General features: G+C 43.9%; 7 protein-coding genes across 8 annotated transcripts; all 7 read right to left on the bottom strand.

The window, feature by feature from the left end:
* Positions 1-3,731: 3,731 nt before the first annotated feature.
* L2HGDH (L-2-hydroxyglutarate dehydrogenase) lies at positions 3,732-20,836 on the bottom strand. The gene is made up of 10 exons (XM_069856885.1): positions 20,746-20,836; positions 19,968-20,083; positions 19,130-19,281; positions 16,618-16,749; positions 15,026-15,188; positions 14,101-14,135; positions 11,146-11,313; positions 8,877-9,034; positions 6,348-6,479; positions 3,732-4,861 (listed from the first exon to the last, which is right to left on the bottom strand). Exons 1-10 carry the CDS (start codon positions 20,799-20,801, stop codon positions 4,666-4,668), a joined length of 1,308 nt encoding a protein of 435 aa, XP_069712986.1. The 5' UTR covers positions 20,802-20,836; the 3' UTR covers positions 3,732-4,665.
* A 529-nt stretch (positions 20,837-21,365) lies between these two features.
* Positions 21,366-23,282, bottom strand: LOC138720700 (inositol 1,4,5-trisphosphate receptor-interacting protein-like 1). Its single transcript, XM_069857047.1, has one exon. It carries the CDS (start codon positions 23,280-23,282, stop codon positions 21,537-21,539), a length of 1,746 nt encoding a protein of 581 aa, XP_069713148.1. The 3' UTR covers positions 21,366-21,536.
* An 8,162-nt stretch (positions 23,283-31,444) lies between these two features.
* LOC138721637 (potassium channel subfamily K member 16-like) lies at positions 31,445-43,731 on the bottom strand. Its single transcript, XM_069858988.1, has 5 exons — positions 43,355-43,731; positions 40,710-40,830; positions 38,343-38,509; positions 35,929-36,097; positions 31,445-32,395 (listed from the first exon to the last, which is right to left on the bottom strand). The coding sequence occupies exons 1-5, from the start codon at positions 43,547-43,549 to the stop codon at positions 32,037-32,039; spliced, it is 1,011 nt and encodes a 336-aa protein (XP_069715089.1). The 5' UTR covers positions 43,550-43,731; the 3' UTR covers positions 31,445-32,036.
* A 4,721-nt stretch (positions 43,732-48,452) lies between these two features.
* LOC138720698 (inositol 1,4,5-trisphosphate receptor-interacting protein-like 1) lies at positions 48,453-50,264 on the bottom strand. The gene has a single exon (XM_069857046.1). The coding sequence runs from the start codon at positions 50,262-50,264 to the stop codon at positions 48,624-48,626; it is 1,641 nt and encodes a 546-aa protein (XP_069713147.1). The 3' UTR covers positions 48,453-48,623.
* Positions 50,265-58,435: 8,171 nt separating this feature from the next.
* On the bottom strand, positions 58,436-70,706 carry LOC138721636 (potassium channel subfamily K member 16-like). The gene is made up of 5 exons (XM_069858987.1): positions 70,341-70,706; positions 67,696-67,816; positions 65,331-65,497; positions 62,910-63,078; positions 58,436-59,376 (listed from the first exon to the last, which is right to left on the bottom strand). The coding sequence occupies exons 1-5, from the start codon at positions 70,533-70,535 to the stop codon at positions 59,018-59,020; spliced, it is 1,011 nt and encodes a 336-aa protein (XP_069715088.1). The 5' UTR covers positions 70,536-70,706; the 3' UTR covers positions 58,436-59,017.
* A 4,734-nt stretch (positions 70,707-75,440) lies between these two features.
* On the bottom strand, positions 75,441-80,970 carry LOC138720531 (inositol 1,4,5-trisphosphate receptor-interacting protein-like 1). 2 transcript variants are annotated; one of them, XM_069856857.1, is made up of 3 exons: positions 80,258-80,970; positions 76,821-77,273; positions 75,441-76,784 (listed from the first exon to the last, which is right to left on the bottom strand). In XM_069856857.1, the coding sequence occupies exons 2-3, from the start codon at positions 77,268-77,270 to the stop codon at positions 75,612-75,614; spliced, it is 1,623 nt and encodes a 540-aa protein (XP_069712958.1). In that variant the 5' UTR covers positions 77,271-77,273; positions 80,258-80,970; the 3' UTR covers positions 75,441-75,611. The 2 variants fall into 2 exon arrangements, with proteins under 2 accessions (XP_069712958.1, XP_069712959.1); XM_069856858.1 differs by lacking the exon at positions 80,258-80,970 and having other exon boundaries at positions 76,821-77,523.
* A 95-nt stretch (positions 80,971-81,065) lies between these two features.
* SYNE2 (spectrin repeat containing nuclear envelope protein 2) lies at positions 81,066-236,663 on the bottom strand. The gene is made up of 116 exons (XM_069856738.1): positions 236,532-236,663; positions 229,076-229,137; positions 228,016-228,111; positions 227,669-227,746; positions 227,485-227,577; positions 226,598-226,779; positions 224,882-225,078; positions 224,337-224,437; positions 223,691-223,792; positions 222,805-222,942; positions 221,867-222,031; positions 220,020-220,132; positions 219,170-219,326; positions 217,357-217,453; positions 217,014-217,201; positions 216,693-216,857; positions 215,369-215,542; positions 213,438-213,596; positions 212,996-213,169; positions 212,249-212,392; positions 211,937-212,092; positions 210,428-210,639; positions 210,080-210,155; positions 208,578-208,690; positions 207,907-208,030; positions 206,874-207,031; positions 206,271-206,418; positions 204,691-205,289; positions 203,766-203,945; positions 202,645-202,795; positions 199,617-199,775; positions 198,764-198,925; positions 196,355-196,456; positions 194,810-195,010; positions 191,668-191,833; positions 190,815-190,927; positions 189,833-190,035; positions 189,346-189,465; positions 188,966-189,254; positions 188,046-188,215; positions 186,023-186,335; positions 185,121-185,285; positions 183,926-184,282; positions 183,301-183,435; positions 182,480-182,638; positions 181,294-181,440; positions 180,792-180,947; positions 180,125-180,390; positions 176,809-178,912; positions 175,911-176,233; positions 174,810-174,954; positions 173,809-174,024; positions 173,161-173,426; positions 172,224-172,380; positions 169,936-170,091; positions 167,038-167,178; positions 166,515-166,697; positions 165,832-165,969; positions 164,178-164,363; positions 163,672-163,794; positions 162,180-162,362; positions 158,523-158,648; positions 155,807-156,001; positions 155,160-155,234; positions 153,684-153,803; positions 152,763-152,870; positions 151,851-152,075; positions 149,421-149,588; positions 147,816-147,928; positions 147,018-147,159; positions 146,146-146,277; positions 145,422-145,574; positions 144,954-145,163; positions 143,793-143,894; positions 143,018-143,137; positions 142,651-142,851; positions 141,749-141,922; positions 141,055-141,186; positions 139,463-139,659; positions 138,982-139,114; positions 137,884-138,066; positions 137,296-137,442; positions 134,684-134,860; positions 132,768-132,923; positions 131,511-131,660; positions 129,088-129,258; positions 127,087-127,220; positions 126,594-126,798; positions 125,789-125,968; positions 125,344-125,472; positions 124,627-124,781; positions 124,158-124,305; positions 122,700-122,794; positions 121,187-121,421; positions 119,731-119,925; positions 118,831-118,956; positions 116,935-117,090; positions 113,226-113,384; positions 112,064-112,230; positions 101,013-101,175; positions 97,495-97,682; positions 97,171-97,321; positions 96,514-96,696; positions 95,050-95,187; positions 93,956-94,150; positions 92,825-93,107; positions 92,054-92,122; positions 91,111-91,247; positions 90,188-90,320; positions 89,229-89,440; positions 86,315-86,515; positions 85,812-85,940; positions 85,121-85,309; positions 84,375-84,464; positions 84,120-84,166; positions 81,066-82,171 (listed from the first exon to the last, which is right to left on the bottom strand). The coding sequence occupies exons 1-116, from the start codon at positions 236,608-236,610 to the stop codon at positions 81,946-81,948; spliced, it is 20,913 nt and encodes a 6,970-aa protein (XP_069712839.1). The 5' UTR covers positions 236,611-236,663; the 3' UTR covers positions 81,066-81,945.
* Positions 236,664-243,966: the final 7,303 nt, after the last annotated feature.

Here is a 243,966-nt window from a genome sequence, read left to right as displayed (position 1 = left end):
GTGTTTAAGGCACGGGTGGACGAGGCGCTGAGGGACATGGGTTAGTGTTTGATAGGAATGGTTGGACTCGATGATCCGGTGGGTCTCTTCCAGCCTGTGGATTCTGTGACTCTTAGGCTGAGGATTCCAGAACTGGACACGGGACTCCAGATGGGGTCTCACAAGAGAGGAATAGGGGGGCAGAATCCCCTCCCTCCCTGCTGGCCACGCTGCTCTGGATGCCGCCCAGGACACGGTTGGTTTCTGGGCTGTGAGCGCGCGTTGCCGGCTCATGTCGAGCTCATCAACCAATTATGTTGTGTTGTGTTATATTATGCTATGTTATATTATATTAGGTTATCTTATATTACATCATCTTCTATTGTATTAATTATATTGTTATATTGCATTATACTGTTATACTGTGTTATATTATATTGTGTTTTATTATATAAAATTACATTACATTACATTATATGACAAAGGTTTGTAGTGGTAGGACTAGGGGCAATGGGTATAAACTGGAGAGGGGCAGATTTAGACTAGACATAAAGAGGAATTTTTTCACAGTGACGACGGGGAGGCCCTGGAACAGGTTGCCCAGGGAAGTTCTGGATGCTCCATCCCTGGAGGTGTTGAAGGCCAGGTCAGATGGGCCCTTCACCAGCTCCATTCCCTTCTCTGGATATACTCCAGCCCCTCAAAGTCCTTCTTGGAGTGAGGGGCCCAAAACTGAACCCGGGATTCTAGGTGCAGCCTCACCAGCGCTGAATACAGGGGGACAATCCCTTCCATGGTCCTGCTGGCCACACCATGGCTGATCCAGGCCAAGATGCCATTGGCCTTCTTGGCTGCCTGGGCCACTGCTGGCTCATGTTCAGCTGCTGTCAACCAACACCCCCAGCTCCTTCTCCTTCAGGCAGCTTTCCAGCCCCTCTTCCCCAAGCCTGGGGCTGCACTGGGTTGTTGTGACCCAACTGCAGGACCTGGCACTTTGCATTGTTGAACCTCATCCTGTTGGCCTTGGCCATTGATCCAGCCTGTCCAGCTCCATCTGCAGAACCTCCCTACGTTCCAGCAGATCAACACTCCTGGCCCAACTTGCTGTCACTTGCGAACTGACTGAGGGAGCACTTGATCCCCTTGTTCACATTATGGATAAAGAGATTAAGCAGAACTAGCCCCAAAACAGAATCTTGGAAACAACCACCTGTTACTGGTCACCAAGAGGATTCAACTCTGTTCACCACAAGTCTCTGGGCTTGGCCATCCGGCCAGTTTTCTACCCACTGAAGAGTATGCCCATCCAAGCCATGGCTTCTCCAGGAGAGCACTGTAGGAGACAGTATTGAAGGCTTTACTAAAATCAAGGTAAACAACATCCACTGCCTTACTCTTCCCAGAGACTAGGCCTGACCTTACAGGACACTTTAGAGTTTGCGCAAAGCTGTCCGAATACATTTATTCTGATTTTCAGGCACTACCATTTCCCGTGCTGTTACAGGTCCCCACCGGGGTTAAGATGCATCCTGTCCCCTACAGGCACTCGGGGAAAAGCTGTGGAGTGGGATAAGCACAGGTAAGATTCTTTGGGAAGACAAGTTTGGTCAGGTGTGTGTCCTCAAATACAGTAATTCCTGTTCTATAGAGCTACATCCTGCCAGATTCAGATGGGAGTTAGCCAACAACAGCCAGGCAAGAGAATCACGCAGACCTTCTAGCAATTAAACCCACCACCCCCCACTATTTTAATTGTGCTGAAGAAAGGCACTGTGATAAAGCCATCCAAGTGAATTAGAACCTTCCAAAAATACATTTGTACCTTTCGTGAGCAACAAGATTTATGGAGAAACCCCATTATTGTAATTATTGGAAGTTATTCCATTAAAAATGGTTTAAACCCATTGTTAGAATGGGTTCAGAGGAGGCTACAAGGATGATCTGAGGGCTGGAGCATCTTCTATATGAGGACAGGCTGAGGCAGTTGGGGTTGTTCAGCCTGGAGAAGAGAAGGCTCCAAGGAGACCTTATAGTGACCTTCCAGCGCCTGAAGGAGCTACAAGGAAGCTGGGGAGGGACTGTTCACAAAGGCCTGTGGTGATAGGACGAGGGGCAATGGGTATAAACTGGAGAGAGGCAGATTTATACTAGACTTAAGGAGGAAATTCTTCACTATGAGAGCAGGGAGGCCCTGGCCCACGTTGCCCAGGGATGTTGCGGCTGCCCCATCCCTGGAGGTGTTCAAGGCCAGGTTGGATGGGGCTTGGAGCAACCTGATCTTGTGGGAGGTGTCCCTGCCCATTGCAGGGGGTGGGACTGGCTGGGCTCTGAGGTCCCTTCCAACCCAGCCCATTCTATAACTTTATCTCTGAAAATATATAGATTTCACAGAATGCTCCATGAAGGTTGGTAGTTTAAAATCTCCAGTGAAACTGTAAATAATTCTCTCCTGAGAGTGCAGAGCACAGCATGGTTCAACGTCCTGACTCGCCATCCACCTTATGATGTGACTGCTTCTCATCGTAATGTTCTTTATTCTGTTCGCACACGCCGGGACCGCACCTCGCGTGGGAGGAGGTCGCTTTTGCAACCCTGGTGTAAGTTTTACTGTTGACAGGCAACACTGCTGGCAGGGAGCGATGATGCGAGTGTTCCTCTGGGAAGGCAGCACTGCTCCATAGCCGTGTGGCATTCCAGCATTTGGAACACCTGAACCCCCGTCTGGTGACATTGCAGCTAAGAATCATAGAATCATGAAATGGTTTGGGTTGGAAGAGATCTCAAAGCCCATCCAGTTCCACTCCCTGCCATGGGCAGGGACACCTCCCGCTGGATGAGGTGGCTCCAAGCCCCATCCAGCCTGGCCTTGAACACCTCCAGGGATGGAGCAGCCACCACTGCTCTGGGCAACCTGGGCCAGGGTTTCATCACCCTCAGCGTGAAGAATTTCCTCCTAAGGTCTAGAATAATGACCAAAGCTTTTCTTTGAAGGGCTGCTTATTTGAATGTCCAGGTTGCCCTTATACAGGAGTCATTTTTCAGGTAAAGGAGGCAGCACTGGGAAGAAGAAAAGACAAGTTAATCTCTTTCTCTGACAAAAGCAGCTCATCTCTGTGTGGTGCAAACACACTCCCTCATGCATGTCGGAAGAGAGCAGAAAGCACCTCTAAAAGAAAGAGCATGGCAAAGTGCCTGGTAGCAAAGTACCCACAATTATCTGTGTTACCCAACATCCTGTGAACATCTGCTGTCAAAGCATTCTCAAGTACTTTGTCCCTGAGGCCACAGAATTCCTTCTTGCAGCAATTACGCAGAACGCACCAAGCTGCACAGCGAGCACCCGACTTGTTTAACACCTCTCTGTGGTTTAAAGCACTTCTCCACCGCCTCTCCTCCAGTTATAACTTTGATAACACTTCAACCACCATTAAGGGTTTGGAAAAGCAACCGGCACTTTCCAAGCTCCCCTCTTGCCAGCCAGGTGGGAAACAGGAAGCCTTCCTGACTCATTGCTGTTTGGGCTTCAGGGAAGCAGCGTGCGGCATGACTCAATGCAGACAGGTTTCTGTAGCTTCCCTCCCATCACATTTGCTTTTACAAAGCCCATTCCCACTGGATTGCTCAACATGCTGCACAAAGATAAACTCCTTTCACATTACTGGTATTCAAAGGGAAAACAACTTCCAGAACCACTGAAGTAGTTTCCGATCGATCGATGCAGGTTTCCCAGATTTAAGTTAAATTAAAAATGACTCTTTATGTGTATGTTTTTATTTTAGCTCCATAAAAAAACAGAGGCAGCGATCAGATGGAAAACGTACCTGAATTGCACATCTAAATTGACTTTGATTTGGTAATCTTCGTTAGGCTTATTTTTCTCTGAAATACTCTACATTCATCCAGAAGGCTCAGAATTGTTTGCGGTCTTTGATAAAGCCCTTAATTCCATAGCAGCAAAACCCTTAAGCAGGGCTTATCCTTCTATCTCCATTACTTAAATTTAAGTTAGAGGACTGCAGACTCCAAACCGATTTAAACACGGGCAGAGCAAGCACAGAGGAGCTCCCCGTGCTTCTGGTTTCCCAGAGGACCAACCACTCCTCCAAGCGCACAGAGGTGGCAATGGTGAGACCAGAGGCACAGCAAGTCCATGTGGTCAATGCCACCTCAGAGGCTCTTCCCACTCCACGTGTGGCCACTGTGGTCCTGGGAAACCCTCGGGTTGTGTCTGGTACCAACTCCTCTGCAGGCTGATCCCGCCCAGGTGGACAAACCTCCGCTGTGAGCGTTTGCCTCTTCCTTGCAGATGGTGGCACCGCGCTAGGTCAGAGAATCATAGGATGTCCAGAGTTGGAAGGGACCCACAAGGACCATCGAGTCCAGCTCCTGCCACTGCACAGGACAACTCCAACATTCACATTGTGTGTCTGAGGGCATTGCCCAAGTGCTTCTTGTGTACTATCAGGTGTCTTACCTGGCACCACAGCTCTAGACCCAAGGCTGAGGCCGTGGGCTGGCGAAGGCAAACACTCCAAATGCTGGCTTTGCACTGCACAGTGACACCAGCGCTCATCTTGCAAGCAACACGTTGCCTGTTCTTTGTCCTTAGAGGCTGCAAAGTTCATTCACTGCAGACAAGCTGCTACATAGACACAAGGCATAAAACTGCACTACACCTTCAAAAATTCACAGTTCAAATCGCTGCTTCACTTCATCTGCAATCATTTTTGCGATGGCAAGGGAGGAGGTAGCAGCAGGAGAAGGGGCATTTCTGACATGAAGAATTCTGCTTCCGATATCTCCGCTGCCTCCATCAAACACAAAGTCATCTATCAAGTTTCCGTCACTGTCCATCGCTTGAGCTCTCACTCCAGATGGACCCCTGCAAAATAAATGAGGGGCTCATGAGAAAGAAAGTGCTCCCTGAAGCCAGAAAACCAATTCTGTTCTTCAGGTGTCCAGGGAAGCAGCAAGGAAGGCAGATTCCGGAGTCAAATCCCAGCCACGCTTTTTGGGGAGCACAGGGAAGTTTAACACTCTTAAGGCAGAGGAGAGATGTCTCGCAGGCATTACGGTAAAACGAGGGCAGGCAGCCAGGCAGAACATCTCCTGTATCCTTCTGGGTTGGGAAGTTCTTCTCCTCCCCACATGCACAAACGTGTCTTCTCTTTTCAAAAAGGAAACCCTTTGTTCTGAAATAGCAGCCTTGTCACATAATAATTTCATGCCACTGCTATGCTGCCTGAGCTGGATAAATTGCTTCTACTAGGTTCAAGCTTTTCCTAGCCTGGATTTTCTCCCTGCAAATGTTTGGACAGTTCAGCCCACCTCCATGCACCTAAATGCCTCATCTTTCCTCACCCATCTCTTCAGTTCCTTAGCATTTCTAAACTCCTTTGAATTCATTTCCCTCTCCACAGTTTAAGACGCTGAATGCAATGTTATTGAGATGATTAAACTAAGCCAATGCTCACTCAATAGCAACTCATTCTCTGGTTTCCCCTCTGAATTTCATTAGTGTTTTGCTTTCTTTGTGCACTCAGATGATGTTCAGGCTGCTGAACGTGTCACGTGGAGAAAGGGATTTTTTTTTTTTGTGAATATGTCACAACTGTGAATTTTTTGCCCATGGGGAGCATAGAAAGTCAGGCAAATATTCATCAAATTTGCACCAGCAAACACAACATAAAAGACATTCCCATAGAAAGTATAGAATGGTTTGGGTTAGAAGGGATCTCAAAGCCCATCCAGTTCCACTCCCTGCCATGGGCAGGGACACCTCCCACTGGATGAGGTTGCTCCAACCCCATCCAGCCTGGCCTTGAACACCTCCAGGGATGGGGCAGCCACAAGCTTCTCTGGGCAACCTGGGCCAGGGCCTCCCCAACCTCACAGCAAAACATTTCTTCCTAATGTCTAATCTAAATCTTCCCCTTTCCAATCTAAAGCCATTCCCCCTCGTCCTATCACTCCAGGCCCTTGTAAAAAGTCCCTCCCCAGCTTTCCTGAAGCTCCTTTCAATACTGGAAGCTGCTCTAAGGTCTCCCCAGAGCCTCCTCTTCTCCAGGCTGAACAACTGCAACTCTCTCAGCCTGTCCTCATAGCAGAAGTGCTCCAGCTCTCAGATCATCTCGGTGGTTTGGGTTGGAAGGGACCTTAAAGCTGACCCACTTCCAACCTGTCTGCCACGGGCAGGAACACCTTCTGCTACATCAGGTTGCTTAAAGCCCCATCCAAAAACCTGAATGCTTCTGCACTTTGGTAGCATATTCACGTGAAGGCAGTGGGCTGATGCTACTTTTCCTGGTGTTATAAATAAGAGATTTAAGAGACCGCTGGGTGTTACTGCCAAGGAAAGTCTTCTGTACCTGAGTACATCATTAACGGTGACCTCAGGGATGAACTTCTGAAGCTGCTTCACCTGTGCACTCAGGAAACATGCTCTGTATATCTCATTCAGCCCATAAGACAAGTTTCGCAGGACAAGCTTCCACAGCCCACTGTCAAGAGGAAAAATAATGGCAGTCAGAACAAACCTCACATGACAAATGTAGACTTGTCAAACTATAGCTGGCTAGGATGGAGGAAATGCAATCGCATGACAAAAGTTCTCATTCCCAACATCAGTAATCCCATGAGCACTTCCTATGTGAGAAATGTTTGTCCTTCCCCGCTTCAACAAACCTTGTTCACAGAGCTGTAGCGTTGCTGTTACATTCCCTCTCTGACAATTAACGCTGAGCTCCAGTCCTTCCTATCTCCAGGACTTTTCTCTGGTCCAGCCAAATGTGCTGCAGCTACAAGGAAGGCCAACAGGACGCTGGAGTGCACCAAAAGCATCACCACAGAGATAAAGAAGGGATTATCCCACACTACTCGGCACTTGCCAGGCCGCACCCTGAGTCCTGTGTCCAGTTTTGGTCCCCACTATACAAAAAAGATCTGGCCAGGCTGGAGAGGGTGCAGAGCTGGGCCACACTAAGATAGTCAGAGGACTGGTAAACCTTCTATGTGAGGTAAGACTGAGAGAGCTGGGTTTATTCAGTCTTGAGAGGAGAAGGCTTAGGGGAGACATTTTACCATGTACCAGTGCATAAAGGATGTCTGCCAAGAGGATGGAGATGCCCTTCTGATGAGGAGTCACATGGGAAAGACAAGGGGTAATGGGTACAGTTGCTCCCGGGGAGATTTCAGTTGGATTCTGAGAGGAAGCTTTTCCCTATGAGAACAGTTAAATATTGGAAACATCTCCCCAGGGAAGTGGTGGATTCCTCTACACCAGACACTTTCAAGGCTCAGCTTGACAGGGTTGCTGGGCCACCTCGTTTAAACTATAGATCACCTAAAAAGCCTGGATCAGATGGTCCCCAAGGTCCCTTCCAACCTGGCATCCTGTGATTCTGTGAAATGGCTGGAGATGCAAACAGGAGGGGGACTTTTTTTCCATGGTCACTCTGAAAAGACCATCACAATCCTAAACCCCTCAGCTTTCAGTCGTCAGCCTTGCTACATCTTTGCAAAACTTGTTTGCTCACTCTGATTTCCTTCCAGTATAAAAATCTGTAGACAACGACTCAGATGCTTCCAACGCTTTAATAAAACGCATGATGTTGAGCTGTTTGCCAGAAAGCCATTTTCCAGTTCCCTGATCCATTTTTCAGGCTCTCCAGGGATACCCCCAGTCCTTTCACATTCTTATTCAAGTCTAATTTCTAAAATTGAGCACTTGGCAAAGGTCTGTCCAGCACCTCACAGAGAAATCACGGGATCATGGAATAGTTTGTGTTGGAAGGGACCTCAAAGCCCATCCAGTCCCACCCCCTGCCATGGGCAGGGACACCTCCCACTGGATCAGGAACTCCAAGCACCATCCAGTCTGGCCTTGAACACCTCCAGGGATGGGGCAGCCACCACTTCTCTGGGCAACCTGGGCCAGGGCCTCCCCACCCTCACAGCAAAACCTTTCTTCCTAATGTCTAATCTAAATCTTCCCCTTTCTGATTTAAAGCCACTATCCCTCGTCCCGTCACTAGAAGGCAAGGTTTCTCTCAAATCCTACAGGTCCTGTGCTCATTTCTGCTTGCAATTTTAGCAATGACTCCCAATTTCTCTGACACTCTTCCCAAGACGGCTTCCTGGCCTGCATTCGTGGCCCTTAACATCTTTCCTACCACTGGATATATATTAAATGTATACTTATGGTCTGACTAAATTTAACACAGCAATCCAGACCACTCTGTGTTCTCTCTAGCAAGGTGGGTGCTGGTTTCTTCTCCCAATTGACAGGTGATAGGATGAGAGGGAATGGCCTCAAGTTACACCAGGGCAGGTTCAGATGGGATATTTGGAAAAATTCCATCATGGAAAGGGTTCTCAGGCCTTGGCACAGGCTGCCCAGGGAGGTGGTGGAGTCCCCATCCTTGGAGGGGTTTAAAAGATGGGCAGATGAGGTGCTGAGAGATCTGGTTTAGTAGTGGACAGGTAAGGTCGGACACAGTGATCTCAAAGGTCTTTTCCAACCAAGTGAGTCTATGATACTTCCAAGCAACCTCTGCAGATATTTCAATCGCACCATCAAGGTTGATTAAATCATTACACTGCACTGGACCAACCCAATCCTGGACAAGCTCCATGAGTAGCAACATGGCTCAGCAGCACCTTCCAACAAGCAGCCACATCCTCAGACCAGCTGCGACACGCCTCAGTAGTTTATGAAAATTCAAATATTAGATCACATGGAGTCACGTGTCCTGGAGAAATCTGCCCTTATCAGCACAGCTGTCTTTAAACACACAAGAACTTGGCAAAAGCAGGCGTTTAGGCAAGAATTAGCTTCCATGGCGACCCAAGCTAACATGTAAATAACCACGTTCAGCAGACAAAATAAAAAGTATTACCTGTATGTTACAGCATCTAAAAAGTCTCCAGCGCTGAAGTCAAACAACTTGTAACCCTCTCGCTTGAAGGCCAAGACTGCGTTAGGCCCAAGCCAGACACTGCCGTCCATCCTCGGTGTGAAATGAAATCCCAGGAAAGGGAAACGAGGATCAGGAACCTAAGGTGGGATACAACAATTATTACAGCTCTTACAAACCTGTCAGAGCAAACAGCCACACAACCACTCACATCAACAGAGTCATCCAGAAAATGTTTGTAAGGAGGAAAGTACAGATATTTCCAGTTTATTGTGCGAGAAAGTGGATAAAACAAACCCACACGCAGTAAAGGAGTTATCCTCCCAATAAATGGAAATAACCATTTTTATATGAATGAGGGAGTAAAATTGCCATTTTATTTCCAATCACTACAACAAAACTGAAGTCACAGAACCATACAATGGGCGCCTGCGCTGGTTCTTCTGCTTGTTAATTCTGCAGTTACAGCATGTAAAGAATTTAAAGAATTGAGGAACAGAGCAGGGCCAAGAAAAGCTGTGTCTTAGGTAAAAGCAAAACAAATAATGGGGAAAAAAGGCTCACATGATCTCTCAGGACATAAATCAACCCACAACAAACCAACGACACACCAATGCAGCAATTAAACTGCAACAAAACAGGTTATAAAACATTACAAAGGCCTCACCATTGCCACATTGCTCAAAACAACACGCATGCAGCAAGCCCAAGCAGCGCTAACACTAAGTATCTTCAGTATCTTTTTCATTCGTGAACAGAAAACAGTGTGATTGTGTGTGAAGGCTGAAGCAGAAATAAGCTGTGTGCAGGTACCAGAATTAAATGTGTCACTACTGCAAAATCTTTGACTACAGAGGTGACTGTGTTATAGGTTGAAAAGATGCAGGCACTGCAGATGACACCAAGCTGAGTGGTGCAGTTGTCACACCAGAAAGATGGGATGTCACCCAGAGGGACCTGGACAGGCCAGAGAAGTGCGGCTGTGTGAACCTCATGAGGTTCAACAAGGCCAAGTGCAAGGTCCTGCACCTGGATTGAGGCAATCTGCAGTTTCGATTCAGGCTAGGGGATGATGTGATTGAGAGCAGCCCTGAGGAGAAGAACTTGGGGTGCTGGGGGGGGAGAAGCTCTACATAAGCTGGCAACGTGCGCTCACAGCCCAGAAACCCACCGTGTCCTGGGCTGCATCCAAAGCAGCGTGGCCAGCAGGGAGGGAGGGGATTCTGCCCCTCTGCTCCGCTCTGGTGAGACCTCATCTGGAGTCCTGTGTGCAGCTCTGGAATCCTCAGCCTAAGAAGGAGAGGGAGCTGTTGGAAGGGGTCCAGAGGAGGCCATGGAGATGATGCAAGGGCTGGAGAACCTCCTATATGAGGACAAGCTGAGAGAGATGGGGTTGTTCAGCCTGGAGAAAGCTCCAACGAGACCTTAATGTAGCCTTCTAATATTGAAAGGGGCTCTAGGAAAGCTGGGGAGGGGCTTTTTACAAGGATCTGGAGTGACAGGACAAGGAGGAATAGCTTTAAATTGGAAGGGAAGGACTTAGATTAAGAAGAAACTCTTCACATTGAGGTGGTGAGGCTGTGGTCCAGGTTGCCCAGAGCAGTGGTGGCTGCCCTATTCCTGGAGGGGTTCAAGACCAGGCTGGATGGGGCTGGGAGCAACTGAATCCAGTGGGAGGTGCCCCTGTCCATGGCAAGAGGTGGAACTGGATGGGCTTTGAGGTCCCTACCAATCCAAACCATTCTATGACTTTTCTGTATTAAATGGTAGAAAGCTTGTCCTTGCCCTCCCAGGTCTATCTGAGTCATACAAAGCAAAGCTAATTCAAAGATGAGGCTGAGAGGCAAATATCTAAACCCCAGCTTTGTGTATCTGCATACAGATTAAACCCTACACCTACGTAATTAATTATTTACTGTTGTCCTTCATTTACTATTGAATCCTGCATACAGATTTACTTTACTACCCAAAGAAAGCAGCAAGACTTTTGTGGGCACGTGGCTATCACATTAAACGCTTCATTCTTTCACTACTAAAAAAAGCAGACCCCACAAAATAAAAATCCCCAAATTGGCAATAGTTTCCTACATGGTCCTTTCTCTCCCTGCTCCTCAAGGATTAACCCAAAGAAGCTGCCCAAATCTACGTTCACACGTTGTGCATCACCATCTACAGTCCAAGAGAAGGAACAGCATCGTGTTGTCTTTATTTCTGTAGCTTTAGTGAAGGGCACACCAGAGGTTGTACGTACCGGATAAATATTCCCTTTAACCATGTAGCACTTCTCTGGTTTGAGCACCAAGTAGTCTCCACGGAAAGGCACAACACGAGGTTCTGGGCTGCAGCCGCTGATCTCAGACAGGCGGTCAGAGTAAAGCCCTGCGCAGGTCACAATGTGCCGACAGTAGATTTCCTCACCCTGTGGAAAACAAAGCAAATCGACACACACAAGAATTAAAGGTATCTACTAAAAAAAACACCCATCAGCTACAAGCTTTGGGTCAAGACCGGAAAGAAAACCAACAATATTTTCAAAATGAGGGAGAAACATTGAATTGTTTCATTTAATTCTTTCTAATAGTCTCCTTTATTAGGAGAATTATCCTAAAATGGCAATTTGTCAAACATGTAGGGCTGGCAGAATCTTTATAGAAAAAGGGTGGGAATGGGAAGGAAAAAAAAGACTGAGGAAACATGGCATTGATTCTCAGGCTGCCTCCAGGTTCACTTCCCAGAACACAGAGCATCCCAAGAACGCTCGCTGTACAGGGCGGAGCCCAGGGCAGCATCTGCATCGAGGGCCTCGTGCCTCCAGCAAACAAAGCATCTGCCTCGGGCGCTCCCTCGCCTCTGCATCCCACACAGCCCGAGGCCAGGCTGCAGCTCCCTGGCCAGCTTCCCAACTGCAACACCTGCAGCAACATAGGGTTAAAACAGGTTCCACCACACACACCGGGAATGTCACCCTACCCAGCAGTAAATCAAAACCTATCCGCTATCTGCCTATATGTCAGCACAGGAAGGACAGGGATCTGTTGGAGCAAGTGCAGAAGAGGACACGAAGATGATCCAAGGGCTAGAACACCTCCCAGATGAGGACAGGCTGAGACAGTTGGCGTTGTACAGCCTGGAGAAGAGAATCATAGAATGACTTTGTTGGAAAAGAACTTTCAGATCAAGTCCAACCATACCTGTCCACTACTAAACCAGATCCCCAAGCACCTCGTCTACCCATCTTTTAAACATCTTCAGGGATGGGGACTCCACTACCTCCCTGGGCAGCCTCTGCCAGAGCCTGAAAACCCTTTTGGTGAAGAAATTTTTCCTGATATCCAGTCTGAACCTGCCCTGGCACAAGGCTCTGAGGAGACCTTAGAGCAGCTTTTCAGTACTGAAAGGGGCTCCAGAGAAGCTGGGGAGGGAATTTCTACAAGGGCCTGGAGTGGTAGGACAGGGGGAACAGTTTTAAGCTGAAAGATTGAGATAAGATCTTAGGAAGAAATGTTTTCCTGTGAGGGTGGGGAGGCCCTGGCCCAGGTTGCCCAGAGCAGTGGTGGCTGCCCCATCCCTGGAGGTGTTCAAGGCCAGGCTGGACGGGGCTTGGAGCCCCTGATCCAATGGGAGGTGTCCCTGCCCACGGCAGGGGTTGGAACTGGATGGGCTTTGAGGTGCCTTCCAACCCAAACGATTCCATGATTTTATGATAAAGCTCACACTGTTTGTTATCAAATACTATGCTTTTTTTCTGCAACTAAAAATGTTTTCATAAAAACAATAAATAAAGTAAATAAGTACTCAGTGCTTGGTGAGAGAATCTAACACATTTTAGAAGCTCCTTTTTAATGAAAGAGCAGAAATACACGAAAACAGCAGCACTGACTTTAAAAACTAATGGGGTGGGAGCAAAGTCCGTTTTTGTTTTGTCACCCCCCAAAGAAGTGCCCTGATGTTCTCTCCTGGAGGTGAAACAGTCACAGCATGAACTGTGCGGCATGAGCTGACTAGCACCTGTTTTACTGAACTAGCTCGTGGCTTGCTGACAATAAAATGATTCTAAATGACTCCTTATCATTTTTATAGATGCCGAAGATGAAAAGCAAATAAGACAACAGGTGTTTCTCAAAAACTGAATGTCATAAAAGGAGTCCCTGGAAAGAACAAGTGTAAGAATGTGTAAATAGAGAAGAAAAGGGGCATGTACAGTTAAACGAAAGTCAGGCTGCAGAAAGTTGTACTTTCACCAGTATTCCCAGAATATAGTGAAATGTGAATGTGCTCATAGAACCATAGAATGGTTTGGGTTGGAAGCTCACACAGTTCCAATCCCTGCCATGGGCGGGGACACCTCCCACTGGATCAGGTTGCTCCAAGCCCCATCCAACCCCACCTTGGACACCTCCAGGGATGGGGCAGCCACAGCTTCCCTGGGCAACCTGGGCCCGGGCCTCACCACCCTAATCCTGAAGGATTTCTTCCTAATGTCCAGTCTAAATCTTCCCCCTTCCAATTTAAAGCCGCTCCCCCTCGTCCTATCATTTCAGGCCCTTGTAAATAGTCCCTCCCCAGCTTTCCTGAAGCTCCTTTCAGTACTGGAAGCTTCTCTAAGGTCTCCCCAGAGCCTTTTCTTCTCCAGGCTGAACAACCCCAACTCTTTCAGCCTGTCCTTATATGGGGGGTGCTCCAGTCCTTAGATTATTTTTGTGGCCTCATCCGGACCTGTTCCAACAGTTCCACCTCCTTCTTATGCTGCAGATCCCAGACCTGCACACAGGACTCCAGATGAGGTCTCACCAGAGTGGAGCAGAGGGGCAGAATCCCCTCCCTCGCCCTGCTGGCCACGCTGCTTTGGATGCAGCCCAGGACATGGTGGTTTCTGGGCTGTGAGTGCACATCGCTGGCGCGTGTGGAGCTTCTCCCCCCCAGCACCCCGAGTCCTTCTCCTCAGGGCTGCTCTCAGTCACTCATGTTGTCCCTCAGCCTGTACTGAAACCGCATATTGCCCCGACCCAGGTGCAGGACCTTACAATTGGCCACGTTGAACTGACTGCAATTGTTGATAAAAGCACTCCTAGATGACGGAGATCATGGTACTGACTTTTAACTTTTTCTGGACAGCTAAGTAATCCATCAGGACTCCAGAAAAATTCTTAAGAGAAGCAGAAATAGGTTCCTATTTATGCAATTAAATCTCCAGCCAAGTTCCTACCTTCGAGTTCCTAACAACAACAGGGTATTTCAGACCTGTAACAGAATGAGACAAGAGAAGGGATTAATAGAATATGTAACAGCAAACTGAATGAACAGGGAGCTTGTCTCAATGATGGATTCCTTGACTGGAGGATTTTCAAACCGTAGAGCACGTACTGACAGACAGAACTGATGTTGTTCGCCATAACTGTATTTATGAATTAACAGGGGCATGGAGAGCGTTATTCTTCCATGTGGGTACCACCAGGGATCCAGCCTGCCTTTCAGGACAAAACAAAAAGCACTGTGACAAGAACACAGATGCTGGAGCACGTCCCATACAAGGACAGGCTCAGGGAGTCGGTGTTGTTCAGCCTGGAGAAGAGAAAGCTGCGGGGAGACCTTAGAGCAACTTCCAGTACTGGAAGGGGCTCCAGGAAAGCTGGGGAGGGGCTGTTTACAAGGGGCTGGAGTGATAGGATGAGGGGGAATGGCTTTAATCAGGAAGGGGAAAGATTTAGATGAGACATTAGGAAGAAATTCTTCACGTTGAGGTGTTCAAAGCCAGGCTGGATGGGGCTTGGAGCAACCTGATGCAGTGGGAGGTGTCCCTGCCCATGACAGGGGGTGGAACTGGATGGGCTTTTAAGGTCCCTTCCAACCTAAACCATTCCATGATTCTATGGATATTCAGCTAAATCTGATTTTAAAAAAGAGAGAACAACTTCCTCAATTTTACTATCATTTTCTTCCACTGTCTTTAAATGTTGCAGCTGAAGGATGACCCGACTACTTGCTCACTCCTCTCGCCAACACAATTTTGCCTTTTGTTTCGTCCCTTTGAGACAGAAAGGTTCAGTGATGAGATTTCTGTTAAAGCAAAGGATTTTTTAACAAAATCTTTGGCAGGACTATAGCAAATGGAAGACAAAGTTCTACCTTACCATCTTCACTTTCTGAAGAACTTTCTCTAGCCATCTCCATGTTTGTAACTTCAAAATCCATCAAGATGGTCCCACCGGCTGCCTGGAAGTCTTCGGCATAGGACTGGGCCACTTGTTTGTAATCCACAATGCCAGTGTACGGAGAATCAATGGCCATCAGACCCTGAAATGGTATTAAGACACAGAAGGATAGTGACAGTGGATGCCTCCTCCCTGGAGGTGTTCAGGGCCAGGCTGGATGGGGCCTGGAGCAACCTGATCCAGTGGGAGGTGTCCCTGCCCATGGCAGGGGGTGGAACAGGATGGGCTTTGAGGTCCCTTCTGACCCAAACCATTCCATGATTTCTGCTGCTGTCAACACAAACAGGCTGGGAAATGTCACCTAACTGCCACCTGTGTAGGAAGCACCTTGATTCGACTTGGCTTAATCCCAATCCACACTGGTGGAGAGGAAGGAATTTTCTTTGCTGCACTACTGAGCTTTACTGCAAGTTAAATAATTTTGGTGGGAAAGAGTGGAATCATCTCAGCATAAAGTCAGATACAGCAGCTCTAAACAGGGCAAAGGAAAGCCTGCCTATCAATCACAAAAACACACAAGCAAGTGCCTGCAAGGAAAAGGGGGAGAAAAGAAAGATTAAAATAATCACAGAATAGTTTGGGTTGGAAGGGACCTTAAAGCTAATCCAGTTCCACCCCCTGCCATGGGCAGGGACACCTCCCACTGGATCAGGTTGACCAAGGCACATCCAACCTGTCCTCAAACATCTCCAGGGATGGGGCAGCCACCACGAACCTGAGCAACTTGTTCCAGCGCCTCCCCACTCTCATCGTGAAGAAATTCCTCCTCCTGTCTAGTCTAAATCTGCCCCTCTCCAGTTCATAGCCACTGCCCCTAGTTGTTGTTGTAGTAATACAACAACAACAACAATAATAATAATAAAAAAAAAATCACTCACTGTCACTGGTAGGAGAACTGTATTTTGTTTCCGAGCAAATACATACGGGAGGACACCTCTGCGTGAAACTGGAGAAAGGATCAGCTCTGACCAGCTAGTAAGCTCTGTCCATTTGCTACAAATTCAGGGACTGAGGGGCTGTAGCTACTCCTACTTTGACTCAAATAATTCCAATTCACTTTGCAGGCTGCAACTGAAACAGATTATCCGCTCTCTAATTTGTGAATGCTGGCCCTTAAGAAACAGCCAGCACAACCCTTGCAATCAGTGCAGCAGCTCTTTATGGCTGCAGCACAAGGATGACTGATGAACTATGGACTGAGGAGCAAGAGAAAGCTGGGGTGCAAGGAAGTGTCTGCAGCAGAGATCCCACACCATCACCTTACGATGTGTTTGACCTGGTCAGGTGTGTATGTGCTTGCAAATGCACGTGAAGGACTGGGCTGAGCTAAAACGCTCCAGAAATATATTAGTTTTTATTGACAATTATCTCTCTTCTGGGTTTCCAGGTTCTTTTGAACTTGTCATCAGTGCAAATTGCCTCAAGGCCAGAAACATATTTATGTTACATCAAGAAATAAAGGTACCTGAGAAAGCGAGGTCTTCTAGGCCAAATAAAAACAAGCAACTTACCCTGCAGAAGGGTTCCTTCTCTTGTATTTCTTTTGCTCCAATCAGTTTCAGCCCTCGGACATTGTTCTGCAGCCCTCTCTCATACAGAGCTTTGAGCCTTGGAATTTCCTCTTGTTCAACAGCGACAATCAGCTTCAGAAAAGATAAGAAGGTACACAGTGAGCAAAGTACACAAAGCCTGTTCAGGTTTGGCATCAGGCCCAAGATAACAAGTAAATAATAGTGAATGAGTTATAATTCAACAGGGGAAAACGTGTTTGCACCATTAGCTGCACAGGATTCTATAAGTACCTGTAATTACTGAGAAAGCATCGATCACAGAATCATGGAATGCGCAGGATTGGAAGGGACCTCAAAGCCCATCCAGTTCCACACCCTGCCATGGGCAGGAACACCTCCTGCTGGATCAGGGTCTCCAAGCCCCATCCAGCCTGGCCTTGAACACCTCCAGGGATGGGGCAGCCACCACTTCTCTGGGCAACTTCGGCCAGGGCCTCACCATCCTCATTGTGAAGAATTTCTTCCTATGATCTCATCTCAATCTCCCCTCTTCCAGCTGAAAACCGTTTCTCCATGTACTATCTGTGCACTCCCTGATCAAGAGCCCCTCTCCAGCTTTCCTGGAGCCCCTTTTAGTACTGGAAGCTGCTCTAAGGTCTCCCCATAGCCTTCTCTTCTCCAGGCTGAACAACCCGAACTCTCTCAGCCTGTCCTCATACAGGAAGGCCTTGGATCAACTTGTTCCAGCCCTTGGATCAACTTCGTGGCCTCCTCTGGACTTGCTCCAACAGCTCCCCCTGGCCCACCCGCACCACCACATCCAGGGATCTCTGCTCTGCACCCCAGAGCTGGGAGAGATCCGCATCCAGAGGATGCCAAAGCAACCCTCATCACATCAGACAGGGTCTTCTGCACTTCTAAGAGAAAGGCTCATGCTGTCCAAGATGTTTATGAGCAACCTGGGAAGGGGCAGGGAGGCGAGAATGCCAGAGGATGGCTTGAAGCAACTCAGGGTGGCTCAGGCAAGAGCTGACGTTGAAGAGTTACCAGGCCCTGGCAGAGGCTGCCCAGGGAGGTGGTGGAGTCACCATCTCTGGAGGTGTTTAAAAAACGGGCAGATAAGGTGCTCCGGGATCTGGTTCCGTTGTGGACAGGTACGGTTGGACTCAATAATCTCAAAGGTCTTTTCCAACCAAGCAATTCGATGATTCTACGACAATACAGCAGACAGAATTCAATGCCAATTAATGTGAAATGATGACCACAGCAAAAGCAGTCAGCCTCAAGCGTTAAGTTATGGAATCCAACTTCAAAGTTATCGCTCGGGACCAAGATCTTGGGTTTAGGATAGACAATCCAATGGAAACATCAACTAGCAACAGCTGAAAAGCCTTAAACTGAATGTTAGGAACAGCCAGGAAAAGGATACAGGAGAATACAGAGAATTCCACTATTTTGCTGTAGAAATCCAGAGCCTGACCACACCTTGAATGCTGTGCATGGTCATGGTCCTCAGCTGGTATCAAAGATGCACTAAATGGTTCAGAGAATGAAGACATAGTTATGCAAAAGCTTTCCCGAGAGGAACGACTAAGCAGACCGAGATTCACCAGCTGGAAGGGACAACTTTGGGAAGGAAGGGATATAAAATTAGATGCAATTCATAGTGTGAGCACAGATCAAGCGTTCACAATCTCTTCCAATGCAAGGGCTAGGGGTCATCAGATGAGGCCTGCAGAAGCCAGCTTCTAAATGACGTGACTCTTCATACAGTAGCTGTTGACCTCTGGAGCTGCTTATTTAAGTATGGTCTGATGTAAAAGCTTTGAGTTGAAAGAGAGATCTGTTTGGGAGTCACTACAGTCAAAACAGATCAGGCTCAGAAAGACAACTAAGCCGAAGAGTTCAAAAACTAATAATTTTCTTGTCCTCTTCTCATTCCTTCCTGGGTCTCTGTCTACAGACACTTCCAGAAGCGATATATAGGGCTGAGCAGACCCCAAGCTGAATCAGCACAGCTTCAGCATTTCAGGTTGTGTTAGCTGGATGTAGCACAGCATGAATACAAATCACTGGGTGACATCTGGATCTGTTTTCAAGTCACTGTGTCTGTTCAGAGCTCAACATGCCAAGACGTATGGTATGCACATACAGAGAGCCTGTGCTCCTTGGAGCTACACAGGTGCCCCTCCATGAGGCTGGGTTTCCACTGTCACCTGGGCTGTTTTGGCTTACATAAGGAGAATTATTATTTAGGCTCAGCAAAAGGACTGATTTGAGCTGCAGGGAAGTGTCCCTGCCCATGGCAGGTGGGTTGGAACTGGATGAACTTTAAGGTCCCTTCCAACCCAAACCATTCCATGACTCTATGATGCTGAAGGCAGTAAGCGCTGCAGAAACTGCTCTCACATGGGGGAAAAGACCACAACTAGGCCTGTCCTACACATTGTAACATACAATACACAGCCTTGGCTTCCACAGGTTAAGCGAGAACACCCGGCAGCTCCCGTACCTTCCCACACTGCTTGTATGGTATTCCCTTCTGATCACAGTACTTGTAGCAGAGGGCAGCACCCTGCACACACAGCTTGGCCTTCAGAGATCCAGGTGTGTAGTAAATCCCGCTGTGAATCACACCGCTGTTGTGTCCGCTCTGGTGGTGAGCTAAACAGATAGGAAACCACGTTATTAAATACATGTTCCTATGATTGGTCTATACCTTAATCACTTTGGCGGAGGAGAGAGTGATGTGAGGTCCTGCCCTAAATCAGTGTTACAAGAAACGCTCAAATGCACAGCAAACACAATTCCCCGCCTCGGTCTCAAAAGGCTCGGAAAATACTGACACAGCAAGAGCTGGTTAATCATAAACCATCACAGCTTGCCATGTATGAAATCAATAGGAAAGAAACACAAGTTTCTCCTCCAAAAGCTACAATTGCAGGCCAGTAATCAACATTTTCTACGTGTTAAAATTCATCCTAAGAAATCCATCTTTGAAAATGAAACGCGTCCTTAAAGGTCTCATCTAACACAATGTCTGTGCAATACTCAGTTTCTCCAGACCTGCTGGCAGGCTTTTCAGGTATTTGTGAACTGGATTAGGTTGCCCACTCCTCTTGGTAACTAAAATATAGGTGAAAAATATTGCAAAGGTTTTTACTGCAGTAAAGTACGAAGTAATTATATCCTTCTTCAAATACTGACTCATAGAATTGCTTGGTGGGAAAAGAACTCCGAGATCATTGAGTCCAACTGTACCTGATGGGAAGACACAGGTCCCCTGACGGACAGAAACATTCACAGGACAGACGGACACCTGGCTCCCTGCACGAACACCAGCCCCATACCTGGCTCCATCTCCTTCTCCAGCACGGCAAAGGTGAGCGCCGGGTGCCGCTGGATGAGCTCCCAGGCAGAGGCAAGCCCCACGATGCCCGCACCCACCACCGCCACGTCGAAGGTGCTGCAGGGACAGAGAGAGGGGGACAGTGAGTGTCCCCCGACATCCTTCCCTCAGCCTGGGGGCTCCCGCAGATCCTGCCCCTGCTGGGGCTTCGGGAGCACTGAGGGGGCACAAGGGATGATGAGGGGGAGTGGGGGGTGCTGAGGGTGCAAGGAGAGCACTAAGGGGAGCAGGGGGTGCTGAGGGAGAGTGGGGGGCACTAAGGGGGGTGCAGGGGGAGGTAAGGGGCAACGAGAGCACTAAGGGGAGCAGGGGGAGTGTAGGTCACAGGGGTGATGAAGGAGGGATCATAGGGGTGATGGGGGGGATTTATAGGGGTGATGAGGGGGGGATCATAGTGGTGATGGGGGTGGGAATCATAGTGGTGATGGGGGGATCGTGGAGGTGATGTGGGGGATCATAGGGGTGATGGGGGGGGACCATAGGAGTGATGAGGGGGATCAAAGGGGTGATGAGGAGGGGGACCATAGGGGTGATGAGGGGGATCAAAGGGGTGATGAGGAGGGGGACCATAGGGGTGATGAGGGGGATCAAAGGGGTGATGAGGAGGGGGATCATAGGGGTGATGGAGGGGATAATACAGGTGATGAGGAGGGGATCATAGGGGTGATGAGGGGGATCATAGGGGCGATGGGGGGGAGCCTCCGACCCGCCGCCCTCACCTGCGGAGCGCGCGCAGCCCCTGCCCCGCGCCCCAACGCCTCAGCGGCGCCGCCATGGTGGGGTGGGAGCAGCTGCTCCTCCTCCTCCTCCTCAGTCGGGTCCCGTCGCACACTTTGCCCTTCCTGAGGCTTCCGCTGCTCGGGCGTTTCCGACTCCGGGTCGGCCAGTCCCTCCTACGGCTCCTCCTTCTCTTGCTCCGCCTTCTCTTTCTCCACCCGCCTTGGGCAGCCTGATCTAGTGGGATGTCCCTGCCCAGGGCAGGGGGGTGGGAACTATGTCCCAGCCTGACGGGCCTGCAGTGGTCAGGAGATGCATCACAGCTCTCTTGAAGGTATAGATGGACGAGCTACTGCCTACCAGGATGAGTTGCCTCTGGATCCCAAGGAAGGCACTTCAGGATCCCCATGACACAGAGACAACGTGCACGGCTGGGGAGGGGGACGAACTATTCCCACCGGCTCAACGTGGGAGCGCAGAGAGCTGGGGGAAGCGGTGAAAGCAGAGGCCAGTGCCCCATTTCCTTCTGGAAATGCTCCTCGGCTCTGCGGCAGCTGAGCAGCCGGCACCCTATGCCCACGGCCCCTGGGAGAGTGATGCACAGACACGCAGAGACGCAGCCTTTGTTCAAACACACCATTTATTGGCAACTTTGTACAGTGCAAATATCCCGGAGGGAATGGGTTCTCTCCAAGAGACGGGGACGGTCGCCGTGGGTCAGTGTCAAGTGTGAGGATGTCGCCTGCTGTCAACTGTGAGACCAACACTCAGGCTCTGTGCATGGAGACCTCTTTCAATGTCTCTTCACGAGCAGCCTTACGAGCTGATATTGCAGCTGTTGGAAATCACGCAACGCCTCGGCATAGGCCGCTGGATCCTGTGTGAGGGGTCGGAAGAGATTGAGTGGCTCGGCCTTTCTGAAGGATGGCGGCAACCTTATCTCCTCGGGCACGTTCTCATTGCCAAGGAAGAAGTGTTTGAGGCACTTCTCCTCCAGGCAGCAGCGCACGTATTGCATGAGGTCTCGCAGCCGCAGTAGCCGGTACTTGCTGCACCAATCTGAGAGGGGGATTGTGGTCAGGAGGTGCATGACAGCTGTCTTGAAGGCATAGATGGAAAAGCTTGTGCCCGTCAGGCCGTGGGCGCAGTAGTGAAGGCATCTGAGGTGGACACGGCCGGCTGGGATGTGCCTGGCCACGTACTCAAAGAACTTTGCCTCGGCCGCAGCGTAGGTCACTGGCCACGTAGTGCTTGGGGTGGAGGTGTCGTCTGGAGCCTGGCTACTTAGGAAGATGTCCGAGTCTCCGTGCTGCACCCCAAAGATCAACTCAATGAAGAAGGTTCTTCCAGAGGCACTTGTCAGCTCCAGCCTGCAGGACCGGCTGGAGGGCAGAGTCTTCATGTTGTAGCGACGCAGCTGATGCACATCCCTCCAGGCTGACATCACGAGGTTCTGGAACCAGTGGGCAGTTTTGTGCACATCTAGGTAGCAGCCTGTGCAGAGGGTGTTTAGGAGGCTGGGGTCCTGATTTTTTGTGATGTCCATCTGAGAATGGTGGAGGAAGCAGGTCATGTTCTCCTCCATCTGCTGCCCTGTGCAGGTGCACTCCAGCTCCACGCGGATGCGGGGGTCTCCTGCTGGCATCTCCCTTGCGGTGCCAAGCTCCAGGTTGAAGGTGTGGCCGTGAGGTGCCTTCAGGGGCAGGAGCAGCTGGTGGACAGCATCATCATCACAGGGAAACCAGCCTTCGAAGGAAGTGCCCACACTGATGGCTTGTTGCAGCACAGGGTAGAAACTCTCCCACAACTGCTCTTGGATGACCGAGAGGAGTTCATCCACCAGATCCTCCACCACCAGGCGACCGTACGTCACATACTGCACTGGCCTGCAAGAGCGCCTTTCAAAAATCCCGACCCGATCCCTCTCTTCATCAGAACCTTCTTCTCCACTTTCTTCCTTCTCTACCTCCTCTTCCTTCTCCACCTCCTCTTTCTCCTCCACCGGCTCCAAGTTCCAGACCAGATCCCTCTCATCATCAGGACCTTCCCCTTCACTTTCTTCCTTCTCTACCTCCTCTTCCTTCTCCACCTCCTCTTTCTCCTCCACCGGCTCCAAGTTCCAGACCAGATCCCTCTCATCATCAGGACCTTCCCCTTCACTTTCTTCCTTCTCCTTCACCTTCAACATGTTGCAGCCAGCCCTTTCCTCAGTGCTGCTGCTGTCTGCCGCACGGCTCCTTTTCCTCAAGCACCAGCAGAGGCCCAAGAGCAGGACCAGGCCTCCAGCAATCACCCAGAGGTGCCACTGCTGCAAGGCAGTAGAGTGCTGTGCTACCCTGGCAACGTCCCACTGCTTCTGTGTCTTCGGCACCAGGGACCTCTGCGCTATCTCCTGCCATAGCTGAGCCATCTCCTTCTCCAGAAACTGGGCACGCTGTGCCATGCGCTCACGCGTGGCCTCATCCAGCTCATCCCCAGCCAGGGGCAGCTTCTGGATGAGGGTTAGGAACACACGGACGAGGAATGAAGTGGCAGCCATGGCCTGCAGGAGGAAGGAGAAGAGGGGTTCAGAGGGGCTGTGCTGGAGGGAGCTGGTGGCAGGGGAGAGAGACCTTTGGGGCAGGCAGGAGTGGGGACGAGGCAGCTGGGAGGCAGCAATGCCTTTGAACCGCGCCCTGCCCAAGGTGCTCCTGCGAGCGGCTGGGGCCTCGGTGCTGGGGCAGAACCGACCCTCCCTGGGACCCACGTTTCCACCCCAGCCCTCGTCCAGCCCAGCCTCCCGCCACGTGTGCACTCACCACCCTCCCACGCCGCACTGGCCAGGGCTGCCTGCCGGTGCCTCTATAACCTGCCCCGTGGTCTCTCGTCCTTTGTGATGTCACAGGCACCGGAGCGCACCACGGGCACCGGAGCACACCACGGGCACCGGAGCACACCACGGGCTCACCCCCAGCCAGCCCCACCCCCAGCTCAGCGACTTTCAGCTGTCCCTTCCCTGCTCCTGCTGGCCACACCATTTCTGACCCACGCCAGGATGCTCTTGGCCGTCTTGGCCACTGGAACCCCTGCTGCCTCATGCTCAGCCACTGTTGACCTGCACCACCAGGTGCTTTTCCACCAGGCAGCTTTCCAGCGGCTTTCCCTGGGGCGATTCATGGGGCAGTTGTGACTGAAGTGCTGGCCCCGGTGTTCTGCCTTTTTGAACCCCATAGAATCGACCTCGGACCATAATCCACCCTGTCCACATCCCACTGGAGAGGCTTCTTGCCCTCAAGCACGTCAACATGAATGAGGCAGCAGTGGCCCAATGGCATCTTGGCTTGTGTCAGAAATGGCGTGACCAGCAGGGCCAGGGAGGTTATTCTCCCTCTGTACTCAGCAGTGGTGAGACCGCTCCTCGAATCCTGTGTTCAGTTCTGGGCCCCTCACCACAAGAAGGATGTTGAGGCTCTGGAGCGAGTCCAGAGAAGAGCAACGAAGCTGGTGAGGGGGCTGGAGAACAGGCCTTCTGAGGAGCGGCTGAGAGAGCTGGGGGTGTTTAGCCTGGAGAAGAGGAGGCTGAGGGGAGACCTCATTGCTCTCTATAACTACCTGAAAGGAGGTCGTGGAGAGGAGGGAGCTGGCCTCTTCTCCCAAGTGACAGGGGACAGGACGAGGGGGAATGGCCTCAAGCTCCGCCAGGGGAGGTTCAGGCTGAACAGTATGAAAAAAGTTTTCACGGAAAGGGTCATTGGGCAGTGGAACAGGCTGCCCAAGGAGGTGGTTGAGCCGCATTCCCTGGAGGTGTTTGAGGGACGGGTGGACCAGGTGCTGAGGGGCATGGTTTAGTGGTCGATAGAAATGGTTGGACTGTATGATCTGGTGGGTCTCTTCAAACCTGGTGATTCTATGATTCTATGATTCTAATTTTGTGTCATCTGCGGAGTTACCTAGGGAGCACTGAATCCCCTCATCCAGATGAACAATAAAGATCTGAAACAAGACTGGCCCCAACACTGAGCCCTGGACAATACCGCTTGTGACCGGCCACCAAAGGATTTAATTCCCTTCCCAACCACACCCTGGGCTCCACCATCCAGTCAGTGTTTTACCCCCCAAAGTGCACACCTAAGCCATGAGCTGCCAGCTCCTCTAGGAGAAGGCGGTGGCAAACGGTGTCAAAGGCTTTACTGAAGTGCAGGTAGAAAACATCCACAGCTTCTTCCTCAGGCACTGAGCGGGTCAGCTGGTCATAGAAGGAGACCAGACAGGTGAAGCAGGACAGTCCTTTCATGAACCCGTGCTGACTGAGCCCGATCCCCTGCTTGTCATGCACGTGTTTGGTGAGCGCAGTCAAGGGGACTGCAGCAGGACGCAGGGTGGCAATCAAAATGTCTGCAGCAAATCAAGTCTCCTGCGCACCAGGGCTGACTCTGTCTCCTTCTGATGCCACACCCGGCTTCTCAAACCTTACCCTGTGTGATATTGTAATAATTGTAACAGGACTAATAATCCACAATCATGGCCTTGTAATGCCGCTATTGTATAATAAACTGTACTGTGACGATACCGGGTCAGAACGCTTGGACAGCAGGTTCCATTAACCGTTTCATGAAACATGCGTGATTCCAGGAAGGACGTTGGTTGGAAATAACAACTTGTCCACCGTTCTCTGCCAGCATTTTGGGGACATGTCATTTTAATCCGCTCGTCAGACAGCGGCTGTAATTTGTGGCAGGGAGCGACTTTACCCATTCAATTGCTCAGCCACTTGTTCGAGCTGCGCTTTCTGCTCTCTGAATTCAGCTTGCCAAACATCTCTTGCAGCCTGTAACTCCTCTTGGGGCAGTCAAAGCACGTGAAGAGGGGCTACAGGGATCACAACCTTTTATGGAATAAGTTCTAGCCCTGACAGAAGTAACCAGCCCTCCGCCCCCTGGCATGAGGCTTTCCCACTGTCTCTGACCCCCCTAAAGCCTCGTCTCCTGCCCCAAGGGTGAGGGCAGATTCCAGATTGAGGAAGGCACGTGGAAAAAGAACTGCAAAAGCTCTAGCAGGAGAGTGAAGTTTCTTCCAATGACTTTATGAAATAATGAAGCTTGTGAGGGGGCTGGAGAACAGGCCTTACGAGGAACAGCTGAGAGAGCTGGGGGTGTTTAGCCTGGAGGAGAGGAGGCTGAGGGGAGACCTCATTGCTCTCTACAACTTCCTGAAAGGAGGTTGTGGAGCAGAGGGAGCCCGGCTCTTCTGCTATGTGACAGGGGACAGGACAAGAGGAAATGGCCTCAAGCTCCGCCAGGGGAGGTTCAGGCTGAACGTTAGGAAAAAATTTTCTCGGAAAGGGTCATTGGGCACTGGCAGAGGCTGCCCAGGGAGGGGGTTGAGTCACCTTCCCTGGAGGGGTTTAAGGGACAGGTGGACGAGGTGCTGAGGGACATGGTTTAGTGTTTGATAGGAATGGTTGGACTCAATCCAGTGGGTCTTTTCCAACGTGGTGATTCTATGATTCCCACCATCAGGGATAACATTAACAGTTTGTTTGTAAGTCATTTCTCCTGCCAGGCTTTGATAAGACATTGTGACTAACTGTGAAAATGTCCCCTTTGAGCGTTTCTGTGTTTGCCACGACCCAGAAGCTGCCCACACAATATAGGACTGACTGGCCGAGTGCCTCCAAGGCAACCAACAACCTGTGTGGGGAGCTGTGAGGGTGGGAAGCCTCCAGAGATCTTCCTTCAGATGGTGAGGCCAGTGGCTCGTGCCTCTGGTCCTGGCTCCACTTGGGAAAGCTGCACTCGAGTGGGGAACTCCTTCGCATGGTGGAGGAGTTAAGGGAGGAGGTAAGGAGGCTGAGGAGCGTCAGGGAGTGTGAGAGGGAGATAGACCAGTGGAGCAGGGCCCTCTCACTAACTCAGCAGCCTGCTGGGGCTGGCGTGTCTGAACACCATCCACCTGCAAGGTGGGGGAACAAGAGATGGGGAATGGCAGCAAGTTCCTGCCAGAGGAAGGAAAGCTGCTCCCCTCACCCAGACAGCAAAACCCCAGATCCCCCTGGTGAACAAGTACCAGGTGCTGCAGGTGGAATCCAACCCTGAGAATGAGGGTGATGGCTCCCACAGCCTAGAATCCTTCCCTAGGTCACACCATCCTCAGAAAAAGATAAAAACATCCTCCATTAAGAAGAAGAGGAGGGTGATTGTTGTAGGGGACTCCCTCCTAAAAGGAACGGAGGGACCCACTTGCAGACCGGACCCGCTCCACAGAGAGGTCTGCTGCTTACCGGGGGCATCAGTGAAGGAGGTAGCTCGAAAACTTCCTTCCCTGGTCCACGAGACAGACTACTATCCTCTGATACTAGTCCAAACTGGTAACGATGGTCTAGTAAACAAAAAGGCTAAAACCATCAAGAATGACTTCAGGGCCATTGGGAAAATGATGGAGGGCTCTGGGGCACAAATAGTATTCTGCTCCATCCCAAGGCTAAATAGAGAGGAGGGGGAAGACAGGAAGAAGAATTCGATTAATGCCTGGCTCCGAGCCTGGTGTGAGGAGAGGGGCTTTGGCTTCTTTGATCATGGGGTGGCTCAGGCACCCCCAGGCTTTCTTGCTAAGGATGGGACACGTGGGTCTCCTAGGGGAACTAAAGCCCTTGCTAGAAACCTAGCTAAGCTCATAAATCAAGCTTTGAACTAGATATGAAGGGGGAGGGTGTTGAGCCCAGGCTAGACAGGAACGAGCCTGGAAGTGGGGCAATGGTGATTTGGAGAGGGTGTGCTGGTGAGGACCACCAGTACCTCACCACATAGAAAGTGGGGGAGAACACACCTCGGGGTGCTAAGGGAGATACGGGCACTCTGGAGCTAGCTACTCCAGTTACCGGGCAATTGGGAATGAAATCTGTTCCCTCTAAGAGGGCTGAAGGCTCAGCAGCTCAGCTGAAGTGCATTTACACCAATGCACACAGCATGGGGAATAAGAAGGAAGAGCTGGAAGCTGTCGTAGGGCAAGGAGCCTATGATGTTGTTGCCATCATGCAAGTGTGGTGGGACGACTCATATAACTGGAGTGCAGCTATGGTGGGTACAAACTCTTCAGGCAGGATAGGAAGGGTAGGAGAGGAGGCGGGGTAGCCCTCTTTGTAAGGGAGACTTGGACACAGTTGAGATGGATTGTGGTGATGAGGAGATTGAGTGCCTGTGGGTTAAAATCAGAGGAGCCCACCAGAAGGTGGATTTTGTGATGGGAGTGTGTTACAGACCACCCAGCCAAGGAGAAGCAGCTGATGAGCTCTTCTATAAACAACTGGGGTTAATCTCTAGATTGATGCCTCTTGTTCTTGTGGGAGACTTCAATCTGCCTGATATCTGCTGGAAGTACAATAGAGCAGAAAGGAAGCAGTCTAGGAGGTTCCTGGAGTGCATGGAAGAGAACTTCCTTGCAGAGCTAGTGAATGAACCAACAAGGGTGGGTGCCCTCCTGGACCTGCTATTTGTGAACAGAGAAGGCCTTGTGGGGGATGTGGCAGTAGGTGGACACCTAGGACAAAGCGATCATGAGATGATAGGGTTTTCTGTTCTAGGTGAAGGGAAGAGGGTTGTTAGTAGGATGGTAGCATTAAATTTCCAGAGGGCAGACTTTGAACTCTTCAGAAGGCTGGTTGGCAAAGTCTCATGGGAGACAGTACTTAAGGGCAAGGGAGCCCCTGAGGGCTGGGAGCTCTTCCAAAAGGAAACCCTAGCAGCTCAGGAGAAAGCCATCCCCATGTTCCGGAAAAAAAGCCGGCAGGGGAGAATACCAGCTTGGTTGAACAGAGAGATCTTGAGTGATATCAAGAAGAAGAGAAATGTTTATGGGCTCTGGAAGAGGGGACAGGCCTCTTGGGGGGACTACAGGAGGGAAGTGAGATTGTGTAGAGAAAAAATCAGAAGGGCTAAGGCTCAACTAGAAATCAGATTGGTAAAGTCTGTGAAAGATAACAAAAAATCCTTCTATAAATATATATATAATAAAAGGAGGACTAGAGAGACCATACAGTCCCTGTTGGATGCAGAAGGAACAACAGTGACAGGGGATGAGGAAAAGGCTGAGGTACTTAATGCCTTCTTTGCCTCAGTCTTTAATTGTAAAGAATGTTGTTCCATCTGTGTACAAACCCAGGAGCTAGAGGAGCAAAATGAGGCTCCCGTGATCCAAGAGGAGGTGTCAGAGCCTTGCTAGCCCAGCTAGACACCCACAAGTCTATGGGGCCGGATGGGATTCAGCCAAGGGTATTGAAGGAGCTGGCGGATGTGCTGGCCAAACCCCTTTCCATCATCTTCCAACAGTCCTGGCTGACTGGGGAAGTCCCAGTGGACTGGAGGCTGGCTGATGTTGTGCCCATCTACAAGAAGGGTCACAGGGAGGATCCAGGGAACTACAGGCTTGTTAGTCTGACCTCAGTGCCAGGGAAAGTCATGGAGCAGGTGATCTTGAGTGCAATCATGAAGCACATGCAAGAGAACCGGGTGATCAGGCCCAGTCAACATGGGTTCACAAAAGGCAGGTCTTGCCAAACTAACGTGATCGCCTTCTATGACAAAGTGACTTGGCTACTGGATGAGGGAAAGGCTGTGGATGTATCTTCCTGGACTTCAGTAAAGCCTTTGACACAGTTTCTCACAGCATTCTGCTTGAGAAACTGTCACCTCTGGCCTGGACAGGCGCACACTCTCCTGGGTGGAAAACTGGTTGGCTGGAGGGCCCAGAGAGTGGTGGGAAATGGTGTGAAATACAGCTGGAGGCCAGAGACAAGTGGTGTCCCCAGGGCTCAGTGCTGGGTCCAACCCTGTTCAATGTCTTTATCAATGACCTGGATGAAGGCATCGAGTGCACCCTTAGCAAGTTTGCGGACGACACTAAGCTGGGTGGAAGTGTGGATCTGCTGGAGGGTAGGGAGGCTCTGCAAAGGGATCTGAACAGGCTGGACCACTGGGCAGAGTCCAGTGGCATGAGGTTTAACAAGGCCAAATGCCGGGTCCTGCACTTGGGGCACAACAACCCTGTGCAGCTACAGACTAGGAGAAGTCTGGCTGGAAAGCTGCCTGGAGGAGAGGGACCTGGGGGTGTTGGTTGACAATGACTGAACATGAGCCAGCAGTGTGCCCAGCTGACCAAGAAGGCCAATGGCATCTTGGCTTGTATCAGAAACGGTGTGACCAGCAGGTCCAGGGAGGTTATTCTCCCTCTGTACTCAGCAGTGGTGAGACCGCTCCTCGAATCCTGTGTTCAGTTCTGGGCCCCTCACCACAAGAAGGATGTTGAGGCTCTGGAGTGAGTCCAGAGAAGAGCAACGCAGCTGGTGAAGGGGCTGGAGAACAGGCCTTCTGAGGAGCGGCTGAGAGAGCTGGGGGTGTTTAGCCTGGAGAAGAGGAGGCTGAGGGGAGACCTCATTGCTCTCTACAACTACCTGAAAGGAGGTTGTGGAGAGGAGGGTGCTGCCTCTTCTCCCAAGTGTTGGAGGGCAGGACAAGAGGGAATGGCCTCAAGCTCCGCCAGGGGAGGTTTAGGCTGGACCTTAGGAAAAAAATTTTTCACGGAAAGGGTCATTGGGCACTGTCAGAGGCTGCCCAGGGAGGTGGTTGATTCACCTTCCCTGGAGGTGTTTAAGGCACGGGTGGATGAGGTGTTAAGAGGAATGGTTTCGTGTTTGATAGGAATGGTTGGACTTGATGATCCGGTGGGTGTCTTCCAACCTGGTTATTCTATGATTCTATGACTCAACAATGTGCTATTTGGGTCACAACCTGTTCTCCATTGTGCCTCTGTTTCTCACCCACAGCTTGGGAAACTCTTCAGGAAAGCTTCGGCAGTGCCATCAGCCAGTGCTTTGAATAGTGTTCTGCAGAAATACAAAGACATTTTATCCGAGGTGGGGGAATGCTTTGGCCGGAACTTAACCCTGTGGAGATGCCAGTGCCCAGTATAGCACCGTGATGGGTATTGCTGAGTCGTGCTTGCACAGCGAGGAATTTGAGCCACAGCGCCTGCTCTCAGGCCAGGCTTCAGCTTTGCCACCCTGCCAAAGTCCAGAGATCATGGTCCGGTTCGAATTTGTCCGTGGGATCTGCCAATCGCACCTCCAGTGGGACTGACTCAGTGGTGACCAAAAGACCTTGGCAGCGCATGTGTGTGCTTCACTCCTTCCTTCTGCTGGAGTGGTCGCATCTTTCATGCCGCTGTTGCCGTGGCCTGTTAAAGCTCCCCATGCTCAGCAGAGTTATTGGACTAGATTGACTTGTAGTGCGACTACATAGACCCATGAGACTTTCCACCTCCACCACAGCTGCTTTGACACCACTTCAGGGTAGGCTTTTTGTGCATTTTTGACACACACGAGGCACTGGATGCATAGAACAAGTCTTTAAATGCCAAGGTCTTCATCCTGTGTGCCAGGCGGTACATCTGAAACACTGTACCTAGATTCGACAACCTTTTTGTACCTGCTTGAAGGTAAGGCTGCACTGTTCAGACAACATTTGCACTTGGAAAGCTACCTTAACACGCACTAGAATCACTTTAAAATGACTTCATAGCTCCTATGGAACACAAACATAGCAGCAAGGCACCAATGTGGTGAGGACTCCTCCATTCAAGCCAGTCTCTGTTCTTATCAAAAGCTTGTAGAATAGAAATATTAGAACATTTGAATTAAAAACGTGGCTTATGTGTTCTTTTCAAACACCATCAGAAAGCTTCTTCAAAGACACAAGCGTAAGAGATGAAATTGCCTTTATTCATCTTAGTATAAAACAGGAAGATGTAGAATTAAACATTTCTAATACGCTAACCTTTTTCTAACCCTGTCCGTTAGAGGCTTCAAGAGTCTCTGAACTGAGCCCAGCTCTTGACATTTAAATGTGTCTTTCAGGTCGTAATAGCTTATACAATATGATGGCTCAAAGCAGGCATCTATGAAGTTATATACACTTATTTCCTCTTCCAAAGGTGCTATGCAATGCCTCAGAAAAGCTTGTGCATTTCAGTTCCTGGAAGAAATGTGGTTTCTTGCAAGCAGCAAAGTGCAAATAGAACAAGCAAGCTCTACCATCCCCCTCGTCTGCATTTTTGTGGATGCACCTCAAAAAAAAGCCTTCTCAGGTTATCAGCACAGCCTGGCTGCAAACTGAGGAGCAAATTTCTTACCATTAATATTCAGGCTTTGTGTAACTGTAAGTCTTGAGTTCTGAAGGGTCATATCTCAGCAACAGGTAGGAGAAATTTTATTTCCACAGGAATTTCTTTAGAATAATTCACCAGCAACTCTCCAATGAAAAATTCAATTTTCATCTGTTTTGGCAATAGATTTGTTATAAGAAAAAACAACTTTTTCATTTTTTGTGTGCTCAGAATCTTCTGCTAATGACTCCATTTTCTGTGCATCCCCTCCAGCCTGTGGTGGCAGTGGTTCTTCTTCTGGAATAAACTGAGCAGGCCAGCACCTTCCTTGTTGGCATGCCTCATTGTCCTCACTCCCCTTTCCAATTTGATGGAGATCCTTGACAATTATTTTTTCCGTATCTTCTAGTACCGTTGTCAATAAATTAAATAGGAGAGCGATCCAGGCTAGACCAAAAATAATCCAAACGGCCACAAGGGTTCGGTAGTAGGAAAAATAATTCCTATCAGGCTGTTTACCTGCAGATTAGGGGTGAGAAAGAAGAAAATGAACAAGTTAAAATTGCTTTGCCTCCATAAAGTAAGGCAGCCTAATGGATTCATTCATGGGTTTTATGTTGAGTACTTGAAGGGGACTTTTCCATTGTAGTTGCCTCTCTCACCTCCCCAGCATTAGGTTAAGGCTGGGCAAGTCTCTTGTTGCAATAAACTGATATATGAGAGCACAAACATGTGTGTCAAAAAGATACACTGGGATAGAGGTGAATTAGCAGCAGAGCAAGGATATGTTTTTTCCATTTATAGTGCACCAGTCTCAATTCAACCTCTGCATTTACAGGTAAATGCAATGACGTGGAAGGTGGTATAAAATTGTATTGTCTTATCTTGAAAGTATTTCCAGACCCCCTAGGCACAAAAAGCAGAGCACAGTGAGCCACCATAACCACACGACTGGTACCACCTAGGTCATTGAAGTTCTATGTGCTTCTATTACGTGTGATAATAACCCAATAAATAGTTGCTTTAGATGCTAGGTACTCTTGATCATACAAAGAGAGTGGTTGCAATTTCTACTGTACTTTTGAATGGCTTCAGGAGCTTACTCCGTTAAAAAAATGGGTGACTGATCAACTAACTGACACGTGCCAAGAACGCAGCTTTCTGTGTTGGAAAGCAGTGCACTGAGGCTTATTTGATGCAATCCAAACCTCTTGGCATCAGCCAGTATCTCACACCTGCTTTTCTGCACGGGTCATTTTGTTTGTTTCATCAGACGTCAGCAATCCACTACCAACATACAGAAAGCATTTGCTCCTACTGCAGTTAGTCCCACTTTATCATGTGATACAGTCAATATAGACCTGGCACCTGCAGGAAAACTTGCTGATATTACCTACCGAGTGCTGTAAGTCACTGTCAAGGGTGACCACAGGCAGCAGATAGCAGAGCAACGTGCATGGACTGGGAGATCGCCACAAAACTGGGGGATCATTTCCCATTGTGAAGATGCCCAGAAGGATCCAGGATGCTGAGAACTCTTTTCAAGTCCTGCAATGCTCTGTGCTCATAGATCAATGTGCAGGATCTTTGTACTTCATGCTGCAAGGGTGCTGGAAATGGGGCAGGAGTGGAATGGTTTGTCCTCATGGCTAGATATCCAGCAGCTATTTCTTTTTCTTTTACTGGGGCTGAGTTGGTAGACACGATAGCAGTCTTGCTACAAAGCATTTCATTTTGTACTCTTATCTGAAGTTCATGATATGGGGTTAGCAAAGCAACTATTATTATCCTTCTGACGATAACTCATAACTGGACTTCAGCAGGGCATAAATTTTGTCAACAGCCCAAGGGCATTTTCACTCTAGAAGTATCACCGATTTGTACCTGTATTACAAGCAGTTAAATCCAGACTCTGTCGTCTTTCTAGGATTTCTCCCTACCCAAAATAGACTTTGTCTCATGTTTGAGGTACGACAGCTACAATCCAGTTTTGAATCACTAAAATGCAAATAAACTCAAACCTGTTCTGTTCCACTTGGACAGCCCAAACCCATTTATCATCTGTAATCAATTATAAATGCATAATTCTCAGAGCAGTCATTGATTCTGCTTGTTTCATTGTGAAGGTGTGAGGCGTTAAACCTGTGATCATGTTATCACTGTTGTTTACGGTTGATTGAGAAAAATACTGCAGGGAAAAATATTTCAGCTCCAGTTAAGTCATCTTAATGAAGAGGAATTCACAGAACCAGGAGGCCCGTATAATTATTATTTTTAAACCAATTTGTAAAAGAATACAACTGCAAAGGAGGAAAGTGCTATGGAGGTTGTGGTTTTCAGGCTGTGACTTCCTCTTATTATCACAAAACACACTTGTAATTTGGACAAGGGAAGAGAATGCACCAGCTTGATGTCCAATTTTTTTCCTGCACGGCATTAGCCGCTTTTCACCTTCCTGTATTCCGTGTCACTGAAGGTTGGGGTTCACAGTGTCACACAGGCCAGGGTTATCAGTCCTACAGATTGTTAGGAAAGAAATGTCTGTGCCCTGTTGTCCTCCACTGCAGTGCCCCTGGATGAAGAAAACATCAAAGACAAAACTGTTGTGTGATACAGATTCCTTGCTGGTGCCCAAGTTCTGTGTCATTCATGGCAATGCTGCTCAACCACTGTTGGTGACAAGGAATCTTTCTCTGTGTTATGTGAAAAGGGAAATTTCAGGGGACATTGGCTTCCTGTGCTTTGTAGCAAGAGGGAGCAGTTAGCTAGCTGGGATCACCTTGGGAAACGTGGCCTAATTAACTCATTGCCTTTGCATGAATTAACAATCAGCCAGGCTACAAGATTGTTATGATAACTAAACTCATGCAATAAATCAAGATGTCAACTGGATCATCAAAGCACTAGCCAGTCTCTTTAGCAGACTCAGAGAAACCAACGCCAGCAGGGAACATCAGAAAACATCTGGAAAAACTTGTGGACACCCTCTGCCAAAGTCCTCAGCCTGACATAAGAAATCTTTCAAACACACAGCAGGGCTGCCAGCATGTCTCCAAGGTCCCTCTTGCATCTCTGCAAGGCTTGAGAGTCTTGAGTTTGTTGTGTGGGGCATGTCTGCCCATCAGAAAGGGATGTGAGGCTTCCACATTCTCTGTAGGGGCAGCACTGATGCTCAAGTATCGTCTCCAGAACTATCTTGTATCTCCACCGAAGAGAAGTTCAGGCTGGCAAGATGCTGGCAGGACAGGCAGTGGTAGGGAATTCTTTGATTCCCTTCAGAGTCCAGGTGTTTGGCTGCTTCTGTGGACACTGATTTGGCTCATGGTGATCATATTGGAGTTCCTCTGGATGCTTATTCCACGGAGAGTGCAGTTTGGTCAGCAGATCCACAGAAGCATTTCGAGAAGCACTCCAGCTTGCTGGAGTGTAGACTGAAGAGTTCACCTCTGGGGTAAATCCTAAGCTCTGACTTGTGAAGACAAGCAGCCTCCAGTGATGAATAGGAAACTAAAGGCCACTTTTGCCGTGATATCCATGTTTAATCCCCACTTCTTATGGAGTGAGTATATTTTCCCAGTTTGCCATGACTGAGATTTTGACCTCTCAGTCTGTTGTGTAAAAACTTGTCTTCTGAAGCATCACTACTTATTTTGTTACTCCACATCATGAAACATAGGTCTTACGTTGCTAAAGCAGGGATACATGCCTTATTTTGTACGATAGTTGCAAACTGTTCCCTTTTGGTATATGGAAATTCCTAGGTTCTTTGAATTCTCCCCCTACGCTCGCCCTTCCCTCCCCAAAATACTTGGCTTCTTCGCATCCCAAAGAAGCCGATTTCATTATATTTAGACAATTTTGTGCTTTTGTCAGCACATGCAATCCCAGGGAAATCAGTATTTCCCTTGGAACTGTAAAAGGCAAAGACTAGTCAAAGACTCAGAGAGAAGATTCGTCTCTGCAGTACGTTGGTGGCCTGTGCAGTCAACCCATGGTAATCCTGGTCATAACCCTGGTGCTTTGCTGTGTGTCCTCTCTGAAATGATCCTTACCTACTACATAATCTCCAAAGCCAATGGTGCTGAGGGTGATAAATGCAAAGTAAATTCCTTCGCTGTAGGACCAACCCTCTGTTTTCTGGAAGAACAGTGATGGCAAGCATAGAAAAACTAGGATTCCCGTTGCCAAGAAGAACAAAAGGGTCAAATATTTGATCTTCTTCTGAAAAAGAAAGAAACTAATTCAGTTATAATCATGATTTGACACACTAGCAGGCCATATATACTCATGGCTCTTCATAATGTGTGGCTATCTAGGAATACCTACTAGGATTACAGGAACCTGTATTAAGTGCTCTTCCTCTAAAAGTACCGCCTTGCTGTGAAGCAGGAAGAACCTATATATTATGGATGTTGCATATCCACAGTAGCCCTGGAAGATGTAGTCTTTTATCTGATTGTGTCAGCCTCCAATGACCATGAGTATAGGAGGAATTCCTATCCAATGACTTCTACTGGAGTCAAACTATTTCCAGTTTTCATCAGACAACTTCACTTTTAGTTTTTAGTTATTCAGGCATGGCACCTAAAGAACATTCAAATTTTGCAGGGAAAATTGAATATATTATTATATATATTAATGCCATTTTTGAGAATACTCTCTCCAAGGGTCTTGATTGTTGACTTTAGTTTTCATTGTGTCAGTGCCACAACTTGACTCCTACTCAGTGGATACCTTACTATAGGAAGACCTTTAACAAATACGAAGAAGTGCCTGGTCAATGACTATTAAACCATCATACTTCTCAGTAGTCATGAAGAAGCCTTGGCTGGAGAAAGGGACCTGTTATATATTAAGATTTATCTTCCAGACACATGTATGCCCCATCTCTGGAGGTGTTCAAGGCCAGGTTGGAGGAGGCTATGAGCAAGCTGCTCTAGTGGAAAACGTCCCTGCCCAGAGCAAGGGCAGTGGAACTGGATGATCTTTAAGGTCCCTTCCAACTCAAACCATTCTATGATTCTGTATTATCTATGTATTGAATTTTAGAAGTCTGGATTGTCTGGAAATTAGTGGCAACTGTTGGTTGTTTGTGCCTTCATGCACTGTGCATGTGCTTTAGTCTATATCCGATCAAGCCTTGTGTTCTATTTCAGTTTCCCAGACATAAAACAATTTGAACAGGGTGTCTGTAGCATTGCAGCATGTAGGTCCAGGGAGGTTATTCTGCCCCTGGACTCGGCACTGGTGAGACCGCTCCTCGAATCCTGTGTTCAGTTCTGGACCCTCACCACAAGAAGGATGTTGAGGCTCTGGAGCGAGTCCAGAGAAGAGCAACAAAGCTGGTGAAGGGGCTGGAGAACAGGCCTTGTGAGGAACGGCTGAGAGAGCTGGGGGTGTTTAGCCTGGAGAAGAAGAGGCTGAGGGGAGACCTCATTGCTCTCTACAGCTACCTGAAAGGAGGTTGAGAGAGGAGGGTGCTGGCCTCTTCTCCCAAGTGACAGGGGACAGGACGAGGGGGAATGGCCAGGGGAGGTTCAGGCTGAACATTATGAAATAAATTTTCACGGAAAGGGTCATTGGGCGCTGTCAGAGGCTGCCCAGGGAGGTGGTTGATTCACCTTCCCTGGAGGTGTTTAAGGGACGGGTGGATGAGTTGCTGAGGGGCATGGTTTAGTGATTGATGGGAATGGTTGGACTGGATGATCTGGTGGGTCTTTTCCAGCCTGGTGATTCTGTGATTCTATGATTCATACATTGTTCTGAAAGGGAATTACAGTAGGAGGCAGAGAAAAGCTGTTCTCACTTTCTCAGTAGCAGTGAGAGAAGGGAAGGACCTGCAAATAACTCAGGGCATAACCAGGTAAGACACATCCTGTCTCTAGCCCTTTACAGGTGCCTCCTCACCTTTCAGCAACTGGTCTCAGATGGGCAACTTCAGCCTAATGTTTCCTTTCTGTCAAAGTCAAGGGAGGAGGGGGATTAAAGAACTGCATAATGAATAAGGAGGGATGATACACTAGGAATTGAGTCAATATCCATTGAAGCCCCTACAGTTCACCTACTTTTTACAGTGCATTTGCTTTTTGCCGTCTCAAGATGAAATGCTTAATCATTTCTCTCTTTACTGACTGTAAAGGGAGACAGATACTTCCCTAGAGTGTTAGCGCCTGAAATAGGTGTCTAGAGAAGTGGGATGAAGTGCCCAATCTCGCTGTTGATTGCTGAAGGGGGCTGGATGTCTGCCATTTAGATTGGGCAGACAGAATATATCCCTTTCTCTGAATATCTCCTCTATGATTTCTTTGCTTAGCTCTGCAAGTGAGGAACGTCTCTTTCTCTCTCCTAGCACAATGCCTAACACAGCACGAGACAAATACAACAGAGGACAATGCCAGCATATATCTTGAGAAAAAAATCCTAGAAATGAACGTATAACTGTTCCTGAGTAAGTAAAACCAATTACCTTTCTCATTCCTTTCTCGTGTAGGAATTTCCCCAGCTTTTTACACAGCAGTGAGAGCATCTTACCAACACGGTGCAGAAAAACAATATTCAGAGGGATTCCAAACAAAGCAAAGAAGACACAGAAGATCTGGCCCCCAGCAGTTTTAGGACGTAGTGTGCCATAGCCTGTGAAAAAAGATGGGTGAGAGGAGATATTCCGAAGAACTGGATTAGCCCATGGTTTCATTCACACCTACCCCAGCCTGGCCTGCCTTTGACCCCAAGAGAGTTGGCTAGAACTTCTCAGTCCACATACACTCTTTTTTCTCCGAAAGAAAACAGGAAGTAAATGAGGTGATTTGCCCTGCAGGTTTTGGAGGATGCAGAAAACATTGTGCACCCCCAATGCAGGCTTATTGGGTATGAAAGCACAATCTAAAAGCAGTTACAGAAAACATGCTCTGTTCTGTGTCGAATACATAGAAAGACAGAAATAAGAGGTTTGGGGACCTGGAATACATCAAGGCTGGAGTCCCAGGGGTTTTGCCACATCATAACTGCATATAACCATCTCTTGGTTCTTGGCGATCTGCCTGGATGTTAGTGACCTCCTCTGGTTAAATGCCAGTAAGCTGATATGTCCAGATACTGGCTCCAGTCCTGAAGGCAGTGCCGTCTGCATTAGAATAGACAGTGCTAATTAGTTCAAACCATACTGGTGGATGATTTATTCATGCCAGAGAGATATTTCTCTTAAACTTCTACTAAAAGAGATTTTATCTAAGTAGTGAACAGCAGCTGCAGAATTCGAAACATGTCCTTAAATGGACTGGAGACTTTGTTCCTCTTAGACTTCAGGAGTTGAATCACTGAGTGCAAGAGTCTTGTACTTTATGTATATCCTTACTCTGTCTGTGACCTTGAGAAAAGGCACTTTCCCAAGCACTGATCATCTCAAGACATCCATTATTTGGAAAATGCAAAGTTTTCTTTCTGGGAAAGACAAATAAAACAACTGAGTGATTATTGGCTACTAGACCCCCAAACACTTGACCTGTCTTGTGCACGTGTCACAGAACTATTCCATTTCCATGACAAAAGCTGGTGAAGAGGACTGCAATAGCTGATGTACCTTCACAACAGACCTCTGTGGCGAAGGCACGGGTAAACAGGTTGCCCAGGGAGGTGGTTGATTCACCTTCCCTGGAGGTGTTTAAGGCACGGGTGGACGTGGTGCTAAGGGGCATGGTTTAGTGTGTGATAGGAATGGTTGGACTGGATGATCCGGTGGGTCTCTTCCAACCTGGTTATTCTATGATTCTATGAAAATTACACTTTTTCCTGGGACAGCCTTTCTGCTTTCACTAGGGAAGCAAATTTGATGGGGAGTGACTGATTTGTCTGGCTGTAATAAAAAAATACAATGGTAGAGGTGTTGGTGAGGAATGGATTGGCTGGTAGCAGGGTGCTGACAAACCAGGGAAACTTTACCAAGATGTGAATGTTGTAACCATGGAACATTTGTCATCAATGTGGTGGGGCAGAAGCTTTTCTTCTACAGCAGGAGGTCTCCACATGGGGTCGTGCAACACCTACACACTTGCTCTGATTCTGGGATACCACTGGGGCCCTTGTGACATATCACACTCACAGATCAGTGGAGCCTCGGGTGGAGTGGGAGTGAGGCCCCAGCTTCACTTTGCAAAAACATAGATTTTACTTTCACTGCAGGAAAGTGAGAAGCAGGATCCAACAGTGTGTATTTTATGCTTCCATTTGGCAGGCCTGCACTTTTGAGACACATATTTGAAAGAAAGCGAAGGGCAGTCAGGAGCAGGCGGCCCCTGAAAAAGCCAGAACACCTTGAAGCAGTAGTGTAAGAATGTCAGCATTTGCCTTGCCCCCTTCCCATTTCCCCCCCTGCTCTCCAGCATTTTACTAATTCAAGATGTGCACTAACAGCTCAGCATAGATTCTTGAGACAGTGACCATGCCCCAGCAGAGATCACTTCTTTCCTAGCGTTCCTTGATGCTTTACAACAGTTATGGATCCGGAACCTGTTCGATCCTACAATAAAGACCAGGAAAGTGTTTATCTCCCACCCACAACTGGCATCAGAGCTAACATTTTAACAGACGGCTCAAAAAGAAGACACAAGTGGGAAATTATACAGAAGGCCACTGATATTTCAGAAGGCAAAATAATGCACAAAGAGCTGTGCAGTGGTGAGGTCTCAGCACCAAGTCCATTGCTGCTTACCGTCCATGACAACAAAGGGCTGGAGTTTTATCCTTGAAAATATTCTCCATTTTGGTTCTAACAGGCAGAAATAATAAGCATCCAAAAAAGGCACAAATACACATAAATGGAAAGCATTCGACCTACCTATTGTGGACACAACCGTGCCTGCAAAGAAGAAGGAGTTACTGAAATCCCAGTTGCTGTCGTCAGTCTGTGATTTATTTCCAACAGGGTATACTCCATTCTGAATGGCTTCGGTCAAGTTCTGGGAAGGAAAGCAAAGTCTGGTATTGACATGGCTGCTTTTCTCAAGCGCTTGCTGTAAGAGAGCAGCGTATTTCAATTCAGGATGGGGGATAACATGATTGCGAGCAGCCCTGTGGAAGACTTGGGGCACTGATCAATGAGAATCATAGAATCATAGAATAACCAGGTTGGAAGACACCCACCGGATCATCGAGTCCAACCATTCCTATCAAACACTAACCCATGTCCCTTAGCACCTCGTCCACCCGTCCCTTAAACCGCTCCAGGGAAGGTGACTCAACCCCCTCCCTGGGCAGCCTGTTCCAGTGCCCAGTGACCCTTTCTGTGAAACATTTTTTCCTAATGTCCAGCCTAAATCTCCCCTGGCGGAGCTTGAGGCCATTTGTGCTTACAGAGCAGAAGGCCAACCGTGTCCTGGGCCATATCAGAAGCAGCGTGGCCAGCAGGATGAGGGAGGGGATTCTGCCCCTCTACCCCACTCTCGCGAGGCTCTACCTGGAGTCCCGTGTCCAGTTCTGGAATCCTTAACATCAGAAGGATATGAAACTGTTGGAACAGGTCCAGAGAAGGCCATAAAGTTGATCAGAGGGATGAAGCACCTCCCGTATGAGGACAGGCTGAGAGAGTTGGGGTTTTTCAGCGTGGAGAAGAGAAAGCTCCAGGAAGACCTTATAGTGACCTTCCGGAACCTGAAGGGGCTACAGGAAATCTGGGGAGGGACATTTTACAAGCACCTGTAGTGAGAGGATGAGGGGGAATGCCTTTACATTGGAAGGAGGAAGATTTAGATTAGACATTAGGAAGAAATTCTTCATGGGGAGGTGATGAGGCCCTGGCCCAGGTTGCCCAGGGATGCTGTGGCTGCCCCATCCTTGGAATTGTTCAAGGACAGGTTGGATGGAGCCTTGAGCAGCCTGGTCAAGTGGGAGATGCCTGTGCCCGTGGCAGAAGGGCTGGAACTGGATGATCTTTAAGGTCCCTTCCAACCCAAACCATTCTATAATTAATTCTCTGGTTTGGCTAACTAAACTACTGCTCCTTTCCTGTGAATACCACTCATTTATCCTCAGCAATTCTCTGACACTATTCACACTTTTACCTGCAAGCCTGGGCAGCAGCCAGCCAGTGGTTTTCAGTGTTAGTCTTCTGCGCTGTTTATGCTGACTGCCGTAGTGGGTATTAGGAGAAATGAGATCAAAGACCTCCTTTCTTTTAGGTTAAGCACTTTGGAAGAAATGATCCCCTGTGATTAGGACGTGGCAGAGCAAGACATTCCACCAGCTTAAGTCAGGGGGTGGCTGGTGGCTGGCTTCGAGTTTGTCCTTGCGATGACTGTGGTGGATCCGAGACCTGATCACCCACCTGTACGCAGCCACACTGAGCTGTGACCCTGATCCCTCCAGGGAATCAGTGAGTTATAGCAGGGTATGCATGACATAGGTAGAGAATTCAGGTTTAAGGCTGTATTCTGGTCAGTGTCACAGATTTAAATTCAGAAAACATCCATTGATTTGCAGAGCATTACTCTTGATGTGACCACAGCCAGAATTCAGCCTGACATATACGCTCATCTCCAATCAGCATGCGTGAACACACGCATATTTACAATGTGGTCTTCGAGATAATGTTAGATGAATATGAATCAGAGATGGTTCAGGTTGAGTTGCGACTGCCCTGCCACAGCAGGTTTGACTGGGTACATCCCCCGGCCATCTATCATGTTATGAATTTTCAGAATCTACCCTTTTTCCTTGATTTTCATTCTAGATGCTGTTACTTTTTTAAAAAAAGTTGAAATAAATAATAATAATTGTAAACCCCCAGACAGTGTCCATCTGTCCCTGCCCTTAGCAAACAGAGAACATTGGACTGGGAAGACAGGCTGGTTTGTCCAGAAACATTTTAGGTAAAATCTAAAATAAACTGCACCAGGAAAGTCTTTCTCCCTGCTTCCTCCCTCACTATCTTTTTTGCTGTTGTCCCAGAAAATCAAAGCTAACCAAAGTCATTCCACAACTCTTGCACAAAGATTTCACTGTCTTGAAAAATTCCTCTTTTTTTTTCTGCTTCCCTACCTGCAAAAAAACCCGAAGGTGAAGAGGCTGCATGCGCTTGTGAACTAGGGGCTGGATTGCTGCTGTGTCAGAAATACTAGTTCTTCCCCTCTTGTCCTTATCCCGTGAGCTGACAGACCCACTTCTCCTGCCACACCACCCGCTGTAGATAAGCATAACCCCACCAAAAACTGAATCACCTTGAGGCAAGACCCCAAAGAATCAGAACACTGCGGGGTGGGGTCTATTAAGGGCTCGCTCACAAGGTTTTGTCAAGCTCTTCAAGCTGTATTTGCCATCGATGTGAATCGCCTGCTCAGACCAGAGAGCGGGCTTGGGGTTTCCTAATATCCAAATGACCACATCAGCAGGAATACAGTGAAAGTTATGGCCAGCAAGGCTGAGTAGGAAAGAACCTCTTCTTGGGAACTAGGAGGGAGAATTGTTTTCCGTGGGCTTGGCACTTACCTTCATAAATTGCTCCATCTCTGGCACTGTGAGGCGGGTGAACTTGTGCAGAAAAGCTTCCTTCATTTGGGCAGCTGCAATTTTCTCCTGCTTCTCAGCGCTCCTCTCTAGAGCCTGGAAAACGGCAGCACCCACCAGCAGGTAGATGAAGTAGCCGGCCACCAGCAAACCCGTCTGCAACTTGCCACTGCACATGGCCTTCAGCAGGACGCGGCAAGGGACGGGGAGTGAGAGGTGGCAAATGGTAAATCACTCACGCTCCTGGGTAGCCTCCCCCGGGCAGAAAGAGCCCTCCCAGTTCCGATTTCCACTGGGATCCTGCGCTGACAGGGGCAGCAAGCTGTCAAATACATCCCTGGAGAAACTGGAAGAGAAAAAGCCACAACAAACCCAACCTCTTCCCTCTCCCTCCGCCCCGCAAAGAAAAAAATAACCAACCCCCGAACTTTCCACCCTCTGAGATGCATGCTGTTTAGGGATTTCCTCTTGTCTGTGAAACTCTGCCTTGCCGAGTTCTCAGGAAAAGTGGATCAGGATCTGAGGAGCTGGCAGACGACCATCTCCTGCACTAGAGTCTCTGGGGAAGGGGAGGATAGCCTGCAACGGACCCACAGGGGAGCTTGCTTGGAAAAACATTATTTTATCTCCTCTGCCCCCTGTTAACTCTGACAACTGGGCACCAGGGCAAGGCCCAATGACCCCAGAAGCCCCTTTGTGCCCTGAGTTTAGGTGCAGCTTCGGGAAAAGGCAGCTGGGTGATTCTATGATTCTGTATTACTGACAGTACTGCAGCCTCTACTGATTTCAGAAGGACGGGTCCTACACATTGGGAACTCACTTACGTAAGTTTTCTAAATTGTTCCCATCAGCTGCAGTGAGAATTTGACTGCCATCAATACGAATTCGTAGGGTGTTAGAGTGAAGTCCTTGAATAAAGATACTGACTCTGAAACAGACACAAGGCAGATCTGAGCCTGACTCTTCCATGGACATTCTTAACATTCAGATTAACTTGCTTGACATTAGATATCCCAACCCTTTCATTTGCTTTACGCACAATTTATTGTTATTTCAGCAGATGCCCAAGTTTAATAATGAGGAAAAACTGAAGCAAATCAGCCTTTGGGGGAGCATTTAAAATATGCTACCTATTCTGCTCTTCAAGCTTTTGGTTTTTCTATTGAGTTTGAAAATAAATGAAAAGGCAAAGACTCTGGGATTAGCTTTGCAGAACTGGTGCAAACAAGAAGTGGCAGATGGCTTCACTCTGTCATGTGCAGGTTGTCCTTTCGCATATAAACCTGTTTGACCTCAGAGGGAAACAGGAAAGCTATGAATGAAAGTAAGTAGCTTTGCAAACCCTTAAAGTTCAAAGATTTTCTTTTGAGTTACTGGAACAGGGCTTGTAGAAACAGGATGTGGCGTGTTTCCTTTCACTTCTTTGGAAGCCCTGTGGTGTCAAAGGTCTGTTTCTTCCTCAGATTTAAACTGGGGACAATCTATCTGATGAAGCAGCCACATTGTCCCCATGCACTGAGAGTTCTTGAATACATGCCACCTAGATACAAGTTAATACAACCCACCTAGATGCTAATTAATCAAACCAAATCACTGGTGATGGCAGCTCTTCTCTCACACTCCCGCAGACCTTCAGCCAGGTGGACTGACAGATCTGTGCAATGTCACTTTTTCCTCAAGAAGTTTCTGAAGACATGGATGTAAAACCTCGTCCCTGTAGTTTTCAGCTGTGGGAAAACAGCTGATCCAGCCCTCAAGCAGTTACCACTTCTCCACCTGGGGCTCAAGTCCAGGCCAGGCAAAGTTGAGGAGGATGGGAACTGGTAACCTGCCATTTCCCTGGGCTGGGGACTGCATTATTTACCCCGTCCTTAGCTGGCAAACCCACGTAGTGACATCAGGTGATAACAAAGGGCAGGAGGGAACATTTCCTGCCTCTTACACGACGTGTTGGGACAGAGTTCTCTTATGCTGAACTGTGCTCTCACTCCTTCTGGCTCTCATCATCTTTTTCTGTGTGTGGCATCAGCTATTTTTGCTGCATCGTTACACCTTCCATGTCCTTAGGCCTGAAAATACGTCCAGGTTAAGGGAAAATGTTGTCAGTTGCCATGAAAATGACTTACCACGTGACTGTGGTCGTACTGCCTGCTGTGCTTAGGGCTAAAACCATTATTTTTAATGGGTTTTAACCATGAAAGGGTAAAAAGGTTAAAGGGTTTTTAACCCTCTTTTTTACATTTCCACGCGGTTCTTCTATAAATGTCTGTTACATATGACTGTGATCAGAACATTCAGTCTTCTGATGTGGGTCATTTTGTGTTTGATGTGGCGATCTCATGCCAGGCTTACACTAAAGCTTCCTCCAATGGAGATCCTCAAATCTCTCAGTTGTCCACAGGAATTTGTCTTTGCAGATCTTAAAAAAAACCTGTCAGCTGTCAAGGAAATGGGCTGATTTCCATGGGTGAAGAAAATGCTGAAGCTGGTCACTTGCCTTTGCTAGGTGGCTGAGACTAAGAACCCTAGCATGCAGAAGGGGCCCAGAACTGAACACAGGATTCGAGGAGCGGTCTCACCAGTGCCGAGTACAGAGGGAGAAGAACCTCCCTGGAGCTGCTGGTCACGCCGTTTCTGGTCCAAGCCAAGATGTCATTGGCCTTCTTGACCACCTGGGCCACTGCTGGCTAAAGCACATGGAGGACATGGGGGTGATTAATGGCAGCCAGCACAGCTTCACCAGGGGCAAATCCTGTATGACCAGCTTCGTGGCTTTCTATGACGGGGTAACCGCAGCAGGAGACATGGGTAGAGCAGTGGATGTGATTTATCTAGACTTCCGTAAAGCCTTTGACATGGTCCCCCACAATGTGCTTCTCTCTGACTTGGAGAGATACGGATTTCACGGGTGGACGGTTCGGTGGATAAGAAACTGGTTGGATGGTCATATTAAAAGAGTGGTGGTCAACGGCTGAAAGTCCAGATAGAGAACTGTGACAAGTGGTGTCACTCAGGGGTCCGTACTGGGACTGGTGCTGTTTAATATCATCATCAACGATATTGACAGCGAGATTGAGAGCACCCTCAGCAAGGTGGCAGATGACACTGAGCTGAGTGGTGTAGTTGCCACACCAGAAGGATGGGACGTCATCCAGAGGGACCTGGACAGGCTGGGGAAGTGGGGCTGTGAGAACCTCATGAGGTTTAACAAGGCCAAGTGCAAGGTCCTTCACCTGGGTCGAGGCAATCCCCGATTTCAGTACACGATGGCGGATAATGTGATTGAGAGGTGCCCTGCAGAGAAGGACTTGGGGTGCTGGCTGATGAGAGCCAGCAATGTGCCCTCGCAGCACAGAAGGCCAACCATGTCCTGGGCTGCATCAAAAGAAGCGAGGCCAGCAGGTCGAGGGAAGTGATTCTGCCCCTCTATTCCTCTCTCGTGAGACCTCATCTGGAATGCTGTGTCCATTTCTGCATTCCTCAACGTAAGAAGGATATGGAACGGTTGGAACGGGTCCAGAGGAGGCTACAAAGATGGTCAGAGGGCTGGAGCACCTCCCATACGAGGACAGGCTGAGAGAGTTGGGGTTGTTCAGTCTGGAGCAGAGAAGGCTCCGAGGAGATCTTACTGTGACTTAAAGGGGCCTACAGGAAAGCCGGAGAGGGACTGTTCCTAAGGGCTTGTGGTGATAGGACAAAGGGGAACGGGTATGAACTGGAGAGGGGGTGATTTAGACTAGACATTAGGAAGAATTTCTTCACCGTGACAGTGGTGAGACACTGGAACGGGTTGCCAAGGGTAGTTGGGGCTGCCCCATCCCTGGAGGTGTTCAAGGCCAGGTTGGATGGGGCCTTGGGCAGCCTGATCTAGTGGGATGTCCCTGCCCAGGGCAGGGGGGTGGGAACTAGTCGCAGTTGCGGCGGCCAACAAACGTAGAAGTGGTGAGCAAAAGGACACCTTTATTGGTTTCACGAGACTTTTTGTACCCTTTCTGGGACAGTGTGTTGATATACAATTGGTTTATGCAAAGACCAACAATTCATAATTGGATGACTCTTTCTCTGTTGTAACTTCATCATTGGATGATTCCACCTGCGGCCTGGCAGCTTCCTAATCTTGTTTACTCAGCTCTTCTTGGCGCTTTCTAGCTTCATCAAGGATACACGGGTATCTGTTCAAGGCCAATGTTAAGCTTGCATTCTCATCCCTCGGAGCAGCCAAGATTTTCCACAGAACCAGATAGTCTTTAATGTCCCTTCCAACCCTAACTATTCAATGATTCTATGATTCCATGATCTTCACAGGGACGCCAACCTTCGAAGGTGCTGCCCACACTGATGGCAGTTGGCATTCCTCTTGACAGAGGGTTGCTGTCCCTGTCTGTGTCCCACATTCTCCTCTCTTTTTCCCAGCAGTGTGAAGCCATCTTCTGCCATCAGCTGTGAGACCCAAACCCAAACCTCTGTACACAAAGACCTCTTTCAGTGTCCTAAGATCAGCAGTGTGAACCTAAATCGCACCTCCCTGAGCTCACGCATTGCCCTGGCATGGGCATCTGAGTCGTGTGTGAGGTGCTGGAAGAGACTGAGTGGTTCAGCCATTCGGATCCTCGGAGGCAAAATTATCTCCTTGGGCATGTTCTCATTGCCAAGGAAGAAGTGGCTGAGGCATTTCTCCTCCAGGCAGCAGCGCGTGTATCACCTGAAATCCACCATCTGTGGCACAAAATCCTCCATGTCCCAGCCTGACGGGCCTGCGGTGGTCAGGAGATGCATCACAGCTGTCTTGAAGGTATAGATGGACGAGCTACTGCCTACCAGGATGAGTTGTCTCTGCATCCCAAGGAAGGCACTTCAGGATCCCCATGACACAGAGACAACGTGCACGGCTGGGGAGGGGGATGAACTATTCCCACCGGCTCAACGTGGGAGCGCAGAGAGCTGGGGGAAGCGGTGAAAGCAGAGGCCAGTGCCCCATTTCCTTCTGGAAATGCTCCTCGGCTCTGCGGCAGCTGAGCAGCCGGCACCCTATGCCCACGGCCCCTGGGAGAGTGATGCACAGACACGCAGAGACGCAGCCTTTGTTCAAACACACCATTTATTGGCAACTTTGTACAGTGCAAATATCCCGGAGGGAATGGGTTCTCTCCAAGAGACGGGGACGGTCGCCGTGGGTCAGTGTCAAGTGTGAGGATGTCGCCTGCTGTCAACTGTGAGACCAACACTCAGGCTCTGTGCATGGAGACCTCTTTCAATGTCTCTTCACGAGCAGCCTTACGAGCTGATATTGCAGCTGTTGGAAATCACGCAACGCCTCGGCATAGGCCGCTGGATCCTGTGTGAGGGGTCGGAAGAGATTGAGTGGCTCGGCCTTTCTGAAGGATGGCGGCAACCTTATCTCCTCGGGCACGTTCTCATTGCCAAGGAAGAAGTGTTTGAGGCACTTCTCCTCCAGGCAGCAGCGCACGTATTGCATGAGGTCTTGCAGCCGCAGTAGCCGGTACTTGCTGCACCAATCTGAGAGGGGGATTGTGGTCAGGAGGTGCATGACAGCTGTCTTGAAGGCATAGATGGAAAAGCTTGTGCCCGTCAGGCCGTGGGCGCAGTAGTGAAGGCATCTGAGGTGGACACGGCCGGCTGGGATGTGCCTGGCCACGTACTCAAAGAACTTCGCCTCGGCCGCAGCGTAGGTCACTGGCCACGTAGTGCTTGGGGTGGAGGTGTCGTCTGGAGCCTGGCTACTTAGGAAGATGTCCGAGTCTCCGTGCCGCACCCCAAAGATCAACTCAATGAAGAAGGTTCTTCCAGAGGCACTTGTCAGCTCCAGCCTGCAGGACCGGCTGGAGGGCAGCGTCTTCATGTTGTAGCGACGCAGCTGATGCACATCCCTCCAGGCTGACATCACGAGGTTCTGGAACCAGTGGGCAGTTTTGTGCACGTCTAGGTAGCAGCCTGTGCAGAGGGTGTGTAGGAGGCTGGGGTCCTGATTTTTTGTGATGTCCTTCTGAGAATGGTGGAGGAAGCAGGTCATGTTCTCCTCCATCTGCTGCCCTGTGCAGGTGCACTCCAGCTCCACGCGGATGCGGGGGTCTCCTGCTGGCATCTCCCTTGCGGTGCCAAGCTCCAGGTTGAAGGTGTGGCCGCGAGGTGCCTTCAGGGGCAGGAGCAGCTGGTGGACAGCATCATCATCACAGGGAAACCAGCCTTCGAAGGAAGTGCCCACACTGATGGCTTGTTGCAGCACAGGGTAGAAACTCTCCCACAACTGCTCTTGGATGACCGAGAGGAGTTCATCCACCAGATCCTCCACCACCAGGCGACTGTACGTCACATACTGCACTGGCCTGCAAGAGCGCCTTTCAAAAATCCCGACCCGATCCCTCTCTTCATCAGAACCTTCTTCTCCACTTCCTTCCTCCTCCACCTCCTCTTCCTCCTCCACCTCCTCTTTCTCCTCCACCGGCTCCAAGTTCCAGACCAGATCCCTCTCATCATCAGGACCTTCCCCTTCACTTTCTTCCTTCTCCTTCACCTTCAACATGTTGCAGCCAGCCCTTTCCTCAGTGCTGCTGCTGTCTGCCGCACGGCTCCTTTTCCTCAAGCACCAGCAGAGGCCCAAGAGCAGGACCAGGCCTGCAGCAATCACCCAGAGGTGCCACTGCTGCAAGGCAGTAGAGTGCTGTGCTACCCTGGCAACGTCCCACTGCTTCTGTGTCTTCGGCTCCAGGGACCTCTGCGCTATCTCCTGCCATAGCCGAGCCATCTCCTTCTCCAGGAACTGGGCACGCTGTGCCATGTGCTCACGCGTGGCCTCATCCAGCTCATCCCCAGCCAGGGGCAGGTGCCGTATGAGGGTTAGGAACACACGGACGAGGAATGAAGTGGCAGCCATGGCCTGCAGGAGGAAGGAGAAGAGGGGTTCAGAGGGGCTGTGCTGGAGGGAGCTGGTGGCAGGGGAGAGAGACCTTTGGGGCAGGCAGGAGTGGGGACGAGGCAGCTGGGAGGCAGCGATGCCTTTGAACCGCGCCCTGCCCAAGGTGCTCCTGCGAGCGGCTGGGGCCTCGGTGCTGGGGCAGAACCGACCCTCCCTGGGACCCACGTTTCCACCCCAGCCCTCGTCCAGCCCAGCCTCCCGCCACGTGTGCACTCACCACCCTCCCACGCCGCACTGGCCAGGGCTGCCTGCCGGTGCCTCTATAACCTGCCCCGTGGTCTCTCGTCCTTTGTGATGTCACAGGCACCGGAGCGCACCACGGGCACCGGAGCACACCGCGGGCACCGGAGCACACCACGGGCTCACCCCCAGCCAGCCCCACCCCCAGCTCAGCGACTTTCAGCTGTCCCTTCCCTGCTCCTGCTGGCCACACCATTTCTGACCCACGCCAGGATGCTCTTGGCCGTCTTGGCCACTGGAACCCCTGCTGCCTCATGCTCAGCCACTGTTGACCTGCACCACCAGGTGCTTTTCCACCAGGCAGCTTTCCAGCGGCTTTCCCTGGGGCGATTCATGGGGCAGTTGTGACTGAAGTGCTGCCCCCGCTATTCTGCCTTTTTGAACCCCATAGAATCGACCTCGGACCATAATCCACCCTGTCCACATCCCACTGGAGAGGCTTCTTGCCCTCAAGCACGTCAACATGAATGAGGCAGCAGTGGCCCAATGGCATCTTGGCTTGTGTCAGAAACGGCGTGACCAGCAGGGCCAGGGAGGTTATTCTCCCTCTGTACTCAGCAGTGGTGAGACCGCTCCTCGAATCCTGTGTTCAGTTCTGGGCCCCTCACCACAAGAAGGATGTTGAGGCTCTGGAGCGAGTCCAGAGAAGAGCAACGAAGCTGGTGAAGGGGCTGGAGAACAGGCCTTCTGAGGAACGGCTGAGAGAGCTGGGGGTGTTTAGCCTGGAGAAGAGGAGGCTGAGGGGAGACCTCATTGCTCTCTATAACTACCTGAAAGGAGGTCGTGGAGAGGAGGGAGCTGGGCTCTTCTCCCAAGTGACAGGGGACAGGACGAGGGGGAATGGCCTCAAGCTCCGCCAGGGGAGGTTCAGGCTGAACAGTATGAAAAAAGTTTTCACGGAAAGGGTCATTGGGCAGTGGAACAGGCTGCCCAGGGAGGTGGTTGAGCCGCATTCCCTGGAGGTGTTTGAGGGACGGGTGGACCAGGTGCTGAGGGGCATGGTTTAGTGGTCGATAGGAATGGTTGGACTGTATGATCTGGTGGGTCTCTTCAAACCTGGTGATTCTATGATTCTATGATTCTAATTTTGTGTCATCTGCGGAGTTACCTAGGGAGCACTGAATCCCCTAATCCAGATGAACAATAAAGATCTGAAACAAGACTGGCCCCAACACTGAGCCCTGGACAATACCGCTTGTGACCGGCCACCAAAGGATTTAATTCCCTTCCCAACCACACCCTGGGCTCCACCATCCAGTCAGTGTTTTACCCCCCAAAGTGCACACCTAAGCCATGAGCTGCCAGCTCCTCTAGGAGAAGGCAGTGGCAGTGTCAAAGGCTTTACTGAAGTGCAGGTAGAAAACATCCACAGCTTCTTCCTCAGGCACTGAGTGGGTCAGCTGGTCATAGAAGGAGACCAGACAGGTGAAGCAGGACAGTCCTTTCATGAACCCGTGCTGGCTGAGCCCGATCCCCTGCTTGTCGTGCACGTGCTTGGTGAGCGCAGTCAAGGGGACTGCAGCAGGATGCAGGGTGGCAATCAAAATGTCTGCAGCAAATCAAGTCTCCTGCGCACCAGGGCTGACTCTGTCTCCTTCTGATGCCACGCCCGGCTTCTCAAACCTTACCCTGTGTGATATTGTAATAATTGTAACAGGACTAATAATCCACAATCATGGCCTTGTAATGCCGCTGTTGTATAATAAACTGTACTGTGACGATACCGGGTCAGAACGCTTGGACAGCAGGTTCCATTAACCGTTTCACGAAACATGCGTGATTCCAGGAAGGACGTTGGTTGGAAATAACAACTTGTCCACCGTTCTCTGCCAGCATTTTGGGGACATGTCATTTTAATCCGCTCGTCAGACAGCGGCTGTAATTTGTGGCAGGGAGCGACTTTACCCATTCAATTGCTCAGCCACTTGTTCGATCTGCGCTTTCTGCTCTCTGAATTCAGCTTGCCAAACATCTCTTGCAGCCTGTAACTCCTCTTGGGGCAGTCAAAGCACGTGAAGAGGGGCTACAGGGATCACAACCTTTTATGGAATAAGTTCTAGCCCTGACAGAAGTAACCAGCCCTCCGCCCCCTGGCATGAGGCTTTCCCACTGTCTCTGACCCCCCTAAAGCCTCGTCTCCTGCCCCAAGGGTGAGGGCAGATTCCAGATTGAGGAAGGCACGTGGAAAAAGAACTGCAAAAGCTCTAGCAGGAGAGTGAAGTTTCTTCCAATGACTTTATGAAATAATGAAGCTTGTGAGGGGGCTGGAGAACAGGCCTTACGAGGAACAGCTGAGAGAGCTGGGGGTGTTTAGCCTGGAGGAGAGGAGGCTGAGGGGAGACCTCATTGCTCTCTACAACTTCCTGAAAGGAGGTTGTGGAGCAGAGGGAGCCCGGCTCTTCTGCTATGTGACAGGGGACAGGACAAGAGGAAATGGCCTCAAGCTCCGCCAGGGGAGGTTCAGGCTGAACATTAGGAAAAAATTTTCTCGGAAAGGGTCATTGGGCACTGGCAGAGGCTGCCCAGGGAGGGGGTTGAGTCACCTTCCCTGGAGGGGTTTAAGGGACAGGTGGACGAGGTGCTGAGGGACATGGTTTAGTGTTTGATAGGAATGGTTGGACTCAATCCAGTGGGTCTTTTCCAACGTGGTGATTCTATGATTCCCACCATCAGGGATAACATTAACAGTTTGTTTGTAAGTCATTTCTCCTGCCAGGCTTTGATAAGACATTGTGACTAACTGTGAAAATGTCCCCTTTGAGCGTTTCTGTATTTGCCACGACCCAGAAGCTGCCCACACAATATAGGACTGACTGGCCGAGTGCCTCCAAGGCAACCAACAACCTGTGTGGGGATCTGTGAGGATGGGAAGCCTCCAGAGATCTTCCTTCAGATGGTGAGGCCAGCGGCTCGTGCCTCTGGTCCTGGCTCCACTTGGGAAAGCTGCACTCGAGTGGGGAACTCCTTCGCATGGTGGAGGAGTTAAGGGAGGAGGTAAGGAGGCTGAGGAGCGTCAGGGAGTGTGAGAGGGAGATAGACCAGTGGAGCAGGGCCCTCTCACTAACTCAGCAGCCTGCTGGGGCTGGCGTGTCTGAACACCATCCACCTGCAAGGTGGGGGAACAAGAGATGGGGAATGGCAGCAAGTTCCTGCCAGAGGAAGGAAAGCTGCTCCCCTCACCCAGACAGCAAAACCCCAGATCCCCCTGGTGAACAAGTACCAGGTGCTGCAGGTGGAATCCAACCCTGAGAATGAGGGTGATGGCTCCCACAGCCTAGAATCCTTCCCTAGGTCACACCATCCTCAGAAAAAGATAAAAACATCCTCCATTAAGAAGAAGAGGAGGGTGATTGTTGTAGGGGACTCCCTCCTAAAAGGAACGGAGGGACCCACTTGCAGACCGGACCCGCTCCACAGAGAGGTCTGCTGCTTACCGGGGGCATCAGTGAAGGAGGTAGCTCGAAAACTTCCTTCCCTGGTCCACGAGACAGACTACTATCCTCTGATACTAGTCCAAACTGGTAACGATGGTCTAGTAAACAAAAAGGCTAAAACCATCAAGAATGACTTCAGGGCCATTGGGAAAATGATGGAGGGCTCTGGGGCACAAATAGTATTCTGCTCCATCCCAAGGCTAAATAGAGAGGAGCAGGAAGACAGGAAGAAGAATTCGATTAATGCCTGGCTCCGAGCCTGGTGTGAGGAGAGGGGCTTTGGCTTCTTTGATCATGGGGTGGCTCAGGCACCCCCAGGCTTTCTTGCTAAGGATGGGACACGTGGGTCTCCTAGGGGAACTAAAGCCCTTGCTAGAAACCTAGCTAAGCTCATAAATCAAGCTTTGAACTAGATATGAAGGGGGAGGGTGTTGAGCCCAGGCTAGACAGGAACGAGCCTGGAAGTGGGGCAATGGTGATTTGGAGAGGGTGTGCTGGTGAGGACCACCAGTACCTCACCACATAGAAAGTGGGGGAGAACACACCTCGGGGTGCTAAGGGAGATACGGGCACTCTGGAGCTAGCTACTCCAGTTACCGGGCAATTGGGAATGAAATCTGTTCCCTCTAAGAGGGCTGAAGGCTCAGCAGCTCAGCTGAAGTGCATTTACACCAATGCACACAGCATGGGGAATAAGAAGGAAGAGCTGGAAGCTGTCGTAGGGCAAGGAGCCTATGATGTTGTTGCCATCCTGCAAGTGTGGTGGGACGACTCATATAACTGGAGTGCAGCTATGGTGGGTACAAACTCTTCAGGCAGGATAGGAAGGGTAGGAGAGGAGGCGGGGTAGCCCTCTTTGTAAGGGAGACTTGGACACAGTTGAGATGGATTGTGGTGATGAGGAGATTGAGTGCCTGTGGGTTAAAATCAGAGGAGCCCACCAGAAGGTGGATTTTGTGATGGGAGTGTGTTACAGACCACCCAGCCAAGGAGAAGCAGCTGATGAGCTCTTCTATAAACAACTGGGGTTAATCTCTAGATTGATGCCTCTTGTTCTTGTGGGAGACTTCAATCTGCCTGATATCTGCTGGAAGTACAATAGAGCAGAAAGGAAGCAGTCTAGGAGGTTCCTGGAGTGCATGGAAGAGAACTTCCTTGCAGAGCTAGTGAATGAACCAACAAGGGTGGGTGCCCTCCTGGACCTGCTATTTGTGAACAGAGAAGGCCTTGTGGGGGATGTGGCAGTAGGTGGACGCCTAGGACAAAGCGATCATGAGATGATAGGGTTTTCTGTTCTAGGTGAAGGGAAGAGGGTTGTTAGTAGGATGGTAGCATTAAATTTCCAGAGGGCAGACTTTGAACTCTTCAGAAGGCTGGTTGGCAAAGTCTCATGGGAGACACTACTTAAGGGCAAGGGAGCCCCTGAGGGCTGGGAGCTCTTCCAAAAGGAAACCCTAGCAGCTCAGGAGAAAGCCATCCCCATGTTCCGGAAAAAAAGCCGGCAGGGGAGAATACCAGCTTGGTTGAACAGAGAGATCTTGAGTGATATCAAGAAGAAGAGAAATGTTTATGGGCTCTGGAAGAGGGGACAGGCCTCTTGGGGGGACTACAGGAGGGAAGTGAGATTGTGTAGAGAAAAAATCAGAAGGGCTAAGGCTCAACTAGAAATCAGATTGGTAAAGTCTGTGAAAGATAACAAAAAATCCTTCTATAAATATATATATAATAAAAGGAGGACTAGAGAGACCATACAGTCCATGTTGGATGCAGAAGGAACAACAGTGACAGGGGATGAGGAAAAGGCTGAGGTACTTAATGCCTTCTTTGCCTCAGTCTTTAATTGTAAAGAATGTTGTTCCATCTGTGTACAAACCCAGGAGCTAGAGGAGCAAAATGAGGCTCCCATGATCCAAGAGGAGGTGGTGAGAGCCTTGCTAGCCCAACTAGACACCCACAAGTCTATGGGGCCGGATGGGATTCAGCCAAGGGTATTGAAGGAGCTGGCGGATGTGCTGGCCAAACCCCTTTCCATCATCTTCCAACAGTCCTGGCTGACTGGGGAAGTCCTAGTGGACTGGAGGCTGGCTGATGTTGTGCCCATCTACAAGAAGGGTCACAGGGAGGATCCAGGGAACTACAGGCTTGTTAGTCTGACCTCAGTGCCAGGGAAAGTCATGGAGCAGGTGATCTTGAGTGCTATCATGAAGCACATGCAAGAGAACCAGGTGATCAGGCCCAGTCAACATGGGTTCACAAAAGGCAGGTCTTGCCAAACTAACGTGATCGCCTTCTATGACAAAGTGACTCGGCTGCTGGATGAGGGAAAGGCTGTGGATGTATCTTCCTGGACTTCAGTAAAGCCTTTGACACAGTTTCTCACAGCATTCTGCTTGAGAAACTGTCACCTCTGGCCTGGACAGGCGCACACTCTCCTGGGTGGAAAACTGGTTGGCTGGAGGGCCCAGAGAGTGGTGGGAAATGGTGTGAAATCCAGCTGGAGGCCAGAGACAAGTGGTGTCCCCAGGGCTCAGTGCTGGGTCCAACCCTGTTCAATGTCTTTATCAATGACCTGGATGAAGGCATCGAGTGCACCCTTAGCAAGTTTGCGGACGACACTAAGCTGGGTGGAAGTGTGGATCTGCTGGAGGGTAGGGTGGCTCTGCAAAGGGATCTGAACAGGCTGGACCACTGGGCAGAGTCCAGTGGCATGAGGTTTAACAAGGCCAAATGCCGGGTCCTGCACTTGGGGCACAACAACCCTGTGCAGTGCTACAGATTGGGAGAAGTCTGTCTAGAAAGCTGCCTGGAGGAGAGGGACCTGGGGGTGTTGGTTGACAATGACTGAACATGAGCCAGCAGTGTGCCCAGCTGACCAAGAAGGCCAATGGCATCTTGGCTTGTATCAGAAACGGTGTGACCAGCAGGTCCAGGGAGGTTATTCTCCCTCTGTACTCAGCAGTGGTGAGACCGCTCCTCGAATCCTGTGTTCAGTTCTGGGCCCCTCACCACAAGAAGGATGTTGAGGCTCTGGAGTGAGTCCAGAGAAGAGCAACGCAGCTGGTGAAGGGGCTGGAGAACAGGCCTTCTGAGGAGCGGCTGAGAGAGCTGGGGGTGTTTAGCCTGGAGAAGAGGAGGCTGAGGGGAGACCTCATTGCTCTCTACAACTACCTGAAAGGAGGTTGTGGAGAGGAGGGTGCTGCCTCTTCTCCCAAGTGTTGGAGGGCAGGACAAGAGGGAATGGCCTCAAGCTCCGCCAGGGGAGGTTTAGGCTGGACCTTAGGAAAAAAATTTTTCACGGAAAGGGTCATTGGGCACTGTCAGAGGCTGCCCAGGGAGGTGGTTGATTCACCTTCCCTGGAGGTGTTTAAGGCACGGGTGGATGAGGTGTTAAGAGGAATGGTTTCGTGTTTGATAGGAATGGTTGGACTTGATGATCCGGTGGGTGTCTTCCAACCTGGTTATTCTATGATTCTATGACTCAACAATGTGCTATTTGGGTCACAACCTGTTCTCCATTGTGCCTCTGTTTCTCACCCACAGCTTGGGAAACTCTTCAGGAAAGCTTCGGCAGTGCCATCAGCCAGTGCTTTGAATAGTGTTCTGCAGAAATACAAAGACATTTTATCCGAGGTGGGGGAATGCTTTGGCCGGAACTTAACCCTGTGGAGATGCCAGTGCCCAGTATAGCACCGTGATGGGTATTGCTGAGTCGTGCTTGCACAGCGAGGAATTTGAGCCACAGCGCCTGCTCTCAGGCCAGGCTTCAGCTTTGCCACCCTGCCAAAGTCCAGAGATCATGGTCCGGTTCGAATTTGTCCATGGGATCTGCCAATCGCACCTCCAGTGGGACTGACTCAGTGGTGACCAAAAGACCTTGGCAGCGCATGTGTGTGCTTCACTCCTTCCTTCTGCTGGAGTGGTCGCATCTTTCATGCCGCTGTTGCCGTGGCCTGTTAAAGCTCTCCATGCTCAGCAGAGTTATTGGACTAGATTGACTTCTAGTGCGACTACATAGACCCATGAGACTTTCCACCTCCACCACAGCTGCTTTGACAGCACTTCAGGGTAGGCTTTTTGTGCATTTTTGACACACACGAGGCACTGGATGCATAGAACAAGTCTTTAAATGCCAAGGTCTTCATCCTGCGTGCCAGGCGGTACATCTGAAACACTGTACCTAGATTCGACAACCTTTTTGTACCTGCTTGAAGGTAAGGCTGCACTGTTCAGACAACATTTGCACTTGGAAAGCTACCTTAACACGCACTAGAATCACTTTAAAATGACTTCATAGCTCCTATGGAACACAAACATAGCAGCAAGGCACCAATGTGGTGAGGACTCCTCCATTCAAGCCAGTCTCTGTTCTTATCAAAAGCTTGTAGAATAGAAATATTAGAACATTTGAATTAAAAACGTGGCTTATGTGTTCTTTTCAAACACCATCAGAAAGCTTCTTCAAAGACACAAGCGTAAGAGATGAAATTGCCTTTATTCATCTTAGTATAAAACAGGAAGATGTAGAATTAAACATTTCTAATACGCTAACCTTTTTCTAACCCTGTCCGTTAGAGGCTTCAAGAGTCTCTGAACTGAGCCCAGCTCTTGACATTTAAATGTGTCTTTCAGGTCGTAATAGCTTATACAATATGATGGCTCAAAGCAGGCATCTATGAAGTTATATACACTTATTTCCTCTTCCAAAGGTGCTGTGCAATGCCTCAGAAAAGCTTGTGCATTTCAGTTCCTGGAAGAAATGTGGTTTCTTGCAAGCAGCAAAGTGCAAATAGAACAAGCAAGCTCTACCATCCCCCTCGTCTGCATTTTTGTGGATGCACCTCAAAAAAAAGCCTTCTCAGGTTATCAGCACAGCCTGGCTGCAAACTGAGGAGCAAATTTCTTACCATTAATATTCAGGCTTTGTGTAACTGTAAGTCTTGAGTTCTGAAGGGTCATATCTCAGCAACAGGTAGGAGAAATTTTATTTCCACAGGAATTTCTTTAGAATAATTCACCAGCAACTCTCCAATGAAAAATTCAATTTTCATCTGTTTTGGCAATAGATTTGTTATAAGAAAAAACAACTTTTTCATTTTTTGTGTGCTCAGAATCTTCTGCTAATGACTCCATTTTCTGTGCATCCCCTCCAGCCTGTGGTGGCAGTGGTTCTTCTTCTGGAATAAACTGAGCAGGCCAGCACCTTCCTTGTTGGCATGCCTCATTGTCCTCACTCCCCTTTCCAATTTGATGGAGATCCTTGACAATTATTTTTTCCGTATCTTCTAGTACCGTTGTCAATAAATTAAATAGGAGAGCGATCCAGGCTAGACCAAAAATAATCCAAACGGCCACAAGGGTTCGGTAGTAGGAAAAATAATTCCTATCAGGCTGTTTACCTGCAGATTAGGGGTGAGAAAGAAGAAAATGAACAAGTTAAAATTGCTTTGCCTCCATAAAGTAAGGCAGCCTAATGGATTCATTCATGGGTTTTATGTTGAGTACTTGAAGGGGACTTTTCCATTGTAGTTGCCTCTCTCACCTCCCCAGCATTAGGTTAAGGCTGGGCAAGTCTCTTGTTGCAATAAACTGATATATGAGAGCACAAACATGTGTGTCAAAAAGATACACTGGGATAGAGGTGAATTAGCAGCAGAGCAAGGATATGTTTTTTCCATTTATAGTGCACCAGTCTCAATTCAACCTCTGCATTTACAGGTAAATGCAATGACGTGGAAGGTGGTATAAAATTGTATTGTCTTATCTTGAAAGTATTTCCAGACCCCCTAGGCACAAAAAGCAGAGCACAGTGAGCCACCATAACCACACGACTGGTACCACCTAGGTCATTGAAGTTCTATGTGCTTCTATTACGTGTGATAATAACCCAATAAATAGTTGCTTTAGATGCTAGGTACTCTTGATCATACAAAGAGAGTGGTTGCAATTTCTACTGTACTTTTGAATGGCTTCAGGAGCTTACTCCGTTAAAAAAATGGGTGACTGATCAACTAACTGACACGTGCCAAGAACGCAGCTTTCTGTGTTGGAAAGCAGTGCACTGAGGCTTATTTGATGCAATCCAAACCTCTTGGCATCAGCCAGTATCTCACACCTGCTTTTCTGCACGGGTCATTTTGTTTGTTTCATCAGACGTCAGCAATCCACTACCAACATACAGAAAGCATTTGCTCCTACTGCAGTTAGTCCCACTTTATCATGTGATACAGTCAATATAGACCTGGCACCTGCAGGAAAACTTGCTGATATTACCTACCGAGCGCTGTAAGTCACTGTCAAGGGTGACCACAGGCAGCAGATAGCAGAGCAACGTGCATGGACTGGGAGATCGCCACAAAACTGGGGGATCATTTCCCATTGTGAAGATGCCCAGAAGGATCCAGGATGCTGAGAACTCTTTTCAAGTCCTGCAATGCTCTGTGCTCATAGATCAATGTGCAGGATCTTTGTACTTCATGCTGCAAGGGTGCTGGAAATGGGGCAGGAGTGGAATGGTTTGTCCTCATGGCTAGATATCCAGCAGCTATTTCTTTTTCTTTTACTGGGGCTGAGTTGGTAGACACGATAGCAGTCTTGCTACAAAGCATTTCATTTTGTACTCTTATCTGAAGTTCATGATATGGGGTTAGCAAAGCAACTATTATTATCCTTCTGACGATAACTCATAACTGGACTTCAGCAGGGCATAAATTTTGTCAACAGCCCAAGGGCATTTTCACTCTAGAAGTATCACCGATTTGTACCTGTATTACAAGCAGTTAAATCCAGACTCTGTCGTCTTTCTAGGATTTCTCCCTACCCAAAATAGACTTTGTCTCATGTTTGAGGTACGACAGCTACAATCCAGTTTTGAATCACTAAAATGCAAATAAACTCAAACCTGTTCTGTTCCACTTGGACAGCCCAAACCCATTTATCATCTGTAATCAATTATAAATGCATAATTCTCAGAGCAGTCATTGATTCTGCTTGTTTCATTGTGAAGGTGTGAGGCGTTAAACCTGTGATCATGTTATCACTGTTGTTTACGGTTGATTGAGAAAAATACTGCAGGGAAAAATATTTCAGCTCCAGTTAAGTCATCTTAATGAAGAGGAATTCACAGAACCAGGAGGCCCGTATAATTATTATTTTTAAACCAATTTGTAAAAGAATACAACTGCAAAGGAGGAAAGTGCTATGGAGGTTGTGGTTTTCAGGCTGTGACTTCCTCTTATTATCACAAAACACACTTGTAATTTGGACAAGGGAAGAGAATGCACCAGCTTGATGTCCAATTTTTTTCCTGCACGGCATTAGCCGCTTTTCACCTTCCTGTATTCCGTGTCACTGAAGGTTGGGGTTCACAGTGTCACACAGGCCAGGGTTATCAGTCCTACAGATTGTTAGGAAAGAAATGTCTGTGCCCTGTTGTCCTCCACTGCAGTGCCCCTGGATGAAGAAAACATCAAAGACAAAACTGTTGTGTGATACAGATTCCTTGCTGGTGCCCAAGTTCTGTGTCATTCATGGCAATGCTGCTCAACCACTGTTGGTGACAAGGAATCTTTCTCTGTGTTATGTGAAAAGGGAAATTTCAGGGGACATTGGCTTCCTGTGCTTTGTAGCAAGAGGGAGCAGTTAGCTAGCTGGGATCACCTTGGGAAACGTGGCCTAATTAACTCATTGCCTTTGCATGAATTAACAATCAGCCAGGCTACAAGATTGTTATGATAACTAAACTCATGCAATAAAGCAAGATGTCAACTGGATCATCAAAGCACTAGCCAGTCTCTTTAGCAGACTCAGAGAAACCAACGCCAGCAGGGAACGTCAGAAAACATCTGGAAAAACTTGTGGACACCCTCTGCCAAAGTCCTCAGCCTGACATAAGAAATCTTTCAAACACACAGCAGGGCTGCCAGCATGTCTCCAAGGTCCCTCTTGCATCTCTGCAAGGCTTGAGAGTCTTGAGTTTGTTGTGTGGGGCATGTCTGCCCATCAGAAAGGGATGTGAGGCTTCCACATTCTCTGTAGGGGCAGCACTGATGCTCAAGTATCGTCTCCAGAACTATCTTGTATCTCCACCGAAGAGAAGTTCAGGCTGGCAAGATGCTGGCAGGACAGGCAGTGGTAGGGAATTCTTTGATTCCCTTCAGAGTCCAGGTGTTTGGCTGCTTCTGTGGACACTGATTTGGCTCATGGTGATCATATTGGAGTTCCTCTGGATGCTTATTCCACGGAGAGTGCAGTTTGGTCAGCAGATCCACAGAAGCATTTCGAGAAGCACTCCAGCTTGCTGGAGTGTAGACTGAAGAGTTCACCTCTGGGGTAAATCCTAAGCTCTGACTTGTGAAGACAAGGAGCCTCCAGTGATGAATAGGAAACTAAAGGCCACTTTTGCCGTGATATCCATGTTTAATCCCCACTTCTTATGGAGTGAGTATATTTTCCCAGTTTGCCATGACTGAGATTTTGACCTCTCAGTCTGTTGTGTAAAAACTTGTCTTCTGAAGCATCACTACTTATTTTGTTACTCCACATCATGAAACATAGGTCTTACGTTGCTAAAGCAGGGATACATGCCTTATTTTGTACGATAGTTGCAAACTGTTCCCTTTTGGTATATGGAAATTCCTAGGTTCTTTGAATTCTCCCCCTACGCTCGCCCTTCCCTCCCCAAAATACTTGGCTTCTTCGCATCCCAAAGAAGCCGATTTCATTATATTTAGACAATTTTGTGCTTTTGTCAGCACATGCAATCCCAGGGAAATCAGTATTTCCCTTGGAACTGTAAAAGGCAAAGACTAGTCAAAGACTCAGAGAGAAGATTCGTCTCTGCAGTACGTTGGTGGCCTGTGCAGTCAACCCATGGTAATCCTGGTCATAACCCTGGTGCTTTGCTGTGTGTCCTCTCTGAAATGATCCTTACCTACTACATAATCTCCAAAGCCAATGGTGCTGAGGGTGATAAATGCAAAGTAAATTCCTTCGCTGTAGGACCAACCCTCTGTTTTCTGGAAGAACAGTGATGGCAAGCATAGAAAAACTAGGATTCCCGTTGCCAAGAAGAACAAAAGGGTCAAATATTTGATCTTCTTCTGAAAAAGAAAGAAACTAATTCAGTTATAATCATGATTTGACACACTAGCAGGCCATATATACTCATGGCTCTTCATAATGTGTGGCTATCTAGGAATACCTACTAGGATTACAGGAACCTGTATTAAGTGCTCTTCCTCTAAAAGTACCGCCTTGCTGTGAAGCAGGAAGAACCTATATATTATGGATGTTGCATATCCACAGTAGCCCTGGAAGATGTAGTCTTTTATCTGATTGTGTCAGCCTCCAATGACCATGAGTATAGGAGGAATTCCTATCCAATGACTTCTACTGGAGTCAAACTATTTCCAGTTTTCATCAGACAACTTCACTTTTAGTTTTTAGTTATTCAGGCATGGCACCTAAAGAACATTCAAATTTTGCAGGGAAAATTGAATATATTATTATATATATTAATGCCATTTTTGAGAATACTCTCTCCAAGGGTCTTGATTGTTGACTTTAGTTTTCATTGTGTCAGTGCCACAACTTGACTCCTACTCAGTGGATACCTTACTATAGGAAGACCTTTAACAAATACGAAGAAGTGCCTGGTCAATGACTATTAAACCATCATACTTCTCAGTAGTCATGAAGAAGCCTTGGCTGGAGAAAGGGACCTGTTATATATTAAGATTTATCTTCCAGACACATGTATGCCCCATCTCTGGAGGTGTTCAAGGCCAGGTTGGAGGAGGCTATGAGCAAGCTGCTCTAGTGGAAAGCGTCCCTGCCCAGAGCAAGGGCGGTGGAACTGGATGATCTGAATAGATTCTGAATACAGAATCTATGATTCTGTATTATCTATGTATTGAATTTTAGAAGTCTGGATTGTCTGGAAATTAGTGGCAACTGTTGGTTGTTTGTGCCTTCATGCACTGTGCATGTGCTTTAGTCTATATCCGATCAAGCCTTGTGTTCTATTTCAGTTTCCCAGACATAAAGCAATTTGAACAGGGTGTCTGTAGCATTGCAGCATGTAGGTCCAGGGAGGTTATTCTGCCCCTGGACTCGGCACTGGTGAGACCGCTCCTCGAATCCTGTGTTCAGTTCTGGCCCCTCACCACAAGAAGGATGTTGAGGCTCTGGAGCGAGTCCAGAGAAGAGCAACGAAGCTGGTGAGGGGGCTGGAGAACAGGCCTTGTGAGGAACGGCTGAGAGAGCTGGGGGTGTTTAGCCTGGAGAAGAAGAGGCTGAGGGGAGACCTCATTGCTCTCTACAGCTACCTGAAAGGAGGTTGAGAGAGGAGGGTGCTGGCCTCTTCTCCCAAGTGACAGGGGACAGGACGAGGGGGAATGGCCTCAAGCTCCGCCAGGGGAGGTTCAGGCTGAACATTATGAAATAAATTTTCACGGAAAGGGTCATTGGGCACTGTCAGAGGCTGCCCAGGGAGGTGGTTGATTCACCTTCCCTGGAGGTGTTTAAGGGACGGGTGGATGAGTTGCTGAGGGGCATGGTTTAGTGATTGATGGGAATGGTTGGACTGGATGATCTGGTGGGTCTTTTCCAGCCTGGTGATTCTGTGATTCTATGATTCATACATTGTTCTGAAAGGGAATTACAGTAGGAGGCAGAGAAAAGCTGTTCTCACTTTCTCAGTAGCAGTGAGAGAAGGGAAGGACCTGCAAATAACTCAGGGCATAACCAGGTAAGACACATCCTGTCTCTAGCCCTTTACAGGTGCCTCCTCACCTTTCAGCAACTGGTCTCAGATGGGCAACTTCAGCCTAATGTTTCCTTTCTGTCAAAGTCAAGGGAGGAGGGGGATTAAAGAACTGCATAATGAATAAGGAGGGATGATACACTAGGAATTGAGTCAATATCCATTGAAGCCCCTACAGTTCACCTACTTTTTACAGTGCATTTGCTTTTTGCCGTCTCAAGATGAAATGCTTAATCATTTCTCTCTTTACTGACTGTAAAGGGAGACAGATACTTCCCTAGAGTGTTAGCGCCTGAAATAGGTGTCTAGAGAAGTGGGATGAAGTGCCCAATCTCGCTGTTGATTGCTGAAGGGGGCTGGATGTCTGCCATTTAGATTGGGCAGACAGAATATATCCCTTTCTCTGAATATCTCCTCTATGATTTCTTTGCTTAGCTCTGCAAGTGAGGAACGTCTCTTTCTCTCTCCTAGCACAATGCCTAACACAGCACGAGACAAATACAACAGAGGACAATGCCAGCATATATCTTGAGAAAAAAATCCTAGAAATGAACGTATAACTGTTCCTGAGTAAGTAAAACCAATTACCTTTCTCATTCCTTTCTCGTGTAGGAATTTCCCCAGCTTTTTACACAGCAGTGAGAGCATCTTACCAACACGGTGCAGAAAAACAATATTCAGAGGGATTCCAAACAAAGCAAAGAAGACACAGAAGATCTGGCCCCCAGCAGTTTTAGGACGTAGTGTGCCATAGCCTGTGAAAAAAGATGGGTGAGAGGAGATATTCCGAAGAACTGGATTAGCCCATGGTTTCATTCACACCTACCCCAGCCTGGCCTGCCTTTGACCCCAAGAGAGTTGGCTAGAACTTCTCAGTCCACATACACTCTTTTTTCTCCGAAAGAAAACAGGAAGTAAATGAGGTGATTTGCCCTGCAGGTTTTGGAGGATGCAGAAAACATTGTGCACCCCCAATGCAGGCTTATTGGGTATGAAAGCACAATCTAAAAGCAGTTACAGAAAACATGCTCTGTTCTGTGTCGAATACATAGAAAGACAGAAATAAGAGGTTTGGGGACCTGGAATACATCAAGGCTGGAGTCCCAGGGGTTTTGCCACATCATAACTGCATATAACCATCTCTTGGTTCTTGGTGATCTGCCTGGATGTTAGTGACCTCCTCTGGTTAAATGCCAGTAAGCTGATATGTCCAGATACTGGCTCCAGTCCTGAAGGCAGTGCCGTCTGCATTAGAATAGACAGTGCTAATTAGTTCAAACCATACTGGTGGATGATTTATTCATGCCAGAGAGATATTTCTCTTAAACTTCTACTAAAAGAGATTTTATCTAAGTAGTGAACAGCAGCTGCAGAATTCGAAACATGTCCTTAAATGGACTGGAGACTTTGTTCCTCTTAGACTTCAGGAGTTGAATCACTGAGTGCAAGAGTCTTGTACTTTATGTATATCCTTACTCTGTCTGTGACCTTGAGAAAAGGCACTTTCCCAAGCACTGATCATCTCAAGACATCCATTTTTTGGAAAATGCAAAGTTTTCTTTCTGGGAAAGACAAATAAAACAACTGAGTGATTATTGGCTACTAGACCCCCAAACACTTGACCTGTCTTGTGCACGTGTCACAGAACTATTCCATTTCCATGACAAAAGCTGGTGAAGAGGACTGCAATAGCTGATGTACCTTCACAACAGACCTCTGTGGCGAAGGCGCGGGTAAACAGGTTGCCCAGGGAGGTGGTTGATTCACCTTCCCTGGAGGTGTTTAAGGCACGGGTGGACGTGGTGCTAAGGGGCATGGTTTAGTGTGTGATAGGAATGGTTGGACTGGATGATCCGGTGGGTCTCTTCCAACCTGGTTATTCTATGATTCTATGAAAATTACACTTTTTCCTGGGACAGCCTTTCTGCTTTCACTAGGGAAGCAAATTTGATGGGGAGTGACTGATTTGTCTGGCTGTAATAAAAAAATACAATGGTAGAGGTGTTGGTGAGGAATGGATTGGCTGGTAGCAGGGTGCTGAAAACCAGGGAAACTTTACCAAGATGTGAATGTTGTAACCATGGAACATTTGTCATCAATGTGGTGGGGCAGAAGCTTTTCTTCTACAGCAGGAGGTCTCCACATGGGGTCGTGCAACACCTACACACTTGCTCTGATTCTGGGATACCACTGGGGCCCTTGTGACATATCACACTCACAGATCAGTGGAGCCTCGGGTGGAGTGGGAGTGAGGCCCCAGCTTCACTTTGCAAAAACATAGATTTTACTTTCACTGCAGGAAAGTGAGAAGCAGGATCCAACAGTGTGTATTTTATGCTTCCATTTGGCAGGCCTGCACTTTTGAGACACATATTTGAAAGAAAGCGAAGGGCAGTCAGGAGCAGGCGGCCCCTGAAAAAGCCAGAACACCTTGAAGCAGTAGTGTAAGAATGTCAGCATTTGCCTTGCCCCCTTCCCATTTCCCCCCTGCTCTCCAGCATTTTACTAATTCAAGATGTGCACTAACAGCTCAGCATAGATTCTTGAGACAGTGACCATGCCCCAGCAGAGATCACTTCTTTCCTAGCGTTCCTTGATGCTTTACAACAGTTATGGATCCGGAACCTGTTCGATCCTACAATAAAGACCAGGAAAGTGTTTATCTCCCACCCACAACTGGCATCAGAGCTAACATTTTAACAGACGGCTCAAAAAGAAGACACAAGTGGGAAATTATACAGAAGGCCACTGATATTTCAGAAGGCAAAATAATGCACAAAGAGCTGTGCAGTGGTGAGGTCTCAGCACCAAGTCCATTGCTGCTTACCGTCCATGACAACAAAGGGCTGGAGTTTTATCCTTGAAAATATTCTCCATTTTGGTTCTAACAGGCAGAAATAATAAGCATCCAAAAAAGGCACAAATACACATAAATGGAAAGCATTCGACCTACCTATTGTGGACACAACCGTGCCTGCAAAGAAGAAGGAGTTACTGAAATCCCAGTTGCTGTCGTCAGTCTGTGATTTATTTCCAACAGGGTATACTCCATTCTGAATGGCTTCGGTCAAGTTCTGGGAAGGAAAGCAAAGTCTGGTATTGACATGGCTGCTTTTCTCAAGCGCTTGCTGTAAGAGAGCAGCGTATTTCAATTCAGGATGGGGGATAACATGATTGTGAGCAGCCCTGTGGAAGACTTGGGGCACTGATCAATGAGAATCATAGAATCATAGAATAACCAGGTTGGAAGACACCCACCGGATCATCGAGTCCAACCATTCCTATCAAACACTAACCCATGTCCCTTAGCACCTCGTCCACCCGTCCCTTAAACCCCTCCAGGGAAGGTGACTCAACCCCCTCCCTGGGCAGCCTGTTCCAGTGCCCAGTGACCCTTTCTGTGAAACATTTTTTCCTAATGTCCAGCCTAAATCTCCCCTGGCGGAGCTTGAGGCCATTTGTGCTTACAGAGCAGAAGGCCAACCGTGTCCTGGGCCGTATCAGAAGCAGCGTGGCCAGCAGGATGAGGGAGGGGATTCTGCCCCTCTACCCCACTCTCGCGAGGCTCTACCTGGAGTCCCGTGTCCAGTTCTGGAATCCTTAACATCAGAAGGATATGAAACTGTTGGAACAGGTCCAGAGAAGGCCATAAAGTTGATCAGAGGGATGAAGCACCTCCCGTATGAGGACAGGCTGAGAGAGTTGGGGTTTTTCAGCGTGGAGAAGAGAAAGCTCCAGGAAGACCTTATAGTGACCTTCCGGAACCTGAAGGGGCTAGAGGAAATCTGGGGAGGGACATTTTACAAGCACCTGTAGTGAGAGGATGAGGGGGAATGCCTTTACATTGGAAGGAGGAAGATTTAGATTAGACATTAGGAAGAAATTCTTCATGGGGAGGTGATGAGGCCCTGGCCCAGGTTGCCCAGGGATGCTGTGGCTGCCCCATCCTTGGAATTGTTCAAGGACAGGTTGGATGGAGCCTTGAGCAGCCTGGTCAAGTGGGAGATGCCTGTGCCCGTGGCAGAAGGGCTGGAACTGGATGATCTTTAAGGTCCCTTCCAACCCAAACCATTCTATAATTAATTCTCTGGTTTGGCTAACTAAACTACTGCTCCTTTCCTGTGAATACCACTCATTTATCCTCAGCAATTCTCTGACACTATTCACACTTTTACCTGCAAGCCTGGGCAGCAGCCAGCCAGTGGTTTTCAGTGTTAGTCTTCTGCGCTGTTTATGCTGACTGCCGTAGTGGGTATTAGGAGAAATGAGATCAAAGACCTCCTTTCTTTTAGGTTAAGCACTTTGGAAGAAATGATCCCCTGTGATTAGGACGTGGCAGAGCAAGACATTCCACCAGCTTAAGTCAGGGGGTGGCTGGTGGCTGGCTTCGAGTTTGTCCTTGCGATGACTGTGGTGGATCCGAGACCTGATCACCCACCTGTACGCAGCCACACTGAGCTGTGACCCTGATCCCTCCAGGGAATCAGTGAGTTATAGCAGGGTATGCATGACATAGGTAGAGAATTCAGGTTTAAGGCTGTATTCTGGTCAGTGTCACAGATTTAAATTCAGAAAACATCCATTGATTTGCAGAGCATTACTCTTGATGTGACCACAGCCAGAATTCAGCCTGACATATACGCTCATCTCCAATCAGCATGCGTGAACACACGCATATTTACAATGTGGTCTTCGAGATAATGTTAGATGAATATGAATCAGAGATGGTTCAGGTTGAGTTGCGACTGCCCTGCCACAGCAGGTTTGACTGGGTACATCCCCCGGCCATCTATCATGTTATGAATTTTCAGAATCTACCCTTTTTCCTTGATTTTCATTCTAGATGCTGTTACTTTTTTTAAAAAAGTTGAAATAAATAATAATAATTGTAAACCCCCAGACAGTGTCCATCTGTCCCTGCCCTTAGCAAACAGAGAACATTGGACTGGGAAGACAGGCTGGTTTGTCCAGAAACATTTTAGGTAAAATCTAAAATAAACTGCACCAGGAAAGTCTTTCTCCCTGCTTCCTCCCTCACTATCTTTTTTGCTGTTGTCCCAGAAAATCAAAGCTAACCAAAGTCATTCCACAACTCTTGCACAAAGATTTCACTGTCTTGAAAAATTCCTCTTTTTTTTTCTGCTTCCCTACCTGCAAAAAAACCCGAAGGTGAAGAGGCTGCATGTGCATGTGAACTAGGGGCTGGATTGCTGCTGTGTCAGAAATACTAGTTCTTCCCCTCTTGTCCTTATCCCGTGAGCTGACAGACCCACTTCTCCTGCCACACCACCCGCTGTAGATAAGCATAACCCCACCAAAAACTGAATCACCTTGAGGCAAGACCCCAAAGAATCAGAACACTGCGGGGTGGGGTCTATTAAGGGCTCACTCACAAGGTTTTGTCAAGCTCTTCAAGCTGTATTTGCCATCGATGTGAATCGCCTGCTCAGACCAGAGAGCGGGCTTGGGGTTTCCTAATATCCAAATGACCACATCAGCAGGAATACAGTGAAAGTTATGGCCAGCAAGGCTGAGTAGGAAACAACCTCTTCTTGGGAACTAGGAGGGAGAATTGTTTTCCGTGGGCTTGGCACTTACCTTCATAAATTGCTCCATCTCCGGCCCTGTGAGGCGGGTGAACTTGTGCAGAAAAACTTCCTTCATTTGGGCAGCTGCAATTTTCTCCTGCTTCTCAGCGCTCCTCTCTAGAGCCTGGAAAACGGCAGCACCCACCAGCAGGTAGATGAAGTAGCCGGCCACCAGCAAACCCGTCTGCAACTTGCCACTGCACATGGCCTTCAGCAGGACGCGGCAAGGGACGGGGAGTGAGAGGTGGCAAATGGTAAATCACTCACGCTCCTGGGTAGCCTCCCCCGGGCAGAAAGAGCCCTCCCAGTTCCGATTTCCACTGGGATCCTGCGCTGACAGGGGCAGCAAGCTGTCAAATACATCCCTGGAGAAACTGGAAGAGAAAAAGCCACAACAAACCCAACCTCTTCCCTCTCCCTCCGCCCCGCAAAGAAAAAAATAACCAACCCCCGAACTTTCCACCCTCTGAGATGCATGCTGTTTAGGGATTTCCTCTTGTCTGTGAAACTCTGCCTTGCCGAGTTCTCAGGAAAAGTGGATCAGGATCTGAGGAGCTGGCAGACGACCATCTCCTGCACTAGAGTCTCTGGGGAAGGGGAGGATAGCCTACAACGGACCCACAGGGGAGCTTGCTTGGAAAAACATTATTTTATCTCCTCTGCCCCCTGTTAACTCTGACAACTGGGCACCAGGGCAAGGCCCAATGACCCCAGAAGCCCCTTTGTGCCCTGAGTTTAGGTGCAGCTTCGGGAAAAGGCAGCTGGGTGATTCTATGATTCTGTATTACTGACAGTACTGCAGCCTCTACTGATTTCAGAAGGACGGGTCCTACACATTGGGAACTCACTTATGTAAGTTTTCTAAATTGTTCCCATCAGCTGCAGTGAGAATTTGACTGCCATCAATACGAATTCGTAGGGTGTTAGAGTGAAGTCCTTGAATAAAGATACTGACTCTGAAACAGACACAAGGCAGATCTGAGCCTGACTCTTCCATGGACATTCTTAACATTCAGATTAACTTGCTTGACATTAGATATCCCAACCCTTTCATTTGCTTTACGCACAATTTATTGTTATTTCAGCAGATGCCCAAGTTTAATAATGAGGAAAAACTGAAGCAAATCAGCCTTTGGGGGAGCATTTAAAATATGCTACCTATTCTGCTCTTCAAGCTTTTGGTTTTTCTATTGAGTTTGAAAATAAATGAAAAGGCAAAGACTCTGGGATTAGCTTTGCAGAACTGGTGCAAACAAGAAGTGGCAGATGGCTTCACTCTGTCATGTGCAGGTTGTCCTTTCACATATAAACCTGTTTGACCTCAGAGGGAAACAGGAAAGCTATGAATGAAAGTAAGTAGCTTTGCAAACCCTTAAAGTTCAAAGATTTTCTTTTGAGTTACTGGAACAGGGCTTGTAGAAACAGGATGTGGCGTGTTTCCTTTCACTTCTTTGGAAGCCCTGTGGTGTCAAAGGTCTGTTTCTTCCTCAGATTTAAACTGGGGACAATCTATCTGATGAAGCAGCCACCTTATCCCCATGCACTGAGAGTTCTTGAATACATGCCACCTAGATACAAGTTAATACAACCCACCTAGATGCTAATTAATCAAACCAAATCACTGGTGATGGCAGCTCTTCTCTCACACTCCCGCAGACCTTCAGCCAGGTGGACTGACAGATCTGTGCAATGTCACTTTTTCCTCAAGAAGTTTCTGAAGACATGGATGTAAAACCTCGTCCCTGTAGTTTTCAGCTGTGGGAAAACAGCTGATCCAGCCCTCAAGCAGTTACCACTTCTCCACCTGGGGCTCAAGTCCAGGCCAGGCAAAGCTAGAGGAGGATGGGAACTGGTAACCTGCCATTTCCCTGGGATGGGGACTGCATTATTTACCCCGTCCTTAGCTGGCAAACCCACGTAGTGACATCAGGTGATAACAAAGGGCAGGAGGGAACATTTCCTGCCTCTTACACAACGTGTTGGGGCAGAGTTCTCTTATGCTGAACTGTGCTCTCACTCCTTCTGGCTCTCATCATCTTTTTCTGTGTGTGGCATCAGCTATTTTTGCTGCATCTTTACACCTTCCATGTCCTTAGGCCTGAAAATACGTCCAGGTTAAGGGAAAATGTTGTCAGTTGCCATGAAAATGACTTACCACGTGACTGTGGTCGTACTACCTGCTGTGCTTAGGGCTAAAACCATTATTTTTAATGGGTTTTAACCATGAAAGGGTAAAAAGGTTAAAGGGTTTTTAACCCTCTTTTTTACATTTCCACGCGGTTCTTCTATAAATGTCTGTTACATATGACTGTGATCAGAACATTCAGTCTTCTGATGTGGGTCATTTTGTGTTTGATGTGGTGATCTCATGCCAGGCTTACACTAAAGCTTCCTCCAATGGAGATCCTCAAATCTCTCAGTTGTCCACAGGAATTTGTCTTTGCAGATCTTAAAAAAAACCCTGTCAGCTGTCAAGGAAATGGGCTGATTTCCATGGGTGAAGAAAATGCTGAAGCTGGTCACTTGCCTTTGCTAGGTGGCTGAGACTAAGAACCCTAGCATGCAGAAGGGGCCCAGAACTGAACACAGGATTCGAGGAGCGGTCTCACCAGTGCCGAATACAGAGGGAGAAGAACCTCCCTGGAGCTGCTGGTCACGCCGTTTCTGGTCCAAGCCAAGATGTCATTGGCCTTCTTGACCACCTGGGCCACTGCTGGCTAAAGCACATGGAGGACATGGGGGTGATTAATGGCAGCCAGCACAGCTTCACCAGGGGCAAATCCTGTATGACCAGCTTCGTGGCTTTCTATGACGGGGTAACCGCAGCAGGAGACATGGGTAGAGCAGTGGATGTGATTTATCTAGACTTCCGTAAAGCCTTTGACATGGTCCCCCACAATGTGCTTCTCTCTGACTTGGAGAGATACGGATTTGACGGGTGGACGGTTCGGTGGATAAGAAACTGGTTGGATGGTCATATTAAAGGAGTGGTGGTCAACGGCTGAAAGTCCAGACAGAGAACTGTGACAAGTGGTGTCACTCAGGGGTCCGTACTGGGACTGGTGCTGTTTAATATCATCATCAACGATATTGACAGCGGGATTGAGAGCACCCTCAGCAAGGTGGCAGATGACACCAAGCTGAGTGGTGTAGTTGCCACACCAGAAGGATGGGACGTCATCCAGAGGGACCTGGACAGGCTGGGGAAGTGGGGCTGTGAGAACCTCATGAGGTTTAACAAGGCCAAGTGCAAGGTCCTTCACCTGGGTCGAGGCAATCCCCGATTTCAGTACACGATGGCGGATAATGTGATTGAGAGGTGCCCTGCAGAGAAGGACTTGGGGTGCTGGCTGATGAGAGCCAGCAATGTGCCCTCGCAGCACAGAAGGCCAACCATGTCCTGGGCTGCATCAAAAGAAGCGAGGCCAGCAGGTCGAGGGAAGTGATTCTGCCCCTCTATTCCTCTCTCGTGAGACCTCATCTGGAATGCTGTGTCCATTTCTGCATTCCTCAACGTAAGAAGGATATGGAACGGTTGGAACGGGTCCAGAGGAGGCTACAAAGATGGTCAGAGGGCTGGAGCACCTCCCATACGAGGACAGGCTGAGAGAGTTGGGGTTGTTCAGTCTGGAGCAGAGAAGGCTCCGAGGAGATCTTACTGTGACTTAAAGGGGCCTACAGGAAAGCCGGAGAGGGACTGTTCCTAAGGGCTTGTGGTGATAGGACAAAGGGGAACGGGTATGAACTGGAGAGGGGGTGATTTAGACTAGACATTAGGAAGAATTTCTTCACCGTGACGGTGGTGAGACACTGGAACGGGTTGCCAAGGGTAGTTGGGGCTGCCCCATCCCTGGAGGTGTTCAAGGCCAGGTTGGATGGGGCCTTGGGCAGCCTGATCTAGTGGGATGTCCCTGCCCAGGGCAGGGGGGTGGGAACTAGTCGCAGTTGCGGCGGCCAACAAACGTAGAAGTGGTGAGCAAAAGGACACCTTTATTGGTTTCACGAGACTTTTTGTACCCTTTCTGGGACAGTGTGTTGATATACAATTGGTTTATGCAAAGACCAACAATTCATAATTGGATGACTCTTTCTCTGTTGTAACTTCATCATTGGATGATTCCACCTGCGGCCTGGCAGCTTCCTAATCTTGTTTACTCAGCTCTTCTTGGCGCTTTCTAGCTTCATCAAGGATACACGGGTATCTGTTCAAGGCCAATGTTAAGCTTGCATTCTCATCCCTCGGAGCAGCCAAGATTTTCCACAGAACCAGATAGTCTTTAATGTCCCTTCCAACCCTAACTATTCAATGATTCTATGATTCCATGATCTTCACAGGGACGCCAACCTTCGAAGGTGCTGCCCACACTGATGGCAGTTGGCATTCCTCTTGACAGAGGGTTGCTGTCCCTGTCTGTGTCCCACATTCTCCTCTCTTTTTCCCAGCAGTGTGAAGCCATCTTCTGCCATCAGCTGTGAGACTCAAACCCAAACCTCTGTACACAAAGACCTCTTTCAGTGTCCTAAGATCAGCAGTGTGAACCTAAATCGCACCTCCCTGAGCTCACGCATTGCCCTGGCATGGGCATCTGAGTCGTGTGTGAGGTGCTGGAAGAGACTGAGTGGTTCAGCCATTCGGATCCTCGGAGGCAAAATTATCTCCTTGGGCATGTTCTCATTGCCAAGGAAGAAGTGGCTGAGGCATTTCTCCTCCAGGCAGCAGCGCGTGTATCACCTGAAATCCACCATCTGTGGCACAAAATCCTCCATGTCCCAGCCTGACGGGCCTGCGGTGGTCAGGAGATGCATCACAGCTGTCTTGAAGGTATAGATGGACGAGCTACTGCCTACCAGGATGAGTTGTCTCTGCATCCCAAGGAAGGCACTTCAGGATCCCCATGACACAGAGACAACGTGCACGGCTGGGGAGGGGGATGAACTATTCCCACCGGCTCAACGTGGGAGCGCAGAGAGCTGGGGGAAGCGGTGAAAGCAGAGGCCAGTGCCCCATTTCCTTCTGGAAATGCTCCTCGGCTCTGCGGCAGCTGAGCAGCCGGCACCCTATGCCCACGGCCCCTGGGAGAGTGATGCACAGACACGCAGAGACGCAGCCTTTGTTCAAACACACCATTTATTGGCAACTTTGTACAGTGCAAATATCCCGGAGGGAATGGGTTCTCTCCAAGAGACGGGGACGGTCGCCGTGGGTCAGTGTCAAGTGTGAGGATGTCGCCTGCTGTCAACTGTGAGACCAACACTCAGGCTCTGTGCATGGAGACCTCTTTCAATGTCTCTTCACGAGCAGCCTTACGAGCTGATATTGCAGCTGTTGGAAATCACGCAACGCCTCGGCATAGGCCGCTGGATCCTGTGTGAGGGGTCGGAAGAGATTGAGTGGCTCGGCCTTTCTGAAGGATGGCGGCAACCTTATCTCCTCGGGCACGTTCTCATTGCCAAGGAAGAAGTGTTTGAGGCACTTCTCCTCCAGGCAGCAGCGCACGTATTGCATGAGGTCTTGCAGCCGCAGTAGCCGGTACTTGCTGCACCAATCTGAGAGGGGGATTGTGGTCAGGAGGTGCATGACAGCTGTCTTGAAGGCATAGATGGAAAAGCTTGTGCCCGTCAGGCCGTGGGCGCAGTAGTGAAGGCATCTGAGGTGGACACGGCCGGCTGGGATGTGCCTGGCCACGTACTCAAAGAACTTCGCCTCGGCCGCAGCGTAGGTCACTGGCCACGTAGTGCTTGGGGTGGAGGTGTCGTCTGGAGCCTGGCTACTTAGGAAGATGTCCGAGTCTCCGTGCCGCACCCCAAAGATCAACTCAATGAAGAAGGTTCTTCCAGAGGCACTTGTCAGCTCCAGCCTGCAGGACCGGCTGGAGGGCAGCGTCTTCATGTTGTAGCGACGCAGCTGAGGCACATCCCTCCAGGCTGACATCACGAGGTTCTGGAACCAGTGGGCAGTTTTGTGCACATCTAGGTAGCAGCCTGTGCAGAGGGTGTGTAGGAGGCTGGAGTCCTGATTTTTTGTGATGTCCATCTGAGAATGGTGGAGGAAGCAGGTCATGTTCTCCTCCATCTGCTGCCCTGTGCAGGTGCACTCCAGCTCCACGCGGATGCGGGGGTCTCCTGCTGGCATCTCCCTTGCGGTGCCAAGCTCCAGGTTGAAGGTGTGGCCGTGAGGTGCCTTCAGGGGCAGGAGCAGCTGGTGGACAGCATCATCATCACAGGGAAACCAGCCTTCGAAGGAAGTGCCCACACTGATGGCTTGTTGCAGCACAGGGTAGAAACTCTCCCACAACTGCTCTTGGATGACCGAGAGGAGTTCATCCACCAGATCCTCCACCACCAGGCGACTGTACGTCACATACTGCACTGGCCTGCAAGAGCGCCTTTCAAAAATCCCGACTCGATCCCTCTCTTCATCAGAACCTTCTTCTCCACTTCCTTCCTCCTCCACCTCCTCTTCCTCCTCCACCTCCTCTTCCTCCTCCACCTCCTCTTTCTCCTCCACCGGCTCCAAGTTCCAGACCAGATCCCTCTCATCATCAGGACCTTCCCCTTCACTTTCTTCCTTCTCCTTCACCTTCAACATGTTGCAGCCAGCCCTTTCCTCAGTGCTGCTGCTGTCTGCCGCACGGCTCCTTTTCCTCAAGCACCAGCAGAGGCCCAAGAGCAGGACCAGGCCTCCAGCAATCACCCAGAGGTGCCACTGCTGCAAGGCAGTAGAGTGCTGTGCTACCCTGGCAACGTCCCACTGCTTCTGTGTCTTCGGCTCCAGGGACCTCTGCGCTATCTCCTGCCATAGCTGAGCCATCTCCTTCTCCAGGAACTGGGCACGCTGTGCCATGCGCTCACGCGTGGCCTCATCCAGCTCATCCCCAGCCAGGGGCAGGTGCCGGATGAGGGTTAGGAACACACGGACGAGGAATGAAGTGGCAGCCATGGCCTGCAGGAGGAAGGAGAAGAGGGGTTCAGAGGGGCTGTGCTGGAGGGAGCTGGTGGCAGGGGAGAGAGACCTTTGGGGCAGGCAGGAGTGGGGACGAGGCAGCTGGGAGGCAGCGATGCCTTTGAACCGCGCCCTGCCCAAGGTGCTCCTGCGAGCGGCTGGGGCCTCGGTGCTGGGGCAGAACCGACCCTCCCTGGGAGCCACGTTTCCACCCCAGCCCTCGTCCAGCCCAGCCTCCCGCCACGTGTGCACTCACCACCCTCCCACGCCGCACTGGCCAGGGCTGCCTGCCGGTGCCTCTATAACCTGCCCCGTGGTCTCTCGTCCTTTGTGATGTCACAGGCACCGGAGCGCACCACGGGCACCGGAGCACACCACGGGCTCACCCCCAGCCAGCCCCACCCCCAGCTCAGCGACTTTCAGCTGTCCCTTCCCTGCTCCTGCTGGCCACACCATTTCTGACCCACGCCAGGATGCTCTTGGCCGTCTTGGCCACTGGAACCCCTGCTGCCTCATGCTCAGCCACTGTTGACCTGCACCACCAGGTGCTTTTCCACCAGGCAGCTTTCCAGCGGCTCTTTCCCAGCCCTGGAGCGATTCATGGGGCAGTTGTGACTGAAGTGCTGCCCCCGCTATTCTGCCTTTTTGAACCCCATAGAATCGACCTCGGACCATAATCCACCCTGTCCACATCCCACTGGAGAGGCTTCTTGCCCTCAAGCACGTCAACATGAATGAGGCAGCAGTGGCCCAATGGCATCTTGGCTTGTGTCAGAAACGGCGTGACCAGCAGCTCCAGGGAGGTTATTCTCCCTCTGTACTCAGCAGTGGTGAGACCACTCCTCGAATCCTGTGTTCAGTTCTGGGCCCCTCACCACAAGAAGGATGTTGAGGCTCTGGAGCGAGTCCAGAGAAGAGCAACAAAGCTGGTGAAGGGGCTGGAGAACAGGCCTTCTGAGGAACGGCTGAGAGAGCTGGGGGTGTTTAGCCTGGAGAAGAGGAGGCTGAGGGGAGACCTCATTGCTCTCTACAACTACCTGAAAGGAGGTCGTGGAGAGGAGGGAGCTGGCCTCTTCTCCCAAGTGACAGCGGACAGGACGAGGGGGAATGGCCTCAAGCTCCGCCAGGGGAGGTTCAGGCTGGACAGTATGAAAAAAGTTTTCATGGAAAGGGTCATTGGGCACTGGCAGAGGCTGCCCAGGGAGGGGGTTGAGTCACCTTCCCTGGAGGGGTTTAAGGGACAGGTGGACGAGGTGCTGAGGGACATGGTTTAGTGTTTGATAGGAATGGTTGGACTCAATCCAGTGGGTCTTTTCCAACGTGGTGATTCTATGATTCCCACCATCAGGGATAACATTAACAGTTTGTTTGTAAGTCATTTCTCCTGCCAGGCTTTGATAAGACATTGTGACTAACTGTGAAAATGTCCCCTTTGAGCGTTTCTGTGTTTGCCACGACCCAGAAGCTGCCCACACAATATAGGACTGACTGGCCGAGTGCCTCCAAGGCAACCAACAACCTGTGTGGGGATCTGTGAGGATGGGAAGCCTCCAGAGATCTTCCTTCAGATGGTGAGGCCAGAGGGCATAAATCAGAACGGGATCCTCTCATAATGAGCTCCCAGCTGCAACACATCACAGCCCAGCCAGATCTCTTAAGCACCTACAGCACAATGAGGGGGTTTCTGTCTTGTTCCTGATGTCAAGTAGCAGACAGAGCAGTTCAGCCAAGCTGATGGGCCACTTCCCAACTGAATCTGGAGTGTGGGCTCAGGGAGCAGAGGGGGAGGCAGTGGGGCTGTGAAGATGGTGAGCTAGAGTGAGGGAAGGGAAAGCTGCTGAAATGCATTTCATGTCTCTGCCTGCCCTGGGTGCTGTGCTCCCCCTGCACAACTAGCCAGGAGGTTCAACCCCAGTGTGAGACCTGGCAGAGGGAGGGAGTCTTGCACGGAGGGAGAGCAAAGCATCGTGAGGATTGGACTGGTGGATGTGAGCTGGCCAGAGAATTAAGGACCGGGGTTGCTCTCGGGACCACTGTGTGAAGTAGGGGTGAGGTTATTCCCTGTCTTTGTGGGGCAAAAGGTGGTGTTCAGCATTGTATCAAACTGGGCAGAAGAAAAGCCTTACCTGCTCCCCAAATGCATTGAGTTCAGGTTTTCTGAACTTTACCAACTTACTAACATTTCTTTGTTGGGGTGTTAAATTTTCTTTAGTCCTTTAACATTATACAGGAGGAGAGGGAAATTGAACAGATTCTTTAATGCCAGAAGAACTGAATACCATGTCAGCATCTGACTGAAAGATTTGCATGGGCACTTGCAACAACCTGGCAGTGAAATAATGGTTAGAGTTGGCCAAATTCTACATAGACAGCTTAAATCATCTCCATCTGAAAGTAACTGCTTTCAAAAACCAAAATACTGATGGCAGAGGGAGAGAGGAGAATGTGCGTGTGCCTGCAGGTGAGAGGTGGGGAGGATCCCTCACTGATCTCTGGGTACAGCACCACTGTGAGAGCTGTATCTGTTTAATTGGTAGCTGTAGCACAAGTCTGGCCCCACGGCCACAGCCAGAGCGGCTTGCTGGCTTAGAGGCTCTGCATGCTGCCAGGTCTGGAAGCACTGCCAGATCCCTCCTGTCTTCAGCAGGATGGAGCCTGGGCACTGCTACTTGAGAGTGAGGTTGACACATCACTCTGGAGCTGGTGTATCGCGACCCATATTTGAGCACACTGTGTGTGTGTGAAGTGCTGTACAGTACCCCTACTAAAAGTGCCAAATCCGTAAACTCTGACTTTCTTGAACCATGTTGGAAACTGCAACATTAACTGCATCACTGCTAATCTATTAGTTTAGCTTAACCTCCTGGAAATAAACCATTGTATTTTTAGCCATTGTGGTTAGGAAGAGGCTGCTGTGGTTGGGAAGATGCTCTCTGCTTTTCTCCAGAGAGCATCTCTGAACATAAGAATGCAAAGCAACTTGCTTCATCAATCCCCGCCAGATGACGGGGAATATGCAGCCACCAGCGGTGGCAAGTGTAGAAAAGGCAGGAGACGTCTCACAGGCTGATCACAAATCCCATTTCCTATAGGTAAGCACTCCAGAAACTGGCTCATTGCCCAGTGATATTCCCTGCAAGCAAACACAAAAATTCTTAATGTTCAGCCAAAGTCCTTTCGATTGCGCTGAGCGTTCCTCAACCCACGCCTCCCCCTCCCCAGCACTGCCACAACTCCCGGGTTAGAAAATCAATTCCAAGGTTGGGAAATATTTCAGCGTTTCAATCCGGCAACAAGCACTGGTTGTATCAGCTTTGTGTTCTTCCTCTTGGAAATTACAGGCAGTTGCGAAGGAAAGAATCTGTGCTGCCACACACAGGCTCCACTTCTGAATTTGTAAATGCTTGCTCTGAGAAGCAAGAGAGTGGTCATGCTGCTCCTGATGCTGTTGTGTTAGCATGCAATATGTTGACTTATAGAGGAGTGGAAGGGTCAGCACTGTTGGACCAGAGGAGGTTTACATTGGATATTAGGAAAAATTTCTCCACTGACAGAGTGCTGAGGCACTGGAGCCGGCTGCCCAGGGCAGTGGTGGAGTAACAATCCCTGGAGATGCTCAAAAACCACATAGATGTGGCACTTCGGGACATGGTTTAGTAGGTACGTTGGTGTTGGGCCGACGGTTGGGCTTGATGATCTTGGAGGTCTTTTCCAACCTTGATGATTCCATGGTTCTCTAATTCGATATGGATGGTTGCCCTCCCCTCACTTCAAACACACCCAGTCCCTGCAGACATTGGCAAAATTTTAATGACAGCACTCGCACTGTACAATCGAGAAGCAACAGCGATGCTGACTGTACACAGTGTTTCCCAGCCCTTGCCCAAGTGTCAGTTTCATTTTAAAGACAAAGCTATAAAAATGCACAATTTTCTCCCAAGATACTGTACACTATTCAGCAGGTTAAAAACTGAAAAAAAATCTTTCATTAAAAAAGTCCTTACATTATTTGTATACACCAGGGACAGTCTACGTCACCATGTTCATCTAGAAAATATGTGCATTTATACACCATTTCCATGCAATGCAGCAATTTCTTATCTCAAAAGTGGTATAAAAAGACAACACAGCAGTCCTAACCACTAGAACACCTTATGGAAAACAAAACAAATGTGCATCCTGTTGCTGAATGTGTCGGGTGAATAACATACAATGACAACGATTCAAAAATACATAGATTTTTTTTTTCCACCATGTGACTACAGAAGCAAAAGCTACAGGTAACGTGAAGGGTGTGCAGTGATTTCAGGCAAAGTGCCTCTTCAACTGCTTTTTCTTGTGCAAACCTGAGACAGACTGCTGTGTTGAAGGTTACTGTGATGTAGTTTCTGCATCTAGTAACTCAGTGTTCAATCTCCTTGAAAGCTTAAGGGCACTGTCCCTATAAAATAGTGCATCTATTACATCAGAGTATAAAGTGTGCTGCTGCTTACAGTTTAAAAATCTATAGAAAACATTTTCCGTACAAAAATGTTGAATTTTGTCAAGGTATATGCTTTGAGATGTGAAATCTAACACATTCCCTGCCACAGGGAAAGGAGGCTATTAAAAAGCATGAAAAAGCACCACAGAGAGTGTGTTTTGGTATAACTGAAGATCCCTGGGCTGCTTTCTAAGTTGGTGGAGGCCCATTGGGGTATTGCAGCATGAGATGGAAAGAATGCATGACGTTGTTTTTCTTGGTGCAGCTGTAGTCCTCCTCACAAGACGGAACCATGAAAGCCAGAAGTAAAAGCAGTAGAAAGAACAACTGAAATGGTAAAGCTGCTCGTAATACACGGCGGAAGAAGGAGGGAGACTGAGATGTTGCTTGATTAGGTTGTGGATGGCTTTCACCTCTGAAATAGAGAAAAAAGAAAAACAAATTGAGAAAAAGGCCTTTCAGAGTTTGAATGAAACAAGTTGTTTTAACTGCCTTTCTAGGGTTCCGTAGAACATTGAGGTGCTGGAGCACACCCAGATAAGAGCAACAGGGCTGAGAAAGGATCTGAAGCACAAGTCTTACGAAGAGCAGCTAAGGGGACAGGGGCTTGTCAGTCTGGAGAAAAGGAGACTGAGGGGAGACCTTATTGACCTCTATAACTACCTGAAAGGACGTTGTAGCGAGGAAGGTGTTGGTCTCATCTCCCAGGAAATGAGGGATAGGACAAGAGGAAACGGCCTCAAGTTGCACCAGGGGAGGTTTACATTGGATATTAGGAAAAAAAATCTTTACTGAAAGAGTAGTGAAGCATTGGGACAGGCTGCCCAGGGCAGTGGTGGAGTCACCATCCCTGAAGGGGTTCAGAAAGCATGTAGATGTGGCACTTAGAATCATGGTTTAGTAGGCATGGTGATGTTCAGCTGACAGTTGGACTGGATGATCTTGGAGGTCTTTTGCAACCTTAATGAGTATATGATTCTAAGTATAAAGGAAAGCCATCATCCAGACTGATGAGGTTCCTCTTTGCCTTGGCATTACTGAGATCTGTCCTCTGCTCAGACCCTGATGTACTGTGGATTAAATTCTCCCTTTGTCCCTCATGGTCTGTTTGTACTCAGTGGCTCTAAGCTGCTAGTTTCTTTGTCCAGGTAACCTGGTGGAATTAAAGGAAGACTTAAAATGAAAATATTCCCTCATTCGGCACAAGAATAGTTTTCTTGGGAGCAAAGACAAGCCGAAGTTGTACATAGGTGCAGAGGCCTAGGAGTAGGAGTGCTAAAGGAAAACCATTCACTACGATGCAACACAGGCAGGCAGAAATTACCTCCACCTGCCTGCCAACCAGAGGAACTGCCACTCAGGTTACTGCTGGCACTCGGCTCGCCTCTGCTGTTCTCACTATCCTTCAAGAGTTCAAGCTAATAAAAACAGAATCATAGAATAGTTTGGGTTTGATGGGACCTTAACAACCATCTAGTTCCAACCACTCTGCCATGGGCAGGGACACATCCCACTGGATCAGGCTGCCCAAGGTTTCATCCAACCTGGCCTTGAACACCTCCAGGGATGGGGCAGCCACAACTTACCTGGGAAACATCTTCAGTGACTCACCATTCTCATGGTGAAGAAATTCTTCCTTATGTCTAGTCTAAATCTGACCCTCTCCACTTTACACCCATTCCCCCTTGTCCTATCACTACAAGACTTTGTAAACAGTCCCTCCCCAATTGTTCGTAGCTACTCTTCAACGACAGCTCTTCACATTCTATCCCTTTCCTGAGACAGAGGGCAATGCCTCCACCCCTCCTTCCCGGTCTGTCCATTTTGAACAGCCTGTAGCCATCAACGGCCACACTCCAGTCATGGGATTCGTCTCACCAGGTTTCCATGATGGCAACTAGCTTTCTAGTAGCACAGTAGCTTCCATCTCCTCCTGCTTGTTACCCAAATTCATGTGTACAGAGGCACTCAGCTGGGCTGCCAGGCACATCGCCTTCTTGGCGGACCCTTCATTACCTGTAAGGTGTTTTGGAGAAGTATCCTCCCTGACACCTACTACCTCAGGAGGCTCCCACAGGACTTCAGCTGCATCACGGCATCCCCAGCACACCCCTGGACAGCAGGTGGAGGGCTCATACCAGCACCCCATCCCTCCAAGCTTTGTCTGTCCTCCCACCACTTGTCATAGGCTAGAGCCTGATGTTATCCCCCTTCACATCTAGTTTAAAGCCCTGTCTACGAGTCCCGCAAGCTCCTCCTTTGAGAAAGGTGGCTGCCATCCAATACTTGTAATCCTGGTGCCATGTAGGCCATCCCATCGTCAAAAAAACTCAAGGCTGTTCCAATGACACCAGCCACAATACCTTGTGCCGCTGCTGTTTCTGCCATCTGTGGTTCCCCTTAGAGTGATCTGTTGAGAGAAATAGGTTTTAGTACCCAGGTTGGAGAAACTAAAAGGAATTTCTCTTTCTCTAAAAATACAGTTGTAGATTTCATAGTCCGTTGTAAATTCTATAATAAGGTATACATGCATATATATTACATTTGAGGAATCTTCAGGCTAAATATGTCTAAATATGCTATGTGTTAACAGCAAAATATTAGAAAAAAATACTTGCCTTCTTCACAGCTGGGCTAGATTTCTCTGCGGCTGGATTATAGGCTCCTGAGTCCAAGTCATCTGGAACTAGCAGGAATCTTCTGCTATCCTAAAACGTAACCACACCTTCAGCTTTAAAATGCGTATTTGAAACTCACAACAGATGAAGCACAAAGATCCATCTTTCATTGCCTCTCTGTGGGTGCATAGCCCATTGCCTCTTTTTTAGCAGCAAATGGATGTTCCAGTTCTCCAGCATAAAGAAACGTTTCACTATGCACAACCCAAAGGAATTATGATGGAACAGGTACAAACAGGTATTCACTCGGAAATACCTCTATCTGACAGCTCACATTGAGTTTCAACATATTGTTGTGAACTCCTGTGCATTTGTTACACACTCCTAGCCTAATCCTTGCTATGGGTCATGGGATAATTCAGGCTGGCAGGGACCTCAGGAAGTTCATCTAATTCAACCTCCTGCTCAGAGCAAGGTCAGCTATAAGACCACACCAAAAGCCTTACTCGGGGCTTTATCCTGTCTGCTTTTCAAACCCTTTGAGGGTAGAGACTGCACAACTTCTCTGGGCCATCTCTTTCAATGCTTTACTAGCCTCAGGGCTACAAGCAGACTTAATTGTTCTTTTTTTCAGCTTATGAACGTGCAAGTACTTAAGTCAGTCTTTTATAAATGCCTTTACTCTTAATACATTATTACTTTTCAGCAAGAAACACCCATGAGCAAGTATTTAAACTCTGACCCACCAGATTTCCTTGCATTGTTTTTAAGTCACATGAAACTTGTTCAATAAGCTGCTTCAGTTTCCTTGCAGTTACGTGGACCTTCTCATCAACTTCATTGAAATCACCAGGTGATTTAAGAAGCAGGTGAGCAGTGAGTTCTTGAAGCGAGTTCACTTTAAGCTGTTGTTCCAGCAGCTCTTTCTCCAGTTGCTTAGGACACACAAACAAAAATCAGTGCAGCAAACTGTTACTCTCAACTTGAAGGATGTTCTCATAAAAGGAGGAACTCTGGAAAGCTTTAAAGAACAACTCAACCTGCCTGAGAATCTGCAGTACACAGGAATGGCTATTACAGCCACATACCAAATGAAGTTCTCTTGAAGAGACCAGCTGTACCTGCATGAGCTAACATTTAGAAATAGTTCTAGCAGTAATTAATCCACATGGAAGAGACATTAAATCTTAGAAATGGGAAGTCCTACTCCAGCATAAAGACTGCTCACGAGGAATTTAATTATGATGCATAATTATGTAAAAAAATGCCTCATATAGGCAATCTCTTAGTCTATTTGAGAAAGTAGCCACATGCCCAAATACAGCAAGTTTGAGGACAGGCTGCAAACATCTTGAGAAAGATACTGCCCTTCATTTTGTGGTGAGAGCTACTGACTCACTGGAAGACCTGAGGTGCTGTGGTGAAGACTACACTTACCATTAGCTCCTTTTGGCACTCCTGTATTGTATTGAGGTCAGCATTTGGATCTGTGATACGCGCTGCTTTCCTTCGGCTATCAGCACTTGCTACCCACAGGATTAGGTTTTGGCTCTGATCATGGAAGTCCTAGAGAAACAGAAGGGTCACATGTAAGAGAAAAAACCCTCACTTTTGCAGTGTTTTCACCTGGCTTTGCCTACAAACAAAACGACCAGCCCACGTTACACAGAGCCAACAATAAACTCACGATTAGTGAGGCTACAGCAACCTAGTTAAACTATGCCACAATGTAATAAGAGGGTATTATCCAGTACACAGATACTTCTATCAAACCCTTTACACTCAACAGAGTCAAGTTCATGAGAAAATTGAGTGTCTTGGATTCCGAGCAACCATTCCACTAACGTGCAGGAATTACCCCTTTGCCCTCTCCCATTATCTATCCCCCAGTAGTGCCCTAAAGAGGGGTTTTCTCATATAAGCTGGCACACAGTATGCACCTGGCAATGCAGTAGGGCTTGTTGCAACTTTTTCCTCCAGTTGTTCAGTGCATGAGTAGCTTTCTCCCAATGCAAGTCCACCTTCCAAAGCCTGTTCTGAAGCTCTTTGAACTCTGTGCTATCAGCTTTCTGGAATTCTTTGCTGTTCAGGTTAACGGAAAGCACGACTGTCTTGTAGTTATCAAATGCTTTAAGCGTGTCCTAGTAGGAAAAAAGGATTAGGAGCTTCTAAGAATGATGAAAAACATGTTATCTACAAGAAAACTATGCCCTCAAAACAGCCACAGGCACTGGAGAAAGCTGTTTGACTACGGTGGCTGTTCATATACTGCCAAGGAACATATTGAGATAGGTGGCCTTTTTCCACAGAATCATAGAATCCCTAGGTGGGAAGAGACCTTTGAGATCATCATGTCCAACCACACGGCTTTGGTTTATTTTAAAGCAATCCACTTCACTTTGAAGAAAACAAATCTGGTTGGGCCTGTGCTTCTCCCTAAGTCCCAAGCATTATAGCTCAATCCACTTCTCAATTCTCAATCTGCCCCTCACTTCTCTGAGCTGCCTCTTTCCCTGATATTTGAAAAGACATTCCCATAAGTCACCACATGGTATTTCCTCTTGGTTTATAAAGGCTTTGCAGCCTCAGAATTCTAAAGTAATGTGAAAGGGACACCTGGACATGCCTACTCCATGCTCCTGCTCCAAGGAGGGCCAACTTTAAATGAAGTGCAGGCAGCTAAGGCCTCACCCAGCCAAATCTCGAGAACTTTGTGGGATGGTGATTCCCCATCCCCTCTGGGCCCCTGCTGCTGCACCAGGCTGCCCTGTTGTGATAAGTTCTTTCCCTTCTCTCTACTCCGAGTTTCTGTCAGCCCATTTCTCTTACTTGTCAAGGTCCTTCCTGAATAGCATTCCTGCCTGCTTTCCTCCCCTCCCTTAAAACTGCAGGGGGAAACAGTATGGAATTTGCAAAGTCCTGGCTGTATCATTTAACCACCTTTACGTGAAGGCAAAGCCTGTATTTGTGAAGGCTTTTTGAAAAAAAATGAATGCCAAACAGTATCTCATATGCTCAAGAACTGTCTAGATTGGATCACAGGTACTCAGTCTTTTTCAAGTTGTGGACTCTTGCGACAGAAAAGTAAGAGCTGTAATACTAGTCCTGCAATCAGCACAGCTCAGAATGCTTTTATTTTCAGCCGTTGTAACTACAAGTGTCAGTCTGTATATTTTCAAGATCTGTGTCCCACTTGCTGGAAACTGCTGGTCTAAATTACCTTTTGCCCAAAGAAATCTGTCTGACTCCTTCACGCAACAAAGTTTCTTTCAATATTAGACAATACAACCTGTTTAGAACAGATTCCTAAACACCAGTATCCTTACGCAGGGCGATTGGGATGTCCTGGCATCTCATGAAATTCATGTCTTAGAGCCTGCTGGCATTTCGAGACACCCATAGAAAGCCAAGCTGTCTGAAAAGGGGATTTTCAGCCAGCTGGACCCTACTTGAGAAAATGCAGAAGAGAGAAGTAGCTAAGCTCTGCTCCTTCAAGAAGTCAGATGCTCCAGCCTGAACAGGAGCGTGTCCCTCCATTCACAAGGCATCACTGAACCCTTCCTAGCGCTTGGTCCCCAAGCCAGGTTGGCTGATGGAATCAGAATGGTTCTTACTGGAGTCACACCCTGGCGTGTAGTCATTCTCCCTGGCCTAGTGACTACTCAAGGGCACTTAGGCTTAAGCATACACTCAGCATCCCTAAGAAATCCCTCCTCTGTCCCGCAGAATGTCTTGTTTGTGAGCATCATCCTGAGTGTGACACCAAACTGCCCAGTAACCTTGAGATTTGGAAGATTCCATGCAAGACTGCTGGCAGAAGGGTGAGCACACAGGGATTTTGCACTCCCCCAAGTGTTAAGGAACGCTTCCTCTCTCAGAGTTCAACCTGAGGCATTTTGTTACCTTAGTCCTAGGGACCTAGCACTTACCTGTAGCCCTGGTAACCTTCTGGTTCAATTGCAGGCCTGACTCAGTCCTAATTTAGGGAAGCTGAGAGTTGTAGCAGGCAACATAACATGACCTCACATGCTGACAGGTGTTCATGCTACTGTCTAATTGCAGAGACAATTCATTTTGTTTCTCATTTTTAACTAACACGCTCAATTTTATGAGAAATCTGCGTTTGCTAAGCGAAAAAATGCAACTGCATGTTTTGAAACAATACGTCCCTCACCTATAGGACAAAGGGGCTATTTAGAAGGAAGATTTTTTGGAAAACACCATACTGCTAAAACCCACAGCTTTGGAGCACACCTTTCTATGTCTCTCTGTTGGAGCTACAAATGGTTCTCCCTCTGGTCCCTTGCCATTAATTCAGTTAAAAAACAGCCTGTATTTTGCAGCCCATAGAGCCAGGTAATTTTCAATTTGCTTCTGGTTTGCATAGGAGGAAATGGCAGAGAACAAGGCAAAAATGCTGGTATCACTGCTCAGGAGACCCAGCCCCCACAACAGGGCCTGACCCCACAGGTCTGGAGTCTAAGAATTCAACATTTAGCTTTGTTCTCTGTTTGTTTTCCAAACCAAAAGGCCTAAAAAGAGAAGTTTAGGGCTGAATGTATTATATAAGAGAGAATGAAATGCGTCTGCAAGAAAACAGAAAGGGAGAGGTTTTCATTTCAGCTTGTCTGCCTGCTGGAGCCACATGAATTGCCTGCAAATCTCTACATCTGACAGAAGCACCTTGCTTAACTACCTCCCTCTTTAGTCCTCTTAACTGAACAGCTTAGCTCCTCTGCAGCGTATGCTCATGTTTAGTAGCATTCGTGGTGCCAGCAGATCCTAGGAGCACAGAGACAATGATCAAGACCATCAGCATCTTGAAAACCCAGTTTTCAATATGCCAGAACTTACTTTCAATTTCTTGACGCTTTGTTCCAATGCCTGCACGCTGGTTGGAGGTTTCACTTTTTGCAGCTCTTCCAGCTCTTTCTCAGTTTTATCAAGCCAAGCAGAGATGTCGCTGAGATCTGAGTTCAGCTGCTGCCACTGCTGCAATTTCTGTTTCATTCTGAGTTTATTCCTGAGGTCTTGAGCTTGGATGAGCTCCCACCTTTCCATAATTCCTACAAATGATAGAACAACAAACACTTAAATCTTCTGTAAGGTGCACAGTACGTAAAACAGATGCAAGGATTTTCACAAGTAAATTATTCCCCAATCTGCTCAAGGTCAAATAGCTGCTACCATGTAGTGCTGCTACCCAAATAGTCTGTAGCTGGCCAAACTACCCACGCAGCAATGCTACACAGGATTTTAATCACAATATCACCGGGGAGAACAGAGCAAATCTAATCCAGTTGTGATTTGGTCAATGTGAAAACTCATTGTGGGATAAAGTATGATCCAGCGGTTAGGACCTGGGGTTATATTTCATCAATTCGCTTCTAAAGGAGACGGAGATGCCATCTGTGTGATCACTATTTCTGAAAGCACAACTCAGCCCTTCTCAGCAGCTTTCCCATTCGTCCCATGCATGGGACTCAGCCCTCACCCAGTTGTGAGACCAGAGGCATAAATCAAGCAAGCCGGTGCACACAGCTGCAGTCTCCTTTTTATTACTACTTTTTATGACTGCAGTACAGATGTGTCCTTATAACAATCTCAAGCATCTGGTATCAGGAATGAGGTCCTAAAAGGTTAAGAGAACCAGTTTGTTGGCCTCTTTGGAAGAAAGGGCCACAGTGAAGACAGTGAAGAATAGAATACATTACCAGCTCTGACAAAACATCTCTGTAAGTGGGAGCTATAGCATCTTGTTATATGTTGAAAACAAACACCACAGCACTACAGCCACTCCCAGTGCTCTGTACCTGACTGCTTCTCTGCAGCTGCTATATTCACAAGCTCTTGGTCATCTTGGGGTTCTTCATCGCTCATGGTAGCAGATGGAATTTTCTCCTTGTTGATGATGCTGCTGCTGCTCGCAGAGCTGAGCTGCTTCATCTGGAATGACATTTTGGTGGGTGAGCCCTGCACTGTTAACAAGTCACCAAAGGTCAGACTTCATCTGTGTTAGTTTGGGGTGGCTGGGCTGCTACTGAGCTCTTGCACATCAGCACTGGGGTTCTGCATCTTTCCTAACAGTTTATACTGTCTCTCTGCACCATCTCAGTAAACAAACTCATACCACAGTGATGCTAATTATTAGAAGAATGGACATGGCAATTTAATTGCTTTTGCATTACATCTAGCAGACAATGTACATTTGAAGACGCTTGTTGTTGGATGCTGGGTCTTGGCAATATTAACTCTAAGGCTCTAAGACTTGATTAATGATGACAAAAGCAGGCAGACACCAGTAGCATCTTGTGCAGATTAAGTGGCCACTTACATGCTAGAAAAGGACCCTTCAAATCTTCGGAGAGGGAGATATATCAGTAAGTATCAAGGGAGGGTATTCACACTCTCTCTCTCAGGGGTGGATATGGAGTTAAATTCTCCAAGACTTCTCCTATGACAACAGAGGAAGTATGCTCCTCCAGACACTGATGCTGATCAGGAGCCTAACAAGATTGTTGCCAATTGGTTTAAATAAGATTTCCTAGCAAGCGGATGGAGACTCTCATTGGCTACCCGAGCCACAAGAAATAACGTCTAAGTTCGCATAAAGTCAACATCCTCCCCACGACTAATCTTTTTCGTCTTCGAGGAGGAGGGAAGAGGATGGAATTACAGAGGAACAGCAAACAGACTGTGTAGTACAGGTTCAGCGCCCACAGAGCCTCCAACTCACATAGTCTGGCTTATAGGGAGTACTTGTTTCGGGACCAGACAACACATTTCCATCCATCTCTGCCTGTTTGTTTGGGTGTTTCCTGCAGACCGGGCTACCTGGAGAATGCCAAGGATGAGCTTCTGAAGCAGACTTTCCTGAAACAAATAAAATCAAACCCATACAGCATGAGTGCAAAATCCCACTGACATAAGGAAGCTGTTGCTTTGTATTTGGTTAGAAAGCACTCTGAATAAAATGGCATCAAGTTATGGCATAAAAATGAAAGTTTTGCTGCTTTCCTTGCAAAGCATGCGTATTTGCAAAACATCAACAGTGTTTCAAAGGTAATGAAATGAGAGCCATGCAGTTATGAGACATTCCGCTTTCTTCTTCTGGAAAATGCTTGAATACAGGCTTGTTTTGAAAAAGAAAGAAAGAAAAAGGCGGCATCACTGTGGTTTTGGAAAGTTTGCATCCCAACACTAATATCACACATCCGCAATGCATTTCAGTAGGGACAAGGGTACACATGTCCTGATTCGCAGAGAGTCTGTTCTGGATTTAACAGACAGGACACACACACTTCTGTGATGCACAAAAAAAACCCAACCAGAGTTGGAACTGCTGCCTTCAATAATTGTGACACCAAAATTAGAAACGACCGAAAAAAGTGATACTACCCAGAGCAAACCACCAAGCAAGTACCAAAAGACTTTGTGTCAATACAATGAAATGCACATTAACCACTTTGGCATTTACCAGGCAAAATTTAAATGGTATGTTCTTGGCCGCTTTGTAATGTACATGTGAATGCTGCGGCATTAAGAACACCGTGACAGGATGAGACATGGTGCCCACACAAGGCAGGCAGGCAGATGTTACGTATGAGAGAGGTTGAGGAATATAGCGTGCAGCACAGGGAGGTTGCCATGTTCAGACACATGCATTAGCAGGTGCCTACCAGAAGATGCTTTCAAAGTTTGAGTGGTCATTTTAAGATATGCCTCAGGATTTTCAGTGATTTCTACATCTGGAAAAAGAATAATGTCATTTTCCTCGCTATTCAATATTTTGAAAACAAAACAAAACAAAACAAAAACCCCAAGAAACTGAAACAATTAGGGACAGCAAAAGCAAAAAAAAAGGTTGCTAGCACTATTTTCATCAAACATTCTTAAAAACCTTGTGTTTCTGAAACTATAAGAATCACACGGAATCAATTGGTTGGAAAAGACCCATAGGATCATCGAGTTCAACCATTCCTATCAAACACTAAACCATGCCCCTCAGCACCTCATCCACCCGTCTTTTAAACACCTCCAGGGAAGGTGACTCAACCACCTCCCTGAGCAGCCTCTGCCAGTGCCCATTGGCCCTTTCCGTGAAAATTTTTTTAATGATGTCCAGCCTGAACCTCCCCTGGCGGAGCTTGAGGCCACTTGCTCTTGTCCTGTCACCTGCCACTTGGAAGAAAAGGCCAGCTCCCTCCTCTCCCAACACCTCCTTTCAGGTAGTTGTAGAGAGCAATGAGGTCTCCCCTCAGCCTCCTCTTCTTCAGGCTAAACACCCCCAGCTCTCTCAGCCGTTCCTCACAAGGCCTGTTCTCCAGCCCCTTCACCAGCTGCGTTGCTCTTCTCTGGACTCGCTCCAGAGCCTCAACATCTTTCTTGTGGTGAGGGGCCCAGAACTGAACACAGGATTCGTGAACAAACAGCTGGCAATAAGTTCTCACCTGAAAGAGCACTGTAGTATGTTGCTTCTTCTTCATCTTCGTGAGAGGAAGAACCTCCCACGTCACCTGTGTGATCCCACTCAAGTGGGATGGAGTCGACACTGACAGGGGTTTCACAGCCTGATCTTTCATGACGCTGAGTAGGGGGCATAAGATGGCAAAGGGACTGTGTTGAAGAGGGCCCCTCGTTGATGGCCTTCTTATGCCAAGGATCATTCTGGATTTCTCTGGAGTCTTCTGGATCTGTCTCATTTTCAGAGGTCTCTCTTTCATCGTCCAATCCCTAAAAATAAATAACAATTATTGCACATTAACAATATTTATGATAGACCTACGCTGCTTAATGAGCTAATCATTAAGCCACAAAGTTCTACTGGGGACTGTTTTGTGGTCAGCTGCAGTAATCAAAGACCATGTGCCTCAAATTAAAGGGAAGCATCATTTCTGCCTCCTTCCTCTTCTGCCAACAAAGTCCTCCCATCAGCAGCTTCCTCTCTTCTTTTCCAGATACTCAATGACCACCATAACATCTCTCTCTAGTTTGCAGGGAGGGGTGTCCTTTTCAAAACAGACTGCACAGGTTAGCAATGAAATGATGTTCAGGCAGGAGTGAACAGCTAATTGTAGATGTTCGTCTTATTTCCTCTATCTGGCTTTTCACAGATATTCTTTCCTTATTAGCCAAAGCAAACTGAGAATCATCTCAATGTTCCCAGTGAAAAGTAAAGAGTTTGCTGTTCCCCATTCAGGCTTCTGACAAGAAAGTGGAGAGATGGAGTCTCGCAAATGAACCCATAAAGAAGTATTATAACCATATTATTGAAATGTAAAGAAAATGAAGTGATATTAAAAACACCAGAAAAGCTTTCGAAGCCCTCAGACCACTACTATCTAAATATTAACCCTGTGAAATACTTCCATGCTATTATCCAGATTCCGCAGATGGAAGCCCAATGAAAGAGGCGTGAGATAACTAGCCACAAAGGTTTAGCAAAGCTGGCACAACTACTGAGGAGCTCCTGACCCCTCTGAGCTCAAACCACTCAGTCAGGCTACTAAGGATACGCAATGAACACTGCAGTTGAAACAGAAAAATGCTGCCAAAGCACCAGAACAACTGTTGCTTCTTACAGGATGTCTCGAAGTCAGTCGTTGATGGAACCGGGCGACTCGCCCAAACACTTCCTGACAGTATCGATGAAGCTCTTCCAGTTCGTCTTCAATCAGGATAGCATCTAAAGGCTCACTCTTCTGAATCAACTGCTCCCCAAAAACGATTAACTGATCAATCTTATTGGTGTTTAGTGTTATTTCCTGCTGGAAACCCTGTTTGGAACATACAAGCAAAATAATTACTTCTGCAAAGCCTTTTCTAGCCTAAGGTTTGTCCTTTTCTCGCTCATTGCAGTGAAAGAAAAACAGCAGCTGACATTGTTGTCTAGTTTCATTCGTCAAATGTTGTTTTACTCAAGAGATACAGAAGTTTATTTTAGTAGCAGGATTACAGTTCCTAACAAAGTGGCATTTTCCACCCGTGTGTACATCAATATGATTGCAGAGTCCTGAGCCTGCAGTAGATCATAATACGACTTAATCAGAGGTTCATAGAATCATAGAATCGATTTTGTCTGTCTGTTGTGTACACACCATCTTTGGTTGGTTGGTTTTGTCTCCAGCCCACACAGCAGTAAGTCTGCATCTCAAAACAATTAACAGAACAGGGAGAAGGAGCAATAAGCATAAGAGCAGGTAGCACAGTACTACTATGGTTTTAGAATCATTGCATACACCTGTACACCTGCTGTCTTATTTCTGTTTCCAAGTCCCAGCTACAAACAATGCACTCAGAGCAGAGATCTCACCCATTTTTTTCAGAAAAATTCTCAGCAGACAAAAAAAGCCTGAATTTAGGAATGTAGCTTTATACTGCTGACCTGCATGTGCTCCGATATCACTGTTACTGAGACTCAGTGTTAGGAGAAAACAGCAGGATAGAACTGAGCTGGAATGCTGAATCTGAATTTAAATACTCTACAGTTTAATCTTGATTCAGAGGATAAGTCTGGACAATTTACTGGTGTCTTAAAACAAATACAGCCCTACAGACATCTGTTGGCTCTTGTGAAGTTCCACAGAAGCTGGTGATTCTGTCAAGAGAGGGCAGCCTAATACAATCAGCCAGTCCATACTCTATACAGTCTTAACTGCTTTCCAAAGATACGTACGTTTAACTGGCGCATTTTGTCATCAAAGTTACTTTTTGAGAAGTGCTCCACGTTGGTCAGCTGGAGGTCCATTTCTGTGAGCCAAACCACAATGCTTTCCCTCGTCCCCTCGAATTCATCTCTCCTGTTGGTGAAGTGCTGCACAGGAAGAAGGAAGCCAGTGTTACAAGACTTTAGCTACTACAAAACATGGTCACAGGAGCTCTTTGAAAACATTTCAGAACTGCTGTTCACCTTAAAGGCCTTCAGGGCATAAATGGCAGCATGCCATGTATAAAAAAATGTCCCTTTCCCGTAGTGATGCTGGAACTAAGTGACATATGTTAGTACACTATTCGTACGGGAGAGGGAATAAAACTCCAGCACTGCCAGGTGTTTCAATAAAAGTCTATTCTTGCTTCCACACTGTATGCCTTCTCCCACATCACACCAGCGTAACAGTTACTCAGGTTTAACATCTAACTTGTTCTAAATTTAGGAGACAGACGGACAAAGGAAGCAAGCGCTGTCTCTAATCAAAGTAATTAAAACTACAACATTAAAATCAGTAAAACAATGGAGAAGCTGGATCATGGCCGCTCACAAAAGTGTAATTAGTGCATCATTTCGGATGATCAGCTCTCTCTGCCGTCATGTCCAGCAGATGCTGCTAACAGACACGCAGCTTGCTGTGCTGCTCTTCTCCTAAGCAGATTTAGTATTCAGAAAGGGGATGACATAACATCCCAAACACAACACCTCCTAACTTTTGGGATCTAATAATTTTCCCAGTCAATTGCTTGCAGCACAGCTTTATTAAAAACTGGGCAGTAACAAGTTTCCTCCAGGGCACAGCACAGAATATCTGCCCAGAGATCTGTTTAATTTGACAAGCAGGACATTTTTTTGAGCATCACAAATACACTCTTTGACAGTACTACTCTATCAGGCAGAGAGCATTGCAGGAGCTGGCGACAGCAGCATGCCTCTCCATCACATCTCCACATTTAGAATCATAGAATCACGGAATAACCAGGTTGGAAGAGACCCACCGGATCGAGTCCAACCATTCCTATCAAACACTAAACCATGTCCCTCCTCATTTGGCATAAAGTAGGGCTTTGTTCTGAACTCCAAACCACGTGTGCCCTGGGTCTCTCTACTTCTTATTTATGGAAAGAAGCCAGTACGCATCCACTCATGGCGAGACTGGGTAAGACAGTGGGACAGGAGCAACAAGGCCTGCAACACAACCTTCCAAAATTTGCACCCATTCGTCCCTTATGCTTCTTCAGCTACCAAGAACTCATTTACAAGGACGTGTTTATACCATGCATGTCATGTTCTTTCCAGAGTGGTTCCCCTACACTGGTAAGTCAAGACACAAAGCAACACAATATAGTTGCTCCAGTATGTTTTGCTCTTGGGTAATTCCTACAGAAACTTGCAAGTGCTCCTCACTCTCTTACCCCACCGCGCAATTACCTTGAGCCTCCTCAAAATGGCAGCAACCCGTTTCTGGAGATTATCCCAGCGCTGATTGCCTTCATGTACCATCTGCTTCAACTTGCTGGCTGAGTCGGTGCGGTTCTCGCGGGCGAGACGCCTGTACTGCTTATTGATCAGCTCCAACTGAGTGAGTCGCTCATGAATGTGCCGTTGGAACGCCTGCAAGGCAGATCAAGGAAGTCAGCTCCTTTGTCAATAAGAGGGAAGACTTGGATGACACAGTCACACAATGCATCAAGGGAGATGATGTTGCCCCTTCCTTAAAATTAGACCTCCCAACTGCAAAATTAAATTCAGAGAAGGACCGATATTTAAATTGTTTGCTGAAACTTAGCTCATTAGGAAAAGAAAGGACAAAAAAAATAAAAATGAACCCACAAAGATCTGCTGCCCACAAAAAGCAAACTGTTGATTTATAAGCAGGATCTCAGGATCTTGTCAATTCAAACTGTTGGATTCCCCACATTAAAAACTAATCTAAAGTCAAAAATTCAGCCAGATACCTAGCAGCCACCTACTGGCTAAATGACTTATGTTCCCTATACCACCGCACATCACACAGACAGGAAGTATTCAGCAGTCTGACCATCCAGCTGACTGCTGAGCATAAAAAAATTAATTTAAAAAATTCACCTCAAATTTCTTCAACTCCTCCTTTGCGTGTGTGTACAAAACCTCTGAAGAATTAGGCCTAGCTGCAATGACTTCAGATGACTTTAGCCAATCTTCAAAGCGAGAATAGTCATCCAAAAACCTCTGCCACAGGCGCCAGGTTTCCTCGATTCTGGAAAGGAGGTGCGAAAATGGAAAGGTTTTATCACAAACTAACTATTCATTTTGGATATTTTTTTTTTTAAAAGTTCTTAAAAACAGTGCCACGGGCTTCCTTAGGATGGGTAAGAAATAGAATCATAGAATCACCAGGTTGGAAAAGACCCACTGGTAAGAGAGACTTACTTCATTCGCCTTTCCATTGACATGGCACAAATGTTTCTCCACCGTCTGTCCAAACTCCTTCGAGTCTGCTGGATGGAGTCACACTCTGTCTCATTAGCACATGCATCCGAGTCGTGGAGCAGGACTTCACAAATATTAAACACCGATTCCACCCGTTCCGTTTGTTGCTCTATGTCTCGTTGCAGATCCTGCCATTGGCAAAAGAATAGCTTAAGTGGAAGGTAACATATGTGGCTGGACTTCAGACATACCCTTTCAAAACGCTGAGGAGGATGGTGAAAGAGCAATTTGTGTGCCAGGAAAAGGTTATTTAGTCTCAGATGAGCTGTGCAGATCAGGTCAGGACAGAATTGTCAGGCTAAAAAGGGACTGTCCAGCTTTAGTTTTCAGTGAAAGCTCAAACTTCTCATTAACAGCCTGGAGAATTTTAATGTGCACTCAAAATCCAAGCCTTACACATACCATAAACACATACTTAGTAATTTTGACATTATAAAATGACGGTGTCACTCCTACTGCACTGTAACACTTGTCACAGAACTCATAGTGCAGTTCGTGTACGTTAGTGACTGTGTGATTGCAGGCTGATCTCACCAAACACAGAAACACAGCACACAAGTAGCTGATGTCACACTACATGTCTTATTCCTTCACAGAATCATAGAATCATAGAATAACTAGGTTGGAAGAGACCCACTGGATCATCGAGTCCAACCATTCCAATCAAACACTAAACCATGCCCTTTAGCACCTCGTCCTTCCTGCAGAGCTCCTGTTTTGGCACAGTATTTTAACGTGTTTGGTAAAGACCCTTTGTCTAACCTATACTCCATGTTTCTCTACCAGAGCCTCCGTCTTCATCATAGTCTGGCCTCTCATTCAGTACTGATAAATGCTCCTGAAGTCAACATAACTGAACAACAGAAAAAGAAAGCCTCATCTCAATATTTCTCATTGAAAAGGCAGGTCTGTACAATGTTACCAACAGTAAATGTTAATGTAATGGCTACACTCACATTTTTTCAACCCATTTCTGGCTTTCCTAGTGAAGGACTTTTGCTTGAATAACACTAGAACAACAACAGACATGAATACTTAATTAACAACAGAAACAGGAACTCCCATTAAATGGTATTACTGATTTCAGTGAAGAAATCAAGCAGAATTGGTTTTGCTCTAGACTTACAGAACGAAAACCAAATAAAACAAATGAAAAAGTCCCCAAACAGACACAGCTTGCAGCAAATCCAAAAAGAGGTGAAGAAGATCTTCCCATAAGTCAACAAGTGGCAAGAAGCTGAGTGTCACCCAGTGACAGTCTTCAATGGTGCCATATGCGTATCTGGAAGGGCTGAGCCATAAATGGTCAACATTTGGTTTGTGGGCTTTGTGGTTATGTACAACATTAAGGAATGCAAGAAGCCAAACCTTTACATAGCTGACAGACTGCCAGAAGTAGACCCAGCATAATTTCTGACAGGTTGTTAATGATTCAAAGCTGTTTTCTGAGCAAGAAGCAGCAGTGTCTCTTTAACACAGGCTCTACACCTGACAGCAGGCTCTGTCCTACTGCTGGTACCTGGAGAGACTCTTCTGCATTCCTTAAAGTACACTGGATTTACTGCTGTATTAGTGAGAATGAGAACTACAGATTACAAATCCATCCTACCCGCACTACGGAAATGTTGCTGATGCGATCTCATTACTTTCGGTCATGCCATGCAATAACCCTCGACAGAATCCTTGCTGTTTTCCAAGCTGTTATTCAAAATGACCTGCCTGCATTCTGGCGAGACAAACACAACAACATAAGTAATGGGAACAAGAACATACACTGAGCCCCGAAGGTACTTTTCCTTCAACTCCACACAACATAGCCCAGAGAGCTTAAGCAGACTACACGCTGTTCGACTTCTGCATTAGTGAAACAATTTGTTCTTGATTTTCTTCTACTGTGACCTTTTTAGTCAGCATGGTCTTCTCACACTAAATTCACAGTAGAAACAGTCTAGAGGTGCCCAGAGGTCTGTGTTTGAAACGGAATCCAAAAAAACCCGCGGTAAGTAGCTCTGAGGAGCAAGTGATGGCTCGCTCTTACAGCGGGCTGAAGCTTGAATGCTCATCAGAAAAATCAATCAGTTTGGACACAACTCCTACATTCTTCTTGGCCCAGCAGTTTATCACAGCATTTAAGAATGGAAAAGTCTGGGTAGGGAGAAAATGTTTCCTTGTTGTTTAGATGACCATTCACAATGCAGATGAAACCATTAGAGGCAGCAGCCAATGCTTCTGGTGCTTGACCAACTCCAGCAGTGGAGTCAGTGGGAGCCATTCCCAGTTCTATCGCAGGGTAGCTGACCCTTCCCGTGACATCTGGGATGGAAAGACGTATCGACCAGCAGAGAATAAGGTGCTCAGGTATGAGTCACACAGGATCTTCCGTTGGACATGAAAGCAGCAGTCGAAGAAAGAGAAGATGGGAAGGATGGTAAGAAGACCTACAGGTGTTCTTAAAGGCTGATTCCATAAAGCTTGCGTGCTTGACAGCTTAATTCCTGATCCTCACTTTTAGGGCAAATATTTTCATTATCACAAAGGCCAGATGACAGCAATGGTCATTGTCAGCCTTCCCGGGGAGGGGGGCACTTTCAACCTGGTCAGACTTATAGCATAGCCCTCAGCAAACACTGACTCCACCAGCAAATCTGTTGCTTTGGAGAGGTTTCTTTTCCTTCCCTGGCTGCTGAAGAGAGAAATTTACTCCAGGGCTATCGAACTCATATCCCACTTGGCTGGGGCAGCTGGCACGTTCAGCTGCGCCCAATCCTTGCCTTCTTCAGCGCTTAAAACTAGCATAGAACTTTTTCCTCCTCCTGGTAAGCCACTGTCTCAGATAAATGCCTACATGCACGCAACCAACACCTCAGCAGGATTCACACAGCATCTCACCCAGCCCTGAGGGGATCTTCAGAACCAGCCTACTGGATCAAGCCTCAGTCAAAGGTGTGTTTGCACAAGTCTACCCTCCTCCGGGAGGGTTTAAACACCCTTCATGCCAAGCTTGCTCAGCTGTCTGCAAGGAGGGGAAGAGGACCGAGCTAGTGAGGGGAATACATCAAATCCCAGCACTTAAAACTGCCACAGGCAGTTTGCAGGAGGCTTGGCAGCCTATCCATGAGCTGCCTCACGGATATTGCCCGCTGTCTGTGCCCTGCCTTGCCCTTAGGAAACCTGCTGCTTAACCGAGCAAACTATCAAATGCAAAAAAGCTTTTGTTTGCATCGTGCGTGTTCTCCTTGGGTGCAGAGAGGAAGGGAGAAGTGAGGGTAAGTCAACACAATACTGAAAACACAGCAAGCAAATAAAAATTTCTACGTAACACATCTTGGCAGGAACGAGGCAGAAAAGCAAGCAGTTTGAAGGCCTTGCTAAAGAAAAGAAATGGGTGATTTTAAACCAGGACTGATTGTAATCAGCAGACTTTTAGCCCATTTACTCTGGCTGCTGCTCTCTCCCACCTGCTGTTCTGCCAGTCTCTTCTGGATTTCTTGATCATCGCAGATGTCATATACAACAGGCTTAGAAAGCTCAGACTCAATCCGGGCCAACCAGGTGCGAAGGTTACTCATGTTTTTGTCCAAAAGTTGTATAAAAGCCAGTGTTTCCTTCAGTTTCTTCACCCTAAGCAAACCAGGAAGAATATTTTGTTACCAAGACCTGCAACCAGCGGAAATGATGTTAGCACAAGGTGAAGACAAGCATGGCTTTAAGAAGTGCTTGCTGTCACATCAAGCTGTTGCTTGTAAATTAGAGCCATGTTTTAGTTAAAACCTACCTAAAATGCCTCAGCAGGTGTCTGCTCTACAGCTGTGGGAAGGTCTCACGTGAATTCTTTAATGTAACTATACAAACAGAAGGAAATTTTGTACCCTTATTCATCTGTGAGCTCTTCAGTCAGTTCTTGGATGTTTGTCTAAGCAGGAGTTTGTATCGCAACATGCCACAGCTAAACTAAAATGGGTATCTACAGTCTGAGTTCCCTGCTGCGAATTACATCCAGTGTTATCTTCAGTAACCAAGAGGCTCACCCTTAGCAGCAAGATACCCCTCTGCCAATGGAAGGAGAATTGGTCTGAAGCGCAGGTTCAACAGCCTGGGCAAATACATGCTGACAGGAGAGGAGAACAGGCTTCAACAACAGCCACTGTAGAACCTACAGTGCCCCAACACTAAAAGTTCTTCTAAACAACAGACTGAAATGCGTGGAGATGGGCCAGAACCCCTGGTGGGTGAAAATGGAAAAAACAGTCCTGAAGAGGGACAATATCCACCAGCTAGAGTCGTGCAGCAGACAAGCCAATGAACCATCAAGACCATTTACTTTTCTTACTGCTGTTTGCAGCACATATTTCAAACTGCAGACAACCTTTTCTTTATTTCCAGCCTTTACAGTGTATTCCCATGTCAAACCCCTCAAGTTATCCAAGGAGCACATTTATACATTTTGGCTAATCTGTCCCCACGTGCTACAGGAACATCTGTTGAACAACCTCACTGCTCCTGATCTTTTCTTGAAATTCTTTTATCACAATTCCCAACAAAGATTACTAAAAAGCGCATCACCAGGCGACAGTTCTCTCTTCTGACTCCAGATTGATATCAGAGCTTGCCAGATAGACCTTGGTAGTTGTTGTTGAAGAAGAAAAAAAGTCACTTAGATCATGACTTCCATCAGACCCCTCTCAAGCATCCAGATCACAAGGTGAGATGAACTGTAACAAAAAGCATGCATTTCTCTCTGTGAACTGCAATGATCTGCCCTGCAGTACTATAAACATCCACAGTGCAGGTGTTAAAGTTGGGTCAAATCTTTCCAACCCTGTACTAGTGCAAACTCACTTCTTAGCCAGCATTGCTTCCCCATGCTGTGCTCCTGGCTGCTCACATCCCTCTGATGTCTCGTTCTGTCCCTGTGCCTTGAGATGAATTTTTGGAGCCTGCGTGTTAACTTTAAAATGCAAATTTCTGAATTAAACCCCACCTTACTGCCTGGTCCAGCAACTGCCCAGATGAGCCTCATTAGCAAAGTCAAGTGCAGTAGCAAAAGTTTAAGTGTGCATTGTGAAAAGGCCAAAACATTCCCCATTCACTGGAAGGGCAACTTGTACAAGGGAATCACTGCATGTCTCAAAACGCAGGGGACTGCTGAAAGGTCTGAGATAAACCCTGTTGTACTTGGCAACGTCAGCGCTGTGCAAGGTAGGACTAGGGCAGGGTAGGGGGGGACGTTATCTCACCTAGTACAGGTGAGGAGAGATTACAGCAAGGCAGAAGGGCCCTGACAGGGTACGTGGATGTTGGCTTCGTTCAAAAGGTCTGACCCTCCACACAAGAAAAAGGAGTGTAGGAGTTTCCTGGCCCACCGTCCTGCCTGCTGCCAAACTATCCCAGCCAGCTTTAGATGGGAGAGTCCAAACTGCCTGTAACCCAGTGGCTCTTGCAGTTACCTGTTGCAGCATAGGATACAATGACGGAAGATATGCAGGACAGCTAAATCATAATGAATATGCCACTCTGTAAGCAACAAATGATCTTATTAGCAAACTTCAGGCAACCAAAGAGGATATGTATGTCAGCAAGACACTTGATTTAAGATAAAGCACTTATGGAGATATGGGAATGATCTTACTGTATGTATTCAGGCCTATTGGTTATGGTGAAGGTACAGAGTAGAGTCAGCAACTTTGAGGAGTTGTATGGATTAGCAACATGAGAAGCTCCTTCTCCTCCCTCTTGTCCCAGAAAGAACCAGGCAGTACTTTCAGCTGTTTTACAAGGAGAGCGAGAAGAGCACAGTCCTACATTAGGACTCCTGGCGGGCAGTAGCAACTCTGCACTCTCCAAAATCTAAGATTAATCCTGCCTGGTTGATGCAACCCTGCAAGTCAGCATGAAAGATTTGGCTCAAGTCTATGGCCCACCTTGTTCCTGCTTTGCACCCACAAAGCTGTGGGCACTGGTGTCAGACGCAAAGGAGCTGCCTCTGCCCCCTTACACCAACAGTGCTTTCGCTGCTGAAGCTGCAGGAGAAAGTCAGAGGATGACAAAAGCATTTACCTACTCTCGCTCTCCTTAACAAGCTCTTTTCAGAGCTCTGCTCCCAAGCGCAACCCTGTATGCAGAAGGCTCCTGGCTCCCAAGCAAACGTCTGCTGTACAAATCTTTGGGCTCCTGATTCTGCTCCTATTAAGTGGTGCTCAATGAATGTCATACTCTGGTAACTGTACAGCATTTTCTCACCATCAAGGGCTGGCAGTAATTCAACCAGGACACTTAATTCTCTCTCCATCCTATCCCCTGCTTTTGCCCCACCATTCAATATGAATCCAGTTGGTTATGATGCTCAGCAGGGCCTGTGACTCCCCAAGACATGTGGCCCCTCAAAGACAGGTGACTCAGGTCCCTTCTTCCTGGAGAGATGGGATGATACAGGCTTGGTGTCGAGCACCAAAGGGAAGAACCACTAAAAAAGCCAGGCTGCGCCAAACATTTGTGTTGTTGCATTGTTAACTCTGCATGACTTCAGGCCAGTCAGGAGGAAAGCAAAGCTCAATTGCTGCACTGTCTCTGACTGTATCTCCATTGGTCATTTCTTCTCTACGTATGCTATGACATTTCCCACCAGTGCTTTGGAAATGTGTCTTTGGTAACTTAGAATAGAATCATAGAATAGTTTGGGTTGGAAGGGACCTTAACAACCATCTAGTTCCAACCCCCCTTCCATGGGCATGGACACCTCCCACTGGATCAGTCTGCCCGAGGCCCATCCAACCTGGCCTTGAACACCTCCAGGGATGGGGCAGCCACAGCTTCCCTGAGCAACCTGCTCCAGTGTCTCACCACTCTCATGGTGAAGAAATTCTTCCTTATATCAAGTCTAAATCTGCCCCTCTCCAGTTTATACCCATTCCCCCTCATTCTATCACCACAAGCCTTTGTGAACACTTCCTCTCCAGCTTTCCTGTAGCCCCTTCAGGTACTGGAAAGTCACTATAAGATCTCCTTGGAGCTTTCTCTTCACCAGACTGAACAACCCCAGCTCTCTCAGCCTGTCCTCATATGGGAGGTGCTCCAGCCCTTAGATCATCCTTGTGGCCTCCTCTGGACCCGTTCCAACAATTCCATACCCTTCTTATGTTGAGGATTCCAGAGCTGGACACAGGACTCTAGAAGAGGTGTCACAAGAGAGGAATAGAGAAGCAGAATCGCTTCCCTCGACCTACTGGCCACGCTTCTTTTGATGTAGCCCAAGATATGGTTGGTCTTCTGGGCTGCAAGCTCAGAAGAGATGTTCTTGTGGGGGCCATCAGTGTGGTACTGCAAGTTTGTATTTACTTTCTAGCAACTGCCACTACAGACAAACCACTATAATTAAGTAATTTAATCTGTTACATATTCTGGATAGAATATGGCATTTGTCAGTCATTCAATTATCCTTAATACTCTTAAGTCATTTATCTCAAACTTGAGCTAAGCAGACGGAGAAGAATAAAAACCTGACAGAAGTAGGAAAAGTAGCCTTGTCCAGATGTTCACATTGGATAATCTGTTCCTGTTGCAGTCAGCAGACACAGAGCTCAAGGTAAAGGGTAGGGTCCTATATTGAAGGAACAGGGGAAATGATGAAAAACTTAAGAATCCTCCTTGAGCACCCTCAGCTTGCACAGAAGTCACCGTGAACTGCCATTTCTCCGGCTACAGCTCACAGAAAAATAGTAAAATAGACTATTACAACCACAGAAGTCTAACATCTGCAACAACCATTTTCAGATGCATTTCTGCACACTGCAAGTACTCTTGCAAATTAACCGCTCTCTCTTTTGAGAACTCTTTTGAGAACTCTTTTGAGAAGCATCCCGAAGGGACTACTTGTCTGGGAAATCAGGCGTAGGCCTCCTGGGAGCTCGGTGGGGGGCACAGTGCAAGCCACGATGCCTGGGGGCAATTGCTCCCCCTACGCCCAGGTGACCAATCACTCAATACAAACTGAATTAACTGCAATAAAAGTTTAGGTGCAGCAGGGGGAACGAGCATCTCCCAGTTACCCAGGAGATGGAAGAGGCTGCCACTACTGTTGACCAAGTTCTTCCTCTACAAAGTGCAATTCTCAAGTTATTTTGATCAAACAGGGAAAACTTACTGCTTACTGAACAAACACCTACCTATCCACAACTCGCTTCCCAGTGAGAACTCACCTGCCACAGTTCAACATGCCCACAAAAGCACATAAAATAGTAATAGCTTTAAAATCCCACAAATATCATCATTAATTAAAAAAAACCCAACAAACTCAAATATCTCTTCTGCTTTGCAGTGGGCCACGCTTAAAAGATATTTAATTTAAAACAGCACTTAAAGGCATAAGATGCCTGGGATAGGCGAAACCAACCCAAAACTGAACAGCAGAAAAAGAACCAAATGGATAGATTATAACTAAAAGCTGGCTGGAAATGCGAACAGAAGGACTAACTGACCTGACTCGAGATTGGATTTAGGTCTTAATACCCTCAAAGTAGTTGCCAGCATCAGGTTACAAAAGAAATGCTTTAAGCTGTTTCAGGCTGAATCACTGCACAGCTCCACAAATACACAGAATATTTTGTAGTAAACACCTCTAGCAGTAGAAGGCACTTCTAGGTTGACGGAGATGTATTCACACAAAGAATTGCAAAATGCCTGCCAGTTGCATTGCATTAGCTGTCAAAAAGCTACAAGGAAAGGCACATGGAAGCTCAAATAAATCAAAATTAAGGTTCAAATTTTAGTGTCTGAATGAACATCTTGACATATATTCGGAGCTCTCCTTCACAAGCACAAATGTCATCAGAAAAGATACCAGATACATTAATTTCTAAGGAAGGGGAGCTGACATTGCCTGGCCAGCTGACAGGATCATTTACCACTCTGTAAAGCAAATGAGATGCACAGCGCAGGAAACCTTTGTTCAGGAAGCACAGGGTGAGCTTAACCACGTGAGGAAAAAAAAGACCCGATTTGGAGAGGGGTTGTCAAAGGCAAATTTTAGGTCTTTGTATAAAAGGCCAGGCCATTTCTCTGTACAGCAACCAGCCCTGGTACAATGACCGGAACCCCGTGTTGGTGGGCAGAGCACACGGTCGGAGGCGGCTTTTCTCCCGTTACCCTGCTGGTGACTCCAAAAGGTCGTTGTTGCAGATCTCCACCGTCTTGGGTGCAAAACCCCAGAACCCGCAGCTGATTTGAAGCGAGAGACCCCTGAGCACCATTCCTCCCGCTACTGCACTGCGTCTCTCACTCATCCGCTCGTCCAAGGCGCATCGCAGGGAGCCAGCGGTGCCCTTCCCCCTCTAGCCTAGGCTGGCCCCACTGCGCCAGCGAAGCCAGCAAAACCCATCGCCACCCAACCCGCGGCCGCTTACCAACATGGCACTTACTGTTTGCAAGACAAAACCATTCCTCAGCTTGTAAATCCCAAGCTGCGAGCACGGCAGGCATGGAAAGGGAAACCCCTCCTCCACAGATGCCCTATTTATTCGCTGCTTTAGCATCCTGCGTAGCGGGGGGTGAGCCTTGCCCGTCTTCCTCGCCCATCTTCCGTCCTCCTCTCCAAGCCCCTGGGCTTGGAGGAGCTGGGGAGCCACTACAGCTCTCCCCGGTTTTAATCCCTACGTTTTGATTTGGTATTTTACCTGGCAAACGGCCGCATCCCTCCTCAAAACAAAACCACGAGAGCTTTATTCTGACACAAGAGAATTAGCACACGGTGAGCGGCTGCTGCCGGTGCCTGGTGACAAAAAGGTTGCAGGCTGGAGGCTTCAGGATGGAAAAAGGTAGATGCAGAGCTCGTTTCATGTGCAAAAGAGGGACTGGAGGCTTAGCCCCGGATGATTTGCAGCAGAGTCAATTTGAAGCGAATCCAAAAAAAAAAAAAAAAAGTAGAAAATGTACATCCACGCACAGGCACCATGCACACAGATGCATCCTTAGTTTCCCTGCATTCTTCTTTCTCGCCTTTACCATTATATCCCAGGTATTTAAGTACGAATTAAATCTCCCACACACTAACCTGTCCTCTCTTTAACCTTCCAGTGCAGGTGGAATGCCTCCAATGCAAGTAGCCTGTTACGCTGAGGACAAAATAACCCCTAATCTTCATTTCTGGTATCATTCCCTTGTGGAAAAATATGGTATCATGGTTTCTGTGTGTTATACGGCTGCCAGAGATCACAGTGTAGGAAAAGAAGGCGGAATTAAAAGTCATTCCCCACCCAGCCAATACCAGGACAAAAATAAAGAAGTTATGATAATCCTACCAAAAATGCAAGGAATGGTTTTGAATTTTTTTTTTTTTTTTTGTTTTAGTATTCAGGTAATCTCCTGCAGGCCTGTATTGGCTTGCCAATCGCACACATTCAATACATGGCAAGATCAAAGTGCCTGGGAAGACAGCGCTCACCATCAGAGGGCTTCAGACACTTGCACAGGTAAATCACGCCCAGTCACTGCCACAGCTCAACCTGGTTACAGTCCAAGGGGGGCTCACAAATGCATTTGAAATGGCAGGTCGGAGAAAACGAGGAAATTTAGCCTCCCAGCTTGACAGGCAGACAGTGGGAACAGCAACAACATGCAGAAGACAGGGACTCCCCTTGCACTGCCAGCTCCTCCCCACTCCCAGCACACCTTGGCGCATATTGCATAACCAAAGTAAGCCCAACCATCCTGCCTGATACGATAATGAACCCTGTCACAGCTTTTGCACCAAAGAGAAGCGTAATCCCTAAAGGACAGGGTGCCCAGAGAATAAGGAAAGAAAGCAGGCACTTTGCAAGTGCCATTTCAACTGTCCAGATTGTTTTTTGCATCAAAGTCATTACAGAGAAAGAGATTTTACATTGACACTGCCACAAAGCAGTGTAATTCTGCTAGAATTTGCTCTACTGTTTACACAGGGGCCTCACTGCGGCACACTTTGCTTCCCTTGCCACGCAATACCAATCCACAGCAATTTAAGACCTTTGAACTCGGAGTGCACTCACGCCGACTGTGGGCTGCCCGGCCACGTCTGCAACAGGGTAGGAGAGCACACGTGGTGGAAAATAAATAGAGATCAGCTGAGAGGAGATATGAACTCACTTGCTCCCAATACCTACCAAGCTGCAGGAAGCAGAAGCGCAGAGCAATGGCTCACTGGAGCTCTCCAATAAAAACTCCACAGAGCCCCTGCACAGCACAAGGTGGTGTCACTGGAGAGTTTCAACTCCCTCGTGTTTCACTGCTACCTGAGCAATTTGAAGGTGTTTGGGAATTTCACCCAGGGTATGCAGGAAATCAGCTGGAAACACCTTGAACCTCCCAAAGCTTATGTGGGAAGGAAGGGGCTCACTTTGGCTGTGGCAGTTTAAGATTCCTGGACCCTGCAATAAGGGCTGTCAGCTTGTAAAAGAAGGGAAAAGACCTCGTTGCCAAGGATTAAAAGAATGAGAAGGCACATTTGGCCTTGCTAGCTCACCTGTATTTTCATAGAATCATAGACTCATCAGGTTGGAAAAGACCCATCAGATCATCGAGGCCAACCATTCCTATCAATCACTAAATCATGACCCTCAGCACCTCATCCACCCGTCCCTTAAACACCTCCAAGGAAGGTGACTCAACCACCTCCCTGGGCAGCCTGTTCCAGCGCCCAATGATCCTTTCCCTGAAAAATTTTTTTCCTAATGTTCAGCCTATACCTCCCCTAGTGCAGCTTGAGGCCATTCCCTCTCGTCCTGTCCCCTGTCACTTGGGAGAAGAGGCCAGCACCCTTCTCTCTACGACTTCCTTTCAGGTAGTTGTAGAGAGCGATGAGGTCTCTCCTTCTTTTTCACACTAAAGAGTCATTTCAACCCATTGCTGCTACATGCACAAAAAATGTGCCTTTCTCCACAAGACTGAAAACATGGACCAGACCCACCAAGCAAGAAAATGGATCACAGTGTGCTCCCAGCCAGAGCCGCTGGCATCCCCCTTCCACAGCTTAGCAGCAGTGGGAAATGCTGCAGGATGCCCAGAGGTATGGAAATGCAACATTTGTTATTGTAGGGACAAGCCTGCGGACTAAAACTGCCAGAGGCAGCGGCTGATGAAGCTGTTGGCTTTAATGAAGGCTCAAGCACCATCCTAACACTTTGCACAACCCCAGGCAGCATGGACATCCTCCTGGGACACAGGGATGCTCCTCCAGCCAGTCTGCAGGCATTTTCTCCCTGGGCTGGGAAGCAAAGCATGGAGTTAATATCAGTGGTAGATGGGCCAGGAAGGAAACCAAGGAACGTGGCTATGCACAACATCGTTCCTGAGCAATTCTTGCCAGTTAGTACATGGCTGGGGAGTGTTGCTCTAGAGTATTCCAGGGATGCAAATCCCACTAGCACCCACGTGCAGCCTGTGCACTCTTCCTACCCTTTCGGAGCTTCACTTGAGAGAATGTGCAAGCATGCAATGATTTCTTCTGACAGAGTGCTGCTATGAGGCTGGTGACATGAGAATAAAAGCAAGAGATGTTCCATGTCCATTTCTACAGTGAGCACAACACTCCCTTTCTGCCTGCTGGTATGTTTGCCTTCCCTCCTCTACCAACAGAGACTTCAGCACAAGAACCTCCACTGGTAAGACTATCCTCGAGCTGAACAGAAATTCACTTGTTCTCCTTTCCAGGCATTCTAATCTCTTGACGGTTACTTTATCCCATAAAAATTCACATTTTGAGACTTTTCCAAGTTTGCACCAGGCCGCTGTCCAGCCGCAATGTACGCGCCAAAGCTTTTGTCACCACACAAGCCAAGCACAGGGCCATAATCAAAGTGTTAAGTCCTACAAGTGCAGCCATATGGCAGATCTGAGCTTGTCACCACAAAGTAAGAGAATCACTTCAAGGACTAACTGGAGAGCTCACCTAATTTGCCCATCTGTCCCAGGACATTTATTGGTTTAAAAATGTGAAATAAGCTATCAGGAGCAATGCTCCGTATGATACATTGGCTTGAGACTGGTTTGATTTCATGTTGGTGTCACACAGACATACACTGCACTACAGAAAAGATAAAACATTGCAGGGCCAGCCACAGAGACATTAGAAACGACAGGACTGATACTGCCTATAAATATTGATTAGGCTCCCCTTTGGATACAAGTTACTTCATACTCTTTAACCAAAGGACCATAAAGTGCTTGCCTACTAGAAAGATTCAGTGTCCAGAATGGAGGATTGGCTTCAAACATTTTAATCTGCATTCAAAACCTGATGCAATTCAAAACTGACACACAGCAGAACACCAATGATCATAAGTGCTTTAAAAATGGCCTGTTGACATAGAAAAGGAACAGAAAAAAGTGCTGTTCCAAAAGCGAAGCTTTCTTTCCTACATCAAATCAAATATAGAGACACCTGGAGACGAACCACTGCAAGACTATCTGCAAAGCATTAGACCTTAAGAAGGCAGCTTCTGCTTAATCATCCCGGGCTCGTGTGTCACTGTTAATTCAGATCTCGTTCCCGATTAAGGTCCAGCACACTTAGCGCTGCACTTTCACAGCACAACCACTGCCTTATCTGTCCCAAATGTTAGCTGAGGAAAAGAGCTTCTGCAGGCCCAGAGAGGGGTGACACAAAACCTTAGGAGAAAAGTTTAGATCCAGACTAATTTGGTGTTAGCCTTATTATTTCTGGTTTACTAATAAACATGGGCAAGCGGTGGGGCCAGTCCAGCATCCTCCGTCCAAGCTACAGTAGAAACTCAGAGATAATAGTGAAATGGGATCATCTCAATAAGGCTAATACGAAAATGATCGTGATGTTCTTTACTCTGTCAAGTATAATAAAGGTGTTTAACCCACTAAGAAGAGGTCATTGTCTAGACTTTGCAGGGTTATTTTTTTTAAAAATTTTGACCATCACCATTTCACCATTATGCAGAAGATCTTCAATTTAAGAAATAAACTCATGGCATTGTCTTCTACTTGTTTTAAAGAAAGAGAAGGAGTAAAGAAGTAGTGCTAATATTAAATGAAATTTCACACACTTTTGAATATAAAAAAGGAACACTGTCATTACATAAATGTGACTGCCTACAGAGACAGGCCAGGAATTTCTTCTCGAATTCTATGCATTCAGACACAGGGTGAAATAGAGGATTGTCTTAAAACAGGAGGCTCTGCGGAAGAGTCCAAATGAACTCCTATCACATCGCCTTAAAATTAAATTGTAATTCAACACATACAACAGAAATATTACCTTGACTCTTACATAGTTTCCAGGATTAAAATTTTATTTTATACTAATTGCTACACCCTGCCCTCTGCCACTAGGTAAACTGAGACATTTGATACAGCAACAAGTCATAACAAAAAGACATTAACTTCAGTTTAATTTGACTCTCAATACTAAATTTCCACAGAACTGGAAACTTGTGTCAGTCTGTTTCTGACTGTCAACGACACTAGCCTCTGACTTTTATTTCATATAAAATTTTGAAAGTTATTTTCTTACCGTGCTCCAATAGCATCCAAGAGATGTTGCCAGCGATCATTGATTTTGTTGAGTTTATCATCTATTTCAGCAACTCGGCTCTCGTTGCTAGCTTTCCTGAGCTGGTCTCCCATTTGCTTCAAGTGAAGCTTATTTTCACTAAATAGGTTTATTTCTTCCATGCAATCCTGATAAATATACACAAACATTGTTAATTCCTGGGCAAACCAAGTGAAAACAAAACCAAGAAACTCAATAGAAAACTATCTGTTTCTTTTTCCACGTGTATGATGTGACATCAGGTTTGGTCCGTGATTGCTGATGTTTCTGCATTGGCATGTAGAACACTCACTCAAAACAAAACAAAAAAACCCTCAGTGGAAAAGCAGACTCACGATGAAGCCACTATGAAAAAATAAGCAGCTTAAAGATTTGCAAATGCCATGAGTAAGTACTCCTAAAAATAGCAGTTTAATGTTCTAATTTTATCCCTGCTTTTGCAATTTAACATAATTTTTCAATCAAGCTACCTCAAAAGAACCCAAATTCAAGCCTAGGGTGGCTTTATTTTGCTGCTATTCTTATCCAGAGGAGATCTGGGATTAGATATCAAGACCTTTAAGCCTTTCGAGGAACACTGCAGCAAAATAATGGTCCTGTTGAAAATCAAGCTAATACAGAAGGATTAGAAAGCTCTAACTGCATTGGCTACCAAGGAGAAGGAGTAAAATTAGGTTCTATTTTTCATTATGCTAACTTCTCGCTTGCCTGGCATAAGACCCCCCCATCCTCCAATCTTTTCTCTGCCCTCTGACTACCAGTTTTGCATCTCCTGACATGGGTGGAGGTGGTGAGACCAGTGAGGTGCTCCCAGGACATCAGTGATTCCCAGCAGGGAAAGCTCTGAGCAGTGTTGCATGTGCACCCAACAAGGCAACCCACATATATCACGCTCCATGCCTCGATGCAGGCAGGTGGCATTTCTAGTTTGCATTATGCTCCAAGTCTGACCATCAAGAAGAAGACAAAAGCTGACACTTGAAAAGCTCAGCTTCTCACAAAAGCCTGTACGTGTTCATTTTACAACACATATTACTTCTGAGAGGCAAGGAAGAAATGAGCAACGATGTCCCTATAACGAGCTATCAGACTGCAATCGAAGGGAAGTGGCGTTACAACTTACCTTCTGCAATTTGTCTATCATGTCTTCAACGCTAACATCTGCAGTCTGTAATACTTTGCTTTCCATTTGCACCAGCCAGGAGCACAGATCCTTATTCTTTTCATTGAACGTGACCCAGGCATTGAGCCTCTCCTCGATCTCCTGCTTACGCAGAGACACCTACGGATAAGCACACACATTAACTGCTGGCAACATCTTTCTCAGGAAACCAGCCATTAGGAGCCCTCTAATTTCTAGTCTGCATTTGATCACATTCCATATTGCAGGAGCAGTTATTAAGTATCTCTAGCTTTCTTTTCAAAGCCAGCAAGCAGATTGTTATTATGTCTTATTTTAGATAGCAGGGCCAAAAGTTGAGTAGCAAACACCAGATTCTCTCCCTCAGAAGAATTAAACTGACAGCTTTATAAATAATGATCTTATATAACAATTCAAACGTTACTCAGTGAAAGTCTGAAAACACTAAACAAAGGAGGAATATAAAATATATAATTACTACATCCTGTTTAGGAGGGTCTCACATAGTATATGAGAGAAATAACACCTAGGTAAGTTGTTCTTTTTCTGTGACTCTTAAAAGAAACTCTGCAACTACTGAAAGTAGCTGTTTTATCTTTATAAAAACCTCCCTCTTTTCATTTGGTCACCAGTTCTTGAAGAACTTACAGGAAAATCAAGAATCTATCTTTTTTATTGAAAACTATAGACTTTTTCCTCAAAATTACATTTGCCAGGATGGATAGACACATTGCTTAAATAGGGACATTAAGTTCTGATGCTGCCTAAAGAAGTGAAGCTGATAGCACTGCTCCAACCTCTCAGGAAGAAGCAGGGTCACTCTCCTACTCACTAATACTACTTATTTTTAGCCTAGGGATCTTAAATATATCTATTTGTATTAATCTACCTACTTAGATGGATTCCTGTACTAAGATGAAACGAGCAAAGGCAGTGAAATATGGTACAAATTCTAACAAAACAAAATAAGACAAACAACTGACCCTTCAGCCTCACTAATGAACTTTGTGTGAAGACCAAGCATAGCATTTTGCTTGCCTTGGCTGCAAATCGCCACTCAAAATGTCATCCCAGGGCATGAAACATTCCCTCTTCACGTCTAACGTGCACCTTATATGGCATAAGAGTCTTCAGAATGCCACTACTGATTCTCCTAGACTAATGTCTAACACCGCTTTGAACCTCAGAGTGAAGTTTCAGTGTAGAAGCAAGACCAGCTCCACATAACACCAGGATCAAATAGGAGGCACCAAGTGACCTCCCACTATACTCTTGCTGTCCTTTAAATTCTGACTTGTTTAGCGGAGGGGATGGGAGGTGAAAGTGATTTCTAAATCCTTCATACTGATCTAAGCAAAGAGATGAGGCTGAAAGCACTGTCTCGGGACACAGGGAAATAACCTCCAAAATTCTCAATGGCAAGAAGCCTCCTGGAGACCTCGGGGACCTCAGTCTCCCTAAGAGGGCCTCTCATCTGGGATGCTCCTTACGCCCTCAGCTTCAGAGGCATGGAAGGTAAATCTGCCATTCTCCCTCTACCACTCACAGCACCTCCTGTGTGCAGAGACAAGTTAACTTGGTCATGGAAGAAGAGTCTATGCATGTCAGCAAAACCGTCTATAATCCTGAAATGATCCAGACTCCATTTCTGCCTGCTAAACACAAGGTAAGACAGGATTTTGAGAGCAGGAAGCATCTTGTAGCTGGCAAAGCAATACAGACTCGGGGTAAAACACAGATGAGCCAAAAAATCCCAGACAACATTCCAGGACCGTGCGCCCTTAAAGCCATTACTTTGAGTACTATCTCCTTAGACCAACTGCCCTGGCACTGGTTTCATTTTGCATCCACAACGCATGAGCCATCTGAGCATTCCCAAGGGAATATCAAAAGAACATCAAGGCCCACACAGCCAATCCATACGCTAGTGTTCATTAGACAGGATACTGGCTGATATGGACAGTTCCATCTTTGACCTACATGTACCTTGCAAAGACAGCTATATAAACGCTAATCCCTTGAGTGCATCTGCTTACTGAGTGTGTTTGCATCCCTGCCCCTTCCAGCACAGGCATCTGGCTGCCTTGCTCCCACGGCCGTGACAGCTGCAGCGGCGTCTGGCTCCTAAAAGGCTTTCACCTCTCTGCATTGATACTGCAGATTCTTTCATTCCACACAATACGTCTTGACTCCTCTAATTTGTTAGCCAAAACAAAGCAGCTGGGCTAGCAGCTGATCAAGTCTGCTCTCCTGGACCCCCCTGATGCTTTCTGGGGGCTGAGAACTGTGTAAACACTGCAGTGTGCGGGTCCCTCCCTGCAGCACTGGACACATTCCTCCCGCTACAGATTTCTGTGTACCAAACACAGTCACATTAGTGTCACTCCTTCGTTCTCTCCAAAACAGACTCGCCTAAACGTTGTTCTTTCAGGAAATCAAAATAGAAATTTTGAATAAAATCTAAACTTACAGGGAGTTACTACTTGGAGAGACTGCAGAGGAGTAGATACAAAGGATAGCTTAATTCTCAGAGCTTGAAACAGCAGTTGAAACAGCAGCCATCAGCAGTTCACCAAAAAAGTAAAACCAACAATGTTCTCTCATTCATAGGCTTAACTGCAGATTTCCATCGGGAAAAGGGTTCAGGCATTTAGATTTAAAAAGAATGGCCTGTATTTCTCAGGAGGGGGGAGGGTGTCTCTGGAACTATTTTCAGAGTTTGGAAATAATAACAGAGAAAATGCTGGTTGTAGATTAACCATCCAGTTTAAAGCAAAGATATTAAATTCTTCTCTCTTGTTGCAATGCAAAAAATAAACCCAAATAACTATTTCATCACACCAAAGCTTGTGAAATAAGCACAGCTGTTCATTACTTTGTCAATCTTCGCACCAGGATCGCTTTACCTTTGAGTAAGAGATAGACATGAAATACTAACTTGCCTCAATACTTCTTTACAAACTGGAAAATAAAAGCTATTGACCTGTGAGTAAAGAGAGGCAAGAGCTTGGCTTGCTGGCACATGGAGCCATCCAGAGTAACTTAGGACCCTGAAGTATATTAATTCTCCCAATCCTGTTAGCAGGGCAAAGTAAACACACATTCAAAGTGCACAAAAAACAAGTAAATCAAGTTCATGTGACTTTGCCAGTAAATGCTCCCCAGCAATTTTACAAGCAGCGCTGAATTAAGTGTAATATAGCAACAAGCCACAAGGAATGTTTCTCAGTCTTTTACTGCAACAGGAAAGATAAGTCAGTTCTTAATGTGTTTAAACTCAAGGAGTCGGTATTTAAATGCATTTAAGTTTTCTTTATCTTTTAACATCAGATTGCAAAGACCTCCTCCTCCTTCCTTTCCTTACTTTGTGCCCTCAGGCAGCTCCTGTGTTGATCCTTTCCCCCTGTCCACCCTTGGCAGCTCCGAACAAGGCTGCCTATTTCAGCACACAGCTGCATTTCAGCTCTGTGCAGTCTGGGCACTCACCAGCTATAACGGGGTTGCAAAAAAAAAACCCCTAGCTGGCTGTGTCCAAAGGGCAAACTGCAGCCCTGTTCCGCTGCACTGGGAGAAGCCCCATCCCCACACAAAGCTGGAAAAATGAGAAATCCCATCTGCTAACCTGCTCCTGTTTTTCTGCCCGGCCAGAGGAATATCCTGCTAGAAACTCCAGAGGAGGTGGAATACTTACTCGCAAGCAGAGCTCTTCCCACTGCCTGTGCAGATGTTCAACTTGTTCCTGGAGCACCATCATGTCCTCGGCAAGGATGTAGTGAGCCACCTCCACCTTCATGGCCTGCAGCTCCTTCATGTTGTGAGCCCAGTCTGCCAGCGACTGCTCCAGCTCCTGCATGGAAACACACCCAGAACAAGCCTTGGCACTAAGCTCCTCTGGTTTCCAAACCTGCTTGTTAATCCCCTGCTTGGCCTGAGGGGGAGGAGAGGAAGGGAATGTGTGGCCACTTGTGTGGCGCTCTCCAGCTGGACTGGACTGAGTTCCCAGTATTTGGCTCAGGGCCTGACTGGGAGCCACTGGAGCTCAGGGCAGAGCTGCTGCTCATTTACTGGTGCAGGAAATCTGTTCCCTTATCTACTGAATTGTTTTGCAGGCACCTCAGAAATCTGGAGCTTTTAAATCGCTCACTCACAGAAACGTGTTTTCTCTCTTCTGCTTCATTCACCCATTTGGCCTTTATAACAAGTTTAGGCATTTTCCTTACCAGTGCTAAAATGATGACCTAAAAAATAGACTCCACTGCATGCAGTGGGAAACAAAATACTCCACACATGAGGAATCAGGTCCCATTTTGCAAAGCTATTGCTGGGAAGTGTCACGGGCTTCTCTAACAAAAAAAGCTCTTGCAGGGGATCCAATTTATCTCATTTTAAAGGGAAAAACACCGTGTTTGTGTCAGAAGCGTGCTAGGTCCAAGCTCTGCAAGCATTTTCACTGGTCTTTTGATTCAGTCACTTATCTAAATCATTTAAAAAACTATCTCAACTGCTTCAGCACTGGAAGAAAAAGACTAAACAATTTACCTGAGATCACCACAAATGACTCCCTATAGATATGCACACGTGCATTTACCTATCTTAACAGTGGTCGAATACCTGCATTAATGAAGCTAACAATGGAATTTCGTGGGATTTTGCTAGCCTTGTATAAGGTCCAAGCCTGACAGAAAAACAACTTTATTCTATAGAGGAGTGAAATGCAGGGAGAGGAAAGAAGGTCCCTTCTCTTCTCCCCCATGCCATTGGGGTCCTTTATTTTGTTATACCAAGAGCAGCATCTGCACTGGCACCGTCTGAGCCTGACACCTTTGGGGCTGAATTTCTCTTAGTGCAATACGAGGCAGGAGCTGTGGGCTGTCATCTCACAAATAATTCAGGGCTACAGCAAGACTGCTGCCATAGAAAAGGCAGCTAGCACTCACAAAGAAGATTTCAGACAGCTGATCATGAGTTCAAAGCCTTTGCTTTTAATAAGCTTATTTGCTCCCACTACACAGGTCAACAATTCACTTCATAAAAGGATGATGAAAGACTGACCAATCCAGACAAAATGTCTCCTATCCTTTGGAAATGCTTTCCTTGTTAGTTAAATTTCACAGTGCACTATGGGCTGCAAGGGCTTTTGCCACTCCCTTGCTCTTAATTTTCCTTCTCTTTAATTATCCTCAGATCCCATCGGTGTGCGTTGTGCTTTGCAGACTTACAAGGTCTTTTGCCTGAGGAGCTCTCTGTACAAAATGGATTGGAAAACAAAAAGAGAGATTCAGCCACTAGGACAGCAGCCAGTTGAGCTGAGACCAGGAAGTTTTTCCCTTTTGTTTGAGGAACTGCTTATTTTGTAAAGTCAGGCTGTGGAAAGGGAGCAGAAGCAGGAGAAATAAATCCAAACACTACTGCTCTTCCTGTAATCTTCTTGGTCAGCTGGACTTTGCAGACTGACAGCAATGAAGATGGTATAAAGGACAGAAATTCAGTGTCACTGAAGAGCAGGTGAGAGGGAGAACTAATTTTACAGGGATCAGGTGTTGCGCAAAGATTATATCTATTTAAAAGCAGAATGGCTGTTGAATACCTTAATGCATTCCTTAGCATTGTAGAGCTCTTCATGTTCAGCTGGAAGTGGATCTTTTACTGTCTCCTTCAGCTCTCGTAGGCTGCTTTCCAATTCCTTGATTTGCTTTTCACAGCAGTCCCAAGTCTGCTCAGGGACACCCAAGAAAGATATAAAAGGTTAAGATACGTTATTGTGACCTATTGAACATTACAGACATGCTAGAAAATAGCCGCTTCAACCCACTGAAACAAATAATCACGTGCTCTAGTTACTTGGATTTTCCCACCTACCAAAACCGGGTGCAGAGATTTCACAGAACCTGAACCCTCTCTTGTGTTTAAGGTTTGCCTTAGAGCACTTCTGTTTGTTTTGTTTTGTCCAGCCTGAGAGGCTTTAAGCATCGTTTACAGGCTGGAGACTGTATCGATGACGGTTTTCAGTTTTAAGACATACCTTATATGCTGTCCAGCCATGAAAGCAAATTCATTGCTCTAAGGAAAGAAACATAACCTACCCTTCTGTTTAGAGGCGCAACAACAGGCGGAGCAACAAGTCACACTAGCTCCCCCTCTGAGCTAAAATATCATCTCGGGTCTCACAGGCCAAAACAGAAAAACGTACCAGGCTGTGGGGACCATGAGGAAAACCAGAGCAGGAAAATACCATCTGTAGCAACAAGTGGATGCCAGCTCCATCTTCTCTTACAGAATCAGGGGACCACAGTCTTAGCTTCCCACAAGCCCTGATGGCACAAGACGGGCATTTCCCTCGGAGCCCCTCTGCATCGAGCAGCCGCTCAGCATCTGCCTTGTTGCTACAGAGCTCAGACTTGGGGACAGCAGGGCAGGGAAGCTCTGCTCTTGAGACCCAGCGCCAGAGAAGCAGAAGCTGCTTCTGCCCAGGGAGAGCATCATCTACCTGTAGTGCGTTGCCAAGTTGTGTCTTCGTCTTCTCCAGCAGGACCCGGGTGTCCCCCCAACTCTGCTCTAGCTGTCTGAGGTCCTCCTGGAGAACAGCGCTGGTCTCGGGATTGGAGACAGTGCGTAACTTCTCCCCAACATCGATGGTTAAGGAGTACGTAGCTTGCCACCTCTGAAGAATCACCGCCTTATTCTTTAAAAGAAAAAAAAAATGTTCCTAAGGTGTTCTTAGCAAGCTTTAGAAGCAAGCTCCTGGTGTTCCACTAGGAAACAAGTCACAACCCACAAGGGGAGTTACAAAGCATTAGTTTGTTCACACCCATGAAAGAATAATGAGTAGGTCTTCTCTCATCTGCTTTTTTAATTTCAGGAAAATCAGTTTCTTTCTGCTCTATAAAACTCTACAATAACTTTTCACAGGCTGAATCTACAGATAGAGTGAAAGTGCAGCAGGTACAAAAAGATGGAAATTCAGTTGTCTCAGTTATTATGAATAAAAAATGCAGTTTAAGTTTTCCTAGCACCTCTAGCATCAACAACTAAGAGAAATTTTTCAGAGATAACAGTTCTGTCTATTGTGACGTACTCCAAGTGAAGTAAGCCATCAGCAATAATTTGCCTACAACACAAATTGACCTACAACACAAGCAGGTACAATCATTGTTTCTTTCTTTAAAACAATAGCAGGAGGGAAGAGCAATTTGGAGTAGGAGGGAGAAGACACTCTGCCTTTTCTCACTAAGGAAAAGCATGAGCACTAACTCGTAAAATCTACTGAAAAATCATCTTTACACAGCAGGTAAAAATAAAGATGGAATAAATCAGGCAAGCGCCAATTGCAATACTGGTGATGAGTTAATCCACAAACAACAGCTGGGTGGGAACACAATAAATACTGGATCATGCAAACAGAATTTAAGCATGTATTTTTGAAAGGTTTTACACTACCTTAAGCAACCATCTAGTTTCCTGTTTGTTTTTATTTTTTTAATAGAACAAAGAGATGCATAATTAAATGGGAAACCAGGATATCAAAATTAACAAAGGAAAGTATTTTTTTTCCACTGCACATAAAATGCAGAACTCGCTGCCCTGAAGAACTGCTGGCCAGGTCTCCACATTCTGGAGTGGCAGCTCCTAGGACAGACCTCCTTGCAAATGCTTTATCCTCTGCTCTTGCCATCTCCTGCCCTTCCCTGCACACACGGGGTCCACATCACCTGCCTTGCTACATATGTGCCTGCTTCCTTCAGGCAAACCGCAAAGCCTGCATTCACCAGCCATGTGAATAAGATGCATGCAGACCTAGAGGGTCAGCTTCAAGAAAAAGTGCCAGCAATTGTTTTTCCCCCAAAAGCACGCGATTTTAAAGCATTTTATCTTATGGACAGTAGCTGTTTCAGTCTGAGAAAAACCCCCACAGATTTTGCATTTAGGAGAAATAGGTACAGTACCTTGAAATCATGAATTAGATTTCTAAGCTGGGAAATGCTATTGCAGTCCTGGCTTCTCACAGCTACGAGGAAGCTGTTTGTATCAGCAAGAAATCTGAAGAGACTCTGCAGGGAACTCCTGAAGAGCTGCCACTGGCTCACAAGTCCATCAATATCTTTCTTCCTCTGCTGAACCATCCGAGTAACATTCTGCCACTGCTCTTTCAGCAAAGTGAGCTTGGAAATAAAGTCTTTCCTGAAAATGACAAGTGTTGACTGTTAATGTATTTTGACCTCAAGGCAGCATTTTATAATAATCGTGATGCATTTCCATTTGCAATATTGTATTCCAATTACAATACCAAACAATGCAAAAAGCTCTATGCAGCCCTAAGCTCAGCCCTGCTCTCTGTTTTCCATCTTTTAAATAATCCAAACAACCTTTTTCACGATACAGGAATGGACGATGCAAGTCGTTCTTGCTGTTGTGGTACAGCAACACGTATGGTGCAGCAATCATAGAAATGTGCTGAACACTTCTCTGAAGAACAAGGAAGTCAATGCAAGTGAGACAAGGTCTCTAATTATGCTGAAAAATTGCTCTGTGCTTTCACCAAGCTGTAAGTGGGAGTTCAATCATTGTTTCACCTTAGAAAGCTGGGACTTAACTGCAAAGTAAAAAGGCTCTGTTTTGTTACTGAACACACTCAAGCAAGGCTTTTGACCTCTCCTACAGCATGGTTGGATGATCCAGCAGATCTAGCTGGAGTGGTTAAGGCAACCCTCATCTATCAATTCTGCTCCTCTGCAGAAGCCACAACCCCCTGATCTGCTCTTATACAAACACCCGTGTTTGAGGGACTACCTTCAACACAAAAATCCAGCAGCTTTGCTTAGCTTAGGCCTGCCTTCCCTGGCAGCTTTGAGCTAGTAAGCTACAGATTTCATCCTGAAGTGCCTGAGGCGAGTACACGCACTGTCCTGCCAACCCTCTGGAAGCAGCTCTGGCAGAGAGTGGTAAAGTCTTCACAGCAAAAACACCTCAGGCAGGTGAACTTCTGCTCACAAACTTTACTTGCTCCTTCTCACTCTATGTTGACTAAGAGAAAAGCATAAGATCATAGTAATAAAAACTGGTTTAGCTACTTAATGACCTACCATGTGTGCTGGGGCAATGTGGATAGTCTTACACCTCTGCACTTAGAAAAGCAGAGAGGTCTAGGAAGCGAGAAAGGATCCTTCATATGCAGGATGCTGATTACCCACTCTAAGAAGGTAGCTTCTCAGCCACAGCTGTCCCAACACACATTGTTCCACAAACTGCAGGCTACCAACAGACAAGGAAGCCTCTTTTGTTAGCCACAACATTGCACTCCTCACACTTTTGCAAAATGTGCCAAGGGGTAGTGAAAGAGTGAACCCAGTCAAGATTTTGGGTTTACATCCTCATGACAGCAACGATTCAATCCCAACTCAAGGAAGAGAAATATTTACTCTATTACCAAGATCTTAGGGATCAAATCAAATAAATTACCTTCGCTCTGCTTCTCCAGATTCCAAGGAGAGTAGAACTTTTGCTATAATAGAGTTAAATGTCTGCTGATTTATGGAAATCTCAGTTTGCAGCATCTGAAAATACCAAAATAACAACAGTTTATTCACTGAACAACCTTCACTATAAAAGTTGCTTCGGCTCCTCTTGACTGACAGCATTTAATCAATTTTAAATGCCAAAAGCTCTATCATTTTCAAGTGCTGGTGCGAAATGCACCCTAAAAGATTCCACATCTTTTGGATAACAGGAAGAATTTGCACATATATGATAGCAGAACCCACCAGGAGCTGTATGTGATACATAATCTAAAGCCTGAAGTTTGCAGGACTCATTCAAGAGAAGTGCAATCTAGACAGAAACCTACAGAAAAGGTATACAAAAGCTCTCTATCACAACAAGAAAAAGTTTATTCTATAAATAATTTCATTGCAATGAAGGAATTGGAGAGTTCTAAGTGAAAGAAACACTACATTTCTGTGGACCTTAATGAACATCACTTAGCAGGTGAGACCTAACGCTTCATGGACTTAGCAGCAGTATTTCAGGTAGCGTGAAGCTCTGGTTTGCTCTGAGCACACAAAGCTCCCTCTGACATTTCATCACGTGTAGCATTTCCCACATGATTTTTTTTCTTTACCTTGGCTGGTTTTCCATCCTCCTGACACTAGTTCAAAGTCTATAGATAGACACTTCCCTTAGAATTGCATCCACATGTTACTGCTAGCATGCCAGGTACCTTCTCCTCTGAATGTTCCTCTGGAATGAGTGGACTCGATGATCCTGTGGGTCTTTACCAACCTAATGATTCTGTGATTCTGTGAACAGATACTGTAAGACACACGTGAAGCACCTTCTCTCTCTATAACAGCAAGTGTTTGGAAAATGCCAGTGGAACAGATTTCCACCAAAATCTAACAACTGTAGCAGAAATCTGCTGTGAAAAGAATTTTTTTTAAACACAGTTCTTCCACGAACTGTTAAAGCTCCTGCCAGATCACCAGCAAACTGTCTAGCTAGATGCCACAGGCTTCAGTGCTATAGGGCAAGCAGATACGTGAGTAACCTCAGGCCTGGAGAAATATAGGACTCCCATTATCACAGAACCATAGAATGTCCAGAGTTGGAAGAGACCTACAAGGATCGTTGAGAACAACTCCTGCCCCTGCAAAGGACAACCCCTAAATCTACACCATGTAACACCTGAGGATGCACTCCCCTAAATGACTTTTCCCTGCAAAAAGGAATCTATTCATTTCAGAAAAGGATTTTAACATTTCCAAGTTTTCCTCTGAATAAATACAAGGCCACATTTCAAAAGAGTGAAAAGCTCTATAAAACTCTTTCCAGATCTGATTTCAAAAAGCATAGTATTTTCTAGTCATTTCCCTACTCCTTCACCATTCAAGAAGATGCTTCTATTTTTAGAGATAGCTTTACCTCATATACTCCCTGTTGATCCTGCAGTTCTTCCAGCTGTCCTGGAATATCCGCTTTTAACGCTTCTTTCATTTTTTCTAGGAATTTCATCCAGTTTTCACATTTCTGTAAAAATTTCTTTTCATCATTCTGAGTTCCCTGCAACTCACTGGAAAACAAAAGAAATCATCAGAAACTATGGTGCTGGTCATTGTTTTCCTGGATATGTTTGCATACGGTCTAATGTTAGTAACACTAACATAGCAGGGTTTTGCTTGGCACTTTGCTACCTTTTCTTCACCTATAAATGTCCTGATTTTTTGCTTCAAGTGACCTGGATTACAAATAGTCACTGAATAATCTGGAGTAAACTGAAAGGACAGGAATTCAGTATAAAAACCCCCTGAGAAAGCTGAGAACAGATTGTAAGGCTTCCCATGCTCATAGAAAAGGAAATGGTTAGTGGTAACTTTTTGTTTACATTACAGACCTGCAGCGTTCCAGAGCAGCTGCTGTTTTCTGACTCCACTGCCAAGTCAGGCTCTGGATTTTCTTCAGGGTGAAGTCACTGAGTGGCACCTTAATGCTTGCTTCATTCAAACTCTCTATGCTTGGAGAAAGTGCAGCAAGCTCCAGTGTGTAAGCCTGGAAGTTAAAAAAAACCAAATTAATTGCAAAAAATACAGCCTCTCTTTCATTTCCAAGACATACAGAAGCCTCTTCTGTAGGAAGCCTCTAAATATTATGCATCCAAAATGCTAACTGAACACCACCCCCCCAACATTTTTGTGTTAACTTCAAAGAATATAGGAAGGAAAAAGTCATAATTGCCTTACACGGGGCTCCTTTTTCCAATACTGAACAGATACTCCAGAGCTCTACTTGCAGCATTACTTTGTACCCTACATTGAGGGCAACTGGGTAGCTCCAGAGCAAAGCTGGGGAAAAAGATCTCCCCTCAACCCTAAATCTATGTGATATTCCTCCCCTCCATGAAGCCATTTGGCCTGCAATGCATCTCTAGAGATTTTATGAATTTAAATCACTGGGATTTGTGCTTTGGACGAGATTATAGTTACTCCAATGGAAGTGCTGTAACTAGAATGCTTAGGACCCAAGGAATTTCTTGAAGTAAGTGAGAGCTGGTATTCTACAGACTCTAAAACCCAGAGTATGTATCTTTCTGTACTTGGGAAACCAAACATACCAGAAGCAATTCTGAGTTGTCTGTTTCTCCTTCTAAGCAGCAACTATCAAAATTGTCCGTACAGTTCTTGACATGACCCTCCAGCGCTTCAAGGGAGCTCTGGAAATCCTCCAGTTGTAAAAGATTGCACTAGGGTGAATATTGCATACTTACGTTAATTATTATTTAATACACAGTCAGTATACAAAAAAGAACAATAAGCAATACCATCAGGAAAACAACAGTCAAATGCAAACTGCAGGCTTGTTAGAGCAACACAAACAGGTAAGAAAGCTGAAATCCTTCCTGCACCTGTTCCTCTGGCCTCATGTATTAATTCCTTATACAGCTGATCATACTGTCAAGCTTCATTTTCTGAAATTTCATTTCAATCCAAGAACTCCAAGGCTGTAGTAAAGAAGTTACCTCACACTGACAGCTAATTTAATATTAAAAAAAAAAATACCTCAAATTCATTTATCTTCCTCTGCAAAATCTCTTTCAAATAGGATGCTTTCTGGAGCGGCTGGAGCTTCTCCAAAAGAAAGGATTGCGCAGCTGATCCAGCCTGCTGTTTTATCCAATCAGCCTGCGAAGAAATCTCAATACGAAATACTAGTATGTCTTCAAGGCCGTGCTGTAAATTCTGATGAGAGAAGCGTAAAGAAAAAAAGTCAGCAAATGAACAAGATCATCGTTCTTGAAAGAGAGAAATCACATGGCCTCAGCATGAGATCTCATTTGCCTAAAGTCAGAATTATTTAGAATAATCTAATGAGATCAGAAATCTGTAAACTTAGCGGGCCAGGCCAAAGAAAGTACCAAACCCAGATAAAAGCAATCGGAGGACTATAGAAGACCTCAAGATGGTCCTGTGTTCTGGGAAACTGGTCTTTTTCCCCCCAGCTATTGTTCTCGTAGATATTATCTCTCCTCTGAAGCAGTGCCCCATAAAGTATATAACTTTTGGTTTAATGATTCCTTCCAGCACAGGCCTGATTCTCTGTACAGAGCAGAAAGAGGCAGAGGCGGGATACGATTGCTCCCTTCTGCTCTCTTCTCATCCTGTGCTAACTGGCTTGGTTTGGTCTCAGGATCTGGCCAAAGTATTTAAAAGAAATACAAAGGTGTCTGTTAATGGAAAAACTGCACAGATATCATGTTTTCCACTGACCGGTTTGAGGGAGAAGAGGGGAAGAAGGCATTCTTTCAATTTGTTTCTCAACAATAAATCTTGACTTGTACCAGGCAGCAGAAATGTATTCATTTACCTTTAGATCCTGTATCCTCTGTTTCAGGGTTTCTACAGTGTCTTCCTGAGGCACATGAGCATCCAAGACCCGAGTGCACTGCTCTTCGAGCTGTTGTAACTTGGTTGCTGCCTCAGTGCATGAAGTATCAAGGGGCTCCAAAAGTTGTAGGGTCGCTTGCGCTGCCCGCAGTTGATCCGTGAGGTCTTCATTTACTGAGTTCCACCTGCCAGCATATCAAGGGATAAGAACATTTTCCTAGTAGGTTCCCCTCCAGAATACGATTTCATGTAGGATTCCTGTGGGAGTTGCTTTGCACTCATATGCATGTTAGTGAAAGCCCATTTTGTGCTCTGTGACCATCACAAAACAGGTAGCACCAGCTACTCCTCACACGGGTGAGGCATATTAATACAGATTTAAAAATGTGACAGACTTCCAAGTCCTGCCTCAGCAACACTGTTTTTTTTGTATTTAAAATGCTAATAACTAGGGGTCTTTTTTGCAAGCTTACCTAGTGTGTACCTCTGTGCACTTCTGTTCAACAATCTCTGCAAAGGAGGGTGAGCAGTTCTTCTTCAGGCTACTGGCAGCAGTTTGGAGTTTGGCCCAACTTTCTTCACTGATCTCAGATTCATCTTGAAGAGACTGCAAAAGAGATTATGGCAATTAGGTGTGGAGATGAATGACCTAAGTACAGCTTCCCCTATAGACCGGTAGGGACAAGGCAGCAACAAGGCAGTACAGATTAAAATATCTGCGAAAAATGCAACACCTGACCTTAAGAATTAGGAGGCTGAAAGACAGGAGGAATGGTCCAAGTCAAAAAAACATTCAAGAGGCCTATTTTAAACTGAGGTCATTCACTTGCTCTTAAAGAAACACCACATTTAACCAACCCACAGCCTCAATCTGTTTAAACTAATTCACTAGAAACCAAAAACGTGTCCATTTTAAGTTCAGGGATATTTCTACTGGTAGTAAAGCTGGCTTGACAATTCCTGTCTCCAGCTGAGTGTTCCCCCTCCATGCAGAACCCTGCCATGGATCATATCTGTGAACTGATCCAGATTAAAAATAAACAGGGTGATGGAAGGAAGGAGGTAAAAGGTGCCCCAGTTCCTTCCATTTATTACGTGCCCCCATGTGAGGGTGGAAACGCTTATGCAGGCTTTATTGCTGAGAGACACGTAGTTGGGAATCACAGCCTCAAGCTGGCCTGCGCCACTCTTAATAAAACTTGAAAATAAACCAAAATAGACCTTATTTAGACTGAAACAGGGAGTGCTTACAAAGCATTCAACGCTCGTTTAAAGTCAGGTAAGGGGATTTTAGCTGCATGTGTGAAACATTCAGACCTGGGGCCAGCCTGCCTGCCCACTCTAGATGCCCCACTTAAACTCTGAAATAGCCAAGCAGGGCAGCAGGACAACCCAGAGCTTTTACACCTGGCATTTATGCCCAGCCTCACTCAGAGGCTGCACAGGAAGCTCCAGCTCTCTGGAGGGCGACTGCACAGCTGACTTTGCATTGGAGCAATTGGAAACACTGGGTTCAGGGATCCCTCTGCTCTGACCTAGGGCTGCTGCACCCACTCAAGTCAAGCCACAGCTTTTGGGAAGGGCTACCCTGGGTCCTGGACCTTCACTCCCAGGCTCTTTGTATGTGGAAAGATGTTTTAATGCAAGTAATGCTTTAATGCCCGACACGTCAGCGGTCACTGACACAGCGGCTGGGCCACAGTACCCCAAGTGGAGCATTCGCATCACAGGTTTAGAGACACGGTCCCTTCACCAATTTTCTCTCAGGTCTCCTTCATTTCTGCGCTCAGTCCCAGAATCAATGCACTGCCATCTCCTTCCAGGTTATGCTACAGCATTTCCCTGGGAAGCAGAAGTGAAGGGTTGAAAGGAAATTTGCTCAATGAGCCAAGAACCAAGATCTTTCACCTGGACAGTGAGTAACCTTTAGGCAAACACACACAGCGATGGCATTAGCTTTTCCTTTGCCAGCTCTATTTACAGCCAAAATTCCTGCTGTCCACGTGGATTAGACATGAACTGAGTAGACATTAGCACGAGGCATGGTGGTGGAGTGCACATGTCCGTCTGGACTCAGTAGTGCAAGGGAGCATGACGATCTGCTGATTCATATGGCGATGCCTTCCAGCACATGCAGAAGAGTAAAATGTCAAGGGATCTCTGCGATTCAAAACTGGGGGCTGGCTAGTCCACACTAAGGCAGGCATGGTAGCAGCTGACCTGTACTTCTCTCTTGAACCTAGGTACCTAAATTGGAGCAAAGAACTAATGTGCCAAATTAACAAAGAAATTTAATAGTAGTCCTCAGTGCCTCTGGAGACTGAAAAAATCCCCATTCAATTGACTTGAATGGCACTACAATGAAGAGGAAGTTGCTGAAATAAATTATTCTGTTTTTCTTTTCAGTGGAGTTTGTTTGTTTGTTTACAAGCATAGAAGGGAGTACAGAAAAAAGACAACTTCTGTAGACCTACCTGAAGACTTTTGACCTGGTTTTTCAGAGCATCCACTGACACCACAGAAGGTTTGCACTGGTCTATGCAGTACAAATACCTCGCTGTCATCAGGTTGACTTCTGCATAAATTTCATCATACGCTCTCCATTGCTCCAGTATTGACTGCATCGATGTCTTTAATTGTGCAATCTGCAAACAAACCACATAAATCACTTTATATTGACAACAAAATCTAAGCTCAACGCTCACTCCATGACAATCCACAAGAATTTCACAAGCTGGGAGTATTTTGCTGTTTGGTAAGGAATTATGCAGGTTTTAATTCAAGCCATAAACAGTATTTAGAATGAAGTACAAGAATTTGCTAGAAATAAAAATGTAACCAGAACTCAAGGTAGCACCGCTCTGTCACCCATAACTACAGAACCTCCCTAAAAGGAAGAAGTACTGAAATAATGAACTGCTAATTCCTCCCTGCCTAAATCTATCTGAAATGGGAGGAAGGTGAGAGACTTCATCTTCTTAGGAAGCAGAAAGTTTGATCCAGAGACCACCTCTCCTTTTGAAGAAAATCTGAACAGAAATCATTTTTGGATGGAAGAAGATGCTACTACAATATTCTGGAGGAGCTATCATGCCTCTTATAATATGGTGCCCTAATAATGCAGGTCCACCTGAAACGCAGACAAGGAACTTCAAGATTCTCATATAAAATTAAATGGCTGATATCCTCTTTGTTTTCTACACCTCTTTCACTATTACAGTTGTTTAATCTATATTGGGGTCCTTCTTCAGTGGGAAATGTCATTTGTATCCTTCTGTATCAGTCAGTATCTAAGGCTTGTCCTGGGTTAAACAAAACACTAATCTACTTCAGTATCTATTTTCAGTCATGCCAGTACCAGATGCTTTGAGAAGAGCATGAAATCCAGGCAGGCAAACAATCATGTCTCCATGGAACCTGGCACAGCCAGATGTCTAGTCTCAGGTATGACTGTTTCCACACAATGGAAGATGAAGACTTTTTTACAGAATAGTGCACGCTAAAGAGACTGAACATCGATCAATGTATTCTAATGTTCTAGTTCCAGGCACGCAGGAGTAGATGGGTTAATCATCCCTATTCTTATTTGAATCATGGTATAGGTGGGAGGAATGTCTAATTGCTTTTTGCAGCCTGAGGCTAGTTACCGCCCGCACAAGGAAGACGGAAAGACATTGTGCTTGTGAAAAGTCTCTTGGCCACAGGCTCAGAGTCTTGAGATCAACCTACGGACAATACAATCAAAGATTCACGTCCCCTTAGACCTGTATTTGAAATCACAGCCTGGCTCTGCTGAGAGCCACGGGAGGAAAGCTGCATTCGGTTTCATCGCACATGCAGACAACTAGGCTCTAAGAACACTCTGCTGCTCTTAAGTTCCATACTTAAGTCACAAAAATACTCAAACTAATGTGATCCTTGGCATGGTGCCTGCAAGAAGAAAAAAGCACTAGGCTGTCAATCCTGCCAATTTCAATCCCCAGCTCTACAGTGGAAGGAAAACCTTTCATCCTGTACACACATAAAAACGTCTCTGCTTTCTTGGTAAGAAAAAGCCACATAGTTTCTGTTGAAACCTAAAACAAGCAGCAGACCCGTCCTGGACCCACACCTGGTCTGGAAGAGTTCAAGCAAAAGGGTACTGGTTTCCCAAAGTTTTGAGGAACAAAAGCAAAGTGTTTATAATAGAAAGTGTAGGGGAATCTTAATTATAAACCCAATCACTGTATTAAGTACAATCCTCTATGGTATATGGTTATTATCACAAATTCAAATCCATAAATATACTCATTACTATATCTTCTGCATCTATCACTTACATCAAGATAAAAAAAGATAAATTTCAAGTACCAAGATAATTTAACTATAAATGCAAACTCCTGGGGAGCTAATTTGCATGGGAAACCAACCTGCCAGACTCTCCTTGAAGGAATTAGACACTACCTAGGATTTCAGGACAGTGAAAGCCATGCAGGTGTGTGGATTAAAGAGTAATTGGGAGATGTAAAAGCTACAGTGAGAAAAGGGCAGGAATAGGCAGCTTCCATCAGCGTACTACAGGGAAGAAAGACCAGGGCATGAAAGAGAAACACATCGAATAAGAGAGTTTAAGGTTTCCGCTTGCAGCTTGACAAAATAGCAGCACTTGTTCTTCATTTCTTAAACTGCAGATGGGGGTCTGTCCCTCCTCCCCCCTAAACTACTTAGAAATTTGACTGTTTTTTCTCTCTCAACCCTGGAAATACATTAATTTACTTTATGGTACAGACTTAAAAGGAAGTTCTTAGGAAGGTTAAGATTAAGAGTAAGGAATACTTTGCATCCCAAGAAGAGAATTAATAACACTGCTCGTAAGAACAGGGTCTGGAGGAAATCTGAATGCAAATTAAGCTTTTACCTGGCTTACAGTGCTGTCCATCATCTCACACAGCTCAGCTATCCTGGGAGGCAGAGCTTCTGGGGTTTGTTCTGCACTACCATTCAAAGCCAAACTCTGTTTGAGCTCATCAAGAGTTTTAGATTTAGTTGTGAGTTGATTTTCTAGCTCCTAAACGAAAAAAAAAAAGTAAAAAAAAAAGTAAAAAAGGAAGATAAATAAGAGCTTTTAATGAGACCACAGAGAAAACCTGTGTGAGGAGCTTAAAATCAATTCTGCCTAATTCTTCAGCCGTGCAACACCACCATCTCAACTCTGATACAGAACAGCTGCTCTACAGGAGCTCAAAAGGACAGTGGCTGCTTTAGACAGTCTCCTGCAGGCAGAGCTAGAATCAGTCCATTTAGTGTCAGCACAAGCACAGGACGTCATGCTTGGGAAGGAAATCATCAGGAGCTAATTCCTCAGCCACCGTGCAGGCTCTTTATACTTCTCCAACTGCAAAAAAGTTCTGCTAATGCAGCAGAACTTTTCCTTGGGTGGGTTTGCGTTCGAGTCCATGTCTGTTCCAGCAGACAATAGTAAGACAGGAACTGATTTTGCAATTTGAGTCCCTGACATCCAGATTCTAGAAACTTCTGTAACTTGGTGTGTAACAGCACTCTAGGCAATAAAAGCAGCCTACTACAAGAGAGGGCTTATAACCATGGCAATAAAAGAACAAATATTCCAGTAATAGAAGTCGATGCTGGCTGCATCAGTACTAATTTTGAGGGAGCTGATGCCTACAAAACCACAATAAAGCCAAAGTATACTCAGATTCTTGAGGCTGGTGCACAGAGAATACATTCTAGGGCACAAGTATATTGCAGCTGCTATTTTTCCAATTTGCACAATACGGCCACCACAGAGCTCTTCAAACTAAAAGAACTGACAGCTTTTGCCATGGCTCTGCTGAACAGAGAACCACTTCCTTTGGAGGCATCTCAGAATTAGATCTACATTACTGCCACACAACACACTAAATACCACAGAACAAGAGCAGTTGTATCTTCGGTTAGATGAAAAATCATAAAATAGCAATTCACATTAAAACTGGATCTGGCTCTTTATCACTTGAACCTAACATGCTTTAACTAAAATTACACTGTAGTATTTTTCTATGAAATGGCAAGTTCCTCCATGCTTTTTCCTGTTAAAATCTGTGCAGTTCTTCAGTCTGGATTCAGCAAGGTGCTATATGTTTTGTACAAGAATATCACAAGTATAGTGCTTTACCTTGCAATCATCTAATGTGTTCTGTGCAGAGATCAGACTTGCTGGGGTTTGTAAAGGTCTCAGTCGATCATTCTGAGCTTCCAGCCAGTTGCGTAGAGTCTGTACTTTGTTCTCATTTTCAGTAATATCCTCAAAAATGTGTTCCAGGTCTTGTATCTGAAAGTTACAGAACTACTTTAACTTACTTAAACCTAGAGGTGGGCAGAAACAGGGCTCCCCTCTCCATGATAAAATCTGAGATTACAGTATTTACACTGAAAACATTACTTAGAGAAAATATTTTCACAGGAAAAGCTAAAACATTTTGCCGACTCTTTAGTATCTGACCTTTCATTGGGAAAGAAATAAAGCAGTGTGGGTTCTGGAGATGGCAACATGCAGACCTGACAAGGTGGGGGACTCCGGGCTACATGGGCACACTCATTCAGAGTCTGAAAACCTCATTGTCCCTAAAACCCATGAACAAAATTACTAATAAGAAAGGGACCCCAAGTAATTTCTTTTCCATTTTGGCCCTCGGGATCCATTACATCCTAGAATTTGGTTTCTTGAAAATTATTAAATAAGGCAACTTTTTCCCCCATAGAACCGAAATTTTATAATAACAGAAATTTCCAGTTACTCAGGAAGGTAATTTTCTACTTGAAAATGTTTCTAGAAGACTTTCTGAGTCAGAAAACTTGGGAATTTTCCATTTGATCAGTGTTCTTTGTATCTGCATTCAGAGAGGGCAGCTTCTCCTAAAGCCCTGTAAGTTGGGGAGAGAAACAGAGAAGGAGGAGGAATGTTCTGGTAGAAGGATTCATTGCAGCCATCTCATGGTTGCATTTGGGGAGGCTAAACTTCCACCAGTCTTTTCCGTATCTCATGAGCCACACTAGCTATTGTGGGCACGCGTATTAATGACTGTGTGCACCGTAATTCTGGACGCATGGATTATTTCTAGTCTTACTAGAGTAAAGTAATTCTGAGGCACTGTCTAAAGCACATTTTCTACAGAGAAACACAGAAGATGTGCTGGTCTAGTTCGTCTACACATGCAATTTGCCTTTCAGCTGATGATCTTCAAAGCACTCCACTGGGCAAGGGTATTTCATTACTGCAGAAGGACACGGACACAGAGTAACCCATTTCCAGTGACCCACGAGGGCTGGAGCAGGGCTGGGAACAGATTCCCACTATGTGTTTTTTCAACAGGGTCATACGTCCCCATCTGAATACGGCTATCAACACTACGCACTTAATAATTACATTTTTGGCAAATCCAACTGCTACAACAGAAAAATGGTTGCTAAGCTGGATATATCCCTATTTCTCATTCCCATCATGTGCCACGTGGAGAGGCTGTTTGTTTTATTCGTGTTTGCTGAGCAGGGCCAGGCTGTTTGTACCAAGCAGTGTAGCACCTCTCCTTTCCACAACCCATCCAGTGTTTTCTCCCATTGAGTTTTAAATGCTTAAACCTTCATGGCACCCCAAAGCTTCAAAAGATTTCAGTAACAGTTTCCCCTGCAGACACTACCTCAAATTCTTCCTCTTTCACAGGTCTTTGTTGACATGTCACTGACTGTATTTTCTTCATACGAGGACTCACCTACTACAGTCAACTAGGGTAATTCCCAGGCTGTCATGAAGAACAGATTTTGTTTATTTTCCCTCCCTGCAAGTTGCAGGAGACTTTATGCTCCCAGAACTTGCTGAGCTTTGAGTGCTTGCCCACCACGGATGTGCTACAGAACCTGTCCACAGGCTGCCTACAGGACAGTAGGATGGACAGACAGCACAGAGCACAGGGAGTCTCATCGCTGTGTTCAATGGTGTTTTCAGACACAAAGAGAAAGGCCGCTTGTAAATACAGAGCACTGTCACAGGTAAGATCAAAGTTGTGAGAGAGAGTAATGAGTACTCAATCAAACCTTTCTGTTCAGAGACGCCTGCAGCCTGTGCCACCGCAGGTTCATCTCTCCAAGACACTCAGCAAATTCTGTCCTTTCGTAACGCTTGCTCTCCACGTCACAAGTGCTCATCTGCAAGAGTGACTGGTTAACAAAATCTACCATCGTCTGTTTAAAGTTCATTCCCATCATATATTCCTGGAAGAGGAAAGAACAAAAAAAGAACAAAAACATTGAACAATTAGTTTTGTAGTTTAAATCTGACTGGTTTCAGTGACGCTTCAAGGCACAGTTATGGGCCATTCATGGCTTATTTGGAGCCACGGCCCAAGATATTTTTCTGAAAGAGATGTGGCTGTAGGAATAATTCTCAATTTTTACAGTTCTATATTTGTAGAACTACTTCCATCCACTGAAACTTTTGCAGAAAATCACTACCATTCTGTGGATAGCCCAAGGCAAAACGGGCTAGTGCCAGAACAGAAAATAAAACAGAAAATCAGAATACGAGGGAGGGAAAATGTGTCCTCCGGCACTGATGTCCTTGCCCACAGGGAGGAGTGAGAAGCTACACACAAAGTGAGAACAACGTAAGAAAATGCCTTATTATTTCATAAGGCCTTAGAAGAGGAGGGGAGGAAAGGGCTTTTCATTGTATCTTGTAGTACCCAGAAAAATGTCACCAGGGAATACCACAGGAGAGGTCCTGGAGGCATAACTGCTTCTCTGTAGGAATTCATGACCCTCATCCCAGCTTTCTTCTCAGCATACGCAGCTCACGTTGCTGACAAGTGCAGAAGGCACACACACAAACAAACCTCTAAAGATCCAAAGGGTTAAAAATAGCACCTCGCCTACATGTTCCAAATTCCAAATCCAACTGATACAGATCAACATGTTATATACCTGCTTCACTAAGGCACTCTGAAAGGAATGCTTATGTTGGCACTTCCTTGATGAGCACTATCAAAGTGCCTGAGAAGCACAGCTGCAGACTGAGAACTGTTGTCCTGTCTGAGCCCAGAACACTGCTTGGTAGCTCTGCAAGGGTAAAGCAAAATATGACTCTGCAGGGATCCGTGCCCTGAGTCTGGGCTCCCCAGAATCTACAAAGGCATGAGCATGGCTTGAATCCTTCCCGTGGCTGGGGCAATCGGCCTTTGCCATTGGCTCTTCAGCAACTGAAGAGAGCTGAGAGTGTGCTGTGGCCTCTCTCTCTGCAGGGACATTCATCTTTCCCCTGCTTCCTAGCAGGTCATCTCTTTTGGTGAATCACAACATTCAAAAGCCCTGTTTTCTGGTTAAATGGATCCTGGCTACACAAATCCAAAATTACAAGGTATTCCTTGTTAAAAAGGCCAATGAAAGCAAAGCAAAAACCCAGAGTCTGTCTTCCTGCTCAACACAGTTTATAATTTCATAGAATCATAGAATTACCACGTTGGAAAAGACCTCTGAGACGTGTTCGATCTTTTTATCAATGACCTGGATGAAGGCATCGAGTGCACCCTTAGCAAGTTTGCAGATGACACTAAGCTGGGTGGAAGTGTTGATCTGCTGGAGGGTAGGGAGGCTCCAAAGGGATCCGAACAGGCTGGACCGCTGGGCAGAGACCAATGGCATGAGGTTTAACAAGGCCAAATGCACAACAACCCTGAGCAGTGTTACAGGCTAGAAGTCCGGCTGGAAAGCTGCCTGGAGGAGAAGGACCTGGGGGTGCTGGCTGACAGCGACTGAACATGAGCCAGCAGTGGCCCAGGTGGCCAAGAAGGCCAATGGCATCTTGGCTTGGATCAGAAATGGCGTGATCAGCAGGGCCAGGGAGGTTATTCTCCCTCTGGACTCGGCACTGGTGAGACCGCTCCTCGAATCCTGTGTTCAGTTGTGGGCCCCTCACCACAAGAAGGATGTTGAGGCTCTGGAGCGAGTCCAGAGAAGAGCAACAAAGCTGGTGAGAGGGCTGGAGAACAGGCCTTATGAGGAACGGCTGAGAGAGCTGGGGTTGTTTAGCCTGGAGAAGAGAAGGCTGAGGGGAGACCTCATTGCTCTGAAAGGAAGTTGTAGAGAGGAGGGTGCTGGCCTCCTCTCCCAAGTGTCAGGGGACAGGACAAGAGGGAATGGCCTCAAGCTCCATCAGGGGAGATTCAGGCTGGACATCAGAAAAAAAAATTTCACAGAAAGGGACATTGGGCACTGGCAGAGGCTGCCCAGGGAGGTGGTTGAGTCACCTTCCCTGGAGGTGTTTAAGGGACGGGTGGATGAGGCGCTGAGGGGCATGGTTTAGTGTTTGATAGGAATGGTTGGACTGGATGACCCTGTGGGTCTTTTCCAACCTAGTGATTCTGTTATCACTGAATCCAATTTGAAGGTGGGAGAGAGAGAGCACAAGTGAGACAGATGGGGCAGGATAAGCAAAAGGAGATTACAGCACAGCAAGGAGTAGCAGTATTGCAGGACAGGCAGTAAATTCTGAGGCATGGAAGCAAAAGGTTTTTATAATGGAAGATACTAAAGCACCTTTACGAAACCCTCCTGAGAGCAAAGGAAACAAAACAACAGTGCCTGTGGGCTCTTCCATTGTTGCTACAGCCAAACACCTTGCAGAAGGTGTGGACTTACAGCTTTCCATTTACCTTGTACTTCTGAAGGAGGGTCCTGACTTGGGCAGCACTACATTGTGAATTTATTGGCTCCTCATGTCCCTGCTGTTGTTCCACGTGGTCCAGCCAGGTCAGTAGTTCAGCAATAGCTTCCCGTGATGAAAGTTTTTCCATCTGAAGCTGGGGGAAAAGCACATAATGAATCTCCTACACTCTGCTTGTTAGAAACACCAAGGCAGATGACATCTGAGTTTCTAGAAAGGCTCTGGCACTGTAATTGCAATTACTTGGATATGAACTTGAAAGCAAGCCCCATGCTCCAGGGTGGGGCTTCGTGATTTAAAAGTTCATGGATTCAGAAATTTAAAATAAAATCATCTCTAATTGCAACAAACTTCTATATAAAACTGTAAAGATTATAGTTATGTGCAAAACAGCCCAGGAAGAACACTGCAATAATTAACTGCAGTACAATACCAGAGATATTCAGAAAGCAAGACAGATAGCTAAATAGGAAAGAGGTGCTTTGGGAGCTTTGTGGAGCAGCCAACTGAATCCCAGTAGCAATATTTTAAAGCAATTATTTAGCTTGAACTGAGAGATGGCAGCAGAGGTTCTTACCTGATGAAGTTTTTCTTGGATGGCTGGGAGCTGTGTGATCAGCTCTCCCCATTTTTGCTCAATCTTTCCCAAGGATGACCTAAGTGCTGCGGCATCAGCTCGCTTCACGTGGAAGAGCTGGTTGGCAGTGCTCACCACAGATGACTTCAAGGAAGACTTTTCATCAGCTTCCTTACAAAATGTCTGAGGTGTATGGGAGAAATGTAAGAGTGGGTAAATATACATCTGTTTCAATAAAGAACACAAACCAGTTTCCAATCACAGGCTAGAACACCCCAACAAACGAATTTTAATAAGCTGGTAAAGTGCACAAAACCTAAACTCAACATGTTCTGGGAGCAGGTAAGGCTTTTCTTCTGCCCAGCTTGATACAATGCTGAACACCACCTTTTGCCCCACAAAGACAGGGAATAACCTCACCCCTACTTCACACAGTGGTCCCGAGAGCAACCCCGGTCCTTAATTCTCTGGCCAGCTCACATCCACCAGTCCAATCCTCACGATGCTTTGCTCTCCCTCCGTGCAAGACTCCCTCCCTCTGCCAGGTCTCACACTGGGGTTGAACCTCCTGGCTAGTTGTGCAGGGGGAGCACAGCACCCAGGGCAGGCAGAGACATGAAATGCATTTCAGCAGCTTTCCCTTCCCTCACTCTAGCTCACCATCTTCACAGCCCCACTGCCTCCCCCTCTGCTCCCTGAGCCCACACTCCAGATTCAGTTGAGAAGTGGCCCATCAGCTTGGCTGAACTGCTCTGTCTGCTACTTGACATCAGGAACAAGACAGAAACCCCCTCATTGTGCTGTAGGTGCTTAAGAGATCTGGCTGGGCTGTGATGTGTTGCAGCTGGGAGCTCATTATGAGAGGATCCCGTTCTGATTTATGCCCTCTGGCCTCACCATCTGAAGGAAGATCTCTGGAGGCTTCCCATCCTCACAGATCCCCACACAGGTTGTTGGTTGCCTTGGAGGCACTCGGCCAGTCAGTCCTATATTGTGTGGGCAGCTTCTGGGTCGTGGCAAATACAGAAACGCTCAAAGGGGACATTTTCACAGTTAGTCACAATGTCTTATCAAAACCTGGCAGGAGAAATGACTTACAAACAAACTGTTAATGTTATCCCTGATGGTGGGAAGATCCTGTGATGCATTGAGAGACTGCTCCTTCCAGAAGTTCATCCTCTGCTGAGCAGAATCCAGCCATTTCATCAACTCCTCTGAGTCTCTGTTGTAGCTACAAGGAGAAAACAGAGCCAACAAACATACATCTCCTACCCGTGCCCAGGACACATTTCTCACCCTCCCAGCTAACCCTCACGTGCATGCACTGGTTTTGCCAGAGCAGCAATCAAAATACTTTTCCTGCAGAAGTAAGCAGGAAGTGAAGGCTACACAGTGGCAGAAGATCAGCTGTATAATAAAGGCACACGTTACCCATTACCACTACTTTTTTTCCTTTTCCTCATTTCTAAGTTAACCGACCTATGTTTTTTATTAATTCACAGCCATATTTCAGAAAATACATTGACAGAAAGCCTAATTGCTAGCTGATGTCTCTAACTGCTTTCTGAGTTATACCCACCTGACCAAGAGTTTCAGTAAGGTCTGAAGTCGGTGCACTTCATGGCCAACTTTTTTGGTTAAAGACAACCACTGCTCCTCTAGCTTCCCAATCTGGCTTCTTATTTCTGGACAGCTCACAGCAGTCAGCAATTTCTTCCCTTCTTTCACCATCTGGTACAGCCTGGCATGCTTTTCATCAACACTGCTTTTCATTTGCTATCAGAGTATGGGAAGTTTGCAAAATAAGACGACTTTAAAAACTGAAAACAGAGCTAGGAAAACACATTTGTTTGTCATAACTTCTTAATCTCACATTTCCTGTGTCACGTATTTCCTTTTCCAAATGGAAGGAACTTGTACTTCATTACATGCAAAGGCAACAGAGGTAATTTTTTTTTTGTTTTGTTTCCTCTGGAAAGATCAAGACAAATCCCAATACAATCTATACATTACCAGAATGACTGTGTTATGATCTATGGGCTTTTTTGACACATGTAAACCTCAGGCAATGGACAAACACCCTCTATCAGATCTGGCTGCACTGTCCAAATGTATGACTATCCCCATGAGAAAGTTACAATCGTAGAATGGTTTGGGTTGAAAGTGACTTTAGAGATCATCCAGTTCCAACTGCCCTGTCACAGCAGAGGTACGTTGCACTAGATCAGGTCTCTCAAAGACCCATCCAACCTGCTTTGAACACCTTCAGGCATGGGGCATCTGTGACTTCTCTGGGCAGCATCACAGTAAAAAGCATGTTCCTAATATTTCAGGTACATCTCGCCTCTTTTAGCTTAAAACCATTACCCCTCATCCTATCCCTGCAATCCCTGATAAAGAGACCCCGCCCAGCTTTCCCATAGGCCGCCCTTTAAGGACTGGAAGATTGCTAGAAGGTCTACCCATAGCCTTCAGTTCTTCACAGGTCCAACCTGTGAGGAATGCAGAGCACTCTGACAATACATCACTAATTTAATTGAACATTTTTTCTTCTACATTTTATATAGAACAACCATAAAGGCTGCTTTCATGTCTTAATATACAAATGTGTTGGAAACATAGATAAAATATTTCCAACTGGACTTGAGGCGGAGCTCTGCCATCAGATGGAGCTGGGGAAAAACAGGAGCATATCTGCCATTCTACACAACGGGAATTCTCTTCTCTTTGGTCAGATAGAAGTCAGACCATCTTATTTTGAATTCTCAGGATTTTCAAAGGAGCTGGTAAACCTTCAGACCTCCTATTGCCGCCAGGGGTTCAGACATTTGAACGTGCTGGGTTGATTCTCCTCTTCCACAGGTTTTAAATTCATGACATGAAATTCATTCCTGACTTACAGCGAAGTGACTCTGTGTTCACTCCAAGGCTCCCTGGGATCCAGGCAGCCTGCACACTCCCTTCTCCCCAATATTTATATTTGAAGAAAAAGTTCTAAAGTAGCTAGACTCATTACTCCCACTTCAATGAATTCATAGCCTCTGGCTGAAATTAATTATCATTAGGTGAAATGATTGCTTTTAAAAGTGTTCCGCTTGCATCCACACACAGACAAGGACAAAGCTTTACAGATTCACAAAGAAAACCAGTCAGAGAGACAGGCAGAAATACCTGTAGAACTGCAATCCTCTCAATTAATCGGTCTTCAGTTTCTTCAACCAAATTCACAGAAGGCAATGCAGAGGCAAGTGCCTCTAACTCCTTATTGAAAATCAGGCATTCATCATCAAATTCCATCCATTCCTGAAAAATATATTCCATCATTAACATACCGCACAGCTATCTGCATTTTTGATACCCAAGACTGAGTCCTTAATGCTTATTCTAGCATCAGCATCTGTTACTTTAACGAAACAGAACACAAAAATAGGTGAATAATATGGAAAAATTAAAGTGAGACATGGTTTCACCACAGATGAATGGATTAATTCCTTCTCTAATAACTTCAAAGTTTCCTCTTTTAAAGTGGTATACTTAACTTTTTATTCTCTAAGAGTCTTTTAAAGTTTTAGTTTTAAAGTGCTACTGGTATTTTTGTGCCTTAAATGGCTCTCCTGTCAGTTCAGGCACTCCAAAATTACTGCAACAAGTTATAAAATCCCACCCATGTCAGAGTAATGCACTGAAATGTCCCCTTCCAGGGGTTTTCAAGGAAGAGAGATGGTTTACTGACACACACATGAAATAATAGACTGTTGCTGTCCAATGGAAAGAGGAAAGGACAACTACTAGTCAAAGAATCACTGGTGTGGAAACTCTTCTTCTTCCCCCTAGCTTTTATTCTGGATTTCTTTTGACTCATTACCTTCAACAGGCTCTCTAAGTGAAAACCATACTGGCAGGCCTTCTGCTCCAGCAACTTGACTTTATTCACCAGCTCTGTCCAGAATTCCTCTCTCTTTTGCAGGATGGAGGGAGCCACTTTCTTGGAAATCGCTTCCATGAAAGCCATGCAGGTCATGAGGTTGTGGAAAAAAGCCTGAAAAAAAAGACATTAAAGCTTCCTCTCTAAGAGAGATCACACACCTACAGCAGGAGTACGAAAAAGACAGACAAGACTCAGTGAGAAGATCAGCCAGTTTCACAGTCCCTCATAGCCAGATTTAGGAACCTTCTACCCAAATTCTGCACCATCCCAAGATGCAAAGTTACTGATCAGTGGCAGAACAGTGAGGATGCAGGGGCATTCTCAGCCATCTTCCATCAAGCATGTAGCAGCTGGGTACAGGGGAAACTGGGCTGCCAAAAGGAGGATCTAAACTATCCTCCCTTTGGAAAAGGAGCTGATAGGGGTAAGTTTCCTCCAGCAGATCATGACAGCACAGAACGCTGAAAGCAAAGGCTCAATTCCCAATTGCTAGGCAGCATCTTCAGGAACTTCACTGCTGATTTATTACCACTAATTAGAAGGACGTGTTTCCCTCGCATATCAATATGTTCTAAGGTGAGCCAAAGTGGTGCTAGACTCACAAATCTGAAATCCTGATCTTAATTTGTCATCAAAACTGTGATAACAACTTCTCTTTCATATTTTAGTGGGTCCTGTTTTGATCTACTGAAAAACTCTGCTCTGTTTTCTGCACATACTCCAGTCCTTCAGCTACACTATGAGCTTATTATCCTCCACAATACTGGGGAGAAACCAGTTACTGAAAACAGTGCTCCTGCTATGCTGATCTCAGCACTGCTATGATAATCATCTTATACCTTGTGATTTTCCAAGTGAGACTGTAGGGCTGCTCTGCTTTTCGTTAGCTCCTTCGGATCTTGTGCAACCTTCTCCTGTCCAATAGCTACCAGCTCTGCAAACCCACGAAGTAAGTCCTCGTACTGGCTCTCATTGATGGAAGGGGAGTTCAATTCCATGTACTTTGCTTTCAGAATACCCCACATGTCATCCAAAACATCCTACAATATAAATGCAGTTCAGTCATTCATGGACAGAAATGAATCCCACAAACCCACAGATGCATTCCCAGGATCCAAAATAACCATCAGCCTTTTGAATGTAATAATTTCTTGCTTAGAAGAAACAAACCCTGCTAAGTAAGCAGGAATTGGATTGTGCTCTTACCTCTAATTTATAAACTTGCTGGATTAAGGTGGCAGGTAACTGAAGCCTTTCCCCGTGTTCTCTCAATTTTGCTACTTGGTTTTCAAAGTCTTGTAGCTCCAAAGCACAGGCATCAGTTTTCTGAATTAAGGACAAAATAAGCTATCAGGAAGAACTCTGTTCCATTAAGTTTTCGATTTTCACTAATAATGCAGCAGGGCCAGGATGCACTAGTACTGCCTAAATTCACAAGACCCTGCAATCCAATGAGTTTATAAGCACTCTTTGCTTCACCAACAAGCAGATGGCCTATGACCATTCTGGAGAGGATATGCAGTCTATTCATTTTTTTGTTTCCACTAATCCCTATGAAGGTCAAAGAAAATAGCTTAACCGGTCAAATGCCATATGATAAGGTACTCGTAAATCCTGAAGAACGAGATATAAATACTGGAGTCGTATTCCCATGAAGAGAAATTAGTTTTGCATATCAATAGGTGTAACGTGTGAAGTGCTGTACTTTGGGTAGCTCTTTCTCTTCCCTGCCACACTGTGGGGTCTATCTGCTCTGAGTGTTTGCGGAGAGACTGGCTCCTCTGCTCCAGTTACTGAAAGGACTGGAATTAGGTCTGACTATGGACTGGGGTGGCAAATATCGAACTCTCTCTTTCCCTCATTCTGTAAACCTAAAGTGAGACTCAAACTTTAGAAAGCTGGAATATAACAGATTGCAGAAAACTGGAAATGACAGCTAATGCTGAGAGTTTTTCCTCTCCTTTCCTTCAAAGGAAATTACCTGACGCTGTTCAGAAATGTCATATCCACGTATTGCATTCAAGCATTGTTGCAGAGTAGCCTTTTTCTTAGTTAACTGATCATAGAGCAGCCTGATTTCATTCTGTAAAGGAAACAAACATCAGAAATATATCATGTGTCAGGAATGTAGTAATGATCACGCAAAATTACACAGCAAACAGAATGGTTACCTCCTGCAGCAAAACTACTTTTTTCCTCTTTAAAAAAAACAGAATAAAACATGTGCATTATGGGCTCAAAGCAGTAATTTATAGAGGGAAATTCTGCAGTCTGTGTAGTGTAAGAAAGCAGATTACCCTGTCAAAACAATCCTCTGTGACCAGTAACGGCTGGAAAACTTAAAGAGAAACAAATTATACTCTTCTGAAAATGAGCCCACTTCTGGTAACTGATGAGGCTCCCTGGATTCTGTTTAAGTAAACACTGCAACACTAGTCTTCCTGCTGTTTCGAGACAACCTCCTAGTATTCTCCAAAGGAACTGTTTTATTATTCAGCAGTAAAGAGCAAGGCTGACTAGCAGTTGATGACCAGCCTGGGGATTTGCTGAACATTGGAAACTCTATTTCAAAGACCACGCTCCTCTTCCATTACCTCAGCCTCTACACTCCATCTGAATATTTTCCAGCAACAGCTAGTACATTTAGATTCTCTCTCATCACAAGACTCTATAGAAATTTTTCTCGCTATCTGCTTTACCGTAAATGAATAAAAAAATGTAGATTTTCAAACCTATAGCTTCAGCTACTGTGGCACAAATTCCAACTGAACAGGTTCAGATCAACCTCCAATATGTAGCTAAAGGGTAACCCCTGCCAGACATGGTGCCAAGAGAGAAGAAGCCTGCCTCTCCTGAATCCATACAAAAGCCTCCTTGGACTAATCCCTACACACAGAAACTTGCTTTAACCTGTAGCTCAGCGTACATGGGATCTCAGGTTACTCCCAAACTTTCTGCATGCAAGTTTTCTACCATGATCAAGGCCTCTAAGGTAGTCAGCAGGGCAAACAGCACTATAAATAACAGCAAAATCAATTAATTTCTTTAGAGCCTGTGATTGTTCACTTGTAACCTGAACGCATTAACACTGACAAGTCTAACAGAAGCTGTGAAACTAAGTGTGCATTTGGCAGTGGAGTACCTGGTAATTGCTATTATGATCCAGCTCAGCTTTCATTGAGCTGCTCCTTGAAACAGTGGCAGCCTGAGTTTGTTCCAGACGCGCCTGCAAGTTGTTAAAGCACTCGCAGAACACATCTCTGCTCCCACCAGCGCTGCTAATAGACTTTAGAAGATCATCCTTTTTATCACTCAGATAAGTGTGAAGATTTTGCAGCTCCACTGAAAAAGTCTAAAGGATTAAAAGAAAGATAACATGAGTGAAAACAGTGCACGTCCAAGGATTCTTGCCTGTAACAGGCAGCAGGACTCAAGCAGATAATTGTTGTTAAAGGCAATAAGCTCAAATCTCTGCAACACCAAATAGTTTGACGGTGTTACTCCTGAATAATACCACCAAAACAGAGAGGAAATATCGGCCTTATATATATTCTGTTGTAACAGAAATCCACCAGGGTGTCTCCTTCCCTGCATGCTTTAAAACAGTTACCTTAAAAAGAGCCTGCTGCACGGCTGCCTCTTCGGTGGACAGGACTGAGGTGTTTAACATCTCTTCCATGTTATTCAAACATCTGCTGATTGCCAGAAGCAGCTCAAACAATTTTCTCATCAAATTGGAAGAGACTTCCTCTGCCACATTATCCTGGGTGAAGCAAGTCAGAACTTTTAGTACTTTCACTCAAGGCAGGGCTAAGGTTTATTCATTTGTATAAGGGTAGAGGTTCAGCCATCTAATAACAAAATGGACTTAATGAAGCACTGAAGGAAAGACTTGGATGAGAGAGCTGTATGCATGTAATATGCAGAGCTGTCAAGGCCAGAGATGAGACGATGATCCCTTATGTCTTGGGATTGACTGTGGTCTTACAAGTCTCTAGTCTCAGGATGGGCAGAACACAATTAACCTTGTCAGCTCCAATACTGCAGTTTACTGAAATTACTCACAGGGTCCTTGGTTTATAGAGTTAAGAGGAGTTTTAAACACACTAGTAAATCTTTGAATTCAGGAAGCAGAAATATCATAGCGGAAACTTGAAAAATTTCCTCTCAAAATCCTAAGCTGACATCTACATCAGAGTCCATATCTGACGCAAAACATACACTACAATGAGTGATATTTGCAACAACACGATTACTGGCTGTTTCCCAGTGCCCAGCGTCCTGCATCTAGAACCCCTGATACGCTTTGCAATGCTGGCTTATGCCATTTTTACCTCTGCGTGCACCACATTTGCTTCTTGGCTCAGGTCTCCCAGCTGGACAGTGTAAGTTTTCAGCTCTTCCACAGTTGGGGTTCCTGTTCTAGCAAATGTGCTCCAGGGCAGCGTGTTCATCTTTGTTATAATCTAACATTTGGAAAAAGAATATCGCAAGTAGGTGAACAGCGGAAATGGAGATGGGGCTATGCGTAACACTCCTCTGAAAATGCATGAAAAGGAAAGTTTCAAGGCATTAATATAAAGCACCTGGACAGTAGGGTTTCCCTTTTACAGGCAAAAATTAGTTGGGTAGGCTATGCCCTGATGATTAACTGAAAAAGGAGCTCTGATTTCCAGCTTTAAGGACTGCAAGCTGTAGTTTGTGTTAAGGCAGCTCTGCCACCCACTGCTGCACAAGTCTAGCCTGAGAAATAGCTGACATTCATCCTCTTACATGATTTATATTCTTCCATGTGATGCAGTAATTCTGGATAACAGGGAATCTAGGCATTCTAATTTAATGTGAACAAAACTGTTGTTAACAGTAATTGTAGTTTTGTCCAAGCAGTAAAATTCTGCAGTCTGAACAGAACAGCTGGTGGCTTGCTGGCTAACTCTCTTGGTTCTCTTGAAACCACTAAGGAAACAACACCTGGTCTGAATGTTAACCCCAAGTATGATCACTACTTCAGAGATATTATTCACCTCAAAGCAAAATTAAAAGGCAATTATGAAAACAGTATGCAGTAACAATTTTCTCCGGAGAACCCTTGCACAGATTTCAGTTATCTTATGATGAGGCATGACATGATGATGCAGGAAAACACAAAAATTGCTACCACAACCAATACCATGCAGAAAGAGTGTTTTACTGAACTTATACAGACCTGAGGTTCCACAAGCTGGCAGAGAGGAGATTTCATCTTAGATGACAGCTCCTGTTGTAAATATTGCCATTTATTACCCGTTTGGTCCTTTGGAGCTAAGGCAGGATCAGCCTGCTTGATCTTTGGATCAGATTCTGTGTTGCTGAGTTCAGAAAACATTGTTAGAATGGCAAATAGTGAAGCAGAATAAGTAAAACTAAATTTGTAAGACTTGTCTAAGATCAGTTTTGACTGCTCCTGCCCCAAAACCAGAGTGAAATCAAGCACATGAATGATCTTTGATCCAGGCACTACTACATTTTTTTGTACTTTTCCCTTCACATGAGACATCGTAAGGGCCTCCTGGCAGCCTCCATCTCTGAAGTGACAATATGGGGAGCTCAATCCTGCGGCTTGTCTTAGTTCCACACTGGAAGGTGCATGATCTCAATGTCACCTGTTCAAAGACGCTGCCTTTAAACCTGGCAGGGTATCTCTGTGCGTGTGTATGGCAAAGGCTATGAACAGAGATTCCCAACTTGCCTCCAAATGGGCCTGCACTAGTTTATGGCAGGTCTAACTCCTGCCTGATATCAAGACTGAATTTGAACACTGAACACAGCCCAGTATCAAAGAGGCTGTCACTGAAATGTAACTCCATTTCTCTAGACTGTTGATGGTCGAAATTTTCCAGCTTATGCAATTTTTCTTCTCAAGGCAGATATCCCAGCACAGAACCAATGGTGCCACTGCAAAGTTTCAGCAGAGTTAGGCAGTTCTACATCGCTGAATCTGGCAACTTATTTAATTATTTTGTACCTTGATTCTAATTTCTGAGTCACGCTGTCCTCAAACTGCAGCTGCATTTTTTCCACGCACGACTCAATGAAGTCAATAAGGCTTTTCTGCTCAGTTGCTTTCACTTTCAGATCCTGGGCACAAAGAATAGCACGAACAGTAGAGTCATATTAATTTGAAATTGCAATTGTGCTTTTCCAATCACATATTACCTGAATTCATTGAGCATAGAAAATAAGAATACACCTTTCACAATAAAATGCAGTTGATGTGCAAACATGAGTTTACCAAATAAAGTGTTCTCTGAAAACATGTATTCTTATGGGATGTATTTCTTCCTGAGCTGAAGTTTCTAAAGCAAAACCAAGCAGTCAGAAACAAATTAGGCACATACAGAAATTGAAAAGCCATCAAATGCCATCCTTATAGAGATAAAAGGCAAGGGGAAACGGGCATTCCTAGAATCATACAACGCCTTCAATCAGAAGAGACCCACAATGATCATCAAGTCTGACTCCTGTACCCACAGACAACCCCAACATTCACACCACGTGCCTGAGGGCGTTGTCCAAGTGCTTCCTGAATATTGTCAGGCTTAGCACAGTGACTAATTCCCTCGGGAGCCTGTTCCAGTGCTCCACTATCCTCTGAGGGAAGAACCTATTCACCAATCTAAACCTCCCTTGGCACAGCTTCCTGCCATTGCCTCAGGTCCTCTCACTGGTGCCACAGAGAAGAAATCAGCTCCTCCTCCTTCTCTTGTGAGGAAGCTGTAAACTGCAATGATTTCTGTACAGTTCCGTTTACTGAAGGTTTGATCCATTTTAACCTGCTGAAGTCTTCGTGTTTCTCTCCCAGTTACAAAGCTTGTTTCAACTTTCTTGTTAGCAAATTAACTGATAGCAACCCTCTGTTCTTACTGCTGGACAGAACTATACAGATGTGCAATTTATGTTTATACATTTGCTCATGAACCTGGATTTTCCTTCTGTCTGTGTTTACACAGATATTTCCACAGGAGTCTTTATCAGTGCTAATTCTCTCCTGGGCCACGCAAGCTCCCTTTTAGACTGTGCTCCTCCAGCACCAGGGAGACTGTGGCTGCTTTGACACAAACAGATCAGCAGGGCTTCTCTTGCCCCTTGCACAACAGAGTAAGAATTAGCTCTGAGCTGGGAGACAGCGTCTTGCCCACTGGCAAACTCAGCAAAGAGTGTGCATCTGGGGCACAGAAGAGCTGGCAGTCACTGCCCTTGCCATTTCTGCATTCTCCAAAGACAAAGTTACCCCATAAAGGCCTCTCTGCTGTGACACTCTCACAGATAAACAGCATGGAACTTAAAAGGTATTTTAAAAAACAATCTTAAAAACCCTAACTTTATCCTTTTCCTGCACTCCTCGCAAAATCCTGACCTCTGCCTCTGAGCACTTAAGGCCCCTTAAAAATCTACTGCTTGCTGCAAACTACAAATATTGATACAGCACCGTAAAGCAGAATAATACAAGTAGGACTTTTCTTCCTTCCTTGCTTCACATGGTGAGCTCTAGCTGTTCTTCTGCAAATGCAGCACGTTAAAGCACCGTAACTCTCTCACTCCTGCTCTGCATACCATTCATATGCTTTACCTGCTCTGCGTTGCCTTTTTCTTGCAGCATCATCTGAACTTCCTCCAAAATGCACTTCACTTCCTTCAGCCTCAAGGAAGTAGCCTCTAATTCTTCTTGGTAGTCTATATCATCTCCACAGTCTTCCATTAAAGAAACAATCTTTTGTTCAATCTCCGATAACACAGCCTAGAAGGGACAGCAGTCAGTTATTCATTCTTAGAAGTACAACACCCTTTTCCTGAAGTCAACACTCACACCTGCCCTGTCTCCAAGGAATAGAAATATACACACAAAAGGACAAATTGCCGCAAACTCCCTAGATTTTCTCCAATAGATTCTCTTCTTTATTCTGAACAAGTAAAGAAATTTTATACAGAACTAGTCTTAAAACTGTTCCAAACAACAGCCTTTTCAGGAAGTTATACTAACTCGGATATAGAGTAATAAAAGTAGAGAGCAGAAATGAAAAGACTGGGATGCAACCAAGGAGAAGGAGCAATGCACAGACTAATCACGTCATTTTTTGGAAGGAATGATGCTGAATTTCCAAAACATTGCAGCAGTGCCATTACTCAGAAAAGCCATTGTAAACCCTTGGGTTCTGGTTTTTGATTCAAGCTCCAGTGAATCAAAGTGCATCTCTGCAGTGCTTTAAACTCCTGTATTAAACTTGACTATGGAGATAGGTATCATGGCTCAACAGCAAATAATCAACTGCAGTAATTTAACTGCTCTCCATCGTGTGTTCATATCTAGGGAATTCTTCTGCTTCGTGCTACGTGTATTTTTCTGTGTCGGTCTTGACTAGGTTAGAAAAACCTCCCTCCCCACCAAATTCATGACTTAACATTGAGCCAAACTGTTGAAAGCCAACAGGAATTCAGTAGCACTTACAGCTGCCTGATGCCTGCTTGGTTTTACTAGTCGGAACTGCCCTGTTGAAGCTCATGCTGACAAGAGCCCGAACCGGACCCAGACAGAGCCTGCTAACCTAGCTGCATTCAAGATCCTAATTACCACAGAGTTCGGCACTTAAGCATTTGGTTTAATCACGGCCTAAACCCAGAAGCCCTCCTTATCCTGGGCTCAATTCCTATTAAAACACCCCACCCAACAATGAACCCACTGGAAACATCTCCTAGTAGTTTAAAATGGGGACATTTTAGCATGGGCTCCTTTGAGGTGAGTGAAGTTTGTTCCTCTAGGTAGATTCAGAGCTTGAAGCAACCTGGTACACCAGACTGACACTGCAGGGAACTTCAAAGCAGCGTGCCTGGACATTTGCTTTTCATCTGCACTCCCGAGGAAAAAACTGCATGCCAGGACTCTTGCCCAACCCAGCTCCTCATAACAGTCCTCTTTTCCTCCACCTGTTTTCACCAACAGGTGCCACCTACTCCTTTCCATCCCCTGCTATCTAGGAAAAAAGGCTGCCCTTGAAGTATGGCAATAAGTCCAAATACCACCACAGTTCACAGACGGCTTGGGAAAAGCCCCTATCTTTCTACCTATGCTGGCAGATTTTTGCAAAAAAAAAAAACCCTCTTAAATTATCCCAACAGAAAGTGAAAATGTCAAAAGAAAGATTCCTTTTTTCCTAGCTCATTTATCATGACTGAGACCAATGAAAAACTGCCTTTTAATAGAGGATTCAAACTCTACTGAGCCCTGTTTCTGAAAATCACAGAATAAGAGTGGTTGGAGTTGGAAGGGACCTCTGGACATCATCCAGTCCATACCCCCTGCTAAAGCACATTCACCTACAGCAGGTTACAGAGGAATGTGTCCAGTCCAGTTTTCAATATCTCCAGAGAAGGAGATTCCACAACCACTCTGCTCTTCCAGTGCTCCATTACTCTCACAGTAGAGAAGTTTTTCCTCATGTTTAGGCAGAACTTCCTGTGTCCCAGTTCGTGCCATTTGCCCTTCACCCTGTCACTGGGCTCCACTGAACAGAATCTGGCCCCATCCTCTTGACACCCGCCCTTTCAATATTTATAAGCATTGATATGATCAGCCTTCTCTTCCCCACGCTAAGCAGAACCAGGTCTCTCAGCCTTTCCTCCTAAGAGAGAGTCTCCTCCTAAGACAGAAGCTCCGGTCTCCTCCTCATCTTCGTGGCCCTCTGCTGGATGCTCTCTAATACTTCCTTGTCTAACCAGTAAAATAATCCAAGGGATAACAAAGCTTTAAAAGTACTCAAAAATTCTACCTAAATCATCTAGATGCATAAAGAACCCAACTCTAAAAATAGGTATTTTAACTAACCCCTTGGAAAGCTGCTCCTGAAGCTGAAGCCAAGTGGTTACCTGGTGTTTGCCCAGTGCAATGAAGCCGATGCAAGCAGTGAGAGGAAAAGTAGTAAGTACAGTTTTTCTGCAGACACACACACCCCAGGAAAGGTCATCTTGTTTGGAAGGGAGCAATAAACTGACCACTCCATTTTACCTGGCAATCAGCAAGCTCCAGTTCCACCACTTGCATTTCAGAGGTCTGCTGGACTGATGCCAGGGACACCTTAGTTTTGGCTAGCCTTTGCTCCAGCTCGGCAACCTGGGCCTGGCACATCTGGAGGATTGTTTCTGGCCGACCACGATCTACTGCTTCCTCCAACTGCTTTACTTCTCCTGGAGAGCCCTGGGTGGTGCTGGGTTCAGGAGGCAGCTTCTCACTCTGAAGTAAAGCACATGAAATAAATGAGGTTATCTATCCGTGTTGTTCTTTCTTTCCCCTCTCTATACCAGTGGGAAATGGTTAACTTCAATACTCACAGAGCTCCAAAAACACTCTGTCAACTTGTTCATAGACTAAAAAATTTTTAAAAAAACCCAACAAAAGAAGAGAAAGAGAAGTTAAAAAGAAAAAGAAAGGCAAACTCATGAGCCAGGCTGCTGGGACCTGGAGTAACAGGTTTCCAGGCGGTGATTTGCATTTGCTTAAGGATACTTGAACGCACAGGAGGTGGGATGAGTCACCAAGTAGCAACACACAGGAGTGTTGACCTCCTTGATTTCTCTTTTAGGTGCCGCTTAAAAATCTCATAGGAGATATATCTTTACACCACTTGAATACTTCCATTAATCCGTCTATGAATGCCAGCATCATACTTCCTGAAAACACTCCATTTTGTTCCCTTATAAAATGCATTTTCAAGGAGTAAATCAAAACGCGTTTATTATCACCCGAAGTAGCAATATGAATAGGTTCACAGTGGGTTGCAGGTATCCTACTGTATCATAAATAGTGCAACAAACTCCAGTAGCATAATCAGAATGAAACAAGACCTCTGCCTGCTAGGTAGGTTATACAACAAGCTCAGAAGGTCACCTTGTTGAGCCTAATTTGGGCCTTCAAACTCACCATAGCCTGACTGCCATCACCTGTGCCAGGGCCTTCAGTGCTCTGCAAAGTCTGCACAGATGTTTCTTCATCATGTTTACTGCGTGATTCCATTATCTCATCAGCATCCTGCAGACACAGGGACAACAGTGGAAGTATTTATATCATTAGTGTAGATGTGTAGTAGTGGAAATGTGGCACTTAGGGACATGATTTAGTGGTGGATTTCATAGTGTAAGGTTTACAACACGACTCAAAGATCTTAAAGGTCTTTTCCAACCTTAATGATTCTATGATTCTATGATTATTGCCTTGTTGTGTTAGAGACGCTTCAAAGTGCAGCAATCACTGACCCTATAGTCATCACGGCCCAAGATATTCACAGTGAGAAATTCTCTTTTGCCTGTAACATTGATATATGGAAACCAACAATTACAGCTATCACAACACTAGCAAGACACCACGAAGAAGAGTGGAATGCCACCAAATTTGTAGCCAATTGAGTGTCTCAGGTGCTGATCTTCTCACGTACAAAGAGAACCTCTTCCACAAATCATTCCCCAACAAAATGTACATTTTACAGCCTTCCCAGGTATTGGAATCATAGAATAGAATCACTAGTGAAACAAATTGCTGCATGTGTATTTCTAGCTTTGGGGTTTCTGTCAGGCTAGAAGAGGTTAATATAAAATCACACAATCATTTAGGTTAGATAAAGACCCTTAAGGTCATTGAGTCCAACCAATATGTGCAACAGGAAAATAGATTTTAAATGGTAAGACTTAGTGTGATGTGGAAGATGGATGATTTGAATAAGGTCATCATGTCCTGCATTTCTACAGTTCTCTTGCTTTGCAGACTTCAGCAATACTTAGGACTGGTGCAGATCTTTTCCATGAAAATGAATTCCTGTCCCCATGGAGATAAACTCGAGTGCATTACCTGAATGACACCATCTGACAAGGTACCAGAAGACCAGGAGGTTGCGCTGTCTTCTTTGTGCCTTTCATCATGTCTTTCTGAAGGCCAAAAACTTGCATCTTTCTCTGCAGTCGTGCTTCCCTTTGAAAGAAGCTCAGCATTAGCTTGTGAACAGGACGACCAGATATTCCTTCAGGCAATGTAAATTACTACAAGTATTTAGTAACACTTTGCTCTATTTCTGCATTGTTATCTATCGTTACTGTGTTTCCCAAATCCCACCAATCCCTTGCTCTATAGTTCTGCTGCAAGATGAATGGCAGCCAGACGACACTGATTGTTTCCTCTAAAGACCCCAGAGTATCGTCATTTTTCCAGTTTCATTTTTTTTCATTTCTTCCTTTTTTTTTTCATTTTTAAAAAAGTAAAAAAACAACAAAAATCAATCTTTCTCCAGTCCTGTATGTAAAGAGAATAGCACCAATGAAGGTGCAGAATCAGAAATTTTGAAAGTGAAGCTCCTGGATCAGAGTAGTAAGATACCACCTCTATCCAAGCTGTTTGGACTTCTTTGTATTGTCTAGTCATGAAGTTCCATCCCTGCCTAGCCTAGAGCAACCTCTCCAGTACTCTACCACCTGTTGTCCACGTTTCCTTTTGATCTTCCTGCAAGTATGTAGCAAAAAGGCTAATTAATATCCACGGCAAGGACTGCAGAGAAATGGTGATTCTTCAAAACTTGGTTGAGGCTGCAGTCCCTCCCAGGAGATGGAGAAGACACTAGCTGGTCACTACCAGCCTAGGCAGTCTGCGAACTGCTATGCAAGTGGGTAGCTAGGCTACAAGCTCACGTTCTGCACGTTGCTAATTTCATCCAAACAAATCTTGTTTATTCCCTGGGGTGCAGGAAAATGTGCAAAAAGTTCCATGGCTGTTTTTTCACTTTTCCAAAAGCTATTCACTTCTTCATGATATTTTGCTCCCAGCTCTGCACATCTGCAGCTCCCCCGAGCATTCAGGCTCCACAGACTCAGAGAAGCCTTTTGGGCAGTGTTTCCCAGCTTCTCCCATTCTCCCACAAATCTCTCCAAACTTAACTTCACTCCCAGCAGTCTGATCAGGCCCTCCCTTTTTGTAAAGCTCAAACATACAAATAATTTTGGTTGTTTCTTCTAAGTTTCAGCACCTCAGAGGCTACTTGATTCTATCTGAACCCTACCCCACCTATTAACACTGGTATTTAGGACCACACTTTGCCATTAACACTTCCATAAAAAGCATACTACTGTATAAGCAATCCCACACATCACAGAATGAGGTGCTGTGTAATATTAGTAGGCCACCATGAGTGCAATTTCCTAGTATTCTGGAATGATAACAGATATTTCAGTTTGCTCTGCAGTATTTCAGATTCACAAATTTTTCATCATTTTTCCTGTACCAAAATCTTCTATCTTACATATACAGCTGTATACATAAGATAAAGTCTGCACTGACCTTGCTGTGGAAAGAACAGTCTTCTGATTCTTCATCTAAGGAAGGCAGAAGGGACATCATTCCTCTTTTTTTCAACTATAAAAATAGACATAAAGGGACAGCCCAATTATTCATGACAAGAACATTAAAAGCCGCTTCTCTTCTGCCTGTAAACCAAAGCAAATTTACCACTTGGGGTCCACTTTTGGAGAAGCACTGAAGATCTGCCACTCTGTGTTGAGGTAATTGAAAGCTGCAGGTGCTAAGGGTCTCTGAAAACTGGGACTCTTCTCTATGTCTCAATATCACAGCTATAATCGGGACAAATTTCATTTGGTTCCGTGAAAACAAATTGCCAAAAATCCCAGAGCAACCTATTATCAACACAACTACACATTGAGCATTTTGTTGTTGACTGCATGATGCAAACTTCATGTTGGATCTGCTCGTGCTAAAAAATAACCACAGGCACACCTCCCTCCCACCTTCTAGATGTGTATCATACTTAGTCTCAGCTTCTGAGACTATTTGGAAGCAAAATAGCACTATCAATTCATAGCTGCAGGGGTGCTCCTCTCTCATATGCCACTCCTCCTGGAGGAGGAAGGGTTATTTATCTTCCCTCTTCAGCTCTCGGGTAAGTGATCACAATGTGGTGCTCCACTTACCTGCTGACCAGAAACATCAGTCCAAATCAAGTCAGTTTGTGCTAATACAGAGGCTGTGGGTTCATCTCCTGATTCAGGCACTTCTTGCTGTAAGCGCTGGTGAAGCTCAGACATTGAATTCTTCATGCCAGTAAGGATACCTTCCTTTTTTTGGCACAGCTTTAGAATTTCTTCTTTTACAGCTTCCATATCCCCCTAAGGAGCAACAACACCTGTAAGCATCCATTTTTCTTACTCAACCAAAAAGTAATGTAACAGAGGACACCAATGATGCATCTTACTGGGACTGAGGCTATATCCCCTTTTTCCTTTTTCGTGGTGTTGGGACAGTTCCCCATTGTCACTGCAGGAGATGTCCAGATCCATGCAAAACAGCAGTAACAGATTCAGCACAGGGCAGCATTTGCTGCCTGTAATGCAGAAGTTGGGTAGTCTGGAAGGAAACCTGAAAGGCTGGATAACTAGTTCTAACTAGGTCCTGCATAGCCATGGGAATACGAGTTTCCTTCAGGACAGAGGGAATGTAGCTGGGTTACATTACTCTGTGTGTCAGAGCAGGTGATGTTACTTCCAACCACATTGTCTGGAAACGTGACACAAAGCACTAGGGATAAGCCTTGATGAGGGCACCGGCAGCAATAAGGGTAAGGTCAGGACGGAGTCATCTTTGCTAACGCTGGTCTCAAAAAGGGAAACAAACCATTTGGTGGCTTTTAGTGACATGGTCAGGGCCAAAATTATCCCATGCCACTGAATGTGATATTGGGAGCAACTGTCCCCAACAAGGAACAAGGAAAATATTTAATGTTCTGCAAGGATTAAATAATAATCCAAGCAACTCTGCCCTAACAAAGAGGGACATGAATCTGTCCCAGATTTCTCCCTCGTTACAACTATTGCTCTAGAGCAGGTGTTCTGTCCTTACAGCTTTCTGCTAGGGCATTTCCTTCCCATCCAGTCTCCAGAGGAGCAAAGAAACTACAACAAACAGCAGCGTAAGACCGGACAAGGGATAAAATGCCCTATTTCCCTCATAACTGAAAATGCTAAAGCTTTTTGAAGCATTGTTACTTGCTCAGAAAACTGCAACATGGCCCAATATCCCATTGTACACTGGGCTCAGTCCATCAAAGGAAGCTTTGAAGCTAGGCTTGAAATAAGAAGAGCACTATCACAGCTCTATCATAGTGTGAATAATGCTATGCCAGCAATAATCTGTGTCCGATGAAAGCAGTAAGATTGGTGGTTCTCTCAATCACAGCTTCTCCCGTTAACACTAATGTGGCTGCACAACAGGGAGGGTGGAGACAGGAATCTCAGGAAATTTTCAAAGACATGGTAACTTTACCCAGTTAAGGATGGCTTTATTTCCTTTCTGTACATTCAAAAACACAAGGAAAGATCTCACAAAGGCAAGAAAAAGTAATTGGAATGAAGAAACAGCCATCTATGATAATCCACCTTATTTTTATAAACGTCCATTAAGAGCAGTACTTGTTTCACTGCAGAAGGGGTCTGCTTTGCAAACTAAACTAGCCAAAACCCCCCTGAGAAATTAAATCTTTATCAACATTGCTTCTTCATCTGAAACCCCTTAATAAGATGGGCAATTGCCCGCTTCAAATCACTAAACGCTACAATTATAGAATCATAGAATAACCAGGTTGGAAGAGATCCACTGGATCATCGAGTCCAACCATTCCTATCAAACACTAAACCACGGCCCTCAGCGCCTCGTCCACCCGTGCCTTAAACACCTGCAGGGAAGGGGACTCAACCACCTCCCTGGGCAGCCTCTGCCAGTGCCCAATGAAACAGGTTTTCTTCTATAATAAAACAAGAGCTGTTAAGTTCTACACTCAATGACAAAAACAAGCAGTGATCAGGAAATGAGCCACGCTTGGTACTAGAATCATGCCTCCAACATCCAACTACTTGGAAACAGAGCAGCTATGTACTTAGGAGCCTACTGAGTAATTATAGTTATTAGTTAACTACAATGTATGTGTATTAACTTTACTGTGATTGACTGCAAAACCCTGAGCACTTCCGAGGCACTTCATAAATAGTCATTACATTTAATTAGCCATTTCCTGACTTCTGCAGTGCTGTCCTTAAAACACTTCTTATTTTTGCATAAAATGATCAATTCATCCATTACAGAAAGCAGCTGACTGCAGGGAGAAAAGCAATACATGTTTATTAGTCAATGAAAACAAAGTGTGGCACTGAGGATGAGGAAGGGAGTCTAAAAGAATCTAACCCTAACCAGAATCACCAGAATTATCACTGCACTGTCAGTGATCAGAAATTGACTCAGTTCTCTCCTGATGTACTATCCTAAGCTGCTACATCAGCAACATTAGCAGGAATATAAGCACAGACAAGCTATCAGTGCTGCATATTGTTTCACCAAAATAGCTGCCAGTTGCCATAAAAACAGCACTGCAAATTTTCCTCAGAAGCTGATACATGTACAAATGACAACAAAGTCAATAAGAAGTATATTATGAAAGATATCCCCAAATTGCAAACTAATATTAACTCTAATACCTCTTGATATATGTCAACCTATATATGTATAGTCACATCATGGCAACTCAAATGTTGCTTGACTGTGGTGGGGAAGCACACTGCTGTGTCTCTGCTCTACATCATGATGATTAGTGTTAGTCAGTCAAGTAACAGACAGCAGCGAAAAAACAGTTAAACTGACCTCTGCATAATTAGCCTTCTGAGACAGTGGTTGATCTTCCTGTGACTTTTCAGCCACATGGCTCTTTAAGAACTGTTTCAACTTTTCAATTTCTTGCTCGCATTCTTCTGTTTGCTTTACAGCTTCCTACGAATAAAAAGAAATTCTCATAAACAATTCTCAATTAACTAGTACAGAAACAAACTAGACAGCAATGCAACAAAGTTGTGCTGAACAGTACTGACGCCTCCTTTGCATCTGAGGTTACACAAAACACTGTTTGCTCAGCCACAAAGTTCACTTGCTAAAGACAAACTTGCTCTACCTATAACTAGAAGCAGAGTGGGTTATCCTGCCTTGAAGTACATCTTTGCTTACACTGGAGCAGAACTATGAATTTGGCTATAAAAAGAAAATGAAGCATATTTAATCACATTCACTTCATTTTAGAACAGGTTGACAAAAAAAAAAGAAAGGGAAAAAAAAGAGAAATTGCAAGGCTTTATATCAATTTAGAAAGCCTACATGTTTTTCATTGGTGCTCAGGTCTTTACTGGCAGCTAGCTCTGCACTGATCAAAAACGAACTGTGCTGTTCACCAGGCAAAACACTGCAGCTCAGAGGATAAACTAACTGCAGTATCTGACAATCCGAATATTTCCTATAAAATTTATAAGTATTTCCACTTTGTGTGAGCTTCCTCTATGTTTTCTTCCATAGGAAAACATACAATATGTTGCAACAGCTAAATTGAACTCACACTGCCAACAGAAGCACCTGCATAGCCTGACACATGGAAAAATCTCTCTGCAAAGTGTGGACAGATTCCCACTTTCAGAGTAAAGAGTCTTTCCTGACAGCAACAGTGCTGTTTCTTCTGTCACTTCTTCACAATAGGACTCACTCTCAATAAAATACAAACTAATAAAATTCTAAATATTTTTTTTTTACTTACAGGTTTTGAAAGGAAAAAAAACCAACTATTTTCCCCCACTTAACAAAAAACAATGAAACAACAAATTGTTGAGGAAGATAACTAATTGTGGCCTGCAATCTTCATGCCATAGCGAAAGAATCACAAGATGAGAAAAAAAAAGGGGTTGTCTTCTGCTCGGTTTTAATGAGAAACTAAAAGTCCTTCTAAAAGGGAGATTCTCTTATCCATACCTTCAGTTCCACGTGAAAAGGACTGCTTAGTAATAGATAAAACACATACTACCTCAAACTTCTTGACTAACTAAAGAATGTGAATACTTTGTATACAGACTCCTGTGTTTTCTATCACAGGCAGATACACAAACACAGCCACTTGCCTGAAAATAACTCATCTGTTCCCTGACTTCCATTAAGGGGCATAACTTTTTTTTTTGTTCTTATTTTATCATATTTTATTTTACCCTTTTCCTAATATCCTATTTTATCCTTTTCCTAATATAACATGAATTATACTATATATGTGGGACTGAATCTCTTCCTAAAAGTACTGCTTTTGAGTTATTTTCTGCTTAATATTTGCTCTTTACTTTTTCATATTGTGGTAATACCAGTAGATCTACCCATGGAAAAAGCCTCCCTGTAGTGCACATGCAGCAGGCATTGTATTTGTTATGGAAGAGCTTACTAGAAATGAGCACAATAAATCATTAGATATGCAAACACTGCCACTCTCTTGCACAGAAAACCAGTAGAAGCAGCTATAATTTCCAACTCCTCTTCCTGATGACATTATTTAGGGAGTGACAGGTGTGGCACTTGAGAGGCCATAATAAAAAACAGAGGGCAATGCTGAATGCAGATTTAAGTTGCCTAAAATCCTGCCCCAAAGCATTTACACTACCTATTACAGGTTTTATGTGTGTTAGGCTTTTACAGGCGTTAAACTGCAACTTAATTATACAAGAGTTATTAGTGCAACACCCTATCGCATCACTGACAGCAAAATAGGGGCCAATGCATCCAAACACTAACATTACAAAATTAATCTTCAGGAAAAAAAAAACCTACATATATATTTATGCAAGAAACCTGCCCCTCATTTGCTTTCCTGTGTTTCAGGATACTTACTACCTTTCTAATGCAGCACTCAAAATGTCAGCTTATAATAGCTTTATCCTTTGTTATGTCTTAGCAGGTGCTAGACTTGTGTAGTATTGCTGCTTTCAACACATTCAACAGAACCCGAAAGTCTTTTTTGCACAGTTTGATGTCCTAGCTGCCAAGAATTGCAATTTTTCCAACTTGTTTTCTCACAAAGAAATTTCACTCAGCTACAGATTGTAGGATGCCTAGGACATAAAGGCAAGTTCTGAGCAAAGAAGATTACTGCTGCTTCAAAAAGGAGAAATATCTAAACCTTGACCTAATGCTCCACAAAAAGCAGTTAGAAGTCTTATGATAACATTTTTCAATTGCAAAGTGCCATGTCCTGTATCTAACAGTTCTAAAGTGTTTCAAAAATTCTCAATTATTTAATCCGGTAACTCTCTGAAAAAGGTACATCTTACCACATCCATATTTCAGGCATAAGAAATCGTATGGACTGAAAAAAAGATCATAGGGATCATATGGACCTCACATAGTCAGTGCTTTCTCCCCAAGCACACATCAGTCATGTAGTATGTTTGAGTTTTTCTCTTGGTGTGGTGCTCTTCATTTCATAAACAGAAAATCAAAGTCGGACATTCATGTTTTAGCTACCACTTGTGTCTGCCTGGCCTCCAAAATGACCAGTAAAAAGTTAGATGTTCTAAAGCATCTGCTTTAGTCTAATAGATTTGGAAGAACAAATCAGCAAAGACATTGCATAATTTTTGAAGGTGCTGCTATCATCCTGCTGAGAAATGGATGGGTCACATAAGAATTTTCATACCTCTGATGATGTGGGAATATGTATAACCAAACTTCAGGTTGCCTCCAGGTATATCTACCCTGGGCAATGGGGTTTGATGCCGATACCCCTGCATTAAAACCTTCCTGAGCTGGTACAACCGCATCAATCAGTGAAATGCTTCAGAGATACAACTTCAAGCTGGGAGAGAGCATAGCTGTTTTATAACCATTACTGCATGTAAGTTCATGCTCACCGACTCATTCACATTGCCTTCTGCTACTGCTGTGTGTCACACCGATGCTGCTATATCAGTGCTCTTCCCAAACCTGGTCTGGCCAACAGCATCTCCAAGATCCCTCTCACATGTTCATTTACAGTGACACATCCTTGCATGGGATCTTCAGAGGGCAGGAGCTGGCCTGCCTCAACATAATGAATTAACCAAGTGAGAGCGGTGGAAAATGGTCACTTTCCTGGCACACTGATTTGGGAAAATCGTCTTTAGTAAAAGACTTTCCGCTACTAATTGTCTGCAATGTCTGTCAAGTGGCTGTCAACAAAGGATTTCCATGTTCAAGGTAAGTTTAAGGACTCAAGCATTGCAGATGTGAGCATCTACATATAATGCTGAACTTCAATCATGAGTCATGCAAACCTGAGTCATAGTATACTTGGGTCTTCATTTCTACAACATGCTAAAATATTTGGTGTCAGTTGGGACTGAATTGAAAAACTGAAAAGAATCTCAGGACTAAACCCCAAACCACTACATCGCAGGTGTACTATACACTTGTAAAAACAATACTGTCTAATGATCAAAATTATAAAAAAAAATGAAATACTATTACCTCTAGCAGGTCATTTTGTTCCTTAGTAATTTTTTCTAATTTCTTCAATTCTCTCAAGAGTTGCCTTGCTCTTTGGAAGACTGAAAAAGGCTGCATTTTCACCCCTGGTAGCTGAAGAGCTTCTTCATAGGACTGTATATGAACAATGGTCTTCTGCATGGGGCCGACATGGTCGAGTATAACCTATTAGGATACAGGATAGACAATGGATGTCATACTGCGTTGGAAAAATCCACATTAATCCATACTAATTTCATGGCGTGCAGAAGTTGTCCTTGGTGAGCTTCTATTTAAGAAGAAAGAATGCTTTAATCTTTGAACAAATAAGTGAAAAATCCATGGTGAGGTTGCCTAAAGCAAGAGGCAGACACAAGTTACATTTACAATTCTGCTTTTTTGCACATACATGAAGAGTTTGCCAAGTGACAAAAAAGCGTCACATTCAGATCAGTTATTATTTACTAAGCGTGTCATTTCAAAGTAGCCTATGATCTGAGAAGGCTCCAAGAAGACCTTATAGCAACCTTCCAGTACCTAAAGTGGGCCTACAAGAAAGCTAGGGAGGGATTTTTTATAAAGTCTTGTAGTGACAGGACTAGGGGGAATAGCTATAAACTGGAGAAGGGCAGATTTAGACTAGACATAAGGAGGAATTTCTTCACCATGAGAGTGGTGAGGCACCGGAACAGGTTGCTCAGGGAAGTGGTGGATGCTCCCTCCCTGGAAGTGTTCAAGGCCAGGTTGATGAGGCCTTGAGCAGCCTCATCCGGTGGGATGTGTTTCTGCCCATCGCAGGGGGAGTGGAATTTGATGATCTTTAAGCTCCCTTCCAACTCCAACCATTCTATGATTCTATGAAGCTAATAAAGGTGATGTGCAAGAAGCACTTCTGAAAGTCAGGCCATAAACTTACCAAAAATGGAGACACTCAAATATATCTGACAACATGTGCTGAAGTGACATACGTGAGATCTCTATGGACATGTTCTCAATAGCACTTTAATTTCAAATGTTTTCCTTCAAACTGTGACTGTGCTTCTTGAACAGTCTCACCTTAGAGTTTCCATCGAGCAGTTGTCTTAGACCATGCAAACTGGATTTCTTTCAAATGAAACTAAAGCAGAAGAGCCTCTAAAGACACCCAGGCCACTAACTGATGTCCGTTCTACAGAACCAGTCAAAAGTAACCCCCCAAGACACATACAGCACGTATCAGGTCCTCTGCACCAACTGTTTTGCCCAACCAATCTTCTTCTCTTGGGCTACTTGCTACTGTAGAAACATGTTGCTGAAGTCATGACTGAAGTAATAATTTTGATCTTTGACCGAAGAGTTAGAATTTATGTAATGCTAACATTTCAAAGTCATATTCTAAACACTAGCTCATGGTAGTTTGCAATCACAAAATAGCCTTATGCTTGTGAAAGGATATTTATGTTAACTTATGCATAAATATATAGGGAAAAAAGCCCATAAGGGAGTTTTCACAGACCTGTCCATGTTTAAGTTGGTCTTTAGGAGAAAATTCTAACAGATCTTCTGATGACAGGATTGTCTTCATTTTGGCAATGTCCTTCTCAAACACTTTCATGTGAGCTTCAATGGCATCCAATTCCTAAATTTTGGGGACAAAGGGAGTATTAGCAGATAGTACAAATACCAAAGCCAGCTTGCATTTCTGCTTTTCATTTAAAGTTAAAAAGAAATGTCATTCTGAATAGGAGCCCTACACTCCAGCAAAATAAGCCCTGTTAATTTGCCAGTCAACAGGCTCTGCATTTCTCCTCCTAAACAAGTAGTTTGATCAATGCTCTTGAACTTTACAGCTTAATTAGATACCAAAGACTTTTTGATGGTTTGTTTCCAAACAATTCATTCCCTCACTTGGCACACTTCCTGAAATCAGCACATCTTTTTTCAGTGCAGGCAATATAAGTTGTATTTCTTAACATATGATGAAGCTCTCATAAAAGGCATTTATGGATGACCCAAACTTACATCAGCCACATGCTGGAGCTGTGGAAGAATCTCTGCTATCTCATGTTGCAAAGTTGCTACTTGATCATCTATTTCATTTAGCTGTTGCATTATATTGTCTGTTTCAAAGACTGGTGTTAGTTCCTCCAGCTCCAAGTAAACACTGTGTAAAAGATTTTGCTTTTGCTCTGAGTCTTCCAAAGCCATCTGGAGATAAAATAAGAGTTTAGTTTGATCCATCAATGTTGACCTTGAAAGTTTCACAGAGGGCAGGACCAGAAGGAAACAGTGTTTATTTCCTCTATGTCACTGACCATTGAACACATCCCCAAAAGCTTAGTTCAGACTAACACTTCACTCCTAAGGAAACCAAACTGTTCCATACTGCAGGCAGGGAACTAAGAGGCTGATGCCATGACTTTAAGGAAATCTGTTAGATAAAATAAGTCTATGTGAGCATGACAAAAACCATGGAAAGGAAGATTTCTAACTCAAAGAGAGGTCCCACACCCAAAAAAAGAAAAAAACCGAGATACTAGAGGAGATCCTTCTCCATTCTCCTGTGCCATAGTCAGGCTGATCCCAAGTACATGAACAAGACGTCAGCCAGACACCTGAAAAGGGTTTTCTGCAGACAGCAAACGTTACAAAATGCTCCAGAAAATATCTGGCTCATTGTGCATGACGGGAAGATCCTTCCCTTTCCCTGCAGCTAACTGGATGAGCTTTTGGATTAATTACGGTGAATGTCTTCATGGAGAACACCGAGGGTTGCAAGAAATGCATGTGATTCACTTGTCTCTGTGGTGTAGGATGGAAAGAACTGAATGCATGTCTCAACTCTAATACAAACCTTGGGTGCATTTCAAGATCCAGTAGTTTCCTGGCCCAGAACACATAAAACACTCAAAATCACAAACACAAGAGACAATTAGCATTTGTCACAAAAACATTCACAGATTTTGGAAATCACAATTTTCCCATTATGGCTACATGCTCTGTAACATCTCAGTCCAGAACAGTCAGCTACTTCTTGTACAGAATTCTTATTAGTTTTTATATAAAAACCTATCTTCAGAGCACTGAATTTCTTTCTTGACCTAAGCCAGGGAGCAGATGAGTAGAAAACTTGAATTTCAAGAATGAAATTGCCAGAAATCCTCTTGGCACTTATCCGGCCCTGATCTTCCCTGTGACACTACAAACATTAAATTCTTGAAATTATAAATTGATATTACCTCCGAGATACAATGAGAACTGCCTTCCAAACCACGGTTCACTTCAAAATGACATCTAACCATCTTCCATCAAACACACAGGCATCAAAATAGCACTTTACCCTTTTTGGATCACATACACACAATACAGCAAGAACAACCACATATATTCAGGCAGTAAAAAATTATTGTAGCCACAGAGTAGGGTAACAGAAAATAATCATGCATTTCTGGAAGACAGATGTTTCTGGATGACAGATGTTCAGCACTATCACAAGACATATCTCATGAGTCTCATCAGCCGTCTGTATCTCATGAGTGTCAACTATAACTACTTTGCATTTGAAGGGTTTACTGAAAACAGTAACTTATTATGCCAGTAAGACTTAATAATGCAAATTTGTATTTGTACAGTGCAACTAGTTCTAACAAGACCACGTATCTGCATTAATACTTACCTGAAGGTCATCAGTATGTTTGCGTAAGCTTTTTGCAGAGTCACTTTGAACATCTGCTCTTAGTAAGCAGTTGGTGTTTTCTATCCACTCTTTCACATTCTTCGTGAGTTCATCATATTCTTCCATCTTGTTGGCAGCCTAGGAAATGACAGGATTTTACAAAAAGGTACAAATGCATTTATAGTATAAGGTAAATGCATCCACAGACAAGATTAAAAGAAAATGTGATGCATTTTCATCAGCCAGTTAAAATCATATGGCAAAATAAAGATTGTAATTTTTCTGAAACAGTTCCATGATTTCAAGCTATCTCCTCTAGTCAAAAGAAATTTTGGGGCTTATGTGCTTAGATTTCATGGGGGCATTATTGTGATTTATATGGCAATGTGACTTTTAATAGACAGCCCATTAGCAGAGTTACAGAGAACGATCTTACCACTCATCCAGGGGCATGAATACCCCATGCTAACCCCTGCCAACCATGGTGCAGAGCCCAGTCCTTCAGGGCAACAGCTGGAGGTGGTGTTTGCCACCCCAGAAACTTTTAGCTATAATAAGACAATGCACCTACAGAAAGTTTTTGACTCTTTACTCATCTGACAGACCTAAATGATGTTTTATGCAAAGCCTTCATTATTTTTCATAAGATGTGATTTTTTTAAAACTTCTACATTTTCATCTACCTTGTTTAAAATGGCAGTTCTGCGCTCAGCGAGTCTCGAGACCTGTTGGTACTGCTGAAGGGGGGTCATTAAGATATCCATCAACTCCTGTGCGTGGCAGGAATCCCGCTCTACTATATCATGCACTTCTGCATCCAGCTCATTGAGTTTGTAATGCCAAAGGTCCAGCATATCCCAGATTTGCTGCGCGTGGAATGAGGGGAAATGAAATATAAGATCAGGCTCAAACACAACAGCAGAACTGTTTGGTCTTCATGGAGGCATGTGGAATTGTAAAGATTTCAGAACTGATACAGCAAGAACAGAACACTCTGCATCTGCCAGTGTGATTCACAGCTGAAAAAATCATGTATTTTCCTGTGAGAAAGAATTGGTAAATATTCACCAACTCAATGCTTCCTTGTAGTTCTCCTTTTACAGACATAAAATGAATGGAGGTCCATTTTATGCTCCTGCTAAACCAGGCTCTGTAGAAACAACCAAAAATCTTTTAACACCCACAAAAATCCTTTGGCAAGATTACCTTCTGAACTTCTTTGGCTTTTGCAACGTTTTCACTCTTCTGTTGTAACATCTTTTCAATAGCTTGGAGGCCGTTGTTAATATTTTCTGCTTTGTTTTTCAGCACATACTGAGGAGAGCTCTGCAAGGTTTCAAAGCTAACCTGTCAAGAGTAAAGAGAAAATGACAGGGGAGATTACAAAGACCTGCTTGCTTCTGTGCACCACCTCACCAAAAATATTCAAATTCTTTTTTATGTTTCCCTTGATGAACCCCTTAAGAGCACAGGAACAGAATTACATTTGCAGGGAGAAGCATTAACATGAGTTCAATGTTTACATGTTGTTCAATAATTTCCTCTCACTTCAAAATGACTGGTTAAGAAAGGCAATCCATGAAGAAATAAAATTATAACATGCTGCAGCTCCCTGGGTGTTTCACTCAGCTGCCACTGTTCTAACCTGTAACAGAGGCAAACCACGTTGCATTGGGGAAAGTAACATTTTGATTTGTGCTCTAAGAAACCTAGGACGACACCTTTATGTCTCAGCTGATGGTTATTACTTCATGTACAAAATAAGGGAATATGGAAGTGCATCAATATACAGTGATTCTTCCAAATATAAATGTAGAGATGTATTATTAAAATAAAAAAGCTCTGAACCCCATAAAGTATGTTGGAACTTAATTTTATCCTGCTTAACTCCACAGAAATGAAAAATATGTCCACGGCAGGGCCTGGTTTTCTATGTGAAGAGAAAAAACTCTCAAGTAAGCTATAGCTGAGCAAATGTCTGAGCGCAGAACCAAGTGACACAGTAAGGTACCAGGTTACTATGGACCAAACGAAGTGCAGGCAGTAAGAAAGTCCTTCCTCTTAGCCCTAAAAGACAGCTTTTCTTAATAAAATCTGCTAGTTGTTGGGATCGGCCAAGCACATGGAAACTGCTAAATCATGGTAAATTGTGAGCTTCAGCCCTAGGATTTACAGGGCACATGCACTTTGGAGAGCTTTATGCTACACTGATGCAAAAGATTTCTAGTTTAGCAGTTATTTGGGTTTGAAGCTCCTTATACTGAAGTCTATGTGGAAGACTAATTCAGATCATAATTTAGTTAATGAATAATTTATCTGGTTTTATTTCTTTATTTTATTATTTGTAGATTCCAACATATCGTGTCAGACCAATACACTAGTGCACTGGCATTGATAAAATTGCACTAATCAAAATAAATACATGGCGAAAAGAAATACCATGCTCCACTCAAACACTTACGCTTGTACAAAGAACTATGAAGTCCAGTCTCTACTTAGTCCCTAAGACTCCTTGGAAAAAAGGAACTCTGAGTGTAATCACTAAAAACTTGACCATTGCTACTATTCTAGAATACACTAAACATGAAAAATTACTGATGTTTGTAATGCTACTTTCCAAAAACAGAAGTGGATCGTGTATGAATGATGTGATGCAGTTGGAAATGAGAAAGCAGACAAAGCGCTGACTTCCTATCTTTCCTCAGAAAAAAAGCTGTATATACCAACGTTCTGGTCATTGGTAGGGTAGGATTTTAATTTCAAGACTTCCTACATGAAAAAATTATTACATGTTTCACATGAAATGCATGGCATCAAAAGTACAATTTATTTTCATTTTTAGGTTAGCAGATTTAGAAGAAAGCATAATTCCCTCAAAATATGAAAAGTTAATTCAATTTAACATATGCTGGTCCCTCCTACTATGTAACTAAACTGATCTCCTAAGTGCATTTAAAAAAAAAAATCCAAGGTAGTTTATATTGTTTTCCAGTACCTAAATGTGAAAAGCAAATGTTATCCAGTTTCCAGGATCATTTATCTCACTCCAATATAATGTGTGTATTGGGATAATGTTTTATCTCAGTAAAAGAACAGTGAACAAAAACTCCACCTAAGCATAAATACTGTTTTACTTCTCTTCTCCTTCTCTCTCCTACCTTGTTGTTGGTTCTAAAAAATGATGCCATTTTGAAACAGGAACTAGAAAGTTAACCAAATTAAAACTATTAAGTTGTAATGAGTATATTTCTAAATATTTAATGAAACATAAAATGAATGAATAATCTGATACACACTAACAAGTAACTGAATTTCAAAATCGCTTCATTAAACTTAAAAGTTTTATCAGCTTTACTGAGATTTAGCCTTTAAAATTAGCATTAACCATTATTATTTCTGAAATAAGATAAAGGAAAGATTTTTTTTCTTTTTAAAAGTAACACAAATGAAAAAAAAGATAACAATTATACCATGCTAAAGCCTGACCCCAAGCTTACAGTATTACGCCATTCTCCTCTAAATTTGCTTTCAGTTAACTGTTTATACACACTTTAGATAGAAAACACTGCAAAAAGCCAAGCCAACATAATTTAGTTCTTTAAATTCCCTATTTGCTTTTAAGGGAATGCAACCATCTCCCAAAGGGTGGTATAAAGAACCATGCTGTGATAATCTACCATTTGTGTAAATTAGATAAAAAAAAAACCCAGCTTCAAAGTCCTCCTTTAGCTCAGTTTTAAAAATATATTCTCAGTTCAACAACACAAACTTCCCGATCACCTTTTACTACTAGTTCAGACTAAGAATCAGACTGGACAGAAGGCAAGATCCATATAATATCCTAGACTTTATCGCCAGTGGTTCTGCTATGTCCTCTATTAAAGAAAAACAGTATATTCACACCACTTATTATTAGGTTATTCTAAACAGAGACAGTTAACATGAGGAATCTTTCCTCAGGCGTTTGTTTTCAGTGAGAGGAAAATGCAAATGAAAATAATAAATGTTTCAAGTTGAAATTTATAGTTATGACATTGATCACATCTTGCTGTAGTTAGTTACACATTACAAAAAGGTAAATATGAAAATTACATCAACAGTTACCTTTTCTTCTAGGTCTTCCAATACTTTCTTGCAGTCCTCCAACTGTGTTTCAATCTCTGCAGGAACTAATGTATGCATTTCAGAATACTTATTATGAAGTTTCTCCTTTATATCCTTCAGAGTTTGACTTCCTTTATCAATCACAGCCTGAGCCTCCTACAAAATTAAGAATAACTTCAGTGGTTTTACCAGCTTTTACAGAGAGAATGTGCATTTGCGTATGCGTACATATGTATACATCCACATACATATGTATAATGTTTTATATTTCCTACCATGATTATGGTTTGGAAAAGTTGCTTTTGTGGTACCAAACCCGACTGACTACCTCTGCAAGCAGATTAACCTTGAGAAATACTCACTCATTCAATCAAATGATGCTTTTTCCATCTGTAAGAATTAAACTTGACACTACTCGACTTCAGACAACTGACATACTGATGTTTATTGACAGGTACAGCAATGCAACCACTTGAAGTGGTCCTGTGATTAAATCTTAACCTTTGTGCTCTCTCTTTTCCTAGAAGTGCATTTGCTCTTTGGAAGGCGTTTAATAGCCAACTTTCATTCCTTCATTATTATAAACAACACAAAGACCACAAAAAGCAGCAGGTTTCAAGCTGAAGTGTCTGCTTTCAGGCAATTATGCAGAGCGGCACAGTAGGCTCTTTCAAAACAGTAGTTTCCAGTTCTGCATGAAGAATGTGGCTTTTTATGAGATAAATGAAACTTGAACAACTGTCCCCAGCCTTTAGCCTAGACATGAAATCCTATCCAAGTTCTCTTGCAGAAATAATGGAAAAAATCATTTGTTTTGAAGGTTTTCTAGAATTTCAAGTTGGAAAGTTACATTTGTTTGCTTTAGGGCTCCTTTTCCCAATGCTCAGCTGTCTGAGAAACTCAAGTGTTAACTCAGATTACTGGGGAAAATGACCTAAAGCTCCTTCGTTGAGACATTAAAATTAACATCCCTTTCTTCTTCAATCAGGGGTAATGATAATCCATTAAGTCCTACTCTTCACTTGGGACTCTTTTCCCTTACACAAATACAGTGCACAGAAGAATAACATGAGTCTTGAGACTGATTTATCTCCTGTCATCCCACAACAACTGGTCTGATACTAAAAAACTGAAACCCATGAAACAGCTGTGTGCCTCATTCTACTAGAGAGAGGGCTGGAGGTGTCAAATGTCCCAGTTAAGACTGTGCCAACATTTACAGGAATTTATAGACTCCCTGACTTGAATTTGAAAGAATCAGTTAAAATATTAGTCTCCAAAACAAAGCATGTCTCTGCAAATAGGTTTCTGTACATAAATGCATGGTCGCATTTCACAGAGTTTTTAGGTGGAAAGCAGATGCCTTTTACAAATGTCCCAATTTTCTTCCTAGAGAACTAGATGATATCACTATCCATTTTTATATTCACCTATGCTACTGAGTTAAAACTAACTTTGCCACTCAACTAACCTAGACTTGCGATCTGGAAATGAAACAGGCATTTCCATTCAATAAACACAATGGAGCCCTGAATAACACTATGGATTCTAAAGAAACCAGCTTTTCTTTGAAAGTAGGGATGAAATTGCTCTGCAGATTTTGGCTTACTGGTGTCTGCATTAGGTAAAATTATGGAATTTTTCAAACTTTTCAGCTAAATTGTCTGAAAAGGAACAGTTCCACTGTGACACATTGCTGCGAAGAAATCACTCAATAGGACTGCTGCTAATATTTGCTTGTGCTGACTGCATCAGTAACAGGAACCAGGTCTAAACTCATTTTTAGGAGAGTTTAAGGTGCTCAGAGTAGCACAGTCTGGATATGAGGGAAAAGAGCAAGCATCACATACCTGAAACGATAACATTTCCTCCTGGATACAAAGAACTCAGTAAAAGAGCAGTGCCCAACTCTAAATGCTAATTCTAAATAATTTCAAATAGAAAACCATCCCTTTTAGGCAAATCCACAAGGTTTCACAACAGTAATGCTGGCTCATGGGTTTCCAGGAGTTCCTCAAGGTATAGTTAACTTTTCTCTCCCATTCTAACCCCTAGGAAAATGCTCCCATCTACCACCATGGTCTTTGGCTTCTGTACTTTTCCTAGGCCTTCTCCAGCTTTAAGCATCCCCTTTCTAAAGAAAATAAGTGACTGGGACCCCAAACCAGAAGCAGAACATCCAAGATTGTAAAAGACTGGCACTAATTTGATTTAGAGCAAATTCAAATCCCAGCATAAAAGAGAACACATTCTGAATGTCCCCACACTATAGGAGAGCCATTACCAACCTCCAGTTGTCCTGCCTTTCCAGTAGCATCTTGTAATAACAGAGAAGCAGCATTCTGTAATGCGTTTGTCACAGCACTTAATTCCTCAGCGATCTTGCTCCTCTCTCGAATCTCAGCTTGTACAGAATCCTTATGCTCTTGAATCTTTTCAAACAACCTATGATGGATTTCCAGCAAGAACATATTAAGTGTTAGACTCTACACTAAGTAGGAGTAATCAAATAGCATGCTTAATATAGATATTTTTAAAATACATATTCAGAATCTGTATTTTAACACTAGCTTCTGTAACTAAATCTCTGAGATTCTGTCCTTTATTGTCTCAGTTTCTTCAAAAATGAGTCTTCAGATATTGTGAAACAAAATATGTTTGGTAGACCAAATCAGATCGCGTGCATATTTAAACAGGAAACAGAGTTCAGGTTCTCAGAGTCCTGAAAACACTGGCAGAGCAAAAGACATTCACAAAGACTTCCTGTCAAAAAGCAGGCATGGAGAAGGGCGAGTACAATCGCAAATTTGCAAAAATATTTCAGGCAAATTTTAAACAGTGTCATTCATTTACTAAGGCAAAAGTTGCACTGTTGCAAAAAGTACAAGGATTGGTTTTCGTAAGAGTGGAAGACCCAAACATCTCACTGAAGTCCACAAGAGCTTGAAGCCTCCAAAATCAACTATCATACCTTCTGATTCATTCTACATTTGAATTGCAGCCTACACAAGATACGGCCAAGCTCAGGTCTCTTCCCTAAGTACTACCTCCCAACACCCATGCTGGAGACAGCAAATGGGTTACATGAAGCATCGGTTTGACCCAGCAGGGCATTCTCTATCTTTCCAAGTGCATTACAGCATATATTCTTTAATGTCCAATAAAGTGCTCTGTGCTTAAAAATAGTCCTATGCCATATCTTCAACAGAAATTCACACCACTTACTTTTTACAGCGATCCTGCATTGCCTTTATCTCACACAAGGCGGGAAGGGTAGCTTCTGCCTCAGTATCTTCAGATGTATTCAGGATGTTTCTTATGCGGTGAAGAAGTAAGAGTAAGAGGAGCTGTTGCTGGTTGATGTTTTCCTCAAACGAGTTCACAAAATCTAGTAATTCTACCAGTTCCTCTCTAGTAGCCTTTTCTTTTTCTTTAAGACTTTCGGGCTGTTCTTCCTGAAGCTTATCAAGAATTATGGTTTCTCGTTCCAGCTAAGTAAACAGCATATCAAAGCATGAGATAAAATGCTTTCTTATTCCATCACCTTAGTTTACATTATTCATTTACTCATACACATAAGAATGTACTGGGAATTACACAGCCAAAGAGCTTGAATCTCTGAATTGGGCCAAAACATTTGAGTTTGCTCTAACAAAGCATATAACCAAACACAGAGATGTTCTGGGTTCAAAGAATTACAGCTGTAAATATCCCCATCATTTTTCATTCCAGGTTCGAGAAAGACAGGAAAACTGGCTGATGAGTGAGTGGGAAATGATGTTCTGCCCTGATCTCAGCCTTTCACATGCCATTTTACTGAGGGTTTTGTCCCTGTCACATTCCCCAGAACTCACAGTTTGTTGAGCAGCTCACCTCTTCATTGATGAATTTCCATTCCTGCTTTAGTTCTTCACAGTTAATTTCCAGCCCTTTCGCTGCCTCAAGCAAACCCAGCCAGTTTTCCCACAGCACTGCTACAATCCTGCCCAGTGCCCCGTCCCTTCTCTTGCACAGCCTCATCAGCTCTCCAGAGATCTGTCTCAGCTTCACAAGATCATCTTCAGCTGAGTCAATGTTGGAGACTAAAGTCTTACAGGGAAAACAAACAAGGAAATAAATAAAACAAAACAGTCAGAAGTATTAATGAAACATTCTGTGACATGATCAGGATCCTCTAATAACAAGGCAATCACTTCACTGAGCTGGTTAAATATGATTGTAATGAGAGAAATCGGTTGGCTAAGACAGCAAAGAAAGATGGGTTAAATAAGCCAAGCAAAAAGAAACGCAAGAACAGTGCACCCAGGCAATTGGGTTGTTTTTACTTCTTTCTGGTTATTTGGAAAGGAAGAGAAATGAGCAGGAGTTACAGACATATATAATAACAAGCCTGTAATACAAGTACTAAAAGAGAAGACAGCAAAAAGGCTGATTATAGCAGAGGGCTAGTGTGGAGGCAGCAAGAGTCCTAGGTAGGGAAACTGGATTCTCCAATTTTCACTTCTAAGGAAAACCAACAGCAGTGTCGGAAAACTGATCAGCCCTGGTCCTGCAAAGCATTATGAGGGATCTGAACAGAAACGCAGCAATATCTTAAGCAAAGATAATGTTTGATTTCTACAGCAATAAGATGTACTCAGTTTACATGGCCTATTATAATTCAGCCTTTTTATAGGCATATATATTCTATTTCATAGGCATACATATTTTATAGGCATATATATAGGCATATATATTTATAAGCATATTCTGTGGTTTTAGATATTCATAGATAAAAGATAAAGAATTCCACTTCTTTCTACTATGACATCAGTGTGCATAGCTGCTACATCATAGTTTTGCATGATCTTTTCAAGTTCTACACAGCCTCTTACCTTGCTTTCTTCCAAGTGCTCCAAAGCTTCTTTATAAGATGTTGGTATTTGAGACAAAGACTGTCTAAGCATCTTTTCCAGTTTGTTAAGGTTATCACGCACCTTATCTTTGGTTTCTGTGTAGCTTTTGTGTTTTTCAAAGTACCTGTAGGAAACAATTAGTAAACCAACCAAAATTTGTTGTGGTTGCTCCTGTCTCCAACCATAATGCCAACTAGGATATACAAAAAAATGTTATGTTCAACTAGCAATTAGCATTTGTTATATACTTCACGTCCGATATCTGAGATACTTTTAAGATGCAGGCACAAATGCCCCAGAGGAAAAGACATATAGGCACCTATATCCATGTATCAGCCATGGAGCTGCCCAGAGGAATTGTATGTCTTGATCTAAGTCTCCATCCTTCTCAGTCACTCTCAAAAATTAGTTTCCAGTTTGTATTCTATTTGTTTCTATATTGTGTGGTCTGTAAATTTCTAATTTGTTATTTCTATACTTTATCATCTCTTTTCTATCACCAAAGCCTTTAAATTAATCCAATTGTTTTTATTACAAAAGCAGATTTTAAGGCTAATAGAACCAGAAGGAATGGATCATGAGCAAGCAGTTTTAAAACCCCTTACTTTTTCTCCCAGACTTTTTCTGTACATCTATTTGATGGGCTTACAGTTCTCTTCTGTACCTATATTTGAAGGAAGGAAAACATGGTCTGCATCTTGTTTGGCCTTTACTTTTGCAAGCCGTCAGAACAGCCAATAGAGGACATGAATTAGTGCCCCTCTGAAAACCTGCACCAACATTGAACTAGAGATTGTGGAAATCTGCTTTCTTCTGATTCTGGTACTGTATGACACTCACTTGAGCCCCATACATACATTTTAGAATATACTAAAAATTCCTGCATTTTAAATGACTAGTTGTATGCTTACTGTCTGATAATTTCCATGCCATTACAGTCACAACTGGGACCAACAGAAATATTTACAGTTCCTTCTGCTGAATTTCCTGTTTTTAACAGAGCAGAAGCGACGCTGCATTTATTATCAGTCAAATTTCTAACAATAAGGAATAAAATCTAGGAAGATCTCTTAAACTTACCTTTGTTCATCAGCTTCCTTTCTTTGAGCCTTCTTCCTTAAGGCCAAACTCTTATTGGTTAGTTCTGTTAAAGTGTTTTCCAGACATATGTTGTCTTCTGGTTTCACTAGGCTTTTCAGCTTGGAGTACAGGTTTTCTATGTCAGCCTTGGCAGAGTTGAACTCTTCTTGTTTCCATTGTGGAGTCTGACTGACCTCCTCTGAGCTACAAAGCTCTGCTCTGGCAGACTTGACTTGAACTTCATAGTCCTCAAGGAACTTGGCAGCCCTCTGAACAGCCTCGGTATAAAGCTCATGAGTCTTACATGCCTCCTCCAGAGCACTCTGAAAGCATTAATACAAAGGAACAGTCAAGAAAGACCCCTGTGCTCCTCTGGATCACCAGATGGTCTCTCAGAATTTCACACCTGGTTGTCTTAGAGACCAATGCTCACAGAACTGGCTTGAGAAGACGGAGAAGGACATGTGGCAAATGTACTCAGCTACCTAGATGGTCACAGGGTAGGGTTGTAACTTTGGGACTGATTGCCTTCAAACACAGGAATGGGAGTTATGAAGGAACTTCCAATACTGCAAAAATGCAGAGAGAAGGATGACAGGACAAGAGCCATAAGGTCCGTTATGAACATGGCAGTATACGTCCTGTTCAGACAAGGAAAGCTCATGTCAATGCCATATCCTGCTCCAGGGGATGTCTCCACTATGAATTGCCAAGCTACCTCTTGCTAGACCCTCTTCTCATATGTATTTATAGGAAGAATGATAGGTAACTTTGTCAGCTGAGCTATAAGAATAGAAGGAGGATATAAAGAAATTATAAGCACTACAGTCACAGGCACCTAATCTAATTAGTGAGAAAATACATATGGCCATATGTTATGTTTATTAAATATACTTACAACACGGGCAGCAATGTCCATCTTCAGTTGTATTTCATGATCTTGCAGTGTCTCTAATTTTGTTTCTGTAACAGCAGCAAAAGATTTTTGCCCTTGGTTTTCCTTCTCCTTTATACATTTACTAGCAGAAAACTTTGCTTGCATCATATTCTGAATTGCTTCCCATTGCATCTTTTCATATTGCATTATCTTTATGTCTGTCAGAAGTGGCTGCTGGAGCTTTAATTGAATATGCTTTATGAAGTGGAATATATGTTCTATTTCATCCTTGATATCTTCCTTGTTTACACACTGGAGACCAGAGACCAAGTTTTGAAGAAACTGATTCAATTCCTCAACGTCTTTTTCCAGACTCTCTATTTCTTCCTTCTTAGATTCTTTGAACGGTGTATCAAGAACCTCATTTTTATTTATTTGATTTGCTACCTCCTGGGTTAAGTTCATGATTTGTTGAACTGTCTGAAACAGAATCTGTGCAGATATAAGATTCTCAGCAGGAGAAGAGCCAGGGCTATCTTTTAGGATGTTAGCTTCTTTTCTTACAGTGGATGTCACAGTCTGGATTTCACTTAGCAAAGCCTCAATCTTTTCACATTCCCTAGCAACATTATCAAAGTGTATCGTCTTCTCTTTAATTCTATTTTGAATTTTAAAAAATTTAGTTTGCAATTCATCCAGCTGCAGTGAGTCCCATTTTAGACCTACACATTCAAAGATTTCTTTGTACTTCATTATTTGTGACAAATTGGATTGGAAAGCTAAAAGTTTTTCTTTAAGTGCGTTGCATTTATCCTTCCTTTCCTGCTTGGCACCTAATAACTCATCTTCTTCCAGGTTCATTTCACTGTCCTGTAGATCATTAAGATCTTTCTGCAATGAAGTTATCCCTCCAGAAAACTCTCTGTAAACAGCTATCCCTTTTCCTACTTCATCAAGCTTACTCTGAATTTGCCTCTGTGTCTTCCTTGCTCTGTTCTTCAGACTTCTTAACTGATCAGTCAAAAACAGCCGTTCAGAAAAACTCAGCTCCCCAGCTGTGATCTGACTCTCTTTACAGTGGGATGAGATAAGCCCTTCTATTTCCTGTACATCCTTTAAAATCTCCTCTAAAATGGCCTGTCGATCGATTAATTCTGAGCATGTGCTCGTTTGGTTCATGTCAGGCTTGGCAAGCATCTCAGCATTTCGAAGCTGACAGTGAACTTTTTCTACTTCTGCAAGAAGCCTTTGCCTCTCCTCCAGCTGGAGCTCTAGGTACTGTAGTCTTTGAGCCAATTTCAACACCAGAGCCTTGTAGGAATTCTGCAATGCTTGTAAAAGGAAGGTCATGTCGGAGATCTCCTCTGGCTTCAAGTTGGGAGCAATGTGCTGGAGCCCATAATCCAGTGATGCGATCACAGGCTCTCTGTTTAGAACTTCTGTGTTGATAAGCTGACAACTTCTGATCTGTGATTTAACATTGCTGGGGAAAAGTGCTGCTTTCTGATCGAGGGAGGACAGTGAATCCTTGACCCATGAAATGTTTTCTTTCAGCTTCTTCATCATATCTTCTTTCGCAAGAGCAGGACCAGCAATCTGAATATCCTCGTGAGGAGCTTGTTGTGCTGATAATCCTTCCAATTTGCTCTGCAAATCATGTATAGAGTTCTCTAAAGCTAACTTCTCTTGATCACTCCAAATTCTTTTCATCTGCAGTTCAATCCTTCTTTTTAATAGAGAAAGACTCTGTTTAATATCCTGTAGCTCTGTGGTCCAAAGTACAGGGCATTTGGCTTTTCCTTCACCTGAGGAATATAGCTCTGATTGTAAATGCTGTTGTTGTATCAGTCTCTGAATATCCTGTGCTTTATTCATAAGGAGGTTGTATTCATCGATTTCTGCCACAACTTGATCATGTTTCTTTTGCACTGTTTGTTCCATGTGTTGCCACCATTGCTCCAATTGCCTCATTTGACTTTCAGTTAACACTTTATCCATGCATGTTAAATGCTGAGCTAAACTTTCTTGCTGAGTTTTCAAGTGGTTTAAAACATCTCTTTCTTTCCATAAGGACTCGATGTAAGCCTTAATTTTCTCCAGAAGAACTGTGTTGTTCATAGGACCCCTGCCAAAAATATGAGCAGAATTTAAAAAATCCAAAAAATTTCTCAAAAAACATGGACTAGATACATTTTAAAAAGAGAATTTCACTCTTCAGACAATGACTCACTCGCTTCATTCCCTTAATCACACGTATCAATGTTCTCTCACAAATCTCCTAACAACTGTTGCAGTATCATTATTTCTTGCTTATCTGTACAGCATTAGTTATTCCTATATATTTTGGCAGGAAAGGAGTTACCTAAGGTATCTTCTCTAAAACTGCAATATGTACTAGTATAGAATGTGCCATTTCCTAAATGAAAGTAGCCTCCTTTAAAGTTAAAATAAATAAAATTTTAAAACTCAACAATAGTGTTAAATCAACTCTACGTGAATTAACAGCATTTAATGGTAATTTCTGATTTAAAGTGAAGATAAAACTCAGTTATAAGTAAAATCTCAAAAATTCCCATTCATTCAAGATCAAGTTGGAGGAGTTTATCTACTCATCTTTTATTTCCAGGAGCGTTTTGAAATTGCCACCTAAAATACATTTAGCAGCTAGATTTTACTCAATTTTATTAAACTCTGCTGTAAATTCATATTTTTTTAAAATATTCTAAAGATTTTTAAATTATTGTAATACATTATTGTGACTGGTAGGCTAGTTCCATGTTTTGAAGGCTACTTCACATAAGATACTAAATATTTTGTGTGCATTGGTTACCTCTGAATTGGTACTGTATTTATTGCCACATAATTCTTCCTGTCAAATAAGGTTAACTTTCAGAGTAATGACATATTTTATTCAGGAAAAGAACTAGAATTGTTGAAGCCTTACACAAAAATTAATATTTCACATCTGCCATATTTTTTGAGAAATATTTTAGTATGGCTTTTATACAGGTTTTAGCACAGGAACCATTTCTTTGTTTTGCCTAAAAATTAAAACCAGTAGGTGTTGCTAAAGGATAGCAGAGAAATGCCAGAAATAATTCTGTTTAAGGCTGTTTGAACTTACAAGCCAGTAAGACTTTTGCTACCTAACAATAATGAGATCGATAGAACACTGTATTGTCTAAGCATTACTGAAGTATGGCATGAAATTTGGTCTAGGACTTTATTTGTTCTGCAACCTTTCCCTGATTCTGGCTGGGGTAAGAGTTAATTTTCTTCCTAGGGCTAGGGCTAAACTGAGACCAACCTATTAAGGGAAAGCCTCAACTATACTTACATTTTTATGTTATCTTTTTCTGTTGATAAATTTTTCATTGAGGACTGTGCAGCAGAAAGATTTTTCTGGTACTCATTAATTAAACAGTACTGTTGTTGCTTCAGGGCCTTCACAGCATTTAGTTCTTGAAGTAGCCTGTCCCAGCAGGACACCACAGGCTCTGTGGTTTTCACCTCTGCTTGGTTTGATCCTGTTGCATTAGGAAACGCTTCTTGACTGTGACACTGAGATTTTGCTTTCCATGTTTCCAGTTCAGTTTGTAAACTCTGCAATCAAGCCCAAAACAGAAAGAGGATTAAAAGAGGATCTTAAACACATTCACGTTTCAGCACAAAATACAGTTAAATACTTAGATATCTAAAAACATACATGTGCTCAGTCATATGCAAATGAGCACGCATGCCTGTGCACTTCATGGAAGCACTCCTGCAATCCTAAGTGGAGCTGCTACTGCGCTCTAGAAGAGCAGTACAAAATCCGGTACTTACATGGATATATTTGCATTAAGGCTCGGTGTTTGTTGATTATCTGGTAGATAAACTGACTAATCATGCAGTCAAACCTTAGATAAGACCATATGCAACAATTTTGCCTTGTCCAAGTGAATCATTATTCTGTAAGCGTATCACTACATTAACGATGAGGAATGGCTGTGCAATTTCCATACCTCCAGCTCTTTTAGTTGTTCATTTATGAGCACGATATCCAGTTCAGCCACTTCATTTTTCAACTCATTGACCTTTTGTTCCTCTTCAAAATATTCAGTGTTTACTTGCAGTTCAGGAAACAGTTCCTTCTGGACAACCACTTCTGCACCTGTGTTCTACAACACAAACCAGACATTCCCTGTGATGGCAAAGACTATCACAGCTAACTATTATAACATGGAAAGAAGTTGTACTATTTAACAATTTAATGTAAAACTCTAAATATACAATGAAGACTGATTACGGCGCCTCTGAAAGGCAGTATTGGTCTTCTGAAAAGATACACTGAAAAATAGGATGTGGATAAAGTTCAAAACTACCATGGACAGACATAAAGCAGAACTTGTTTCTGACGCAATAACAATGTCCCTTCTTTTACAACAGAACTTCAGATGAAACCCATGTGGAAACAAAAATTCAGCGATTGACTAATGCAGCCTGAAATAACAGAACGCAAATTACCTCCTGTACAGAAACCAGGAAATTTGATTCCAGATCATCGTTCTCAGCTGCTGCAGATTTCATGACTTGACTTTCCTGGCACACCCTTGGTTGAACCTGCTCCACATTTTCTCTGTATAACTGATTCTTGACATCACTGGATTTCTCCTTTTGGTGTAAGAAAAATAAAAGAAACTAGTAACCAAAAAGCCCTGAACAACCTGTTGAGTAATAATTAGTGCTTTAGATGATGAAGTTAAGGAGCTCGTAATTACAGGTAACAAGGAAAACCACAGTTACATCTCATTATTTATTGTGGGCAAGGTTATGACAAAGGAAACCATTTATTATAGAAGAAACAGTGCTATAATTTTGCCATAAAGTCTTTGAAAAATTGCTGATTGCAAGTGTTCTTCCCCTGACCTAAGTTGTTCATGTTTCGTTATTCTATGCATGGATCTGGAACTGTGTACCCCCAGACGCACTTTTGAATACATTTAAAATGTTTAGCTTTTTCCTGAGGTTCAAATCTGGTACGTGTACTGTAGACAGAGGGTCTGTGGTTAGATGCCCAGTCAACTACCAGGTGCGATATTCCCATTGGTAGCCCGGGGATTTGCTCTATGTACATGCTGAAGTATTTGCTGACTGCAAGTTCCGCCTGAGTTTATTTATCATCTGGGGACAGATGAAAGAAAACAGTCACCTACCGTCCTCTTTCCCCACTCATTATAGCTCCAGCTCCTTAACACTGCTCTAGTTTGTCAAAATTCCCCTTGTACCAGGCTGCACCAACAACATTTCAAATGCAGCCTCATACATTCAAAATAAATATGTAAATGAGAAATCTAAATAAATGAAAGAGTCTCAAGCAAAATAACAACAGTCAAGCAAAATGGTAAGAAGACTTCACAACGCGTCCAGGTGAACTGGAAAGCAACATCCTCAGCAAACTACACTTGGCAGTCAGTCCATAGTAATGAAAAAAAAAAAAAAAAAGATCCCTCCACACTAATTTGAAATGTACAGTAAAAGATTCAGAGACTTAATGCATACTAAGTATACAGCACATCAGACAAAAATAGCTCAATATACCTTGAGGGGTTTATTATTTTTTTATTAGCAGTATCATCCCCGCCACAACTAAACTGTGTACATATACCCTCAAATTCAATCACTCTACTAGTGTAATCTCACGTCCAGTTACCTCTGTTGGAGGTTCCTTTCTTGTTTCATCACCTTCAATACCAACACCATCCTGATGCCTTTCCAGTTCTGCTTTACCACTGTGAACCACATTGTCTAGAATGTCCTCTTGGATCCTATCACGTTCGTCCATACCTAGACTCTCTTTATCAGTCTCCCCCTGATTAGAAAAATACAAAATGTTTAAATCTAGGAAAAGTCACGGTTCAAAATCTAAGTTTACTAAGGCACATCACGCTCCACAAGCTGCCTACTCTATCTTTAGCTTAGCTTAGTGAATGAAGGAAAAGACTGAGGTGAGCAAAACCCAGAGTCTATTTGAAATGCTTGCTTCAGATCAGTTTACCATATCGAGACCTTAATCCCTATAACACAGTTTCATGACAAATCAAGCAGGAGTGACTGCTCATGTGATTTTTAATAATGTCATAGAAGTATCTGCCTAAACACATTTGGCAACTCTTAACTATTGATCTTGCTCCTTCTCCAGTACAGATGGTTTCCGCTATTATATTTTGATGGTCATCTCTCCCAGCTACTGTTATCACTCACTGGTGTGGGTCAACGAAGGAGTTCTCCAAATCATTCCCTCAGCTTTGCACATGTGAAATCATTTTACAGTACGAATGTTTTATGGTTCCCTAAAGATCGGCAGTTCCAGATTAGTGGCCTCTCATTACCCACCTTGTGCACACAGGTGACAATACCTGCTGAAATCACAGGTATGTTACAAGTAAAAATTTTAAGAAATTACAGATTCAATTCTAGTGAACAGACACGCACACACACACTGACATGTATTAGAACACAGTTGTCAGACACCTGAACAGTCTCCCCCACTGTGTCTTTGCTTTGATGGGTATCCTGCAATGGGCTGTCCAACAACACACTGCTCTCCTCCAGAAGTGGGTTGTTTTGCTTCTCTTTCTCTGACATATTTCCATTTACATCTTGACCCTAAGAGAGATTATACAAAAGAAAATCGGCTTGTGTGACCATAAACATTATATTCAAACATTAAATCTCTGAATGGCAAAAATTATTACCTGCAAAACCAAACAGGACAAATACCGAGCTGCAATTCTAACCAAATTTTACTGGTTTTAATGAAGTTCTCTTAAGTTCTTTGGCGGAGGTGTATGTGCAATTCTCTCATGTATACACACAAAAATACATTCCCTTCGTGGCCTGACCAAGGATAGCTGCTCTAACTACGTGGAAGAGAAAGCTATACACACGTTGTGTTTAAATGGAAACCTGCAGTTTTGAATAGACATTACTGGCTTGTTACAGACTTTTCATAATAAGTTAAGACAGTTCTTCACATCATCGATTTATACACATATATTTACAGAAGGCTTAATTTCCATGAAAGGATGCAATAAAGAAAAGGCATTTGAGAGACAGAAATCTTTCCACTATCATGACTGTCAACAAATATACTCACATTATGCATTCCCAAAGGCTCCTTTAACTCCACTGCTGCAGGGCTCTCTTCTGCAGCAACAGGAGTATCAGAAGTGATCTGTCGCTCTTTCTTTAGTGTTTTATCTGCCTTATCTTCCATTTGTATTTCATTACCAAACACATCTTTCAACTCAAGAGCTTCACTGGAATTATTTTCCTCCTTTTGCTTGAGATTTTCAAGTCTTTCTTCCACACTCCTGTGTACACACTGAAGTGTTTCAATCTCATCCTTAATAAACTTCTGTCCCGATGAAGAGGTGTTTTGTTTAATAGTTTCTGCTAAGATCAAGGTCTTGTTTAACGTGTCTTTGCATTGACTAAGAGATGCCTGGTGTTCCTTTAAACAAGAAGAAAACATTTTATTGAAAAACATCTTCATTCGGTATACTTAATGCTGTGATCTAAAGGAAATCAATAAAATCATAAGTATTTGTTGTGAACAAGAAACTATGCTGAAAAGTACACGCGGACCTACTTGTCACAGAAAGTCAAATACCAATCCACTAACTTTAGTTAGTCATTTTTACAAACAAAGAACACCTGAAGCCATCAGCATTCTGACAACAATAAAATAATCGGTATGTCCCAAATAGACAAATCTTTCCCTTTCCTATTCCTTTTTACTTATTAGAAATACAGAAAACTCTGGAGGAAGGGGAATCACAGTGATCCGTATCTGAGCTATGGTTTCAGCTTTCAGTAGCTCTCTACGCTCTCAGCTACAAGTCCATTCTACCAAAGTATGAAAGAATGTCTATTTACACATGAAGAATACTTCTTAGCATTGAACTTGACTCGCTGACATTTTCCTAAGGTTTCCACTCTGGCTAATTTAAAGACATTTACCAACACCAAATTTCCTGATCTCCTTCCCCATTGTGCCCAGACAGTGGAAAAAAAAAAACCCAGCCAAACTGAAGAAGCCTGTGTGCTTGAGCTAGGACAATTCTACCTTCAGTTCAGCTGGCAGTAAAGGTTCACTCAGTTCATTAAAAATGGTTTTAGGCCTACAATTATCTTGATAAAAGGAACACCACATATACTTCCTATTTTCGAAAAGTTTCTTAGTTTTTCAGCTTGACACCATTAGCAGTTCTCCTTTATAAATGTGATAGTTTCAACAAGTCCCTAGGGCACGGACCCAGTTTGTCTATAATGCAAAACCTTCAGCATACCTGTGATTTCAACAGCTTTTGTTCGGCTGACAGTTGTTTCATTGCTGGACCTTCACAATCAGCCATCTTCTCAGAAAGAGTTTTCAGCTCAGTGCTCAGGCCTGTTACCATATCCTGAAACTCCTGGTGCTCTTGAACATGACCTTCTAATGTCTGCACTGTGCTCTAGAAACCAAGAAGTTTCTATTACTAGCACACCACTAGCTCAAACAACTATAACACATCCACAGACTGTCACGCCTTTTCCTGGACCTCAGCAGCACAAAAAAAATAAATGTGTTTAATTCCCAAAAAATATTCAGCTAACGACATGAGGACAGAGAGTATCTTGCCCTCTCCCAAGCACATCGTGGACTCCACCATGAACAAAATCTTCATTAGTTGCAGGAATGAGAAGAGTTTCCCTTTCATAAGAACATACTTCTAAAAGGGACGTTTGCTATTCAAAATGGATGAAAGATTAGATGCAGAATGACACAGTGTTCAAAAGCAATTTGCACTAAACTGGGTGGAAGTAATAACAAACTAGACTCTGGAAAACCCATTCACCCTTGCAAAAAGGGAAAAAAATAAACCTACTATGGCTTAGAGATTATAGGGACAAATGCTTCATATTATACCTGTTTGTACAGGTATAAAATGTTATTCTTAACACTTCCCTTGGTCTCATATGTTTAAAAATTTATCCATCTGCAAAGCACAAGCAGTAAAAAATGTGGGCTTCTGGTGCTCTTTTTCCAACAGTAAGAAAGAAAGAGAAGAATTCCCTGCCTTTCTACAGATGAACTTTCACCACTAAGATTCACACATAAACTTGCAAGCTGAATGTCACTACAGGCAAACAGAGAACAGCAATCAACAAACATTAGTAATCTCACAAGGAAAAACAGTGAGGTTCCAACCTGTAGCTGGCTGAGCAGGTTTTCATGTTGGTGCTTTAATTCCAACCATTCCGCATCTGTGAAGCAGGGATCCCCCGTGTGGCCCTGCAGATGATCCTCCTGGCTTTTCAATTCATTAAATCGTGAAGTTAAGTCTTCTGCTTTCTGTAGGAGGTCAGCATAGTTTGCCAGCTGAGCTTGCTTCTCCTGCAAACTAGGCTGAAGGGCAAACCCTATCTCCTGTTGTTGTTTCTCCAGTTCAGCTAGAGCCAGTCTCAGATGTGCTTTGTTTTGCTCATACTGCTCCCTGTTGAACTTGGGTTGCTCTTGAGGGCTAAGAAGAAATATTGTGTTCAGTAGTAGCAAAATTTTTTTATTCATTACCCAGAAAATGTCAAACTGTAAACAAGTCATCCATTAGAATAAACTTAAACACACTGAATATTTCTCTTCAGGTTTTAAATTATTGATCAGCTTCAGACTGGAATTTTCAAGGTGATGAAAATAAATACATTGAAGTTACTGCTGCTAAATTGGACTTAAGTGCAGGACAAGTGACTAATTCTCTTAAACCTTAACCAACCTACAGACTCACAGTTTCTAGCACCTGAGATGTGATGCTCGTGCTCTGTATTTTTTTGCTTCTCTTTACAGCAGTTCTGTCTACAAACCACGATGCAGCTATGAATCTATTTTCCTTGACAACTTCTTTATAAGCACGCACACTGATCTGCTGCAGGTGGACAGGTTGCATTGATCCAAAGGAAATATGCAACTATGATCACTGACACAAAAGTAACATTTGTACCTTCATATCTAGAGATGAAGCTCAGATATTTTCCAGATGGAACTTAAATGTCAACATTTGAAAATACGATCCCACACAAACAAGTCCAAATAAATAAAGCCTGGTTATAATTCTGTAAAGTACAGCAGGATAAATGAGGACAAAAGCAAAGCTTAAGTGCTTGGGGTTTTCCCTTCAAGATTCGTATTTTTTGGCAAATGACAAATAAAGCACCGTCTTACATACATTAAGCGCTCCTGCCTCAAGTTCCCTATTCCAGCTCAACACTGTTGCTCTTACTGCTGTTACCTATTCACAGGCCTGATCCTGCAAGTCCTGAGCGTCTCTTTGGATGTGCCGAGCACCCCACCTCCTGAATTCAATGTACTGTGAAGAAGGTGCTCTGCATTCTGCTGTGTTGGAGCCAATATAGCCAATGCTCTATCTTTCTGAACGCCCCTTGTATTGCTTGTACTGAGTGCTCAGTAACAGAGAATAAAACCGAACATTCTCAAAAATGCTCACTTTTAATAAATCATTCCTTAGTCATTTCTTTTAAAGCATACAGCAGGCCTACTCTACTAGCTTCCACTGATCTCAACAGCAGAGTTCCTACTGATTTTACTGAAATTCAGTTCAAGGGCATCACATCAGATAAATATCTTGAAAGTGTCTGCATGTGCAAAATCAGAACTTCAGTTTAAGTTGACAAGACACACCTGGAATCATTTGACATGTTTTAAAGGATCAGTCTGGCTCTCAGACACACTTGCCACAGTGCCAGCAACACTAAAGTGTCTTTGCTGACTTGACAATACCAGCTGCCACATGCAAGAAAGCCTCTCATTGAGTCAGAATAGACCAGGCTTTAAAAACTCTACTTTAAATAAATTCCAGCCTCCTGGATTTACCCTAAACTCTCTTCTGAAGCACTACGAATCTGTGCAAAGCTAGATATCACATCTGCTGGGGGATGATGCACACCGTGCTGTTATATCAAGAGCAGCCTGACTGCACAGCATAATGAAACAAGGGGCAATCAGTGCACATACGTGTATATATTTAAATATATATATATATTTTTAACAAGAGTGGCTGAGCTACTTTAGCATCGAAAGGGAATCTGAGGCGAGCTGGGCAGACTCCATCAGCTGTCCTGCCACTCCCTTTACAAGCCAAACTGTGACCCGCCCCTTTAGGGCACTGCTGAGATACAAGTACTTCTGTAGGTGAAACAAAAGATAAATTCCACATTACCTTTGACATTCAGTGGCTAACTGACAAGCACTTTCCCACTGGTTCTGGAGCTCAGAAATAGTCTGCTGAATCACTGGATTCTTATCTTTCTCATTTCTCATTACAGTTTCTCCTAGAGCTACCATGTTCTGTACTTTGGCCTCTCCTGCATCTTTGAGAGCAGTGATTTCCTGTATTAAACAAGAAGCAGAAGTAGTACACATGAATAAAAGGTATTACCAATTATTTTATTCACTTCTTATACTCTGGCATTCACGACAAGAGAATTCTCTTTCCAATATACCACATAAAGATCATCCAGTTTTAGAAAGTCTGGGATAATGAAGCTGAGATTTATTAATGACTCTTTCCATAACAAAAGCAATATTGTGCTGACAAAAAAAAATTGCTTCAAACCTTGGGGAGAGATATTTGTCACAATACTATTCCTTCTGCAGAATGAAACATGTAAATCCCAGCATTCTCTACTGCTCTCATAAGCAGTCAGAGAGACTCCAAAGATAACACTGGGGCCTGAGAGACCCTTCCAGGCACTGGAGCAGCCCAGCACGAAAACACTGCAGGACATCACAGAAGCCACACGCTTTGCAGAGGTTCTCCAGATGCCCCAGCTACATTACTGACCTCCCTCTCCACCTCTGAAGTAGGCTAGCATAGGAAGGTTCATGGCCACCAGCACCTTACGAGCTTAGTGCTGCTCCACCCAGAGATGCAACAGAGAATCTCACCTTACATATGTAATAAACTGTGCTGAAACAAACAAATAAAGAGACACAAGCCCTCCCCTAAACAGGCCACAAAACCACAGGCAACAAGCAGTGGCGTTATCTTTTAGGAGGTGATGACTTATCAAGCATTCTCTGTACATCCCCCCATCGAGGAGCTGTGAAGTGGAAAAAGAAATACATTTAACAGAATACCTTTATGTGATTAACCCTTTCATCCGGTGGCAATTCACTTTCCTGTGAACTCAGGTTATTAATAGCCTCCTTGAGCCTTTTGATACAGCATGAAACATCCTGGGCAAGTTCTTCAAAATGCTGTCCTTCCACTGGAACTCTCTCAGTATTCCCTACCATTTTACTAAGGTGTGTTATCAGTGTATGGAATCTGCTGATACGATCACTGGCTTCCAAAATAGTTTCATCTTCTGTGAGCCCAGCCTCCCGCAAGGAATTTGCTAGCTGAGCCATGGAGTCAAATGGTTCTCTGAAAAAAACCAAAAAATTAATAAACATCTAATTAATAAACAATCTTTTTTAGAAGACAGTTCTTAGGTAGAGACCAAATAAAATGATACCTTTGCATTAATAATGTCTTATAGAAGTTTTCAAGTTTTGTTTCATCTTTTTTAATTTCTTCTAGTTTTTCTTCCTGAGCAGCAAGCCATTCTTCCAAGGCAGTGCTGCTTTCTTCAAGGCTAAAGGGAGTGTAAATACAGATACAGGCCAAAATGAGAGGCATTACATGACTCTAATCTGCTGAGAGCAGTATTTTGCTGATCAAGTAAGATAGATATCATGCACCTGATCAAGCAGAGTATAAGCTTTATTTTAAGTATCTCAGTTCATGTCGCTGAAACTATCTATAAATACATACTCCAACATAACACTGACAGCTACAAAGTGAAAAAACACATGAAGTGTACAACAAAACACTCATTACCCTTTATCAAAATACCATCTTTAATAAAAATAAGGGTTGTTTGCCATTCACTATGGCTGTTTATAATGAATCATTTTATATCACTTGTGATTAAAATGTCAGAAACTGTTTTAGCTCCCTACCTGCTGAGCTTCTGGAGAGAAGCATCAAGCTCCTTTTCTCGTTTCTGACATTTGGAGATCAATCTTTGTAGTTCGGCTTCTTGATCTCTCACACGGCTGTTAAGGTGGTTAATGCTTGCTTTGGGCAAATAATGCTTCACTTTATTCAATAAAGTTTTAACCTCTTGGATATCTCTGTCTTTGCCTTCAGATGTTAGGAAGTGCTGAATAAGAGCACAAACACAAGATGCTTATGTCAAATTTGCTGTTCTATAATAGAACATTATATATACATTATATACATTCTACAATATACATTAGAAGAGTTCTTCAACTACTGCTACCTCGACCAACTTTTTCTATGGTAATTCCAGTTCCCAAAAAAGAATACGTGTTACTTCACAGTTTGCTGACTACTCCACTTGCAAAAGGAAAAGTTGCTGTTTGTAGAATAAAGAGAAAGTAAAGACAACTACTTGGATTTTCTTCCTTACAACACAATTACACAGAGAAGGAACAGACAAGCAGCGTTCAAATCTAGCACTAACATCACTATGTCTTCTTTTGCCGCTTAAGCGTAATCGGTTGTAGCGGATCTTGTGGCTTTTCCATCCCTTTCCTGTTGACTCTGCCTGGCTTAGAGTGAAAACTTGGCTACAACATAGTGAATGCAAATTTTCCACTTTTAATCCAATGGGGGCCAGAATTTCATTTTACTCCCTACAATATTTGACATTATGCATCTTTGCACACTAAAGTACTTGGTGGAAGTCCCTTGACTTCCACTAACTACTGTCCTCTCTCTCACTTGCCCAGTTATGCATGAACTTGAACAGTGATACTCTGTTTTAACTGAGTCTTATTTTCATACCACTCACTCTCCTTACATGGAATGTTCATGCAGTCCCAAGTTACAACTGACTGCCAAGAACAGACTCCTGTGTAAAGAAGTAAAACTCCAAGAACAATCAGCTTTAGAAATGTAAACATTTTTATACTTTACCTTTAGCTTCTGCAGTCTTTCTTCCAATATTGGTTTTGTTTCTGAGGGGTCAAAGCAATCCTTCAAAGACAGCTGAGTGCTGCTGAACCAGTCATTAAAATTCTTGCACTGACCTGCAAAAAAAGATACATTCCAATTTTCTTCATTAACTGTGCTCTGTAAAAGAAAATGCTATTTGACATGAAGGTTTCAGACAGTTTATAATTACGTTTACCAGTGCTACTGTCAAAGGTTGCTTCTCACTATGGACCATGTGACAGAAAATGCTGCAGCTCACATCAATTAATATTGGGTAAGAAAAAATAATAAACGTAGTTGTTCACTTGGGAGGGACAGCCAGCTACACAGACCAGTTACAGTAAACAAGACCTGGACTGGCAACTTTTCTCATTTCCACACCAAAAAATATTACTCAAAAATTACTTGAAGATGACACTGCCTTTGGGTCAAATTCTACACCGGCATAATTCTGTGTCCGCATAAACCAAAAATTAACTAGTAACGCTAGCCATTCTCATAACTAAGCTTAAATGAAAATGATTGGGAAAAAAGGAAACACCTGATTTCTGTACATTTTAAATTACATTTATTCTTGAATTATGCTTTATGTTTCTTTCATCTTTTATGTGTAAAAATAAGAAGCAAAACACTTTGATTCAGATTGAGTTGTTTGTTGGAATCAAAACTGATTTTTTATCCAAGCCTTTAAATAGTTCAGAACCCTGAAGCAGTCCGAGATACTGAAGTAGTTTCAGACACCAAAACAAAAATAAATTGATTGTACAACCTTTAAATGATTGTGATTGTCAATATAAACCTATAAGCTACATAAATGTGAAATGTGTTTTCTTACGGTTCAAAACACCAATAAAGTGATCTTGAAACACATGTTTCTTCTTATTAAATAAATCAGTGACACATTTAAGCTGCTTATTTAATTCATCCACACCAGGACAGTCCGTCTCCTCCTGGAGTAATGTCACATCATGTTCTTGTTGCAGAATTTTCTGGTGTATCTCCTAAGGTCAAAAATAAAAGGACAACTGCTAAAAAGAAAAATCTTAAGTGCAAGCAGAAGTTCGCTGTACAGAGCTGCTTTAATACAAAGAAGAGGTTTGCTAAAGGGTTTAGTCTTGCCTACGTGTCAAAATAACTTCTTAATGTATATTAACAAGGCAATTAAGATAACAAAAAATCTTTCTACAAATATATAAATAATAAAAGGCGGACTAGGGAGACCATACAGTCCCTATTGGACACAGAAGGGACAACAGTAACAGGGGATGAGGAAAAGGCTGAGGTACTTAATGCCTTCTTTGCCTCAGTCTTTAGTCGTAAGGAGGGTCGTTCCGCCTGTGTACAAACCCAGGAGCTAGAGGAGCAAAATGAGGCTCCCATGATCCAAGAGGAGGTGGTCAGAGCCTTGCTAGCCCGACTGGACAGTCACAAGTCTATGGGGCCGGACGGGATTCACCCTAGGGTACTGAAGGAGCTGGCGGATGTGCTGGCCAAACCCCTTTCCATCATCTTCCAACAGTCCTGGAAGACTGGGGAAGTCCCACTGGACTGGAGGCTGGCTGATGTTGTGCCCATCTACAAAAAGGGCCGCAGGGAGGACCCAGGAAACTACAGGCCTGTCAGTCTGACCTCAGTGCCAGGGAAAGTCATGGAACAGGTGATCTTGAGTGCTATCATGAAGCACATGCAAGAGAACCGGGTGATCAGGCCCAGTCAACATGGGTTCACAAAAGGCAGGTCTTGCCAGACTAACCTGATCGCCTTCTATGACAAAGTGACCCGGCTACTGGATGAGGGAAAGGCTGTGGATGTGGTCTTCCTGGACTTCAGCAAAGCCTTTGACACAGTTTCTCACAGCGTTCTGCTTGAGAAACTGTCAGCCTCTGGGCTGGACAGGCGCACACTCTCCTGGGTGGAAAACTGGTTGGATGGCCGGGCCCAGAGAGTGGTGGTAAATGGTGTGAAATCCAGCTGGAGGCCAGTGACAAGTGGGGTTCCCCAGGGCTCAGTGCTGGGTCCAGCCCTGTTCAATGTCTTCATCAATGACCTGGATGAAGGCATCGAATGCACCCTTAGCAAGTTTGCGGATGACACTAAGCTGGGTGGAAGTGTCGATCTGCTGGAGGGTCGGGAGGCTCTGCAAAGGGATCTGAACAGGCTGGACCGCTGGGCAGAGTCCAATGGCATGAGGTTTAACAAGGCCAAATGCCGGGTCCTGCACTTGGGGCACAACAACCCTATGCAGTGCTACAGACTGGGAGAAGTCTGTCTAGAAAGCTGCCTGGAGGAGAGGGACCTGGGGGTGTTGGTTGACAGCCGACTGAATATGAGCCAGCAGTGTGCCCAGGTGGCCAAGAAGGCCAATGGCATCTTGGCTTGTATCAGAAACGGCGTGACCAGCAGGTCCAGGGAGGTTATCCTCCCTCTGTACTCGGCACTGGTGAGACCGCTCCTCGAATACTGTGTTCAGTTCTGGGCCCCTCACCACAAGAAGGATGTTGAGGCTCTGGAGAGAGTACAGAGAAGAGCAACAAAGCTGGTGAAAGGGCTGGAGAACAGGCCTTATGAGGAGCGGCTGAGAGAGCTGGGGTTGTTTAGCCTGGAGAAGAGGAGGCTGAGGGGTGACCTCATTGCTCTCTACAACTACCTGAAAGGACGTTGTAGAGAGGAGGGTGCTGGCCTCTTCTCCCAAGTGACAGGGGACAGGACAAGAGGGAATGGCCTCAAGCTCCGACAGGGGAGGTTTAGGCTAGACGTTAGGAAAAAATTCTTTACAGAAAGGGTCATTGGGCACTGGAACAGGCTGCCCAGGGAGGTGGTTGAGTCACCTTCCCTGGAGGTGTTTAAGGCACGGGTGGACGAGGTGCTGAGGGATATGGTTTAGTGTTTGGTAGGAACGGTTGGACTCGGTGATCCGGTGGGTCTCTTCCAACCTGGTTATTCTGTGATTCTGTAATTAACAGGTAGATATTACAGGTATATATGTCAACAGGTTGACAGAGCACTGGAACAGGCGGCCCAGGGAGGTTGTGCAATTTCCTTCTCTTGAGATACTCAAAGCCCACCTGGAAACATTCCTGTGTAACCTACTGTAGGTGAATCTCCTTTAGCTGCGGGGTTGGATTGGATAATCTCCACAGGTCCCTTCCAACCCTGACTGTTCTGTGATTTGGTGAGAAACACTAAATTCTTCTAGAGCAGCGTGTATGCACCTGTATGCATACACAATCACAGGCATATTCACTCACGCTCATTCTGTCATCACAGAAAATAGATATTTGAAGTGCACAGTAACATAGCACGCTTCAGTGCATCTAACACCTAGAAGCTATAAGGCCTTAGCTGCCATAGGCACTGCTCACGCCTAAATGCCTTACTCTGTATGTCAGGTCCCTAGGGGTTGAAAGGTAACTTAGAGAGAGTTGGAAGAATTAATTAAAAGCTAACCTTTCCCCTCAATACCTGTGAGTTCACTGCCCCAGGCACTAGAGGTCTGACACCCAGAACATGCTCAATTCACTTGCTGCTCAACAGGAGGTTTGAATCTTGCCAGCCTTGAGCCTCCAAGTAGGAAATAGCTCTTCACCTCTCTCCCTGACGCAAAGAGGAGGGAAAGTTGGCTGAAATTGCCTACCGGGAGCTCCCTTTGCAGGCAGGCTCAGGTGGCACAAAGACAACCTCTGTATATTACCCAGTCTTGGAAAAGATACAACCCAGGACCCTCAACTCCTGCTTCAACATATCTTGGGTGGTATTCTGTTGTTGTGCCTGCCACTAACCGTATCCAATAGCTGCAAGGGTTAACTAACTACACTTGCTAACAGCCAGTGAAAATGGGCTTTTCATACATGCCAATCTCCTGGCAGCTGAAGGAAATATTCCAGCAGTTTACAACATGTACAGGAGAAGCACTTACGAAGACTTGTCTAGGAAAGAAATTAACAAAATTATAAAAGATGCGTAATTTGGAATGCTACCTCTAATTTAGTGAAGATCTCTAAGGTGTCAGAAGGAGATAAAGCTTTCAGAAGTGATTCAGTCATTCCAATCTGTGTCTTGGCCAGATCAAGGTCTCCTTTTAGTTCTGCTGTATTCACACTGAGGTCACTGGTATCCTGCTTTGTTGACAACAGCTTTTTTACTAGCTCCATTTTTTGCACAACAGATGTTCTGATGACCTTAAAATTGGAAATAAACACGAGTAAGAAATTGTACTGTATCGATTTTCTAGAGTATTACAGAACTCCATGCTAGACGTACAAAGCAATGAAATTATCTGAAGTCCAGACGTTTAAATCACAGTTTGTCCCAGTTTCTTTACCTCCCACTCCACAAACTGAAAAATAACAGTATTTAAGCCCTGCTCTTCTGAGGAAAAATTATCTTGGTTCATCTTTATTAGGAATGCTTTTACTGGTGCTGCTTGACTGACAAGTTGTCTTGTCAGTCTGCTCCAGTGTCTACTCTCAGCTGGATAAATGCCTTACATGTGCTGCAGCTACCAGGCAAAAGAGGGTGCCAGCTCCCTGTGTGACACAACTGTCTGTAACGATCTCACCTAGGCAAATTCCCTACACTGATCCAAAGACAGGCAGCAAAGTGAGCAGAGAATTGGGAAGCTCTGGTTCAAGACTAGTCACTAAGGAACGAAGGGTCCCTAACCTTATCGCTAAAGCTTCCACAGATTTGCATGAGGCAGCAGCTCAGTCGGATCACGGCCACATAGTGAACCATCACCCCCAGAGAACTCGCGTGTCTGGTGCTCCCAAGGAGCACAACGTTCACAGTACAGGGTCGCTGAGTCCTTTCCTAAGCTCCTTAGAACCCTTTACCCAGTGAAATTCCTCTGAGTTCACTGCCTGCTGAGGATAAACACACAAATAGCCAAACCAGGTCAAGCTCAAGGTGCATATGACAGACACTGGGAGCAGATGCTTAGGGAACTGGTATAGGATCAAGGCAGGCTAACATAGTCTCAAACAGTGAAGGATTTATTCCTTGCTGTGTGAAGTTAACACAAAAAGATAAAAGATTTCCTCGTGATATCCCAAAGGAAAACATCACAATAAACACTATTCAGTGCAAACAGCTGCATACTACCAAGCTACATTAAGCCATATCCAGGCGAAGGTACAACTTAAAATAGACAGTCAGATGCTGAGTTGCTGGAATCCCTAAAGGGATGATGAGGTTCACTGTGCCTTGTCCTTTGCCAACAGCTAAGATCCAGATATCACCAATATTGGCCTCTTTGAGCACGACTGCAGAACAGCTGGGTCAGATCTAAGCCCCTGAAAGACACAGGACTGAGAGAGACCTCTGTGTTTAAAATGACAGGCTTGGTTCTAACAGCTTGAGAAAGACAAGAGATGAAATGTCTCTGCTAATAGCCAACAAAATGCCTCCAGTTTCCTCTGAGCAGATTTAAGTCAAACCAAGACATGACTATGGCAAAGACAATAGCAGAAGCAGGGCTGTAGTAATAAGTACTGGCATTATCAGCTGTAAAAGCCTCTTCATACCTGTAGCTCCAGTGGAGGTTCATTACTGTTCAGAAGTTCTTCTATCTCAGCTACCGTGTTGTCAAATTTCTGGAGTTTCTGCTCTTGAACTCGTAAGCACGCCTAAAGGTGGAAAAAACAAATTGGTAACTGTTTACCCCACATTAAATTTCCTCTTCTCCATGACAAAATTGTATTACTTGTGCTCTGGTTCTGCAATTTGACATAGGGAGGTCCCACAACTGGTCCATTTTCTGGTTTTTACTTTAGCAATTTAGACTTTTATTTTGTGTTACAGTCCGAAACACTCTATGCTTCTCAGACACAGCAGGTTTTAATGCTAATCTAGCATAAATGTAATGATTTTGATTATTTTAATTCTATAATAACCCAAGTAAATTTGCAGGAAAATATCTTAATGTTGTATTTATTTCTTGCTGCTTCTATAAAAAAAAGGGATATTCTCAGATATTACAGAGTTAAAGTCAAGAATTGGCATCCTGACGATACACTTCAGTAGGGATGTGATAAAATACAATGGACGTGGTATGCACGTTTTAAATGTAACTCATTCGTATGAGTCCTCTACTCATTTCAATGCATTTAAGAGGCCAGTAATGTGGAAGTAAAATATCAGCTTCAACTTAGGCAACGTCAAAATAAGTCACATGGTCTCATGTTCCCAAATCACTATTCTGAACTCCGTCAGGACACGATATTCCTCTGCAGTCTCTGCACAAGCAATCACAAAAACCCATTCATGCACTGCACCCCTAAAAAAAAGTCCACATTGATTAGCAGGGAAAGCAGAACTTCTCTCACATCTCTAAATATACAGTCAAATGATTGATAGACTCGGTTCTTTTCTGACAAAGTTCTGGAAACCACATGTGCTCAGCTGGGTGGACACAAAGGTTTCAATTCTATGTAATTTGATACATATATTACAATAGTTGGGGGTTTCTATGTAATTAACATTAATGCAGAGATAATAAATTGATAAACTAATCTGACACCCTCGGCACATTAAATCATTTTACAAACGTAGCAACTCACTGAGTTCAGTTTCCTCTCCTCCTATTCCACTTTTATAGTAGCTTGTGGGAAAGAGAGTTTCTCTCTCCTTTGCCCTCTCTTCATTTCTCTTTTGAAAATTACCCTCTCCTGTGGAAGCAGTGGAGTAATCTTAGTACAGCCACCTCCTAAACACCAGCAGAGAGGCTTGTTGGGGGTATGGTCACATTACACCAGGACTGAGCAGTTTCCAGGTAACTAAATGGCTCTTAAGATAAGGTTGCCAGCTGGTGCATTTTTAGTGGAGCCCTCGCTCCAGGCAAATTCTAGTAATGAAGGCAATAATAAAATATCCACCTTTGCACAGTGTGCATACTGCTGTTTCACTGGGAAGATCTATATACAAGGAACACCTTGGCTTTTTACATCTCTACGAATTGAAACAGATAAGCAGTGCTAACAGTAATATTAATGCTGCAAATAAGCACAATAAAAATGAGGGCATTTAAGGCATGTTAAAGAGTAAGAAAAAAAATGCTTGCGTATCTTCAGACAAGCAGATATGAGATATATTTGTCTCAACGCCACTCAAGAAGGAAATTATTTTTGTTCAGTAGACACCAGCTATAACTCCAATGAATCACAGAATTATTAAGAAGCAGCGCAGCTGATAAATTATGGACCTAAAGCCAGAAAGTAAAACATTAACCCGTGAACATGAGGTTCTCCAACAGCACAGAATCAGTGCATGTGTTTTTATGCTCTACCAAGAGTCAGTGCTATAATCTGTGAGAAATGGGCAGAGACAGCCCAAGCTCTACTAATTCCTGCCTGCGTGCAGCCCCTGGAGACCCTTCACAGTCAGCTACTACTGAGGCTGCATCAAATTACATCGAGGAGCACACCGGGACAAGGACCGCAGGAGCAAATAAGCCACTCCTGCAACCTCTTCTTGAACTGTGCATTGCCAGTTCTGAAGCCCCACTATGTTCACTGATACACAGTTCCTAACCAGAACTAATCAACAGCCTTTTCTTTCTTCTCTCTAGGCGCAAGGAAATATGTGCATCACTGTATCCCAGACTCCACGCTTTCCAGGCCTCGTCTTTGCTATGTGTTTGTACAGCACAAAGGAGTGAAGAGGCTCATGTTGTTAAAAGCAGCATTCACAGTGTTAATTTAAAACAATTTAGTATACATATATGTTATCTATTTATTAGTTTCCAAGACCTGTATCCCTAACACATTATGCTATACCTTCAGCAAAACCATCTATGCAGATGCAATTGCAAATGCTACAACTTCCCCTGCTTTTGCAGTGCTGATATTCCTATGTGATACAGTCCATGTTTATACTCCAAAGTCCATATGACTACAGTATAAGTTAAGGGCAAAAAAAAATTCCATTCAAATTACCTTCAGCTGCATAAGGTCCTCTTCAGTCCGACAATGGTTCTCTGCGTTCTTAAGTTCTGCATTTGCCCAAGCGTCAATTGTGTCAGATAAACTAAGAAGCTTGTCCCACAAAGCCTGAGCTCTTCCTAAATTATCACAGTAGTTTTCAGTCTTTTCATTGATCTACCATGAGATTCAAATACAGAAAACACACACAGATTTCAAAAATGTTGAATTATATCCCAAAAGCAAATGCAGCAGAATAAAATTTGAGTGAGATGAATCCACCCACAAAAACAACAAGTGCAGCAAGGGAAAAAAAAAAAATCTCATGTCTATTCACAGGTCATGGAGAAGATATTTAAATCCCTGCCACACATGTCACTAAATATACCAATCACAACAGCAGCTTGCCTGTTTTAAGGCAGGTTTAGGAAGGAGCCTTGCTCATTAATGTTTATCTACTCTGAGTAAATACCATCTAATCTCAGTATTGATGCACTGTTTAGATCGACAGTGGCAAACACTTCCCACCAAAAGCACCAGCATTGTAATTCTACAGATTGTCTCCAAAGTTTAAACCCACAGAAGTTGCTACACAAGCTTACAGATCCATGCAGAAAGCACAAATATTGCCTTTCTGCATTTCCTAGAACTATTTACTGTCAAGGAGTACCCACAATATAAACTACCCGAGAGAAATCAGAAACAATACACCACAGACATTTAGCAATCTTTGCTCCAGTAAACACTTCTCAATTAAAAATCTTTGCCACATTGCACGTAATTTATTCCCAATATTATACATGCATCAGAATCAATTACTACAATGCATAACAGATAAGACCACACTGATAATTTACTTTTTACATACATCCAGCCATCTGTCCACAATAATGTTAGCCTCATTCTCGAACGGAGGCTCCTCAAAGCTTCTCATTTTATTGAGCTGGAATTGAAGGTTTTTACAGATCTGATTTATTTTGTCTACATCTTCAGAGTGATCATTAAATTCTTCTTTTGCTTCTTCAATCTGCGCAAAAGACCAAATAGATATTTATAAGCATGTTTACTTATGACTGTTTATTCAACAAAATATTTTTAAGTGACGTGCTGCTCTTTTCAGTTTAGAGAAACAACCGCATTACACAAAATAGTCTATTTTATGTAATATGATGAGACTAGGAATATTTCTTGTGTTGTTATATCTCTGTCATGCTGATGGGAACATTTCCCTGTTAGAAATCCATATCATTCTGTTACTGGCTGTAAAAACAGCTGAGTGGGAACCATGGATAAAAAAGTTCTGACTGAGAGAGCCAAAACCAGTTTGCTTTAAAAATCGTAAATGTAAGATCCAAGCGGACTGTACGCCCGTACACAGAATCTCAGTTACAGAAATAAACAATGCACAATGTAATAATCATCTGATACATTATTACAACTCTGAAGCATAAGACCTGGCATTCTGATCCCTGAGTTTTGAAATATTTTAAAAAAAAAAAGCTTAAATCCTATTTAAACAGCCACTGTCAAACATTCCATTGCCAGAAAATGAAATGTCTCTTTTTCCTACTTTCTATCTAAACAATAGACCGCTTCTTTGTGCTTAACTGTAATGTGTTTACAAACAACAGGGAAGCTCCCTGAAAAGGAAACACTGACCTCTAGTGTTAGGCAGTTTGATATTAAAAGCTCTCCTTACCTCCCAGAGACAAGCATTACATTTTCTTCTCATGTAGGTACCACCAGACACTGAGATAATGGAAAGGATGGCAGAGCAGCACTCGCAAACCAGAACAAGGCAAACAACCCTCTCTGTTATTATTTTATATCATCATAAATAACAAACCATCAGCACTCAAGGACATGTTTCCTACCGTGCAGCAGCTACTGCAAATCACAATTCTGAGAGCGGGAGTTGCAAAACTCAGGTGAAGAGTTGTTAACAGAGTGAGGGGTCTCCATACAAGCCAGGGCTAGGGTATGCAGACAATTTACCTGCACCCCAAGTCTGAGTGATGTAAAGTGCCAGAGAATCATAGAATCATAGAATCACCAGGTTGGAAAAGACCCACCGGATCATCGAGTCCAACCGTTCCTAGCAAACACTAAACCATGCCCCTCAGCACCTCATCCACCCATCCCTTAAACACCTCCAGGGAAGGTGACTCAACCCCCTCCCTGGGCAGCCTCTGCCAGGGCCCAGTGACCCTTTCCGTGACAAATCTTTTCTGATGTCCAGCCTGAACCTCCCCTGGCGGAGCTTGAGGCCATTCCCTCTTGTCCTGTCCCCTATCCCTTGGGAGAAGAGGCCAGCACCCTCCTCTCCACAACCTCCTTTCAGGTAGTTGTAGAGAGCAATGAGGTCTCCCCTCAGCCTCCTCTACTCAAGGCTAAACAACCCCAGCTCTATCAGCCGCTCCTCATAAGACTCATCAGTCTCACCGGTGAAACCAAGAAAAGACCCTCTCTCAGCTGAAGAGAGGGGCGGCACACAAGCACACCATCCCATTGCATAATGGAAGAAAACACTTACACCTGACCTTAAATTTAATCACTGCAGGCACTGGCTTGGCAGTTGTTCCTGAATGATACGGGTGATGCTTCATCAGAAAGCCTAAATGGGATCTGAAGAACCAGTCACATCACCTAGCTGGGAAACGTGAAACTTTTACAGTAAAATGGCCACAGCAGACATGCTGCTGTTCACTAACCCACTAGCCATGGTCCAGTGGTTGTATTCATTTAGCCAAGAAGAATGTAGCTGCCTGTCAAATTTTTGGCTGAAAAAGGGACAAACTTTAGACTAAATAAGGGCTTGTCCAGCAATTCCTGTTCATTCAGTCTCATCATCTAAAGTAGAAGCTACTGCAAATGTTTAACTCCCACAGCACGGAGCAAACGTTGGTTACAGAGGGCGTGGCTCTTACACAGAAGGTCTGTTCTTTAAGTTGGCTCATAACATAGGAGAAATGAGAGAAGAAATACCAAACTATGTTGTTATCCCTTCTACCTGCTACATAGTTGGTCAGCAAAGTCAGCGTGAGGGTAGAGATTATGCTGCAAACGTAACCAGCTCAAGGATGTAGTGTTCTCATCAGCCCAGTCAAAACCACTTGGGCTTCCAGAAGCCCACATCTCAAGTCAGCATCACATTGCTAATTCCCAAGCTGTCTCTGAGCATGGTGGCAGCGACACACAGTGAGGTACACAAGCTGCAGCTGTGAAGCAGGCTGTCATGGCCCAGTCTCTCAGCAGATGTGTCACGTTGATGCAGCCCTACAGCTCCTGTTCCTCATCCTGCTGGCTCGGGGCTAAGTGAAGGTCTTGGTACAGCACTGCCCAGTGCAGACAAACCCTGCAGCCCCGACTGGGATCCAGTGACACAAGCAAGGAGAAGATACGGTTCTAAATTCTTGGTTATAAGCTACAGCAACAGCAGAGAAACAAGCAGCCCCAAGATGTTCCATTATTTTTGCTTATCATTTTAAAATACCTTCCTAGTTACAAATGAATTTGCTATTTTTGCATATTTACAAACTACCCACTATAACATTTTAACTTTGTAGGAAACATTGTAAAGAATGTGGGCGAATATGGCTAATTTCAACATGTGGTTTTGGTAGGACAGGATTTCCCCTTATTTTGTTACTAGATCATATTTTTCCTATTTTTTTTTTTTTAATCCCTCTCCTTTAGCAAGACCTCAATTCACTAAGCAAAGCTAAGTTTCAACTAAAACCAAAACCAGGGTATGGACCCTAAATGTACTTTGGAAGCTGAAATGAAAGCGAGGTCTTAACATTTGCTCTGAATGCTGTGTGTGCAAGGGCAACTCTATACCCAAACGCTTCCAGGCAAGGCTCTTCTTTCCTTATCAGTAAGTTCTTATTACTCACCTTTTTTATTAGTCTGTTCAAATTCTCCTTCCCCATGTAAGAAGTTTGCTGTGAAAGCACAATCTCCTGTTTCTGGATGATGCTGGTCAGACTAGTTTTGCAGCTTTGATATTGCTTCAGGAGCTCCAGAGCCCTTGTACACTGCTCCTGGCTATTAAAAAGAGATGTATTATTTATGGCCTAAGTGTTAAGCAGCAGCCTCAACCTCTTGTCTGCTTCCTTGTCCTGTATTCAAACACGTGGGGAGTTTGACTACGATGTTTAGAAGAGAGAAAAGGGGGGATAAACCGTCACAGTCATAAACTCTGCAATACCTGGTATCTGGTGTGGTATTTGGACAGTTTTTGGAAGTAGAAATGCCCTTCACTATCCTGTGCCTCTGATTCATATTTAACTGTGACGTGACCTGAGCAGTTCACGTTTATATGATACCCCCCTACATGAAAGACGAGCTCAGTAACCAGTCAACTGAAATACAACGTGCAGCAGATACCACAACAGCTTGAGAAGTGGACAGAGGGTAATACCACCTCAGCCCAGTCTGCAGTGGGATACAAAACCAGATTACTTCCCTCTGACCCCTGTGCAGGCTAGGAGGATTAACCAGAACTATGCCAGTCCATGCAAAGCATAAAGGCACCTTTAAAAAACATAAGAGAAGGACAGATGCCCTGGGTCATCAATCATAGCCTTTTCCCAGTCCTCAGTCTCTCAGGCTTATCAAACCAAGCTCCTTTAGTCTTTTCCTGCACAACAGACTCTCTCTTTTCCCAACTGTCCTCTTCCACCTGCTTCGCTTTAACTTTTCTTTTTGAATATGCTGGCATGAAATTCACAGCAAATACAGAAAACAACACTCCCAGCAGCAGACAGGCTTTTCTTTTTGATACCAATGAAGTCCAACACATCGCTACATACCTGCTAAATGATGGGACTGCGATGTCCTAAAATATACAACATTCATGAGCTTTGCCTGCAAACTTCTATGTGCAATTCTTGGCTTTATGATAGTTTACATCATCACAGCAGTAATTTTAACGTACGGTCTAAGGCTTTTTTGCTGGTTTATTTCACAAGCAAACTTGTACAATATCACTTTATAATGTAGTTTTTCTCCTTACCATTCAGCAAGCAAGAGTTTTGTATCCTCCCATAACGTCTCTGTATGTTTGCATTGTTCATTTGCTTCCTCTGCTTTTTCCTCTTCGATGTGTAGGAGCTTATTAGCAATCTCTTGCATAGGTTTCATTTCAACAGCAACACAATCCAATTCCTTTTCCAATTCCATTAATGATTTTATCCTTTATTAGAAAAAAAAAAGAAAACCAGCCTTATATTAAAGTCTTTGATTTTTTCCCCAATGCAATTATTCATTTTCCTAGAAATTCACCCTGAGCTGCACATGCTGACTATACTAAATGACATAATTAAAAGTTTAATTTGATATTCAGTTTGTGTAATTTGACACAGTCCTTCACAGCTATGCTCACCTAAGCCCTTTCAGAAATTAATCCAAATTCCTAAAGATCGATAGAGTCTGTACATACACAGTGAATTATCTTATAGTAAAAAGTAATTGCATTCTGGCTGTCTTAAAATATGGTCCAAGAAAGGAAGCTATGCCATAGAGTGAGATTTCACAACTTAAAAAAAAGGGTCACACCTTATAAGCTCCTCTACCCTCTCCTTTTCCTCTGGATAAACAGCACTGGATTGTTTATTTATCCTCTGCAAGGCTGCAGAGAGCTCCTCTGAAACAGTACCAGAGTCGTACAAATCATGTTAGTGGCTTTCTCAAGGGGCAGTAAAATAACACAAGGCTTCTACATTGCAGGTCTGAAACTCTATTTATAAAGTTTTCTTACTGAAAACTAAGATAATAATAATCAACCTCCTAGCAAATAAAATGTAAGTTTGCAACTTCTTTCAATGCTCCACAGATACTTCAAGACACATGCAGGTTTCAGTGCTCTACTGAGAAGGGGCAACAAGGCCTCCGAGTTCACTGAAATTATGAAATTAAAAGAGCTTTAAAAGAGAATTCACCTTTGTTGAATAGCTGGAATTGTTGGATCCTTCAAGCCTACTTTGTTAATTCTGTCGCGTAGATCCTGAATGTTTTTAAGGAGTTCACCATTTTTTGTGGAAAAAGTCTTGTATAAGTCTTTTTCCTCTGTAAGCATCTGTTCACTTGAGGCGTCGTAAGTCACATTTAGCTCTTCAGATAAAGTCTGAAGGACTTTTTCACAGGAAGTCTTCCTCCCACATTCAGCATCTTCCAAACAGATATCAACTGTTTTCATGCGTTCATCCAAACATTTAGCCTTTTCTGCCATATGAGCAACTTCTTGCACAGCCTCTCTCAACATGTTTCCCTGTATTTCAGGTTGACCTTGTGGATCTGAGAGACATTTGATTGAAGACTGAAGCTTCCTCAATGAGGCCATAAAAGCCTCCAGATCTTTAAGGACTGTCTCACGTATCTGCATTTTATGGTTCATTTCTTCAAACTGGTTTTGATAGTAAATCCTAATTTTACTTGCAGCTTGCAGATCTAATGGATTAAATTCATCTCTTGCTGAACCATCTAGGTGTTCCAACTGTTTACACACTTCAATCTGATTTAATATGGATCTTTGTAGCTCCTGAAATTGAGAGAACAATCAACAGGGTTGGCAAGTGAAAAAAAACCTGTATGCTTCCTTAAAGCTGAACCTCTGACTGGAAACGAAATTATACTAGCAATGAAATAATTACAGACAGAAACCAGCAGGCTCTCACAGTGGTAGATCACTCAGAGCACAGGCAGGCACATAGATGTTTGCTACTCTGCCATCTTTTAAGTTCTTTACGGTATACTTTTGGAGGAAACTTACATGCATTTAAATATCTCATGGTGAAGTCTGCATGCAATCTGGCTGCAGGCCTCAAAAACACAGCAGTGTGTCAGAGTTGTGAAACTCCAAATGTGTGGAGAACTGGGGAAAAAAATCAGGGTCCTTCTAGCCAAAGAGTCACCTCAGACAGAGGGTGCACATGCTTGAGAGATCTAAACTGTACTTCACTCGAGAGCCAATGTATAGACAAGTGCAAACTTTCAGTTCCATGTAACTGTCAGCTTCTTCAGCTCGGAGCACATGGCAAGAGCAGAACAACATTCACCCTGCCTAATACACAGACCCGAGCCAAGGCATAAGATACCAAGAGTAAATGAACAAGTTATTGTATACACGCCGAGCTTCAAAAGATGCCCTGGGGTGTTCTCAGATACTTCAGTAGATATGACACAAGGCAGCTTATCTTAGCTCACAACTCAACGCCACATCACGTTATAAACCTACAAAGTGATATAAAGCCAGGTGGGCACAGTCAGTCTGGATCAAAGTCCTAACCTAAGACAAAGTGTTCACAACTATGTTTTTTACAGTAGAGACTGAGGGTCTCTGGCTGGCTCCACAGAAACAATGACATTAAAAGCAAAGGGAAAATGCTGTTAGAGGTTAGAAGGTTTGGGAAGTTTTATGAGTGGTCCCAAAATCTTGAGTGAAAAGTCCATGAAGTTCTCTAGTCCCTAGACATATTAAAAACTATTTTAGCTAGGGTGCAGTCTCTGCATTTTCCCTTACCTTTAGTTCCCTATAAGCAAGATCACTATTCATCAGATTGAACTGCTGGATGTCCTTTTTCTTCAGCCGCTGATCTAATTCACACAGAAGATTGGACTCATTTTCTATTGGCAAAACAATTTCCAAAGCAGTCCTTAAAGAGTTTGTTCTACAAGAAAGGTAGAAAATATGACCAGGGAAAGCAAGCAAGAAAAGACACTTAACATTTTACAGCACAAAAAGCCACAAAGATAATATAATTGACTGTTTAACAAATCTAAATCTCCTCTTCCTGAGGTCAAAAGGGATTTTTCCATTGATTAATAAGAACAGCAATGTGAATTGTAGTGCATATAACCAAAAGGTTCAAGGAAACAACAGTAGAACTGGGGATGCTGCACAGTGACGTTATAAAGATCTGACTCCATGCTTCTTTGAGAAATTCACACTATCTGTAACATGTATATGAACCAAGTATGATTAAGAAAAGCTTAATTTTATGCAATTTTTCAATAAACATGAAAACCATGCAAGTATTTTCTGTAGCACACAATTTCCTTACAATACACACATTAGTTATGAGGAAATATTCCTTAGCTAACACTATGAAGTTCTACTTTATACCTAGTATTTATACTGTCCTGAAGCTCTTTCCATTCTCCTTTTAGTTTGCTTTTCGTCTCAGAGATAGCAGCCTGCTGCACTTCATCCACAAGATCTTCTAAGGTAGATGTGATGTTTTCCAACTGTGTCCAACCAGAATTGGTTTCATTCTCTATCACCTAAAAGATACGCAGAATTTAACTGCATTAAAATCATGTTGTATTTCCTAACAGAGCAGACAGTTCATAAAACTAGTCATCAGAGTCTCTGCAGAAAAAGTGAAAACATCACCTGAAATATGCATATCTATTGTTTTCTTTTTCTTTAAGACTCCATTTTTAGCTTCATGCAAATCTCTACCAATTTTTTTATGATGAAAATTTCCATGTCTGATACATGCCTTGGCTACATTTTATAAAAGGCTCAAAAAATATGGTTCAGTCATTTTTACTATGAGAATGAATGGAAATATCTCAACTTAGCTATGTTCAAAAGGATAAAACAAAAGAACTGAAGCAAGTTCTGAGAAGCCAGATAAACCTTTATACTCTTTTCAAGCAAGGGCTTGAAAAATTGCAGTAATATATTCCCCAACATCAATTATGTGTCTTTTATCATCCTCTTAAGGCTCATACAACCTAACCAAGTTGTTAGTCCTGCAACAGTTTTGCTCTGCATATGTCAATGCCATTTGATGGTTCAAGTGTGATGACTCCTCCAGCCCTGACCACAGTTCACTTACCACTCCTGCTGACAAAAAAAAAAACCACAACACTTTCCTTAGCTATTTTTTTCCATTAGACCTATTTTAGACTGCAAATCAGAAACTGAGAGCCACCAATTTCTACTTTCAGTAGCAGACGCAAAATTCCACTAAGTAGCATTCAGCAGAACTGCATTCCTAAATCCTTGATTTCCCTTCTACTTCTAACAAACTTGGTGGTAAGGGTGGCTCTTATCCCCTGGCAATACACATGACACAGAGAAGTGAAGTCTCTACGTGAGAAAATAACAATTTAGGCACCAAGTGTGCTTTTAAGAAATTAATACTTACCTGAAGTTCAAGCAGCTTATTCTGAAGGCATGAAGTGCCTTTTATTTCATCAGAAAAACCAGATGCTACTTTATCTCTGTTGATTCTCAAAAGTTCCTCCAGGTTACTTCTTTGTGTGTTATAGCTAAAGAAAGATGCAATCACTTTCAGAAAGAACATTACTTGTAATTTAGTGGAACATGGCAGGAACTGGGACTTGCTGACCAGTAGATTTCCAAATAAGCACATGCAAGAGCATGAATGAGCAACATATAAAAGAGGTGAGAAATTGCACACCTGGCTAATTTACAAGTATAAAAGCCTATATGCGTACTCTAAATTCAGTTTTATGAATGTAAAAATGTCAGTTTTGAAAACTTGACAATTTTTTTTTTATTTTGCAATATCTGAAGTTATTTGTAAGGCAGATACAGATTTTTCTGGCCCAAGAAGAAACAGGTTTATAGCTCTAAGTGTTCTTCCTACAAAATCCTAACTTTTGAAGCGTTTAGCTACTACAGTTCTTCCTATTCAACTACAGAACAATACTACACACACAAACTGTAGCAGAACAAGAACGGAACTCTGCATCACAAAAGTGCACCCTGTGTTTGATATATTTAATTAACACATGAATGTCTAGCACAGTATCATCTCGTAATATAGACGCATTTTTGAAGTTTAAAAATTACCTCTCTAATAAAGCTGGTATATGCAAATCACTGCTTTCCTCAAATTTCTTTGTACAGCTTTCTCCATTGTGATGTTTCACATCTGGTTCCAAAACTGCAATAGGTCTTGAGGTCTAAATTAAAATTAAAAAATCATAGAATCATTAAGGTTGGGAAAGACTTCTAAGATCATTAAGTTCAACCATCAGCGTAATAACACTGTGCCTGCTAAACCATGTCCCAGAGTGCCACTCCTACAGGTTTTAAGAACACATCCAGGCATTTACATGTTTTATGAATACCTCCAGGAATGGTGACTCCACCGCTGCCCTGGGCAGCCTGTTCCAATGCTCCACCACTCTTTCAGTAAAAAACTTTTCCTAATATGCAATATAAACCTCCCCTGGCAGAACTTGAGGCCATTTCTTCTCATCCTACCCCTTGTTGCATGGAAGAAGACAGAATCATAGAATAAAAGGTAACAATGACCTCTGCATCGTGTTGTGTCAATACATAGCAGAGACTAACAGACATCTGTGATCTCCTGACAGAAGTAATCTCTTTGTGTGCCCCAAAGGAGATAAGGGAGACCATTCGTGAACACGAGATGTGTTTAAATTCAGTCATGAACCAAAACAGCAAAATATGGAACGCTTGCAGGCAGGTCATTCATTCCTTCCACAGATACCGGGTCTTTGGCAAGCATAATGCACTTGTGCAAATTTTTGCTGCAGCTCCACGGACATCCTTAGGGAACCATAAGGCACTCTATTCTGCAGCTTTTGACAGGCTGCTTATACCAGATGCCTTTGCATGTCTCTTGCCCTGGATTCTGGGATATACTCTGCTCCTCAGTTTGAGGCCAGCTGATGTTATACATTTCATACTTGACCATCCATGAGAGAACAGATTTCATCATTGTATCAGGGTCAATATTAGCAGCCTTATAAGAGATCTCTCCTTATAATAGCTAATTCCTACCTGTTTACATTTATAAACCACCGGCCTGGAGACTCTCTGATGAGCTACCTGCAGCCTTACTCACAAGAATGTTTATACTGAATAAGACAACTTCTGCGGCATCCACGTGATGAAATGCAGTATCTTCTCTAAGATTATTTCGACTAAGTATGTGGGTTTTGGTTTTCCATATATTTCTCTAAAGTAAATGCCTCCCAACTCATCGCTGGTTTTCCTCTCTCTGTCCCCTGAAATTTGTTCAAATTATGGACAATTTGCACTTGAACACAGCTTCACACAACTCTTCCAGCTGGAAACCACTCTTTAGCAAAACATAATGCTAGGTCATAGAGTCACATCTCCTGGGGATGCCTAGTGCTGTTCATTGCATGCTACTTTTTAATACTCACTTAGTCTACATTCCAAATAAATTTTCAGTGCCTGACCAGAGGCGTGAAGTGTCACCACAGTAAGAACAGGGACAGAAATAATCAGTTTTTCCTTTTGGCAATGATCTCCCCTAGACAGAGCACTGTTTCTAACAGAAAGTGTGGTCTTCTTACCTCCTGTACTGAAAGGATATTTATTTGTTGAGGAAAAACATGCTTTTCTCCATTCTCAGAAGGAACAATGGAGCTCCTACGGTTTAAAAGAAATTTCAGCTTAAGAACAAAATACGAAATACAAATGGGAAATCCCACCTAATGATTAAAAACAGTGCAGCTTTAACGAAGAACAATCAAACATTGTAGTTGCTAGTTTAAGAAACTTAATACTAAATATTTAAATGTACAGTTGCCCACAGTAATGTACATAGTAAAACACTTAGTAGTACATTTACAACATCACAAAATCTATCCGTATAACTGATTTCTGTGAAGCTACCACACATCATGCACTCAGCCACCTACTCTTTCTCAGATGATTGTCCTTTTCCAGCACGAGACAGCAGGGCCATGTAAGTATCTGCCACAGTTTGTTGAAGTCTTTCTAGCCTTTGTTCGCAGTCTGCAGTCAGTGTCTGTATATCTGGGATAGTCTCTTCTGATAGCCTTCCCAATATTTTAAGGTTTTCTAATGATGTGCTAAGATCCTTCAGGCTGCCTTCATGTGAAAAAAAGGCCTAAACAAAGACAAATAATATAATAAAGTCACATTAAATCATAAGGGTATCCAACTATTCTCAGACATTTTTTCCTATTTCCATTGGCTGTTCAGATGAGTGCACTTAAAGTGCAAGCTGTCAAACCAGGAAAGAAACATTTCTTTTTCCTCCATTTTCTTTCAAATAGAGCCAGGAAGGAAATAAGGATTTCTGGCAACATGTTCCCCAGCTGCATTCAAAAAACTATACTCACTCTTGCTTGATTTTGGAATTCGTTACATTGCTACAATTTTAGCTACTTTGGTCCCAAGTCTTCTTCACACTGAGATCAGATATATATGTCCCGTTGACTACAGGGAAAGGAGAACTGAAAAAATTATTTTAAAAGTTCCTCATCAATAACTGCACTTTCTAAGGCAAAATCTAAAAAAATCTAACAAAAATATGAACAGAAGGAATGCATTTGAGAATGCTTATTTCTCTTTACTCTTGCAAATTCAATGTTTGCTGAACGTGAACCCATGAGAAGTAAAGACTAAAACTCCACTGAACTCAGTGAAGACTGGAATGTCAACAGGAGAGCTTTTTTTTACCTTTATAAGTGGTAAACTGGACACTCTAATGTGTCTCAAAGAGGAGACGAAGAAAAATACTAGAAGCAATGAAGTATAAAACCTATTGCTTACGGAATATGTAAGATGTAAGATTCACCATGACTTTACCAGTGAAACATGAAAGTCTTATAGAATCACAGAATAGTTCGGGTTGGAAGGGACCTTAAAGATCATCTAGTCCCAACCCCTCTGCCACGGGCAGAGACACTTCGCACTTGATGTCTAATAAATGTCTAACACTGATTAATTTATACGGAATACAAACACAGAGGTGAAGTGTGGCTACTGCACTGTGAGGATACTCTCACCTGAACACAAGCAACACCACCTATGCAACTGTAACAAATCAAAGAAGTCACACAACATGTAATAATTTCATGTTTTCATACTCTACACAGCTGAATCTGTTTTAAAGCTCCAAGGCTGACTTTAAAAAAAAAACCAAGCAAAATCAGAAAAAACATACCACCCATGTATCAAGGCGGCAATTCTAAATGTCTCCATGGAAGCTAATATCTGCAGTCAAAAAAGGTAAAGAAATAATTTTGGTAGCCTCTTTGCTCTACATTTATGTAACAAAGAGCACAAGGGCCCTGTTCCACAAACACAGGACGCAATAACATACCTAAAGAGAAGCAAGAAGGACAGGCAAAGCATTCACAAAGAGAGGTAGATGAGCAGAAAAGGAGTGTGTCGGGTACCTCATGTTCCTTGATGAGCCCTTTGGTTTTATCCATACTTAGGAGTTTCTTCTCTTTGCCCAACTGCTTATTTATTTTTTTTAAAGTTGCATTAAATTTCTTTTTTTCCCTTTCTACTATGAGCTGGACATACGATATAATTTCATGACGAGCTGCCTGCAAAATTCAAAACACATTGTCCCTGTGAGATGGTGCAACAGTATTACAAAGTAAATAAAAACCTTAGAACATATTGTGACAAAAAGATTGTTCTTCAAAGGTGCCAGGCCTAATGAGGACAGACAGCGGATTTTCCCTCCTATATTATCTCACCTCCCATCTTTTACGAACATCTTGAACATCTTTATTCTTTTCTTCCACTGCCAGCCTTCCATGGTCAGATGAAATATTTTCCAGTTGTTCAGCTGCTTTCAAAAATTTGTCAAGAACTTTATCATTCAGAGCATTAAAAGCTTCCTGCAAAACAAGCATCATCACGAAAAATAAACCAAACCGAATGCAGCTTATTTACCTAATAAAATGACATTAGTAGCATACAAAAACCATGCATAAAGCACATACACATTGTCCTCCCTGCGCAAGATGAGGCAGCACAGATTTTGGACGCTTCCATTATAGACATGTCAGTATGGGCCCCTTTAAGAGATCAAGATTTTGAGATCAGACACATCCTTTACCAGTTATCCACCGGGAAAAAGAGGAGATTCAGTATTTATAACCATGCTGTCCAAGAATTCAGGCATGTGATTCTTGATGGGAATTTTAATTATTAATCAGGCAAAAAAAAATTGCTGTGACTCAGAACATGATGAGTTCTGATGAGATGGTGGAGTAATTTAAGATAAGGCACCGAATAAACTGCCATGCAGATTTATATTTCTCCATTCAAGCTGTCTGCTAAGTTAACATATGCTAACAGTACTAAGAAATAAAAAAAGCTGAGGATAGCATTAATACTATTAAAGAAAAAATACTTTGATTTTTTTCTAACTTAGTCTTCTAGAGACTAAAGAGCACTAAGGAATACTCAAATTCGTCTGGCTCAGAAAACAAACCCACCTCATATCTTGAAATACATTCTTCAGGACTTGATTTTTGTTTGACAAGTTTCACAGCTTTTGAAATGGAGGCCTCAAGTTCTTTCTGTGATTCTTCAAAATTGAGCAAAGCCGCCTTCTCTGCAGGTGACTTCTCAGATTTGGACAAGATGTTGTTCACATCAGTTGTAAGAACCTTGGAAGAAAGAGTCTATTATCAGAACATGTCTGAGCGTCAGTAATTACATAAAGATATCGCTTCATAACATCACTCAAGTTTTTTGAGTTGGGATATTGATCTTTGAAATCTATTATTTTTGGCCTGGCAAGAGTCTGGGAAACAAATTCCAATAGTATAAGCCCTTTTTTATTTTACATGAATGAAAAGAATTCTTCCTAATCATATAATGTTAAAATTAGAGATCCCTGCGTGTCTAAAGTAAAACAACAACAAAAAAGTGTACCTGTATCTTGTCGCCAGCTTCTTTAATTCGTGCCTGCAGCCCAGTAGTGTGAGATTGCTGTTGGGATACCTGACTTGAAACATTTTGCATCAGGGACTGCAGTATCTCTTCTGCCGCCATAACTTGTTTTTGGCATGAGGTTGCCCTTGCAGCCAAATTCTGGTTGAATGAAAAGCATTAGAAGCTTGTAGCTTGTCTTTTTGTTTAAACAAACCGAACGAGAAAGCCCGTCTTTTTCATGTATGGTCAATATTCACTCAAGGAAAAAATCTCACATTTCAGTTATTTCGAGGTTTGGAACTAGATGATCTTTAAGGTCCCTTCCAATCCTAACTATTCGATGATTCTATGATTTATGGTCAGTGTATTACACTGTAAAATCTCCGTGTAGAAAGAAATTTGCTGCCATCCACAAGGGATTCTGTTTGCTGAAACAGCCTTCCTGTCGATGTGATACCTCCCATGTCTTTGCCTTAGAGCCAATTAGAAGTATTTTCTAAACATCCTTTCCCATCCAAACAGCTTTCCAAATGAATATACAAACCACACATTTGGATATGCATCACCTGATCATGAAGTCATCCAAAAGTAAACTCAGATTTTCTTGTGGTTTTCACTATGAAAAGGCAGGAAGCAGCTGGGCATTTTGCATGCAAAAGTGGTGTGCCGTATTTGAATATTTATCATGAAACATCCTTATTAAAGTTGGTTTTATCTATGAATATTCAACACATTTTCCTGTTTGAAGCTGTCAGTTAGCATTCTTCTAATGATAATCAGTGCTTTATTCTGAATCTCGACCTACTTTACCACAGGTAACACACAACCTGATCTCTTCTGCTCACAGACAAGTCACATTTTTGGAGGCTGTATTTCCGGGTGTCTTTTGTTCCTTCACTGTTTTTAACCAACAAACGTCACAATGCAAAATGTGGCTTCTTTTATAAACATACCCACAAATACTAAAAGATGAATAGACCCTTTCATAGGCTCACACTCCTAACTCTGTCAACTAAACACAGTGCAAGAAGGCACAAACCAGAAGTAACCTAATGCTAAATCTGGTTCACAGTTATCATAAGTGGATTTAATGTACCAAAGAAGTTCTCTGTTTAACTTTAGAACTTAAACAGAGGAGCTTCAATGAAACCTCCTTCTGGTGGTGACCTTCCTACCATAAGATTATACTTGCCCTGTTGCAGAAATAGCAAAAAGAAACATAAACCAGTGCTTCAGCTTCTCCTGTGAAAAGCTTTGTTCAGATTCACCTTCACTGGCAGGTGAAGAAACTAAAACAGACTTTATACTGAAGCTGCTGATTTATATATACATAATTCCACCTGTCATCTGCTGAGGGAGGAAACAGTGATCCTAGGCAGAGAGATGTGGAATGCAACAGACACTAGTGGAAGTAACAAGAAATTCATCAGTGTTCATTGTGGATGTTTAGAGCAACTGCATATAAGCTGAAATGCACAAATCACCCAGTGTGCTGCTGAAAATGCTTCAAGTATTTAAGTTTTTTACAGGTAAGCTTTGAATACAGCTGAGTCCTCAGGGTAGATAATAGAATGTACAACCAGCAGAAATTCTGAACACGGCACCTTGCAAACTTTTAGTCTGCTGCAAATGCTGGGCTGGACAGGGAGTATTTAATACCACCCACGCAAACTGCTGCACCACAGCACTTCACTGGCACATGCTTGTCATCTGGACACACTGGTGTTGGAAGAGTCACTTATCAGGGACTGATCCTGGGAAATAACATTGAAACACTAGCATTGCCTTGATATTTTACCAGTGTTGCAGCACCAAATCAACATTCATTTCTGCTTCACTGATAATGGCTCATTTTACCCCAGCCATGAATCTGTGTTGAAAGACGAAGACCTAATGAACAAGAAGTTTATGCAATGCATTTCCATTTTCACCTGCAAATGTTCCTCTATCTCAGGTTCCACAGGACTTTCGTGACCTATCTTGCCAAGCAAGTGTCCAACCTCTGCTGCCCAGCTGTCCACCCCTCCCAGGAGCTCTTCAATTTTCTCCAGGCTCCCTGGAAGCTCCACGGTCTTTTCAGCAGCATCTGTGCTCGCTTCACCAACCTATAGAAAAAGAGCAGGGTAAGATGTTTACATCCATCATCAATCCATGGGTCTCTCCACTATGCTCCTACAATAGAGTCACTATTTAAGTTACTTTCCAGCTTTTACATGCAACAAGGATGAAAGGAGAAATAAATGCCAAACATACTCATAAATAAACCATAAGTAAACTTGGGCTATACCAGGGAATTGTCCAAGAGAACAACAGCTAGTGTTGTGCAAATCCAGACCAGGGAGCATGCTAAAACTTTAATGGTACTGGTAGATACAGGCCAGAGCTCAAACCCTTGCCTTTTTACTATAAAAATATATACAATAAATAAATATAATACATATTATAGCCATAATGTCCAAAGCACTGCCAGAAAAATAACTCCTGAAGTTCTTAAGCCCTTGTAAGAGGCGTCTTTATCTCTCTTTTCTGAACATATTTCCTAAAAGCATCTCTTACTACAGGTTTTTCTAGGAAACTCCAGATTTCCCTCACTCCTGGGAATACGTTCTCATTAGGCTCATCTTCTATAAAAATGTTGTCATTTTTTGCCACTGTTTATTGTCATAGCAGTACCTTTAATAAATGTCAATGAAAGGGTCCATTTAGAAAATTAAGAGCTCTAATATTACCTGGCAGAGTAAAAATATCATTCTTGTGAAAGCACTCTAGGAAATATAATATATGTAACATTAAGCAGCTTGTATAGGAATTTACGTATTTTAAAAAGCCTGTCAAGTGAGCTGATGCAAAGTTGCACAATCCTAGTAATACCCATGCAGCAATAATCAATTTCTACTAGCTAAGGCAGAGATCACACAATTAAGCAAAGGTTCACAAGCTCTTAACAAACTGATTACTTTCATCTCTAGGACTGAATAAGAGCTTTATTCTACAATAAGATTTCTTCTTATAAGTGGATTTAAAAATTTCCATTTAGAAAATCGAACATTTTCCATCATGTCATAAAGAGCATTTAACTAAGTCACAAAGACTTAAGAAAGGGATGTCTCTGGGCATCTTCTGTTCCTCGTGTTTAAAACTGACAATATTGAGTGGACTGAAAGATCTAATAACCTATGACTAGCAAGCTGGTGAGTCTACAGAATATGATTTTGAAGGCTACATAGCAAGAGTCATATGAAACTAATAACTCACAAAGCGTGTCCTCTTGATGAACTTAGCCCATCTCTTGTTCAGTTTCTTCAGCTCTTTGGCAATATTTGATCCAACTTGCTCTTTGCTGACTTCAATGAGATAGCTGCCAGCTTCATTTAAGGAACCATGAACTGAATTCCACTTTGCCAGGATCTCAGTGGGGATCTAGACAGAGGCATTGAAATCATTTAAAGGAGAACCCTGTCAAAAGTTTTTTTCCAAAATGAGGAGCAAAAACCAAAAAAAACTTGTATAATGTTTCCCTTCCAGGGGCCTTCCAAGTATCTGTCTGTCACTACAATGAGAAATTTAACCACATACCTCTTTCGGATGCTCATTCCGTATTTCGTCCAGCCACGTCTTTAGTGAGCGGATGTTTTCTGCATAGTTACTCCAGGAAGACAGGACTTTCTGTAGGGTGGTATTTACATTGGAAATATAGTCTCTGCACATAGAAATCTTGGACTCCACTGTCTTAAAAAGTCTGCCAGTTTCTTGAGGATCTCCAGCTAGGACATGAAATCAGGAATATCATTATACACTTGAAAACAGAGAGTCTAATTACATAAGAGCAGTATTTTATACAAGAGAGGGAATTAAAAACGGTGACAACACGTCAGTTCAAAATAGAGGTCTTGATATCAGTTTATATGCATAAACTTACCCGAGCCAGGACCGCTTATGGGTTTGGTTTTCAAATCTTCACAGATGTGAGTAGCAGTTTCTAGTAATGTTTCAAGCCTCTTTTCTTCAATGAAATTCTGCCCAAAGTGAAAAGTAATTGGTATGGCCATCACTAACTGACATAAAACTAGGTAGGAAATGCAGCTTGGGATACATTTTTTTTAAATGAGTCTATAACCTGCAGGTTAAACGTTAACTGAGCGAAGCCCATCAAGCAACAAATCTGCTCCGTTTAGTCTGAAACAGACCTGGGGTTTTTTCTGCTTGTGAAGAGTAACTTAAATGGGAATATTAATTCCTGAATGCCACTGCCTGAGTCACAGCCCAACTCTGAGTCACAGCCCTATGAATCAGGGTTGCTTATTTCAGAAAACAGCCCTAGGGTAATACTGAGGAATGGTATCTAGAACAAGTCAGGTAGAATTTGCTCACATCGGTCTAAAAAGTGTTTAAAGTGAAAGGTGGGTTTCCCCGCATGCACAGAAATGTCGACGTGCCCAGCTCGTGTCACAGATCATGTAAGATCCAAACTGGGGCTGGAAAGGGTGAGAGAGGAAGAAACGGGAGCAGAGGAGACTTGTGCTTTGAACACTCACACAGGGAATGAGAGAGTTGATCCTCAGCCCCATTCTTGTCCGAGATGCATCTCACCTCAGGGCTCCCCAGTCCTACAAACATCTTACCTAGAAGGCTACAAAAACACCTCTCCTGTGGCCATGACAAAACTGGGCCACTGGGCCACCATTCAGCCAGGACTGCATATCATGGGACCATAAGGAGAGCCAGCAACAAGCCTTAAACTACTAGGGAAAGCTCTATATTCTATCAGCTTGAGAAAGACCATGAACCATAATGGTAAAGATAACATCACAGTAAGTATTTATGAAGCCAACTGAATCAAGAAACGCAGCACAGACTAACTCTGTAATCCCATCTCACAACAGGGTAAGGTTAATATTACTCAGGAAAAGTGATATTCTGTATAGCCTGCTGTTGCCTCCTTCCACAGTTCTGATGCTGGCGAAATACCCACTGATTTAATCGGGGAACTTGCTGGTCTGAAAAGCTTCTCAGAAATGCTTTATAAATTCCACTAAAATGGAATTTGAAAGTAGTCCCATTAACTGGAGATGGGGCAAAATTTATGGCATCGTCATTTTCATCTCTCTGCCCCTGTTCTTGATGTAATGATGTATTCTTTGACAGTATTTGGGGTAGGGTAACCCCCACCTACATGTGGCATCACTTTAAGAATTTCAGCCCAGAAGCTCTGCTAAGCACAAAACAAAACAAAACAAAACAAGACAATTCATATTCATCATGAAGCATGAAGAGGTAAGGAAGTAGGGAAAATAACAGGCAACAGCAAAAGGTAGATTAGCCAGCACCACGGGAAATGGTTTTGAAGAGAGCAACTATGGAACTACTCCAGATAGGTTTATGTGGATTTGAGCCAGGGAAGGACTGCTGCTGCTGGCTCTATAGTTTAGAAAGAAAGAAATTATCGCAATAAAGAACAAAAAAGAGTAGAGAAAAGTACAAATGGTTCCACCTTGCTCTGTTTCTCCAAACTGAAAAAAAAATCCTTATTCAGAGCAAAACAGGAAGACATGGTGCAGAATGAAAGCTCCTGTGGAAGTCTACCAGTCCTATTTTGCATAAGTCTCAGATCTCACCAGTCTACCATGCTTCTGCCAACTATTACAGTATCTTCAAATGAAGACAGATACAAACTTGAATCAGAGGTGGGAAGAAGAATACTGTCAGGGTGTGACACAGATATTTAAACTTACATTCCAGTTTTCCAGTAGTGATTCCACAGACTCTTTTGTCCCATACTTCATGTCCCAGATATTTAGCTTTAACATCACCTCATTGGCAATAGCTGTGCTAAGTCCATAGTGGTATTCAAGAAAGGTGCTGGAGGTTGTGAAGTGAATATTGCTGAATCTGCAAACAGTGAAATGTTGTGAAAGTTGACTCAACACCATTGGATGTGGAAAGTATTAATGTATAACGCTTTTAGCATAAAAACTCAGAATTACATATATTATATTTAAAGATTATTTTGTTATGACAGGAGTTAAATTAAGATAAAACCAAAATTTTAGGGAGCAACGATTTTGAGTCAATATTGACAGCTCAATTTATGAAAAAAACTTTAATGCCCAGAAAAGAGGCATCTGCCATCTGCAGTCAAAGCTTCTCAGGTTACAAACACAGATTCACTGGTCATTTTTTAAAATATTCTCCATCAGATATATGGGGTTGCACAATCTGTAGGTCTCACTGATTTTAAAATGTGGAAATTAAAAATTAGAGAATCCTCACCTCCAGAGAAACTTTTACATTCAAAGCATGCACATTTCCTACCCCTAAGTGGGTGTTTCCTACACATACTACCAAAAGGCATCTGAAAAGGTCCTGTGAACGAGCTCCACTTTGAGCACATGATTAGATATTCACTGGACCAACAAGCAAACCTGCCTGTTTCTTTGGACAGTCAATCTCTGCTTAGGTGGCAAACGCTCTTTTTCTGCAAGGCACAGATAAATTAAGCGCTTTGTTCAGAACAGCAGAGAGTGTCAATAGCAGAGCTAGAATACAACATAGTCAAAGTAGAGGGAACTTGAGGATCACAACCTTCTTTTCATTTCCTCTAACTTTTCAGGCAAGACTAGTGGCATGTTCTTCTCATCCTCATTCTTAAATGATTGAAGGGTGTCCCAATGCGAATCAAAATCATCCATCAAGCCCTGGGAAGAAAAAGACATAGTAAGTCTTTCATTTCATCTGGGAATCTACAAGGCACCTGACATTAGAGTGACAGCTACTAGGAACTAGTCAGCACAACACAATCTTCCAGTGTCCTCACTCAAGAAAGTGCAAAGGAAGTATTTATCTCATCCCTTTCTAAAGTGCACGTTTAGTGCAGTACTACCTGATTTTCTCTTACCACTGTGCCTCTACTTAAGTACAAGGAACATGGATCTACGCTTAGCAAAGACTGTCAGCAAAACCTGATGAATAAACCTATTATGTCGCATTTGATTAATACTTGACTGCTCAACAAATTTCCATCTAACACCACGCAGAGCGTATCACATTAACCCTCTGATACTTTACTTTAGGGGAATACTTTATGGGCATGTGTCTCAGCACCAAATTCCCTATGCAAAAATAAAATATAAGATTCACTACACAGAACATAAGCACATTCGTAAGTGGCATTTAGAAAACATGCTGTAAGTTCATTTCTAGGTAATAAAACCAACAACAAAGCATAATAATGGAAATGGTTAAATCCTGGGGCAGCCCTCAACCCCCAAAATAGTCCACAGATTTTAAACACTTGATTTTGTACCCTTAATACTATTCCAATCAGACAGTTATGAACATTGGTGCATAATATCCTAGCTCTTAGGAAAAGTAAAATTTCCATTATAAGGCACCACCTTGGCAATAAGATCCCTACCGAACACACACTAAAGGGACCAACTAGAGGAAGGAGGGGGAAAAATTCTCAGCAGAATGTCTCTCCATCAGGAAAAGCATATTATGAAAGAAATAAAATATCTTGCGTTTCTCCTAAGGGAACTTAATGATTATATCTACATGTTCAATGGGAAAAAAAGAAAACCCTAAACCAGTAACACCTCTCTGTCTCATTCTTAGAAATGATTTAACTTCTTTTGCTGAACAAAAATCGTAGGTGAAAAAGTCTGGCAAAGCGGTTATGAGTTAAAAAGCCGTCTCATATCAGGAATTGACTAGCAACAGTATAAAAAAGTGGTGTTATCAAGCGACTCACAAGCACCTCTGTTTCTCACTCTTTCCAATTCTCTTTAAGGACATAGCACAAAAACATCCAACTTGTCTCTTTTTCAGAAAAAAAACCCAAGTGCAGCATTACGATGATGAGCCAGACATCACTTCATCTTTTCAAGGTTTTCAAATTCAAAAGGATATTTAAACTACTGACAGTGTAAAGATTTCAAGATCAGAATAAATAACTTGCACAGTACCAACGTATCAAAATACCTCCTGTTGCATCAAATAGAATTACCAAGTGATTCAGCAAATACTTAACTTCTAACACACGTGAACTCACTGGAATGTAACCCTGAGTGCAAGTGCATTTCTGAATAGGTATGTATTAAGCTTAGATTTAAAGATAAGGATGCAATTACCCTGTGCTAGTACTTAATACACAAACAAGTTGCAGGAACCACATAAAAAGAATATCATAATTTACTCATCTGGATAGTACTCATATTTAATCTCACTCCAGTGAAGTCAGAAACCTTCTCTATAGACCTATGCAGTTATTTAACTAAACTCATCACTGTTCAAAGGTATGCTTAGAAGAGGTTTTCATCTTCAGAAGATAAACACATCTACACCCCTCCACAAAATGTCAAATAGCAATTCCATAACAAGTGCTTTGCTAGGTCAGACCGAAGCAGAATATTCCTTTGTGATCAGCATACCTTAAATGCTGTAATAATTTCTCTGAAGACAAACATTGCTTTAAACGGGTCCTGCAAATCAGGCAAATCTTCTGCCTGCAGATGTTCTACCTCCTGAAGCCAAGCCTCAGTGCTATCCAGAGGGGAGGGCAACATCTGGTCCAGCTTGATTTTCCATTCATTAATCTTAAAAAGGAAAAACAGGGATTAAATTTCTCACTGTTATTTATTTTGCCATCCCAAGTTACTGATAAAACCTGCATAAGCTGATGCTCTAGACATACCAGAAAAAAAAACAAACACCACCTGTCACCATTCAGAAACGAAGCTTCCAGTGAAGTCAGCGGCAAATCAATGTGTTTACCTGAGACCCAGGTTTGTTCCCCAACCTGTAACCTCTACAACACTACTGAGAATTTGGCAGTTACTGTCCTTGGCTGGTGCCCATCTCAAGGCTCAGCAACAGGGAAATTTACAGTAAACTAGTCACAAAATAGAGGGGCAACGGGGATGCTCCGGACAACTTTCCATCACCCACCAACCAGATCTCACTGTATTACTATCTGTGACACGGAAAAGAATATATTAATACACTTTTCCCAGTCACATCATCATCTGAGCCACAATTATGTCCCAAAAGAAGATTTTAAGCACAAATAATCCAAAAACACTGATCAGAAGAGTGCCCAAAGATAATCAGATGCAGGCTGCTTTTCACAGACCCCTCTCAGCCCTGAGGTTTGGGAAGCACAAGGGTAATACCAAGTCACCTTCTGTCTCCTCTTGGGAGGACCACTACTTAGCTTGTGTGGACTTCAAGTTCAGGGTCTGTATCTCTTTTATCAATTCAAACAAAACCACCTCCCCACTTTTCCCTGTGCGAGTTCCCAAAGCAGACCTAGGTTTCTTCATCAAACCTGCTCACGCTGATAACATAGCGAGCTAGAAATGCCTCTGACCTGGGAGATGAGCTTATCCCACTCTTCTCTCATCTGCTGTTGGCCTTCACTCAGCTCAGCTTCACTTCTTTTTGATGACAACACAGGCACAAAGGGTTTTTTCCCTTGGTTAAATGCTTCCATAAATGACATCATTTCCTAGGGACAAAAAGGAGGAATAATTCATAGAAAACTTGAGATGGAAGTTCATGGAGCCAAGTACTGCCTTTGAATACCTCCATTAATTCCAAAGGGTGTGATGCACAGAAAAACAAGAAACAAGCAGGGAAGAAGCATATGTGTCTCCAGGCAGTATTTGGGTCTGAAATTACAGGTGTCATTTGCTGACAAATATCTGTATTTAACATAATGTCAATGCCATCAGGACAGGATTCTCCCCTCCCAGCAAGTGAAAGGGAAAATTCCTCCCTCATAAGCCATCTTATTACAAACTCTGGATACAATATAAACCAAAGGAAAACTTACTTCAGGCACAACCTATCGCCAACATTTCAATCACTCCTCTACAACATTAGTTGGGAAAAACATACTTATTATTATCACAGAAATGGCAAAGGTGAGCCTGTCAAGGGCCTATGTGCTTGAAATTTGTCCAAGTCTTCGGATGTGCCAATTAATTAAAAGATCATATTTCACTTTCTCCAAAAACACCTTGCTCTGCTCAAAAACCAACCTACATATACGAGTTTGCTAACAGAAAAGATTTCATCCTATACTTCCCTCGATCATTTCAGGTCATTTCTCAAATTCATTGTCAGATTTCCAACTCTTGTTTAGAGGTTTATTTAACACTTCAATTTAGGCAATGAAGATGAAAAGCTATGTTTCTGGGAATAGTTTTAGCATTTCTTTTTGCAAAAGCAGTTAAATATGAGATACAACTTACTTTGCACTTCTGAAAATATGTTTCATTCTCCGTGTCAACCAGCAACTTTGCTAACTTCTCCTCCTGTGCAACCAACCAGCTCACAGCCTCTCTTACTTTCTCCTGGTAATTAGAGCAGAAAACTTGATTTTTCCATTTTGCAAGCCTTCTTAATTTACATTGTGTCATAAAACACCACACATTTGAGTATATGATAAACCCCATTTCAAAGCTATTGAAAAACAAACAGTAATTCCTCAGGACTCTAATGAGTTTTGGGTCAAACACTATTACAGAGCAGGGCCGAAGTTTTAAACCTGGCACCTGGATGTATGAAGGCATCTTAAAAGAAGAGCCTGACTGCCATCTGACTGAAAGGAGATTATCAGTTCAGAGATATGTGACAAACCAATTAATACATAAACTCTCATAGGAGAATGTAGAGAATAGAAAACTTGATTCCAACTGTATCATCAAAAATCTATCTCGCTGAGTCTTGACTACCACACAGGGGCATTATAAGGTTCAAATCAACGCAGCCCTGTCAGTAGCTGAATCAGATTTACTACCTAACTGTTACTGAGTCAGGTTATAAACAGGGCAAACAAAGTGCTGATATTCTTGGCAACCATGACACACACTCATTTAAAAAAGCCACATGACATACCTGCATGTCTCCTTCAGACTCACACATACTCCTGGAGTATTGCAAAAACTGAGCCACGTAAGTCATGATTGATTTTTCATCTGGATTCACAACATCAACATCTACAAGAGCCAAGACATCATTTACACAATTATGCAGCCTTCTACGCCTGATTACATGCTATACTGCAGTTATTAAAGCACATTACCAAAACCATGTTGATTTTGCAGCAGCTCAGTTAACATACCACTGACAGAACTTAATACGTAATGAACATTTTTCTCCTTGGGAATATTTTAATATAACATGATTAACTAATGAAGAAGTTTCTCCCATGAACAGCAAAGTTTCATATCCTTTTTTTCCCTGCAGACTGCTGCCAATTCAAAAATCCTACAAACGCTAAGTAAGGTCAGTGCCATAAAAATAACGCCTCAGCTTTGAGTTTTAAAGATCAATGATTCATTTCAAACTTAAGCACCTTTTCCTGTATTACAAGCCAACATTCATAGGATGATTTTTATCTCACTCCTGATAAGAAAGATAAAAAAAGGTAGATCATTTACCTTCAGGTTCAAGAAGCCGTGGAATATTCAGCTCCAGTTCTGCAATCCTGAAAGCCTCTTTCAGGTTTTCTTTATTGCTTCGAGTTTTTGCCTTCTCCAGATCAACTAGACCTGGTCGTAAGGTCTGGATGACAGCTAAAAAAGGCAGCCCGCTTCGCCAGCTTGACTTGAAATCAGTCACGTTGATAGAGCCATGCCTGTGCCAAAAATGGTTAGAAACAAAGTGTTATGCCCTGTTTCCTCAGGTGTCGTAAGTACAAATAAAACATCTATTTTGCAAAACAACTCAATGTTTCTATGTTATGTTGCATTCTGAAGATACAGCCTTGTCGATCCAATATCCTTTAGAACAATTTTAAGCTCAATATCTATGTGTTCTATGGAATGGAAAAATAACAAGTAAAGCACTGAAGAATATGTAAGTATTTGTCTGTAAGGGCACCAAGTATTGGAATCACTGCTGGCGCTTTAGAAAATCCAGACCTCAAAGATGATTTATTACTGCAGAAAAAATACTTATTTTTCTCTTCTTTAGCTTACTGTCTCTAAAACACATTGTGTTAAGCAGTGCCTGGACAGTATTGCACGGTGCCCAGTTCCGCAAGCCAAAGTGAATTCCAGGACAACTTCCAGAAGCAGCCTGTATGTAATGAGTATGTTACAGCAAGGAAGAGATGTGAGGTTTCAGGTGATCAAATTTAGTTACAGACAAATGGGTCAGGACTTAAAAGTTTTCTTCTATTACCAAAAACTATAGGATTCACTGATAAAAATCATTCAATGTAACCACAGCTCAGACATGATGCTACAAAACCGACTGCAGTGAAAAAAAGAAAAACAAGCAAAAGAAAGAGGAAGATTAAATGGATAGAGAGCTGGTTTTACATGCCAATCACTCTTATCCTGACAAAACACAAATAAAAACAAAGCTTCAGAGCCTGAAAACATTCTCCCCCAGCAGAAAGTGTCTGATGTGCTGATGATAGCCTTTTTCTCACACCAACAACATGGAATATTAGTAGAACGTTATTAGAACATAAAGCAACCAAAGAGCTGGAGAAAAAGCATTGGTGTTATTGTAAAACATATTTGAAATGTCCTGGAGTAAAGCAACAGCCTTTGAAGAAAATGTGAAGCCTGTCTTTTGCAAGAAATACCTGTATCTGCTCTAGACTGTGTGCTGTGACTACTTCCACTGAAATCAACAGAACTATCAGTACATCAAGCATAAGGAAACATCTTGTTAGAATTGGAGACTTCTAGGACTAGGGACCTTCTTGGATGTGTTTGACAGAAAAACACAACATGTAGGAATCCTAAAAATCCTACGTTTTTCTGTTAAAAATAGAGATTAATTATTTAAACTTCGTTAACCAGTGCCAACCATGAGGATTAAAACTAGCAAATCATGTAAACATTCCACTAGACTTTTCACACAGAAAGTCCTAAAAGAGAAAAGCCAAATAAGTCGATTTACATTGCAGTATTCCATTAGTAGGTTTAGCTTCATGTTAGTGTTTTTTAAGGGCTCATGTGAAAACATATAGGGCCTGATTGAAGCTAAAAGTACTGGTGACAACATCTGACATCTAAAGGATTTTCTGCTAAGCTGTTTATTAACTAATGTTAAAAAAAGAGGAAAACATCACCACATTTAGAAAAAAGCAGTAAACACAACATGTAACATACTATTTACAAGTCTTGGATAGAACTTACAGTGAACACTGTTCTTTTGCCCACAACAAAAGAGCATTTGTAGCAGACACTTTCCACCGTTCCTTAATTTTAGCACTTTTTTTAGCTGATCGGCTTGCCTTTGGAGAAGAGTCAGCAGCACCTGAACAATCACGTGAAGGCTGATTGTAAGCACAAGCAAGCGTCCCAGCAAGTTCTTCAATCTATCAGAGATGATGGGAAAGTTAATCAGGCTTCAGGAAAAAATTACCAAGACATCAAAGGCACAAAACTAGAGAATTAGAAAGGTCTCGGTCACAGGAACAGGTAGTTCCCTGCCCTAAAAGTCAGATGAGGTTTTATCTGTTCCACCTGAGCTATTTCTTGCTGAATTCCTGTCTTCAGGTATTGTTTTGTCAGGAAATAATATTCACCCAAAGACTTTGACGTCATGCTGTGGGTACCAGCAATGGCAGCAAGGGACCTTCTCATATAATGCGCTTTTCTGCTCCTTCTACCAGTGAAAGCAGCCAGTGGCAGCTGTGTTTTCTGATGTCAACACAGTCAAGTGTATATATACATATAATCCTCAGAAGTACTGGCCTGCTCAGTCAGGGTGCAGGAAAACCCACCTGACAAATCTCAGAGATAATAATGTATACAGCTATGTGCAGTGCAAGAACCTTCAGCACCTAAGTACCAAGAAAAATGTGGGCTACATCTAACGCCGTTAAATAACTTTGCTTCTTGGCTTTCTCCTGAGCCTCAGTCGCCAGTTCACTCCCAACACACCTATGTGACTCCACCCTGAGCCATCACTTTTACTTCTGCTTTGTACTAATTGATCTTGTTTGGCAACAACAGAAGTCAATACATTTTTGTGCTTTTTTTCCTCTACTAAACTTCTCTTACATCGCTGAAATACTTACATGAAAATGAAATATAATTGTCCAAATTAGGCCAAGTACAATGGAAGGTTTTCCTTCAATAATGTCAGCAACATGAATATTTATGAGCTTGAGCTAGGGGGAAAAAAATAGGATCATTGTTAACAAAGGAAACGTTCCACCAGCTAAACTGGCTTTAGTTGCGAATTCTGAAGTTAATACTCACTGATCTGCTCTTTAAAAATGTCAAAGCATTTTCTATGTTGCTTCTGCACTGGAAGGTATTAAATCCTTTTTCCCGTGGCTGTGAAGCAAAAACAACAGGTTACAACCTCAGTGGTAAAAATTAATACTATTTTATATTTTGATAAGTGTTCTCCAGCAAAGACTCTCAAATTACTTCAGATCAACTCATTTTGGTGTGTTTCAGTGTCAGTGGTGTAAGAATAAATTACTCACAAATAGCTCTACGACTCCAAAGGGATCATTCATATGCTTACAATTAAGCTTATCCAGAAATCTTTGACTGATACGACAAAGGACTGAGGTAATATTTTTATTACACTGTCTTACCAGACGTTCACCTGAAAGCACTTCCAACAGATCCAAAAGCAAATGTCCTTGCCTTATGTCTGTATACAGGTCTGAGACAACTGAAGGAGGTGTATGCTGCAAAACAAATTTCAATGCTTGTTACACCATCTTTTGTCATTTTTAATTCAACACACTACAGAACATCACAGATGGCTCTGCTGTAAAATAAAAAAATGTTTAGCATCTCTTAATTTTACAACAAGATGAAACGTAAATTCTGCTTCTAATCAGCCATAACTTGCTTCTTCCAAACTATTATCATGTTTGGCTCTTATTCCCCTCGCCTGCCTTTGAGCTTCATAGGGGTTATTTTAGGCCTCATTTTGAAGTATTTATACTTTTTAAGGTGGTATGTGGCAAAAGACCACAAACCTTTGAAAACGGGAAAGTTAAGATAAGCAGTTAATTCATATTTTGACTTTTTAATCAATGTACCCTCAGTCCAAATTGGACTACAGAGTTGAATAACTAAATTCTTACTCTTTCCCTCCACTTGTGGACAATATAGATCTACCATAAGCTCAGCAGCTTCCATTCAAGGAGGGACCAAAACAGGATTTATATTTTTTACCAGAGCAAGTCAGAACCCCAGCACATACTGCAAAAGCTTAAGGAGCATCTACATTACTAAATGGTTTGTCCTAACACTCACCGGTCACTCAGCTCATCCCATTAAACCCATATTCTTGGACTGCATAACAGAATATTACTAAGCTAAACACATTAAAACTAATCATAAATACAGAAACACATAAAATCCCAAGACATGTGCCCTAACCCAGCATAAGTATGTTTTACCACATCAGCAAGAAAGATACTGTCATCTGCTTACAAATCGTCGGGTAGAAAAGTCCTTGGATGGTCATTAACACAATGCTGTTACATTTACTAAACAAATGCTTTCCAGGGCCTATGTTTTCCAGCCAGTACCTAAAATCTGTATTAATTTTTTTATTCCCCAAACTAATTTATCTACATACATCTACACCCAAATCAAAAAGGCAAAAGGCGTGTCTTTCCTAGAGGATCCCCTTCTTACCTTTGCCAATATTGAATTTATCCAGCTAGTAAAGGTTTTCTTCTGCGTAGACTCTCGCTGCACTGGGAAAAGAAAAGAAAAAAATGGTTAATCAAAAAAATTATCTGGTTATATTTCTCAAAAAGATATATGACATCCATCTCAAACTTAAGGTCCGTTCTTCCACATATTGAGATATAATTTCATATTTGCTTTTCTAAACTCTATGTTAGAGCTGATATTTTCTTTCCCACAGAGATGACGCTGCAAAGACCTCTACAACCCTGGAGCATACTTCCATTGGATGCAAAGAAGAGCAACTAATGAAGGTTTTCTCTAAACTCAGTGAATGTAAAAGGTAATGTTAAAAAATTATACTAGAGGGCAATGTGTCTGGAATAACTCCATCCATTCCTAAATGTTCCTTGAAAGACCCAGGGTATCAGACCCACTCTTTGAAATTTGGGAAAGTGTGTGCATGAAAATATATGCAAATGTGACACACACACACCAATCAACACTGCAATGCTAACAAGGAGACATAAATAGCATGAGAGATACCGGCTTCACGTTAGCACAGGACCCAACCACACCCTTGGGTTGAATACCAATGCAGAGCCGTTTCTGTTACCTAACAAGAGATTATGCAGTAGCTGCGCTCAGTTTTATCAGGCAGGCAAGGCTGGTATTGCTGGCACTTGAAAAGGGACGGAAAGCAAACATTAACTACTCTGCCTGACGCCAGCGACTCTTCCAGCTGTAGCTCTTGCCAAACACACACGACTGCTCTTGATATGGAGAACTTGCATTTGGGGTTGGTTAAAGAAAGACAGTTGGGATGAGGACATTTGGTCATGTCTCGGTTGAATCTCTCCATATTAATGCGCAGGAGAATTATGCAACGTGGACTTGATACTGCAAGTATTGATTCACACGGGTAGCTCTCGGGCAAACACCTCGCCTTAGCCAAATCACAAGGTAGTTACCTCACTGCACACACCTAAGAACATCTTACACCATCCTCGAGCTACAGCCTAGTGCAACCCACCAGGCTGCCTTCCAAGCAGCCGCAGCCCCAGCTGCAATGCGGCTTATTTTCCTATCCAAATAAATAAGAATCATAATAAAAAACACCTCATTGTGAATCGATATCAAAACTCCATGCCTGCCAGTATCTCCCTGGACTGTAGTGCAGCAGTTGTTCTGCTTCCACGCAGGTCACACAACACACAGCTCAGTACAGATGTGCCTCTGGCACCACAGCAGGCAGCCGGATTGCATTTTTCAGGCCAAGTGTGTTTTCCCTCCCAGCTCCCTCCCCTCTGCTGCTCAGAGGCGCTAATGATTTAATCAAGCTCTCAAATTCTTATCTCTACCACGTGGTTAATTAATACGGATTTTTATTTTTATGAGGATGAATGGATTCTTTGTTGGGCCTTTTTATAGGGCTCTAAGTGACCTTGCTTTTCTCTTGCCCTAGTTTTCAAAATGTCAGTGACCCAGAATCAAAAAGCTATCAAAAAAAACCTGATCATTTCCTCCACTTTGGGCCAAAACCCAACAAGCCGAAACAGTGGATCTGAGAAAACTAAAACAAAATAACTTCCTAATCTGAAAACACCCAAAATCTACCATATTTCCCCTGTGTTTTAATGTTGATCTTCAGAAAAACTCCCTACGGCGGAACAACATGTAGAAGCCGGGTGTCACGTAGGCTGGCCAAAAATCAATACACGCTGCTGGACAATGACTGTTTCATCCAGTAACGAGCTACCAACAAGTGCTACGAACCAGATTAATCATTAAGGGATGGAGCATGGGGATGCGGCAGGGACCGTGGCAGTGCTGAACTCTCCGAGGAGGGGAGGGAGGGCAGGAGCACCACCAGCCATGGTTTTACTCCCAACCTTCTTTTAACAGCAATATAGAAAAGCCAGCTTAAAATTAATCTCCTCTCTCCTGTTGTCTTTTGTGCCTCCCTTCCCAAGGTCGGAGACGACAGCTCACAGGAAAGCACCATCTCCTCCCTCAGCAGGGAGCTGCGGGAAGCAAATCGTGGCAGAACAGTTGTAGCCTGTCTGTCCGTGCTCATCAAACAACGTCATCAAACAGCAAAGAGGTTTTCTTCAGCGAACTGTCAGCGAACCATTTACAACTGTGTGGCTCTTTCTTTTTTTTTTTTTTAAAAAAAAGAACTTCTTAAAACAATTATTTGACACTAATGAGCACAAGGCTATCTGTTGTCTTCCTAACTCTGTTTTGTCAGAAGGAATTACCTCTCATGTATGATGTTTTTATATCTTCCTTTCACCATTCAGGTCAGCTGAGGCTGCGCCTACAGTAGCAAGCAGTGCAGCTCAACAGAAGCACATCAGTAGATTAAAAGAGTTGGTGTTTGGGATGTTACATACTCGCCAAGGCGTGTAGGGAAGAAAAGGCGTGTTGGATTAGCTCTAGACTGAATGCCCACAGACAGCCACAGTACCTTCTTGGAGCATTCATTTCACTTGCATCCAAAATAACCATTTGCACACTCCCTGACAGCTCAGCAAAAAAACCCAAAGCACAGTCAGCTGGGATAACTGGGAGAGCTCCTTCAAGACATCACTGCTGATATGAACTAAAACATGAGTCAGGTACATGCTGTAAATGACAGGAACTTGCCAACCCAAGGAAAGGGTGAGCAGTTCACCCTTGAGCCCTTTGTATAGCCCCTTCCCTTCCAGCCAGTAACAGAGTTTTCTTTTCCGCAGACAGGAAAGCTGGGGAAAAGAGGTATTTCCAGCATTTATGTTCAGCAACATGGTGTTAAGCAATTAAACACACAGTATTTTTTGTAAAGATTAAGAAGCGTATTTAAAAGCCAATGACGGTGATAAGAATATTTCTACAGGAACGGGTCTTCTCAAATCCAAATATCACATAAATATTAGCTACTATCCTCTCTGCCCAGCAAGAGGCAACTTTCCTTTCTACACTATTCCTTTCAACCACCTTTTCCTCTCAGCTTTCTAAAACTTTTACTCTTTTTACTGTTTTACTCTTCTCATTGCCAGGATCCTGGAGCAGTTCTAAACCACCACGGTCTTTACTGCCTCGAACTGAGGCATCGCAGTACTTGGGGGCACAGACAGAGGCTGCAGGTTAAATTCCTAATGGTACTAAGTCACTTCATTTAGATATCAACATACTTTTAAAGATAAGGGCTTAAGTGGCTTTTATAACATTTTAGAGAAAATCCACAGTGATGATGAACACAAGTGGCCTTCAGTGCCCTATGCAGGTGCCCCAGGAGCCATCTATGCCTTAAGCATTTTAATGCCAGCTTTTAACCAGATATGCACATGATAACACCTTTAACAAGCTGAAATATATCTAGCAGGGAACACATTTATGCACCTAGACAATCCATTTTTTTGATCAGGCATGAGAAACAGACAAAAATAATCATGACTGAGTTTTTTTAGGCAGTCTCATGTTTCAGTTGCCTCTCCAGTGCCGTCAGCACTGTCACATGCCACAAAGCCGTGTCCATGCAGTTATAGAAACTGCAGACCAGCTCCTCACAGGGCAGCAGGAAGCATAAATAGGGCATAAATTTCAGCACAGCTCCTATGGGAGCTCTTCCATTTGTAAAAGTCATTCTTGAAAATCATAATAAACAATTACTGGTCTTTTTTGATCATCCTGGTAAAGAAAACAAAAAAGTGCAGCTGTAGCAACATACTGGCCCCAACAGATAAGGCGTACAACTAGGACAAAAAAAAAATGCTGGATAAGAATTAGTGACCTACCTGGCCTCTGGATGAATTAAGCAAGTCTCAGAGAGATATCCTCCTTTACTACAAACTACAACAACAATCTATCCATAGATATCACCTTATTTTCTATTTTATCTGAAATAATTTGTAAAGGATTAGACATAACTGCATCAAAACAGCATAATTTGTTTACATCATTCAGCTCTTCAAAAACAGTCTTAGCAGCCACATTCTTATACGATCACTCTTTGGGTTACAGTTATAAACAGGAATATGCACAAGGATTAGTAAGCAGAGCCAAAAATTAGGACTACTGTAGTTAATTACTGGAAGAGTAATACGTGCTTCAAACTCCAAGAGCTAAAACATATTCTCTTGTGTTTGAAACTAATCAGAAAGCATGTAAAGAAAAGAGAAAACGGAGTTCTGCACAGGCTTGGTAGGAGATGTCACACACAGGGTCTGTTTGCTGCCCTAGAGAAGCAAGGGGAAGGATTCGTGAATGACAAGGAAAGTGGAGGTTGGATCTTCCCACAGGTAAACAGATTAACATCCCCCATACGCTCCTCCACAGCATCACAATTCCTGTCCAGTTTCTGCAGGTGCCACCTATTGCGCAAGCAGGTGCTTATTCCCCTCCCTGCAATCCTGCACTTGGGCTCAATGTGATTTAGTTCTATTATAACATCTCGAGTAGAGGGAAGGAAAAAAACAGAAAAGAAGGAACCCAAGTCCTCACATTATGCAATTTCATACCGCTTTCAATTTTGTTGGCAGGGAAGGTGGTAACTATTACTCTCTTCTCTATGGAGATCAGTTTGAAAGCTGGAAACGGTTAAAGAGCAACATATAAATCTAAAAATATACATATTTAAGTGTTTATATTCTTGCAGCTTTTTAGTTCAGCCTGATGATTTTGTGACTAGCTTCATCATTCGCAAATGTCTAGAGATGGAAACATAAGAAACTAGATTGCTTTCATTTCTTTACCAATTTTCTTCATGTTTTCAGGCTTCATTAAAAATCCTTAAAATACTGAACTGAAAAGAAAAATACACTGAAAACAAAAGTTACATTTTTACCTATTTTCAAGTGACTTTCTTTTCTGCACCTTCTAGGCGAAACACTATCAAAGAAAGCCAATGTTCACCTTTGAACATTCTAGCTAAAAACTACAAACAGAAAATCCACTAAAGCAGGTTTTCAAAATATTAAGCCACTGACATTAATCTAATACGGTTTCTGTAACAGTTACAGCTAAGTAGCAACCTCTTCACTAATGATTTTAAGGAGATTCTTCTTCCCTCCTTTCCTTCTTTTTCTTCCCAAAGTGCTGTTTTCCTCACAGAAGACTGTGACTTGAATCACAGTCAAACTTATCTAAAACGAGTGTTTGGGTTTACATGTGGTAGTTAAGTAAAACAAAGCAAACCATTTTGTAATGGTTTTTATGCATACAACTTCAGAATGTAACGTGCCATTTGGTTTGGTCATGTAAAGTTGATCTTGTCCTAATTAACCAGACTAGATAAGTGCTCTATCACCACTGGATGTCTTTCAGAAAAAAACCAGAAGATTCGATCACAAAGAATTTAAATGTAGAATAAAATACAAACAATCCAGACTAGATCTCACTCCTACTTTTTTCTTCTGCATCAACTACTTATGCCTATCTCCTGTTATGCTGTTTATTATGCAACACTGGACAGACTCTTTGAAGCTATACCTTAATCTGAAAAGCAGATCATAAGCAGTTTTACATCCATCTTTAGTGACTGAAATGTTTTCTCACAGTTACAAGCAGCCAATCCTTGTATCCGAGGTTTCTCTAAAACTTCTACGGGAGAACCTGATGATTTGAAATACTCAATGTCTTTGGCAATGCCAAACTCATCCCAAGATTCCTATCACTGAAAAAAATCCTTTTCCTTGAGTGATCCTGTTATTCTTACTTCATCTTTGCCATCACAGATCTACAGGTAGTTAGTGATGGTTTCTATACATCATGTCAGGGAACAACACAGCTTCATCACAGCTGTGTCACCATTTGGTTGGTTGACTCAGAGAAGATGCTGCAGCACAAACAGTTCCATATATAGGACATGTCTGTACCATTTATTGCATCTTTAATCATTACAAAATTGCCTAAGTAATTTCTAAGGGATGTCTCTAGATGTTTTACAACAGCCAGGCACATACAGCTTGGCCACAGGTTTGCAGTGTGTTTGCTTCAGCATAATGTAGGAGCTCAAATTATCACAGCAAAGAAATATAGTCATTTCCATCTTAATAAGCAGGGTTCTTTCACTGATATACTGACCAAAAAACCGTACTGTTAGTCAACACATAAACACCAATTTGACTCAGAAGAAAACAGCTCAAATATTATTTCAAAATAAAACCCTATTCTAAAATCATATGTAATTGCATTTCAGTACCCTGTGCCTTAAAGCTAGACAGTGCTTTCCAAACCTTTTTTGTGACAACAGCCACCTCAGTCTTTTCCACCGAAGGCTGAGTGTGACTGGCACAACAAACGCGCGTCTGACAAGGAGTACTTGGTGCAACACTCAGACTAGCTCCTGGCTGCCAGGACTTTTTGCTTGCTCTGCTGAAAATGTAATACTGAAGCAAAGCAGAAGAAAGTTCACCATTAAAAACGTTTGGCTTTAGACCACTGTTAACACTCACTCGTCAAAATACAAGGCTTCAATGACAATATCAGTGCAAATATGGATCATAAAAGTGACTTGGCAGAACACCCTTTTACACCACTTGTTTTAAACATATTTTCTCTCAACTAAGCATGACAGTAATTTCATTGCAAGTGAGCTAAAAGGAAATAGCTCTGTGGAAACATGACTTAAGTCCATCCATCCTAGAATAACTAGGGTCTAAATACATCAGAAACAGGCTTTCCAGCAGTGCTAGTCCTGTTGCCTAGGTTAGCCTCCATGATAGCCACTATAAATATCTCCATAAACATGTTTAGAGTCAAATTAGCCCTCCTAGGAAATTCTTATAGAAGAAAACTCAATACATGATTAAGGCAATCTGAGAGGCCAGCTCTGATGCACTTATTAGCACTTAGCCATCCAGGTACATGCCATTAAAATCAGCCAGCAAGTGCTTCCATAATAAGCTCTAACTCATTGCAAGTAAGAATTAAAGACTCTGACCTGCAAGAAATCTGTCTGGAAACCACAAAAATTTTCTACTTGCCTTGGCCACAGGCTATCTTTCTACACATACAAGGGATATAGCAGCAAGAATAGAAAAACAAATAAAATAAAATAGTACTGTAGTTAATAGCCTCATTAAGACAGCTTAATGTAATCAATTAATTGTCAGCAAACTGAAAACAAGGAAACTAATGAAATGGCACAAATGTTCTCATGCTGGTGGTTCGCTCGAAAACAGGTTACACTAACATGTACTCTGCATAGCAAAGCATAAGAACCAGTGAGCACACCTGTACCAAAGGGCAACAGCTCTGAAAATATCACAAGAAAGTACTAAAAGAGCTATTAACTCTCATTCCACTGCTGAAACATCTCTCATGAAACACAGAAACACCTGCAAAGAAGCACAGACATGAACTAACTACACCAATTGTAACACTAGCTTTAACAGGTTTCTCGGAGTTCCCTTCAACTTGTGCACAGTCACAGATTTTTCCAAAAATCCACATCAAAATGAAAGCTACAGCAACTTACCTTGCAGTGATAGATAGAGATCATCTATCTCAGAGGAAGCCTGATCCTCTGTTGACGGAGACGACTGCTGTGATGCCATACTGAATTCTATGGAGATTCTTTAATCAATTTCCAAACTGAAATTATATGTAAAAAAAAAGAAAGAAGAAAATCAGCACAGTTTTACATTAAAATTTATAATAGCAAAGATATTAAGGGTGTGAAGCACTGAAATATTTGTTTTGTTTGGGGATTTCTTCCCTTGGTAGGCTGTTTCTTTAGCTCGTAGAAAATACAACAAACGTTCCTACTGCGTGAATCTAGGTTTTGGTCCCTTGTCTCTCTTCTAATAGCAGCCAGCAGAACTTTACAACATACATAAACCACGGATTCCAGTGTGTCTTGCCACAAAAACAAAAATTCTAGCATTAAGAAACTTCACACACAATTGCTTTCTTTGAGAAAGCCAGGTTGACAAAGGCTCACAGCGCCTTCTGCAGATTTGTGGCTGCCAAACCTAAAAGGTTTTCTTTACATCTCTGTACTTTTCAGGCCTCTCCTCCTGTCCAGATAATCATTGCAGAATGGAAACAATTTACGCAGAACCTGCAAAGATTAAGATGAAATCAAAAGCAGCGGTTATCGTATGGGAATAATCACAACTGCTGTTTCTGTCTGGTGCCTTTGTTACTCCTCCTCCCCCAGGAAGGAGTTTCTTTTTCCAACTCCTCCACTTCCCCTGGATGCCTCCCCTATCCCTAAAGCAACTTCAATGAATGCTATGCTCTGTCTTCTTTAAAAGTCTAACACTGTTTCTGGTACTGCAGTAGCTGTATTGTTCAATTTCTCACCGTAGGAAAAACTGGATACTTAGACACATTTTCATTAAGAACTTAAAAGTTAAACAAGTTCAAAAAGAAATAAAGCTGAAAAATAAATGAGGGTTCACTTCAACAAGTTCTCTCCCCTAAATAACTCTAACATGTCAACAGAAGCACCAGAATTTCCACACCTCATATCAGTACCTCATCAACCAAGTATATGTCAAAATAAAGGGTGTGAAGAGATGAGTAAGGAAATACAACATTAAAGATTGCCAGAGAAAGTTTTACCTTCAGTCTCCTGAGAATATGAATCACGAGGCAGTCTTTGTTTCCCTCACTATTTACTATTTTTCTTCACTCCCTGTCTCACTCACTGCACACAAAGGACAACACGCGTTTAATGAGGAGCTATTCAATATTTTGTTTCCCTCACCCTGAACAATGTGTGTCCTTGTGCTTCATCCAAGAGCTGCTCTGATGACAGGATTATTAAGTTCCTCACAAGGTTTTCTATGGCACTCATCACCCCGGCATCGGAACGCTTCACAAACATCAATCAAACATATTTACAGCATCTACGTGAAATCAGGGGTTATTGCCCACACTGAGGATCACACGGCTTGGGTTGCGAGGGACATTTAAAGATAGTCTGCTCCATCTCTCCTGCTGTGGAACATCCTTTTATCAATGACAAGCAAAGGCACAAAGGGGAAAAAAAGAGTTTGTGAAGTTGACTCTGCTTTTGTACAGAAACAGAAAACATGAAGTGGTTGCCTTTATTAGAGGACACTTGGACTCCCAACCCTGGAGATCTCTCAGTTCTTGGTTCCCAAGCCAGAACTTGGATTCTTAAGTCAGACAGTCAGAAAATAAACACGTAGTTACCTAGCACTGATGGAAATTGGGAATTAAGTGCCAGGGCCAGCATCTCACAGGAACTGAGCAAGAGCAAGGGCTGAGCAAGAACCCAGTTCTCCCAGCAGCACTGCCTATACCCAAGGTGATGCAGTCTTTCCCGGGAAACTCTTCCCTTTTTATCTCAAGAGCAAGCCATACAAAACAAGTGTCTTCAAATGCAAAACATCAGTTGGCCTTAATATCTTTTAGGGACCACTGTATGCCTTGAAAGTGATTTTGTGATTACCACCTTGCAGGCTACTAACTAATTAGCAAGACCCAGACCAGCAAGACTCAAACCAGGGGGTATGTAAGCAAAATCCAAACCATACCATCAGATTTGTTGGGTTTTGCTCCCAGGACAGAAGAACTAGCTGCATTCCCTCCACACTGAATGTTCCAGTGGCCAACTAAAGATCTTCAGAGACATTTAAGAAATAGTAAATACTGGGCAACAATAAATCCTCTTTTTCTCTTTAACACAAGTTTATTCTCTTTTTTTCGTTAAAATAAACACTATTTAAGGATTTTCTTTTAAAGGCACAAAAGCAGCACAAAGTCTCCAAACAGTGAAAACATACACATCTGTTGGACTTTAATGAATCCAGAGTTGAGATGGTGACATAGGTGAAGCCTGACTTCCACGATGCTAAAGTCATTGGGAGCATAGTGCAGAGAAAGGGAACAGGATCTGGTGCTAAAATCCCGCTATAATAACAGGAAAATATGCAAGACTTACAAATAGCATTAATGGAAGTTTCATAAACTAAATGCATTTTCAACCTCTCCGTTACCGTTCCTTCTCTGTCCCCACCCCTTGTCAGCTACAGCAACCACTAGGTACACAGCATTTCCTTTGACGTGCGTGTACTGAACTTCATGTGACGGGACCCTAGCCTCAGTTCAGATCTCTAAGCATGAAAGCAGCTGAAGTTAATAAAACTTTCATGATTTTAAAGCAGAAAGTATGCTAGCTTTCAGTTTATTAAATAATTAACTTCAGTTACGGCACATGACTATAGAACAGGTATCAATCAAAAAAGCATATGCCTCTCTTTTCTTTTAAGGTCAAATTAAGATCTCCTCTTCCCAAAAGAATGGGACTTTTTAAATACTATTTTTTTAACCCAGAAACCCACTCAACAAATCCACAGTGCAGGTTATAAAAATGCACAGCTAACACAAGATGCATTTATGCCAAAGCTTTCATGACCCTGAAACCCTCCATCCACCTTCTAACACAGCACAGACATTGTGCCCTGCTTCTGATTCCTGCCCTGCTCCAACAGAAGACTCCACAGCTGCTTTGAAAGGGAGACACACATGCTCTTGGAGGATGCACCTGCAAGGATTAGTATTCTTTCAAAGGTACAAGGCACAGATTGCCTGAGAAAGGATTATACAGGGACAGTACGCTAGTCCCTTTGCCCTCCTCCCCTGAACTGCATTCCAATAAAGCATATAAAGTGTAACAAGATCATATCAACCTCTGAAAAGTCTAAAACCATGAAGTTATTGGTAAGATTGCTTGGCAGTGCTTTTCAAAGGCAGTAGGAATAGCTACCTTTTCTACTTTTAAGCATTTAAGTCAATTATTTTGTTTCATCACAGCTTAGCCAACTGCAGAGCTGAACCAAATCCTTTGTTCCCATGAAATGCTGGATAGCTAGGAAATATACACCCACAGCGTTGAAAGTAAATCAAATGCTTTCAAATGACACCATCCCTTTTCACAGGTGACGAGAATGACCTTGTCTTCCCTCTTTCTGGAAGGTCTACCACTAATTCAAGAAAGCATTAACAGCTTACACCTTGGGATAACCTGAGAAGTATCCCAGAGCCAAACAGACTCTCCAGAAATGCCAGGACCATGTTTCTAATGGATTTGTTTCCTGTTGATTAGCTTACATGAATTGCAGCAGAGCTGTTGTGTGAGCTCACCTGGTCTCCCACAATGGGAGAAATCACACAAGAAAGGAGCACTGCAAACATTCTCCTCAAGAGAAAAGCTTTGCATGATGTTCTCCAAAGGAGTAAATTCTCCACCACCTGGCCTCAACCTGCAGCTCAAATGGTTCAACCACCAACAAAAGTTTTTCCCATGACAGAGGCACTCATAAGACTCAAGCGCACGCTTTCCTCTACTGGGTATCGATACAGTACTTCTTCCCTTACCTATTCGGATGTTCCTATAACAGGCTTCTGAAAACACAAGTGGAAATTAGATCAGCACAGTCGTATCCCATAATTTCAACTTAACTTCCTTGCAATCTCACTTCCTTTCCCAGGTTCAGCTGAAAATAGCCAGCAGATTGAAAAAAAATCTAGGTATTAATATAAAGACCTAGGAACATTGACAGAGAGAAACCTGCAGGCAGCAGACTGGAAACCTCAAGGAACTAACCTGAAAATAATCATATCCCAGCTTTACACTTCATTACCATAAGAACAGAGAACACTGATTTAAATACCAAGTCTCCAGTGAGGCTTAAGTCCCAATGAGCCTTAAGAGATCCTTTTCCTAAGCAGGATCTTTATAAGGACATTCTTGTCTCAGAAGAAAGGGGAAGACACTTTCAGACTGATTTTGAGGATTCATTAGCGATGACTTCACAGCCTTAACATTAGATTTGGATCAGAGTGGTTTGCAAACCTTGTCTCTCAGCTGTTCCAAGTACTGAGCACGGTAAAATTTCATTGTAGGAAAAAATAGTAGATAAACAGCATGCTGCTCTACGTTGAAACCACTGTGATTTTCAAAACAATGGATGTAACTACAGTTAAAATGCAAAATGTGTATTTCATTATTTCACAGAATCATTAAGGGTGGAAAACAGCACTAAGATCATCAAGTCCAACCATCACCCCAAAACCAACGTGCCTACTAAACCATGTCACAAAGTGGCACATCTACACATTTTCAAACACCTCCAGGGATGGAGACTCCACCACTTCCCTGGGCAGCCTGCTCCAATGCTTCACCACTCTTTGGGTAAAGAAATTTTTTCCTGATATCCAATCTAAACCACTCCTGAAGCAGCTTGAGGCCACGGAGATACTTTCTGGGACACTCAGGGTCTCTGTCTGCAGCAGGATTGAAGGAAGCTTTTCTTTCACCCCTTACAAATGACCTTTTCACGCAAGTTTCTCCCTTCAAACAATGCGCACATTAACTAGGAAGCAAGGTAAACTAGTTGGCATGATCTCGATACTGTCCCAGATGCACCGATGTACCCTCAGAACCCTTCCCATGAGCCAATCTTGAAAAATCATATGGCATGAAACTAGCTCAGATGTGCACTCCTTAGAGCTGAAAGCAGCATATGCCTTGCAGACCAGCCCAGCTAGAGGTAGCTGAATGTTATAACCCACTGTTAGTGAACCAAACCCCTGCTTTCTTGGTTGCATAGACACATGGTCCATATTTTCCCAGTTATGTTGGCTACGTGCTTTCCACTGGTGTTGCAACAGGAATTACAGACATCTTTGCCTGGCATCTCCAACCACTTGGTTTTACTTCTCCTTTGAAGCGCCACTGATTATTTATGACCTGCTCAGGGACTCAAAGACTTTCCCTCTGTAGAGGCCTCTACATGTAAACTAAAGTCTGTTCCTAGCAACAGATTATTATTACTCATGTGTTCAGCCAAGCCAACATCACAAACAGAAACAGCAGATTTTTATCTCTGGGGAACTATTCCAAAGGAAGTAGAGCTCCACAATGCAGACTCACTGAAGACTCTTTTCCTTTTTGGTTATTAACAAAGATATCAGTTTATTTTACATCCTGAGAGAAGCAGTAACACTCAGAACTGCAAGTCTTGAGCCTTGCAAAATGCTGCTGAACCACCTTCTTTTGGTAAACTGTTTTACTGAAAACAGTCGTAGTCTCCTTAAAAAAAAATTGTCAGGATACAAATCATGATACTATGACCTAAAGAATAATCTCAGAAAATCCTTTACATTCAGTTCTTTGTTCTCTCTTCAATATTTCCCTTTCTCCTCTCACTTCCAATGTACTCATACCTCTGTTAAGTCAGAGAAGTTCACACAGCACTGAAGTTTGATGGTCACGCTTTCTCCTCCATATTTCATTTAGAATGGTTTTTTCACCCAATGATGGAGGAGGAAAAGATGATCTGTTTAAATAATGTATTCCAAAATCTTTACACCAATCCACTCTCTTTTCTTAAGGTCCTACTCTAGACTGAAGTTCATCCCTTCCACTTTTAAAATTACATTAGGAAAAAGTTTTTCACAGAAAGGGTCATTGTGCACTGGAACAGGCTACCCAGGGAGGTGGTTGATTCACCTTCCCTGGAGGTGTTTAAGGCACGGGTGGACGAGGTGCTAAGGGACATGGGTTAGTGTTTGATAGGAATGGTTGGACTCGATGATCCAATGGGTCCCTTCCAACCTGGTTATTCTATGATTTTATGAAAATGCTTTTCAACATCACTCTTGCAGGCAATCTCAGATTGTATGCAGGACCAGAGCTGGAACGGGATCACACAGCAAACATATCAAACCCCTTCCCTTCAAAGCAAAAATCAAGACAGCACCATTAACAGATCTACCCTTGCTTCCCCCACCTGAAGGGCTGACAACTTCTCCCTGTCTGGCAGGAAAAAATATTTGTCATCATCCAGGAAGCATAAATGCCATTCTTTCCTAGAAGAAGGAAAGGACTTCCATTAGGCTTCTACCACTTTGAAGGTGATAGGGAAAAGAGGCTATAATAGCCTTCTGATCCTACATAATACCCTACAGCAGTCAGATGGGTATCAGCAAGTCCTTTAAGAAGTGGTATTACAGCATGTGGCATTAGAGAGGCTCTACGCTGTATGGGATAATGCTGAAACAAGTCTGGCATTGAGTCTTCCTAAGCCAGCAGTAACTGCAGCTGAAGGAATTGAAAAAGGAATAGCTTGGAAAAGGCTGAACAACTCCGCTCAGAAACAACCAAGCCCAGAGAGAATGAGATCTGCAGGAGATACAGAGATGGAAAGAAAGCTACACCCATTGCTAAAGACACAGTCTTGCCCTGTGTGAACTAACACATTGAAACTACATGCACGAGTAAGGACTCCTCAAAGAGTAAGATCTGTGAGATCAAGACATCTCTTATTAGTTTATTTATGACAACCAGCAACAGCACATTTTTGTTACCCAGGGGCTTCCCAGTGATCTATTTATAGTTTTGGAAAGCATGCCAGGACAAGCATATGAGTATACAAAAGCTACAGCACTTTTTGAGGCCAGCATGTTGCTGGTTTGTCTTTGATTTACACATCAGTAATACTCCCCATTCCAGAAGCACAATGGATCTTCTCATTGCCTTAATCAATTCTAAAATGTGGTTAGGAAAGTGTCTTTCTTGACGTTTTATTTTTCAGGGCAGGGTAATGTATCAGTCATCTTGGTACAATTACACAGTTTGAAAACTGCACTAACTCCATGCTGTTGTTAAAACACAGACAATTGTTTCTATTAATAGAGCTAATCCTTGTTTACACATTCACAGAAGTCAACCCGTGGAGGTGCAGAATGCATTTATTTGCCCCTAGAAGAAGAGCTTCTCTCACACCGATTTATTCACAAGTGGAAATACAGCATCAAGGCATACTTAGTGAAGTTGGAGAAAACACTGACTTTTCAACTGGTTCCCAAGTTTTCCCAAATGATTAATAAAACCAAGAATTGCTCAGAATTCAGAGCCACAGTTGTTAATGTAA

Source organism: Phaenicophaeus curvirostris, chromosome 5, assembly GCF_032191515.1.
Source record: "Phaenicophaeus curvirostris isolate KB17595 chromosome 5, BPBGC_Pcur_1.0, whole genome shotgun sequence".
NCBI classification, from domain to species: Eukaryota; Metazoa; Chordata; class Aves; order Cuculiformes; family Cuculidae; genus Phaenicophaeus; species Phaenicophaeus curvirostris.
The sequence above is the reverse complement of the archived record's forward strand: the minus strand, read 5'-3'. Positions and strand labels throughout refer to the sequence as shown.

Coding starts and splice junctions, on each gene's coding strand:
- L2HGDH (XM_069856885.1), bottom strand. CDS start 20,801: ATGGCGGCGCCGCTGAGGCGTTGGGGCGCGGGGCAGGGGCTGCGCGCG. Junction 16,750..19,129: donor CATACAAGCAGTGTGGGAAG/GTACGGGAGCTG, acceptor TCTTTTCTGAAG/CTGATTGTCGCTGTTGAACA. Junction 6,480..8,876: donor TTAGATGCTGTAACATACAG/GTAATACTTTTT, acceptor TCCTCTTGACAG/TGGGCTGTGGAAGCTTGTCC.
- LOC138720700 (XM_069857047.1), bottom strand. CDS start 23,282: ATGGCTGCCACTTCATTCCTCGTCCGTGTGTTCCTAACCCTCATCCAG.
- LOC138721637 (XM_069858988.1), bottom strand. CDS start 43,549: ATGTGCAGTGGCAAGTTGCAGACGGGTTTGCTGGTGGCCGGCTACTTC. Junction 40,831..43,354: donor AGATGGAGCAATTTATGAAG/GTAAGTGCCAAG, acceptor TTTCCTTCCCAG/AACTTGACCGAAGCCATTCA. Junction 36,098..38,342: donor ACGAGAAAGGAATGAGAAAG/GTAATTGGTTTT, acceptor TTTCTTTTTCAG/AAGAAGATCAAATATTTGAC.
- LOC138720698 (XM_069857046.1), bottom strand. CDS start 50,264: ATGGCTGCCACTTCATTCCTCGTCCGTGTGTTCCTAACCCTCATACGG.
- LOC138721636 (XM_069858987.1), bottom strand. CDS start 70,535: ATGTGCAGTGGCAAGTTGCAGACGGGTTTGCTGGTGGCCGGCTACTTC. Junction 67,817..70,340: donor AGATGGAGCAATTTATGAAG/GTAAGTGCCAAG, acceptor TTTCCTTCCCAG/AACTTGACCGAAGCCATTCA. Junction 65,498..67,695: donor CACGGTTGTGTCCACAATAG/GTAGGTCGAATG, acceptor CTTTTTTCACAG/GCTATGGCACACTACGTCCT.
- LOC138720531 (XM_069856857.1), bottom strand. CDS start 77,270: ATGGCTGCCACTTCATTCCTCGTCCGTGTGTTCCTAACCCTCATCCGG. Junction 76,785..76,820: donor CGGTGGAGGAGAAAGAGGAG/GTGGAGGAGGAA, acceptor GAGGAAGAGGAG/GTGGAGGAGGAAGGAAGTGG.
- SYNE2 (XM_069856738.1), bottom strand. CDS start 236,610: ATGGCATCACAGCAGTCGTCTCCGTCAACAGAGGATCAGGCTTCCTCT. Junction 156,002..158,522: donor AGAAGGCTAATTATGCAGAG/GTCAGTTTAACT, acceptor GTTGCTCCTTAG/GGGGATATGGAAGCTGTAAA. Junction 149,589..151,850: donor TGGAGCTTGCTGATTGCCAG/GTAAAATGGAGT, acceptor TGTCCCTTCTAG/GCTGTGTTATCGGAGATTGA.